General features: G+C 47.6%; 3 protein-coding genes and 1 long non-coding RNA gene across 6 annotated transcripts; 3 read left to right on the plus strand and 1 right to left on the minus strand.

Moving 5' to 3' along the window:
• Nucleotides 1–11,655: 11,655 nt before the first annotated feature.
• On the plus strand, nucleotides 11,656–61,216 carry Atpcl (ATP-citrate synthase). Of its 2 annotated transcripts, none has more exons than XM_077697966.1 (20): nucleotides 11,656–11,815; nucleotides 35,274–35,436; nucleotides 36,553–36,675; nucleotides 40,637–40,699; nucleotides 40,802–40,900; nucleotides 43,236–43,327; nucleotides 44,330–44,409; nucleotides 44,532–44,662; nucleotides 45,584–45,702; nucleotides 46,536–46,675; nucleotides 47,771–48,099; nucleotides 48,476–48,877; nucleotides 50,691–50,795; nucleotides 51,447–51,538; nucleotides 51,624–51,810; nucleotides 54,637–54,875; nucleotides 56,492–56,585; nucleotides 57,255–57,704; nucleotides 58,263–58,536; nucleotides 60,490–61,216. In XM_077697966.1, the coding sequence occupies exons 2-20, from the start codon at nucleotides 35,284–35,286 to the stop codon at nucleotides 60,591–60,593; spliced, it is 3,276 nt and encodes a 1,091-aa protein (XP_077554092.1). In that variant the 5' UTR covers nucleotides 11,656–11,815; nucleotides 35,274–35,283; the 3' UTR covers nucleotides 60,594–61,216. The 2 variants fall into 2 exon arrangements, with proteins under 2 accessions (XP_077554092.1, XP_077554094.1); XM_077697968.1 differs by lacking the exon at nucleotides 11,656–11,815 and adding an exon at nucleotides 29,568–29,774.
• Nucleotides 61,217–64,036: 2,820 nt separating this feature from the next.
• On the minus strand, nucleotides 64,037–131,450 carry Dus3 (Dihydrouridine synthase 3). Its single transcript, XM_077697969.1, has 14 exons — nucleotides 131,073–131,450; nucleotides 127,906–128,140; nucleotides 125,743–125,961; nucleotides 123,551–123,631; nucleotides 122,274–122,315; nucleotides 111,606–111,758; nucleotides 109,318–109,434; nucleotides 102,068–102,253; nucleotides 96,151–96,247; nucleotides 87,949–88,027; nucleotides 87,437–87,572; nucleotides 69,191–69,243; nucleotides 66,359–66,487; nucleotides 64,037–64,223 (listed from the first exon to the last, which is right to left on the minus strand). The coding sequence occupies exons 1-14, from the start codon at nucleotides 131,231–131,233 to the stop codon at nucleotides 64,148–64,150; spliced, it is 1,764 nt and encodes a 587-aa protein (XP_077554095.1). The 5' UTR covers nucleotides 131,234–131,450; the 3' UTR covers nucleotides 64,037–64,147.
• A 243-nt stretch (nucleotides 131,451–131,693) lies between these two features.
• On the plus strand, nucleotides 131,694–220,919 carry LOC144168967 (glycerol kinase 5). Of its 2 annotated transcripts, none has more exons than XM_077697970.1 (17): nucleotides 131,694–131,893; nucleotides 134,267–134,435; nucleotides 146,688–146,781; nucleotides 149,770–149,845; nucleotides 150,573–150,666; nucleotides 153,794–153,883; nucleotides 158,119–158,160; nucleotides 161,198–161,335; nucleotides 163,637–163,710; nucleotides 165,046–165,106; nucleotides 167,272–167,398; nucleotides 168,676–168,780; nucleotides 195,038–195,088; nucleotides 196,282–196,325; nucleotides 200,176–200,342; nucleotides 208,128–208,261; nucleotides 218,792–220,919. In XM_077697970.1, exons 1-17 carry the CDS (start codon nucleotides 131,883–131,885, stop codon nucleotides 218,953–218,955), a joined length of 1,641 nt encoding a protein of 546 aa, XP_077554096.1. In that variant the 5' UTR covers nucleotides 131,694–131,882; the 3' UTR covers nucleotides 218,956–220,919. The 2 variants fall into 2 exon arrangements, with proteins under 2 accessions (XP_077554096.1, XP_077554097.1); XM_077697971.1 differs by having other exon boundaries at nucleotides 134,324–134,435.
• A 31,151-nt stretch (nucleotides 220,920–252,070) lies between these two features.
• LOC144167166 (uncharacterized) lies at nucleotides 252,071–253,694 on the plus strand. The gene is made up of 4 exons (XR_013321869.1): nucleotides 252,071–252,195; nucleotides 253,117–253,246; nucleotides 253,326–253,540; nucleotides 253,610–253,694. It is a non-coding gene; the product is annotated as an uncharacterized LOC144167166 (long non-coding RNA).
• The last annotated feature ends 34,664 nt before the right edge of the window (nucleotides 253,695–288,358 follow it).

Consider the following 288,358-nt stretch of genomic DNA (forward strand, 5'->3'; position numbering starts at 1 on the left):
CTTAGTTTTTGCGGAACTTTCAACTGTTTTAGCCCATGCTGCGATGCCGTTCAAGGCGCAAACGTCGCTTGGTCAGCACTGCGCGGTGGTGGGTTATTGAACAACCAGAGAAAGCGAGAAACAGTCGCTGACAGCACGCATGTGCACGGCACTGCCTGGAGAAAATGCAGTGCGGGTGCGGCGTGTTTTTGCGGCATCGCTTCCCAACGCACACCGAGTTGAGATATCGGTGGATTCCGTTGATAAATCGCAACGACTTTGTACCAACGACCAACTCCAGGGTTTGTTGGGTGCACTTGGACGGCAAGCAGATGGAGCAAAATCCATTTATCACACGCAAAGCTGCGACAGGGAACGGAACCCCCTGAAATATTAGAAGCAACTTTGTCCTTACAATACAGCATTGATTGGTTGGTTGATTGATTAATTGATTCATTCATTATGGTGTTTAACGCCCCGACGCTCCATGGGTGATGAGGCGCGCCGTAGTGGAGGGCTGCGGGTTACCGTAAAAACCCGCGTATAATACGGACCCGCGTATAATACGAGGTGTAATTCGGGGACAGAAAAATCATAAAAAAAGTTTTCATCCGCATATAATGCGAGGTAAAGAGCACAGAAAACATTTATTTGCACTGCAGTTACCGTACAGTCATTGTCAGGTTTCGCGGGCACTGTCTCCTGACGTCCGTCCAGCCATCGTCAGGTTCGCTGCCGCTGTCTCCTGAATTCGCCTTGTCGGAAATGTCTTCCCACAGAAAGTGGTCCTCAGTGCAATCAAGGATGTTCGGGATGCCGCATTTCTTAAAAGAGCGACTGAAGAGCTCCTCTGGGATGCTGGCCAATGCATCCGCGATCCAGCCACAAAGCACCGCTGGAGAAACCCGCGTCAGCCATTCGGTAGCTGTCACTTACGGGTTTCCTGACCTTATCCACTCTTGATAGCAGGACCTCATGCAGTCTTTGAAAGGCTTGTTGATGCAAACGTCTAGCGGTTGCAGCTAGGATGTCATTCCTCCTGGCATGAGAATGAGTTGGGTGCGGAGTTCGCGCAACAACTTCTTCAAGGAATCGGCCAGGTGGCAGCGAAAGGCGTCCAACACGAGCACTGGCGGGAATCCCCAACAGTGCTCCAGGCCACTGAAACCACATAGACTTTATCCAGTCAAGCACCAGTTGCTTTCTCCACCCACGAATGCTGCCTTCGGTGACGCTGAACTGCCGTACTGCGGCGCAATTCCTAATGGTCTCGGCACATAAAATAACTTTTCTTTTAATTGCAGCCGAATACTGTTTTCGTGCACCCTACATCGTGATAGACTTGCGGTGCACGTGCCGAGATTCTTCGCGTAGTCAAAACAATCAAAATGGCGCCGGCTGAGAGAAGCAGCATCCAGCTAACGCCACCGCAAGATGGCGCACCCTCCGCTGAAACCGAAAGTGCAAATTTTCGGCTAAAAACTTTGGGATCCACATATAATACGAGGCACAAATTTGACATAGTAAAATTTGGAAAAAAAACCTCGTATTATACGCGGGTTTTTACGGTAATTTTAACCACTTGGGGATCTTTCACGAGCGCCGATACAATACAACACTACAATAACTTCTGGTTCCTTGTAGTCAATTTAAAATACCATATATTGTTTGGTCATTACAGGCGATTGGCATTAAACAATCCCCGTTTCATCTAATCTAACCTTTAAAATCACGACGTTTTGTTTACTTTTTTTCAGGCCAACGCGTTACACTGCCAAACGATATATGAAAGGATAACTTTCTCCATCGCACACTGCATGCTGGTCGATAGCAGGATAAGCAGGCAGCCATATGTGGAAACGCAGCTCGAAATACGCGTGAACGCTGCATTTGGAAAATAGCTCAACCTGTTCACAACGCGGTCAAAGGAAAAGCTTCTAATCCTTTTGCGTTGCCACGGAATCTAAAGTATTACAATTACAAAACAGCTACTGCTGGTCGCGTAAAGCATTTGTGGTGCATGCAGCGGTTTCACAAAGGTGGGCTCCGAGCGACAGGCCACATGCGCTGCGCAGGTCAATCATGATCACGATCATGATCAACCAATATTAACTCGCCCGAACGTCAACCCTTTTGCTCAACCTTCGAATAGTAATTTGACTGGTTGTGCGGTCGTGATATTTTTCCGCCCGGGTAATTTCGTTTCGTCAGTAACCGTCATAAATCTAGTTAAGAAAGATTATATTACATTGCAATGTCAATAGCCTAGCAATCGCCTCGTTGAAAGTCCATCGCGAGCACGGATCACCGTGACCCACATATGCTGTGCGCGCTCCGCATTCGACGTCCGCGCTTCCGTAAACATGACTAATCGGTGAACATTGGCATTGAAAACACGTATTTACTCCCCGATATCGATTTCTATGTCAGTCGGTGCCATACCGGTTCGTTTGCATCGCGGAACTGCGGAGCACCACCGGCACCACCACCACACTGCTACTGCTGCTCGCAACAGCCGGGGTCGGAATTTCCCGCTCTGGCAGCAAATTAGGACCTAAAATCCGTCCGCAGATCATGAAAACAAAACCGAACACACACACAAGCACTGCAACCGCTAACTTAACGCCAAACCACTACGGTTCACTCGGTAATGCACGGATACCGAGCAGACGCACGCAAAAAACGGCGCACTTAACAGCCCAGCGCGGAGGTTTCGGCGGTCGCTTTATAGACGGCGCTAGCGTCTGGTCAGGAAAAAGCAAATGGCGGCGCCCACCTCTAGCAAGGAAAATGGTGTATACTCGGGAACAAGTTAAGAACGGCAATAGCTCATGTATGGTATCATTCCGCCAAAGCGACGGACCCGCGGATGTCAACGGGCGCGCGCGTTTTGAAAGGAGATTGCTATGAATGCGTGATATCGCCTGCCTTTTCTCGCGTAGTTTATTTGTCGTCACTGCAGTAGTTTATAAGCATATCAGTTCAATTGGATCTCATTTATCGCGCCGACGGAGCAGCGCGTAGAGCGGCACTCAGCAAATGTACATCAGCGTGACATCACTAATCCATAAAATGAGGGGAACGGCTCATGCCATGTTCAAAATACTCACAGTAACGCACTATTTGCGCCGCGCGGAGTAACATCCGGCTGCGGTGATGAGGCACAGCGGCAACTTCCGCTGTGGGAAGTAAGGAATCGTTTATGAGGGCACTAGATAAGGTGATAGAAATCAAACAAATACCAGAGGACTGGTTAGAAAGTAAGATGGATTTACTATATAAAGGCAGAGGAGACAAAGCCAGTATTGATTCATACAGACCACTCACAGTAACGTCAGTGGTGTATAGATTCGTAATGCAGGCGATAAAATCAGAAATTCAAGCATGGATGGAAGAAAATGAAATACTTGGGGAACTGCAGAATGGATTTAGACAAGACAGGCGACTGGATGACAATCTGTTCGTGATAACGCAATGCATTGAAATTGCGAAAGCACAGAATAGACCACTATGGATTACGTTCTTGGACATTAAAGGGGCATATGACAACGTAAACAGAGAACGGCTGTGGAGAATGCTGAAACTCCAGTGATTAGATGACGAGTTAGTACAGTTCCTTATAGCAATCTATAAAGACAATAGAGTGCACCTTACTTGGGAAGGACAGAAATTCGCCCAGCAGGTCAACATCCATCGGGGACTGAAACAGGGATGCCCTTTGAGCCCAATACTGTTCATGCTTTACATGGCAGGGTTAGAAAAGAAACTGGAAGAAAGTCAAGTAGGGTTTAGCCTAACCAGAGTCCTAAGGACTCTGGCCTAACCCATATGTGGCAAGGCGAAGTGGTACAACAGCGTATTCCGGGAATGTTATACGCATACGACATTGTTCTTTTAGCTGATAACCAAACCGATATGCAGCTGCTAATAAATATTTGCGGCCAGGAAGCCACTGACTTCGGCATAAATTTCAGTGCTGAAAAATCAGGAATAATGATTTTCCATGACGCTACCACCGACGTAGTGTCTATCCAGCAAGGCGAATTACCTAGAGTGAAGGAACATAAATATTTGGGAGTGTGGATAAACGAAGGGGATAACTACTTAAGTACTCACGAGGAGCAAGTTAAGGTTAAGGGAAAGCGAAACGCAGCTATAATGAAGCATAGAGCTCTGTAGGGGTATAATAAATATGAAGTAGTAAGAGGAATGTAGAAAGGAGTAATGGTTCCGGGTCTCACGTTTGCGAATGCTGTACTCTGCTTAAAATCAGACGTTCTATCAGGCCTTGAAGTAAACCAGAGAACGGTAGGACGTTTGGCCTTAGGCGCGCATGGAAGAACAACTAACGAAGCAGTTCAGGGAGATATGGGCTGGGCGTCGTTTGAAGTTAGAGAAGCTCAGAGTAAAATATGCTTTGAGATGAGGTTGAGGGCAATGGATCAACGAAGGTGGGCAGCTAAGGTTTTTAGCTACCTATACTTGAAAAGCGTGGACACGCAGTGGTTAAGAAAGACTAGAAGGCTGACGATGAAATACAGAAAGAACAGTGGGGAATCCAAAACAGCCAAGGTAACCAAAAAAGAGGCAAGGCAGATTGAAACGAATAAATGGAGGGAAAAAATGGAAGCTAAAACGTCGTTAGAGATGTACAGGGCTGAGAAGATGAACATCAGAAAGGAAAATTTCTAATATAATTCCCAGGGCAGTGCTTTGCTTTTTGAGGCTAGAGCAGGTTGCCTGCGAACTAAGAGTTTTGTGAGGAAGTATTCACAAAATGATGGGGTATGTGTGGTCTGCGGAAAAGAAACAGAAACTATGCGGCACATAGTGTTAGAATGTGAGGGTATCCATCCAAATCTACATGAAGGGAATATTGGACTTTCAGAAGCCCTAGGATTTAAGGGTATCAGAGAGGAAGTTAACTTCAAGGCTGTCGAGGGGACGAAAAGAAGATTAGAATGCTGGTGGACAAAAAGCAGAGAGGGGAATATTGCCTAGGACAGTTACCACCTGTAACACGGAAAAGAAAGTATTTCGGGCGTAATAAGCTTTACTGCCTGCCCTAAGCAGCGCTAGTATTAAACCAAGAGTGTAAAACATGGTTATATTAGTCCTTTTTGGTAAGATGACATGTCATCACCCCGCTTCAAAGGGGAAACCAATGGGAATCATCATCATCATCATCATCGTTGCCGTTCTTAAGTTGTAACCGAGTTTTTTTTATAGACGCTGTTTCAACATCAGATTAAGAGAGCATTCGTCGAGCCTCCAGGGGCGGCCCTTCACTCACTTAGCTCTCCATTGCGCAGAATGCGGTTGCACACCGTGTTTCGATAACACAGATATTTTATATTCCCACAAGAACCAGGTGCCAAGAGAGTTGATAGAAGCCTTCCACATTAGTTTTCACAAAGATAACTGTGTGAGTAACCCATCGCTGGTATGAAGCTCTGTGCCTAAATCGCTCCGCTTTTTTTCGTTTTGAAGGAAGTCATGGCACGGCAGCACCGTGCTCTTCTGGGTCCGTGTCGGGTGCCCCGAGAGCGCTCTGAACCCCTAGCATCAACTGGGCCAAATCCCGCTGAGCTGCCCTGGGGGTGAAAGCGCACCCAACCGCGGTCGCCACAGTGAATGCGGACCTAAAGTAAGGGCGAAATCGGTGTCAGAGGCACGAGGCAGCGGAGACCCCACCAGTGGATTTCAAAGCGGTCGCTGAGAAAGCACTGCGGCTCGTTACACTCACAAAAAAAAATGGGATATTGAAGTTGCTCATCTCAACAGTACTTGAGCTTCAGTTATCTGTGTTGTGGAGAGTGTGTTCCCCCCGCGGTCTACGTCACGACTGTGGTTAGTGCGCAGGCTCAACTCTTTTTATATGTTTTCCTTCTTTTCAATAAAACATCAGTTGTCAGCAACGCTCGTGTTGTGTACTCCTCTCTCGTCCCGTTTAGTTTGCGCTGGTTAATCGTGGGTGTACATTCCACCCTGCGAAAGTGGATGTCCAGCAAAGTGTTGTAAATTACTACAACTGGTGATGGAGGAGGGTATGAAATGTTTCTTGTCGTATCGGCGGGCTCTGTCGCTTGTGCACTGCAAGTGTCACTAGATAAGGTTACAGAGTATCGGCACTCTTTTCTCCTATTGTTCCGTGCCGCCACCGTGATCATTGGTCAGTTCGCATCACGTGGAACTTGTTTTCAGTGCGACAGTTCCTGGGCGCCTCCATTTTGTTGTTTATGCTTTTTAGTCGGTCAACTCTGGTAGGCTTAGCTTGTCCTCCCTGCTCTGCGTCTGCGGCCGGCTGACGTCGTTCCGTATGCGAATCAAAGGATGTCGTTTTGCTGCCTCTTCGGTAGTGTCGCTAACAAACGACCCGGTCGACGTTAACGGCGAGGCTGTAGATGCAGATATCTCGCAACACTGATGGACGACAAAGTAGCCGCCGTTGCTGACTTGCGTGCCTCAGAGTGCGGTATTCTAATACCTTATCTACTGACACCAGTGTTGCGGAGTTGCCACGCCGGAATTGGAATGATTCCGGATTCATTCCACCTTTTGGAGATGCCGGAATGGAATGGGAATGGAATGACGACAACGCTTGGAGGAATGGAATGGGAATGGAATTAAGGGCCTTTTGCCCGGAATGGAATGGGAATGGAATGGGGATTTTTTAGACGACGGTGTCACCATTGCTGGCGCCTTCCAGCTACTTAATTAGTCTGTGGCGACGACTGCGTCGGTATATCTCAAAGGTCACGAAAACGAGAACGCATACCCGCTATCTCGAGTGACTGAATCCGCGCAACCTGCCGCAGCGTGTGTCAAAGCGAACTTCGACCTGCGCAAGCACGTCTGTGCGCTGGTGCTGTTAGGTCGGCTCTTCAAGCTTCGGCAGGCTGCGGGTACGGAGGGAGGGAGGAAATAATGGAATATGCAATATTGAGGCATAGCTTCTCTGTAAAACTGTCCGTGGCGCCGATGGTAGACCGGCGTCTCTCACACTGGCAAGCGCCGTGTAGCCAGGCCAGCAAGTGGGGAATAGCGTTGAGAAGCAGAGGGGATACGAACGGCGCGCATCCGAAGCCGCGGTGTTTCTCACCGCAAGATGATGCTGCGAAGTCTTGGAGCTAACAATATAAAGCGTTAGCTCGTGAAACATGAAACAACGAGTAGATAATTCAGAGACTTATCTACTAATGCGTAGAATTCTTACGCCGCCTATTGTGAGTGTGGTTTTTTTTTTCAGCCACATTTTTGTTAAATGCTGTCCCACCAATTATATTCATTTATGTTATTGCAACGATTACATTTGGGACTTTTCCGAAATCTGAAATATTTTGGAAATTCAGGGCGTTACATGGTTCATCATTTTCCCTAATTATTTTATATTTGTCTTCATTTTTTTTTTTTTCAAAATTTCGTTCGAACAATTATGTCTATTTACGCTATTACAACGATTGGAGGTGGAACTTTCGCGAATGATGCATTATTGTGGAAACAGCATGCGGTTTACGATTTGACATTGTCCGTATTTTTTCAATATATTTCTTATTGTTTAGTTTTTCAAAGTTTAGTCCTGCCAATCATCTCCATTTAGGTTATTACAACGAATACATTTGAAACTTTTACGAAATCTGCATTTTTGTGGAATTGAGGGCGTTACACGTTTCGCCATTTTCCGTAATTTTTTAAATATTTCTCTTATTTTGTTTTAGTTTTTCGAATTTTTGTGCGACCAGTTATACCCCGGTTTACGCCATTACAGCAATTACAGGTGGGACTTTCGCGATATCTCCACTTTTGTGGAAATGCAGGGCGTTACACGGCTCTGGTGTAGGAGTACTCGGCAAAAAACGCTACGCATTAAAACTGTTAAAGGTGTTCTGTGCCGCTGCCCTCCCGTCTCTCGCATTGGTACAGTAGTATTAGTGTAGTGCTCGATGCTGTATATTCACTTGAAATCATTCAAGTAAGCATTTAGAATACGTGTACATGTGAGCAAGCTCCGCGCGACATGTCTCTTGGTCATCCACAGCATACTAATGGCGTTGATACGACAGTACGCAAAGCAGATAGCAAGATAGCATGCGACGGACTGCGCAATGAAACGGAAAAAGCCTACATCAACGTAAGAGCGTAATACCTGTTTCATCTCGCATCGCTCAATAACAAACCGTTAAAACCTACTAACATGCAAATACTATAATATATACTCGGTCCGTTACTTATTATGCAAAAAGGGGCAGTGCGACACTGAACCTTTTTAAAGCGAATGCTTTCTTAGTAGGACCGAGCACATTCTCTCAAAAAATTATTACATTACCCTTTATACCGGTTGCTCGAACGAAAAGCTCTGATAATGTCTCTATACACGGCGCGTGCGTAAAACCGGGGACCGAAAATGAAGTCTCTCTTTTTCTCTGTCTCTCTGAAACTGGACTTCCATTGCGTCAAAACGCTTACTTCAAAATCGCAAAAAACGAACGGGTGTAAATGAGACAACACACGCTTCGATCATGAAAAAGGAGTACAATAATGAACCTTTACCTTTATCTCATAAACCACGTAACTTTGTACATACATTTAGATCGTTCGTAGTTGCGCTTACTTGCGAAAAATTGTCTCATGGGTTCGTTCTTCGCTTGCGAGTTGGGTGCTTGAAGGTTTGATGATCGGTTAGAAGCACTTTCAGCGAAAGCTGGACGCACTTTTAGCTTTCGCGCTTCTTTATACTTTGGATAGGACGGGAAGGTAATTTTTTGCGTTGGGTAGATGTTCTGCACGATATATGTAAACAACCTGTAACACCTGCCAACTTGGGTGAGAAGTGGAACATTTTGCTTACTTGTGCAGTTTTAAACCCGTACGATAACGTAAGATACACGTTGCGTTTCTCGGCAACTCCATAAAACACCTGAGGCAATTTTTACGAGGCGGAATTAAAGGAATGGAATTGAGCTTCCCATCCATTCCAGGAGTGGGAATGGGCTAACATATGTCATTCCGAGGAATTGAAAGGAATGGAATCACGACAAATTCTAATTCCTCGGAATGGAATTGGAATGGAATGGCGATGCCCATTCCGCAACACTGACTGACACTACGCTCGGCTTCTCTGGCGCCTTCTCGACTTCTCTGGGGTCCTGCCTAGCCTTCAAAGGTAATCTGCAAACATGATCTGTACCAGGAATACATGGTGGGGGCTCCACTGTTCCCAGGCGCCTTATCATCCATAATGCGGTTTGGATGCTTGTTTTGTGGTTTCCTTAAACGAATTCTGAGCTCTATGCTGCATGCATGATTAGCCTGACGCATGCTCTCGGCGTCTTAGGCATTGGAATTTTGGCTTAGGTAGATAAAACCGTTGGGGGGTAAAAGTATGTGAAAAAAAAAAAAAATGCTCTGGGTTGCAATCAAGGAGCACGTCCTCCACCGTCTCCCGTATCTCATACTGAAAGCAGCCGGCGCCGCACGGCGTGAGAAAGCCGCGTTTCCCCCTGCCGCGATTTCACCGGCAACACCCCAGTGTGAAAAAAAAAAAAAAAGCATTTTGCAGGGACTCCCAAACTGCAATTGTGGAAAACATGCTTAAGCCACTCTGCAACAGACACGCATTACTAGGTATAGATTTTTCCAAGAGCCGTATAAGCGGTCTGATACGATAGTAAGAAGACCCCGTGGTGTTTATTAAATACTTCCCCCTATGTGCTACCATGGAAGCGTAATATGTAACGAGCCCCTATAGTAGGAAGACCAAACACTACCTTCCATGTGTTACCAGGAAGCGTAATATGTAATGAGCCCCTTTAAAGTTGGTTCCACTACGATAGTAGGAAGACCCCGTGGTGTTTATTAAATACTCCGCCCCCCCCCCCCCAACCCACGTACTACCCGGAAGCGTAATATGTAACGAGTCCCTTCAAAGTTGGTTTTACTACAATACAGAAATTGTGGACCGATAAAACAAAACATTTTTCGGAGGCAATGTTTTAAGGGATCCCACAAAAATATTAAGAAGCTGCGGTCTTATATTAAATTCCTTGGTAAAACACAATGTATATCTGGTGGGGCTTAAACCGAGCTCCCTTAGTACGGCTTCAATAATTCACACGACCGCATTGCTAAAACTCTGGTATCAAGGTATGATTGGCGATGGGCCTCCTTTTGTTAAATACCTGTAGCAATACTTTAGTGGGAAGACATATTTTAGGGTGCAGTAATAAAAATAAGTAGCTCCTATTTGAACATATGTAGGGTCTAATGCCTTGTATTGAATAACTCCATAAAACCCCTTGTATGCATATGTAGAGCAACGCACCGAGGTCGTTAAAGTCTGCTTTACTACTCTACGCAAATGCGTTGCTAGGAAACCATTTTCTAGGGCTAGAATGATGTTTAAAATAATTTTCCATGGCTAAAAAAAAAAAAAAAAAAACGCGTGATTCAAAAACCGCTTGAAGGAATAGGGAAGGTTGCACATTATAGTTGTTTTAGCCGGTGACAAGTTTTAAACACCTCTTGCCAGCTCACGCGCAGTTAAAAGCATGCCTTTTGGCGGGATAGGTAGGCTTGGTAGATGTACAAATTCCGGTTTCAAAAGTTCTAGGGTGTTATCAGCAAAACTGCTTCGGCTTAAGATGTTTTAAGTGATGCCCTTTCATTTGGAATAAAGAAAAGATACTCCACAAAAATCGGTTGTCTGTCCATTTAATATTTTGTATACGTTTCATCCCGAAACCTGCCGTGTTTCGGGATGAAACGTTCTTTTACCGTCTTCCGTGCTGGTGTTCCAGTGTTCCACATTTCGTAGAAGTGTCTGGTAAATACTTGTGTTAGTTTGCGATGGATCTTATTGATGACCACGTAGACCTGAACTTATTTATCTAGTCCGGGATTCGACGTTTCTCTGCATGGTTCAAGAGGTGTGCCCTTTTTAGTTGTCAGGTATTTCCTTCCCCTCTATTTTATTGATCTATCCTTGATACGGGTTTATGGTTTAAATTAGGTTTCTGTTAGTTTTTCCATTCCTTTTCAAAGTATCGATGAGGTGCTTATAAGCTTATAGTACGTGCCATGTTTTCTTTCTGGATAGTGGGTTTCGCATTACATTGCATAGTCTAAGCCAGTTTACGGGAAGAGTCAACGTGGCGTATGACTAAATATATTATTAAAAAAATGATAAATACGGCTTTTATGGTTTTAAAAGCTTGTGATGATGCCAGCCAACACAAAAGTCTAGGTCACCGCGTCGTCTGAATGGCCGTTTGAATCTCCCGCGAGAACAATAGTTTTTTTTTTAGTTTTTCAGAAAAGAAAACCACAAATGTTGTGCATTTTTAAAATCTAGTAACAATATTTTGTACAGCAAAACTTTTTGTAAGTTTTGTAGCATAAAAATAGCGATTTGTAGAAAATTTGCGAACCTGCTTGTTGAAGTACCACATAGATGGCAACACTCTCATCACAAATCACCGTTAAATAAATGTGACGTTGCAAGCAATCGCAACTTTTGGTTAAGAAAACAAATGCTCGTGTAATTATTACTGTTTTTTTAATAGTGAGCTTTTGGGAATAATGCGATAAAGTAAGGTGAATAACTGTTTCTTGGAACGGCGAGCGGCGATTGGCTCGTGGATGACACGAGCAGCTGTCGTCTGTTCCTCGACGGCCGCTCATTGGTCGAGCTGCAAGTCCGCGGCAGTCGCATCGCGAGTGGTGTGAGTGCTGGGAGACGTCCGCATGATACGCGTGATACGTGCACTTGCTTGAGCTTGACGTGGTGTGTGTGCGCGTCCCTCGACCCTTCAGTACCTTTGGCTAGCGGACCGGACAGGTAAGTCAGTGCCCGTGCTCTTCGGGGAGGCCCGCGGGGCTCGTACGGCCGCGCGCCGGGCGCGAGTGTCTTTTGAGCGCCGAGTTCGTGTCAGTGGCGGCAACTCGCCTCGCCGTTTGTAGTACGGTCGTCGTCACCGAGTCGATGCTGAACCTTAGCGCAGCCGGTGGGGAAAAGATAGAAAAAAAATGCTGCGGCCCATTTTTTTTCCCGCACCAGGAAACTGGGGCGTTTTCTTTCCTGTTAGCTTTGAACCGGTCGGCGCTGCAGCGCAATCACCGTGGCCTGCTGCGGTGTGTGGGTGCCGACTACGTGCCGGCGGTAGCCGTGACCGCGGCTTGGTTGCGCGGTTGCATCACACGCGAGAGCGTGCTCCTCATCACATCACCGCCGGCCGAGCTTTTATCATCGGATGATGCACTCCACTTTTTCCGCCGGCGTGGTGCGCGAGCCGATTCCGCCGGCTAGTGCGGATGATACGAGAATGACGAGTAGTTTTTCTTCCCCAACTTCCGCGATAAACGAGCTCTGTATCTTGCGAAAGCGGTGTCTCTTTGGTGGAATTTTACGTTTTTGAAGCACAGTGCGAGCGTTGGGCGAGGCCGTCGCTTTTTTTCCCCTTTCGCGCGTCTTCGCCGATCTTGGAGGACGGGCGCGGGTGCTTTTCCTGGTAGTTTTTCCACGGTCATTGCGGCGCTGCGTTTCCTTGTGCAGCCGCCACTCTACGTGTCTCCGACCGTGAGAAACTTAGCGCCTTGTCTCTCGAGCGCCGTGTTTCTGTACAGGTGGCGGAAAAATCGTGCTCTTCCCTGGCCGAGAGGAGACGCCCCTCCTCTGTCCACTTATCACTATTAAATCCTGCCAGGAATGGAATTGTGGGAAAGAGGCTTTTTTTCCTTTTTTTTTTTTCACGAAGGCCTGTGTTGTTCACCTTGCTGACATCCAATTATAACACGACGAAACGTCTTGTTTTGCCGACAGAAGTGGTACTTTGTGGCAGCATTTAACGTGTTCCTAATAAATTTCTCATAGTGGTGTTTAGGAAATATGTAGGACTTGTTACTTCTACAAAAAAACGAAATGATTAGGCGCTGAGTAGTCCCTCTTAAAGCTTAACGAAAAAAGATGTATAGAGGTGTTTCTCTCAGCCTTTAAAATGAAAAGGAAATGTCAGGGTATCTGCTTGGCCTGGTAGAATAGTTAGCTGTTACGTGGGAGTACTCGGAAAGCTCATAAGGTTCTCATGTTTCAAGGTTCTCTAGCTCATAAGGTTCTCAGGCACATGTGCTGGACTTGTCAGTGTGCCTTTCACTCTTTCGCACATTCGTGAACATTAAAGGCCTTAAACTAGGTTTTTAACTCTTGCATTGGTATGTTATGGTGGTGTATCTCCATTTGATGCCTTGTGTTACATACAACTTCGATAGAGCATCCATCTTGCTGTGGGAACCCTGATTGAGAAAATACCTCTGGGGAATGCCCTTCCATGTTTAGGCATTTGATGCCTTGTGTTACATACAACTTCGATAGAGCATCCATCTTGCTGTGGGAACCCTGATTGAGAAAATACCTCTGGGGAATGCCCTTCCATGTTTAGGCAGGAGACTGCGTTAACAAAATGGTCTGTGCCGTTCACTTGGCACATGCACCCTATCGCATAATTCATCTTGGACAGCCCTGATATTTGTTTTCTGGTGCTGCGTTTCTTTGACCTTGCTCACCTGAATACTCAACAGGCTAGTGTGCGTGTGTGGACTTTGTCACAGCTGAAAAGGTCCTTTGGGGGAAATGTTTTTGACTAGGTGTGCTAGCTTGTTTCACTCGTTATGCAGTGAAGCATGGCACTTCGCTATCGTCAAGAGTGGAGGAGTCATTTCATGTATCCAAACACAAAAAGCTGAACCGAGATTGCTCCAGGGACTAGCACCTGTCAAAATGTTGAACCTGACCACCAAGCGCAATATTGTTTTTTTAGCACAGGCGATTTCTCAGCGCCATTCAGTGTGTGGCGTACGACGACTTCCTAATCTTGAAAGGGGCGACTATTTGAGTTGGGTGTGTCTAGAAGAGACAACTTTCTTTGGTGTATTGTTAGTCTGCTACGGACGCATTTTTTTGCGGAACGAAAGCATTTCTATGCTTGAAATGGGCAGCTGATAACAGCTCTAGATGTACCCTGCTGCTTGTCGGATGTTGACTGTGCCTGCTGCATTGATAACTGTGACAGTAGCTGCGGTGCTTGTCGATTTCATTTTCAGCGGGAAAATGTCTGTTATCCCCTCTGCTTCGGCATGTCTCATTCCCGAGTGTGCCTGCAGTTCCGTTAAATTTGCGATATGTTCCATTAGAGTCATCGCAAAATCGTTTAAACTTCCAAGAAGTGTCACTATAAACGTCACTATCAAACACGAAGTGTTCAGTTTTCTGTAACCGGCTGCAGATTTCTTTGCTGTGGGTGACTCAGCCCTGGTGTCACTTTTTCTCGAACAGTTTTGACAAAAAAATTATTACTGTACAGGTATTGGAGGTTTGAGTTGCTGGAATATTTTTTTTTAGAATATGATACTCTGTGTTGTAGCTCTTAGAACTGCAGCTCCCACACCTACCAACATTTGCACACAATTTCCCCTTTTAGAGAGTATTGCCCCTGTCAACGGCTTCTTGACTTCAATGAAATTTTGATGGGGAAAAAAATTTAGAATTCACCGCTTACTGGAACACTAAAAGTCCCGGAATTGTAAATTTGCAATGTCCCGAGGTCACGCGCGCAGTCACCGTTGCAATATTATCACCTTTTCTCCCTCGAAATCACTCCTAGGGGCCACTATCATAGGGATGAGAATGTAGCTGACACCAGCTTTTAAAGGAGCTCACTTGCTGTCGTGCCAAGCCGTGCTGAAGTAAAGCAGCCTCTCAGTGCCTAGTGCACCATAGTGATCTTCCTAGAGTGCGAGGGTGGTTATGGTTGCAAGTGCAGTGCTGTTGTGCGAAAAGTAAAAACAAGTTTTTCAAATGGCTGTAAGATTATAAACAGAGGGTGCACCGTAGTGAGTCTTCATAGCAGAAGGCTGTTCAGGACGTGTCAGTCCTGGTTGTTGCCCTGCAGAAGCTATTAGGTGTTTTCAGTGGTTTTTTTTTTCGAATGTGTACAGACTCGTGCGAGGGCATCGGTGTTGTGCAAGTTAGTGCCAGCTGTCAAAAAAGTGGAAGCAGCTTGCGTGGGGTATGGGGCTTGCATGGCCTTCCCAAAGCTTTTTTGCTGTTTTCCAACCCTGGCATTCAAGTATATCGAACTGGATGAAGTTTTTGTAGAGGGGCGCTGTTACATATGCACGAAGAAGGAAATTTGTATCAGGATTGCTATACATAGCTTCAGGGGCATGCCGCAATAACAGCATGCCACCAATAGATGCCCGGCAATGCCTTTGCATCCCTTGATGTACTGTTAGGTTGCCAGACCACAATCTTGGCACTTCAACTACTGTTCTCTAACGTCCAGTGAGGGTGGTGCTTAGTTCAAAGGTCCAAAAGAGTTTATTGGCTTAGCCGCCATACAGCTGCGAGTGTGATGCAGCCACAAGGCAGAAGCCCATACAGCCAAGGGCTGGCTGCTTCCACAGCTGTGTTTTAACAATTACATATAGGGCATGGTATTGAATAAATAAAATCGTTGCCTGGGCACGGAAGCAGTTCATCTAGAACAGCAGCAGCTGCTCTACAGACTACTGGCCCCATTGACAACTGGCAAGGGAAATTGAATGAATTAAATGGCATGCTTCTTGATAGTAGACTACAAGATTGACTCTTGCAGCAGCATTGACCAGTCACCCCTGGGCTACTTTTTTTTTTCTTTTTTCACTTTTTTAGCCAACAAAAATTCAGTTTTATATTTGGAGTCTCTTAACGAATGTGTTCGTATTTGCAAAAAGGCCAGCATGCCACTTGCTTTACATGTAGTATAATAGTTATCTGACAAGCGCAGCAAGATGTTCCTCATTAGCTTTCAAGCTGTGTCGCATTGTCTCCTTGTAGTTTATTTATTTATGTCAACCCTCACTTGAAGGTCATTACAGAGAGGGAAACAAGATGCAGACAACAAATACAGGCATTGACACTTTCAGCAACTTGGGAAAAAAAATGCAGTCACGTGTTCATTGCTGTGAAAAGTAAACATCAAGAGTACTTTCAAATTTCTTATCAGAGCTTTCAACATGTCGGGGCAACTTCTTCCACGCTTCTATAACATCGGGAAAAACAACTTGTACTATAATGACTATGATGATGCAGATGACAGTTCGCAGTAGCTCTGCTTATTGCTTGACTCCGTCACGACAACAGAGGTTGCTCAGCATTGCTTGTGTGGCTGCTTTTATTCCGTAACCAGGGCACTGCACACATCTTGTGTTAGCGCTTTTGCCCTAGTGTGTAGCTAACATGCACATCAGAAAGCAAGCTGCGCCTCTTGCACTAGACTGACAAATTCGTTAGTCAATTCCATATTCCTGGAACTTGCGACCTTGACAGTTGTTTGTGGGCTGTGCGTACTGGGGCTCGTACTAGACTGTTTTTCGAAATTTCAATGCAAGAGCATTAAACGGCCCATTGAGATGAATTCAGCATTGGAAGCCAACTGCAAAGCATTGCTTGCATCATGCATGACATTAATAAAACAAAAACCTGCACTGCTAGGCAATGCCTAGGCATGGGCTGAGTCATGTGGGAAGCACAGGTCCTCACCCAGTGGCTCAGCAGTCACCTGTGTGCCAGATTGCTCTGCTCGGCACTAGAAGTCTGGGTGATACCATCCTTATAAGTACCGACATGCTTTAAAAATTTGATCGCACGACTTGACGACATTCTGCACCAAAATTCAAAAGCATTTTTTGCATCATAAAACTCCAAGAATTTATTAGCGTTCACTTCGACATTCGTTCGTTTGCATTTGTTATTCATAAAATGCGACTAGTTGGCGTTTTTCGTCCCCTGGATGGTACAGCTGTGTGAATGCGAAATGAGGCGGAAGTTTTGGTGACCGACATCCGCTCTGAATATGTCCTTCTGACCTTAGCAATCTGGCTGGTGGACGATAAGTATTTTCGTTGGGGTTCGCTTTGGAAATTGGGCATCATCCTAGGTTCTAATGAGTCGCCAATAGCAGTATCACACTCTTTTTTTTGTAGCTGCTGGTCATTTGTAAGCTGTAGGCAGATGCAAGATTAGGTTTGAGGGTTCCTATGAGTTTCCAAACTCAAAAGAAAAGAATCTAAAATAAACAGGGGGGCGGATGGGACGGGAGCTGTTAGCTTCCATTCCCGCTGTCAGGAATGTTTTGTTTTCTGAAGAGTAGCAAAACGACAATGACCTGTCAGCGTGTATGGAGGCGAGCGAAAGTGTCGTAGCAAATGAATGGAACGAGGAAGTTGACGGCGTGCGGTTGCGAAAAAGCGTCCAAAGCGGTGCATGCCCCTGCCTCGTGGTTTCTCTCTGGGTGGAAGCTGTACGCGCATGCTTGAAAGGTGAAATTTCAAAGCTATAGTTGTCTTTGTCCAGCTGCATGCACATAATTGAATATGAAGCAGCGTGCCTTGAATCAGTTATCACCTGTGGCATGGCAGGCCGGATGCACGACTGTTTTGTGCCGTATAGAAAAGCAGACACTGCAGAAGGTGTTACACTTTACCGGAGTCAAAGTGCTAAACGGAAGTTGACAGCAGTGTACCTAAATGTCGTCAAAGAAGATTCGGTACTGCTCGAGTTTTATTAGATTGAATAAATTATTCAGTTTTAGTAAATTTATTTTGCTGAGTGATTATGTTTCCGTAAGTGATGTTCCCTCGGAAACTACTAATATTGGCGTGCCCCAAGGCTCCATCTCAGGCCGCTACTATTTTTATTATAAATTATTTACCTAATTGGCTTCAATATATATATTATACATTGCTAGGCAAGTTGGTTCGTAGTTTTGAGAATTAGATGAGATATAGGCAGGGTATTATCGATGCGTCTGCTCTCCTGTCCAGCAATGAAGCCTCCCCACTGCCCCCGCTGTAGCGAGTTGAGCTGCTGTGCGTTCTCCGTCGTTGTCTGTGCGCGCTATTTTGTGTAAGCGACAATTTTTCGCCCTGGTGTGGACCGTGTCGCACTGTTCTTATTAAATTCCTGTGTAATACTGGGTGAACAAAAAAATTGTGATCGGAATTTCTCAATTGGAAAATCGCGGAGCGTTCAAGATTGGTGTCAGTTCACGGATTTTGTACGGAAACTCGGAACGCGAGAATTCGTCACTGGACACAAATTCCGCATAATGTTAGCGCCAAGCGTGCGCCGATAACTACTGGCAGATGTCCGAGGTCGCTCAGAGGCGCTTGACCTTGCGGTCGTTTGAATTTGGCGCCAATTTTTTTTTAAAAAGCGTCTTCGCCGAAACAGCTCAGTCGCTAGAGAAGCTGATTGATCTCGGCTAATCAGCTAACTGAACGAAATGTAAAAAAAAAAAGAGGTGTTATGGTCCACATAACTGTGGATGAGGAAGCGTTACTTCTTTTGTGGTAAATTAATGTTTCCTTTTTTTTTTTTTTACTTTTGGTTTTAGTACTATGCTTTCTCCTGTAGTAGGCGTCCTCGCTTTTTATGAAATGAACCGTCCCGACCTTACGGGCGTCCATCGAAGCCTATGTTTCTAGCTTTCGGTTCAAGGGACGCTTCGTGGGAGTGTGTGGGCGTGGTTGGTGGTAGAAATGAGCGCGGACCAATTCATTTGTTTATCCTAGCTGGTTGGAGGTGAGGACAAGCGACGTTTTGTATGCCTTTTGCGCACCGCCAGGAAGAATATGTATACACCGACGGCGCTGAACAGTTTGTCGCCGTCACCTTCCCGGGAGAAAAGGGGTCAAGGAAGGCGCGGGACGACGAGGAAAAAGCGCCCGGCGTTGTGGCGACTCTTTGTCCTGCACCCTGCTCTTTGAGGCGTGATTTTCCTTTCTCCAGTGCATCTTCCGCCTCCTGCGCACTTCAGTGTGCAGCATAGCACCACGATCTATCTCCAGTTACGCAGCGGCGCCCTTCAAGCCCCCGTTTCATGCTCTCAATTACGGGAAACCGCCGGGCTTACCGGATGACATCGCGAAATGGTTTCCATGGCAGCTGCGACGTGGAGACCACTCTTGAGACTATAGAGTTCCTCCCCAGGGGAGCAGAGTTGCGCGTCCATCCGCCATCTTGAGTTCCAGGTCGTGCGGGAAAGCCACCCGTCTGGCATGTACGAGCTGCGGCGGCGCGGACAAAACGCTGGCGCACGATAGTCGGCTGCTTATGAGCTTAGCGGCCGCCGCTGCCGCAACCACCGATGCTCAGGGGAGCAGGACTGACTGAATACGGGATGTTGTGCGCAGCACTCTAAGCGGGCTTTCCTGTCGAACTGGCACTCGCGGCATGTGGCACTCAGACGCGCAACTCTTGCGCTGCGCTATATACAGGAACTCTACTTGAGACCGCATGGCCCTGCTCCCTGGTGGCTCCCGGTCCGCGCTACGAGGCGCGTATATCGCAACACATCTTAGGGGACTTAAACGCATCTTCTGCTACGAGGAGCTGAAATGGTCTTTTGACGGCCTCATTGCCTGCAAATTTGCACTAAGTGGGGCACGGCGCGAGAACGCCGTCCTCGTATAGTATCGCGCTTTTGTCTTAGTAGGGGTCTGTCCAGCGTTGTTGCCGGTGTTTATCTCTCGTCCTTCGAGCGTTTCCTGGAATAAATGCCCGATGCTTTCTTTGGCCGAACGGTTGGGTAGCGATGCGCAGACACCCGGTTCAACCTCCCACAAATAGGTTATCGTTGCTGCAGCGGGGCTAGTGTAACGTTCGTGCGCGCGTTTCTGCTCCGCGTCCTCGAAAGAAGTGTTTCGAGGCCCTAGTTCAGTTTATTCCTTCAGTTCCCGAATTCACTCAGTTCAGTTCCCCCTGTTTTGGTAGCTCCTCGGTGAAAGGTAATTGTATTATAATGACTGCTACAGCAATATTGGCTCTCGTCTGATTCTCCTGTTAAGTCGGAAGCGTAGTGGACGACCAGCGACTTTCAAATGAAGGTTGATCCGGCAGAACGCAGAATCTACTTGGACTGAGGAGTAAAATGCATTTTCGAGCACTGACAGTTTTCATGGTAATGGGGCAAAGCAGTTTTAAGCAACCGAACTTTTTTTTTCTTTTGGCTTCATGGCGCCTCTAGCTTAATTTTCTCCGCTGCATTTGCTGCAACGCCAAGAAAGAGCCTGTCTAGCTGTGGGGGCAATATGCTGTCAGCGTTGTCGGGATGGCGGATGAAAGAGGCCGTTCTCGCGCCGATCTAGCAGCAAGAGCTTCGGCAGGACGCGATCGCACGCTGGGCCCCCTTCAGAACTGTCATCGCATTATTATATTTTCGTTCTTCCCTGGCAGTTTTAATATCGCGCCTTCGTGATGCATGGTGCCCGTACCATCCCTATTTCGAGCGCTTTTTTGCACAAGCCCTGGCCGTCTGAGTGCCCGTCGAGTGGAAATTGGTTGCGGATTTACAAGCGGTTAGGTTGCGCAACCATTGTTCTCTAAGGATCCCTCTCCGGCATTTGTGGAGACGGATGCACACTTCTGCCGCGGAGTTTCTGAACAAAGCTATAATCTATACCAGAAGGTGTGCCTCGAATATTGCCCTACTAAGCCTTGATTACTAGAGAAACAGTAACGCGATGAACGGAAAGAAATGTTGTTGGTCCTTGCTACTTTTTCGCTGGTAATCGATGTCTGAGCATGTTCGCTGCCAAGGCCAACCTTCGGTCTAAAGCCCCTTTCTTAAGAGAGAGATGGTTAAAACGCGATTTATCCCATGCAAACTGAGTCAAAGCCAATCCAAAATCCACTCTCCCAATGTCCGATATCCAATCTGCCAATGTCCAAAGCTGAAGTCCACTTGAACTCGGCCGAAGTCCAAGGCCAGCGTCCAACCCTACACCACCATAGTCCAAAGCCAGTACAGCCCGGCTTAGTGAATGTATTTCATCAGCATCGCTTTCTTACAGTGTGTTTAAAGTTGGATTTCCTTCAGTGCGTTTTACTCGGACGAACGACGCCGTCAGTGAGGCGTAGAAGGCTTCGCTATAATAAAACTTCGTTCCATTTGAAACAACTAGCCCACCATTACTCAGCCAGCTCCATTGCAGCCATGAAAGACGTCTTAAAGCGAAGAGAGAGAGAGAGAGAGAGAGAGAGAGAGAGAGAGAGAGAGAGAGAGAGAGAGAAAAACTTTATTTGCTCAGAGCCATGGTCGGGCCCGCTAACCCGGGGCTGCCGGTGGTCGACGAGTAGCTCTCAGCCCGGTCCGCAAGCCATTTCTGGCAAGCTGGATGCGGGTTGAGCAAAGCAAGACAGTGGAGAAGTTTCAAATTTCGCGCTACAGTGACGCAATACGGGCGGGAAGGATATAATATGGGTTGTCACCAAAATCAGAATTGTAAATTAACTGCACGTTAGCCCGTGATGCTATCAAGCGGAACTGGATGCCCCACTATACCATCACCCCCTCTTATTTCTTGGCGGTGCGGCCAATGGCACAAGCGAACATCTGTGACGTCATACTGACGTCAGCAGAAAGTGGCAGGGGAGTCGCCACTGGTCCGTACGTTTCCTTTCATGTTTCGATGTTCTGTTTGGAGCTTGCGATTCAACTGGTATTATTGTTATCGGGACAAAGCAGTCTGTTCAATGAACCAAACTTGCATTTTGTCTTCATGGTCCCCTTTAGCACACCGATACACACACACAGGACCCCTCGTCCAGATATTTATTTCGGATGAGAGGGACGTACGAGTCCCCTAATTCTGCACGCCATGGAGTAACTATACACTACCTGCAGGTATTTTTGTGTTGCAGGCTAGTCAGAGAGCTTACGTGGCTTCGATGTCTGCTTTCATCGCGACTATACGCCATTTTACCCCAGAAAAAAAATCATGCGGATGCACTATAAAAATATAGTGAGGCCGCGTAAGCTGGGACTACGGAATCGGGCACCTTCCTTTATCAGTTTCTTGTGACTACTATTAAATTTACCTATTTTACTGTTACTGCAGTCGATCCAGGATATATCGAATTATTGCATATATCGAACAGTCCAAACATCCCCTTGGAAGTCCCATGCGAAAGTATAGCGCTGTTGTACGCGTGTGCCGAACTGCCGAACATGGGCACATTCGTTATATCGAACGCCGCGCCGATAATGCCCCTGTAAGGGCGCTGCTCTTGATTGCGTTGGGGGCGATGACGATGACTTCTCGGCCTTCAACACCTGCTCAATCCGCTAGCACGGGGACAGCCTCTTGAAAACGAGAACGCCGGATGTGATTGGATGGGAAAGGGGAAGGCGAAACGCGGGAAGCGTTGTGACCACTCCGTGGTTGTGACCCAGCGGCGGCTCTGCTGGCACGGAGACCGGCGCGGCGTGGTGCGTGTTTGTTTCGTTTGCGGCGGCGTGTCTGTGGAACCATGATCGCTAAAAAAGCGGTCGAATTTGGATTTAAAGACGAAGGCGGACATCATTAGACCTGTGGAGGCCAGTGGAAAAAAACTCGTCGGTTGGGGAGGCATTCGAAATTCCGAATTCTTCGCAGCACGTTTGACCATGACATCGCGCAGCAAGATGTCACAAGGCACCCGCCGCGGTCGCTAAGGCGTTGTGCTGCTGAGCGCGAGGACGCGGGTTCGATTCTCGGCCGCGGCGGCCGCTGTCCTGATGGGGGCGAAAAGCAAAAAACGCCCCTGTGTACGAGATTTCAGCGCACGTTAAGGATCCCCGGGTGGCCAAAATTAATCCGGAGCCCTCCACTCTGGCGCGCCTCATCGCCCGCGTTGCGTCGGCGCGTTAACCCTGATATCAATGAAGATGTCGTAAGGCGAAGGCAGCGCAGCCCGGCCGTTCTGGAGCGTGTCGTGTGCGTGTTCCTCCAGCTGTTTCAGCAAAGTGGCTTCGCTCGGGCTCCAGATGAGAGGTGTTCGGATACACGAGACGACGACGTTGAGCGCTTCGAGAATGCATTAGAGAGCTGTCAGCATTCCCGTGTGCCATTCCGGATGTCGCAATTGCAGTAAGTTGGTAAGTGTGGTGGTGGATCGCAACGATGCGGCGATCGCGGCGTGTTATCGACCCTCACGACGTTCCCTGTCGCCTACAGCAGCCGAGCTTGCGTCAGCATTCAACGTAACTCGTGGCAGTGGCGGTGCAGTGGACGGCGCCGGGTTTTCTAATTTTGAATAGTGTTAGTGAGCTCTAAGGCAGTTTGGTGACACAACTCCGAAGATAAAGCAAGCGAAGCTCACGGACTTTTTTCGCGCCAAATGAAGTGCCGTGGTCGTCGCGTCGTGTTTCGTGTTTTCCGTGCTTTGATTAACAAATCGGGACGCTACTGCTTGTCGCGGTCTTGGAAAACCCTCACTGGTGTGCAGAGTTTCCGGATAAGCTTCATATGGGCATATTTTATATTTATGATTATCGATATATCGAATTATTTCGCGATTCCCTTGGAGTTCATTGACTGTATTACAATTTTACTATGAATACTGTTACAGTTTACTATTTTTAAATTAAAACGCGCTGCTTCTAATTATTTCCTGGAGGCGACAGGAAGGTAATAGCACAGCTGTCTCCGCAGTTTTTTTAAGGGGGGAGGGGAGGTGAACTCCGAGCTTCCGGTTTGACTGTTTTCGTTTCCCCTGTAGTTGCACGAAAGAATTCCCGGAACAGTGGCGCGGTTTTTATTAAATGTATTAACGACCGCAGCATTCAGACGTGTTACATAGAGCGGATGCTTTTATTCCCGTAGGCGGTACTGTAGGCAGGAAGTCTTCTGCTGGCGTGCCGGTTCTCCTCGGCGTGGGAGGGGGTGGGGGTGCAGCTGGTACAGGTCGCTAGCGGCGTTCTGCGGAGCTGGGTCGTCGGTACTCGGCAGTGCGAGATAACGCTGTTTGTGAATACACAATACAAGTTCGGTTCATTACAAAGCCGATTTTGTTCCGATACCAATGGCATTGACTTTATCGCGAATGTAGCGCTCGCGGATCTCGAGAAACGTACAACCGACACGTTTGGCGTTCAGTCAGAGGGCTTTAATTTTTCGCTTCCCCTCCCGCCGGGGTCGCGCCCTCGCAATTCCTTCGTCGGGCGGGCCGAGCCGCCGGCTGCGCGCCGTCGGCTCAGGTTTCCCTTCCGTCTCGGCATAAACCACCTCGAAGACGTGGACAGCGGCCCCCCTCCCCTCCACCATAAATTTCCCCCATTTCTGTCGCAAGGTTTATAACCTGTATAATGCAGAAATAAAGACAAAAAAACACACACAGCACAGCGAACTTCAAACAAATTGTCGCGATATTTGGTAAAACAGATAAAACCCTTTCTGACGATTTCTCTGACCTCGAAGAAACTTGTTGCGACCAGCAGTTAACACACTGATAACGGTTTTTCAATCTGGCCCCTACTACGTCACCCCTGGGCATATTACGTCACCCTAGCACGAAATTTTTTCTGAATGTTTATTGCGCTTTTTCGGCTCAAGAAACTTCTTCTACCGCTGAAGTGGAGCTGAGTGAGTTACCGAGGGCTAGTTTTGTTCAAGCTGAATCAAGCTGTATTAAATTTGGTCCGACGTTTTCTGACTTCGTTATCTGGTGGGAGAAATGGTTGGGTTTAAGAGACGTGTGACATCGACTGGGTAGGTGTGTTTTTCCGTCGGGGTCATTCATGCTCGTCTTGCGCGAGCGTGCGCGGAATCACTTTGGTTCTGAGGCCATTGTACTGAGCACTGAACTCGCGTCGTGGCTCCAACCGACGTCAGGCGGAATTTCGGCGGCAGCCTTGTCGCGTGTCGGAAAGCTGCCGTTGCTCCAGTTTGTGCGCGCATTTTTATATTTTCTCTAGCGTGTGTGCATTTTGTGTAACGTGCCGTGCCGTGCTCTTTTCCTGGATCGTGGTCCGAAAACGAATGGAGGCAAGTGAACTGAAACATTTGTTGGCATTTAATTGGCAAATTATTCATTCGATCGATTCAGTTTGTTTGTCAACATTAGCGTTGAGGACTGTGGACTAAAAGAGAGGTTTTTCGTATATACGGGCTCAGAGGAGACATCAGGAGACACCAACTTTTCAATCCATGTACTACACGATTACTTTTGATCGGAGTGGACACATTGTTTTGTCGCCAGTTGTACTAAGTGATAAGAATACACTGGCGATGGTTCATCAAAAGCGCAGATAGCGAGGGTCATTAACCATCGCCACACTTTTCAATCCATGTACTGCATGATTACTTTTGTTCGAAGTAGACACGTTGTTTTGTCGCCAGTTTTAGGTGATAAGAACGCACTGCTGATGGTTCATCAAAAGCGCAGATAGCCGGCGTCATTGACCATCGCCGGACGCTACTGCACGGCGACATCCTGTCGTGGGAGCTTTCCGGTCCACAGTCGACAATTGTAGTGCGTATCACGCTCGCAACTTTCGCTTCTGCAGTTTTTTTTTGTGTGTTTCTGCAGGAACTTGTGTACACTTCCGGCTGAGGTACCTACCTAATCAGAAACCTATCTAATGGTTCTGGGTGACAACCACGCGAATCTTTTTCCCACGGTGTCGGTACATGAGCTCATCTGGGCGCCCGGCTTGTGCCTTTGATGCCAAGTCCTGCTACGTTTGAATCCCGTCATCCAAAAGTAAACAGCGTACAGCTCCGTACCCTCGCTCACCCGCACTTGCTGCACCTGTCCATAGAGCCGACGCACCGGGGTGCCGCTCACTACCCCATAACACTCCGACAACCTTCCCGTGGACCTCCCTCTTTCTGCACTGAGCACGAGGTCGCGGGTTCGATTCCCGGCCGCGGCGGCCGCTTTTCTGATGGAGGCGAAAAGCAAAAATGCTAGTGTGTACGAGATTACGGCGCTCGTTAAAGATCCCCAGGTGGTCAACATTAATCCGGAGCGCCTTCCACTACGGCGCGCCTCAATGCCTGCGTTGCGTCGGCGCGTTAGACTCTGCAATCAATCAATCAATCAATCAACCCTCTTTCTGCACCGGCTCGCGGTCAGGGGGCAGATTGCCTGTCAACCTCACAGAGCGCAGGCATCGACGTGGGTTGTAAAAATACTCTCTCTCTCTCTCTCTCTCTCTCTCTCTCTCCTAGCGCTGGTTCGCAGCCTGCCGCTTTAAAAACAAAACGGTTCACTGCACGGTACTCGTCGCTTCCATTTCCGTCACGAGTGTGTACATGTTCGCCTTCGACGTATGGCAAACGTTGAGCTATATTGAAAGGTGATGCCTGACTACCACGCCATCACCTCAAAATAACGGCGCGTACCTCACGCAAGTTTATCAGACTTATGACTCAACCGAACTTCTATGTTAACCTAGAACAGATGGGGTCATCTCTACGGGGGGCGTGTTGAATCTTCTGAACGCGGCGTTTGTTTAGAAAACCTGATAAAGCGCTGGGGCAACGACGGGCCAAACACGTGAGCGAAAAAGGACGCGTCTGCGCACTCGGGTCTCCGGCCCTGAAAACCGGTTTGTCTGGTAGAAGACCCCCGGGTCGGCCGCTCCCGTGCCCATCCAACCTGCCGTCACAAAAACGCCACTTAAACTCCCCGGCTAAAACAATAAAGTGCAAGCTTTCGAAATGGAAATGGAAACCGAAATGTGGAGCTATTTGCGTACGAACAGTAGTGTGAACTTTTAGCCTTGCATGACACCACATTTCATATTTTAGAGCAGTGATAATGCCAACTTAAATATTCCCGCTAATGTATTTAGCAATTGGAAAGCGACTCTTTCCAGCCTCCCTTACGAATAGTGGCATTCCCCACCTCCCTTTGTGGTATTGGCAGCGCGTGGTTAGGCAGTAAGTAAAAGCAATCGCCAGTCAATGAAGAACGCTTGTACCGACACGTGGGAGATGCCCGAGGAGACTGTAATTTACATGGTTGGGGCCTCGCCTCCGTATGACTGGTTTTTTGGGATTTCGGAGCCTTGTCCTCTTGTTCGTCGGGGCCCGTTTATACAGAACGCAGAAGAGAGAGAGAGAGAGAGAGAGAGAGAGAGAGAGAGAGAGAGAGAGAGAGAGAGAGAGAGAGAGAGAGAGAGAGAGAGAGAGAGAGAGTTCCGAGTGTTTAAGGCATGCGGAAGAAGCGTCAGCAAGCACGGAGCGGTGATCCGTGAGAGCTGTGTGTGTTGTGCAGATGGCAGCGCGACGCTCTCGGCTACGAAGAAGCGGGGTTTCGGGCGATCGCGGTCACGAAAGAAGCGGCGAAAACAGCATCTGCAATGAGTGTTGCTTCTGGAAACTCCCGAAAACTGGGGCTGTAGCTTTAAACAGTGGTTGCCTCCGGTTCATCCGTGTCGAAGAGCGTGTTGGTGCGGGTGATTAAGAATTTAGCCGGACCCGCCGCGGTGGCTCAGTGTCTAAGGCGTGCTGCTGAGCACGAGGTCGCGGGTTCGATTCCCGGCCGCGGCGGCCGCTTTTCTGATGGAGGCGAAAAGCAAAAACGCCCGTGTGTACGAGATTTCGGCGCACGATAAAGATCCCCAGGTGGTCTAAATTAATCCGGAGCCCTCCACTACGGCGCGCCTCATCGCCTGCGTCGCGTCGGCGCGTTAAACCCGACAATCAATCAAGAATTTAGCCTGCCGATTTGTTAACGAGCCGCAATTCACAGCGGTGCATGCAGTAGAGTCCGAAGTGGCGCCCACCACTCGACTACTGGACCGGCGCTGTTTGGAAAGCGTCACATGGTCGTCGAGCTCAAAGCTGTTCCGGCAGTGTGTCAGCTCGGTCTTTCGAACTCGATTTCGTGTACGTACTTGGATGTGGAGAAGCTATACACCAAACCCCGCACACGTGCCTTCGTGCAGCAACCGCTGCGGTTCTCAGTACTACGCATTGCCAAGAAGCACTTCCTGCACGTGGGTATAAATGCAGTATATTTAGCAGGTCCTGGTGCGGAGCGGCCTTCCACAAACATTCCTTTGCCGCGGCGGCTCAGTGGCGCTGTGGTGACGACTCGGGTGTTTCTTCCGCCGAGGCGAAAAATGCGAACGCCTATTTGCAGAAGATTTGGGCACATGCTTGAGTTGTGACGGTGTTTCAGCGCCTGCCTCTTAGAGCTTCGGTCCGTAAAGCCCGTTTTAGTGCGCAAGCATTTGACGGCCGCAACTGTGATTTGGCGATGGCGACGGAGTCGTAACCGAACGATCGGAGACGGTTCTTGGGGCGAAAGTATGTTGTTGTTGTTCCTTTTCGAGTGGCACATACCCACGGATTGGCCAAGAAACGGGGTGGCTTTTTGGGGCTAAATCGCCCACCTCATGGCCCTATATACTCAGCCTGTAGGAATTGGGGAAACGGTTACCGAATTATATAATAAGTCTAAAGAATGAATCAGTGAAGGATGTCATTTTTGGGAGAAAAGGCTAAAAAATTTTGACCGAGTTAGCAGGACATGCGTCTGGTCTCAGATATGTACGCGTGAATGGCCGCAATAATCCCTCTATGACAAAACCCCAGGGATGTGGCCCCGAACGAAAGAAGCACCGGCATCGACAGAGGAAGGCCAATACGTTGAATTGGTGCGGCTAGATACCGTTTCCGAATGAAAGAAAAACCGCGGCAGTACAGGAAAGTGTTCGATTCTTCCCCCTCCAGCGACCTTCGGTCCTCCCCTTCCTAATAAAAGAATTTATCATCATCATTGTTTGCACGAGACGCTCCTCGGAGCGCTTGGCGAAATTGAGGGTGAGGGCGGCACGCGCGGCTATGCCGTCATCTCTCACTGCCTCCCCCTCGCACTACTACTCACAGACGCTACTACTCCGTGCGTGGCTCTTTTGAACCGCGGTACATTTGCGCGGGAGGTTCAAACACGACTTGCAACATGCTTGCCGGCGGCTGCCACGCGCTGCGAGGTAACAGCAGAGTATCGCGTGCCGCCGTGCGTTCGCTGATCGCGCGATAACTTCCTGAGACGCAGCCGATATGCGCCGTGACCGAGAAGACTGCACTTAGCGCTGTGGACATTTCGCGTTCGGGAGTATCGTAATCGGCGGTGCGTTTGTTGGTCTTGAGGTCCAATCGTGGTAACAAGGCAAGATTTTCCTGCCGGGATGCGTCTTGAATAGTGTTTCCGAAGGAAGGTGCGAAGAATTGCCACTTGGCCAGCGCACGCAAAGGGTGTAAGCGGAAGGGGGGGGGGGGGGGGGATTGCAGCGTTGGGAGTTATGCGTGGTGTCAACTACACCGACAAAGCGAGCGCTGCCTGCATCGTCTTCTCGGGAGCAACTGAATCCCGCCGACACGGCTGGGTGTAAGGGAGGCGAGGCAGCATTGTCGCTTTGATAGTCGCGTCCCGCGCCGGCTGCGCTTAGTCGTCGGGTCGTTCGTTGGTCGGGATTTGCGTCAGGCTACCAGCTGTGTAATTACTGCAGCGATTCGATTTTGTCGGTTTTTCCTGCCGTCGTTGTCGGTAATTTATTGCCGAAAGTGACTCTACGCCAGGCCGATACGTGCCCAATAAGTGCGCTACTTGCGTGCGCGAGTGAAAACCGGTGGGCGTAAACGCGAAAGCCGCGAACGAACGCTAACGTCACCGCCGGGGTGCTTGCCCCGTCGAGCGCTCGCCGGGGCCTTGGTGGACGGAGTGACGTGGTGGAGACGTCACAGGACTTGCCCTCATCGCGCGCTGGCCCGGCCGCCGACGAAGTGGCCGCTTGGGACGAGGAAGACAACGGTGACCTGAGGGGTGGCGCGTTGATAATTGCCCGGACCCCGGAGGGTAACTAGCAGCTTGACGTCAGTGGCAGACCTTGCCCCGCTACCTACCCGGGTACCGCGAGCGAGAATCTGGCGCGCTTCTCTTGCCGGTACGGACCGAAGTGCGCATCTTCTGAGCCAGTGGAAAGGTGAGTTGTTTTATTGCGAGCACAGTCGAGTGGTTCGGCGATCCCGCGTGCGTTTGCTGCCTTCGCAGTGAGCCACAAATGCGCTGTTTTTTCTGGTTTGCCGCTCTCAAGACTAGTCTGCGCGGAAAATTCGACGAGGCAACCTTGAAGTGTCTCATTTGTCGTTATACAGTAGACTCCGGTTGAGACGAACAACACTTTTGCTCCCTTGTGACGTGCACAAAGCAAAAACAACCTCCGCTTAAGACGAATTTCTGATAGTACGAACAAATTTTCACGGTCCCTTCGAGTTCGTCTGAACGCAAGTCTGCTGCATTTCCAAGAGGCTAGAGGACTCGTAGATGTGCGTGCGGTTACAAATTTCGCTGCGCGCCTACCGCTGGTGGTCTTCCCCGGCGCACCCCAGTTGAGCCACTTTTGAAGAGCAGGGCAGGGCGACTCAAGCCGCGCTTGCTGCGACGAGGTCATTTTTTTTCCTCCAGTGTAGTAATTAATGCAATTGGAGAGGGTTTAGATTGCTGCTGCGCATTTCGTCATGCTGTACGCTCTTAGAGGCCGCGCACGTGTGCTTCCGTGATGTTTGTGTGCAGCATTCCGTGTGAGCTCAAGGACTCGTGCTCTGCGTGTAGTTGTGACTGCTGTCCATTGCTCATGGCTGTACACTACTCCTAGCTATCCTTCTTTCTTGCTGGCCGGACGGTCTCAGTCTCACTGAGGGCGGGTTTTCCGCAAGTGGCACAACTGGCGCCTACCCTCTTCTTTCTTGCTTGGCTGGGCGTTGTCTCACCCAGGGCGGGTTTTCGGCGCAACTAGTGCCTAACCGATAGCTTCGCATTTCCTCGGACTTTTTGCTCTCTAAAGGTAGTCGAGAGACATGTGAGAAGGCGCGTGTCCTGTCTGTGCGCCATTTCTTCTCGCCCTGTGTGCCCCTTACCAACCAACGAGGCTACTGTTAGAGCTGCAGTAGACTAGCTGATCGGTAGTGCCCTAGCGGACACGCCTGTTCGGCACGTGCGGGGCTCTAAACCTCTCAAAACTGCGTTCCCGTTGAAGGATGGATTCATATTGTGCCAATTATCCCGCAAGTAAAGGCGGATGCGCGGCCGATTTTGGCTCCTCCGACCTCTCCGGGAAACGCACGGGCACCCGTGCTGCTGCTGCCGGAAAGTTCGATGCTCGCGCTTATTACTGGTCTCTCGGCGTGGACCGTTAGGTCGCCCAGACAAGGAAAGCGTTTGGTGGCCGTGAACGCCTCGGCGCGCATTTAGTCGCCGTGGAAATACGCGTCCCTGTTTACGCCTGGCTAAAAGCTGCTATTTCTGAAGGGTCTGCTTCAGAAGGACGTTCATCGACACGTCATGGCCAGCAGCATATCGCTTCCAGCCTAAACACAGTTCCAAGTACTGCTCCTTGGATCTGGAATTTTCATCGCCCCCCTCATCATTTTTTTTCCGCCGTTTGGTAGAACCTTGATAAATTACGCGATACGATCTTTGTCACTCATGCGCCTTAGGTAGTGGTCATTATACCTCGAAGGCTGGCGTTCCCGTCTTTGAAGGTATGTACAGCGTGCGTTATCTCTGCTATTGCTCAGGGGGCGATCTGTATCGCTCTTCGGCCGCGAGAGAGCGACCGTGGTTAGCGGTAGCAGGCCCTCCTCCGGTTTCCTGTGCGCCTCTGGCCGTTTCTCCTTGCGAGATCTGAAGGCCCGCGGATAGCGGGCGTGGAGGCAGTTGCGAAGCGTCTACATGCCTTGTCGCTTTGGTGCGAAGGCACAAAATGAAGACTTGGGAATGGCGCCAAAACCAACGAGGAAAGTGCAATGCTTCACACGTGACGTTGCCTCAGCAGTTAGGCGACTATCTCGGGTGACGACCGGTGAGGCGTACGGAAAGGTACTCGATTTTGTTTCACAGAGCCGGGTCTCGCTTCCGCGCAAACTGTTAGCAGACGGCAGTTGTCTCCGGTCCTGGCCGGTGCAGAAGCCCAGTGTCGGGGTTTCCGACTTTGAATGGGCCGGCGGCAGGGACTTTCCGGTCGCGCCACCGCCGGCGTCGGCTGACGCGCCGATGACGTCGCCGCAGCGGCAGCGGCGGCCGACTTTCCTCGTGGCCTGGTGACCTTGCCCTTCCTCCCGTCGTGAGCGCCGGCCGTCGGCCTCGCCGCTGCATCTCGGCCGCTGCGCTAAGCGTCGCGTAAACACGGTTTGTTATGTTTTCAGAACGCCGTTCGTTTGAGGGACTATCCCGCAACATCTCTCCTTCAACATCTCTCCTTCAACATCTCGGGAAAGAACACCCATATTTTCGGTTTAAGGACGAGTCGTTGCCGCGATTAAATCTTGAACTTTTTTTTTTTGTCTTGTAGCTGCGTTACTTCGGCAGCTGTAACGACTGCGGGCAAGAATAAAAGATGGGGAGGAGCCGATAGCTGTCCCTGGACTTTCCTGAACTGAACCTGTTATCACCGCAAATGCACTCTTTCTCAGTCTGATGCGGGGACTTAATACTCTCAAGGTGTGTGCAGTTTGATGGCTAGGCCCTGCAAACAACACTTCGCAGAGGGATGCTAGGAAAAGTGGACGCTACTTCGTTTCCCTGTCGCTTCTGCCACAGTCTTTCGTTTGTAATGACCAAAATAGAATTTCTGCATATATGCTGAATACGTATTTCTCCCGTGACCTTTTTCGTGGTCCCAAATAGTGTATGTGGCGGCCGTATGAATGCTCCGTAGCAGATCCATGAGGAGGTTGTGGTCACTGTGAACACAGTTCGTAAGAAGTGAGGGTTCAAAGTAGCAAGTTTACACGGCGGGGTGATAAAAAGTGAACAGTCAAAGCTTCATTGCGAATCCCAGTCCAAGTTGCGCAGCTGTAATTTGCTTGAGGGAAAGAGGGTGCTGAAAATTCGTTTTCCTTTGTTAAAATTTTTGGTATAGAATGAGCTTTGCAATTTTTCTTCATTTTGTGCTGTTCTGAGAGGACATTGAGTTGTGTAGTGTGATGTAGACAACTGCTTGTATATTCCACATAAAACGTATGATGGCTCCAGTAACTAGCACAATTCATTCCTCTTAAAAAAAGGAAAACTGCATATTCAAAGCCATGTTGCAAGTATACCAAAGTAATTTGCTCACAAGACATTTGCGTCGGCTGCAGTTCAATGATAGCAGCTTCTTGGAAACGTTATCTTTCTAAAAACGTGAAACTGAAAGAGCATGCAAGCTCCTTGTCTAATTAAAAAAAATGCTGTCTTGTCCGCTAAATGTTTGGGGTATAATTTCTCATATCAAGACATCGAAACAATGTGTTGATCGGAACCCGTATTCATCCCCCCCCCCCCAAACTTGCTGACAGCTGGCTGTGTCTCCTTTACTCTTGAACCATTGTGAACTTCAACTTCGGCAACATACCTCTTTTTTTTTTCTCTTTTCACTCGTGGCCCTCTTTTGCTGTGTTTCACATTTGTACATAGTGCAATGTGTCCGACGATATCCGTAAGTGTATACAGCGAACATTGCTATGGTGGAAGGAAAACCTGCAGGCTGTAAAAAGCGAGGGAGCAGTGCCAAGGCAAAAGGTGACTCCAGTTTCAAAAACCAAAGAGATGCCTGGATTCCTGGCAGGAATATAGAGAACCCTGGCGCCTTAAAATGCGGGCTCAATCCTGGCCACTGTGGCTGCTTTTCAAATGGAGGCGAAATGTTGAGAGCGCCTGTATGTCGAGGTTTGGGTGCCTGTTAAAATCCCTAGATGGTCAACATTGATCCACAGCCCTCCACTACCGCCAACCTCACATCCCAGGTGTCGCGTTGACACAGTAAACCCTATAATTTCAACAGAACTCTGGTACAAGAAAAGACCTCGCTTGCTTAAATAGGCAAACGTCCGAACTGATTTACAATAAATGTAGCCAGATACTTAGTATGTCTGGCAGAGTATTGCAATATAGTCGGTATGCTGTCAGATTATTTTGCTACCGAAACACCAGGCAGATCTTCTAAGTTATTCTGGGTAAAGAAATACAGCTATACTGAGATGTATCTCGAAAAATGCCATTGCGATACTTTGTGCCACGATACCAACTAGCCCAGCTTTTTATCCCTTCTTCACACCCGTTTCTGCTATGTCTGCGTGTAATGCTGTCTTGCACTGCAGCACACTTGTATTTATTAATTTATTTATTTGAAGTGCTCACCACAGTGCTGGGCCTTTTTTGGGGCTGCACTATGTTCATGAGGAATGTGAGGTATACAAAACAACAATATACAAGGAACGGTAGTAAATCATACATGGGTAAAAACAAATGTGTTCAAACATACAAAAGTGGAGTGTGTACAAAAAAGCTAAAAAACATCTTTCCAAACATGAGCTCGGAGTTTGAGTATGCATGCATGAACACAGGAAAAGGCGTAAGCGAGGTTGTCCTCTTGGTGTAAGACGCGCAAGAACAGAGGGACAAAGGGAGGCGTGATCACTCTCCAACAGGCGTATTCAAAATCATTTTTAAAAGAGCACTTACAGGGGCCATGCAGACAAAATACAAATTTTGTTCATTTGAAAGATTACCTTGTTACAATCATACTGACACCACTTCTAACGCACACTTCGCTCAAATGAGCTATATACTTAGGAAATAAGGGAATGGCGATGCGACTCTTAAGCTAATTTCCCACACTAGAACATATGACGTCGTATGCCCGGCCGTGCAGTTGGCTGAGGCCGAAAAAAGCAAACGCAAGTTAGCCAGGACGGAGAAGTTGGCAGAATGAGCTATTTTCGCTTCAGTGTAATGCTTATTCATATTATAGCAGTAAGAATGGTGGGGTAAAAAATAGAAGTTTTGAAACATAGAAGTACCAGTGTGTACTGTTGTTGGTACTGCGTACACTATGCTGGTTTTAGCTGCACAGCAGCCTGCCGCTTTGGAGTTCTCAAACGACACTGGCCGATTGGTGTAAGAGACGTCTTACGGGACTCTGTTTGTCGAGGATACTCTGTGTTTTACGAAACGATTACTTTCTACAGTAGCGAGAACAAGTCAGGTAGAAATACGGTCAATAATGAAGCAAAACACAGCGGTGAGGTGTAGTATGGTGGCGTCATCTAGCAGGACTGACAGTAAGCAAGGCTCCGCAATTTGCTGCAGGGCGTATTGGCGCACTTTAAGTTCGTTTGAATACCTGTCCTTGTGACTTCATGGCAGACGTCGCGAAAGCACACGACCTGGTGGGAAAATAAAAATTTAAGCTTAAATTAATTTCTCATTGAATACGGCATCGTTTGGTGGTGGACAAGTGCTGGGGTAGGGGAACTATAAAACACGAAATCTTCTGAATAAAACAAACTTGTATTTTGTCTACATGGTGCCTTTGGAGGATGCTTTATCATAACAAAAATGTGGAAATAATGTATAAACAGACTGTTAGACGCATGCTGGCATCGGCTAGCATGGTACCAGGCTCGGTGTCTCAAGTGACCCCCTGTATTTGTGCGCGCAGACTCTGAGCGATGTCGGCCAAGGCGATCAGCGAGGCTACGGGCAAGCGGCTGCTCAATGAGCACCTCGATGCCGGGGTGGCCGCCCCGTGCGAGTTCGCCACAGTGGACCCGGACACCCGCTGGGACAGCCTGCGCAACAGCCACCCCTGGCTGGCCACCCAGGTGGGCCTCAATCTGCTTCACGGGGGATGACAGAGATGGTGTTCTCGCAAGTACTTGGGTTGAGGGGTGTGCTTGAAATTTTAAAAATGCTTAAAGTTGGGTTCAGTCCTGACTTCTTCCCAAAAATTTTTTTTTATAATTCAGAACGGGGTCTCGACTGAACATCTGTGACAATGTAAAACAATGACTGAATTCACGGAGATTAGTGTTGAGTCCTGATTGAGAACAAGAGGGTGATTTCTAATAAATTTCATTGAATTTCAGCGGTGGCTTAAAACAAGTTGCTCGGGTGCGAGTTTCACGTGTGCGTGCTTGGAAGAGGAATTGGCAAAAGAGAATTGCAGACTGCGCCAGCCTATTGCATACCGCAGCAGTTGTTCTGGCGACAGTGATATTTTTAGCACGATGAACTTGGCGGCTAGGTCTGCAGAAGCGGGGCGACACCAAACTGGTTTTGCGGCAAAACATCCGGTTATCTGGTTATTTGATTAACCAATTATTCGAATATGAAAGCTGGATAACCGGAGTGATCTATTAGTGCACCTTGTTAACCAGTTTTGTATCTGGACACTCTGCTATCCGAAGTTGTTTTATATACGAAAGATATCTTTGTGAACCCAACCACGTTTTTTGGTGTCAATTTTATGCCGTCACTGTTTCACCGTTGGTTTTTTTGAAGCCGTTTTTTTTTTCTGCGGCTGTTTCATTGCATAATATTTCACACCCAAACGTTCAAGTATTCGAATATCCGGTTAACTGTCTATTTAAACCGAATATACTGATAATCTGTTGTTGAAAATCCAGATATCTGGAGTTGCTGTGAGTCAGCTTAACCAGATAATCGGTTTGGCAGATATTTGCAAGCACTAGTGTGTAGTCGCTTAGTTGCTGCAGGTGTTTATCCAGAATTTCAATTTTGGGGGGCGTCAAAACCGTACTGGGGGCAGTTGGCGGGGTGTGTAAATCCTTGGGCAGGGTGGTTGTGGCTATGGAAGCTTTTTGGGGGGTTGTCGAAATCCTTCTGGGGGGGTATTGGGGGGTGTGTATATAAATCCCTGAGTTGCTGATGCCTGCTTGGGTAGGAGACATGCGTGACTCACGGAACACAATGTGCAGAAACTGGTGGTGAAGCCGGACCAGCTGATCAAGCGTCGAGGCAAGCTAGGCCTGATCCATGTCAACGGAGACTTTGCCAGCGTCCAGAACTGGGTCCAACAGCGCATGAACAAGGAGGTCGAGGTGGGCACGCTTTTTTTTCCTTGCCCTCTCCTTCAGAGGGGGGGAGGACATGGCAGCAGCACTGTGCTGTCCTCGTGACAGCTGTGGGTCTTGCTTAAACAGCGTGGCTTAAGCCTAGTGCAACTTGTGTCTGGTTGTGATTTGTGATGCCTTGAAAAATATCATTGCTGGTAGCTGAAGGAAATTCTTGCTTCAGTATTTGTGGACAGCTTTTGTCGCCAGACAGGGGGGGGCTGAAAAGGGGGCTGGAGTGTAACTTCCTTTTACCCTGCTTCCAATGTGGTGGCAGCATTCGCAGCCCCCAGGAGTCTGTTGCCTCTCACCATGTTGAGTATGGGGCAGCAGCAGTGACGTGGGACTACTGCTGCACATATTGGCGGGGAAGCTTTCTTTTTTTTTTTTTTTCGTGATTGTTTTCTGGCTTGTCACGTTAGCTAGTGGGGAATCAGTCATTGTGCTAAAAGCACGACCAACTATACTTCGGACCTGCCCAGCGAGCGCAGCCCCAGCACCGCCGTCGCAGGGATAAATTTTGCCGCTCCGAGTGGAGTGGCGCTACTTAAGCCCTGTCGTTCGTCGCTGCCCGTGCTCCTCGGCCGCGGCCGCCGAACGCGCGGGCGCAGCCATGCAAACGCGCAACTGCAGACGCGGCATGGCACGCAAGCTGCGTCTGCTGTATGTAAAGCACGAAGTTCCCCACATGAAAAATACAGCTTATTCAATCCTCTGATGCGAGTATTTCTTTTGAAGGAGCACGATGGTATGCAGTTTCGTACCTTATTGTAGATCTGAAGAAGGTAAGGCGACAAATGTTTCCTTTCACGAGTTCCCCGTCACTGAAGTTCGATACAAATGGATAAAGACAATCCCAAGGAAAGCTGAGAACACTCTTCGTTTTATTTTAATTTTTTCCCTTCACAATTGTGTTTGATTTATGTAATTATGCGCTTTAATCGCTCGACCGAGAGTGACACATTGAAGCTAGCATGATTCGCTGCGCAGTTATCGTATTTTAATATGGTCGATTGGTATGAAATGGCAACGCGCAGCGGTGCGCTGTCTTTACATCTGACCCTGCCTCTCATGTTCACAAGGAATTTATTGGTACTTTTTTTAGGCCATCCAGTTCCGGTTATCAAGGCCAGCACACTGGGCCTCATTGCAGGCTGCCTTGTGAGAACCGTCGAAGAACACATTAAGTGCTCACTCTGCGTGGAGCGGCTTAAGGCGCCTCGCTCATCTGGACCTGCCACTGCGGTGATCTCAATTTGGACCGGGGTGGGCTATTTTATCCCAGATTTGAGTTCCTGGAATTCGTCTGTGCACTGGAAAGAGCGGCCCAAGCATTCGCAGAACTTGCGATATCCTACAAAAAACCGATGGCGGTGTTTGTGAAGACGATTCTACAAGCTGCACGGGAAAACAAGCTTTTCAGCCACGACGGCTCATCGGATAGTCAACGGAGGGCAGTGGTTGAGCTTATACTGCAGAAGTTCAGCCGACCTTTTTTCACAAATTTGGCTGCGGAGAAAACGGCAAGAGTGGCAAAGGAAAAAGGATTGCGAAAAAACCAGACTTCCGAAAAGAGCTGAAAGTCTGACTACTGTGCTTCAGTGTTCATGTGAAGTGTAGGGTTGTGAAAGAAAATGAACTCTTGAAAAGAATGCCAAAGGGAAAAAGATTGTGCAATACCAGCGTTCATTAATGTTCTGAAAACCTGACTACAGTGTGGCATTATGAGCCTAAACCGTGGCATTGTGTATGTAAAAAAATCAGCCTGTAAATAAGCTTAAAATGACATCGTTATTGAATTAGTTGTGTAGGAGGTCATTGTAGCACTCCACATGCACTCCCCCAAAAATTTCAATTTATTCGTAAAGAAGGGGCCAAATCATTGCCGTTCATAAGTGTGTGTAAGACCGCAACTTATGAGACCACGAAACTAAATGCGCCGCGTGCACCGCATCGCATCTCAAAACGAGAAAGCCAGTCAGGAGGGCCCGCCCCGCCCCGCTTTAACACGCTTAATCAGAAAAAAAAAAACATTCATTCAGGGTTGGTCACCGTACAACTGCTACTTTTTCATTCAGATTCACCGAAATCAATTAACTGTAGTGTGACTAAACACGAATTTCCGCGCCAGACGGCTGCTACTAGCACTCGAGCACGCTCCCACAGCGTAGCCGCTGCTCGCCGCAACAGTGCGTAAAAGCGCCCCTAGCGGCCAGGCGCGAAACGAGACTCGGCGCAAGCGCTCCCATAGAGCGCCGCTGGCTGGGCAGGTCCGATGTAAAGTTGGTCGTGGCTAAAAGTTAGTGCGATAAATGTAGACACAGAAGCAGCACAGCGTGTGCTTGAACCATTGGGCTTTTTCTGTGTTGGTTGTGTTTATTGTGGTCTAATTCTTTAGAACAAGTATGCACCGACTTGCCGAACAATGTGTGTTACTGTAGGGGTTCGGTTTGTTGTCATCGGGTAGTTTATGCGGCGGCCATAGGGCATGACAGCTTCTTCTCGTGCTGCTAGTACAACCTAAATGTGCCCGAGGGGCAAGTCTTGAGCATTCCACAATGTCGCACAAAGCAGCTTGATTACATTCTGCTTACAAACGCTCCCCAGGAAATAAAATCTGCATGCAAAGAAAGCCTGATTTCTTTTTTTTTTTTCATTGTAGTAGTCTCTCACTTCCTCATTATGGATGTAGACCTTGGCTCATCCGCTTATGCCAAAAGCTTCTTGTAGTATCGGTGTGGATGTTCAGCAATGAACTGGGCTGGTGCTTTTCACATGTTTTCCAAAGCAGGCAAGGAAAGCCCACAGGGACAGAAACCATGTTGTAAAGGGCATTTTGTCGGAGGTTTCTTGTATGACTGGCAGCCTTGCATTCGTGCAAACTGCACAAAAGCAAACCTCCTGCGCACGCGTTCACTGGCTGTGTGTCAACCACGGATTTTGTTGACTGCAACTATTGTCACAGCAAAAGCCGAGTCATCTTTACTGCTTGTGCATTTGTTTGTGTGATACAGTCGAACCTGGATGTGTCTATCTCGACAGGGAATTGGAAAATAATTTAGTATAGAATGCACCGATGCACACTGCATTGTTGAGGTGATGTTTACACTGTTTAGTATGAGCAGTGAAACAAAATGTCTGATTTTGACATACCGTATTTACTCGCGCAATGATCGCACTTTTTTTCCCAAAAATATGATGCAAATTTAGGGGTACGATCATTACGCGAGGTAAACTTTTCGCGAAAAAAGTTTGAACGCAGAAAACGCAAGTTGCAGGTCAGAATGTTTACGATAAGTCTCATGAACATAATCAACATAACAAATGAAAACATAACTCTATCGCCCACCGAATGACCACCGAGTGACGCAAAATGCAGTGTTTTCATTACGCAATGCGCTGGAATTACGGAAATGCGGAACGCGCCGGAACGAGTTTGCTGCGAGGTGAGAACAGGTCGACCAATAAGTGGCTCCTTCTATCACAGTGTGGGACATCAGGACACGGCAGCCGACGCAACAAGCCGAGCGCGTTTTTTTATGTCTCGTGAGTACATTATGTGCATTTAGTGAGAGTTTCTTCCGCACCAATAATGAACTCATTCTTGCCGATATCGCTAATATCATCAATTCCGCGGCTATAACGTAGCCATGTCTGCTTTGAAATAGAAGGAAACTAAGGTAAGCACGGCCATCGTCATCAAACTTGGCACACATAGGACATATGGCTGCGGCAAGTTCAGGGTGCGATCATTGCGCGGGAAATAAAAAAAAGTGGTATTTTGACGACGAACTTCAGGGGTGCGATCATTACGCGAGTGCGATGATTATGCGAGTAAATACGGTATTTATGTTCAAGATTGCTGTGCTTATGTGGATGAGGGGACGTTGTCAGGTGAGGGGTTGTGCGCAGTCAGAGCCCTAACAGGGCCACTGCCTACCACTTGCAGGTTGGCCGGGCAAAGGGGCGCCTGCGACACTTCATCATCGAACCCTTTGTCAAGCACTCTCAGGTGGGTGAGCTCAGGGTGTCGGCCATTTCTATCGGGCCGTTGGGGGTAGAACTTTGGTGGTGATGATGATGGTCGGCTTTTTGTGCCTGTCCAATCGCCCAGGAGGAAGAGGCGTACGTGTGCATCTACTCTCACCGCAATGGGGACACCATCCTGTTCCACCACCAGGGAGGCGTGGACATTGGTGACGTCGACGCCAAGGTCAGTGGTCGGCTGCTGGCTTGAAGTGCTCGAGGTTAGGGGGACGAAGCACATGGCTTCGCCCCTTTTGTCTTCTATTTCGTGTGGCAGTATTCGTCGTTTGAAAATCTTCCCTTTGCTCTCTTTGGTTTGTGTGGCTAGCTGTATTTCATGAGGTGGGGCTTTGTGTGCTTTGAAAGAGCTATTTTTTGTTTGCAGTTGTACCCAGGGGTGAGTGCTTTCAGTTACACAAAAAAGAAATTGATAAATTCTGCGAAATTCGTTTTGATGAATTTATTTTGACATTTGCTTAACTAATTGTAATGTAAACCTATTCACTGATAGAAACTGAAATTATGCGATTTAAATTTTAAATTTCAAAACTTTGAATACGTTGCAAATAGTGTTTGATATTCAATTCAATTTTCAGTGCAGCTTTACAGTATGAAGTATTTCAACATTCAAAATTTATGAATAGCTAGAGCAATAAAAGTTGGCTCTGCCACATGACATACGAACTTTCAAGCTTTGCTGTCCGGCTTGCCTTTGCGGGTGGGCTTTTTTTGCACGGTGCCAAAGCTGTGCAAAAAGCCACACTTGCGTAAGCCCTGTGCAGTGTGTGCATGCTCACTATAGTGTAGGTTAGCTGAAGCAGAAGGGTACTTGTGTAAAATTTGTAAGCTGAAGTTTCCTGTCAATGTGGTGGCATGAGTGAGGAATCAAAAGTTCTTGCATGTTGGCTCTCCGTTAGATCATACCAGCTGCTTAAATGCCTGGCAAGGGCCTCCCTTCAGTGACTGGAAAGACCAGCCAATATTACTTCCCAGGCTCATAGCCCATTGGAGAGCTCTCATTTCTTCGTGGCAGTGTATGCCAGGTGTTTTGTTCCACAGCTTTGCTGGCTTGTCTCACTTTCCTTTTTTTCTTTTGTACTGCTGTTTCATCAAGTGCTAGTACATAAACACTCGGATGGGTGAAGTCCTGACTGCCCAAGTTATTTTTATTTTTTATGGGAGTGTTTGAGAACATTGGATGTTCCTATTGGAAGATATTCAGTTCAATTCAGTCAAGTTTTACTATTTGTTTTCGATCCACACTCCCAAATTTGATATTCACTGAGATAGTCAGGTGATAGAATTTAATGCCGGTGCCTCCACTGAGGCGCACCTTGTAGCCCAGGTGTAGTTTTGTCACGTTAGACCCCCGAAATTCGAATTTGGCATTTATGCACCTCTAACAAATCTGACAATGGGGAACCATGGTTGTGACAGGTGTGCTTTTAAGAGGCATTGCAAACAGTGATTACATGCGGGGAATTTTCGGCTGTAATTTGCTAAAAAGGGAAAAGGGGATTCTTTAATAGATGCAGGAAATTTTAGGAGTCGTGGAGTAGAAAGAAAAAGGAAGTCTGTAAACTGTACCTCTCATAAATTATTAGTTTGGTTTCCCTTAAAAAGTTCCCTTGACACTTCGTTGGATTTATATTCAAATATCCGCAGTCATGTTTGGAAGCCACATGCATAGACCACTTCCAATTCAGTTCATAGATCTGGAGGGAGCATAGAGGAAAGAATACTCCATGAGAAAGAGCTAGTAAAGCGTGAAGCGGCGACGGATGAAAGTCTGAGGCCTGTTCGCATGTATTCATGCGCAATACAGAAAAGTATTTAAAGTGCTGCTTAATCCACGTGCTGTCAATAAGAGATGGCACCAGTAGTCCTGGTGCAGAGCTAAAATTACTCAATTACCTAACAATGTGTTATTTTTCATGCGGGAAGTTTTAACTTTGAGTTTTAGCATGCAAAGTAAGTATGCTGTGTGGTACAAAACATAAAATGTGTAGTGAAATGATTTCCTGAATGTGTGTTTTAGTTCATGCTGTAACTGATTCTCTGAATGGCGTCTGCGTCCGGAAGGCTACGTAAAGTAGATGTGCTGTGAGTGTAAAGTAAATGTGCTGTAGACGTATAGTAGATGTGCTGTAGACGTAAAGTGGGTGGCGCTGGCTAACTCTCAAAACTGAACAGGAATCCGTGTAATGTTCTGTCAGCTGCAAAAAGAGAATGCAGGGAAATTTGCAGGGGATTCTTGAGAAAACTAAAAGCGTGAGGGTATCGGCTAGTTGGTAGTCCATGAGATTCGCAGCGCTTGTTGTGTAGTCTCTCTTGTTGTCCTTGGTCTGTGTTTGTGCTGTGAGTTCTCATTGAGAAACCTGCTGGGGGAAAATGCTAAAAATGGCCAATTTCTCAACCTCGCGACGGGAATTTTTTCTCCCCAGTACGGAACATCACTGATTGCACACACAGAAAGCGTCCGCAATGACAATGGTGTGCTCTGCTGCTGTGTGTGGATGCAGGCACTTCGGCTGGAGGTGCCCATCGACCACAAGCCATCTGAGGAGGAGGTGACCAAGGCTCTGCTCGGCCAGCTGCCCAAGAACAAGCAGAGGTGAGAGCGGAGGGCTGTCGGGGCTCGCTCTGTGCCTTTTGGTGCGCGCTCTTGGTGCTTCCGCTTATGGCGTGCCGCGGTCCACGGGCCGAAGCAGGAACTCGCGAGCTATGTTTAAAGGGACAAGGCAAAGTACACCTTCGTTAAGTTTCAAAGAGCGAGCTTTTGGGTACTCACTCAGCTCCATTTCAGCTACAAAAGATGCATTTTTAACCAAAGAAATACAGGGAACCTCGGAAAAACTTTCGCATTTCGTGTCGCAGTGATGCTCTGTGGGCCGACACTGAGAACGTGGTAATCAATGTGAACTGCATGTTAGCATCCGAGTGAAACAATCGAACAGAACTAGAGGCCCCACTACAGTCACCCAGTCATGTTTGTTGGTGCTAGCTTTGGTTGGTGGCTGCCAATCACCCAAACAAGATTCTGTGACGCTTTGAAGCACTCAAAAGTGGCTGGGGAGTCTGCACTGCTTCGTCAGTTTTCTTTAATCTTTCGATGAATTGTGTGACGTCTGCACTATAATTTCTATCATTGTGATCGGGGAAAAAGGAGTCTTTTGAATGAACCAAACCTCTATTTTGTTTTCCTGGCGTCGTTGAGGAAGCCGGCCTAGCATAATTTCTTGAGGGCACTGTCTGCATAGCAGCTTTTGCTCCTATCTAGCGAAAAATTTCATTGCCTGGTTTCTTGCAGTTCACAATATACCTGCACGGAAACTTCCACTCCTTTTGCTCGAAGTTTAAAAGAATATATTTGCACTGCCCTGGATAGTTGTACCGTGGCATGTGTAGGTGGCCGATGAGGTGGCCAATGCGGATTGCACGTCTGGCGGTGTGGGCTTTGTTGCGAGACTGAAACTGAACAGCTCTGTGTGTTAGACGAGTTGACAGGCGTGTCCGTAATGCCGGGTGGAACCTTGCTATTAGAAGTGGTTTTGTACCCAAGCTAATTGTATACTAAAGCCGAATATCCTTTCTTTTTTTCCTTCTTTGCATGCAGTGTGGTGGCGAGGTTCATCTGCTCGCTGTACAATGTCTACGTGGACCTCTACTTCACCTACCTCGAGATCAACCCCCTGGGTGAGTGGGTCTTCATATCCTATCCACAATCCTTGCTAATTAAAAGCCATTCTTTCTTTGAGAAGCCCCCCAGTCCCTATGGTGGCTAACGAATCCCCTCCTTCGCCTTCCTGACCTTGCAGTGGTCACGGGTGGCCAGGTGTACATCCTGGACCTGGCTGCCAAGCTGGACGCCACGGCCGAGTTTGTCTGCAAGCAGAAGTGGGGGGACGTCACCTTCCCGCCACCCTTTGGCCGAGATGCCACCGACGAGGTGAGAAGGGGGCACTTCATTTTCGAACTGGGGACGAGGTAAGTGCAAAAGGGCCGAAGAAAACACAGGGGCATGCTGGGGCAGCTTGACTCGGAAGTTGTACTCGGAAGTTGTACTCGGAAGTTGTACTCGGAAGTTGTACTCGGAAGTTGTACTCGGAAGCTGTACTCGGAAGTTGTACTCGGAAGTTGTACTCGGAAGCTGTACTCGGAAGTTGTACTCGGAAGCTGTACTCGAAGTTATATTTATTTATCATTTTAAATGGACACTTTATTGGTTGGCTGTGGCCAAAGTATAGTTGCAGGTACAGAAAGGCCAAACGAAAGTGACAGACTTCACTCGAAGCTTTATTGAACAACGGGGTCACAGATGAGGAGATGGAAAATAGGAGCTTGTCAAACACTTTGTGCAGTGTGCAGTTGTTGGTTGTTTACTACATTTCATATGTTGTCAATAGTGTTAGATTAAGAGTAAATTTTGAGGAATTATAATGTCTGGATAGCAAGTTTTTTTCCCCCGAGAAAAGTGCGTTGACTGGAACACTTTGGAAAGCATGATAATAGACCTCGTTTTGGGGGACATTCTCATCATGACTGCTTTGCTCAAACACACAGCTACGATGTTCTGAAGCAATTGGCAGTGCTCGGCATGGGGCCAACAGGGAGCATGGCTCGGGTATTGAATGTACCGCACAAAATTTAACAGCAGGTAGCTTGCTCAAAGTAAAAAAAAAAAAAAGTTTATTAGCAGAGAACACGAACCCTGCTTCAATGGCTCCCACAATTTGCTACAGACAAAGCTCTTTTCTGCACTGGTGGGATTTTCAAAGATGCATCAGCAGCTTGGAACTGGGCAGTGTGAAGCCCCAGTTTCCTTTGCGTGCCCCACGGACACCCCTCATCTCGCACTTTGCATGTGCAGGAGGCGTACATAGCGGAGCTGGACTCCAAGAGTGGTGCGTCCCTCAAGCTGACTGTGCTGAATGCCAAGGGCCGCATCTGGACCATGGTGGCCGGTGGAGGGGCCTCGGTCATCTACAGGTACTGTCCACTCCCAAGGTGCTTTCTTTCTGGCACGAGTTTTAATCTGCTGTGCCTCCACTGGTGGTACGAGTGGTCTTCGTGCTGTCTCTGTGGAACGCAAGCTAGTAACATAACGTATTGAAAGAAATATTCGTTTACTTAAAGCTCATAATCTCAGCATGGTTATTTGTCTTGCCTCGCACGGGCACATGCGACCTCGTCCAGAACATACGTACACCAAAAAAGGAAAAAAACGGGAAAGGAAAAAAGTAACACACAGCTCCTAACTGGTGCAAGAAACTTGTTCACATATTTTCCTATGTCTTATGTGGTGCAAGCAGGCTGCTTCTGATGGGTGTGTTCAAGGGGGTGATACAATTGCAAGGGTTGTGCAAGTACTCAGAATTCTTGTGTATCAAATGAAATAGTATCTTTTTTTTTTCCTTCCGTAAGCGCTGTTCCATGAAATGTCCTATGTGCAGCCGATTTTGCACTTCTGGGCAGTACCCGCCGCAGTTGCTCAGTGGCTAAGGCGTTATGCTGGTGAGCTTGAGTATGCGGGTTTGATTCCTGGCTGTGGTGGCTGCTCTTCAGATGGAGGCAGAAAGCGAAAACGCCCGTGTGGGGAGACTTTGGCGCACGTTAAGGTCCCCAGGTGGTCAAAATAAATCCGGAGCCCTCCACTACGGCGCACCCCAAAGACCAGGTGTAACTTCGGCATGTTAAGCTCCAAAGTTTGAATTTTGACTTTTTGGACAATGTAGTAGTGCCCAAAGGAGTCTTGGTGCTCTCAGCTATTACCCCGGCTCTTGTGCCTTGCGAGAAAAGAAGTGTTTGGCCCCCTTGTGCAGTGACACGGTGTGCGACCTGGGCGGGGCGAGTGAGCTGGCCAACTACGGCGAGTACTCCGGAGCTCCCACGGAGCAGCAGACCTACGAGTATGCCAAGGTCATCCTCGGACTCATGACCCGCTCCGAGAAGCACCCCGACGGTGAGGACCCTTGCTTCCTTGGCTGCTTTCTAAAGACCCTGGAGCGCTGTGTGGGGCAGATCAGTTCCCTGTTTGCTGTGCTTTATCTGTAGCAAGGAAGAAAGACGTATGGGATTTTATAAAATAAAATTCTGCATCAGTTGCTTGCCTCTGAACATTGAATTTCACCAGAATGCACGCGGAAACCTCTCAGTACAGTCGTAGCAGTCTTTTGGAGAGTTTGCTGGGTCAAAAGTATGACTGTGCTCCTACTAAGGCGGCCTGTGCAGTTGGTTATGCCTGTTGATTTTATTGCCTCGTAGTACGTCGGGTTGTACATTCTGCTTGTGCTCCTTTGAGTGCAGTGCTTAGCCCTCTTGCATACCTGTGGAGAAAGTGTCAAGCCCCGTGTGGGTCATAAGGAGTAGTTAGTGGTGATTGTCATAAGTTTGGTTGTTCGGAATGCATTATCGAATACCTTGCTCTTCGACTGTCAGACTTCCTAGCACTGTTATGGCCATCATTATCGCAGCTATCCAAATGTTGGTGAGAAATGCATTAAGTTAATGCTGAGCCAGCTGTAGGGCAGTTAAATGCTATTGCTGCGACGTTTCAACCATCAAGTCCCCATCTCCATTTCTGCCAGCTGTTCCCCACATATGCAGTAGCTTGCGCCCACAAGTGTAATGCTGCGAGTGTCTTTTCATTTGGCCAGTGTAGGTGCACTTTTGTAAATTGCTGATTAGCTAGACTACTAAGGAAAGGCCTGAATTCTATTTTTCTGTGCGTGCACTTTTTGTTCAGTAACCTAGCCAAATGTAGATTTTGTTATTTTAAGATTTTTTGCCCTTGTGTTTTCATTTGTTTTGTAAGCTGAAGGATGACAGGTGTAATACATAGACAGTGGTTGTCATAGATTAGGGAGAGCAAACTTGTTTAGGTTTTGTGGGCTGGTAGCAGGTACATTGAAGTAAGAGTTGCTTCTAAGTTAATTTTAAGAGAATTTGGTGGAAGAATAAAATAAGCTGGATGTGTCCAGATGATGCGGGATGGGAAAGGGGGGCCACCTTCGTTTTGCATTTGGTGATGACAGTTCTTCCCCCTCTCCTTTGCCAGGCAAGGTTCTGATCATAGGAGGAGGCATTGCCAACTTCACCAACGTGGCGGCCACCTTCAAGGGGATCGTGAAGGCCCTGCAGGAGTTTAGGGAGCGGCTGGTGGAGCACCGGGTGTCGGTGTTTGTGCGCCGGGCGGGCCCCAACTACCAGGAAGGGCTTCGGGTCATGAAGGAGGTGGGCCGCACCCTGGGCGTGCCCGTGCACGTGTTTGGCCCCGAGACCCACATGACGGCCATCGTGGCCATGGCCATGGGCCGCCGCGAGGTGCCCGACATGCCCCCCTCCAACGTCACCACTGCAAACTTCCTCCTGCCTGGTGGCATGAAGGTGAGCTGGGCTCGGCGTGAAGATTGAAAAGTGGAGGGCCCAGGGGCACACCCTGAGGCACTCCCCAAAATCAGTATCGCTGCGATTGTGGCGTTAAAAAAGAAATATTGTCACAGGGGGTGTATGGGCACTTCAAGACTGAGAAACATGCCATGTAAACCAGCTAGTTAGTGGGTTGAGACTTGGGATTAGTTGCCCTGTTACCGACAAAAAGAAAAAAAACCATTGAGCAGGAAAGGGCACTGCAAACATGTTTATGACAGCTCTTCATGCACAAGTTGGACGCAGTCAGCAGCAATCGCACACCAACCTCTGCCAGAAGTCTGCAAACTTGTTTTGTTAACACCTTTATTTTGACTGTGACCTCGATTCGCAGACTCCCCCTCCGCCATCTAGCCCCAAGAAGGAGATGCGGTGGCCTGAGCGACAGCACCCGGAGCCCGCTTCCCCCATTGACGGCAGCAGCGGAGGCAGCGAGCCCTGGTTCACGCCGGGCACCAAGGCCATAATCTGGGGCATGCAGACGCGGGCGGTGCAAAGCATGCTGGACTTTGACTTTGTGTGCTCGCGCCAGGAGGGCTCGGTGGTGGCCATGGTGTACCCGTTCACGGGTGACCACAAGCAGAAGTTCTACTGGGGCCACAAGGAGGTGCTGCTGCCCGTGTACAAGAACATGGCGGATGCCATGCGGCGCCACCCAGACGCCCGCGTGCTCATCAACTTCGCCTCCCTGCGCTCCGCCTACGAGAGCACCTTCGAGACCCTGCAGTACCCGCAGGTTGGTAGAGGGATGAGGGGAGCCTCCTGCTTACTTCGGGCCCTTTTTTCTTTGACTCTCGCCTTTCGAAGGTGCCGAAAATCTTCGACGAAATGCACACGTGCATGGAAGGCATATAGTTCTCCTCGTAAGATGAGGGTGGGTGGGTGGGTGAGACAGCTGGTACAGCTGCACCGAAGAAAAAATCCTACGTAGTTTCTGCACACGTACTTTGCCACCGAAATTCTCGCATTTTTGGTGCGGGTTATATGCACGACAATACAGTACATGCATCCTTTGTTGTGAAATGCGATCTGAAAGCTAATGCAAGGGAACGCCACGCGAACCGCGATGAAAAAGCGCGCCTTGGCACATTTGCATAAAGAACTGGATTAGGCGGGTCATTCAAGCAAATCGAGCCCCTACGCTCATAGGCGTGCGCAGAGTTCTCGATTAGGGGGGGGCAAAGTCTTACCGCTGCGCCCCCCCCCCCCCCCCCCCCCCCCCCCTTCCTTTACAGCAACTCCCGACCTCTTCCCATTGCCGGCCTAGCGGTCCGAACGCAGTGCAAAGAGGGATGGTTATAAAATTTTTATTTCAATGCGATGGAATTGCAACACATACAAAATATTTCTGAGCAGAAATTTTTACTTTAATGTGTTACATTGGCAAAATATGAGCCAATTTGGCGCCCCCCTTCAGATGATTAGGGGGGGCGGCCGCCCCCCCTGCCCCCCCTGTGCGCACGCCTATGCCTACGCTGTAACAAAAGCCGAAGGAAGTAACAAAGTTAAGCCCTCTGCTGCGGTGCATATTCGATCCTGTAAAGCACAGTTCAAGTAATGCCCTCCGGCAGGAGTTTTGTTATTGCAATAATTATTTGGAGAATTGTTGTGTATCAGGAGAGCACGCATTTCTTTACTTCTCGCATTAGCAAGCAGTGGAAAGTCGGTTTCACCACACATTTTGGCACATGTACCATTTGGTAAGGTGTTCAGATGTGTGCATCTGTGACCCACTAGCTGCAGGATCCCAACAGCAGCCAGTGCAGTTCCTTTCCACAAGGTGTGTGTGCATGTCCTGCGACAAGCTAGGCACATTGCACTAGTACTGAGGACGGAACACACGAAGAAGTAAAGCACAGGACAAATGCTAGTCCTGCGTTTAGACCTGTGTTGTGTTTAGACAGACTCTAGTCCATCCTTAATTCTTGTGACAAGGCAGATGATAGGATAGTTTAAAAGGAAGGATAAACGCAGATGCACACGATAGCATGCACGCGTGCTGCATGCAGTGGCAATTCACTGAATAGTCGGCATCAACAAATGATGTGAAGTCTTCGTGTGTGCACTATTGGAAGTGCACGAAAAACGCTGGGCAGTAGCAGGATCTGTGCATCGTGATGGGTGAGCAGGTGTGGTAAAATTCAAATGGAAGTGCAGGAAAGTGGCGGGAAACTTTACAGTGCAGTTTCATCGTGATCATTTTTTGCAGTTTGTGAAAAGGTGGGCCAGCTCAACTCGGATGCCCTTGAGCATGTAATCTCTCATTTGGGTTGTTGGGTTTGTTGAAACAAATTTTGGGACCCCTTTAAGCTGAAAGCTACTAGTAGTTTAGACAATGTTGAGTCTTAGTTGGTGTAGCATGCTGTTGGTCCACTTGGTCAGGCCTTGGGGAAGCTGGAAATTGCAGTGAGTGGTTACTGCTAGTCCTTCTTCATAGGCGTGAGTGGTGGGGGAGTCAGCGTGTCAAAAGATGCAATTGGCCAGTGCAGGTGTTAGTGTAGGTGTGGCCAGTGTTGGGACTTATAGGCGTTGTCGTCTCTGTGATGCAGATCCGCACCATTGCCATCATAGCAGAGGGCATCCCAGAGAACATGACGCGCAAGATGATCAAGGCAGCGCACAGCAAGGGCGTCAACATCATCGGCCCAGCCACGGTGAGTCTCAGCGCGCTTTCCTAGCGGGCTGCTTCTGGGGCTTCTTTTAACCTTCAAGAAACACAAAAGGGAGTCAACACCCAGGAGGGCCTAAATTGTGCGCTTTATGCTATCATTTCACAATATTGGACTGCCTACATGAATGCATGCTTGGAGTGACTGTTAGAAAAGCCCACTTGGTGCCATCTCACTGTAAAGTGTAAATTCCACTGTGCATGCAGCAAACAGGCCAGTGCCGATGCCAGCATGCTCGCACCTGTTTGAGACAGCTGCACATGCTTGAGAGACTCGCGAAGAAGGATTTATTTGTGTGGCCGTGACCTTGGGAAGCCCAGCTAGAGAGATTATGGTTGATGGACGATGATGGTGTGATGATGAGACTACCCAGCTAGAAAAGGGCGGTTTTCCAGATGCTAATAGATATAGCTTGTATCAGCACTCACGCTCCAGTAAAAAGTATCCAATTTATAGCTACTACCCTTAGCACAAGGCCAAGCCTTTCATTTTGGATCATCACACCCTGAGGTTAGGCCTGGGTTTGGCATTATTTGTAGGTACGTGCTTTTCTTAGTACAGTGTGGGAAAGTTTAGTTTTGAATGAGTGTTTAGGGGGGGAAGGTGGTGTAAATCTTGGCGGGAAACTGGCTGCAGGTGGGAGGCATCAAGCCCGGCTGCTTCAAGATTGGCAACACGGGTGGCATGATGGACAACATCCTGGCCTCCAAGCTGTACCGGCCCGGAAAGTGAGTGCTACCACCCTGGTCTCAAACTTTTTCTCCGTGCTGAGTGAGTGCAAGTTGGCCAACGTGGACGCTCTCCGACGTGCAGCGTGGCGTACGTGTCCCGTTCGGGCGGCATGTCCAACGAGCTGAACAACATCATCTCCCGGGCGACGAACGGCGTGTACGAGGGGGTGGCCATTGGAGGTGATCGGTACCCGGGCACCACATTCATGGACCACCTGATCCGGTACCAGGCTGACCCACAGGTCAAGATGCTTGTGCTGCTCGGAGAGGTGGGTGCTGCTTGGTTCCTCCTTGGGATGTGGGAGCAGCTGGGCTGCTGTTGCAAGCGCTCAGTCCTTCATGACACGTGTCGATATTATTACAGTAAAATCTCGATGATACGAATCTCGCGGGACCGCGAAAAATATTCGTATCATCCGAAATTCGTATGAACCAATACAGACCAAAAAATGTAGCGCTGAAAAAAGTTTTCGTGTATTTCTTTTTTTACTTTCGCCTGAAGAAATTCGTGATTTTCTTCTGCATTTTTTTACCCCCACGTCGCAAAGCAGTCCCTTCTGGAGCGCGTAACGCTTCGCGCTCGTCACATCACTCGCGGTGCCCAAGCTCGCTACATGCCGCAAGTCAAGCGTGAACCGCATGGTGCGTTTTTGCACGCGATTCGCACACGATTCGCACACCTCGGCTTTGCGCGCACTGTGTTTTCACGCCTGTATCGACGATTTCGCGCCTGCGGTAGCTCCTACTTAAACCAGAAAATGACGCACGACGCGCGCGGCAGGATGGAGAAGCCTGACGACTTGCGAAGCGCCCGAGACAGCCGGCTTAGCTCTGCCGGAGATGGTTAGGCTTAGCACCCCGGCAGCTATTTCATGGGCGCTTTCACTAGCGCCGTGGATGATGTTTTATAGTACCGTTTTCGCATGCATAATCAGCTCCTTTACCGCACAAGCAACTTAGCGTCTGCCTTGAGCGGCATTTTAAAGAGCGGTTAGGAGCGGTCGCTCGAGCGGCCTCGCCACTTTGCAGCCGCAGCCGGCCACGCCGCGAGAAGCGTGCGGGGTTTCGCAGCGGTGTCAGCAAGCAGAAAACAACGGCCCGGCCGTTTCTAGAGAAAGATCGACAAAGAGGGGAGAGAGAGCCGTCACTTGCTCGTGTGGCAGTCGGGCCCCTCGCCGGCTCGTTCATATCATCCGCCGGGCCCGCGCAGGTCCGTTCGGAACAGCCGAAATTTTTCCCATTGCTAACAATGCAATTTCGCCGGGACTTTTCAGAAATTCGTATCATCCCGAAATTCGTATCACCCAGAATCGTATCATCGAGATTACACTGTTGCTGGAAAACCCGCGAGTCTCATTTATTGCAGTCTGACACAATTGTATGTTGGTTCCCCTGAAAAATATACTTGTGCCATCTGGGTATATATGATAAAAGTTCAGTTTTGCATTAATTCTAGAAATGTTATCAATATAAAACAAACAATAGTGGGCCCAAGATACTACCTTGTGGTACGCCGAGGGGGGGATTGCTTTGAGAGGTGAGACAAGTTTTCCTATACCCACACATTGTAGAGAATGACTTAAATATGATTTCAGTAGAGAGAAGGGTGTTCCTCTAATGCCATATAGTCCCAGTTTATCCAGTAAAGTTTAGTGGTTGAAGGGGCCATGCAGGCGAAATGAAAGTTTGGTTCATTCGAAAGATTGCCTCGTTCGAATCATACTGACACCACTTCTAACGTAAACCTTGCTTAATATATGTTATATAATTAAGAAAAAGGGGGTGGCCACATGACTCACTAGCTCGTTTCCCGCACTAGAACACGTCATATGCACAGCCGTGCAATTGGCTGGGGCCAGCAAAAGCAGACCGAGCTCTTTTCGCTTAAATGTAATAAATTTTCATTTTAGAGCAGTAGTAATGGTGGGATAAACAATAAAAGTTACGAAAGTACACGTAAATGTAGAAGTACCAGTGCGTACTGCTGTTGGTACTAGTACATGCATTATGCTTGTTGTAGCTGCAGAGCAGTCTGGCGCTTTGGGATTGTCTCACACGACACTGGCCGTTTGGCGTAAGCGCCATTGTCTTACGTGACCCTGTTTGTTGAGCTGTTTCACCAAATTATTACTACCTACTGTAACAAGAAAAAGCCAGGTGCAAATACGATCAAAAACAAAGCAAAGGTGGACAGCGGCGCGGTGCAGTATGGTGGTGCCATCTTGGAGGACTGACGGTAAACAAGGCTCCAGTCTGCTGCAGACTAAATAGCGCACTAGCATTCACTTGAATACTCGTCCTCGTTTACATCATCGCAGACGTCGTCAAACACATGGTTTGGTGGAAGAATAAAAATTTTAACTTAAATTGAGCAATTTCTCGGTGAATAAAGCAGTTTGCTGCCGGACAAGCACAAGCATTGGGGGCACTATAAAACGCCAAATCTTTCATATAAAATAAACTTGTATTTTGTCTGCATGGCCCCTTTAAGGCGATCACACACCTTGAAGTCGATAGTCCCACACGTCTGTTCTCAAATGCTAGCAGGTTTATTCCTTTTTGCACTAGTTGCACAGTTTTGATAAATTCCCTTGAAGAAGTCCGTATTGTGATGGTGAGTAGGCTTGCAGAGTACAGTTTGTGTGCGAATTACAAGGCAAACATATAGTGCCATGTGCAGGCTGTTGTGTTCAATTACTAGTAAGTGCGAAGTGTAGTTGGTCGCCCAGCTGGTCAAAGGTGCACCGGCTCTGTTGACTTCGTGGAAAGGCTTGCTGTGAATAGCGCCAGTCTCTCGATATGAGAACGTGATTATGACCAATTCAGCCGTTGGTGAATGAATGCAGGCATTGTGGTTCGAAAAGGTGGACTGATGGGACAAAGGCATTGGGGGAGACATGTATTCTCTTTTGCGCATAACCTGGGACTACAGTACCCCACTTCTCGAACTTTGACGGCATTGGGAAGGCTACAGTTGTCGTTAGTCAGTCGAGAGAACAGATGCGGGGTTTCTGCTGTGTGGCATCTGCATATGCCTTGGTAGCTGCACGGAGTTCAGTGACCGGACCTGCCTCTTCCCCCTTGTCTCCCACTAGGTTGGGGGCGTGGAGGAGTACGAGGTGTGCGAGGCCCTGTCCTCGGGCCGCCTCAACAAGCCCCTGGTGGCGTGGTGCATCGGCACGTGCGCCTCCATGTTCTCGGCCGAGGTGCAGTTTGGGCACGCGGGCGCCTGCGCCAACTCCAGCCGGGAGACGGCCGCCGCCAAGAACGAGGCCCTGGCCAAGGCCGGCGCGCACGTGCCCCCGACATTCGACGCCCTCGGCGACACCATCAAGTGAGCTTTCCGTGTGGAGCATTCCCTTCCGAGTACCCAAAAAATGCCCCGTTGGGGGAAGTATCCCCCTGCATCATTACAGTAGCATAAATGGAGATAAGTGGTCCAACAGAACTACGATCAATGGAAAAATACAAAAAATGGAAATAAAATTTTTACAGTAATGATCTGACAAAAGCAAAAATATACATCTTGTACATCTACAAAAAATGGAGACTAGAATAAAGAACGTTTGAAAAACACGAATAAAAAGTAATGAAAATGGGCCAATTGTGTACTGTGCCTTGCATTTGCACAAAAACTAAGTTACAGTCAAGGTTGAGGTTAAGGCAGTTAATCGCTCTAATACCATGAATATGCACATTGTAGGCACAAGGAAACAAAGGGAAACTTTAAAACAATAGAACAACCCACCGTATTTGGTACTCGCAATGAGATCTGGCTATAAAATATCGCAACGAACACAAGCCGCATATCAATGCTGGGGGATTAGTTGACAATTCTCCAAATTTCCGCACATTTTATAATTGGTGGTGTCTCTATTGCATTCGATTGTTGCGAAAGAAGTAAAAGTGCACTTAAATTCCTTGCGCTAGAGAAAGAATAGAAATTTAGTGTTTAAATTTCTCAATGAATACAGCATCGTTGTCTGCTGAGCAAGCGCTGAAAATGCTATGAAACAATAAATCTTCTGAATAAAACAAACTTGTATTTTGTCTTAATGGTCCATTTAGACAGTGGTGGTGTGAATAAAAGTTGACTTTGCTGCGAGGCACAAGTCATTTGACAAAGCCAGATGCACGAAGCTTGCTTGGAACAGGCCCGTAGCAACATAAGTGTGAGCAGTTCCTCCCCACATGGTTTGACGCATCGAGGCCACAATGAAATGAAGAGATGTGTTCCTTTTTGCATAGTGAAGTAAAGTGGAAATAATTTTACTGAGGGAATTTCCTAAAATTGAGTAAGCAGTTCGAGATGCCTCATGCTACACTTGATTAAGAGAAGCCAGAAAAATTTCACGTGCACCCTTGAAACTAGTTGCTTTCCCAGTAGTATACTGCCAAGCTTAACTTGAAATAATGATTGAATCATGAATTCACCATTCAGGTGTTTAATGTTCAAATTAACGGCTAGCAGGAAACAGGGCTGTCGATTGGACAAGCTAGTATTGGTTCATATTGTGCGAACAGCAGAGGTTGACTTTCCCGTCAGTGCCGCATGAGTATATCCGCACATGTGCAACTTGTGTTTTATCATGTGTTTGCTTGCCAGTATGTGCAAATGAATGTGCTTTGTATGAAAAGTAATTTCTGTGTTTATATTGCATGTTCTTCCTGTGAATTAACATTTCTGTCATTCAGCAGACATTCTGTTTCCCCTTTTTCTAAGTGTCATCCTGACACACATTGTGCACTGTTTGCACAATATGAACAGCTAACAAAGCTCTATTATGTGGCAAATTGTGTAAACATAGCCGCTACTTACACATGATGCCCAGGAGTTTGTTTTAAGAGAGCAACATTCTGCTGTTCTTATGAGAACCTTTTGCAAATTACTTTTTACTTTCCCTTTCGCCTTGTTTCTCAATCTCTCTATGTGCTTATGTGGCTTTGCAGGAGTGTATACGACGGCCTGGTGGGTGCTGGAGTGATTGTGCCCATGCCCGAAGTCCCGCCCCCCACGGTGCCCATGGACTACAACTGGGCCAGGGTGAGTGTTCTCCCCAATGGCTTTTTGAGGGCCTCCTGCCCCCGTCTTGTGCTGTCGTAATCAGTGCCCGTCAACTTGCTGGGGTCACACAAGTGTGTAACGTGAGGCCACGAGTGTGCGTTGTCATTTTCGTCATTAAGAAAAAACACCACCTGCTTATTAAGGACAGCTGCATGTTCTGTTTTGTCCCGGTGCAGTAGAGGGTGCCACCGGTTTCCAGACCAATGCTGCGGAACCTGGCCCTCGTAGATTAACGCTGAATTTTTAGTCATTCCAAAATAGCCAAACAGGTGCTGTAACCACTCTTTCAAAATAGGCCCTAAAACACTATTGTTACGCACTCACCGGTAAACCAGCTGCATTTCGACTGTCTGCCATATTGGCTCAACTGAGCAGAAGAGGACGACAAGGTTGCATTCGCTCTGGCTGACTCTGAATGCACTGCTGTTCCACTGATGCACCGATGCATGGTTATTGCTCCATCCCATCCGTTGCCTGTAAATAAACCGTTTTGTCACGTAAATGAGCCGCTGAATGCGAAAGCAGTTTTTTCCTGCGTTCTCTATAGCATTGCTGCACCCTGTGTCTGGTTTGGCCATGTTTAGCTGCGCGATGCATTCGGGAAGTGTGCCTGACCGGTGGGAGTGGCCCCCGCCCCTCTCTTAACAGGAGCTGGGCCTGATCCGCAAGCCGGCATCGTTCATGACGAGCATCTGCGATGAGCGGGGCCAGGAGCTGCTGTACGCGGGCATCCCGATCACGACGGTGATCGAGAAGGAGCTGGGCATCGGGGGCGTGCTGAGCCTGCTGTGGTTCCAGCGCCGGCTGCCCCAGTACGCCTGCAAGTTCCTCGAGATGGTGCTCATGGTGACGGCCGACCACGGGCCGGCCGTCTCGGGCGCCCACAACACCATCGTGTGCGCCCGCGCGGGCAAGGACCTCATCTCCTCCCTCGTCTCGGGCCTGCTCACCATCGGCGACCGCTTCGGCGGAGCCCTGGACGCCGCCGCCCGCCAGTTCAGCGAGGCCTACGACACCCGCCAGATCCCCATGGAGTTCGTCAACAGCATGCGCAAGAAGGGCGTGCTCATCATGGGCATCGGGCACAGGGTCAAGTCGGTGCGTGTCCGTTCTAACCCCCCTGATGCTTGGGAACACGTCGAGGTGGAGGTCTCTGGGTTGTGTGCGTTCGAGATCCCCAGGTGGTTAAAATTAATCCGGAGCCCTCCACTACGCCGCGCCTCATCGCCTGTGAGGCATTGGCGCATTAAACCCCAATCGACCGAGGTCTCTAGGTTATGCTTCCATTGCAAGGGTACAGTCATGTCTTAGCGAGTGCAGTCACACTAGTCGCACTAGGCCACACTAGCCTTGCACTTATGTAGCCTTGTTGCTGGAGCTTCAGTCTTCATTGGTTGTCAAAGCACTGCAGGCAATGCATTGTTAATGTCTGTTTGTCTGCCCCTGAGAGCATCTTTGAGTTTTGTACTGTGAGCAATGTTTTTGAGTTTTGCTGAAGGATGTGTGCAATGTACTGTCTTCTATGGCCACCATAGAATGACCTATGCATGGTTTGGGAGCCGTTTCAGTGCTGCAGGCATTGGCTGTTTTGCTGCTCAGTGGGCCATTTGGCGGTTTTGCATTTACTAAGGGCCCGGGTGCGCGCATCACGTGCAGATCAACAACCCGGACATGCGGGTGAAGATCCTGAAGGAGTATGTGAAGCGGCATTTTCCGGCGACGCCCGTGCTGGACTATGCGCTGGAGGTGGAGAAGATCACCACGAGCAAGAAGCCGAACCTGATCCTGAACGTGGATGGCCTGATCGGGGTGGCCGTGGTGGACCTCCTGCGCAGCAGCGGCTGCTTCACGCCCGAGGAGGCCCAGGAGTACATCGAGATGGGTGCCCTCAACGGCCTCTTCGTCCTCGGCCGCACCATCGGCTTTATCGGTGCGTCCCGCCCCCCACCCCCGCAAGAATTTGCCCCAACTCCAATTCCAATTTATTTTGCATCGATAAGCATTTCACCTACGGCACTCCCCTACGGGGCAGAAACTTGGAGGCTCACTAAGAGGGTTCAACCTAAATTGAGAACGACTCAGCGGGCAATGGAGCGGATGATGATAGGTGTAACATTAAGGGACAAGGAGAGAACGGAGTGGGTCAGGGAACAAACGCGTGTTAAGGACATATGCATAGCAATTAAGAAGGAATGGACGTGGGCAGGCCATGTAATGCGAAGGAAAGATAACCGCTGATCATTAAGGGTAACAGAGTGGATCCCTAGAGAAGGCAAGTGTGGCAGGGGGCAGCAGAAGGTTAGATGGGCCAATGAGATCAAGAAGTTTGCGGGGATGAATTGGTCGCAGGTTGCACAGGACCGGGGTAATTGGAGAGGGAGAGGCCTTTGCCCTGCAGTGGGCATAGATAGGCTGGTGATGGTAAGCATTTGGTAATCGGAAAAAGAAGCACCAGTTAATCGTGAAAAATGCTGGGAACAGCTCTAAGGGGCCCAATCACCCTTGGGCAGTTTCGGCAGGCCGTGAGGTGGACATTCAGGCGGTAAACACCTGAAATAAGAAATTACAATTTAAAACCAAAAGTGCAGGCAATTTTTCCTTTGTTTGTTTCTTTCTCGCATCAACGAAATTCCTGCAAAAGCAAATTTTTTTGGCTTTGCCCGGCGGTTTCGTTTTCGTTATTGCGGGGTTCGACTGTATATTTTAATTTCCTGCGCAAACCCTGTCCACAGACCCACAGCTGAAGATGTCCCAGAAATCTCCACCCAACGGCGCACGATAAAGATCCCCAGGTGGTCAAAATTAATCCGGAGCCCTCCACTACGGCGCGCCTCATCGCCTGCGTTGCGTCGGCGCGTTAAACCCCACAATCAATCAAATCTCCACCCAAGCGGGAATTTGTAAAAAGCTTCCCCCCTTGCCACCTTTCCTCTCCCCCTTTGCTGGTTTTAACGAGTGAAGCACTCCCAAGAAATTAAATATGGCGCTGCCTTTGATTGCAGATAAATGCCTACGACAGGGTCATGCTGGTTCATGCGGGGCAGTCACTCGAGTATCACGCGTACCCTTGAGGTAAAGAGAAGCCCTGCCCACATGTAGAAGTTTTTATGAAGATGCCTGTAGTGCTAGTCAGGTTTGCCTGGATCTGGCAGTTTAGCCTCGTGAATCTGCGGCGAGGAGTCAAAAAGTCTGAGACTATAAATCTGCCAATTTTTAATTTCTAGTGAATCACAACAGTGATTCACTAGAAACAGTGATTTCTAGTGAGTTCATGTAGACTTATTTGAGGATTCATTATTTGATATAGAATATTTGCACATCCTTAATAAAAAGAGCCATATTTGCAGTAAAACTTGTTTCGGGGCCCCTTTAACCGTTTCGGGGCCCCTTTAATAAAATCTTCTTTCACTCCCAAATAAGGCGTTGAGGAGTGGAGTGAACCGATGAGTGACTAAAACACCAACCAAACACCCGTCTTGCAGAAAGAGTGCCCGAGTTTTTCTTCGCTATACAGAATGCAGTTCTCGCTATACTCGGTGACAAGTTAAGAACGGCACCGGAAGTTGCCGCTGTGCCTTATCACCGTAGCCGGATGTTTCTCCGTGCGGCGCAAGTAGGGCGTTACTGGGAATATTTTGAACATGGCGTGAGCCGTTCTCGCAATTTTTTGGACTTAATTTTAACGACTCCAGTGACGACAAACAAACTGTGTGAGACAAGGCAGACGATATCACGCATTCATAGCAAACCCCTTTCAAAACGCGCGTGCACTGACGTCACGGGTCCGGCGCTTTGGCGGACTTTGGCGGACTTTGGCGAAGCTTCCCGTATAATTACGAACGAGCAGTCGTTAACTTTGAGTGTGGTCGCGTGATGCGTGCAGGCCACTACCTGGACCAGAAGAGGCTCAAGCAGGGCTTGTACCGCCACCCTTGGGACGACATCTCCTACGTGCTGCCAGAGACGGAAGGCTACGACAACAACTGAGAGGCCTATTTATTGCCCCCCACCCCCACCAAACCCCGGCTCTGCCACCCCCACACCTCCCGTTGGCGGTGATCCACCCAGTTCCTTGGAAGACCCTTGCAGCTACCCCTAAACACGTCTCTCGCAACGACATTCTCGAGTGTCTCATCGTTCGGGGATCGTAAGAGGGTGCTTTGCAGTATTTCACGTTTGCGGCGTACGTCAATTGGTGTCATTCTCTCTTCCTCGTAACCCTTTTTTTTTATTTTGGTCGTTTCTCCCGGTTAAATCATCTTGCCATTTATGTAAAAAGAAAAATTATTGCAGCAGTATTTGGCTGCAACTGTCCCAGTGGTTTTTCTTGTGATATATGCAAGCTGGCAGCGGCAGCTGTTGTTGTGTGCTATTCGTGGGTGCCGAAAGGTCGATGCATTTTTAAGTCGTGGATTGTGAACTGGAAGAAAAAAATAAAATAAACAAAAATAAGGGATGCTGTGGTCAGGGCAGCTGGTGAAAGTTGAATTGCCCGAGGTGCTTCTCTCCAAGATGTTGCTGCCGCTCCTGCATTGGTCGTGTACCGTGTCAACATTCCAGGTATCACAAAATTCCACTCGCGATCGTCATTGTTGCATGAACATTGTTATCAGCTCTTTCAAGGCCTGGGTGAGAACTCATTGTTGCATGTTTTTTTGTGCAGAAGCTTTTCTTTTTTTTACCGTTGTTAATATACTTTTGTGGTCCCTTTACAAAGAGGTTATTTTTTGTAAGAAAGTATCGTGTCGCTGTGATGTTTCAACGTGTGCGGCGGAGCGGCGGTGCATTTTTTCTCGCGAGAGGCTGAAGCCTCCGTGGCTTTCGTTCCAACGAGCAAGGTTTCAGGGAAGTTGAAAATAAGCTGTGTGGCACCCTCGACAAGTGAAGTCGTGCGATGGGACGGCCGCCTTAGGCCTAACACATGGGACGGCATACTTAAAGGTCACTCGTTTTGTTCTCTGTGTGGCTTGCTTGCGTCCAGACTGGCGGCCTTGCTAGGTTTCAAAATGCGATGACAATCACTCTCCCCGTCGCAGAACTCTGCAGAATGCCTTCGTCCCCCTAGGTTCCCCTTTCGCTTTTGAGTAACGGGGCCTTTCGGGGTCTGGTGCGTAGGTGTGCGCCGCTTTCGATGTCCCTCTTAGCGGTGCTGTTTTGCGCAGCTAGACGAGTCAATGTGTGCGTGTTGTAGAGTACAGAAACTTGATGTAGGCTGCTCCTCTGCTGGACAGGACGGACCTTGCCGCCGCCGCCGCCGCCGTGTGCAATCCTTGTGGCAGTGAATAAAAATGTGCTGTGCCCGGAAGGTTTTGCACTGTTCTTTCTTTGCCAGGAGGTCGTGCAGGCTCTGATGTTGCCTCCACACTTAGGAATTTTGTGCTTGGTTTGTTGGTTGAATATCAATGACAGACCTGCTGCCTCTTCTTGCTCTTGATGCAAGGTTTGATGATGGTGGAATTGGGTTGCAAACGCCGGATGCGCTATGCCTGCCTCGCTCAACAGAGGCACTGCATAAGTGGCCAAAGATGCTTGAATATTTAAGGGAAGGCCACAAAGGTTTTGTCACTTGTGTTGCTGAAGCACTAGCTAAGGTGCACATGTTCTGGACAGCTGTTGTGAACGGCACCACACGTGGCTGAAATCAAGACATGAGAAAAAAACAGCGTCCCATTTCATTGAGAGCGGTGATGGTTAAAACAATTAAGGCACCATTAACATTAGAGGGGCCATGCAGACAAAACAGTTTGTTTCATTCGAAAAGTTGTCTAATAAAATCGCTGACACTACTTAATGTAAACTTCGCTCAAATAAGCCATATAAGCAGGGAAAAAAAAAAGGGAACAGCCATGCAACTCGCTAGCTTGTTTCCCGCACTCGCACATATGAACATATGACGTGTACAGCTGTGCGATTGGCTGAGGCCAGCAAGAGCAAACGCAAGTTAGGCAGGGCTTGTAAGGTTGCAGAACAAGCTATTTTCGCTTAAATGTAATGCATTTTCATTTTGTGGCAGTAAGAATGGTGGAGTGAAACAATGGAAGTTGCGAAAGTAAACATAAGAGCACCAGCGAGTACTGGTGTTGGTACTGCGTGCACTATACTTGTTATAGCTGCACAGCAGTCCTGTGCTTTTGGGTTGTCTCGGACAACACTGGCCGACTGGCGTAAGCGACATTGTCTTAAATGACCCTGTTTGTCGAGCGAACACCATGTTTTACGAAACGATTACTACCTACCATAAGAAAAACAAACCAGATGAATATTGGGTGAAAAACAAAGCAAAGGTGGACAGCGGTGTGGGGCAGTATGGTGGTGCCATCTAGGAGGACTGACGGTAAGCAAGGCTTCACAGCCCGCTGCAGACTCAACAGCGCACTAGAAATTTGCTTGAAGACCCATTCATGTGACGTCGCGGCAGATGTCATGAAACACGCAATTTGGCGGGAGAGTCAAAATTTTAACTTGCATTGATTACTTTCTCAGCGAATAAAGCGTCACTTGTTGCCGGGAAAGTGTGGGGGGCACTATAAAATGCGAAATCTTTCAAACACAAATTTGTATTTTGTCTGCGTGACCCCTTTGCCAAAACAAAGCAATGCAAGTGAACCCTTTTACGCTGTAATTATCCCCTGCTGACAACTGTACTCTCGCTGGACTGCGTCCACAAAACCCTCGAACAATGCAGCGAAGCAAAGCTCCGTCGTCAAACACTCTCTTGGGACATTTGACAAGGCAAGCCTTTTCCTTTTTAAAGATACTTAAACACAAAAATCTTGGTCTGGCTGTCTGTCCGATTCAGCCGCCCGGCCAAAAGATAAAGTATTCTGAGATGAAGTTTATACAGGCAAACCTTTTCAAACCACTAATTCTGGTTCCACACTTCTTTCTTATCAACATTGTTCAATTCAACGTGTAACTTGTACTAGGCAGTGTTGTTTTATTTGAAAATAGTAATCAACTTGATATTTACGATAGGAAATTTAAAAGAAGTGCGTCGAAAAAGATTTTGAACCAGAAATACAAAAAGAGCTCAAGCCTTAGCCCAGACCTTGTGGGGGCATTGCAAGTCCAACAGTAAAGAAAGTTTAACAGGATGGAAAGTTGGGCGAATTGGTGTTGATTCATCTTGAAAACGCGCGAAAAAGATTGACCAGAAAAAGAGAAAAAAAGAAAAGGAGCAAGCGCGTCGTCCTTTTTCTTTTCTTGGCCAACGTCTTTTCTGCACCTGTGTTTAAGATGTGTAAAGAAAGGTTCCTATATATAGTGCATGAGCAGCAAAATGTGGGAAAATTGAATTGACTTGAGCAAACGTCCACCACCTCCACCATTTTCATCGTGGGAGGAGTGTGACAGGTGGGCGACGGAGGGGAAGAGAGGTATTTACACGGCAGGGGCAGCAGAAGAGTCATCTTTTGACAAAGTGAGCAGTTATGCGCCAATTTTTTTATTTCATAGAACAATGTGGTGTGCAAGATGACGTTTTCTTGAGTCGCGTGATGTGAGGCAGCCCCAAAGATGCGACCAGATGTTTTCTGTCTTCACTAGACGGCATAGGCGTTGGCTTTGTGCTTGGGCAGGAAGCTGAAACCTTCCGGAAGGGGTCCCAGGAGCATTTCACTGCGGAGAACAAGCACGGCGTCAACACGAGAAGTCAACAACGTTCCTTGCTTTGATCAGTCTTGGGCAGCAATGAGCCCCTTGGTGTGTCAAAATGAGCCCCTCTCAAATGAAACACCTAGGATGTAATGCCAAGACTTAAAGGAGCACTGACACCAATTTTTGGCGTTAATATTATTGCACAGTTCGCTTCCTTCACTCAACAGAATACCCTGGCTGAAATATGAGCGGCCTGCGACGCGAAGAACATAGTTCAACTGGATCTCATTTATCGCGCCGATGGAGCAGCGCGCGGAGCGGCACTCAGCAAATGGACATCAGCGTGACATCACCCCGTGAAGCCAAAAGAAGTGACGCGACAGCGCTCGTCAAAAACTCGTGACGTCACTTCACGCGCGCGGCCCCACGAGTGGCGAGCGGGCGCAACACCCTCTCAAGCGGGCGCCGGTGACGTCCGCACAAAGCGGTGAGGTCAGGCCGGGATTCTGTCATGTGTGCCCCTCGGGATGAAAGCGCGGGAATTTGAAACAAACGATTTTCAGGCCGTTCATTGTAATTAACTATCGCACGCTGAAGTATTTGAAGGGCTGTTTCAGGTTCGCCAGACCATTAAGCATCGATAAAAGCAATAAAAGTGTAACATAAAATTTTCGTGTCAGTGCTCCTTTAAGGGGGCTCACTGGTCTTAGACCAAAAAAGTTTATTTTTGCAGTTATGATGATGAAAATTGGGGGGCACATGTAGTTTCTCATTCTGATTGTAGAGGGCAAATTTGTTTCTGAGTAAAATGATTATATTCAAATTTATTTGGATTTTCAGATTAAATTTTTTTACAGCCTTTGTAAAAAAACTGCTGTAGGGATGCAGCTAAACAGGGAACCAGTGAACTGTGCACAAATCAAAGAGTGCAATAAGACTAACATTATTATTCTATCTGGTCTGTAGCAGAAGTTATGACCATTTGAAGTTTGGGCTTGAAAGGTGGCAACCAGAAAAACCGGTTTTGCCTTCCAGGCCCAAACTTCAAATGGTCGTAACTTCTGCTACAGACCAGATAGAACGATAATGTTAGTCTTATTGCACTCTTTGATTTGTGCACAGTTCTCTGGTTCCCTGTTTAGCTGCATCCCTCCAGCAGTTTTTTTACAAAGGCTGACAAACAATTGAATATAAAAATTCAAATAAATTTGAATATAGTCATTTTACTCAAAAACAAATTTCATATCTACAATCAGAATGAGAAACTACATGTGCCCCCCAATTTTTATCATAATAACTGTAAAAATAAAGTTTTTGATCAAAGGCCCATGTGCCCCCTTAAGCCCAAGATTCAAAGGCCCAGTTGCAGTGAAATTTCACTTCAGCCAAATTTGTTTTTACCGTACAGTATGAACCACGAAAGCAACTGGGACATAACTGGTAGCCCTATCATATGCCTTGCCAATCAAGTAGAAGCGTTCCGGTAAAATCCCGGCTAGCCGGGTGTTCAGACCTTTGGTCAGCCAAAAAAACCGGTCGAGCTTAGCCAGGTGTGCTTGATCAATAGCTTTTATGTGTGCAAAGTGGTTTGCGAGAAGATTTGCTCCGGCCAGCCGGCTGCCCGCTCACCAGCTCACTCACGATAAGCTTAGCAATGGCCGTGCTTTTCACAACTTCTGTTTTAAAATCACCGATTTTTAAACAGAAGTTGTTTTAAACAGAAGAAGATTCACCGAAAAAAAAAAGCAGGCTATACGGTAACAGGGTTTTCAAGGGGTCAAAATTTTCAGTGCAGCTGGCCTTTAAGCAATTGAACGGTAAAGCGTCTTTTTAAAATAAACCGACGTTAAAAGGAATTAATTGACCAGTATCTGGGAAATCCTCGAGCTGTAGCGAGTTTCTGAAAAGGGGAAAATTTGACAACCACCTAGAATGCAAGGAAACTGGGTAACAGCTTTCTTAGAAACTTCGCAGTTGAGGAAAAATTTCTCGTCCAGGATTCGAACACAGGACCAGGATAAATGTTTCTGCAACTGCGAAGTTTCAATGAAAGCTGTATATCTTTCCCTTGCAGCCGCACAACAACACCCCATCTAAATGCAGGCACTTTCAATGAAAGCAACATTTCAATGAAAGCGTCCCTTTCGAGATCCCACCTGATCTTGATCCAGTCTGCACACGAGGGGCTGGCAAAGAGGGTCTCCAGGTCGTCGCGTCCCCGGTACGGAGGGGGCCGTTCGTTGATCTTTTGCGGAAGAACCTCCAGCAGGCCGACCGGGATGTACCTGTGACCGTGGCAAGTTGAGGTTATGTGGGTGGCACTGGCCGCACTGGCCGCACTGCTCACCACCCATAAAGGCCACACGTGGCAACAGCTCTCAACGAGTTAAAGGAGCCATGAAGAGAAAATACAACTTCGTTTAATTTGAAAGAACTAGGATTCAGTATCTCACTCAGCTCCATTACAGCCACAAAAGATGTTTTTTAACGAAAAAAAAAGCAAGACGTATTTAAAAACTTTCAAATTTTGCGCCACAGTGACGTGTTATGAGCAAGAATGACGTCATACGGGCCAACAATAAAACATAATTTTCAGTGCGTTAACTGCACGTTAGCATTCAAGTGATGCGGTCAAATGGAACTAGAGGCCCCATCACAGATGTCCAGTCATGTCTCGTCGCGACAGGTGAGTTAGGCGGTTGCCAATCGCACGAACAAGGTTCCGTGACGTCATAGAAAAGCTGCGGGAAATTGGCTAGGGGGTCACGACTGCTTCACACGTTTTCTTTAATATCTCCGTTATTTGTTCAAAGATTGTGATGATATTGGCAACATTGTTATCGAGACTAAGCAGTCTTTCTAATAAACCCAACTTGTATTTTGTCTTCATGGCTCCTTTAAATGGACCATGAATGTACACGTTTGCTTCATTAGGCAGACGGCTTTGTCCCGATAACAATGGTGCCAATTTTATCACAAACTTTGAACAGATAATGAAGATATTAAGAAAAACACGTGAAGCAGTGGTGACCCCCCCCGCCACTTTCCAACGATTGCTCCATGATGTTGCGGAACCTCGTTTGTGTGACTAGCGGCAATCGACTTAAGTCACCACCAAGAAATATGAGTGGGCAGATTGTGGTGGGGCATCTGGTTCCATTTGATCATATCACTTGAAATGCTAACTTGCTGTTCAAAACAAAGGTAACTACGTTTTGAGTGCTGGCCTATATGATGTCACTCCTACCCACAACAGGTGAATAAGGTACGAAATTTGAATGTTTTTCATTAGTTCCTGCGTTTTTGCGGTTGAGGTCATCAGTTGTGGCTGGAATGGAACTGCGTGAGTTACTAAAGTTAATACCCGTGCCACACGTACACGAAAAATGACATTAATTATTTAAGGCCTTAAGATACCAAATGACGTTATTTGGGCGGGCCGTGCTACACGCAAAAACGCAAAGGCATTAAATGTGTTAGGCATGATGGTAATAACGACCAAAAAAAGAAATGAACTCGTATTTCAGAAGTTTTTAACGTAGAGAAAAATGCCTTACAAGGGTTAAAAATGTTTTTTGTGAAAGAAAACGTTATGAGAAGGTGTTTTCTAAAGAACGGTGTGAGCCGTTTCTAAAAGTGGCTTCAGCAGCTGCCGTCGCCTGCCAGCGGTAGCCAAATCCGAAAAATTCAGAACAATGAGTAACACGATGTTTTGCCTTTTGCCGTTGTTTTAGTGAATATCCCCTTCTTCCAAACTGAGCCACCAAGAGTGCACAAAAAATTGTCTTATTTCAAAGTTCAGCTACACTTCCACGTCAACAGTCTGGTGCTGAGAGTTACGTTGGTTTCATTTGGTGCTCATCGCATTCCAGAGTAGGCAGATTTAGGGCATTCGTGAAGGCAAATGAATTATGAGGAACTCATTAGAGCAAATGGCATTAGGTTTTTGCATGTAGCAGCAAATTAATGGCATTAAAACTTAAGGCAATGAGCACTTAATGTCATTTTTCGTGTACGTATGGCATGGGTATAATATTACAAGACCCCCAAAACTTTGAGTGAGGTGTCTGTTTGCAGTTTGGCTTTCAGTGCCATCTGTGCAACACCCGCTTTGGTAAATGAACTTGTTTTACAGACCATAGCAAAATAATAGATATACTAATGAACAACTTCTAAATTCCCAGGGAAGTCCCCATAGAAACCGACACATTCAACATCAAGATTTAATCAAGTAAAATCTGCTTATCATGGGCTATAACGAATGATTACTGTTCTGAAATTAATATTACAAGAGAATTTCCACATGATTTGCAATGCGGCAACTGTATTTGGCCGTTTGAAATTCTCGCCATGTATCTTCTGGCATGAAGGTGACCAAGGTGGCACAGATTGACATCTCAAATTGACATTTTGACGAGTACACTGTCTAAGACCCTAGGTAGCAACGAAGCTAACACTGCTTTGTGCAGTGTGATGGGAGCTCCTGTCCATGAAGAGATAGAAAGAGATGTCTGCTGAAAATCCACTCTGTTGTGCGGAGTCTGTCCGAAAGAAAAGTTAGTTTTTAGTTGCAGTAGCGTAGGCACTTGACTTTTCTTTTCCCTCCAGTGACCTTCAGTCCTCCCCTTCCTAATAAAAAAAATTATCATCATCATCCATTCCTTTTCTTTCTTTATCGCATGCAATGCAAGTGGGGCATGTCAATGCTTGAATGTGGGCTTGTTGGTTGGGGCAATGAAACATGGTGAAAACAGCGCAGCTAGAGACAGGACACAAAAGAAGAAAGACACCTTTCTTTGTTTGCGTTTGGTCTCTAGCTGCACTGTTTCCACCACGTTGCAAAGTGGGGCACGTGGCAATTCCAATGCGGATTGCTGCATGGTGAGATTCTGCTTCGTCCACTTGATGCAAGTCGTTTTGCCAGCTAATTGGGGCTGTGTGACCCAAATGGGCGCAACTGAGAGTGAGCCCAGAGGCGTTCTACTCACCGGTGCAGAAAGGAAAGCCACTCAAGCAGGAAACGGCGCGTTCGCTCGACGCCCTGAAAGGGAAAATACCGTGCTTTCAAAGAGCGGCACAAGTTGTCGTTTAAAACACTAAAGGTAGATCTGGACTTAGTAATGAGGTGTGCCATAACAGAAAGCTGCACATTTTAGTACGTGAAAATTTTTAGCACCAGTCAAGTACTCGCACAGAAAGGAATTTTTGTATTTCACCTGTAAAAAACACAGCCGCATTGGCTAAGCATCACACTCGTTTGTACTTTGTACTTTTCCTTGTGTTTTTTTAGCTTGTTCTCTTGAGTTAGGTAAAGTCATGCATTCTAGAATTTATTAACTTTTAATATCCTAAACAGCAGCCTCACAAAATGCAGAATTAAGCTGATTAAAGACTTCGCAGCAGGCTACTTGCAGATGAGCTGAGGTTGGCAGAGCCACGACAGTCGCTTTGCACCATTTTTTCAAGAGGGCAGCTACAAAAACATGAAGAATACAATTAATAAATTTCACTTGAGTCGTTGAAATTTAGTAACTAAACTCGTCGGTAATTTTAGACCCCATTGAACCCATCTTCTCAGATCCCTTGAAACGATACGGGAACAGTGGAAAGGCAGCAACCATGGCAGCTCAACCGATGTCTCCTTGAGACAGGCACCAATGTATTTGAGCAAACATTGCCCTTGGCAAGCTGCGCCCGTAGTCCAATAGCACAGGAGTAAAGACACCACCTGCCTATTCCTCCAAGCTCTGTTCTTTTAAGTGCGAATGCACTTTATAAGCGACCCCAAACCATCCACCGCCGGCGGCGGCGGCGTCCGCAGTGCTCCTCTATATTTAAAAAAGAAACAGCATCCGGCGCCAGGTTTCGATCCGAGGACTTTGCGGCCGCAGCGCGACGCTCTACCGACCAAGCCACAGACGCGACGGTGATATCAGTGTTAGTGACGCGCCTTATATCTTTAACGCATTCAAACTACGTCGTCAGCGGCGTGCGTTGGCGACTCAGCGGCGTTATAGCGGCTTGATAACTGCGTGGTGTACACGTGATACTACAAACCCGATGGAAGAGATGGAAGAGAAGGCGGTGGGCTGCGGGGGCCGAGCGCAAGCGCCGCAAGCGGGCCGACAACCGTGCATTCGCACTTTCACATTCTCCCCCTCGGGGAAATGCGGGGGAATTTTTTAGGCCACCTGTCCATAGAAAAGGGCAAGCTGCTGCGTAAAGCAGGCTGTTGCAGCGTTGAGTAAGCTTGCTTACTGAGGATCCGCCGACTGGCACGTGCAAAGCAAACAAATCTGACAGCAAAGTATCAGCCAACCTTAAACAGGCTCAAGGTGTCGTTCTTAATTGTGCAAACATCATAACTAGGCTGGGGTGCGTGTTAAAGTCGCACTTTTCCTGCCTCTGTCATCGAATCTGACCTCGCCTGTTCGGCACGAAAATTAATACGGAGAAAACTAAAGTAATGATCAATAACCTCGCGACACCAGAGCAATTTGAGATAGGTGGCGAGGCAGTGGAAGTGGTAAGCGAATATATCTACTTAGGCCAAGTTGTGACCCCGGATCCCAACCATGAGGCAGAGATAATCACAAGGATAAGAATGGGGTGGAGTGCATTTGGCAGGCATTCTCAGATAATGAATGGCAGCCTACCATTGTCCCTGAAGAAGAAAGTGTCTGACAGCTGCATCTTAGCGGTACTCACCTACGCGGCAGAAACTTGGAGGCTCACTAAGAGGGTTCAACTCAAATTGAGAACGACTCAGCGGGCAATGGAGCGGAAAATGATAGGTGTAACATTAAGGGACAAGAAGAGAGCGGAGTGGGTCAGGGAGCAAACTGGGGTTAAAGACATATTAGTAGAAATTAAGAAGAAGAAATGGACGTGGGCAGGGCATGTAATGCGAAGGCAAGATAACCGCTGGTCATTAAGGGTAACAGAGTGGATCCCTAGAGAAGGCAAGCGTTGCAGGGGGCCGTTAGAGAGTTAGATGGGCAGATGAGATCAAGAAGTTTGCGGGGATACATTGATCGCAGTTAGCACAGGAGGCGGATACTTGAGTATCTATGGGAGAGGCCTTTCCCTGTAGTGGGCGTAGATAGGCTGGTGATGGTGATGGATGGTGATGATTCGGCACGATACAACGTGCTGGGGGAAAGGAGAATAGTGGCAAACGTGATGTGAAAATAGGGGGTGATGCTGTGCTTGCTGGCACAGCAGTGGCACTAGAACTGGTGTCGCATTGCACCAAGGATAGGATTACATCCAAATTCGATGTTAAAATCAGGAACAGTTAGTGTAAGCACCAAAGAAAGCTGTGCCTTAACACTGATCCGACTTAGTCCACTTCATTGTTTTTTCCTCACGAGTTGCAACTCCATCTGTCTGTCTTGTCGGCCTGCATGCGTCTACACCTGTCGATGCTTGTGGTGTTTCAAGGATGCCAGGAAATAAAACAAATAAATGTTAAATTTTTCAGCAACAAAGCCACTAATAACTTATTAGGTGTGGTATAAGCCATCTCACCCTATTTCTACATTTCATTCAGTTAGAAATTAAGACGGAGCTATTTATGTTTGAACGGGTGAATACAGCCCGAAATCCCGAGGCATAAATACTTGTAGTGTAGCTTTTTTTTTTTTCCTGGGAAGTCCAATCACTGTTAGCATATTTCCTTTTGGCCGTCCACCTTTTCGCACTGAAGGTGCCAACTTGACATTCTTTATAGTGGTGTAGAAAGAAGCAGGCTGCTCTCTACTGTGTTCATTGGCTATATATCTGGATATATCTGCTTCGTACCGCTCATCCATAACACGTACGAATCGTTCACCTTGGACTTTAGGAGTTATAGAAGGAGTTACCGTATTTACTCGCATAATCCTCGCACTTTTTTTTTCGGAAAAGTCAATGCAAAGTTAGGGGTGCGAGAATTATGCGGGGAAAAAAAATTTCCGGTGCACAGTGTTGCCAATTTGCCTTATGCTAATCCCGCTAAATGTAGCGGTCGTTTTTTGTATATGTAAGCTCAGTGTTGCCAACAGCAGCTATTTCTTTTTATTTATTATTTACAACGTAAACAGTCTCCCGTCCATCAGCGATCATGAAATTGCCACCTGTGCTTTCTGGCGCGCGCCCTATCTCGTCGTCGTATGTGCGTCATGTGCGTGCCCTACTCCAGTAACGCTGGTAACGCACGCTGGAGTCGGTTACGCCGAAGTGCCTGCCTGCGGCACGGTTGCCGTGGTCGATCGCGTACTCTTTCGCTTTCAATAGACCCTATGCGAAACTGCTTGGTGATCTAGCAACACTGATGTAAACGAGACCGTCGGCCATATTGGTACGGGCGCCGATCGGGAAGTCTCGTATTGTTTACTGTGGAAGAGTAGGTGACGGTAACGCCGTATGGCTCAAACTGGACGGTGTTTTCCGGCTCTCGACCGCGGATTGTGGACGAAGGACTTGCCTGCGCTGCCGACTGTGTCTGAAGACTCATACCACTCGGGGTGCCGCGCCAAAGACCCATCCGAGCGGCAGCGGAGCAGGGCATGCCGCCTAGCCACCGAGGCGCATTGCTCGCCTTCATCGGTGCGGTCAAACACGTGCGACTCGCAGTAAGTAAATCCTTCTTTGTTTTTACTTGACGCGAGTTAACCGGTATGAGCATTTGTAGAGCACTTTGTTCATCGTTGTTTACCACGCAAATGCGTAGCGGCGACCCTGTTGCAGTAACCCTGAAAGAGGAGAGCGACAATCGCCAGACCGTACCGCTAGTGGGTGGATTAGGTATTTTCAAATGCTGTACATGGAATTTACGGGATGATTTTTGGCGAAGATGTTTACGGAAAGGTTGCGGGCGTTTTCCGTGACGGTCGTCCGCCCGCGCGTTTGCCGCAAAGCAATCGTGCTTTGCGGCGAAGTCAACTACAAAAGCTCACATACGCCTTGAATTTTCTTTTTTTGTGCGTTCATTATTTATTGCGCATGTTCTGCGCAAAAATCTGTTTGTGTGTCTTTCTTCTCCTTTTTTGGCGGTGGGGTGGTAGTGTTTGTTTCTAAAGCGCATGTTTTTGGTGTGCACGAATAGATATTACAGTAAAACCTCGTTAGCTCGAACTCACTGAACTAGAAGATTTCTTTAATTCGATGGGTCATCGGTATAGCCCGAATGTTTACCTGTTTATCTCGAAAGATTGTGGAAGTGAGTTCCAGATAATCATATTATTGCTTGCTTAAGTTATGACGAACACGATTATGCGGGTACTGGTATACATCATTACCCACGCTGAGGTTTTTAAATGTTAAACTTCCTTCTCTTGAAAAATGCATTAACAAAGCACGCAGATATACTTGCACGCTCGAACTTGAAAAACAATTTTGACATCATTGCTGTTTGAGGTGTAGATTATTGCCCTTGCAACAGTGTTAAGCAAGACACAAAATCTGGTCATTTTGAGTCTGTTCCTTGCGGCCACTTCTTTCTGCTCTGTCCCTTTACCATAACTGTAGCGGACTAGTCCTGTTCTTCCCTGAGTGTTATGTACTGATACTCTCTCTGTTCTTGAAGGTTGGGCCTCATCCATGTGCTCTGCAGCTGCTTTCGCTCCCAGAAGAAAAGTGGCCGGCCCTATGTTGTGTGCCTCACCTTTGAGACGGACAGTGGGGCGATTGGGGAGGCATCGTGCGAGTGCCCGGCGGGTTGCAGTGGCGCATAGAGTCACATCCTGGCTGCTGTGCACCTACTCGCCCTCTTGCAAGCCGAAGGTTTTAAGAGGCGCCACCGGAGCTTGCGTCCACTGAGCTGCCACAACAGTGGGGACGTCCGAGACAGCAGGGCATCAAGCCAGCGAGTGTCCAAAACATTGACTGGAGAAGCCCGCGATAAAATGGCCCCTCCCTTCCCTTGCCAATGCGTCTGTTCGATGCACGTCGAGTACAGGAGCAATGCGAGCAGCAACAAAGTGCCGTGCAGGCGCTTGGGAGAAAACTTGGTAGCCTTGGGAATGAGTTTTTTGCCCCAGTTGTGCTGCCCTCCCGCTCCTCCTCCCCCCCCCCCCCCCCCCTTCCCAGTGACAGAAACAAGGACTGGCATGGCACCTGAAGAGTCACCTATGAGCTACCAGCAAGCATTCAGCCACATTTCGCCGTGGTCATCTCGCAAGCAGGCAGAGGCTGGACAACGTCGTGTTTACTAGACCGCGACATGCAGGGGTGCGCGAATGCTTCTTTTTGTTCCATTTATATCCACAGTTATATCCACAAAAACGCAAAAGCACTCAAGCTGATGCGCGGCGGCCTGATGCAACTGTGGCCGTTTTCTTTTTTCTTTTTGAATAAAACTTGAAAATTGTCTCAGCTACCTACATCAATGGCCGGTATCATTACGTCGGAGGCATGCATGCAGCATGTGACAAACTAGAGGAGTGAGTGTATTTTAGTCGCAAAATATTCGACAGTAAATACATCGTTGCTGGAATGACAATGGGCACCAAGTTAACTTGACGTAACAACAAATCTTTCAGCCCGGCAAATCGGAAACCAAGTGCAAAAGCTCAAATTTTCCACCGTTAGATCATCATAAAACAGTGTTCGCCACTTCTGCAACGACACGCGGCTAAATGCAACGTAAAGAAACCAACAACACACTCCCATACCGTGCGCGCCCGCCACAGAGGAAATTTTCAACCGCGCCGTGACGGCGTAGTGCGGCAAGAAAAGTTTGTTTACAGCCCTAGGTAAGATAAAAGCTCGTGTAGGGGCTAAGCGTTACCATTTAACAATGAAATGAAGCGGGCGCAGAGCGACAGGGACGAGTAAAGAAACAGCCTAATTTTGGCAACGTGTGGTACTGTTTTCCCGGTCGAGCGCCGCTGTCAGTCGCGTGAATAGGCGGCGCACGCTCAGGCTTCATTTAGAATACAAAGGCTGGACAACAGAACTCCAACACAGCTGTATTTTTCATACGGACAGCGACTACGGAACCCCGCGCTTAGCGAACCAACGACAAATATTCGCTCCAAGCGCACCGCGCCCAGGGTGTCACAAAGGTTGCTCGCGCCGGCACAGTTCGCGTCACAAAGTTCGTTCAAAAGCGTGGAACTTCACGTACCTTTTTTCCATTTGAACCGGTATTTCCGCATTGCGTGCTCTGCGGCACGAATCAATGCTCCGGCATTGTAGTCCATCACCAAGAGCGGTCAATGCCCGCCTTCTATGTTTTGCTAATTGGTTTCGGTTTCAAACGACCGTACCAAAATGGCGGACCTAGTTACCGGAGTCGACGTGAGATGGCGGGGCGCATTTTGCATAGGGTCTATTTGAAAGCGGCAGTGTAGCTGGCGTTCCTCCCCATGGCGAAGCGGCACCAAGCACAAAACAAAGAAATCAAAAAGTTCTCAAAATGGCAGCGAGCTATCCACCACTGACGCGAGTGACTCACTGACTGCTCCCGCTCAACGACGGGACCACGACGGCGACACGACGACACGACAGCGGGCTGCGCGAACACCGTCTAGTTGCGCGCACGCAAAACATGCGCGAAACCGGCTCAAGGACAGTGTGAGTAGCGTGTTAAGGCGCCTGTTAGGGAGTAGCCATGCCGGTTGTTAGGGCGCCTGGATGGCCTTGGATACACAGCGCTCTCCGCCGAACGGAGAGGCGGCGGGGGAGGGCGCGCGTTGGAGAGCGCGTGCGCCATGCGGGTTTCGCGAGCAGGCAACTTTCGCCGCTGCAAAGTTGGGGGTGCGAGGAACCAAAAAATCCAAGTTTTGGTGGCTCACATTAGGGGTGCGAGGATTACGCGAGTAAATACGGTACTTGAGAGAGTTATTTGGTATTTTGGTGTTTTTCTTATTCGACTAATTGGTTTTTTTTTAAATTTGCATTTTGGGTGCTAGCCCCTGTTCATTTATATCTGATTGGCTGCAAACCTGCCATAGCTTTGCTGGTGCGGGTGTTGTTCCCCACTTTTTTTTTCTTGTTTTATTTTGAAAAGGGGAACACGGAAATAAATTGGAAATTGGCTGGCCGATTCAAAGCGCCACCACAGCTTGATACTTCAGGGACTTGAACTGTCCCTTACATGAGAGGTGTCTTGTTGGTAACTTCAGTCGGCGCCACAGTGCAGAGACTTGCATCATTTTCTCTTTGCACTTCTGCAGTGACCTCTGGAAACCCAATTTGAGGAAGGTACAGTTGCTGCCAAAGTGCAGGGGAACGCATCAGTGTTGCCTGATGTTTCCGGAAGTTCTGGAGCCATGGGGCATGGCTCGCGAGAGGCGGAGCTGGCATTAACACCCTGGTCGTCTTGAGCGCCAATTTCGTTTGCGTTAGCTTCGAGACTTATGTCGTTGCCAACCATCCAGTGGTGTAGAAGCGTCTTACGAATTCCCACTCATTTTAGAAACTCAGCCATGGAGACTGCAGACACGACACCAGCAATTCTTCCTGCCACCGCAGAAGCCTTTTGCAACTTTTGAAGGCTTGACAGGCTACTGTCCTGCTTGTCAACATGAAGTGGTTCTGGCTCCTTTTGTTCCGCAGAAAGCAGCACCCCTCGGGCCTTGTTGTAGCATTCTGCAGTCCATCGTTGTTCACGGTCGAATTTGCTCAACCCGAGCAGACTGCGTGCAGCGAGCATGTGGCAGCAGGGCAGAAGCATTGCCCTTCTGAAGCCACAGGTACAGTCACTGGTAGATGTTACATTGTCTGCACTCACAGAGAGCCCACTGGGGAGGTGAAGGCACTGATCCACATGCTTGAAGGCGTATGCAGCCAGCAACTGGCTCTACAGCTACAGGTCTTCATTGTTTTTTGCTATGACTCGTTTCTTGTGAAAGGGTGTCACTGCCACGGCTTACTGTTCCTTCCTTGTTGCGTGAGCGAAGAAAAAAAATTTTGCCACAAAGTCTTCCAGTGAGCCGCATCGCTCAATGATGCCATTCAACTTCGCGTTGATGCTCACGGCATGGTTATTTGAGTTGAGGTAGTTCCTGCAGGACCACTTCACTCCCCTTACCCATTTGTGGTGAATGCCATGCCAATTCAACTCAAAGTAGTCTACCACTGCCTTTGCCGATGAGGACTTCAGAGTTTTGCGCTACTGTCAGTACTCATCGTCATCTTCTGCATACACCATTCGCTGGAGCAGATCCAGCTCTGCTTTTGTGCTGGTTTTGTAATTCCGAGCTTCCGGACATTGATTTCTCATCGGAATGACTGCAGTGTATAAAAAGCACAGATGTGCAAGGAAGACTGTGGAAGAAGCTCTGTGGAAATCCGCCTTTCCTTGAGGTCTTTGTCGGCCATTGCTATTGTGATCTTCACTTCACAGAGTTCCAGCTCTTGTTGAGTTCTTTAAACACATTAAAAAACCATCGTGGAGTGTCACCATCTTCACCTGCAAACAAACCCACTGCAATCATGTCGCTTTCACCCTTCTTCTGGTTACCATTCTTCCGCAACGATCTCGTATAAGTGTAAGGACGCACGACATCCTTGTTTCTAGCAACTTTTATGTTGCGTCAATAAAGATTATTTCAGGATGGTCCTCGAAAGACCTTTTCATGGCATCATCTCGGAAGAGGGTCACTTTGCGCTTACTGTTCTCGAGCTCCGTCAAATTGTAGGTGCGTACTTGTTTTGGAGCAATTTGACAGTAGCTTCTAGGTCATTTCTGGAAAACTCCTGCTTTTTTCTGGCTGAAAGGTTGGACAGGTCTCTCAGTGCGACAGCTTTCTTGCTTTTTACCTCAAGATGCTCCCTAAACACCTTCTTATTCGTTCGGAGCTCCAGCATTGAAGCAGCTTTGGTTGGCAGGTCAGGTGGCGATCTCCGCTGTTAAGGCAAGTGCCTGAAAAGGTGTTCAGACACTGTGTGATTGTTACAGTGGAATCTCGATGATACGATTCTGGGTGATACGAATTTCGGGATGATACGATTAGGCCGTAATAATCCCCTACGAAGACACTCGTGCGCAGACACTTGTGTGGTGAACGGTGAACTTCTTGCACTTGTTGATGCAGCAGCACTTGACACTCTGGTACTTTAACGCCTCTAACATGTAGTTTGCAATCTTCCCAGCTCTCTTTTTTTTTTCAGACCCACAATGGTGCGTGTATTTCTCCGCCAAAGCTGCGCAAAGTGGGCCTGGCTGTAGGCTCGTATCTTCGCTGCAAGTTTGGTAAAGCATGAGAACCGATCACACACGTGGAAAGCCACCCCACTGACAAATGGCTCGTACAATGCCAAGAAAGAAGCCGTGAAGTCGTCATCGCGCTAGGGTGCCATTGTTTCCGTAGGTTTGGGATCCGCAGCAAACAGTGGTGGCTTGTTTAACACTGTCGCCGTCACCACTCGTGAAGTCGCCGTGTGACGATGCCATCCTTTCTGCGGGTTATCAAGTGCTGTGGTATCAAGGGGAGTGGTAGTCCGAGGTCACGCGCAAATAGGAGATACGGATCAATTGCACGTGAGATTGAATGAGCACGAGTTCTAGTCTTTGGCATGACAGGACTCAGAAGAACCACACAAGCGGCAAAAAAAGGTCATTGTGTCTTCTGTTTATTGTACCTGTTTGCTTCCCAGAATGTAAATAATTACCAGATATGTGGGCCCACCCATGCATGCACAAGAACTATGAGCATGAAGAGAAAATCATAACCGAAACCGCACGTGCGCGTCGAAATGCTAGTATGCAAGAAAAGCTGGATGCGTTTGAAGCAAGGTCTGGTGCAGAGATGGATAATCAGTACCACATGAGAACACTTGCTGGAGTGCGCGTGCAACACCGAACAGGACCTGGCAATGCGCGAAAACGTAGTGTGTATGAAAGAAAAATAAAAAATAAAAGAAGAACGAGCAGAATAAAAAATATAACAGAACCTGCAGCAAAAAATAAAATAAAAGCATTTGATGTTACACGTGACGTAAGGTTAGAGGTAACCTGATGATTTTCACTCTTTCACTCCTTCGCCAGCATGCAGATACCGAAAAATTCCTCCTGTATCTGTAGTGCTGGCAAAGGGAGCCGGCAGGAAGAAAAATAAAACAAAAATAAACAGGAACCAGAAATATGATGTCATAGATACAGTCACTGAATCGGATGACACGGCCAGCATAACAACCAGCATTGAAAATACCAGCTGCAAGCAATATATCCACTCATTCTGCACCATTTTCCTTTATAAACGTGGGAGCGCCATTTTGCTTTTTCTGACCAGATGCCAGCACCATCTATGAAGCGACCGCCGCAGCCGCCATGCTGGGCTGTGAAGTGCTCCGTTCTTTCTGTGCCTCTGTTCGGTGTCTGTGCGTTATTTAATGAACCGTAATAGTTTGGCGTTAATTTAGCGGTTGCAGTTCTTGTGGGTGTGTTCTGTTTTGTTTTCATCACCTGCGGAAGAACACAGGAGTGGTCCTAATTTGCTGCTTGAGTAGGCGATGGCGACCCCGGCTGCTGCGATCAGCAGGTGGTGGTGGTACCAGTGGACCCTATCACTACTGATATGCAGGAGTGAATACGTATTTTCAATGCCACCTTGCTCGTGATGTTCACCGATTACAGTGGAATCTCGGTGATACGCATTCGGTTGATACGAATTTCGCTGTGATACAAATTTTCAAAATCCCCCAACCAAAATTAATTGTATATAATGTAAAAAATTCGCATGATCCGTACACATTTATCATTCCGGTGCGGGTGATATACGAATGCGCGAGCCGTGAGCAGCCGACCGCGGCGTGGACAAGAGGAGGGAGTCTTGGTGCAGCCATACGGCCTTGGTTGCTCGTGAGCACAAAAGCGTTATGGCACTGGTCCTCCCTCACCAACGATAATCCTCCACGGCAGAGAACTTTTTTTTTTTCTGGTGATATGAATTTTCAGGTGATATAAATATTTTTGCCGCCCTTTGAGATTCGTATCATTGAGATTCCACTGTAGTCAAGCCTGGACGTCGAGTGCGGAGAGAGAACAGCATGTAGGTCTCACTGACCCACGCTCGCGATGGACTCTTGACGAGGCCACTCTGTCGACATCCCAATACAACATGGTTTCTCAAAGTGGGTTCCGCGGAACCTAGGGGTTCCGCAGGCCCCTCCTCAGGGTTCCGCGAGCCACTGATAAATTTTCCCTGGTTCCGCAGTCGCAAAGTCTTATATGGTGAACTTGAGGTGCGATCGATCTAAGGAACCTCCATTACTCACGCCCGAGTGTCAGTAAGCACATCTCGGCGCATAACAGAAACGCGCGAGCTGCGCAATAAATCTCGCCAGCAGCTTGTAGCCAGCCAGACTCCGAAAACGGGCCACGTGGTTAAACTATTGCACTTGAATCTCGGCCATATATTACCCCCATGCGCATTTCTCCTGTTTGGAGATAGGTGCCGCTAGCGTACGCATTCGCGTAAAGTCGACGGGAAAAAAAACGATACCCTTGCTTGCTTTTGAATTTATTTCATGTTAATGTAGCATGAACGGAATGAAAACTGGCGGGAGTGGGGGGGGGTTCCTTGGCACTTAACGGAACTTAGCAGGGTTCCCTGGGAGACCAACATGCTTGAGAACCCCTGCAATACAAAAATGATCCTTCTGAGCTAGACTTATGGTAGTTGCTGATGAGTATGAATTAACTGGCCAGAAAAACAACATGACTGCACATATAGCAGGGGTGAGACAGCTGAACCAGATTTGGGAGCAGCTTTTGGAGCAGCGAAATTTCGATTTTGGAGCAGAAGAACCTTGATTTGGAGCAGAAGAACGACATTTATTATGTCACCTTGGGAGCCTAAAAAGTCAAATTCTGGGCCACTCGGAGGGGGGGGGGAGGGAGTGCGCTTTTTAATCGGTTTTGAACGTACATAACACTGAAACAGCCTTTCAATAATTTTTTTTCTACCTGAGTATCACAAGGAACGAACTACACTACCTTTCAAACCATTTTTTCATTCTTGGGCTCTATGCATAGATAACGCGGAGTTCCGTTGAAACTATCGAATTAAAAAACAGCAATTTTAAGAAATTTTTATTATCCCGTGAATGCCGAAGTTGTTATTTATGTAATCCCAGACTCGGCGTTACGCACAACTAAGAGCCACGGCAAAAGTTGCGCAAAGCGAGGTGACAGTCGTCGCACCCTACCAGTCCTCCCATTTCAAGCCCCAAGGTGGGCGTTCACTACGATCGTAATTAGAGTATTGGTATGTTTTGGCATTAAATTTATTTTGGCATTAAATTTCAATTCAGATAGATGAACCATTATTACTAGCGTGCTATAATAACCCGTCCCGCTATCGGACACTGCTTGAACATTTGGCGGTAATGCAGCCTGCGCCGCCACTTCTGCAGTGTCCATCGTCCCACTCCCGCCGCTCGCAAGCTCACTGTCAACAGCAACAATAACTCGCCGTTTTATAACGCCGTAATGAGTCCCAAATTTCACTTCAAGCACGCACCGTGCCTCACACTCAAGGCCGAAACACGGCGATATTGCGGGTACCCCGTTGTTTTTGATGAACCCCCGTCTTTCGAGTCGCGTAACTTCCCGCAATAGGTCAAACGACTAAATGTAAACCCGGCCACCCCCATAACCAAAACCGCGGTAGAAATCGGCGAAGAGCAGTCTGCCTGCCTGAACCACGAGAAACTGCTTCGCCCAGCGGCCATGTTTTCCAATCTTCACCCCACCAACATGACGGCGCCTAGTAATGTCGTTCTGGAGGTTCGGCGCTCCCAAAATTGCTGTTTTAAAATCAACTTGCACAAGTAGTTTGTGGAACCTTTATATGGGAAAACTTTAAAAATTCACACAATATAACATGTGCAACCCGATATTGTGACTTTTGAAAAATCTATCCTGTGGGCAATTTTATGCGGGTTTTTTATCGAATGATCAATCAATTAAACCTTTACAAACAGCATCACCTTCAAGGTGCTCGAAAATTATGCCGTCAGTAAACATTTTCCCCTACTGAAATTGACGGGAGCGTTAAAATCTTTGGCTCTCATATTCTTTCGGAGCAGTTTGGCGCAATTTTTGCAATTTTCAAGCTTTTGGAGCAGCCTGGCGCAGGAAAACGAATTTGTATCAAAACTGCGCAATATGCGCAGCTGTCTCACCCCTGATATAGTCAAACCACTATTCCAAGGTTGTGATCATGATTGGCTTATCTCCACAGAGCGTATGAAAACTCTCGCTTGGAGCCGATCTTTGTGGACCCTATGCTTCTACCATGAAAGCTTCACGTGATCAGCAATGGCCGTGTTGTAAATATAGTATTTTAAATTTCGTGACAATGCATAAAAATAAGAAATTTTTCTTCTATTCGTGTTGCATCTGGGTTGAGCTATTTTCCAAACAAAACGTTTCCATATCTCGAACTGCATTTCCACATTGTGCTGCCCGCTTATACTGCGATTGACCAGCAGTGTACAACAGAGAAATTTATCTTTCATATCGTTTGGCAGTGCAAAGCATTCACACACAAAAAAAATAAATAAATAAATAAATAAAATAAAAATAAATAAAAAAATGCCACAGTTTTTAAGCGTTTGGTTGGATGGAAAAGATATTGTTAACATCAACCGGGTGTAATGACCAAACAATGTATGTTATTTTAAATCGATTACAGGGAAACAGAACTGATTATAATGTTATATTGTTAAGAATAAAGTTTCTTCTTGCTTTTAAGGGGGTCCAGTTTCGTGGCCCTTGTCACAGCTTTGTGTGCAAGAAATGAATTTTGCGCTGTCCGCTGCCATCCAAGTGCATCACGTGGCACAAGAGTTTGTCGTTGATATGAAGTTTTTTTGTATCAATGCCTCAACTCGGTGTCCCAGGGTAAAACGATGCAGCACCTGCACTACCTCACTGCCACTCCATTTCGTACGCATTTGCTGTCGGTGACATTTCTTCACTTTCTGTGGTTGTTCCCAGAACTGCACAGTGCTGGCCAAACAAAGCCTGCCCCTTGAAAGACATCGCAGCATAGGCTAAAACAGCTGAATTTCCGCAAAAGCTGATCAGACGGTGACAAACACTGCACAACTACGCAGTGGAACATGCCGTGCCAAGCTCAGTGGTGGAACAGACAACTGGCTACTTGGAGCAGTGCTTGGAGCAGCAAAAATGTGGATTTGGAGCACCCTTTCCAGCTTTTGGAGCAGGTTATTTTGGACCACTTAAATTGTCATGCAAGGACTGCTACCCAGAGTCAAGCGCGATTCCTCGACATGCAATTAAACTGCCAAATAAAGAGAACCATACAGACCATAAAAGCACCAAAAGAAGCTTTTAGATGTTTTTGTTTCAAAAATTTATTTGAAGCACAAAAAAAAACTAATTCAAGAGAGCAATTGTACAAGGAGCCTCATTGCTTTCTGCACGACACTGGACAGGTTTACTTACTTTTCTGCAAACAATGAAGCTTGGAAAGAGCTTCCGATAGCTTCATCTGGCCCTCCTTCAAAAGACTTTGACCACTCTGAACACCACCAAAGCACTTAATTCTTACTCATGCCTCTTGAAATGAGGAGGTCAGCGTTACTCATCATCTTCTTGGCTGAGTCGAGCGGCGGGCTGGAGGAGCGGCGGGCGCGCACTTTCATACGGCCTGCGCTTCGGGTATAGTTCCCACCTTTCACCGCCGCTAGTTCGTGGCGCTGCGGACCAACCCTCGCCGGTTGACCTACAGCACGGGCGGGGTAGAGCGGCGGCGCGCGCGCATTGGCCACTGCCCTAGCCCTGCCGTGGCTACACGTGATACCTGTCCGTGTAAATTTAGATGTGCGTCATTAAAATAGGCGACTCCTTCCCCCCTTCTGAATGTTCGGTCTAATAGGGTCAAACAGCCTAACATTATCACTCGAAAGCGCCTAATCAAAAAATTGAAAGAAACATTTTAACTCGGGGCACATGAAGAAAAATATGCGAGGCCTTCATATCTTATCAGCGACTGTATTATATGAAAATGGTGCGGCAGGCAATAAATGCGGCATTTTCCGTGACTGAAATATCAGTTCTTATTTTTCCTTTTGGATGATGTCTTGGTTTGCACGCGCACAGGGCACAACCAGTGACGCGAATGGTTTCCGCCGAGGGAGATACGGTTATCGCTTAGCTAAACGCGTTTCTGCTGCTCACGCTCCGGTCGGGCTGAGCGGACCGCTGGCAGCGAGCGCACTGTCAAAAACATACAGCTAAAACTCTTAATCATGCAACTGAAGTGCACAACGAGTCTTCTTTTTGGTGAGATATAGCAGCGAAGGCATTTATTGGTACCGGTGATATTCCGCGGCAGATCCAAAACACGTGCGGCAAGCGTTGCCGGCTCGCTCGGCCAGAGGCGATGCGTCGACTAAGAAAAAAGAGGGTTGGGAGGGTAGAGGGTTAGAGTTCCTGTATATAACTCCCCTCGGGGAGCAGAGTTGCGCGTTTATCCGCCACCTTGAGTTCCAGGTCGTGCGGGAAAGCCACCCGTCTCGCATGTAGGAGCTGACGCCGGGCCGCCGCGCTAGCGACAGCGGCGAGGGGTAGTGGCGACGATAGGCGCGAACAAAAACCGGCGTACCATAGTCGGCTGCTTATCAGCTGAGTTGCCGCTGCTGCCACCGCTTCCGCAACCGCCGATGCCCAGTTGAGCAGAACTGACTGAATATGGGGTATTGTGCGCAGCGCTGAAATCGGGCTTCACTGTCGAACTGGAACCCGCGGCATGTGGCAATCAGACGCGCAACTCTTCCGCTACGCGATATACAGGAACTCTACAGAGGGTTGGTTCGAAGCGCCCTCACTCTGTCAAGAATCTGCTGTATCGTTTCCTTGTTGGGTGCGCAGGCCGTATGAAAGTGCGCGCTCGCCGCTCCTCCAGTCCGGCCGTGAGTTTCGTTTTCGTTCCCGGTAGAAACCGCCGTTACCCGCTGACTATTTTGGAGCAGACATGGAGCAAATATTCAAAATAACACGCTTTTGGAGCAGCATGGAGCAGGGTGACCTTATTGGCGCAGCTTGGCGCAATTGGCGCAGCAGTTCCACCACTGCAAGCTTTTTTAACAGCCCACCGCATGCAGGCAACACTGGTCTGCAGGAAGTGGAAGGTGTGCGGGCCGCCAAGAAAACTGGTTTGCGAGTATTTCCCCTTTTCACCCGCTGATTAGGGAAAATCGGTGTTCAAAGAATGGCCTGAGATAGTTCCCACTACATTGAATGAAAGTGCGCTACCTTGGTGCTGTAAAATTCGTTGCTGCTCATTATAACCTCAGCCTAAAAAATATGAAACACTCCGTATGGTCACAGTTTGGAGTAAAACACTCCGTAGAGTAGAGAGTGAAATTCGGAGTTAAAGGGGCCCTGAAAGGCATTTTGAGCACACTAAATTGACTAGCGCAATCGTTAGATTGAGTCGTCAACATCATCTGTGCCAAGTATTACTCTTTTACGCGCTGCGGAAAGCTCACACTTCTGTTGCAAAGTTTGTCGCTTTTTTCTCACCCTTTCCTTCGTGTTTTTGGACGCCGCCATCTTCACATGTCTACATCATCGATTCCCAGATGTTCGTCATGAGCTAGACATCCTGCCATTGGGTGGTTTTTTCACGCACTTCCGGCAAAGAGATGAGTCGTCTGCTCAGTGTCGGCTCGCCGGCTGATCTGCCAGCGGAGTGCCGGAGTGCTTGGACATTTTACGACAAACGAAACAAGTGTAAACAAACGCTTAACCGTTTGTATTGAATGCAACAGGGCCATAACACGACATGAATATTCTCTTACTTGAGTACGTTCCACAAAGAAAGCGTTGAAGCCCCGTGGCACTTCTTTCTTGCAATCGCAGACAACGCCCTGAGCCGAATGCCCGGGTTTGACGCATACATTTTATTCAACTTCCAAACAATCCAGAGATGCGTTTCGAACGAACACAACGTCACAACATGCGTTGCAAGTCCGAACCGCGATTGACAGACGATGGGTTGCCTCCTCCTGCCCCTCGTAAATTCGGCACTCACCTCGCGCGCGGTTTGCGGGGACGAACAGCAAGTCACTTAACTCTGGCGCACAAGCCGAGATGGCTTTTAGCCACGCACACTGCACATACCCCATGCGAGGTTGAGTCGTACGCCGCTTGAGAAAGATAATCCAGACCATGGGAAGCACTATCCACCCGCAGAAGCACAACGTCGCATTCCATCGCGAAACAAAGGCGTCCACAACACACACACCATCGCCTCCTGTAATGCCAAACGCATCTCGCACTTCCAAATGGGAGGGAGTAGTATGCCTGCAGTGCCCATATGCCGCGAGGTGGGGCCCCAAGCTGAACCGGGATCACGCAACCGTAACTGACTTCTAGAGCGGTTTGTGCCTTGTTGCCAGGGCAACCGATGTTTGATATTGTCAAAGAAATGGCGCTCGCTCCAGCGCTAGAAAGCTCAGAGCGGCGGCGGAGCATGTTTTGCCAACGTTGCCGCTCTCCACCACGCGTCACCCCAAGCTGAACTGGCGTTTTGTGCACGGGTTCTGTATCGGTTTAAAATGTCTTTTTCACATGCCGCCGGCAGGAATTACCACCGCCACAAAATAAGACCCGGCACCAGCGGGGCCACATCTGATACGGCGATTTTTGGATAAACAGTGCGCTGTGCATCCAAGGGAGCGAGCGCACGATCCCCCCGTGCGGCTGCGAGTTCGCCGCCGATAAAAAGTCACGTGCCGCCGATAGCAACTCCGGCAACGACACCGCGAAAGGGCAAGGCCAGGCCGCCGCACACATGCGGCCAGATTTTTCGTTTGCGTTTCCAGCCTTGAGCGTAGTGCGGGATTCATGGTGTCAACAAATCTTGCCCGTAGCAGACGGCTGTGTGAGCAGCGTAATAGCGGAAGTACGTCACCGCTGCGGAGCGCAGCATCATGGGAGGGAAGGCTCGCGCGCGTCAACAGCGGAGAGTAAGTCGAAAGGAGGAGGAAACGCGGCGCGACGATAATGCGCGGTTTTTGATTTACGATTTCTCAGCTAATACTCATCGCTTCAACGAAATTCTTGCGGGAGGAGATTGCTAATACATTGCTTTATTTGGTTACATATACATCCACGCATCGGCGGAAGGTATTTCAGGACCCCTTTAATGAAATACAGAGTGAAATACGGAGTGAAACACTCTGTATGGTCACAAGGAGGGCAACATGCGGAGACTACCACCGGAGACTACCACCAGAAAAGAGATATGAAGCGTGCGCCCCCTCACCTCGGTGTCGGAGCCCCAGTGGTCGAGGCCGTAAGCGGTGTATTTCTTTAGGATGTCCAGCCGCTCTGAGGACGAGATGTCCCAGTGCCGGCGCTCCTTGATCTCCGTGAAGATCCACGGCTTGATCAGGGCGCCCCTGCAAGGCATAGGCAACAGGCTAAGCCTTTAAAGGGGCCACGTAGACAAAATACAGCTTTGCTCAGTTTGAAAGAACTAGGCTTCAGTAACTTGCTCAGTGCCATTCCAGTCAGGAAAGGTGTTTTCTTAACCGGAAAAATGCAAGAAATACTGGGAAACTTAATTGGTATCACTGCTATCGGCAAAATGAACCAAACTCGCATTTTGTCATCACGGCCCCTTTAATAAGAAGGCACCTCTTTGGAGAGCACCGGTAGCACCATACTTTGAGGTGATGCAGAAATTCTTGGCTTCAGTTTCTGTTCAGCACCCCCCGCCCGTTCACAACATGGCAGCCAATCGTAGGGATGATGCCCGTGTGCAAGGGGCCTCACCTGGCAATCATGAGGCCGCTGACTGAGGTCTCCGAGAGCCGTGCCTCTGCATCTTCCCAGCTCAGGATGTCCCCACTACCTGCATGCATAATTGCCTCCGTGAACACACACACCGCCAGAAAAACAAAAACAAATTAGAGCAACATCAAGTGCAACATCAAGAGCAACAACATTAGAGCAACATCAACATCAATGCCAACATCAAGTTTTATGCCACAAGTTCAGCACTCTGGGATGTGAACACTGATACAGAGCTGGGCAAGATGGTTTATGCTCATGTTTGAAGAGGTCTAAAAAAGACACGGATGCAATAAAAAAACACAGAGATAAATGCATAAGCCAGACATAACTCAAACTATCTAAAAAAAAAAAAAAAAATCAAATCCATCTTCTACAGCAGTGCACGACGGACACAGCTGTGTCTGTCTCACTAAGCTAAACTCGACAAGCGCCATATAAGTCCCTAAAACCATTTACCCTGTGATATATATGGCACTCAACAGCAGAAGACCAAATAAAACGCAAAGTAAAGTATATAAGTGCTTTATTTGAACAGTGCCCTTTTTATTCTTTGTATACTTCATCATCTGCCGTCACAAAGTCTTCGTCGAGCGATCCCTCGCTATCGGAGACCTGCAATACTTCTTCCTCTTTTTGTTCTGGGAGATATGATTATTGCCTGGCAGTGTGGTGCCCTTCCCGATCAGCCGCCTCTTCTTTGGGTGTCCGGATCTTCTTCGGTCACCCCATCTCCCACGTGCACGGCACAGTGTCGGAGGAGATTCTGCGGCCACATCCGCGGCGACTCCGAGTTTTATGAGCGCAGGTGGTTGCCCCCAGCAACGCTGCGTGAGTGACTTCAGGAGCGGACGACAGCCGTCATGTCTGAGACGCTGTTTGCTCAAATGCTGACTGGTACGTGCACTCGGCAATTTTTCTTTACTTTTTGCGAGCCACTCACGTGGCGCAAGCCTAGATGATGCCGGGCGCTCCTCATGGGACACATTCGCATGTGCTCGGCATCTTCTTGGTATTTTTTTGGTTTATAAATGGTACAACCAAGAGCTTAAAGGAGCCATGCAGACAAAACACAAGTTTGGTTAATTCGAAAGGTTGCCTCGTTACAATCCAGGGTTCGTACAGGCTTTAAAAGCAAAAATTCAAGGGTTTTCAAGGACTTTCAAGGACCAGAAAACACATTTTCAAGGTCCCCATCTAACGTATTATGTGGGATTATTTATAACTTCTCCAACACAATGCAAAAAGTTTTTTTATTGCAAAATGCCTAAGCACATTAGTGCACATTTAGATAGGTGCTAACGGGTTCATGAATGCTCACCCAGCTTTATGTTTTTATTTTATGGCTGGTATTTAGGGGTTTTTCTTTTTCCTTTGTGTTTGCTGAGGCTGTTTGATTTCAAAACTTGGTTAACGTTGCCTGCATCTCCCGCTTCGTCAGCAAGAGTATTAGCTGAAATTAAATCCGCAAGTGTTGCTGCAAGGCAGGATGAACAATGTCCACGTCCACCATTTGCACGTAAAAGCAAACGCAGATGGAGCGTATGAGGCACAGCAAACATGCAATGAGCGAGCATCCACAGACTACATGCAACATGCAAGACACAGAACTTTGATTTGATTTGATTGTAGGGTTTAACGCGCCGACGTAACGAAGGCGATGAGGCGCGCCGTAGTGGAGGGCTCCGGATTAATTTTGACCACCTGGGGATCTTTAACGTGCGCCGAAATCTCGTACACACGGGCGTTTTTGCTTTTCGCCTCCATCAGAAAAGTGGAAGACACAGAACAGAAGCTGGCTTTCAATGGATTGTACCGAGACATGGATTGGATTGACAAGTGCCTGCTCCCAATGTTGCCTTGTAATAATGAAAATTCACCAAACTTGTAATTTCACGCAATACACTGAAACTTGATTGTTACAATGTTTCTTTACATTTCTTAACGCCTAAAATCCACGACAAACACTTTAAATGCTTGTGAAAAGACAGGGCCATTGACTCTCCAGAAAAATCAAGGGTTTTCAAGGACCATTTAAAAATTCCAGGACTTTCCAGGCCTTGAAATTGACACTTCTAAATTCAAGGGTTTTCAAGGTTTTCAAGGACCTGTGTGAACCCTGCAATCCTACTGACACCGCTTTTAACGCACTGTTCGCTCAAATAAGCTATATAATTAGGGAAAAAGGGAATGGCCATGCGAACCACTAGCTCATTTCCCGGAACAGAACCTATGATGTCATATGCATACCTGCCAACCTAGAAACATGAAAATTCGGGAGGCCGCAGCAGAAGGGGGCGGGGGGGGGGGGGTTAAGGGGGAGAGAGAAAAAGGGATTTTTTTTGCAAATTACTGAGACTGGAGATTGACATCAGAAAGGGGCAAGGATGTTTATTTTGAGCTGCTTTGTTCTTTTCGCGAAGCCACGAAGCACAGAAACTCAGCTGTGTATGAGTCCAGAAATACTGGTACTTCTTTGCTTTTGACAGTGTCATCGATTTTACAACTGAACTCGGGAAAACATGTAATTGACGCCTAGGCAGGCAGCGTAGGCCTAGCGTACAAAATGCGCTCGCACTTCCTTCAAACCCGGTCGTGCTCTAGACAACGACTCCTATAGCAAGATGCTTGCCTGCCGCGTTCATGAAAGACCTGTTTTCAGTGGTGGTAGCTAGCGATTCTTGCGGAGGTCGCTCGCAACAGATTTCCGCACACACACGGCCACGGCCGCCTCGATCGGCGCCGCCGCCGTGGCGCGAATGCCCCCCTTCCACCGAACCAACCGATCTCCATTGGCAGTTGGTGATCCGAGGTGGCCGATGTTGCTACAGATTTCAAGTTGACAACACGCCGCATTAACACAGACACTCTCGAAATACCCGCATCAACGCTTCGTGCCAAAACTATGCGTGGAACGTCAGCTACGACAGACAGACGCGAAAATTGTGGTACCATTTCCCTCGCCTTCTTTCGGTACGGTGGCGAGTGCGTCTCGTGGCTGGCCTTCGCCCAGGTGCGTGGTACTCTATACCAGTCTATAGTGCCTAGAATATACTTAGCGGTACCCTACGGTAAGGTTACAATAAACTATAAGTATAGTGGCGAGTGCTCTCCCGCAGCACCACAACTGTCGCAGCAAGAAAAAAAAAAAAAAAAAAGGAAGAAAAAAAAAAAAAAACGCCTCTACTGTGGCGGCCACTTTTCGGGAGATTCGAGATAGCTTTTGTACAATCGGGAGATTAGGTCAAAATTCAGGAGTCTTCCGGACAATTCGGGAGAGTTGGCAGGTATGCATATGAGCCCAGCTGTGCAATTGGCTGAAGCCGGCAAAAGCAAATGCAATTTAGGCAGAGCTTATAAGCTTGCCGAAAAAGCTATTTGCGCGTAAATGCAATGCATATCCATTTTACAGCAGTAAGAATGGTGCGGTAAACAACAAAAGTTACAAAAATACATGTAAACGTAGAAGCATCAATGCGCACTGCTGTTGGTACTGGGCGCACTATGCTTGTTTTAGCTGCACAGCAGTCCGACGCTTTGGAGTTGTCTTATACGACGCTGGCCTATTGGCGTAAGTGACGTTGCCTTACGTGACCCTGTTTGTCAAGCATACCCCATATGTTTGTCAAGCATACCCCGCATAGCTATCAAACACCTAGAGCACCGGGAAACCTTGCTCCGCAGCTCCGATCCTCTACCTCTAACACAGCTACGCCTTGTCCAGATGGCCGAAGAAGCCTCCAGGAACCAAGATCTCCTGGCTGATTAACGCGGCAAAGAGAGTCCAAGCTCTCTACTTCTGGGCAAATGAAGTTCTTTCTCTCTCTCTGGCCTGTGTGGTCTGGCATGTGGGACCATAATTAAGAAGTTGATTGACGTTATCGCTTCTCAGCATTTTGGCTTGTCTCATTTTGGCATTAATTCTTCTCTTTGTACCATCAAAACTGCACCACTCGTCGCAACAAGCTACAGAATGAGCCACCTTGTGATGCGTTTCCAAAGCCGGGCTTGTGCCAGTTGTATCGTGCCTCTGACAGGTGGCGGCACAAGTACAGCCCGAGCACAGCGAGGCAAAGCTACAGTGGTGCTGGCGCGCATGATGACGTCACCGTTCAATGAGGTTTGCTTGCGCATGTGTTGCGGCCCAACCACCAGCTTAAACAGCATCGCTACTCAAACAAATAGCATATTTGGATAACAATCTGTGACACGATATTGAGTATCGGTTTGAGACACACGGGAAGTATGTATATATGTTTGTTCGTGTGAAAATAAATTTATTTGTGAGGGGTGCCTTGTTAGTTTGCCCCTTAACGCTTGTCCATGTCCTTTTAGTGTCTTTTCACACATGATGTGAACATACTTCTATTAATAATTACAGCACATGTAACTTCTTTTTTCCAGCCAAGCCCTGTCACATTAAACGTCGTTAAATCCCATACTCACTTCAAACGAGTACAATTCAGACTCACTTCAAACGAGTAGATTTTTAACATTAGGCTAGATATGAAATTGGCACGTGAAACTTAATGCTACCAGGTGGGGTTGACAGTTAGGGATATGCAGCAGGCCTTCTCAGAGTACACTGGCCTGGTGCACTCCAAGTAGGGGCTATGCGAAACTTATACACAATAATCAATTCTGTTTTGAATAGCATAGCATATACATACTCACAGACATTCAGTGGAACCTTGTTATAACAAACTCAGAGACAAAGAATCACCCCCTAGTAAGCGCGAAAAATGATCCATTAAAAAATAGTGCAAAGTTTGTCTTTTCCGGGGAACTACACTACTTTGAACTCTTGTGGCAACAGGCTTTGGCCTCCTACAACTGCACTTTGTCCTCTTACAGCAAAGGCAATAGCCTGGAAATGCTTATTAACAACTTTTTTTTGCTGCCATATCATATTTGTGTTTCTTCGGTTTCTTTATCTTTAGGTGTAACAACTTCAACCGGCTTTATTTTTCTTCTACTCATGTGGCATCACGTTCAGGTGTCAAGCAGTATTATGCGGTATTCTTCAACGTTCACTGTAGAAACTCTATAGGTGTCATCATTGCTGCACCGATGTGATCACCATCATCGGTGCCCATAGTCGCGTGAGCAGCTCTCGCTCGAGCTGCTTCGTCTTCATCAGTCCGCCATCTTGTAAATAGAAGCACCATCGAATCACCGGGACATCTCGGCCCTTGGTCCTCTTAGTTATCATTTTGGTGCCGACAAACCCGGGAAGAAGGCCCAGTGCGATTCGGATTCATCCGAACTTTGGCCTACGAGAAGGAGGACCCCTCGATGCCGATGACAAACCGTTTGATGGACATATCGACGATGGTGCTACCCATGGCCTACCGACGCGATGGGCAGACAAGACGACGAGGCATCCTCCCCTCCGAGGATTTTCTTCGGTGGGTCTAGAAAGCGATTCTGCAAAAGGTGAGGGGAGTGCCGGAGCTCATCGCGCAATGAAAAACAGACTACCTCTGATGCACGAACAGGGTGTTCCTCAACCTAAGATGCACCCGCACGAACTGAAGATGACAAGAGAAAGGACGCGGTCAATTGCTCGTGAACTACGCAGGAACGCCGAAGCCGCATTAGGGCTGACTGTAATGACGAACGATGTTTGCGAGCTGTTGACGAGCTTTCTGCGCCAGCTTCAGAAAATTGAAGTTGAACTTAGACGGTTGAATGAGGAAATTGAACCGCTTATTGACGTCGACCACTTGGATGAGGAATTCGCAACCAACGCAGAGTATGATGACGATGTTACTCACGTTATGATCCGCATATACTATCGATTGAAAACCCAAAACTACGACACCACAGGACATTGCAAGATCCTCGAGAAATTGAATTCATCTACAAGTTTCGGAGAGTTTTTTACGGCTACAGAGGAATGCTACGACCCACGTGATCTCGAAACTTCGGATGAAGAAACTGTCTTGACAGGAACATCGCTGCCATCAGATTTCGTACCGCAAGCAGAACAGGAGAATGCGACTCCCACATTGGCTGCGCTTGATTTTCAAACTGAAGATGCCTTACTCTCGTCTGTTTTTCAAGAATTCGTCGACACTACCTCGAGCGAGACAGTTTGCTCATTAGGTTCCCTACCACCAGCACAGGCTACGTATGACGAACGTATCGAGCGGGAGACAACGAATGTACTACCTGGCGCACATCAAGGGCAAGACAAGACACGAAAAGGAAAAGCGATGCACGACACTGAGGAGCGGGATGCTGCCGTTTTCGAGAAATATCCCAAGAGGACTGCTGCTGAACCTACCAGGCAACCCGACGTAAGAAAGAAAGTTCGCGGAAAGCATGCTTTAAAGAAACAGGAAACATCTGATAACTGCAACAGAATTGTCAGTGTACAGAGCTCCAGAAAGAAGCAGAAGTCCCAGGGAAACTTTTTTCGGATCTCGAAATGTGCATTTGAAGAACTAACACCTGAGTACAAAAGCGTCGAAGACGGCATGCGAATTTCTACCTGGCTCCGTCGACTGCGCCGATATTCCCAGCGAGGATTCAAAAGACGGCACCTGCAGCAGTTTCCCTTTCTGACTGCCTACCGGATCGGATCGGAACGAACTTATGTTAGTTTATGGAAGCGGACTGACCACGGTTTGTTGTGGGCGGGGAAGATGTAGAAACTTTATAGGTGTCATCATTGCTGCACCGATGTGATCACCATCATCGGTGCCCATAGTCGCGTGAGCAGCTCTCGCTCGAGCTGCTTCGTCTTCATCAGTCCGCCATCTTGTAAATAGAAGCACCATCGAATCACCGGGACACCTCGGCCCTTGGTCCTCTTATTTATCATTCACGCTTTCAATTCACAGTTTTGTGCATTTTGTGAAGCAGGCACGTTAGCCCCTCAAAATCTTCTGTCCTACAGCTCACAACATGCCAGGATAGTACAGTTGCTAGAGTATCGGGCCGCTGCTGCGGGGACCCAGGTCCAAAACCCATAGGGTCCTACAATGTTTTCAATGTACAGCATTCTTTGCCGAGTACCCCCCAGCCAGGACAGTGTAACACCCTGCATTGCCACAAAAATGCAGATTCGGTGCAAGTAACACCTTTAATCGTTATAACAGCGTGAATTGAGGTAATTGGCCAAAGAGAATTACGAAAAAAAAAAAAGAACAAATTTAACAAAAATGATCTGACAAAATCAAAAATATGCACCTTGTACATCTCCCCAAAAAACCGAAGACTCAAGAAAAAATACCGCAAAGGAACATTGGAAATGCAAATAAAAAACAGCATAAACGGACCAACTCTGCAGTACACCTTGCATACTCGGAAAAACAACATAATTAGCGAAGTAAAGGCACTTCGTAGCTACAATGGTACAAATTTACATCATTCGCAAAAAGAAACAAAAGAAAACTTAAAAAGAATAAAATAATCCACCTTTTGCTACTCATTGCTATAATTGGCCATAAAGAACTCACACACTAGACAAGTGGCATAAAAATGCTACAACACTTCAGTAGACGATTCCCTGAACTCCTGCAGATTTTTTATTTATTTAATCCTTGCAGTGGAAGCCACTTTGTAGACCAGGCAACAACAACGGTGCATTTCTGAAGCATGGGACACCGAAGGTCGGTTGAGTTCTCGCTGCAGTGTTCGTTGCTTTGGCCGGTTGTTTTTTTGAACTTGTTCAAATCATTCGCACTGTGGTTGCTCCGAAGACACAGAGAGAGAATAAACTTTTTTAAGCTGGGCTTCTCTTCAGGCAAGAAGTTGGTGGGCATTGCTATCTGCAGGTGCCAACCATTATCCATACCCTTTGAACATTTAAAGCAATAATAACCTACAGGCCTCGCGTAGATAGCATCAACATGTTAAAAAAAAAAAAAAACGACAACCCAACAACACGGCATGCAGTGTGTGTACATCCTCAGTCCCTGCCAGTGAGGAACCCCTGAAAAAACTAAAAAAAAAAAAAAAAGCACCGACTAACAAACAAGACAAAAAATAAAACAGTTTTGGAACTCGCACGGGAGCCTCGTTCAGATTTTTCTGAACGAGGCTCCCGTGTGGGAGCTGAAACATCTTTAATTTTTAGTTTTAGTCATTGGTCGGTGCATTTTTCTCGCTTCTTCAAGGAGTTCCTCCTGACCAGATGAGCCTTTGTCAAACCCTCAGTTTCAGTGAGGCACTCACCGAAGACCGGGATGGGTGCAGCTGCCTGCGCGCACTGCTCCAGGTAGGCCCAGTCAGCCGACTTGGTGTACCGCTGCTCTCGAGAACGGGGGTGCACCTGTTGTGGAAGGAGGAGGGCTTCCTTGAGCAGAGAATCCCCACAGGACTCCTCTATATGTGACCGGTAAAAAGCACAAATGCTCATGGGTACATTGTCTGCTCCCACAGAGTCTCGCCACTTCTGGTTCAAGAGCTCTCATGGCCTCCCATGTCTGTGTGCAGTGTATTTGATTCGCACTTTGCAATAAATGCTGCCATTGGTGTTTTGCCCTCGCCGCCTCTTGCCTTTGTCTGTCTCCGCAAACAACGGACCCGTCCGCAGCCGGCGCTCGCAAGGCATGTTTGCTGAGCGCGGATGGCTGCGGGGTGGGAAATCACTAGTGTGTGAAATGTAGAATCCCACACTTTACAGGACAGCTTCTTTCTTCTCAGGTTAGCTTCCTCCTCTGTGGAGGTTCAATTGCCAGTTTCTGTTTACGCTCTTCTTCTTGTTTACACATTTCTTCTTGTTTACACTCGACTCAAGACGGCAGAAAATTTTAAAAAAATCTCCGGTTAACCTCCGACCTCGGTCTACTGCAGGGGAGATAACCCTCTGGGCGACCTCCTCTCCTAAACGTGGGAGGGGCCATGTTGTGGAAAATCAAAAGATTGAGAGGATATGGCAAAGGGGAAAGTCTGGAAAAGTGGAAACTGCGATCTCTACGTTGGCCTATAATGAGTGTTGCTGTTGGATCTTTTCTAAAAAAAGAAAGGAAGTAACTGTAGCAGTATTTTCTGTGACAGTCACCGAGAAAAAAAGCAACAATGTTACAGTTACAAGTTCCTCTACCTTGAAAGTAACTACTTACAGTTAGTACAAGTTACTGAAAACTGTAACTAGTTACCGGTAACGCATTACTAGTAACTAGTTACTGTCCAAGACTGATCAAAAGTTCTGAGAAAGGATGCCCTTTTCCAAAACATCGCCCACCCCTTTAAGGGCAAAATTTTCACCCCAAAAATTGCCCGCCCCCAAAATTGTGCTGGCTTTGATTCAAAGCCTTCAAAAGGGCGGGAAATGTCCTCCATCTCACAGCCGCAAACACCACCGATGCTTTGCTTGATTTCAAAGCAAAGCTTCACATCGCTATGAAAAAAAACAAAACCGGCGGTTTTGTGTATGCGAACAACTCCTCTGGCATAACACCTTGCAAACTGAACAAACATGCCAGATGCTTTTGTTGCGCTAGAAAACATGCCTCAGTTATCCCACTGCCAAGTTGCCCAACTTTCTGCACTAACCAACTCTCTGGCTCTAGCCTGTCTGGCAAGATTAGTAGTGAGGGATGATAGACCGGAAGAATGGAATAGTGGCAAAATAAAAGCACAGTTCGGCACATTAAGATGACAGAAACCTGCCCGGAACATCAGTGGCAGCCACAGAACGAGAGCATATACAAGAGAGGAAATGGCCCATTGCAGTTGACGAGTGTGAGCAACCGCATAATGTCCCAATGAAAACCAAAGCGAACTACAAAGCTTCGCAGCTGTGATGGCAAAGGAGAGGGCAGCGTCACCTGATGGACGAATTGATAGAGGCCACAATTCATTCTGGGGCTGTGCAATGGAATGTAGATCGTGCCAGCCACGCAGTTTCTTCTCCCACGACAGATGCCACTGGCCAAGCACTTGTGATATTAACTGGCCGCCCAGGAAGCACCGTTTCCCCTCCTGTCTTGTTCTTGGTCCGTGGCGGCAGCCAATCGGGTAGCTCAGTTTCCACCTTCTGCTTGCTTTTGCTTAACTTTGTCGCCTGTTTAGCTTTTTATGAATGTCAGAAACATTATTCATCTAACAAAAATTACACCTCGCACTACCACGATATGTAAAAAAAACGGACGCCATCCTGTCCCGCGAAAGTGGACGCCCAGCGCAGCTGTAGTAAATCATTACAAATGCTGATGGGGGAAGGTTCGAAATGTTCCTCGTTGTCTCGGCAGGCTTGTCACTTGCACTCGGCCTCTCTGGCAAAAATGCCCGGTCCTGATGCATGCACTCGTCGTCTTGGGCGAGAACTGCTGGCTCCCACCTAGCCTGATGCATGCGCTAGTCTTTGAATAACATAAACCCCCCTCCCCTTTTGAGAGTAGCTGCAAACCTAATCTTTACCAGAATATGGGGGGGGGGGGGGGGGGGGGGGGGGGGGCAGTTCCCATTGTTCACCGGCACCATATGTACCATCATGCGTTTTTTTAGATGCGACGCTGAGAGCATCTCTTGTCGGCGGCCCCGTCCTTCCTGCGTGCGTCCGTTGTTGCCCGCAGCCTTTCCACTCCCCCCTCTTCTCTCCGATAGTGAACACTCTCTCGCGAGGGACATTGGATTGGATTTGATTGAATTGGCTTGGATTGGATTTGGATTGGATTGGACTAAAGTGCATTGTGTTGGATTGTGTTGCGTCATAGCCGCGGCAGACGCACTGGCACCGGCGCGTGCCCAGGTGAGAGCGAACACTCTCTCTCAACATCTGCGGGTGTGCGGCCCAGCGCGCTCACTCCGCCGGTGGGCGGCGCTGCGCGCGGTGTTGCGCATGTGCAGTACTCTCTCTCTCTCCGCGGTCTCCTCTCCTTCGGGCGCGCTGCGCATATAACCGGTGTGCCGCTCTCCGGCGGACTTTCGGTCGACGGTTGCTCTCCGCTTGCGCTTGAACCCCCCTCAGCATCGCATCACACCAGGGTTCCCGCGAGGAGAGGTGGGCGTAATTTTTTTTCTTTACACGAATACTGAGCTCTCGGCTGCATGCCTGATTAGCCTAACGCATCCGCTCAGCGTCTTGGGCAAGAATTGCTGGGTCCTGCCTGGGATTTTTGTTTACGACACAAAATTTCCCGACCAATGAGAGGCTACCAACTTCACTCTAGATGGCACCAAATTTTTTGCATAACTGTTTTCTAACCAGTGTGGAAACAGGTACCACATCTCAAAATTTCCTTGGGTGTTTTTTTCCCCCTTGAAATATAAGCCCATTGAAAAAACTTTCCTTTAAGGGGGCAGACTGGTCTTAGAGCTATTTTTTTATTTACCAACCAATTTTAATGAAACTGCACTGCATTATAGGGTGTTTTGTACTGATTTCAAATATGCCATTATTTTTTTGTAAGCTGATTCTATTTTGAATTAATTAATGATTAATTGCCATTATTTTGGGTCACAGTTACAAAATAACCACTCCATACAGAATGGCAATAACCACGTGGCTAAGCAGGCAAATGACTAAAGAATACAAAGTAGGAAGAACTTTTTTGATTCAGCTATTTCTGGTTGTTTTACAACACAGCGAACTTCGCTTCTCCCGTGCTCTGCCAGAAATGGCTCACAGGTGGTGCCATTTGAACACAATAATAATTTTCCAAAGCCTCCATTTGAAAAATTTGTTTCCAACATTGTATTCTCCATACATTTCGGTATCAGAAGCAAAAAGATTTACAGTTGTACCTGCTCTGGGTGCCGAGATATCTGAGGGCGAAATGGTAGCTTTGCATTGCAAGAAAAGTGCTGTTTCACCATCGAATTCTGCGCTAACTGAGCTGTAGAGTGCACTTTAAAATGCTATTATAATATAATAACGACAAAATATGGTGCCTTTTGATGAGAAAATTTACCGACTTATAGAAAAATGGCTGTGGAGGCCGAAAATGCCATTTTTCAGAAAACGCTTTTTTTGACCGTTTTTCGGCCCCAAAGCCCCAACTGCCCCCTTAATAAAATTAAAGTCCGACTATCATTTTGTATTCAGCAAACTGATTAAACCCATTATTTTGGGTCAGGATATACATAACTGGCAAAGTACACATCTGTAGCTACCTTCAATTTGATATGTGATATTACATTTCGTGCCCAAAATTTTAAGTGTGGAATTTTTTATTTCACTGAAACCCACTGGCAAAAAAAGAAAAAGAAAAAAAAAAGCATTTTTCTATAGCACAGAAAGAGTTAATCACACGACGACTTGCGCTGTTTTGGAGCGACCAACCTTACTGCAAACCCCATTTTTGAACCGCAGCTAGCTGCAGCAGATAGCAACAGAGATGACAAAGTAAAAACAGCAAACTATAAAAGTGACCTCTGAAATACCAGTCAAGCACTCATGAAATTCTTGGGAACAAAAGAATTTGCAGTTCAGGCGTTTGTTCAGAATACCGTTGAACCCCTTTATAAGAGACATGTACCGGGGAGCAGTTTCTGTCTCTTATATGAAAGGTCTCTTATAAGCAGGGTATCATGTTTTCACTTATTGATCAACCCCTAGTTCACAATGTGGGCACCGTACGACTAAAATGAGCACAAAGCAAGGCTACAGGACGTTGCAAAACGTTCATTATAATTTATGTTTCGCCCCTTGAATTTATGAAATAGTTCTGAACCATTGTTTGCTTCGTGACTGTATTTACACTGTTTTTTACAACAGCTTCATACAAGCTTTCTCTTCTTTCACTGCCTGCGGAAGATGAAGAATTGTAGACGTCGAGCTCACAAGCCTGATGCACAGCTTCTTCCGCTGAGTGCTCTGTCTATTCTTCAGGTTTGCAGGACTCGACATCTGCGATGCTTCTTGATTGGGAGCTATGTGATTCGGAAAGCGCACTGTGCACTCCCAGTATTCTTGGCTTGCGCAGAAGCCCGCATGCGTAGTCGTGCTCGTGGTAAGCTTTAATTACTTCTGAACGTTGCATTTCCATTGGCAGAACTTTTCGTCATCATTTCATAGCTGACTGAACCACTATGTGCTTGTTGAAGTTATAATAAATAGTGACTGCAGGTGTCTGTTGTCCCCTTTGATTCCACAATGGAAGCAACTGCAATTAGTGACTGGTGGCACTGCATCTGAAGTTAAAATGTCTGTTACAAGCGAGACTGTTGATTAAAGTTCAAGGATGACTTGTCCCTTATAACCAACCGTCTTCTACATCCGATGTCTGCTATAAAAGAGGTCAATTTAATGGAAAGGATAGGGCGGCCATCCATGTGGGTCAATAGTGTCACTTATGCCCGATTGTCTCTTATATCCATGCCTCTTATAACGAGGTTCAACTGTAAATGCAGAAAAATCATAAAGAGGTTCTCAATTGTACCTCCAGAGCCAAAACTAATTGTGTAACATTTATCCCATCTAGTTCATAGGCACAAATTTACATCACAGCCACGCTAAAGTCCACAGCATCAAAGGGACCATGAAAATAAAATACAACTTCATTCAGTTTCAAAGAAGCAGCCTTTGGTAACTCACTCACCTCCAATCCAGGCATGAAAGGTGTTTTTTTTTAACAAAGAAACCCTTACAAGAAATATTGAAAACCTTTCAAATTTCGTGCTACAGCGATGCAGTATGGGCAGGAATAACGTGATATTGGCCAGCACTACAAACAGTTATCAGTGTGTTAACTGCCCGTTAGCATTCAAGTGATACAGTCAAACGGAAGTACAGTCGCCCAGTCATGTTTCTTGACAGTGGCTCAGGTCAGTGGCTGCCAACTGCACAAACAAGATTCTGAGATGTCGTAGAGAAATTGCCGCAAAGCGGCTGGGAGTTGTCACTGGTTTACATGTTTTACCTAATACCTCCATCATTTGTTTGGAGTTTGCAATAAAGTTGGTATTACTGTCATCGGAACGAAGCAGTCTTTCTAATGAACCAAACTTGTCTTTTGTCTTGATGGCCCCTTTAAGCTCATAAATTCACGGCACAGTCGGGCTAATGTTCGCAACATTAAAGAAAAAGGTTTCCAATTGTATTTCAGTGCGGAGAAACTGTGTACACTTTGCAAACTTCCAATGGTAGTGAGTACTCACACTCGTTGCAGGAAGAAGAAGGCGAGATGCCCGTGCCTTGCCTTACCGTGATGAGGGAAGGCTGGCGGGGCAGCCCCTTGAGCTGGGCGATGACCTGGTGGGCGATGGGGCGGCCCTCATGCATGCCCGCACGCATCTTGACCGTCACGGGCAGCGACTCCAGCACCCCGACCATGCCGTACACAATCTCCGACAGCTTCTTGGCACGCCCCATCAGCCCCGAACCGGCACCCTGCAACGACCACCATCCACGGGCCACCATCAACAGACTGGAGCACTGTAGGCGAGGTTCCGTTTCCCTCCCTGTGGGTACGAGACCGGCACTTCCCACACACAACCAGCGCTATCCATTGGTTCATTTTGAACACTCCTGCTACATACTGTTTTGAGCAACTGCTAGAGAGAAAAAAAGCTCTGCTGTTTGGCCACAATAGCCTAGAGGTAGAATCGCAGATTTTGGCACGAACGAGCCTCGGAATTGCCATTTCAAGACCCAAGATTTTTCTTTACCATAAAATGTTCTCTTGCCTCAATTTTACGCAGGTCTTTTCATAAATAAGGGTGTTCACTGTATTGGTACCTCTTAGGTCTGTTTAGAGGCGGAGTGTGACATGTCAGCATGCTTATTCAGCATTCTGCATCACGCCAGAAAGTGGCTGGCTTGTACCTGTCTCGGAACAGAATATTGTGCAATGTACATGAGGGCTACTACACCATCCTCATCAGAGTTGCACTTCAAAAACCACCATAGGAGGACATCAGTTTGCTCCCACACTAAGAATGGTGCATCTTGCTCTGCAATGCCTCCTTCAAGTACTCAAACAGGAGTTTGAGTACAGTATTTACAGTACGAACTGTAATTCCAAAAACATTAACATCTTTCTGCACCTACCAGATCCAGGTGCATGCCTCAGCATGCCTCTGCATGCTGACCATGCTGAGGCATGCAACAAATTAAAAGTATAATGCTGAATATACAAAATTTCATGAAAGTACCTTGCCTACAAATGCAGGGTTGCACCAATTCTGACTATGAGCCAGAAAAAAAAGTATCTGAACACTTTGAAAGTGATTGGGATTTTGGCAGGAGGGTGCAAATGATGAGATCACAAAAAGGCAAACAACAAATACATAGGTACATAAAAAAAAAAAAAATGGCAGCACCTCCACTCCGTGGATGATGGCGAGGGTGTGGAGTACGGGGACTCGAAATGACATCCAAGTTGCGCCCCGAGTGACATCCGATTTGCACCCCGACCGTCATTCGATTTGAGCTGTGAGTTGCCCCTTGATTATTCCCTAAATGAAACTGCAACTCGCGGCTCAAATCGAATTTCGCTTCGTTTTCGCTTGATGGTGGTGTGCGCACGGATGGACGAGGACGGACATTGGGAGGTCCTAAGGTACTCCGCACTGTTACAGGCGGGGGAGTAAGCCGTTTGACCTGCGGGTACTAACTCACGGTCGTAGCCCAATGGGTAAGATGACTGACACTAACGCTGTCTGGTCTACCAGACACCGGCTCGAACCCTGCCGGTGCCTGTGTGATTTTTTGCAATTATAAATGCTATGCGCATGGACGCAGATGGACATTGTGCGGTCCTAAGGTACTCCGCACCTAATAAATAGCATAATGTCAGCACTAAGTTAAACATGATATGAACAAGGCAAGTGAGGGCTGTTGTACTTGGGGGGTTAGTAAGCTAGTTCCATTCAGTAATGGTCCGCGGAAAGAAAGAATATTTAAAGGTATTGTTGCATGTATGAAAAAGAGTAATTGCCATTCGATGTCTTTCGCCTGGACGAAAATGTTATTACAGTAGAATCTCGATGATACGATTCTGGGTGATACGAATTTCGGGGTGATACGAATTTCTGAAAAGTCCCGGCAAAATTGCATTGTTTGCAATGGGAAAAATTTCGGCTGTTACGAACGGACCTGTGCGGCCCGGCGGATGATACGAACGAGCCGGCGAGGCGCCCGACTGCCGAACAAGCAAGTGACGGCTCACTCTCCCCATCTGTCACTCTTTTTTCTCCAGAAACGGCCCGGCTGTTGTTTTCTGCTCGCGAAAACGCGCCCCGCACGCCCCATGCGCGCCACGAAACCTCTCGCACGCTGCGCGCGCCGCGGCCGGCGGCGGCAACATGGCGGCGGCTTCGGACGCGAAGTGGCACGGCCGCTTGAGTGACTGCTTCTAGCCGCTCTTTAAAATGCCGCTCAAGGCAGACACGAAGTTTCTTGTGCAGTAAAGGAGCTGATAACGTTGGCGAAAACGGTACTATAAAACACCATCCGCGCCGCTAGTGAAAGCGCGCATAAAATATCTGCCGGAGTGCTAAGCCTAAACATCTCGGGCGGAGCCAGCGGGCTGTCTCGAGCGTTTCTCAAGTCGTCAGTGTCTTTTTCTGACGGAAGTAGGAGATACCGCGGGCGCGAAATCGTCAATGTGGCCGTGAAAATACAGCGCGCTCAAAGCCGAGGTGTGCGAATCGCGTGCAAAAACGCACCATGCGGTTCACGCTTGACTGTTGCGGCGTGTAGCGAGCTTGGACACCGGGAGTCAACGTTATTAGAACAACTCAGTTTCACAGCTTCCCATAGGCGCCCATTATCCGGCGCGGTCGCATAGCGTGTCGCGGGCGCTAGGGGCGCTGTAGGCATGCTTTGCTCCGCACTCCGCGCGTCGTCTGCTACACCGGAGGAAACGCTGCGCGGCGCGACCGTGTTACCGCTCGCATTTCAAAGCATTTCGTTGACCATAGTTTCGCTTTGCTAGCGGAACAGTTCGTGTCAAAGCAGCAGTTTCTTCGTATACATGCATTTCATTGTTGCTGCGCCCGTTTTCATCTGGTGGAATTACGTGTCTGGGCTACATCTATAGCTACCGTTGCCAGTACATTCTTATGTGGGCATAGGCGGCCTCGCGCGAGCATAACTGTAAAAAAAAACCCTTCAAAGAAAACGTAGATACAGTAAAACTTTTTAAAAGCACAGTGCTCGTTTCTGATGCCGCATAGTCATGCGCCGTTTACCGAACAGACTGGTCAATCCGATTTCGGTGTTTTTTCCTTTCCCATTCCCGTGAATCTTATTTGAAGATAACATGGTGAGAATAATAATACTGAGAAAGTAAAAAAGGCAAATACAGAAGGAACATATATTTTCTTGCACATCCAGAATAGTATTGCATCGTTCCCTGAGCAAGAAAGGCAGCTCAAAGCAGCTTAGCTTTTTTTCTTGCATTTTGAACTTTTTCCGTGACAAGCAGTTCACGGTTCTTCTTTCGAGAGAAGAAGTGCATGCGCATCAAACAATAGCATTTGATTATCTTTGCGGTGAGGAATTCATGGTGCTCATTACAACCAATTGCAGGCAGTGCAGTCGCATGAAGCCTGTCTAATACAATCCAGAAAATATCCCCGAACACTGCCGACGTTTCAAGTGTATCGTGCACAACCTCTTCTACTTCCTTAATTAATGCGTACAGCCGAAATGAGGCCCCTCGAAGGCATCCTGGCTTGAATGACCTCAACTCAGTCAGGCGCCTCTGGTTGAGCTGTGTTTCCTCGGAGTTGAACTTATCGGGAGAAGCTGGGAGCAACGCACAGCATTCTTCGCACGCTATTGTTTTTGGGATTTTCTTGTGCACATAACCGGCTAGGTAGTATACTACCATCTCATGTGCTCCAGCTTTTTGGTACCCATGATCCCGTTCGTCACAGCAAACGTCCTCGGTACGGTAGCTTTTGCTTTGAGTGACTTCAGTGCTGTCAGGAATGCCAGGAGGCCTCTCCACACGAGCCACTCGAACAAGACGCACTTTCCGCCGATGCTTCCAAGCCGATTTCGTTCCGCTTTTTCGGTGATTTTCGCGTGCATGTCGTCGTTCTTGGCTTAGATATGTGCTCCAGCAAGCCAGGAAAGAGACGCGGCAACGCTCCTGGCCCTAACTTCCAGTTACCACGGGGAATTAAAACCTCCTGGCCCTTTACAACATGCTTGAAATACTTTACAATGTCTTGCTCTTCGAAATGTCTCTCACATACCTTGGATTTTTGCGTGAGGCGCCTGTCCTTGCGGTGCAGCATTTGTTCCCATTGTTTAAACTCCGTGGCCTTACGTGGTGGGGTAAAAAAATGACGATTTGCGGCGTCATTTCTGTAGCCACTCGTACATCCCGGCGCAAAACACGAAGGCATTTCCACTACAAAAAAGCAAACATTCGGAAACCGGATAATTCAGGCGCACGTGTGTGCACGGAGCTAGAACATATAAGAGAGGAAACGCCCATTGCGGCCGGCGCAATCGAGCGACCAGATAATGTCACAATGATAACTACGGCCACCTACAGAGCTCCGCAGCTGCGGCGGCGAACAATTTGACAGAGGCACCTGGTTGAATGTATTAAAAGCAATACTGTTGTTTGCAGCATTCGCCACAAGGCGTGAATCGATATGTGCTCGAGCTGCGGCGCGACGCGGGGACGGAACGCGCGTTTATCTCAGACGTAGCGAGCGCGCGCGCGCGCGTGCGCGCGTCATAATTTGGCCGGTGCACTCAAACTCGCTTCGAGCGCATCGCACGCGAGATAAGGCCGTGCGTTTACAGGTTTTACATTTTTTTTTGCGTTTACAGGTTTGTATTTTGATTTTGGGCTTGGTGCTCGCGCAAGATTGCTTACGCGTTCAAAGAAAATGCCACTTTAATTCGCTCGTACCGGCCGGTATAAATTTGCCAGAAAATTAATCGCGAAGACGGGCTCTTCAGCCTACGTTAGCGCAGAAGAGCGCGCACACTCTCGCTTCGGCCACGGAATGTTTCGGCGGCCCGGCGAGATGCCGACGCGATGCCGCGGCCGGGTTGGACTGGGCGAACGCGAACAGAACGCGCGCCCGCCGTGGCGATGACCGCGCACTTCCTTCCCTTGCCGCCAGATGCCGAAAGCGTGACGTTCGCCAAGTGCTTGTGACGTTATCAGGCTGCCCCAGGAACCTTTGTTTCCCCTCCTATTTTATTCTCGACTCCGTGCGTGGGGGGAACGAAATCGCTTCGAACGACGCGCGCCCGCCAAAGCGCCCGCCTGCCCGCGCGCCCGAGCAGGAGCAGGTGAAGAAAAGCGTGACTGCAGCGCCACTAGTTCGCGTGACCGCCACCACGGCCGCCTCGGGAGCGGAGCTGTGAAACTGAATTGTTCTAAAAACGTTGCCGGGAGTGAGCTCGAGACAAGCGCGAAGCTAGGCGAAACGTTACGCGCGCCAGAAAGGACTGCTTTGTGACGTGGGGGTTTAAAAAAAGCAGAAAAAACACGGATTTGTTCACGCGAAAGTAAGAAAAGAAATAAACAAAAACTTTTTTCAGCGCTCAATTTTTTGGTCTGTGTTGGTTCGTACGAATTTCGGATGATACGAATATTTTTCGCGGTCCCGCGAGATTCGTATCATCGAGATTCTACTGTATATTGGAAATGTCTAATTTATAGTGATTTTTTACTATTTGATAGAGAAATTTTAGAGATGTCTTTATAGAGATATAGAGATGTCTTTCACCTGGACGAAAATGTTATTATGTTGGAAATGTCCAATTTATAGTGATTTTTTACTATTTGATAGAGAAATTTTAGCCCGGATAAACAGTTTCTTTCACTTATTTGTGGTAAATTGGCTCCGGATAAATTGCAATTAAGCAAAAGTTCAATGAAACATAGTAAGCTGCCAATTTTAAAGAGCATGCTACATTACCTCGAAGCCAACGATGACTCGGGGTTGTCTAAGGAATAAAGCTTATTAGAGCAAACTTATGCCTCGTAATGCACTAGAGAAGGAAAATGCAAATATCAAAAAAGCAGTCAACGAAGTGACATGCACACACAAGCATCAGCGAATCAATGTCCGCAGCATTTGCTCCCCACACATTCATCTCGTGTGCTCCCCTTCCAAGAAGCTATGAATTAGATCAAGAACTCAAACGGGATCCTGTCAGAGGTGGTGCCCGTAAAGCTGCACCCTTTCCCTATCAAACATTGCCAGAGGGGCATGCAAAAGAAATAAATGCGCATTCCACTTGAAATACAGGATAAGATAGGCAGGCACGGCCAAACAATGCCAATAATCAAATCCTAAGGCACAGCTTGCAGCAATGTAAAGGGGCATCATCTTCATCATCATCGCCATAATCGTCATCATCATCATAACATCTTGTCCGCAGCTACCACTGACATCCAAATGCTCTTATCATGTGCTGTACAAATTCCTTCTTTGCCACCACGCTTCTTTACATTATCCCTCCATTGAGCCATGGATGTTTTCCAACTTCCAGTACCGCCTTATGGTACTCACTTAGTTGTCTTGGTAGTCAGTTCTCAACGTTACATGTCCAACCCAACTACATTCCTTTCACTTAATTCGTTCTCGGACATTTTGCACTTAAGTTTGCTCCTGTATCCAAGGGGCTCATTTTCTATTTTAAGGTGTTATTCCGATTATTTTCCGTTCCATGGCTCGCTGAGCGAACCCAAGTTTTCGTCCAAGCTGATGAACAAGTCCCCAAATTTCTGTGCCATAAGTTGTCACCGGGAGTACGCATGGGCTGTACTATACCTCTTTTCTGAGCGACAGAGGTAGCTTATTATTCACTAGTTCAGAGCGTTTGCTGAATGCTCTGCAGCCTACAGCAATTCTACGCCTGATTACCTTGTTGTAGTTTGGGTTGGCAGTCGCAACTTGCCAGCGTCACCATAAAGATGATTCACAATACATGCGCAGTCCCTTTATAAAGCCTTTAAAGCCAGCTCACCATTTTAGCAATTTAATTAACTTTCCATTGATATCCAGAAAGGTTCTTTCAAGTCATTTTCGTTAAAAGTCATTACAAGTGTCAAAAGTGGATTACGAGTATGTATATCAAAGTGAAAGTAAAAAAAATTCTCGCCCCTAGCAATGTTTTGTTATTACCAGGGCAGTTATAAGCAAGCAGTTAGTTTAAGAAAAAAAAAATTGTTTCTACACTGTGCGCTAACCTGGCAGCACTGCTTTGCCCTCTCAAATGAGACTCGCCATTCAGCCCCAAGTCTAACTTTTAAGAAGACACTCATTCTCGCAGGTGTCCCCAAAATCATGTTTGCAGGTAAAAGGAATGCTCCCACTATGTTCATCCCTCCTTCTCAAACAAGAAAAGTTGTTTTCTTTGAAGGGACCTCACTTGAATTCTTCCCCTGTTTCTGCCAACACTTACAAAGCTTCTATACTAGCGTGCACACGCACGCACATTTAGAGAGGGAGGGAGAGAGGGCGCACCTTCTTGTAGACAAAGTCGATGGGGCAGCCCATGTTGATGTCGACAAAGTCCACGCTGCACTTGTCCCTCAGCAGCTGGGCGCAGCGGGTCATCACGTCCGGGTGGGCTCCACACAGCTGCGGCATGATGGGCAGGCACAAGAAATCACACACGGGTCTGAAAAGTTTCCGTCAAGGAGCCACTATGGCTGCCATCAAAGAAAAGCGCTGGTTTTCAGGGGAGAGAAAATGAAGGAAGCTCACACTAACGCGCAATACTTGAAGGTAGCGGAGCTGTACGCAACCTCCACCACTGTCACGACGGTTGAAGCCCACGATTGGAGCCGATTTGGTTCTTCTTTGCTGCCGCAAAGACCTTTACTCCATCACTGTTGCTGTAAGTGTGAGCTTCTCTCATTTTTGTGGAAGTGATAATCATTGGACATCACCTTGGAGGGGCGTACGCTATGACGTGTCTATCTCGTTCCGAGCAAGTGTTGCCACGATTACGGCTGGAGTTTTTTTTGATGGCCAATCTTGGCCAATCTTCCCAGTTGGGTATGCTTCGCTTGACAAACGTCTGCCGGCGGCGCAGTACGGTCGCTGCAATGCACGTACGCATGAGCACTCAGCATTTTCTTGTTTTTTTTAACTGCCGGGTAGGTCGCTGCAATCTTGGCCAATCTCCCTAAATGTACCGGTATGTTTGGCTGGACAGAAGTGCACAGGGGATACTGGGCGGTCATTGCTAGGCACGCACACACGAGCTCTAAGCATTTTCTTGGTTTCGTTAACTGCTCAGCGGTCGCCGTGAGGCTTACACTCATATATGTGCGCTCGGCAATTTTTTGGTATTTTGCAGTTAAAAAAAAATTCCCCCACACACAAACACACTTTGGGTCATACCAGGGCTAGTGAAAGGGTGGTCATGGTGACAGCAATTCACTGCATCGTTATGTACGTATGCCCTTACATAGAGAGATGTTTTCTCAGAGCCAGGCCTACACTGCATTTCAGGATAAACCTGTCCTCCTTAATAATATGTGTACTAGCGGAGTGACATAGGAGAGATTAATAATTTCTTCAGGCACTTAAGTCTGCTTGAGTGCTTTGAATGTGAAAGCAGTATGGCTTCTCCAATACGTATGAAAGACTTTTTTACCGCGACATTGTGTTTGTGTTTCTTTCTTTGCTTTTGTTTTTCATATTTTGGCACAGATTATTTCGACAGGCAGACAAGGCATCACAGCTTCCCAGAACAGGAGTTCCCCGTGGCTGAGCTGCACCTGCCATGCAATTTGACATCAGCACTGCACATACTATGCTAACTTTTATTTTGATTGATTGTAGTGTTTAACGCGCCGACGCAACGCAGGCGATGAGGCGCGCCGTAGTGAATGCTCCGGATTTTTTTTGTCCGTCTGGGGATCTTTAACGTGCCCCGAAACCTCATACACAGGGGCGTTTTTGCTTTTCGCCTCCATCAGAAAAGCAGCCGCCCTGGCTGGAAATCAAATCTGCGACCTCATGCTCAGCAGCGCAACGCCTTAGCCACTAAGCCACCATGGCGGGTTAGCTTTTATTTTGAAGCAAGGTGGTAATGCACTCAGCTCCTACACCAGAGACCCGAGTTTGATTCTTATCTGCATACAAACTAAAATGTACCGAACTTCTCTTCTAAACTAACTGATTTGTAAGATTAATCCACATACGCAATTTGGAACACGTTCTGACCTTTTCATATAAGCAGCAGCCCTTTTCTGTTCCAGACAACAATGCTGCTGTACCGCATGCACTTTCTAAGGCGACTCACCTGATCGCATTCCTCTCGTACATAGTACTAATTCATGACCCATGGGATCAGAAAACCATCGTGCACCAATACAAAAACTTTTACAGATCCACAAGAATGTCCCTTACAGCCTAGTATGCTTATTTTAGAAGTGTATAACTTCTGTACGGAAACAGGAAAATGAAAAAGAAACACATTTCCGTTCAGCTAGTATGCATTAGATGGCGCTTGCTGTCTAACAAGCCAGAGTTTTATTTTTTTCATTTTGGTGCAGAGGCGGTATACTTGTAAAAGAAGAACTTTCCATATTGGTGCATGATGGTTTTTCAGCAAATGTGATCACGTGAGTCCCCCTTAGGGTGTCCCCTTTAAACATGGCAAGTGCTTGTGATGTCTGCGTCCGTAGAAGGTGTTCTGCAGAACTAACCCCCAGCAAGGTTCTCAACCGACAACCTCACTGGTGCCAGAGGCTCCTTCTGTGAGAGTTCCCCATGGCATGGCCGTGTAGGCATCCCACCTGCACCCCGAAGAGGTCCTCGGAGGCGTGCCTCTTGAGCAGGGCCCACTCGGAGGGCTGCCCCTGCAGCAGGTTGGAGGCCATGGCCATCTCCCCGCACGTCACGTCCGCCCCAAACTCCTTGCACAGGCGCCGGAACGGCAGGTTGCCCACCTGCACACGCACGGCACCAATCACTCGGTGCGGTGGTGGAAATACCATCAAAATTACACCGAATTCGCTCGGACAAGTAAAATGGGAAACGGAAAAGCGTAATCAGGTACAACTGAAGAACGGAAATAGCTCATGTGGTGTATCACCCCACCAAAGCGACAGGCCCAGATTTCCACGCTCGCTCATGTTTCGAAAGGAGATTGCACTTGATGCGTGACATCGTCGGCTACTTTCACGCAGTTTGTTAGTCATCGCTTCAGTATACTTGATAAGCAGAGCAAGTCCTAAAATACACGGAAACGACTCGCGTAACTTTCAAACTACTCGCAGTGATGCACTCTTTGTGCCACACAGAGGAACAGCCAGCGGCACTGATGAGGAGAAGGGGATACTTTCGTTGTCATTCTTAAAGGGGCCATTTAGGCAAATTACAAGTTCGGTTTCGTCGAAACATTTGGTGTTTTACAATGCCACCGCGCTTGTCCGGCAGCAAGATATGCTTCATTCACTGAGAAATTAAACAATTTAAGCTAAAATTTCAATTCCCCCACCAAATTGTGTGTTTCGTGACATCTGCGATGACGCAAAAAGGGCGGGTCTTCAAGGAAACGTTAGTAATCCATTTATTGTGCAGCAAACTTCAGAACACCTTGGTTACGGTCAATCCTTGTAGATGGCGCCACCATACCACTCAGGAGCACTGTCCGCACTCGCTTTGTTTCTGACCGTATTTGCACCTGGCTTGTTTTTGTTACAGTAGGTAGAATTGTTTCGTGAAGCATGGGGTATGCTCGACAAACAGAGTCACGCAAGACACCTTACTTACGCCAATCGGCCACTATAGTCTGAGAACAACCAAAAGCGGCGCACTGCTGTGCAGCTATAACAAACATAGCACGTGCAGTACCAACAGCAGTATGCATCGGTATTTCTACGTTTGTGTGTACTTTTGCAACTTTATTGTTTCCTCCACTATTCTTACTGCTACAAAAAGAATATGCATTATATTTAAGCAAGATAGCTCGTTCGGCAAGCTCATAAGCCCTGCACAAGCTTGTAAGCTCTGCCTAACTTGTGTTTGCTTTTGCTGGCTTCAGCCAATTGCACAGCTATGCATATTACGTCATAGGTTGTAGTGCGGAAAATGGGCTAGTAAGACTCACGGCCTTTGAATTTTTTAAATTATATGGCTTATTTGGGCGAAGTTTACTTTAAAAGTGTTGTCAGCATTATTCTAACGAGGCAATCTTTCAAATGAACCAAACTTCTGTTTTGTCTGCATGGCCCCTTTAAGTTCTACCCGAGTAATACACTTGTATTGTCTATACTTGTGCTGAACAAGTCGTTTACACAATGTGAGTCTCCTTTGCCTGCAACTGTCGAACAAGCAATCTGAACAGCAGAGGAGGAGGAGGAGGAGGAAAAACAAGCCTGTGTTTTTTACTATTGCTATTTACCTGCATGATTACACAAGTGTTTCTTTTTCTTTTTTGTGAAGAAAATCTCTACCCACTTTTCCCCCCCTAATATTGGTGCTTTACCCACCTTTCCACACATTGATAACAACATACATAGTGTTAAACAAATGTTGTTGTTTTGGAAACAAACATAAACTACATAAAACACCACAGATTTGTAGCCTCATCAGAATATTTTGACTATAAATGACGTTCCGTAAGAAACCTGAGCTTTGCATTCCAACTGAGTAACACAGATGCTTTGAACTTACATAAAGCTTTACTATATTTAGTGTTCTGCTATCTTTGACGGAAACTCACTCTTGCTGTTCAAAAGCCACATACAGCTCTGTAGAAGGTGATAAGACAATACTTTGTCCTGCATGTGAATAGTGATTTCTTTCTTTCAAATAATTTTTAAGCTGAATTGAAGTGATTATTCTGTTATCACCAATAGCAAAATTAGGTTTACAGTTTCTTGATTAAGCGTCAGCCAAAAAAGAAAAAGTGATGGGGAGGGAACGAAAGAAAGGGGAGGTTGTCCAAACACTTCTGGAAAGTTTGCATAAAGCAAGCTTAAAAATCTGCACACTTGAAAAGCCTTCCTTTATCAATTTTTTAATTAAAGAAATAAAACAGCTTGATTCAAGTCCTGATGATACTGTAATTATTTTTATGCATTGAGGCAACTTTGACTTGGTGACCTCAACTACAAATTGTAGTTGAGGTAACTATTGTAACTATTGTAACTATTGTAACTGAGACTATTGTAACAATAGTCTGAGTATTCGTGTAATCAAGGTGTACCTATTCTGACAAACTGTATTACAGTATCACAATTCTTGTGAGAGAAAAAAAAAAAAAAAAGAAAAGAAAAGAAGAAGTACAAGATCAAGAAAAAAAAGAGAAAACCCTCAATGGACACTTTCATGAACGTTCACAGACGTTCAAAGGACACCTGGAGTGCAGGGCAACGGCAGACACGAAACATGGGCATGGCTTACAAATCCTCAAACCAACAATGCCCTCCTTATGGAGTGGTGAAATGGATGTCCCATTTGTAAGCATTTGTAAGCCCTCTGCTCATGAAGCATACCGGTCCCAGCACTGATGCGCATGAATTTTACGTTGAATGCATCTGCTATGAACAGTAGCTCTGTATGCACAAAAATCTCAGAGATTGGTTCTGCAAAGGGGTCGTTTTTGCCTAATGCAAGAATGCACTAATAAGCATTGAGACATGAATTGGTGTAGACGCACAATGATGATGATAAACCACACACAGTTGGGAAACTAGCATCACCAGTACTGCGGTTTCAACGCCTTCTTGTTGAGAAAACCTTGCTGGCATGAGTCACAGAGGTACGAAACTAGGCAAATTGGTGCCTTCGATAAAAAAAAAAAAAAAAAAAAGAAAAAAAGAAAAGCACCGCAAGTGTTCAGAAGAGATCAACACCGCCCATCATTTGATGAAAAAAGGCAGGAGCTCAGAAGCAGTGCACAGATAAACTTCCTCGTCTGGAAGGTGTTGACCTGTGCGCAGCAAACATAACCAGGGCAGGAAAACAAAAGCACGAGAGTGGCACTAGCCTGAAGGCAAAGGGGTTACCGCATTGCCCCCCAGCAACACCCCAACGCTGCACTGCAGGTGATCCTGCTGAGTAGCCCTACCCAGGGTTGTCAGGTCCCCCAAAAGAAAAGTCGCCAGAAGATTGTCAAAAGTAGCCACAAAGAATACCACTTTTCAACTGATAGTTTGAACAGAAGAGAGAAAAATTGTCATTTTTGGCAAAGAAATGGTACTGTAAAGTCCTGAGAAAACGCCCTCCCCTGAAACATCACCCACCCCCCTTTTAGGAGTGAAATATTCAATTTGCTAAGAGACCCCAAAGATCACCAACCCCCTCAAATTGGTGGCTTTAGCGCCGATGAGTGAACAAAATAAACGCGAATCATCTATTCTTGTGTTGATGCGGTCCCTTATTTGTCCTTTCCGGATTTCACCCGAGAGAGAGAGAGAGAGAGAGAGAGAGAGAGAGAGAGAGAGAGAGAGAGAAACAACTTTCGCTGAGCCCGTTTCAGGTGACGCTCGCAGGCGTCAGACGGGGTGGAACCCTAGTCACGAGTCCCATATGAGTCCAATAGCTTCTGGCCCCTGGACGCGAGCTCTTGCTGCGTGGACAGGTCGGGGCTGGACATCAAGATCTCCCATCGCTCGGGTAGGGGGGGAAGGGGAAGGGGGAGGGAAGGTAGAGGATTCTTGAGCTCAGTACACTCCGCCAGTATGTGCGGCAGGGTGCCTTCCGTCTTTATTTTTGCAGAACGGGCAGATGGGGTCGTGTTCTGCCGGGAACATCTTGTTCAATAAAGCTGGGTGCGCCAGTGACCCCGCTCGTGCGCGGCGCACTATTGTTTGTTGCTTGGGGTCGAGTTGCTGGTGCGGCACAGGAAGCCTGCACCTGGCGCTCCTGTACAGCGTGGTAATCTCGCGGTAGCTCCTGACTGGGTGCGGTGGCTCCGACTCGTCCTCGGCCCGGTCTGCTAGTTCGCGGGCGTAGTGGTCGGCGAGGGCGTTGCCTTCCACTGTCGAGTGTGCCGGAACCCACACGAGCTCTACGTCTCGTCCCGGTGGGCTGCACTTTGCGAGAATTGCCATGGCCGCGTGGGAGACAATCCCCTTGCGGTAGTTGCCGTAAGCCGTCTTGGAATCAGTGACGATCGTATGCACGTCTCCGTGCGTGAGGGCGAGAGCGATGGCCATCTCTTCTGCTTGGCTGGCATCTGTCGTCCGTAGCGACGCGCTGGTCACCAGCTTGTCGATGGTCGTGACGGCGGCCACTGCTTTGCTGCTGTGCTGGGGAAGTGAGGCGTCCACGTAGAGGACCCGGGGGTCTGCTTCCAGCTGTCGGGCGAGTGCCTGTGCCCGCGCGGCACGCCTCGTCGTTCCTGCCGGCCTGCATATTGCGCGGCAGGGGCTTGGTCTTGAGCGCTTCCCTCCACGGCGGAGGTAGAGGGTGCTTGGGTATCTGTGGTTCGATGGGCCAACCAATCTTCCGAAGGACTGCTCGGCCGTGCTCAGTCTGGCTCAGTCGCACTCTCTGGTTGGAACGATGAGCCTCTATGAGCTCGTCTACCGTATTATGTGCCCCCATGTCCAGCAGCTTCTGCGTAGACGAGTACTGGGGCAGGCCCATAGCCGTCTTGGTGGCTTTCCTTATGATCGTGTCTAGCGTGTTCCTGTTCGCCTTCGTTAGCTGGAGGTACTAGGCCGAGTAGGTGATGCGAGACACGATGAACGCTCTGACCAGGCGGAAGGCGTCGTCTTCTTTAAGTCCTCTGTTCCGGTTCGCAACGCGTCGGATCATTCCGGTGACCTGTTCGGAGGCCACCTTGATCTTAGCAATGGCCGCTGTCGCCTTGCCGTCTCGTTGTAGCAAGAGACCGAGGATGCGCAGCTGCTGCGTGGGCTTGACGTCTACGCCGTCGATGGTAACGACCACATTCGGCTCGGCATCGTTCTTGCATCTTCTGGGCTGCACGATGAGGAGCTCCGACTTCTGGGGTGCGCAGCACAACCCGCAGGTCTTGGCGTATTCGTGGACCGTCGTTGCCGCCCTCTGCAGGACCTCCTCCGTCCAGGCTTCGGATCCCGCGCGACTCGTCCACACCGTAATGTCGTCGGCGTAGAACGCGTGGTCCACGCCGTTGATCTGTTTGAGTAGACTTGGCAGCGGGAGGAGGGCCAGGTTGAATAGCAGGGGCGACAGGACGGAACCTTGTGGGGTGCCGCAGTCTCCCAGTTCTATCGGGTCCGACTTCTCTCCTGCAATCTGTATGACCGCCATGCGCTTGCTCAGGAAATCCTTAACGTAGCCGAACGTGCGTTGGCCACATCCCGTCTTCTTGAGGTTACCGAGAACGCTCGCGTGGGACACGTTGTCAAATGCCCCCTTTAAGTCGAGGGCCAGTATCCCGCGCGGCGAGCTCCGAGTGGCTTTCTTCATCACGAGCTCCTGCAGTTGCACCAGGACGTCATGCGAGCCGAGGTGCTGCCGGAAGCCGTACATCGTTTCGGGCATTTGGTGGGTCTCTTCTAGGTAGTTTTGGAGTCTACGGAGCACCATGCGCTCCATTACCTTCCCTACGCACGACGTGAGGGAGATGGGTCGCATGTTCTCGATTGTGAGGGGTTTGCCCGGCTTGGGGATGAAGCGCACTTGCGCCTCTTTCCATTCCATGGGCAGCAGGGAGGTCTCCCAGGTCCTGTTGATGTGGCCCAGGAGCCTCTTGGCCGCCCCGTCGCTCATATTGCTGAGCAACGTGTAGGTGATCGTGTCTCCGCCAGGAGCACTGCGTCTGCTGCTATCATCGATGGCATTCCAGAGTTCCGCCAGCGTGAACGGCTCGTCGAGTTTGTCGTTCGCCGGGCCGTCGTACGTCTCGGGGATCTGGAACTTACCCCTGTCGGTCTTGAGGTAACGCGCCGACAGGTCTGCGACGAGCTTGCGGCCGTCTCCCTCATAGGTATTCAGAACCTTAGTGAGGTTGCGATGCGTTGCCGTCTTGCTGCCCAGCGGGTCGATCAGGTGCCTCAGGAGGCCCCAGGTCTTGTGCGTAGACAGCTTGCCCTGCAGTCCGTCGCACATACTCAACCAGTTCTCTCTGCTAAGCTTGGTGGCGTACTCTGCAATTTCTCTGTTGAGGACTGCAATACGCCGAGCTAGCTTCTTGTTTCTCCGCTGGCGCTTCCACCGCCTCGTGAGCGAATGCCGAGCCTCCCACATGTGGGCCAGCCTCGCGTCGACGAAGGGCGTCTGCACCGTCGTTGTGACCTCTTGTGTAAATTTGGCGAGTGCCATCTTCTGATCGTGCGCCCATTCCGCGTACGTCTGCTTATCTTCTTTGTGCTCCCCTTCGTTTTCCTCGTCGAGGGGTTCCCCGTCTGTGTACTTGCGGAGCTTGTCCCAGTCCGTGATTCGGGCTCTGCCGAGCGTAGCCCTAAACCGTGGTCCTTTGATTTCTATGCCGATTATGGTGTGGTCGGATCCGAGGTCCGTGCCTTCGTCCCGCCACGTCGCGTTCAGGTTACCCTTCAGCCACGTGAGATCGGGCGTCGTGTCACGGTTGACGCTGTTCCCTCTTCTCGTGGACACCCCGCACTCGTTCAGTAACTCGAATTCTGCCATTTCCATGGTTCTGACCAGAGCTTTCCCTCGTTTGGATTCGTATTTGTATCCCCATAGCGTGTGGGGAGCGTTGAAGTCGCCAAGGATCAGGAGCGGCCTGTTCCCCGCCAACCTCTTCGCCTGCCCCACCGTTTTGTCAAAGTCGTACTGGCGCTGCGACGGTCTGCAGTACGCGCTCATGACGAATAGATTCTTCCCGTTGCCAATTGTCCGTGTGAATTTCGACCAGCGTGTGCTCGCAGCCGTGCTGTGGCGTTATGTGCTGTGTGGCCGCGATGTTGTTGCGTACGAAGATCGCCGTGCCCTTCTCCGTCGGGTCCGTGTATGCAACGTATCCCGGCAGTCGGGGTCGTCCGTGCGTCTCCTGCAGCGCCACCACGTCCGGCTTCTGATCGAGCCCTTCGATGTGTGTAAACAGTTCGGCGCCTTTTTGCTTGATACCCCGGCAGTTCCATTGGTAAATGAGTGTGCTCTCCTGTACTCGAGGAGCCCTGTTTTTACTCTTGTTCAGATTCTGAGCCATCGTCGTTTGCCGATTGCACGTGTCCTCGCCCCTTCGCGATGGATTCCTTGACTCGATTGGCCCGCTCCTGTCGGAGTGCGGCTGTCTTGCTCGTGGTCGGTTGGGAGAGAGTGGAGACCTTGGCCGAAAGGCGTTCGCGCCGGACCGACAGCGCCTCCACTCGCTCTTGCATTTGCCTAAAGCCCTCTTGAATTTGCTTAATTGCCTCCAGTATGTTTCCCAATACAGCGTTTGTCTCGCTGTTCTGCGAGGCTTGTTGTTTCTGTGGTTGCTGCGACGCACTGGCCTCCGCTGCGCTCTCCGCGTTGCTCTCCGCGTCCATGGCTTCTTGGCTACTCGCGTGCTCGGTGTTACCTGCCTCCACCCGCTCTAGGCGGACAGATGATGGATCTCGCCACGGCACTTTGCGCTTCTCGCTCGCGCCGTCCGACACGTCGCGGTTGCCGGAGCTACCGCTCGTCAGCGCCTCTATCTTTTTCATGAGAGCGCGTATTTGTGCATTCTGCTCCTTGATTTGGGCGTGTTGCCGTTCGATTATTCTCTTGAGCTCTATGCACTGGCTGTCGCCTGACTTGGCTACAGCGCCCTGACTGGGAGGTTGGGAGGGGGTAAGGGGAGGGAACTCTGTGTTGTTCCCGAGAGCGACGGGAGACCCGTTTGCCCAGCCCACCTGTTTGTCGGTGCTCTTCCCTCGGTGCCGCTGACTGGAACGGACCAGGGACCTCGACTTCGGTGCTCGGGACCGGGACCGGGACCTCTGGCGTCTTCCGCTCGAGCCTCGTTTGCCGCTGCTCCCCTTCTTGACCGTCTCCCAGCGGCGGTTCCCCTTCGGGCCAGCCGATGGCGTCCGGCCGGCCCCCTTGGGGCCGCCCCGGGAGAGGGATCTCGAACGTTGACGGCTCTGGTGGCCGCCCTTGCGGGCCGGCGTTCTCGATCGGCTCCGCGACTATGTGCTACGGCGGGGTCGCCCTGTACGACCTCTTTTCTCTTGACTTGTGTCGCCGTCTTCGGCTCGTCGGCGTTCCCACCGCCGGCGGCGCACCACATACGGCGTCTTGAAGCGCGCCTTGCAGGTTCGGTCAGCGGTGAGGTGCTTTCCGCCGCACAGGCTGCATTGCGGCACGCACAAGTGCTCAGGGTCCGGATCGGCTGCGCCACAGCCCCGGCAGATGCGGTCCTGGGGGTTAGGGCAGACGTCCATCCTGTGGCCGAGCCGCCCGCACGCGTAGCACACATCTATCTGCTTGCGGTGTAGGGTACACTCCACGAGCAGGTTCCCATAGCGTACGTAGTTTGGCACCTTGGTCCCCGCAAAAGCGATGACCACGGACCGCGTCTTGCCGATCCGGTTGACCCGGAGCGCCGTGGGGTTGTGTTTGTGCACTACGTAGTCCTGGATCTCTTGGGCAGTGTCCTCTAACGGGATGCCCCAAATGACACCTTTGACTGTTCCATGGGGGGCGGACTCGTACGCACTGACTTCATGGGCCGTCCCTCTGATGTCGATGCTGGTCACAGCTGCGTACTTGTCCGCGTTTTCCCTGCTTGGCGTGCTTGTGACAATTATGTTTTGTTGGTTATTGAGGCAAATTACATCCTCTTTTAAGTCACTTGCGGCAACTTGGGCCGCCGCTGCGATCGCTCGGCTAATTTCCACTCGCGAGACTTCGCTGACGCGAAGCCCGCCCCGTGGTCGCAGAATGATCTTTATGTCGGCGCGCGGGAAGTCTGGCCTCCGCGCGCCCTTAAGAAGTCTCCCCTTGTTTACTCGCTTCGCCTTCTTGTGGCACAGCATCGTCTCAGAAGCGCCGCCGAGGTCGCCGTCCTGGCCACAGGTGTTGTGTGCAGCTCCGGCGCTGGCGCAATCTTGGCCGCCATGGCTTCCTTGCGTTAGGCGTAGCTGCCTGCCGCCGTTCACATTCAATTTCTCGCCGGCCGTTTTCCAGCCTTGCGCTCTGGACACTTCCTCTGGCAAAATTTCTTCCCCATCCACTTCGAGCCGCATGGCGGTCGACATCTCGGGGTCAATGCCCGGAGTAATTAAGTTCCGAGCTAGGTGGAGTCTTGGCTACGCCTGCCGCTTCCTTGGCCAAGGCCGGCTCCGCGCTAGGCTTAGTTGCGGGCGCGCCGCGTGCTACACAAAATCGGTCCTTATTTCCAAAATATGATCTCCCTACCTCGGTTTCGGGTATCCGCGTGGACCTCGCAGGCTTATACATCCAGGCGATGCAGTACCATGAAGATCCAGGCTTAATAACCGGCACAATTAGCAAGAAAAGACGGAGCGATCGCGGAGCACGTCCTCGTTCTTCGTCGTCGTCTTCCTCCCCCGATTTCACCCGAAAGTTCGCCCATCTCGCATTTTTTCTCAATATCTCCACAGTTTTGGTTGGCGGCACCGCCACTTTTTTTTTTTTTTTTTTTGTAGTTTTTTTTGCACCTGACCCAAAAGATCGCCCACCCAGTATTTTTCACATGATATCTCTGAAATTTGGGTGGGCATTTTTTTGGAACATTATGTAGAGCTTTCAGCAACACTATACTCTTGCCTGATCGCTGTTGTGTTATCCAATAGCCTGTTTCGATTGGCTTGCAGTTTCATCTGACAGGCTGCAAGGCGATCAGAAAAACTTCCAGAAAGGTCTCTTAGTATTGTGGCACTCGGCAAAAGTTGAGAAAAAGGCAACTTTTCGTGATGTCAAATCTCAGAAGGGCTCGCAAATATCCCCATGCCCAAAGGAGCCAGAAAGTAGCCAAGTTGCCACGATAAAATTTCGTTCGCCACGAGCGCCGAAACTCGCTGGTTTGGTTAGAAATCACAAAACCTGGCCCTACCCAATAAAAATGGCTTGTGTTGGCTGCAGCTCTAACCACTTAATATGCGATTCATCTAGTGCCTACCTCGTTTTAAACTTGTTGCAAAGGGTGCGTGTTGCATGCATTTCCAGTGGGGAATTTGGTGTTTGCAACAATACAATTTCATGTATGCAAGTTCATTGCAACAACTATCTATCTGCACTCTGCAATTCTGGAATAGCCTGAAAACACTTGAAAGTAGTGCTATTCAGTTCGAAGTCAAATAAAATAGTTCAACATTTGAAAGGTTTAAATGTTCACACAATTCCGCTAAAAAGCTATCATTCGTGCATCAAAGGTATGCGCCAACACTTGAACTCCAGTCAGCACAGCACTCCATAAGCACAGCCCTCTACCCTGGCCACCAAAAGTGTTACTTCCTGACAAACACAGAATGGACATGCAGGATGAAGTGAGGCCCACAGCATCATCAATGCCAGGTGGCCCGCCGGGCAGCTCCAAAGCAAATGCCAGTGATAACTGCATAACTTACCGTGGTGAGTGGAGCCAAGTACAGCTTTCCCCGGAAATCCACCTGCCAAAGAAGACAGGCCAGTTGCATCACTTGGTGCAGTGGCTTCTGGACGTGTCCATACCAGTCTGCCCAAGTTCTGGTTGTGCTAAACGTGGTTGGTCCTCAATGAAGCCACGGATGTTGCTAGGTTTGCAAAATAGTAGCCAACAACAACTTCCCACATGGATTTGGTTTGGCCAAGAGGCCTGGAGAAGACATGAATTTTCGCCAATTTCATACGAACCTGCCAACCTGGGGACCTCAAAAATTGGGAGATTGTCTGCAAGAGGGGGGGGGGGTGCGGAGGGGTGTGCAGCATACGTGACCTGTCTAGCCCACAAGATCAGCCTTGATTTCAAGGACACAATCTACAAACCAAGCAAATTCAAAAGGACATTGCTGTTGACCAAGAAATTGTCCACAGTCCCCCGCTTCTCAGTGGTGCCAACAAAGTTCCGGTGCTTGGTCGTTGCCAAATTCTATAGCACTTTTCCCAACGAGCGCCATGCTCCCGTCGCATGCACAAATGCAAAATTTGAGGTGCTCGCATTTCCGGGATGGCACAACACATGGAAATCCTTAAGAAAAACTCCAAATACTTGTTCGGCTTCGACAACGCCGTATTGTAAACAGAGTTATAAAAAAAGGCCTACACGCTCATATAACTGAAATGGCTTCTATACCACTCATCGATTTCGGCAGGCTACTCAACTCATGATGGAAATCACGATGCGGCGGTGCTGCTTGATGTGCTTTCTTTTTTTTGTGGCACAGTTGTGGCACTTTTTCGGGAGACTTATGGTGTTCCCGTACAATCGGGAGGATAGGTAAAAAATCAGGAGTCTCCCAGCGAATCGGGAGAGTTGGCAGGTATGCACGGTTTCATCAAACATCAGTAAGATCACACAAAATGAACATGCAAACAAGAAAATGAATTCCGTTCACAGGAGCAGAAGGACAAACTTGGGAAATGAACCATTCAAGCTTTACCGAATTCCTGCTTGCACGTTTAAACTTTCTAAGTGCACTCAGCCTGGCTCACATTCAGGATTTCCAATCGCAACAAACTCAAGGCGCTGCGGTAAGGAAGACATGGGATTCACACAGCAACAAGGCGGCTTCCAATCAATACGTCGCCGCAGTAGTTCGCACTCTCGGAAGCTTGCAAAGACCATTAGAGAGGTGTTTTTGGAGACGCCCCATGCTGCAAGGTCTTGTGCAAACACACTGCCCCTCACGCCCCAAACAAGACTTGCCTTTTTGGGCTCCTCCGGCCCCACGACATCAGCACAGGCTGCCTGGCCGTTGCACACCCCGTCTGTGATTTCCTTGAGAACCTGCATCCACATGAAAGCCACAAGGCAAACGGTGTGGTTGTTAAGCACTCTACCAACCAACCACACCTCTTCAAACACATAAAAAGCAGCCTTGGCTGGTAAAAATTAAACAAAAGGGGCTCCGCTGGCCTTTACAAGGGAGGCCTCCCTTCACGCCTGTTAGGACAAAGTACAGGTCCCTTTTCAGCGGTGCACTTCAAATCAAGCTATTGCGGTTCAGTTGCTGCATAATGTTCTTTTTTTTTTTTTTTTTCAGTTTAAATAGTTGCACACGTAGGGATAAACATTTCATACTTTGCTCTGGGGGTAATTGGTGTATGGTGCTAAGTAGCCTGAAGCCATCAGCAACAAAACAACGTGTGTCCAATATACTGGCAACATGTTGCTACTTGCCACTCACATCTTATTTGTCCGCGCATAAAGCCAAAAACAAAAGGGTGGCTTTTCTACCTTTCCATTTATCTATATGGCTTAAAATAAAAGCTCGGAAAGTTAGCAACGGAAAGAAGCGCAAGTACGAAGGCATACATTTGAGCCTCACGCCACTTTTTATTTTTAGAAAGTTTCACTAAATTTGAAGTAAGAACTCTGTCATATGATACTCGGTTCAATACTAAAACTTTTAGGCACTACTTCAGTCTATGTCAGTGGAGCTGAAATTTTGCTAGTGCACACTTCTATTCATTCCGGCATCTGCACTGTCTCACCATTTCACTTGGCAGTCAAAATCACGTGGGCCACCGATGAAAGAACAGACAAAAACCTACCACAAGGGGTGCGGGAACAAAGAGCCCACCTTTTCTATTCACCGACTTAAAAAAGATATGAAGACAACACACAAGTTTGTTTTATAAAAAAAACTGCCCTGTCTCGATAACAGTGAACCAAGTTGTATCGCAAATTTAGACAAATGATTGAGGTACAGTGAAAGCTCATTAATTTGCGCTACAATTATTAGTATTTATGGATAATTCAAACCGCACGATTGGGTCCAGCCAAGTCTTCATAGAAGCCTATGTATTGAAAAGTCCGTTAATTCGAATGTAAGAGCCTCCGTTATGCATAATTCGAACTACACGCCACCGCGCCGGCAGCTTGAGGCCTGGCACACGGCCAGAAAAGCGGCCCCAATGCCTACACGAGGCCGCGCCACCACCAGAAAGGAGAGAAAAACGGAGAGAGAAGTTAAATCGGGTAACAGCAATCTAAATCCCCTATGGTGCACGTTTCGGAAGAAGTTTTTTTGCAGACGTCGATGTGGAGACGAGTTCAGGGTGTGGGGCATGCTGACAGATTGCAACATTTCAGAGGTCACAAGCATAGAACCTAGCTGTCGTTGCCAGTGACACACGAGGAGGTGGCCGACGAAGCACCACTGTGGTCGTCGCTCGGAAGTAATGACTGGATGGAATGCCGCCCGCTTCTTCAGTTTTGGAATGCTCGAAAAGAAGGCCTTCCACTACATCCGCTCGTTAGAGTAGAAAGTGCTGGCTTTCACCTTCAAAAATTAAAAGGCATTGTATGGCTTTTGTACGTCTCTTTCGTTAGTTCGAACTGAAGTGTCGTCCCCTTGAAGTTCGAATTGACGCACTTTTACTGTACAAAGGAAAATAGATGAAGCAGCGGTTACTCTTCAGCAACTTTTTGGAGATTTCTCAGTGACATCACAGAATCTTGCTTACGCGACTGAAGGTCGCGGACCCAAGCCAGGTCGCGGACCCAAGCCACTGCAACGAAACATGACTGGAAAATTGTAGTGGTGTTTACAGTTCCATTTGGTCATATCACTTGAATGCTAGTGTGCAGTTAACACACTGTTTTTTTAGTACATGTTCATATTATGCCACTCCGTAAGTGTACAGCAAAATCTAAGGTTTTCAATATTTCTTCCGCTTTTCCAGTTAAAAAAACATCTTTTGCGGCTGAAATGGGGCTGAGTTAATTACCAAAGGCTAGTTCTTTTGAACTACCCTTTGACTAGTCTTCATGGCCCCTTTAAGGCTTTCCCCATAAACCACATGACAGGTGGTGTGTGAAAAGAAGTATCGGAGGACAAAGGAAGCATGTAGTACACACAGCCTCTAAATACGAGAGCCCCCCGGGGACCTTACCTTCTCGGCAGGGCCGAAGTCAAAGTGGCGCTTCCTCAGTGCCTGCTGCACTTCTTTCTCCAGGGCGTTGCTCTCCCCCGGGGTGGTGCGCTCGGGGGCGGGTGCACCCTCTGGGTGTGCCTTGGCGAAGCGGCAGGCCACCCCGTAGCGGCAGCCCCCATGTGCTTCCACCAGGGGGCATTGGTCGCCCAGGTCGGGGGGCTTGGCTGCCACAAATGCCTGCACAACCACTGTCAACTCTTAAAGGGACCCTGCAACACTCTTTGAGCACTGCAAGTAAACCTGCACGACGCTTAGCTTACACTACGAGAAATACCTGAGCCAAATATTACACGTCCCACGTGAAGCGGTGAGTGCGCAAATTGCTGTGAAAGATGCAGAAAAAACCAATCACGCTCTCTTCAGTTCCCCTTATTATGCACTCCTGGCATGGCCTAAACGACGTCATTGAGGCCATGGCTGTCCGATTGGCTGTCACTGGTCAACTTCGCGGCTAATTTCTCGCACTTCTGTGATGATCCGCCGTCGTCGGCACTGTGTACAAACGTCGTCTATGCCTCAATTTGTAGGCACAGTTTTGCCGTTTCTTTTGTGTTTTGAGTGCGCGCGGAGTTTGAGTGATGAGCTCAATAGTTCCCTATCAACCAGACCACTCAACAACAAACGTTTATTGCTTCAAAAACGCCCTACAGCCCAAGCACACGCGTGAGAGCAGGCACCCATGCCTGCTTTTTTGTGGCATTAGACCGGAAATAGACCCCTCCACATTCCGGAGAAAAGGACGAAACTCTACGGCCTGTGATATATCGAAGGCTGCCGAAGAGAATGCCGCGAGCCTCCCCCTCTCTGGGAGAGAGCGCGCAGCTTTTGTCGCGTTGTCCGCGGTCGAGTTGAGAGGGAACGATTATGTGCGATTTCTCATCGCGCGCAGTTTCGGTGATAGTGAACGGATTTTCAAAATTCTTGCGGGAGGAGATTGCTGAGACAATAGAATTTGCCCCAAAATACATTCCTAGTAATGGATAGTAAGTGCTGCAGGGCGCCTTTAAGGAGGACAGTTGTTCTTGCGCACTCAAACACCAAAGAATTTGGTCGGTTTGTCCGTCTGTCCCTCAATTGAGCCCAGTCAAAGTTAAAACCATTCTTGAATGAGGCGTTTATATAGGCGAAACATTTTCAATATACGAGATCTAGAAACATTTCCCACATTTGATGATGATGATCGTGGGGTTTAACGCGCCGATGCTTCACAGGTGATGAGGCGCGCCGTAGTGGAAGGCTCCGGATTAATTTTGACCACATAGGGACCTTTAACATGCGCCAAAATATTGAACACACGGGCGTTTCTGCTTTTCGCCACCATCAGAAAAGCGGCCACCCATTCTCAACATTTGTCAACATTGTTCAGCAAAAAGAACATAATGGGCACACTTGAGGTAGAATGTCAATGTACTTGCAGTGTTCTTTTCATTAAAAATAGAGTAGGCTCAATTTTCACAAGAGCAAACAAAAAAAAAGGGTTGAAAACAAACCATGAAATAAAAAAAAAGGCTGGCACCGAAGCCATGCGCTTGTGCTCCAAGTCCCAAGTCTGGCTGACCCCAGCACTGCGACACAGCTCCTGCTGATGTCCAGAGCGGAGGAAGCCATGGCCACAACTTCCCAAGATGGCGACCTGGACTAAGGGTGCTTAGGAAAATAAAGTTTGTTTGCTTCCTTCTTTCCTTCCCCATAGACCAGTTGGTTGGCCGAAAAGGTCTGATAACATCTCTGGACACACGGCACGTGCGTGAAGCCGGGCTTTTATTGTGTCAAAAATGGGGCTTTTTAATCTCAGTATCAGACTTACTGTGGATGGTCCACACGTTGTCCGAGGATTCCCAATGCCACAGGAATACTATATGTAAAAAACAAATGCCGGATTGATTCTCGGGGAGTCCACGGTGCATCCAATACCGTAACTCAGCGAACCCCGTTATTCTTCTCGACCTGCTGGGTTATAGCATTTTCTGCTACCAATGCTACATGAGCAGGCGATGTTTCACCAAATTCTTCGCTGCAGCACCAACAAAATGCGAACACGTGTCCCCACCACTGCCCGATAACGCTGGAAAGAGCGGCCAACATCTCACAGCCTGTACAGCTGGATACGGGCTTTCCCACCTGTAGGTCGTGGGAGTAGCGGCAGCGGTCCCCATGGGGGCAGCTGTTGACCATGTGCTGGAAGCAGATTTTAGACGACTTTGGCTGCGGCTTGTGATGTGGTCGGCTGTGGTTCTGGCCACGGAGCTTCTTGCGGGGTGGTCCCACGTCCCCGTTGCTCGGTGCCTTCTCCGGACGGTCGGAAGGCGCCACAAAGGCCGCTTCGACGTGCCGCGGCTCATTTGACTTCACAAATCTGGGGCAGAAAAGCAACAATAATTTCATCAGGAGCATTCACCAGTGCCTGTGACAATGAAAAAGTCATGCTTCACTTATTATGCTGCCAGTATTTTTGTGGTGGTTGTTTAAAGGGGGGAAAATTCTCACGCAGGCTGTCCTCCTAGACCTTACACGTGAGCTACGTCAGTTTTGTGTCAGGCAGGGTTTGATTTATGCATTTCCTGGCATTTTCGGCAACTCATTTGTAGTGAACCGGACACCCAACTACTGTACTCATCATGTAACACTTTCATTGCTACATAAATCGTGCACAGTTACAGCAAACCGCACATTAATTGCTGCAGCAGGCGACAGGCGACAACTAATTCGGAGTCGTACAGCAGACTGCCAGGGTACTCACTCCGTTTCTCAACACGAGCCACAATTTTTTTTTCAACAAGTTCTGACTGTTCTGGTGGCGCTAATCGTGGACGGAATCTCCACGATTCGCGCCACCAGAACAGTCAGAACTTGTTGAAGAAAAAAATGGCTGCATATTTGCGAATGTGGTCGAAGGATGATAGTCTTTTGCCACTCCTCCCATGAAAACACCTCACTTCACTTCCCCGCCAACCTGGCACAATCTTCCCTTCCACCTCGCTCCTCCCACGATAAGCAAGGTGGGGGCTTGCACAAGCCAATACAATTTTTGCACGTTTGCACAGCTCTCGCGCCATCCACTGGAACGTTTTGTTAATGCTAAACTTGAAATGCCATCTCAAGGTCCAAGCTCGAGCACGAGCCCTTTTTGTATTTTCTGGTGCAAACATCTTGCAGCGTCTATTCTACCGGCAGCCAGTACAAAGGCCACAAGGAATTTCTCCCGGTGCAGTCGCCTGTGATTGGCTAAGCATGCCACCTGGAGCATCATTGAGAAACAAATACCCCACGAAGATCAGTCCCACCGGCTGCGTCTGTGACACTGTGGCACCCCTGTGAGGTAACATACTTTTTTTTCTTTTGTTTTCTAAATTTAGAAGTTTCTTGTTCATTGAGATTAGTGATTTTTTTTTTTTTTGCTGGTCTGGTTGTTCCTACAGTTATCATTAGATCGATGCAAAGGACTTGTACTGGATTGAGTTTTAAGATACGTTGTGTACGGTGCAGTTGGGCTCGGTATGGTTCAGCTATGTTGCGTTTTTACGATAGGTTGATTACGTTAGGTTAGGTTGCCCTGCGTTAGGCAGCGTTACTAGCTTCTGTCACTGCTGAAGATGTGCCATGAGAACAACAAAACGTCTATTATCAAGGGAAATATCGCTATGACAGGCGACTGCCGGGAGAAATGGCTGCATCTAATCTCACGGCAACCGTGAGAATTACCTCCAGGAAATTCTCACGGCAGTTTCTATAAAAAGTGGCTGGTCTAAAATTCACTGCATAATATTACTTCCCAATATAACCTAACATATCCTAAACAACCCAAATCAAGCCCAACTTTAGCAATCCCAACATAACCCAGCCCAACGACACATAATACAATCTATATCTAACTGAATCCAACCTACCACATTTACTCGCGTAATGATCGCTCTTTTTTTTTTCCAAAAATATGATACAAATTCAGGGGTGCGTTCATTACGCGAAGTAAATTTTTATCGGAAAAAAGTTTCAGCGCAGAAAACGCAAGCAAGTTGGAGGTAGGTCAGAATTTTTACGATAGGTCTCACAAACATAATAAACGTAATAAAGGAAAACATAATGAAACTCCACGGACCACCACCAGCCGCGTTGCAAAGTGATGTAAAATGTATTATTTTCATGAATTAAGGAACGCGCTGGAACAAGTTCGCTGCGAAGTGAGAACAGGTCGACCAATAAGTGGCTGCTGCTGTCCCAGTGCGGGACACAGCTGCCGACGCAGCAAGCTGAGGGCATTTTTTTTTTTGTCTTGTGAGTGCATTGTGTGATTTAGTGAGAGTTTCTTGTGCCCTAATAGTAAACTCATGCTTGCCGATATCGCTAATATTGGCAAGTCTGCGGCAATAACGTAGCCATGCCCACTTTGAAAGAGAAAACATAGGTAAGCATAACCATCGTCCACTGGACTTGGCACACATACGGCATATGGCTGAGGCAAGTTCAGGGTGCAATCATTGCGCGGGAAATAAAAAAAATCGTATTTTGATGACGAACTTCAGGGCTGCGATCATTATGCGAGTAAATATGGTATTCTAGAAGTCCTGTGCGTCAATCTTCTGATATATTACTGATATATTAATAACCACGATAAAAAAAAAGCATTAACAATATTGCCATGAGCAAAAACTTCAAAAGTAAAAAAAAAAAAAAAAACTCGGCCTTGCTGGCCTCGAACCCAAGACTTCTGGTTTAAAAGCAAGTGCTACAAACAGCGCCACAGGAGCATCCGTAGGAGCGAGTTTTTACGAACTATTTGTCCCATAAAAACTCCTGGGGGCGTGCTTAGCCAATCAGAGGCGACGGACGCGACTGCCGTGAAATTCCTGACGGTAATTATCACGGTTGCCGGGATAATAGACACTACCGGGAGAAATTTCCTGCGCCATTTCTACCGGCAGCCGGCAGAATAGACACTGCAAACATTGTCGTGACGGGTTTTTCTTACTCTCTATCGCAATACTCAGGCATACACCTCTTTTTAATTAATGGAACACTGCTAATACTAGTTAAGTATGCGTTGCTGTCTTACCCAAAATGCGCGTTTTTTTTCCCTCAACAATGTTGAAAGTGCGGTACTAGATTTAGTGGTTTGGAAATGCTTTGCCTATAAAACTTCTCGTTCAATAATTTTTTCATCTTTTGGTCGGGTGTTTGAATCAACGCACAAGCAGACCAAAATGTTTTTTTGGATTTAAGTAGACCAAGCAAGACGATCGCATTTAATAACTCTAGTTCGCGAAGTACAAATGTCAGTGTACCGAACGTACTCAGCTTTTATCCTTGCCATTCCAGCTTCCACCCGGGTAGGTTCAGGCGCTGCATCTTTCGAAGAACTTGTGCTACTTTCTGGAGGGCTGTCATCTTTCGGAGCAGCCGCGTCTTGGTGATCGCCACGCGCGTCAGACACCGTGTCAACACCCGTTTCCATGACACTTCGGTGTCAAATACTGAAATTTCTCAAAATATTGTTTTCACCAGGAAAAATCACTATGCCCTTTTTACACTTTGCACTTGTAGAAAAGTGCCAAATACCTTTTTCACACACGAATGCGGTGGATGTCGAGCGTTCGCAATAGAAATTTGGTACCGCGTTGAACGCGCAACACCTGGCCAGAAAGCATGTTGCCGCACAGAAAACTTTGACTTGCACGTGTCTTGACGCGCGTTGACTTCTAACATTATCCAACAAAAAAACTTCGTTGAAAATCAGTGAAATACGCAAAAGCGTGCGTGATAATATTAACAAATTTTACTAAATTACTTAATTTTAATATTGGTACAGTGATCTTAGTTTTTCATAAAATGTGAAAGTAATGAGGGAATAAAAAGCGCAACTCTTGTCACTCTGGCTACACTGGTCACACACACGTTTGTTTTTATCTGTGATTTTGTGATTTCGTGGTGACGTTCTTTTTCGTCAGCGAGATCAGCCGATGTCCGGAGGCGCAAAATTCGTAAGAAGGTTATTAGCGTCATCAAGCTCTCTGGTAGCCGGGTAGCCGCTCCCACGGGCATCGCTCAAGCAGACGGCATCACTTCGTCATCGTCCGAACACCCAACGCTGCCCTTCACTCGGCATGGCCCAACTGTAAGTGTCACGGGCGGAGTTCTGCCTACCAGTGCGGCGTGTGAGGATACACTGCGGCCTCCGCACGCGATATCGTCTGACACCGTACGTGCAGCAGCGATCTTCGAGGTCGAGGAGTGCTATGAAAGCGTTCGTACAGGGCGCGCGCTCGCATGTTTTTCGAAGGATCAATGAAAGGGAGATTTTTTTTTTTAGATCAGGAAGTGTCGAAGCAACCTGTAAAAGCCCGTTCACACTTGCGAGCGAAAGCGATGGGAATTCCGTCGCTTTGTAGCGCGACTGTTGTTTTTGTCGAATGGTCGGGACCAATATTTGTCGCCGCGCAACAAATCGACGGAATTCCCCAAGCGGAGTTCCGCCAAGCATGTAATAAAGCAAGTTGTAGAATAAACCAAGTAAGGAGATTGGAAAAGACTAACAAAACAAGAAATGAGTTTTGGCGCGCGCAGACGTGATAGTTCGGGGGGAAAACCAGTTAAGTGGTAATCGTAAAGCGCATCGCGGGAAAAACCGGTCAATGAAATGCCTTGACCCGGGGCTGCGTTCCGGACGCGCGCAAATGTTCGAAACAAACGGCGTCAAAAGGGCCCAATTTTTTCACACGGTGTGCATCATGAGCCGCAAAAATGTGGGTAGCGCACAAACAGTGTTTTTCCAAGGTAGCTGCAACGTTTCACTCATGGGGTATAAAAAAAAAATGAAACTTTAACTCCCCCTGGGAGAATCAGCGACGTATGTTGCAATGACAGGTTAATTTGAGACTAGTGAGGAGCAAGTGACACGTTCTCTCGTAGAAGGAGAAATGGGGTCGCGTCAACGATGGCACTGGCAGGATGACAGACGCCACCTGTGTTGGGGAGGGACAGCATACTTCTATGATAACTGCCCACCTGCCATTCGTACTTAACTCTTGTGTGTTCCCCACCTAGCTGTCCCCGCGTTTTATGAGTGATGTGTTGTTACAGACGGGCCAATCCCCATTCCCCCCGTTACCCACTTAGTTCTAAGGAAGTCATCATGATGCTATGAGAGTGCTCTGTGGCGTACTGAGAAATAAAACAAATCCCAACCAAGAGTACCGGTGACAAACCCGGCATTTTGGAACCAGCTTGGTTGAGTCCATGTTGCAATGGCATCTTGTAGTCTTTATCATGGGTGGTCACTTGCAAAGTGCCTTACCATGAATGGCAGTCCATGTGTGTACAGTCAGGAGGGTGCCGAGGGACGGATTTATGCTTTGACCTGTTTTCCGAATAATGTGCCACGACCCAAGCAGGAGCCTTTTTCTCGAATTGGTCTCACATGACTTTCAAAGATGGCTTTTGACCTGGATATTAAAAAAGTGGTGTGCGTCATGCACAAGCCTTCATATATGCTACGCCATCTCTGCTCTTTCACTGAAAATATTTAGTGCAAGGACACGTCACCCGGTGTGATTACAAGATGCTGCGTGCCGAGTGCTCCTCGTTGTTCATTGGCGAGATGAATAATCTGCCGGAACAAATCATCGCATAAGAAGGGCAAACAGACGAAACAAAGAGTGCAGCGCTGTTGCAGAGCACTGTGAGACATCCGGCAACAAAATTGACTTCGGCAGAATGGTTATCCTCAAAAATCGAGAATAACTGGAGAAAAAGGCTCCTATTTGAGTCGTGGCATGTCCGGAGAACATCACGAAACCTAAATTGTTCACTCCGAGCTCTCCCAATTGTGTGCAGGCACTGTTGTACCTTTTTCTTCCTTTTTTTTTCTTTTTACCCGCTGTTTGGTGGAAAGTCTAGCCAGCGGTTTGTTTTCTCGTTACTTGGGAAGTGTTTGCCTTGATTCTATTTGACTGCCAAGGCTTTTTCTTGTTTATGTGTTAACTGTGCACTGAGTTGTAATCTAGTCAACATAGCCCATACGAACTTGATGTTCTTCACTAATGTTCTTTTCGAAGTATTTTTGTTCTTGTATAGTTTCTTTCTTGATTTTTATTGCCCCCACCCTCTACAATGCATTTTTACCCTGAGGTTACAATAACTAATTAAATAAATAGACTGCGCTTCAGGGTGTAAGCGCCTTGTGAGTGACTGTCCGCGCTGAATACCATAAGATGCCGCTGCAGCGGGGCACCAGTCACCCCTGAAAAAGGAACCCAGCTGGCCCCAAAATGTCAAGTTCTTTGGTTGTCTTACTTTTGGTTGAATTTTCTGATTTCATATCCGTGGGAAAGAAATAAAAAAGTGCACAAAGGTGGTTAGTCTAATTCAAAGTTTGGAGGGTGGCTTTAATGTTGGCATAGGAGCACTCGTGCTAGAAGACAGCAGTCAAGTGAAGGGAATCGTGGTGCATATGCATTATTTTTCTTTTATATTCCAACTCTATGTGCAGCCGTTCGACTCAAAGTGCGCACAAACCACTTCTCGGGGTGTCTCCCCCTCGCCACAGGCCCGGCGATGGCTGCGACTCTTACGTGGCCGCCCTGGACGTGGGCTCGACGTCTGTGCGGTGCCACCTGTATGACCGCCATGGCAGAGCCTGCGCCACAGCCTCAACCAAGGTTGGGTGCACGTTTGTCTACTTGGGTGCCCGCAAGGTTGCGTGCTGAGGCCCATACTTTTTAATGGACCTTTTTCCAGTAGCATAGCCCTCTTGCAGCGGCCACCTGAAACACACTTGGGGGATTATAGAAGAACACTCACCCCTTTTTTTTCCGCCTGCCCTGCGCAGTTGAAGCCGCCGTCCCAGGCGTGGCATTTGTGGCGGAAAATTTTTTCAATGGCAGCCGTAGTGCCTACCTGTCGGCCGCTTTCAGGGCTCAGATAACGGAGCAGCACTTAGCTGGCTGATCCAATATGGCATCATTTTGTTTACATTTTGCCCACCAGTAATGGCGGATCGGTCGCTGGGAGCGAGACTAGCGCATGCGCAAAGAGCTACTAGAAAAAGGTCCATTGCACAACTACTGCCCCTCTGTTATTCTTCGAGGCTACTTGGTAGTGCTGCACTTCACTTCGCATGTTCAGGATGCTGTGCAAAGGCAAGTGTTTGCAGCGCTCGCTCACAACCAAGGATATTGTGGAGATGCTCAGAAAACTTCGACGTGGTTACAAGAAGAGAGTGTAGTTTAGGCAAGTATACTGTTTGTTTTTTTTTTGTAGAATTTCTTGTGATTGGGAAAATTGCTTTGTGCTCGTCAGGCCAGTAGTTGCAAAGCATGAATAACACCGAAAACTGGAGTTTAAGGCTGGGAATAAAATACGAATCCGGAAAACTGACTGCGGATCGAACTGATTGTTGTCGAATACGATTGGCAAGAACTGATGGCAAATCAAATGTTTTCGAAAAGAAATATCTTTGCACTAGTGTATACAGGGCTTCTAAAACAGAGCTACATAGAATTGTATAATAAAATTGTATACGGAGTCATGGCATAACACATCCAACTGTCAAGTTATTTGGTAAGAAAATGAGCACAAAATTAAATGGTAAAAGATTAACGTGAGGCTGCGGAGCAGTGAATCAAAAATTCAGCCTACATTACCTTGAGGAAATGCAGGTTCCTCAACATGCTGTGAATACCGGAAGTACATCTGACTGGCTGCAGTCCCTCTAGTCATTGAACAGAGGCTGGCATGCTAGTGACTGGTATGACCAGTACCTTGCTGCAAGCCTTGACAGCAAGTACTGACTCTTTATTCTCCATTCATGCCTCTATATAAACAAGTAGGTTGGCTTAAACACACCAGAGTAAATACATCAGCTCAGCTAACACACCAGAGTTAATTCACGCAAGGCTTATATGTGTTTGGCTTTTTTGCAGTGCTTTGGTGTCGTGTGAAAAAGCAAACCTACGAAAGCCAGCCATGCAGTGAAACTTCTTGAATGTTCGCGTGTATGTGGCAGAACCAGCTTTTATCGCTCCATTATTCATAAATTTTGAATACTCAAATACTAAAACAGTGCTGCGAATCAGATTGACTAGTGCACACTATGCGCAAAGTTTTGAATATTTGCACATTTATATTGCGAGCACTTGAGACACAGTGCTGACTATTCTTCTGTCACCAAAGCATACATGCATGGGTAGAATTGTGGGGTGAATTCATGAATAAATCATATATCGACGACTTTTCTTTGTTTATTGATTGTTTTCGTTGTTTTGTGATGGTGCTTTTTACTAAAGAAGTCTTTTTGGGCTTTTTCTTTCACTCTGCATTCATCCCCGCATACCGGGTGCGTGAGGTATTTGAGAACAGAACGTTGGTGTCAGGCGCCACAGAATATCTCCCGCAAAACCAGACATATTTTCACCAAATTTTGCGAAGTACTTCTCTTATGGTTTATTTCCTTAACTACTCAATGAATCCGCCATCGGCAGCAATGAGCGATTAGATTAGACTTTGCAAACAGCTGCACGCACGGGTCAGGCGCTTTTTAGAGATGTTGGCCATTGAGTGAGAAATGGCGGCCTTCAACAAGTCTTTTGTATTATGTGGCCTATTGTTCCTATTGTTGGCCTCTCTCTCAATGACTCCCCAGGCATAGTAGTCGAGCGGATTTAAATCTGGAGAACTTTAAGGCCACAAGTTGGTAGTGACAGGGTCACAGAAGTTGTCAGCCATGCCACTGTTGGGTGATGCGGGCGGTGTGGACAGGAACCGAATCTTTCTGAAAGACATATGGTCTTCTTCCTTTAGAAACACTCTCTATCCATGGCTCCACAACGGTGGTAAGCACATCCACATAACCGGTCACATTAAAGCGGGGTACTGCAAAAATGTGTGGCCGCATGATGTCAACCTCATTGCAAACAACGGATAACACCACCGCCGGAGAAATTGAGGGGTTCTGACGATGTCTGACCGCAGACTGTGTTCCGTTTCGCCACAGATGCTACGTTACCGCCATAACATGTAAAAACGCCCGTTTGTATGAGATTTCGGCGCACGTTAAAGATCCTCAGGTGGTCAAAATTAATCCGGAGCCCTCCACTACGGCGCGCCTCCTCGCTTCCATTGCGTCGGCGCGTTAAACCCTACAAAAAAAAAAAAAACCATAACACATCAGCTTTGTCCACGCCTCTTAAACGAAAGACTTTGCTACATTCAGATAGGTGGCAATTTCCGACTCGCTGTGGTGCGCGGGCAGGGTGATAAGGACGGCATGGCGTATAATTTCCTGCTTCAACGTGTACTGTTATGAGCAATATGATAGGGAACACAGGAACGCGTTGCAAACAGCTTCAAAACAGACTCGGAGCGATACGCGGACGGCGCTGTGAAAAACGAAGGGGGAAAAGGAGGACACTCTTCCACTAACTGTTGCACCCCCACGTCGGTGGAATTTCTACAAAGCCGCAGCTTACGTCATTTCACCGATAATATGGTATCGTCACACAGCCGATAAGACGAACCGCGGGAATGGGAACAGTTATTAGAACAGCGTCCTTCTTTCCACTTTGTTTCCGACGGCGGCCGCTGCGTATCACTCATATCTGGGTCTGAGGGTGTTTTCTACGCGTTCCTGTGTTCCCTTTCATATTGCTCATAATAGTACATGTCAGTCTTTGAACAAACTGCGCAGTATTAATGATAAGGGGTTGACGAACAAGCAGCGGTATGCCTAGATATATATGATGAGGCTGCTGGTGTCGATTGCAATAAGGAACAGCATTCTCGAATGCCTTGCACACCCGGCAAATGCAGGGCATTGCAGCAGTAAATGAGGGTGTTTAAAAAATTTTACTGCGTAAACCACTTCTCCTTTCGCTCTTATACTTTAAACGAAAGTCGGATTTTGACGTCTATTTTGTATGGCACCAAGAACAGTTTGGGCGCTTGCCTGCTTATTAAGAAATCAAATAAAAATTATTTCCACCTGTGGGAGAACCGGCAGCTATCTTGGAAAGATGTCGACCTTAGAACGGTGATGTCTCATGGGCTGACCCAAATGAATTTGATACTGGCTTTGTCCTTTTTATCTTTGCACGATAAATTCCTCTTACTCTGGAACCCATTCTGAGGCATTCTCTTGGCTTGTATCACATTATCCAGTGCTGCGGTCAGTGTTACCTTACTTGTTTGCCTAAGCAGGTTTATCAGCTGCATTGATTTCCTTCCCAGGCCAACTGCAGTTTCGAAGGAAACCTTTTCCTTTGCTCTTTTCTGGTGTCAAGATTTTCCAGATTTATTTCTCTCTCTGTTGCTCTACAGCCATCACTGGAGATGTAACTTGCTCTAACGTTTTTACTAATCGCTCGATCAATGCGCAGCAAAGCTTGCTGTCCTTGTAAATGTTTGCCTTCATTAAGTAAGCTTTTTTTTTATTGGCGCGGTTATTTGGTCCTACAAGTTTTGTTCGATTACAAAATTTTCTCGGTGCTCCTTTCCGTCTCTTTCATAATCTCTCTCATTCATTCATAGCTTTTTTCCCCTCAGTTATTGCATGCATCATATTTTTTTTATTCCCCCCCCCCCCTGCTGGCTGTCCCTTTTTTTTTTTTTTTTTCATTTCACCCATTCCTGTACCAGTTCTCATTGCTCCTCTGTGTTGGGGTCAGTAGCCACCTTTATTTCCTTCCTCCCTGAGCCCCCACTTTCCTCTTCCAGTTCGATCAGTTTATTTGCTTGGCTCCATCTATCTTTGTTTATTCTATAAAGACCGTCATTTTATCGTAATCCCATTTTCAGCCTTGATACTTCTTTCTCTTCTGTCATGTCAGCGGTGGCATTTAGATTTTGAGTGCTCAAATTTACTTCTGATAAAGTTGTTTTGGCTTCGCGCTCACTTCCTAGTGCTGTCGATTACGTTTTCATCCGCCTTCGTTTCTCTCAGCCTCTCATGTACGGGCTCCGGGACTAGGCTGTGGTCTACGCCGTACTGTCCGTCACCTTCCTGCCATGTTATTTGTTGACGCTCGCCTTTTGTGTTTGCTCTTACGGGTTGGTGTTCTTCGCACGGATCTATCACCATAGTTGCATTGTGATCCGAGTGCCCGTTCATATCTCCTGTCGAGATAATTTCCCCCAAGTCCTTGAACCCGCTTGCGGCTCTTCTTGAAGAGCTTACCCTCTCCCTCTTTCACTTCCTCTGTTTGCTGCCGATTCCCAGACTCCTAACCGCGTGATTTTTTCCCGCTACTGCGCCTTTCACTCATAGTTGTTCCTTGCAGCTTTTATGCACACTCTGCAGTTTGTCCTTGTTTAAAGGGACAGACATAATGCAAGTTTAGTTCATCAGAAAGACTGCTCTGTCCCCATTACAGTGATGCCGATTTTATTGCAAGCTTCAAACAGGAAAATCTTTACATGCTTTCCTGTTCAATTTTGGACCTTAGCCAGCGGCACTTATGTCTACTTTAGGTAGCTTTCCAGATGCAGATGCCCTTCAAAGAATCAGAGTTCCAGCGGGAACTAAAGTCCACTACATCTGCCTCTCAGCAGCATTTGACTCTGCGTTTCACATTGTGTACCACACAGCATGCTTACTTTACATGTTAAAGTTCCAAGTTAGAACTGCCCGTATAAAAAAGAAAAAGACATTGTTGGGTAATTGAGGTAATTTTAGCTAGCGCCGAGACTGCTGCTGCCATCTCTTGTTGCCAGCACGCTGACTAAGGTAAGGTGGCTAGAATGGGGAGGTGTGAGTACCGGCGGCGGAAACGTGACTCCACAGCGCGCGGATGCCACGGGCGGCGCTGTTGACCAAGGCGCGGTAGGGCGCGGTAAGGCGCGCGGCTGGAATGGGCGCACCGCCAGTATCGCGTCGGCTGCATTTCTATCATCAAGGTGAAAACGAACCCGTTGCGGTATCGTGCGCTTCCTGGAAGAGTAAAAGAACGAATATTTATCACTAAAAAATTTTTGTCAGCCCATTTCATTTCACCCGTGAAATGCAGTTTTACGGGCCCAGTTCGCATTGTAGTTTCAAAAGCGTTTGCGCATTACGTGAAGTGGTTCTATTAAAAAAAAAATAATATGCACTGACACCACCCGCTACACGGGCGCCATGCATTTCGCCTTCCTCGGAATACAGCCGCCGTCTTCCAGATCGGCACTACCGTAGAGCCTGCGAACTGTCATTAACTGAAGACGCCTCGACGGACACTGCAGCGCTTTCTGCTACCCAGCCGTAACAAACCGGCAGCCCGCACGCAGTTTTCCCGCTCACATAAAAAATTATAGTTGACATTAAAGCAACACATCTGGTCTCGTCATGAAATCGTTTATTTACAATGAAAAAAAAAACGGTTTATTTGTGGGTGAAGAAGTGAAGAAGATGCACACTGGAGGTGGTGAAGAAACTAAAAAAAAAACATTTCCCGGTGAAAAGAAAACAAAAAGTATTCAGAGGGGAATAACTATCTGCAGGTGAAGAAAAAAAATCTTTACAGTGAACAAACAAAAAGAAGTTAGAAGTAGGAAAAAAATTAGGAAAACAATTGAACTACTAACAGGTGATGAAGAAATAAAAAGTACTTACAGGGGAAGAGGAAACAAAGTATATTTACAGGGGAAGCATAAAAAGTATTAAAAGCGGAGTTGTTGTACAAGCCGTGAGTTCGCCGTTGCAGGAAAAAGATACAAAGAAAATGCCGAGCCCTCGTTAGCGCGTGCCTCGCGGTGACCACTGAGCGCCTTCGGTACGCGCGGTGGCTTTAATAATAATAATAATAAAAAACAGCGCTGTCGTGAAGCGCTACCGCCCATGTAAAAATAGATAAAAACTTTATCGCAATGTCAAACTTAAAAGACCCTGTTGGGAGAGGTCACGGGACCGCCGCATAATAATGGATAATTGGACAGATGGATTGGAGTGTGCCCCTCCTTCCCAAGACGACTTGCAGATCCCGCCACCGCTGCATCAGAAGAGCATAGTGGAAGTCTGCAATGCTGAGGATGACTTTGCATCTATTACTCGCGGCGAAGAAGACGACTTCTTCAATGCATATTACGACGAATTACTAGCACCGCAACTATGCCAATAAACAATGATAATGAAACTTAACTATGGGTCCTGCAATGCCCACCTACAAGAGCTTCGCCATTCAAGTACTGCGCGTAAATGCAAGCTTCCCTTGATTTTTTTTACAGGTGAAGAATTAAAAAAAAACAAGAATTTGTGAAATTCAGCCTACATCACGCAAGGCTTCACTGCATTCAGTTTCTTCTAATTACCTTGATGGTTCACACCTTAAGTATAACGTGTATCCTCGTAATGCAATAAAACCGTACAACAGTTGCCGTCAGGGCAGCAGAATGCCCTGGGCAGGCAATCTGCGGCACATCACCCGTTGACTAGCGAATTTCGGCCGTCGCTTTAGCATGCAAACGTGTTACGCTGAATGCGCGAGTTAGCTTGTTTTCTCCGTTTGCTCCGTCTTCTTTTCTGTCGACTGCATCGCGCCAAGAATGGGGGAACGACGCGAGACGGTCCACAACGCACGACGAAGCTGGCCGCGGCAAGGGCAGAGCGAGCGCGGGCTGGACGGCGCGGCCGGCTGCGGCTACCGCGCCTCGACAGGCAGCGCCATATTCCCCCTGGTGTCATCTGCGCGCAAAGGAGTCACGCGCGGCCGAAGGAAGGCGCCGCGGTGCTCACACCTTCCCATTCTAGCCACCTTAACTAAGGTGTACTTGAAATGCTTCTTTGTATTGCGCACGAATACATGCGAATAGGCTTCAGCCCTTCAACTGCTGCCGCTTCACACTTTACTAGCTCTTTGTCATGGAGTATTCTTTCCTCTATGCTCACTCCTGGTTTATAAACTGGATTGGAAATGGTCTGGATGTTTGTGGCTTGCCCGAACGTGACTGCGAATATTTGAACCTAAATCCGACGAAGTGTTAAGGAAACTGTTTAAAAGAAAATAAAGTAATAAATGATGAGAGGTCCGGTTTACTGGCATTAATTTTCCTTTTTGCTCATTGACTCCTAAAATTCTCTGCATCCATGAAAGATGCTCCTTTTCTTTTTTGGCCAAAATTACAGCCAGAAAAGGGAAAATTTTCTGCACGGAACATCACTTACCTGAACTTGAAAACATCAAGTTTTAGTTTCCAATAACTAATGCTTCTTGAAGAACATATCAACGATAGTATTTTAAATAACTATTGAAGCCATTTTGCATTAGTTCTTTTTGCTGTTGCTTTATTTTTTTCTGCAGCAGTCGCGTAGTAGGTCTATCTTTGCAGTTATTAAATAAAATTATGTGATCAGTGGTGTAATTTCCCCATCAAACTTCACCAAAAAGCAGGTCGGGCTAATCCTTCTGCATTCGAAGTAACCTGCACCAAACCAGTGCCAAACTCTGTTTTTCGTTTTTAAAGAGATTCGCGGAAATAAGACTAATCGTTCAAGCTCTTGGTCGTTGGTAATTTGGAGCGGCACCGTTCATGAAGCGAGGTCTTCCTTCGTCTGTGTACAGGAAGGAAAGAAACCTTGTTGGAAAAGCGAGCATGGAAAATGGTAAAGGAGAAAGGATATACCGTATTCTCGAGCGTATAACCCACCCCTGCATATAATCCGCACCCCTACTTTCAGCCCGCCAGAAAAGACAAAAAAAAATCCTCGCGTATTGCCCTCACATTTGAAACAGGAAAGGCTGCACCAAAGCTACGGCTCAAGCAACACATCACATACTATGTAGACAGAAAAAGCGTATATTTAGCAAGTAGAATACACTGACTGCAAGGCGAAAGTCCCATTTCACTAATAAAATACAGTTAGTTGTTAGAGTGCACTCGTCCTTGTCTTTTCTTCCTTGTTCTTGTATGTTTTGCGCAGTCGCTGCCCTGGAAGGATTAGTCAGTGTTACTGCATAGGAGCTTCACGGCACGACGCGCATTGCCGTGAAGTTGCACTAAAGGAAAAACTCCCGCGTATTATCCGCATCACTGCTTTGCCACTGAAATTTTCGCACATTTAGTGCGGGCTATACCCGCGAAAATACAGTATACATACGACACGAGTGGTCGTGTAGTCCTCAATATTTTTTTTTCTCCCATTTCTTACGCCAGCTCGTAAAAATGCAGCCAAGTGCCGCATGCCGTGAAGACAGCTGCTATTTTCTGCACACTCTTGACACGATTCTCGGGTGCGAGACGCCTCTTATCTGTCCCCTTCAACGCTGCTTTGTTTCTCCCATAAACGTTGACATAGAAACTCACCAAGATGGGCAGTGGGAGGGGGGTAGATAACTTGAGCTGAGAGTGGATAAGTCTGGTCAAAGGTAGATAACTCTGGTGGAAGCCCAATGTCTAATAAAGGAACATCTTTGTTTGTAGTAGGTTTCAATGCAGTGGCAGACCCAAGATGGGGGAGGGGAATTATTTCCTGAATGCCTACCCAGCTTTCACTTCCAAGCCTAACAGTACATGCCGCCCATCTCCTCTGCCTTCTTTGGACCATCTCTCTCTCTCTCTCTCTCTCTCTCTCTCTCTCTCTCTCTCTCTCTCTCTCTCTCTCTCTCTCTCTCTCTCTCTCTCTCTCTCTCTCTCTCTCTCTCTCTCTCTCTCTCTCTCTCTCTCTCCCGCCGCAACCCCTCTTTCCCATCCTGAACGTAACTCTGGATCCGGCACTGTTTTGAGACACACAGTAGAACTCTTAATAAAGCACAGTTGGGTTCTTAGCATGTTTACGGGTGTTTGGGGAAACTACATGCTGGAGTCGCGGCATACATGTGAGGGAGGAGGGGGCAATGTTGAAAAGGAAAGGAAAGCAGAGGAGGGGGATTAACATGTATAGAAAATTTAGGATATATGGCTTTTTCAATCGCTGTGTTACCTGGCAGGAAAAATGTTCACGTTAAAGCACCTTGCATTCAACGAGAATGTATTTATTCATTCCCCGTACTCGTACAACAGAAGTGTTTCTTCCTCAAAAGCACAATCTGGGTTATCACCACTCTCTGTTTTCCGCCGTATCGTCACCCTTCCCTTCTTCCACAAAATTTTTCATTCTTCACTCAGTGTGGCCCCTTACATCCTCGCCCCCGACATACATTTCATACTGCACCCGCCATCCGCTTCAAGTGTCCCGTTATCGTAGCAGAACTGCTACCCTTTCTGCTTCTTTTTTTCCCCATGCAGCCAAAGATTGGAGCGACGTTCTCTGCTCCATTGTTTCAACCACCTGCCCATCAAACTTCATAGCAAATGTCAGTAGTCACCTTCGTTCATAAAACTAATGCGTTCAAGTGTTTTTTCTGCATATCCACCTCCTGTGTAATAACTCTCCGGTGGGGTCATTAAGGAAATGAAAAATGAAATGAAATTCCCACAGCAAAAGAAACGCTATAGATATGAGCGTGACACTATAAAGTGCACATGCAAAAATTGATTCATTGAGTGAATCTACCCGCCGCGGTGGCTCAGTGGCTAAGGCGTTGCGCAGCTGAGCACGAGGTCGCGGGTTCGATTCCCGGCCGCGGCGGCCGCTTTTCTGATGGAGGTGAAAAGCAAAAACGCCCGTTTGTGCGAGATTTCGGTGCACGTTAAAGATCCCCAGGTGGTCAAAATTAATCCGGAGCCCTCCACTACGGCGTGCCTCATCGCCTGCGTTGCGTTGGCGCGCTAAACCCTACAATCAATCAATCAATCAATTGAGTGAATTTGTGTGTGTTATGACTAGATTTCTCTTAAGGGAACTCTTCGCTGAATGTCACCTAACTTGGTTCAACTGCAAAAATGTGTCATTCCCGTGTTGGGATATGCTAGATACCAACTCTCTTTTACCCGCAATCCTGTGAAAATTTCGCTCCATCAGACCACAATGGCTGTTCTTTCTACAGTAGGTATGATCGTAACATGAAACTTTGAAAGGATAATGTCAGATTTACTCACGAAACATAATTGTTCGTATTTTCAGGTGCAAGGCTGGTCTTGTAAAATACATGGGCTGCTCTTTAAATTAAAATCCAAAGAGATCTATAAGGCAATTTCTACATTTATGAGGATCATCGATAATTTTTGGACATTACGGAAATTGTGCTTTATTTTTGTTGGTGATCATTGCTTTTCTGTCATGTTGTGTTGTACGTAGTCATCCTTGTGAAATTTGTCATTTCGTTATGAAACAAGGTGTGGAACAACTTTAGATTGCTTTGCAGAGGCTTGTAAGCTCGAGTGAACCACCACATTGGTGACATATTGTGAATCGTCAAAAGATGTGCGCAATTTGCTACTAAGCGATGACAAGATTGGTCGACCAAGCATGCCAGCAGGTGGCTTTCCAGTTTACTGTCGAGCAGTGGAGAGTTGAAAGGCGGCTGATTTTACTTGTTAATCAGTAAAAAAAAAAAGCAGGTAGAAATCAGACAGAAAGAAACTGTGGCGCAAAATCTAACGTGACATTTTATTAACCCTTTGATGCCCAATGTTGCTCAAGTGCAACAAACTCAAACAATATTTTTTTTATCTCGCACTGTGTTTTTTTTTTTTTTTTGACATTTAACACCATCTGTTGACAGACGAAGGTTCCCGGACTTTCAAAAATTAAAAAAGAGGGTAGCACGTACATCCGTGTGCAAAAAAGTATTGTTTATGGATGTCAACTCGTATTGAGCTGGGTGCTCAATGAGCTAGCGACAGGTAAGCGAAATTGAGCAATTTCGTTGTTAATGCAAATGGTAGCGATACAAACTTTGTTATTGTGTTCACTTGAACCATAAATCATGCTGATCACGGTATCTTTCTTGTTCAACTGATATGTGGACCAGAAAATGCCCAGTGTTATCTAGTGCCCAGTGGGTCATTGTGTCCATCCTAATGAACCAAATTTTTTTCTTACTTCATATTTGTGATGTTGGAAGTCATTTTAGATCATAAAAATGTTTTCGCAATCTCAAGCAATAAATTGGGGCATTAAAGTTTTGGGCGTCAAAGGGTTCATCCTACTTCTTTAAAGGCAATGAGCAGAAGTTGAGTCACAGCAACCAGACTGGAGGTAATGCGTGGTGGATTTCGCAGGGAGTACAGATGGAAGTGATGTCCGCTGACGCAAACAGCAGCAACTGGGTCCTACTATTTCGGGGTAACAGGCCAAGATTGGTGGACTCGGTCATGAGCTGTCTTTATAATCGATGTAGTCAATGTTTGCCCTCGATTTTCATACTGACGATGTTTGGAAGCATAAAAGCAGATGGTAATGATTGGCGCTTTGGAGTATCGCGCCGACAAGCCTACAACGCTGCGGAATTGTGAATTGATGATTGCCTGACAGGCTGTGTGCCCATGATTATTTCCGTTGCGGGTACCTTTCGTTGGCTACACCAAAACGCTGAATGCCGTCATGGAGGATGCTTGCGCATCATTAAGTGCATGTGTCATAAGAAAACAACAGGGTGCTTGCTTTGGCCTATTGATGTGCTGGCACTAAAAAGGAGCAGCAAATATAAAAAAGATAGGCCATTTCTGGTCGACTTTTTATTGCGTACTTCCACTCTTCAATGCAGTTCTATGAGCATTTTTATGTTTGACTCCTCGCGAAGATGCATGTTTTGCCCGATCTGAGAGATGAAGTTATAGTAGATCATAATATCATGGCAAGCGCATATCATACAGGATGAGGAAAATCATGTCAAATGCTTTTTATTCAAGACCCACAATGTCCGAAGTGTACTGAGTAGCTTTGGGATTTTGCTGGATGGCACCGGGGTTACATTTGGTGGCATCGAGGTTATGTTCTCTAGCACGGACGTTTGGTTTGGCATTTGTGTTATGACAAGTGAGAAATCCTGTGATCATTTTGTTACTTCTAGAGCATGGGAAGTGAATAATGATTAACGTCTTCTGGTGTTCTCCTTGTTCAGCTCCAAACGGAGTGCTCGTCTGCGGGCGAGTTCGAAGTGGACCCCGAGCACCTCTGGAACGTTGTCAAGAGCACCCTGCAGGATGCCCTCAAAGGTGCACCCCTGTTGCCACTGCTGTTCGCACAGTTTCGTTTCTAATTTTTGCCTCTTGCTGTTGCCCTAATGTTATGGGAAAAGTACCTACTCCCTAGATCCATGCTCAGTCAGTGATCTGTCTTGCACTCATGATGGACATAGTTTGTCTTCTCTTGATTCAGTCGTCTGCTTTCTTGCTGTCTCCTGTTTCTAGGTTGTGTGCACCCCCCCTCCCCCTTCCTTCCTGAAAAATGGGGTGTGTATGCCTGTGAAAAGAAAAAAAAAAGACAAGAAATTGGTGGGTCTTTGAATCTTGGGTCTTTTAATCTGTCTGAGCAGTACGGCTAGACAACTTTTGAAGCAATATTTGGGTATTTGCGGGCAAGAATGGTATCCTTGTAGTGTGTCATTCCCTGGCGCTCATTGCCTTTGTCGGCCTTGCGCAATTAAACCAGAAATCATCATCATGGCATCATTTCCTCCCACTGCACTTTCATCGGGACAGTGTAGGCAGTAGCGGGATGATGACCCTGCTCATTAGGGGTGTGAACATGCACATGTGAAGGAATGTGGGCATTAGCCTTTGATTAGTGCCGGCCGGTAAGGCTTTAAGTTCTAATGGAAAACAAAAAGCAATCCCACAGTTTTAACCCCTAACAGGTGTAGACTTGTGCGTAAAAGGATTGGCACGTCCTTTCAGCGTGAAAACGATAAGATGGCTTATAAATATGTCCGTAATAATCCCCTGGATACACCCCGGCATCTTGCTGGAGGAATGTCTTACCTGAACTTTTCGCTAAAGGGAGAGGTCATTCAGTGTTGTCGTTAATGCCGGTGAAGCATTTAGAAATGGGAAGAGAGGAATGAACTGAAGGGGCCATAAAAAGCAGCAAGAAGCAATGCAAGGGAAGAAAAGGCAGGACGGCAGTTTGTTTCTAAGCTACACTCTGAGAAGCCTCAGCCTGAGCCTACTGCACTGGGAGGCAACGCTTGGAGACATCTACGCTTTCTGAGCAGCATCGATGCTGTTCTGTACAGAGTGAAATTACCATCGGCAAGACACACGACAGCACCCGCCATGGTATTTCAGCGGCCAAGGAGTTTTGCTGCTGAGCCCAAGGACTCAGGCCTGATCCCCGCCACAATGGCTGCTTTTCAGGTAGAGGGTAAAAGTGAAAAACGTCCATGTGTTGAGATTTTGCTGCACGTTAAAGATCCCCAGAAGTTCTTAAAGGGACCCTGCAACACTTACCGTCGACTACTCGGGATGTATTTTGGGGTGAAGTCTATTGTCCCAGCAATCTCCTCCCACAAGAATTATGAAAATCCGTTCACTATCACCGAAACTACGTGCGATGAAAAATCGCGCATAAATGTTCCCTCTCAACTCAACCACGGACAACGTGACAAAGGCTGCGTGCTCTCTCCCGGAGAGGGGGGCGGCGCGCGGCGTTCTGTTCGGCGGCCTTCGATATGTCACAGGCCGGGGAGTTTCGTCCTTTTCCCCGCAATGTGGACGGGTCTATTTCCGGTCTGGTGCCACAAAAAAGCAGGCATGGTGGCCTGCTCGCAAGCAAGCGCCCAGGCTGGTAGGGCGTTTTTGGAGCAATAAACGTTTGTTATCGAGTGGGCTCGTTGAAAGTGGAATATTTAGTTCGTCACTCAAACTCCGCGCGCACTCAAAACAAAAGAAACACCAAAAGCATGTGGACAGGTTCAGACATAGAAGAGGTTCATACACAGCGCCGACGACGGCTGATCGTCACAGGAAATGCCAGAATTTAGCCGTGAAGTTGACCAGCGACAGCCAATAGGACAGCCAGGACAGCCATGGCCCGATTGACGTCGCAGAGGCCATGCCAGGGGTGCATAATGAGGAGAATTGAAGAGAGAGCGGTTGGTTTTTCCGCGTCTTTCACGGCGATTTGCGCGCTTACCGCTTCACGTGCACGTGTAATATTTGGCTCAGGTGTTCCTGGAAGTCTAATCTAAACGTCGCGCAGGTTTACTTGCACTGCACGAAGAGTGATGCAGGGTCTCTTTAAAGTTATTCCGGAGCTCTCTACTATGGCGCGCCTCATAGCCCAGGTGGGGCTCTGGCGCTTTAAACACCAAAACTTTTGAGACGCAACAGCGAGGTCACGGTGCAAGCACAGCCAACAAGATGTTTTCCTATATGTACTGCATGCAACTTGCTACAGTAAACATGAAAAGACAAGTTGCGCCTGCCAGAGTGAGACCCGGATTGACATCCTAGAGGATCCCTTTTGGGGCAGCCAGTTCAGATTCTTACAGGGCAGGTTTAAGGTGCTGGGGGAGGGAAAGTTGAGGACCTCCAGTGACGAGTTAGCTACAAAGCTTGCCAACTCCCACCAAGCTGTGCTCTCGTTCTAAAAGAAAGGCACTTTGTGTGGAGGCCCTACAGGTTCTGGGTATTCAAGGCAGTCTTGTGTCCAGTACACTGCACACAGCCGTATCATAAATGGTACATGTTTGGTTGGTACAATGTCTGCAAAACATGGTTGGTACATCCTTAGCAGACATTTCGCGAGACATTAATACGAAGAGTCTCACTGTGAGGCGCCTGAATCTACAGCTCCTGCCTCTCGAAAGCCACATTCACTTAGAAGGAATTGTGGGTGCCTAATCACTACCCTGAAGGAAGAAGGCTGGCTGCAGCGGCTGTGATCTCACCTGGGCATCCCACAATTCCTGATCCTTAAGGGGCACTTAGGACAGCTGTCATGTTTGTTACAATTGGGAAGCCCATCATCACTGCATTGTCTGTGTCAGATTCCTCAGCTCGGCATAGTTTTTGTTACAGAGTGTGTGTACAACTTGTAATGTGGCTGTAGTCTTGAAACACTATGGTGGTTGGTTTGCGGCGGTGTGCTATGAATTAGAGACGTGCTAATGCGTACAGAACGTGGCATGGGAAAATGTAGTCAGGCTTGTCTATGTCTTCGAAGGTCACTAACAGTGGCACTGTCTGCTTGTGTATCCACAGACTCTTCGACGTCGGCTCGGCCTGTCAAGGCCCTCGGTATCTCCACACAGCGCGGAACCTTCACCTGCTGGGACAGGTGAGGCACTGGCATGCGGAAGAAATTCCCTGTCTTAAGGCCACACAAGGCTCCTTCAGGTGGCAAACCTAAACACTGACTGCTAGTGGAACTTAAGAAGTGGCGGCTGCACAAGCAACTGGGGTACGTTTGGGAAACGACCATTTGAAAAGCAGAGAAAGCTGCATCCACAATACGTAATGTCCGTAATTGTTCGATGAAAAAGGGTCTAGTGCAGTCTCCCATCTTTTGTCATTTGTGTGGCTGACAAAGCCCTTGCTGCTGGGCAGAAAAAGGCCTACCGTATTTACCTGAATCTAGGCTGCCCTCAATTGCGGGCCGACCCCTCAGATTCGCAAGGTCCCCCCCCCCCAAAAAAAGTAATACTTGCCTCGAATGCAGGCCAAATGAAAAAAACAACACTGCTTCAGCAGCAGAAACCCAGCATTTGCTTTGCGTAAGCGCGCATGATCGCAACGCGATTGCGCAAGTTTAAAAATGGCGCCACAGGAGCGCTTCGCCCCATTGGCGCAAGCAGTAGGCCCCTCCCAGTGCCACAGAGGGTGGTGCAGGCCACATCACGGTGCCATGGTCACCTGCTGCTCCGAAATCGAGTAAAGTGTTCAGTTAAAGAGCCACATCTCTCACTCGGATTGGGAGTGGCCTCCGACTCTGAGTGCTCTGAGCCAGAGCATCAGAATGAGCACACGAATACAGCATCAGTAAGATGTTCCCCGTCTTTCTGCAGGCAGACGGGTCAAACCCTTCACAAGTTCATCTCCTGGAAAGACACCCGTGCTGAGCACCTCTGCCGGCGCTGGAATGAGAGCACACGCCTCAAGGCAATGACGGCTTCTTCCTCTTCTCCCTTGTTCCTGCTTGCTTTTGTTGCTCGTCTTTCTTGAGAGGGTGCTCAAAAGGTGTGCTTGAAGCCACAGCAGCATTCAGTCCTCATTGCTGATGTTGGAAGGGGAGTCTCAGGTGGCTAGACCTGGCTATCTCCGGATTTGGTAGTAAAATGAGGACAAGTGAAAGGAACTCATAGCACGAGGGCTGTCTGTCACGCAAAAGTATTCACCACCACAATGATGATATATAACTGACAACAGGGATAAAAAAATTGCCGCAGCTTGCACTAGTGCAAGGCTGTAGGAACAGCAGAGCTGGGGGTCGACCTGGCTAGGCTTTGTTAGGTTTTGCGTTGTTCTTGCTAGGCCAGGCTAAGTGTGGAGGGGGGAGGCCAAGTTCAGGTGGGTTTTCCAAGGCTGTTCTGGTCAGTCTTCAGCTGCTTCGCTGTTTCTCCAGCCTTGCAACACTAGTGCCAGCTGTGCCAATTTTTTTTGCCTTTTAGTAGCCCAAGAAAGACTATCACCTTTAAAATGGTATAGTAAGGGGTGCATATATGCATATGCTCCTTGTGCTCACACTCAAGCAGGCGCAAAAGCTGGCGTCACTGTCATAATACCCTATCAGCGGTGGTGCACCCTTTAAGGTGGTGCACTTTTTTTTTTTTTTTTGCTAACGCCACTGTACCAAGATCACACTTAAACAGCTTCGCTGTTTCACAGATGGGAAGGAAGGGGAAGAAGAAACCGTAACAAAGGAAAACAAGGGGGGAGGAGTAATCTGCCGGACTAGGCGTAATCAGTTCAAAGGAAGAAATCATGCCTGTCGAAGCATGCCCACGCCGAAAGGAACAGTCTTCGTTGCGCAAGAGGCCAATCTGGCAGAGAGGAGTCGAGGTGATTTGGTGACAGACACAGAACAAATGCATTGACAGGAGGAATTACATTCAAAATGTGCAAGTGAAAGCCAAAACTAAACTAATCAGTACAGTTCCTAAATGAACAAGTCCAATCTATCAATGTTCTGGCTCCCGTGTGAAGTCGACATGCGTGGGCTGGAGCAGTGCGCTGGTCAGTAGAGATGTTGTCAGGCGATGACGGGATGAGCTTGGTGCTTGAGGACCACCAGCGGCTTGGCGATGTTGCTACTCCTGAACACACTGCTCCCGCCTGCCTCCAGGACTAGCCACATCTGTCCACAGCTTTTTCGCCTCTTCTTCTTCGCTTCTTTTTCCAAGCGATCGTCTCTGACCGTGGCATGCGGGCTTCATCTTTTTTTTGCTTGTATGTGCCCCCATGACAATATCCCCATGACAAGCGCCAGCAGACAGGCAGCAAAATTCCCTGTCGTTGTCGACTTTCCTGGTGCACGGCGGCAAGAACGAGCAGCATAAAGTGGATCATGACGCAACTCGTCTCAAGTGACGAGGGCAAAGCCCTTTCAGAACACTTCCATCTTTTTGTGCGCCCTGTCTTTGCGATATTTCCTTTTTATTAAATGTGTTCGACCAACTCACCCACATCAAGCTCCTGCCGGCTTAAAAAACCTTTTGCGCAAAGGGCGACATGCACCATTACGCCATTTCCCCAGTTTACACAATGCTGGTCGCGGGAAAGTTTGCTACACCGAACAAAATAAGGGGCCGTTGTGTCGTCTGCCTAATGCAAAGGTCAGCCGTTTTGCATGTAAGGGAAAAGCGTTGATGGCTCTTTGTCCCTTTTAGTTTCCATTATAATTTCTTTCATAGACAGCGGAATTTCATCGAGCACCACGAAAAAGTCTGTACCATCCCATTCTGGCGGTTGGTTCAGAAGTGGCAAGGGTAACAGCAACAATGTATCACAATACACTCCTCCTCTTTTTCCCTCTCCACTTTCTTGCAATTTTCTCGTCCGCTTTGTGTCCCACATCCCTTCCACTATTACCATCATCTTTTCTCCGCTGCACTCTGTGTTCGCTCCTTTCTGTACTTTCCTGTGCTCCTCACATTTGCTGTGTTACGCCAACGGTGCGTTAGCCAGGAAGGGGCTTTTATTAAGGGGGCACATGAGTCTTTGGGACTGAAAAATTGCCCACAAAAGCATTTTTTGGGGTGGTATCACTTTTCTCGTCATTTGTACAGTTTTTCTTCTGAAAATTTCGTACGTGGAACAGTACTAAGTACTTATAAAAGCCTAGAGGCCCGATTTCAACAATGAAAAAACAATTTCCCCGTAATTCCCCACTTTTTCACCATGAGTGGTATCGCAGTTATACGAAACTCTCAAGAGGTACATCCCAGCATGTAGTGCAGCAAGAAGGTCATTTCTTTTTCACTGTGAAGCTCAATGGGAAGCAGATATTGCATTTTATGTTTCAGTAGTTTTAAATCTTTAATTGGTTAGCAGTAGTAGTTCAAACCTAGAAGTTAGAATTGATATAAATGTGTATGTGATTGTAAAAAAAATAAACTGTTTCCCACATTTCATTGTCCACAACTTCTGGGATTTAATCATGGCTTGCTGGTAATCTTTTGTTGAATAGTTTTTTCCTATTTTCTGAAGAACAATCAAGGAATACTTAATGAACTCGGAAACTAGTTATCCCAGGTCGAAAGTAATAAGATATATGAAATCAGCTTAAAAAAACTGAACAAGCTCATGAAGTTTCGTCAAAATTGGTTGGAAAGCAAAAAAAAAAGTTTCAAAGACCAGTGTAGTTTGAGAAGGTGACGGGTGTGGTAACCCTAATTTGGGAGCTCTCCTCAGCGTTACTACTAATGTCTGCACAAGAGGTTCGTGTTGTGACTGAAGAAGCCTTTCCGACTGCAGCGGTTTCGTGTTGTGTCTCCATTTTCTTTTTCAGTTGACATTCAGTTGCACATTCTGGGTATCAGAATGCCTTGTTTTGCTGCGTGCATTGCGCACTTTCATGCCCCACGTATAGGTTGTAAAATACACAATTTGCTAGACTTCGCCATGTCCGTCACCTTCCTTCTTTCGTTCGTTGTCGTTAAGTGCAGTTTCTCCATTTGACATCTTTGTGAACATGCCTGTTGTGGGGGCTCTGTTTCACTCACTGCCTGAGCCCCTGCTGAGAGCGATGTTGTGCCCGACTGACAGCCCTGTCTTGGCGCCTGTGCAGTTGCTGCGTGTGGGTGGCCACTTCATGCACTGCCTGACGGGGAAGCAGCGCTACCGGGCCGCCAGCATGCTCCACTTCGAGTCTGGGCTGGTGAGTGGCCTCTCTCCTCTCGCGTGCCACTTCGCTGGCTGTTTCACATCTCGCAAGTGCTTGCTCTTGCAACTTGGGAGATCCTTTGAATGCCGAAAAATGACATGAAAAATGGATTTTTGGGAAATGGCACGTTTGGGCTGCACATGTCATGAACTACCTTTTCTGGAAGTACCAGCGCCTTACAAACGATGAAACTATCAAAATTCAAATGTGCAACGAGCTGCGGCAACTCCGGAATGGCGAACAAGCGCGAAAACCCGCCGCGGTGGCTCAGTGGCTAAGGCGTTGCGCTGCTGAGCACGAGGTCGCGGGTTTGATTCCCGGCCGCGGCGGCCGCTTTTCTGAAGGAGGCAAAAAGCAAAAACGCCCGTGTGTGCGAGATTTCGGCGCACGTTAAAGATTCCCAGGTGGTCAAAATTAATTCGGAGCCCTTCACTACGGCGCGCCTCATCGCCTGCGTTGCGTTGGCGCGTTAAACCCTATCATCAATCGAACAAGTGCGAAAACAGTCCCAACTTCGCATGAGTGCTGTTCCCACGGCATCTAGGGTTGTGGCGCCACTTTGGTCTTGTTTCAGTCGTGGATTCTAGCACTTTCTTTTGCCGGCGGGGCTGAAGTATAATTTGTTAGTGATTGGGGGGTTCAAAATGCTCTGGACTCTCCCACATTTCTTGCACGCACTTCTCTTTTGTACGTAAGGTCCGGATTGCGCCATTCTCTTTTGGTGCACTCCTCACACCAGCGTCCGCTTGGTGCCAGCCTTTGTATGCCCTGCTTCCCTTTTCACCATGCTTTTGTTTGTCACCTTGGGTTCATGTTTTTGTGACCTTTTTTTTTTTTTTTCGTGACTGCCACCGTGGCCTCTCTATGACGAGCCTGTTGGATCGGTCGCACTGATATGGTTGCCATACCACCCGAGAATGCCTATGTGGGAAAGTTAAGGGGGCATACTGGTCTTCAACCAAAAATGTTTATTTTTACAGTTACGATGATAAAAATTGGAGGACCTATGTAGTTTTTCATTCTGATTGTAGATATAAAATTTGTTTTTGTGTATAACAACTGCATCCAAATTTATTTGGATTTTTATATTTGATTTCCTGACAGCTTTTGCGAAAAAACCTGCTGGAGTGAGGCAGCTGAACAAGGTACCAGTGAACTGTGCACAAATCGAGGAGGGCAATAAGAGGAAGAGTGTCATTCTACCTGGTCTGTAGCAGAAGTTACAGCCATTTAAAGTTTTTGCCTGGACGGCAACACCAGTTTTTCTAGTTCTCACCTTCCAGGCCCAAGCTTCAAATGGTCGTAACTTCTGCTACAGACCAGATAGAATGACAGTCTTCCTCTTATTGCCCTCCTCGATTTGTGCACAGTTCACTGGTACCTTGTTCAGCTGCCTCACTCCAGCAGGTTTTTTTTTCGCAAAAGCTGTCAAGAAATCAAATATAAAAATCCGAATAAATTTGGATGTAGTTGTTTTGCACAGAAACAAATTTTATATCTACAATCAGAATCGAAAACTACATAGGTCCTCCAATTTTTATCATCATGACTAGAAAAATAAGTTTTTGATTAATGACCCATGTGCCCCTCTTAACCGTGATGGCGTCCGCAGTGGGGTTGTGATCCCCACACAGTTTTGAGCTGGACGAGTGTCCTTTTAGTGCAGGTCATCACAAAAGCGATGGCTCCAATGCTAAATGGGAAAAATGAGATTTAAACTCGGGCGCAATGGTTTATAAAATGGACACGAGACATTGCTTAGGGAGAGCATTAGTGCGCGATTGTTTGAGTGACCTTCGTGCAAGTGGCGGCGGTAATGCTATGCAGCCTGCGTGCTGGCTTCAGCAAAAATTACCCCACCTTCCCGCGAGGGGAACCCTGTGGAGATGCGACGCATCTTGGGGGTTCACTTGGTGTTTCCGTTGGGTTGATTCTCTAATTTCATGAAACGTGTGAGGAACACGTATGATGTATTCTTTATTTAACATGCGGCGTAACGTTAACGATGACTGCCTTGTGGTCGCTGAAGTGTACGGGTAGTGGATGGTGAAGTAACAGGACCACCGTGCAATTTGCAGCGAAGATCAAGTCTATGCACGTGCCCGAAATCGGAACGCCGGTGCTGGAACGACCGCGGCTATGACGCAACGTGGCGCGGCTATGATGCAACACAATCCAATCCAAGCCAAGCCAACCCAATCCAATCCAATCCAATCCAATGCCCCTCGCGAGAGAGTGTTCGCTATCGGAGAGGAGAGGGGGTGAGCGGCGGCGAGGAGAATGGGGGAAGGGTGTGGACGGACAACAACGCCGTGTGGAGGGACAAAGCGAGTGAATGAGATGCAGTCGCATCTAAAAGTGATAACAACATGCTACCTGTCACCACAGCAAAACAAATCAGACATGCTACTGCGGCTGCACACTGCCATTGGTACTAAAAAAAATTCCTCCAGGCACTTCAGCCTGCCAACGTGTTTTAAGGCTTCCCCTGGTGAAACTTATCAAAGCCAGTTTTACTGCAACATCACGGTTGTGCCTCACTCATTGCGTTCGTCTTTTTTTTTCTTTCTATTTCCTTTTTCCTTTTTTTTTTTTTACCTTTTAGCACAAATTGCTTCGACAAGCAGACTGGTGACACTTCACGTCACAGTTTCCTCTGAATCAGAGCTCTCTGTAGCTGGGCTGCACCTTTTCACTTGCGTGTCATCATGCCCACCTGTCACGCGACATGACATCAGCACCCGCCGCGGTGGCTCAGTGGCTGAGTTGTGTTGCTGAGCACGAGGTTGCGGGTACGATTCCCGGCCGCAAGTGCCGCTTTTCTTATGGAGGTGAAGAGCAAAAACACCCATGTGTACGAGACTTCGGCGCATGTTAAAGATCCCCAGGTGGTCAAAATTGATCCGGAGCCCTCCACTAGGCGTGCCTCATCGCCTGTGTAGCATCGCCGCGTTAAACCCTACAATCAATCAATCAGCTCAGTGGCTGAGGCGTCGTGCTGCTGAGCCCAAGGACACAAGTTCGCTTTTCAGATGGAGGTGAAGAACAAAAACGCCTGTGTGTACGAGATTTTGGTGCACGTTAAAGAGCTTCTGGTAATCAAAATTAGTCCGGAGCCCTCTGCTACGGTGCGTTATAGCCAAGTGCAGCTTCGGCACATGAAACTGCCCCAATTTGAGTTTTTTGAAAATTTGTGAAATGACGTCAGCACTGCAGGAACTAGTGCTGAGGTGTAGTGCATGGACACACACTTTGGTCCTCCTTGCAGAGTGAAGTGCGTGTTTTATTTACTTTTTACTGCGATGGGGTCATTTTCTGTATCAAACAGCAGTGGTAGTGCAATGTTTTTGCTCAGTAGGGCAGTTGAGGGGGCACACTGGTCATGGGGACAGTTTTGTTATTTTTTAACCTATGTGCTTTAGATTTGCGCATTGAGTGTATTTTGACATCCGGAGCACAAATATGCAGTCAGTTTTCGTCTATATGAAAGCTGGTTTAAGTTTAGAGCTGTGCAACATGTCATGCCACTCTGTTTTGGGCAATTTTTTCACTATCTATCTATGAAATACTCAAATGCATTTTATCCCTTTGTGCTCTAAAAGGACCACGGAGTTCAACTATACCGCAGCAGTAATTTTGGTATTGTTTCTGCAACCACTGTGAACTTCATAAATGTCAGGTTATGAATTAGTAATGTTTTTGTAAAACTAACTGCATAAAATCTTGTGCTAGCAAAAAGAAATCCCATATTTTTGTGGTTTTATTGCACTGTTCAGTTCATAGGCTTTTCAATGCAGATAAAATGATACAAATCGAACCAGTACATCCTAAGATACTGTACCCGGCGGCTGACCTCAAGGAAAAAAAAATTGGTTCTAAGAAAACAGGGCATGAAGTTTGGAAACATAGGCAAAAATGGTCATTTAGGCAACTTCAAAGGGCGGCAGTTTTGTGTAACACTCAAGATACAGCTATGATATTTTGCAAGTACATTTTTTGGGACCTGTAGATTGCAAATAAAATTAATGCAGAAAATTGACTTCTTGGCAAATTTTCGGTCCTCAAGGCCAGTGTCCCTCCTGAAGGATTTTGCCTTGACATGCAGTTGTTATTGATGCACCCTGACCTTGCTGCGCAATGTGCACTCTAGGAAGAGGCATGTGAGCCTGACACAGTGTTTGGTTTGTAGCAACCCTGGATGATGTTCTTGCTTTTTTTCTTCCCTGCAGGTGGCAATGAGGCTTTTGTGGGCCCTCCAGAACATTCCCGGGGTAAGTACACTCTCCTGGGAGCCTTTTAATTTGTGGCATAAGGTGAAACGGGTTAAGTTTTGGCATCCGGGTGGTTTGAAAAACTGTAAGCATTTAGAGACCAGGGACATGTGGCTCTTGTGCAAGGGGTGTACAGGCCTGATGACGCTTTGTGAGAGGTTCCTAATCAGGAACGACGTCAGGCAAGGGGACACCATTCCACCTAAATTATTTACATCGTACCTGGAAGAGGCAAAGGCTGCACCTATCAGCCACCGCTCACTTCATGTTTCTTGGCTGAAGTACCTAGGCATAGGGAGGGAACGTTTGTTGCTTTTAGGGCGCAGCCCTTCGGCACTTGGTACCTGAGTTTCGTGGCAATGGCAGCAGCAGTGGCGGCGTTCATCGAAATCACGTACCGAGTAAGCGAACTAGGCAAGTGAGGCAGAAAGAAAATGGAGAGGGGCGTCTGGCAGAAGTGTGAGGGGGGAGAGCGGCACATGTGGCTGTGGCATCATCTCTATCATTGCCTCCCCCTCACACTTTTGCCACGTGTCGCATCCAAGGAGTGCCCTCCCCCTCACACTTTGGCCAGATGCTCCTCCTTCACTCGAGGCCCATCCGAACCACGTGACATTTGCGTGGGAGATTCAAACACGATTTGCAACAACATACTCGGCGGCACCGATGGGCTGCGAGATAACGGCAGAGTAGCGCACGCCACCGTGCATTCGCTGATCACGCGATCACTTCCTCAGATGCAGCAGATATGCGCTGTGACCGACAGGACTGTAGTTCGCGCTGCACACAAATTTCGCATTAGGGAGTATAGTAACAGTCGGTGCATTTTTTTGTGCTATAATCATGGGTCTAGGCCTTACACTGTTTGCACCAGACTGTTTTTTTTTTTTAGTTTATTTAGAGCAGATGTGGCAGTGCCTTGAATGTAGGAAAAGCAAGGGCAAGCTGAAATTGTCGGTAAGCCTAAATGGTGGGCCTTGGTCAGTACTAGCAATCTATGTAATCTGCTGCGGGTTCGATTCCCGGCCGCGGCGGCCGCTTTTCTGATGGAGGCGAAAAGCAAAAACGCCCGTGTGTACGAGATTTCGGCGCACGATAAAGATCCCCAGGTGGTCAAAATTAATCCGGAGCCCTCCACTACGGCGCGCCTCATCGCCTGCGTTGCGTCGGCGCGTTAAACCCTACAATCAATCAATCAATATGTATTCTGCTGAGCATTTCTGTGCTTGCATGTTACATAATAGTTAGTTGCCCCTAACCATTTGAGAGTCATTTATGGCTGTATGTGCACAAAGGGTGCATGTTAAGTAGTTTTTATAGACAAGATATTTTTACAGGTCTGTTGGGGGTTTTTAAGGATCATTTATAGACTTTGGGAGTGAACAACGGTCTGCTATTTAATTTCTGTGCTTGTACTTCTTTGTTTTTGTTCTGTGTCTATGCCAAACAAGTACTAATACAATGTGGTGCAGCGCATAAGTAACGTTTCTCTCTAGACCACTTACCCGTTCGTGCTAAAATTTCACACACCGCTACCAGAGCCATAAGACAGAGTCATAAATGCTCTCTAACAACCAGTTTTGCTCGTACTACTGCCTTCAAAACAGCTAATTCGCGTGCATAGTGGAACTCGCTACCACCAAGTGCTTTTGAGCCTGAAAACGTTTTGCAGAAATTAGAGTACTTTTTTTTTATTTTCTTATCGAGTGCTTGCTTCCTGTTGTTGAATTTATTATATTTGCTGCTGTACTTTGTAAACTTCCTTTTTCCCTTTGCGACAGCCTCAAATTGTTTTCTTGCTTGGGTCAGAATTGTCTTGTTGTCCTGCTTGGTCAGAATTCTGACCTACAGCACCAATAAATACAAAAATAAGTAGTATACGTAATGGCCTGCCTAGTTAAACACTAAGATTGGTGGCCCCACTTATCTGAGGCCAGGGTCAAAAGGGCCGTTTCTGCCACCCCCAGACCATTATTAATGCCAGACTATGGGAGGGTGTAGTGTTTTGGTTTCGGTGCGATAGGTGGAGCTGGTGTTTTCAAGAGGTGACAGGAATGGCACTGTTGAGCAGTGGCTTCAGAGGTGAAAATTACCTCTAATTCAATTTCGAAATAACCAGGTAGGTAAGGTCACCAGTCCTGAGACCATAAAATGTGGGCTTTGGGCAAAGTTTTGTCACAAATAACTGGGGAAGGAAATCAGTACTGGCCATTTCTCTAATATCCTTTGGAAAAGAGGCTAAAATTAATTTAAGAAATCGCCATGGTGGCATTTTAGCTTAGGCGTTGAGCTACTGGGTACAAAGTCACGGGTTCAATTTGTGGCTGCTGCAGCCTTGTAGCAAGATACACCCGTGCTCGAGATTTTAATGCACGTTAGAGACCTTCCTTGCTGGTCTACATTGATTCATAGCCTTTGCACTACTGCAGGCCTCATTTCTGCACTGTTAGCTTCAGTGCACAAGATTCTCAATGTAAACTTGAGAACCAATCCCAGATGGTGCATGGGACATACTACTTTTGCACTAATAAATACACTAGAAGGAAATCTGGCGCCAATGTCTGGGTGAGCGGCACTTCAGCAAGCGTGCCCTCATGTACCGGGTAGGAATGTCCCACTTGTCCTTGGCTTGGCTCACCAACAGGCTCAAAAGTGGCCTCTGGCTGCAAAAACAGTGCCATTGCAAAAGACTACTTAAAGTTGCTCTACTGATAGGAAAGTGGAGCTCCAGAGGATTCATTTGTCAAGTATTACATATAAGCTTCATGCAAGGCGAGAAAGAAAAGGAATGTCCCCCTTATTTATTGATTTTGGCTTCAAGAATGAAAAGAAGCTGTGTGGCTAGCTAAGCCAAGTATGAGTGGAACATCTGCTAGGTGCTGTGTTTGCGCCCGCGATGGCACGCCACTGCAGCGACGCATGTCCCTCTACTATGTGCTAGTATGAAAGTCTATGGCTTGTGAGTCATTTTGTAGCATCACTTTTGCCCACCGGATGCCACCACCTCTCACGGATTCCACCGTGGTGCGTCATGCAGCTGCGGGAGGGTGCCCTGCAGGGCCGCTACTTGATGGGCACGGTGGACAGTTTCCTGCTGTGGCGGCTCACGGGGGGACGGGTGCACGCCACCGACCCCTCCAACGCCTGCATCACGGGGCTGTTCGACCCCTTCACCGTGAGTGGCACCGCGGACGGGACCCCTGACGTGACTCGCTCACTGGCGAGGGTGGCGTGCGTTTAAAGGGGCCATGAAGCAGTTCATTTTGAAAGAACTAGTCTTCAGTAGCTAAATTAATGCCGACCGAGCCAGGCAAGACACTTTTTTAACTGAAAATGCAGACTCAAGGAGCATTGGAAAACTTTTAAATTTAGTGCCGCAGTGACGTACCATTGGCAGGAGTGGTGTGTTAACGTCCAACGATATGACCAAATGAAAGTGGAAACACCACTACAATTTCCCAGTCCTGTTTCTTGGCGGTGGCTTAACTCTTTCACGACGGCGCCATAGGCAATTGGAAGCCGGCGTCCGATGATTTTAAATCTCCCGCAAAATCTGAAACCCATCCTCCACAGACAACTATCGCCATCTGGTGTGTTCATTGACAACTTCTCTTTCAATTTCAGTTTCGTTTGTTTATGTGTCTCGTGTGGTGGCGGCGTAGCAAGAGAAATTTGAACCGAAGGGGGAGGGGAGGAGGAGGAAAAATGGCGTCGGGTTCACGCCGCGCTCCGCACAGTCGGACTGCTGTAGCAAGCACTTCGGCAGCTCCTGCTGTCAATTTTTCTGATTCCAGCAGCAGTGAGGGGTCAAGCAATGATGTGGGATCTTCAGATTTCAGTTAGGACGACTAAGTTCCGGTTCAGGTGCCTCGCACTTCAACAAGCGCTGGCAGGTAATTTCGTGGTGACTCCGCGCTGTATTTATAAACAAAACAGGCTTCTTATCTGATGACTGCGGTTTTGATTTTGTGTTTAGGGTCTCGAGAACGTACGGCCGGGATATTTTGCCAAATGCACCGCGCCGTATCGCGCTATCACCTTCAAGATAACCTGGCGCTCGTGTCAGATTAGCGCTGCAGGGTTCAGGTGCGACGCTTGTCGAGAGCGCTCGATTTTTTTTTCTTGTTTTTTACCACCGAACTGATAAAAATTTTGTGCGAGGACACAAAAGAGTTTACTGTAATTACCCGATTCTAATGCGCACCCGATTTTCCTGACAAAAAAACTAAAAAACTTGCACCTCCGATTGTAACACGCACGGAACTGTGTGAGCAAGAAAAACGAATGCGAGAGAAACGGGTGATTTATTTCCCGAAGTAATCTCACTCATCTCACTCCTCGTCGCTCTCCGCTGACCACAACATCTCGTCCTCGGTGCCGTCAAGCATGTTCGCGATGCCACACTTCTGAACTAACGTTCAATCATGGTCGATGGGATCGTGGCCCACGCCTCACACGCCCATCCCGCGAGCTTCTCCAGAGGCGCACGCTTGAGCCGACCGCTCGTTTTGAATGCGTGAGAGCTGCTGCTGCCATTGCTGTTATCAAGCGCGCAAGTGGAACGATTTGACGATTTGTGTGAACGCCGATAGAAAAGCCTAGGCGCCTATGCTTCCTGCGTCCGAAAAATCGTTGCTAAAAGCTTTAGCGCCATCTTGACATGGCGATGGTGATGGGTGGGACGAAATTTCCGCTGGTTCGGTTTTGATTTCGTATCCGATTCTAACGTGCATGCAATTTTTCGACCTATTTTTCCGCAAAAAAAGTGTGCGTCAAAATCGGGTAAATACGGTACTTGGATGCACATTTTACAGAGACTCACTCACCCTTGAGTGCCCTCGCGGCGTGGAACAGCCGTCAGTTGCGCTAGGTTGACGGGCCCTCAAAAATCCAAAACTTGGTGTACACTGTTGATTTATATATTGAATCATAGCCAAGAAAGGTAGGAACATTTTGTATATCTTAAAATACCTGAAATAATTTTTAGTCTCTGTAAAAGTGCCGATTTGTGTTTTTTTCGTATACTTTTCTTGGGGGCTTTTTTTCTGATTACTTGACGAATAAACTAAGTAATTGTTCCTTTAACAAAACTGCTGCTTTGTGTTTGGAAGAGCAATCTATAAGCTACAATTTCATGCATAGCAAGGCTACGTGTGTCCAGTAGCTCAAGAGAAAAAAAACGTTTTGTGGAAGCACTTAAAATCGGCCGTTTTTCCGCCGTAACGAAAGAGTTAAGAGGGCAGCCACCAGTAACGAAGACAAGATTCTGTGACATTGTAGAGAAATCGCTGGCAATGGGGCTGGGGAGTTGCCACTTTCTCATCTGTTTTCCTTAATATCACAGTTATTTGTTTCAAGTGTGAAGCGAAATTGGTATCATCGTTGTCGGCACATAGCAGTCTTTTTAACGAACCAAACTTGTGTGTTTTCTTCATGGCCCCTTTTACACACTCTCCCGTTTGGTGTTTCCTTTCAGATGGAGTGGTCCGAGACGATAACCAGCATGCTGGGCATCCCTGTCGCCATACTGCCACAGGTCCTCGGCACAAGGTGACTTCGCTTGCCCAGTGTCCGAGCAAAGGCCGCACTTGACAAGAGTCGGATTCAAACTATTGTCAGACAGGGAGCTGTCGATAAAAGAGGTGGTACCAGAAAAGAAATGGCACTTGGCGGTCTTTGTCTGGCTGAACAGACTATGGGAACAAGGTTGCGGGAGGGAGCTGTCAATTTGAATATTGCCCAGCATGGCACAGGTATCTTGGCTCATCCACACAGCACCTTTACCAAAGGACCTCTGTGGGACAGAGTGGGCTGATTGCGTTATGCTGCTTCAGACAAGGTCAAATATCCAGTGTAGTTTTGCATGTCTGGCCCATTAGGACGGATGATGGAATTGATGCCTTGTAGAGGTCAGCCGTTGACGAGTTTTGTAGGAACAGCTATGAATGAAGGCTCGTGTGTTGAGGCACATGCCTCAATACACCTGGGAATGTTTCCAAAATGCCTGGGAATCACATTTTGGAAAGGTCACCTGCTGGGCCACCGTTTTGTCAACATTCCTCTAAGCAGCTGGCACTTAACGGGCGCAGCCTAACAGTACAGTGCAGTCCAGTTGTGACAAGATCGAAAGATACAAAAAAACAAATACTATTATAACCAATCATCACTATATGTAGATTTCCATAGAAAACGCTGCCAAACGTTTGTGTAGCTCCTGACTCGAATTTCCCACTTGCGCTGAAACATGGCAAAGTGTAGTGTTGGCCTAGTTGGTAGGCCATAGTTAACAGTGCAAGCAGAAATGTGGGCAAGAAAGACAACACTCTTGTCTGGTGTCAAGATGACAGAACCGGTGCAGTTCATCTGGTGTGAGGCAGAAAGGGGGCTGAATTTTTTCTCTAAAATTGCTTTGGCAACGCTATTGGTACCCATCGACCACCTTTGCATTTCTCTGAAAGTTACGTTTCCTTTTTGCTTTTTTTCTTGGTGAAAACCCTTTCCCAATTTATTGGACCCTCAGTAAAATTCCTAGTCACAGAACCAACTGTTTGCTTTATCATTACTAAACTGTTTGAACTGTAGGAGTTACCTGCCTGAATAATCATAACGCAGAGTGCACAAGCTGTCCTAGATGGTCGTGCACGACTGTGAGCCCATCCACTACCGGAAAATTTTTGTGTATGTGCTGATGAGAGGTACGTAGCTCATAGTTTTTACTCCCGACACTTTTACAGTGTCACTACAGTGTTCTGCAGTGTCACTACAGTGTCTACACTTTCTGTCTACACTTCTCATCATCAGTGTCACTACAGTGTCGCTACACTTCTACAGTGTCACTACGGTGTCACTTCTACAGTGTGTGGTCTTATTTTTTCATCATTGCAGTGGCGTGTTTGGCCATATGGACGCCAGTATCCTCGGTGCAAAGATACCCATTGCTAGCCTGGTAAGTTTTTGTCTCGCAGATGAGTATAGCCATTTCACGTAACTAATGGGACGTCACGCTAGTTTGACAGGGTGCAGTCACTGGCATTACTGGCAGGGGAGTTTATGAAGGAACGAGGCAGTGCTTTGCTGAAGGCACATTCTGTTAACTATACATTTGGTGCCGGTCTGGGAAGTCCTACTGGAATAGGGGGTTCATTCTGGGTGCCCACAGATTTGAGTTCCCATAAAATGAGCGCCCAAGAGAAGCGAGAGAAAAAAAATTTTCTATAAGCGTTGTAGTACCTTTGAAGGGCTGTATGATTATCGACACTAGTGGTTGGAAGTTGTGGGGAGGTGGATGTGAATGCCGTAAGAACACGACTACAAAGAAACTAGAATTCCGGTGGAGTCAAGGCAGCAAGGGGGGCACTAAAAGACAGCTGTTACCTAACAATGACTCTTGCGACATTCATGCCTTTGCAAACTGCGATATTGCACTTGTCACGTGATGAAAGGGACAAATTCGTGTTGTTTCACCTCGGAAGCCACTGTGAGAGCACATATTACTAAAAATGCTGGGGCAGAAGGCTAGGTTTCTTCAGTGTGGTTTGTACATAGTTTGGTGAATTGGTACATGTCGGAACGTAATGGCACCGAAAGCAGGACACAGAGAAGAAGCGACGCACACGGGAGTACACGTATAATGTGGTAGGCCACCAAGTTTGACGTGCTTCCAGAAACAATTAGGGTTGTGCAGTGGTACTTACAGCTGTGTTATTTCAATGTCTGCTAGGTTAGTTTGGTTAGGGCAAAATTTAGGGCAAAATATCTGAGTAATCGGACACCTTCCAGGTAATTTATCTGCCTCCATTTTTAATCGCTGCCAAGTCGCACACAGTTAATTGTGCCGTTAATTCATTCTGGCGCATAAATTGAACCTGTAAAGTAGCTGGACCTGTCAAGATTGCAGTGGGGCCTCAAGCTTCGTTAGATCGCACCACTTGATTTAGAACATGCAGTTAACACACTGATATTTTTTTAGTGCTGGCCCATTACATCACTCCAGCCTATATATTACGTAACTGTAGTTTGAAGTGTGAAAGTTTTTTTTATATTTCTTCCGGTTTTCTCTGTTAAAAAGTGTCTTTCGTGGCTGCAATGGAACTGAGTGGGTCACTAAAGTCTAGTTCTTTTAAATTGAAAAAGGTAGTTGAGCTCACTTATGACGATACGGTTTATAACAGCACATCGGATATAAAGATGAAAAACTATGGCACCGTGCAATTTTGTATGCTTTCTATGGTAAAATAAACTGCTTATCAGAATGCTCCAGTGCCGCAATATCGGATATAACTATTGAATCCAGTCGTAGCGTGCACCGACAATGTGAGCTGCTGACGGCATGTGCCGCGAGCCGTGATGTGCCTCATCCCTTCCACCCCTCGGAAAACGAGTCGACTGCGCCGCTTATGAGAAAGTGGAAAGGAGAGCAGTTTTCCTTCTGAACCCCCCACCTGACGCCACCTCTTTGGAATTGTCCCCGCGCCTGCTCGTGAGCTAGCAGCGCTCGCTCGCGCGTTTGGTTGTTGTGTCACATGTGCGCTGCTTTGAATTTGGCTGGGTGCCTCTTCTACCGCCTCCATCTTTCCGTGGGTAGGACATCAAGGCCGATGTTTTGGAAACGTCTGAGTACCTCACTGAAGAGGTGATTGTTGCGCAGATACGTGCTGCGGACAGTAGTGACAGTGGCGACTCTGACGACACGGTTGCGCAGCCTACTCAGGTAGTGACTTCGCAGGAGGCCCAACGCATGACACAGTCCCTCGGGGACTTCGTTTCCACCAAGGACCTTTCACTCAGTTTTAGATGTGCGTCAGCTTCACGTGCAGAGAACAAAGCTGAGTGGCTATGGCTTCTTTTCCGCAAATACGTAGTACTAGTACGACCTTGCTTGCGCGCAAATAAAATAGTGTAAGATCTGTTCCGTCTGGGTGTGTTTTTTTTTTTTTTTGCAACTCACTTACATCAATTATCAGCTATAACGATGAGATTGCCTTGGCACTTGGATAGTTATAAGCGGACTCGACTATATATTGTCTTCCTGAATCGGAGTCGGGAAAACTCAAACGGCAGATTGGCTAGATGCTGTCGTTGTAGCGCTGTTCGTCGTGTTTATGCGTGCAGGCAGGCGACCAGCAGGCATCGGCGTTTGGCGAGTGCTGCTTTGAGCCGGGCGACTGCAAGTGCACCATGGGCACGGGTACCTTCTTCAATATCAACACGGGCAGCCAGCCGCATCCGTCCTCTGTCGGTGCGTCAGCTGTTTAATTGTCAACCATCGTGTTGTCAGTGCGTGCCACAACTCACTCAGCGTCACTCCAGCTACGAAAGGCACTTTTTTAACGGGGAAAACAACAATGCAAGAAATATTGAAGAACTTTCAAATTTCACACCATAGTGAGGTAATACGAGTGGGTGATAAAAACGTAGTTATCAGTGTTGTTACCTGCACATTTTCATCCAAGTGATACAGTCAAACGGAACTAGAGGTCCCACTGAAATCGCCAAGTCTTGTTTCTTGGCGATGGCCTAGGTTGTCTGCCACCGATTGCACAAGCAAGATTCTGTGGCGACGTAGAGACATTGCCGGAAAGTGGCTGGGGGGTTGCCACTGCTTCATATGCTTTCTCCAATATTTTGATTAGTTATTTGAGGTTTGTAATAACATTGGTACTGCTGTAATTGCGACAAAGCACTCTTTTTAATGGAACAAACATATTTTGTCTCCACGGTGCCTGTAAGACTGTACTTGCTGCATTTTCTTCCAGGTATAAAAGTGGACTGCGTGTTTTTTCGTACCTTAGTCTTACTTAGTTATTGGTACATAGAGCAGTCATAGGAGCAGGTATATGTAGTTCACAACTTTTAGGTGCTAAGCAAATGTTGGCAAATGGGAACAAGGTTTTTGGCATTTTGCAGCTCATGGCGATGCTATGGTTGTGGGAGGCGAAGGTTATGAGAGCCCTGTCGAGTTATTGACACAAGACTTAGTGAAATACTTCATACATGTCAACTTTTTCTTCCACAAAAAAAAAAAAAACAGTGTTTTAGGCAACAAGGTAAGTGTGTAGTCAAGATGGGCAAAGGTCTGTTAATTACAAATATTGCGCATCGCATTGATTCTTTTTTCTTTACTAAAACATAAAACCGACTCGTGTTTCCACAAAGAATGAATGGCAGCCACCTGATTGTGATCAGAACAGTGTAGTGTTAGTGTTGTCAACTGCTTAGGTGGTGCAATCAGTGGTGGCCTTGCAACTTTACAAGGTCAATGCAATGGTGGGCATAGTTGGGGAAAGCAACCATCAGTTTGATTGAGCTGCTGTAATCGAAGCGGCAGCACGACTTATTTAAGCATGCAGGAGGGCCGTGTTACAGGTGTGCTCTGGTCGCGCCGATTGCATGTGTGGCCCTGTAATTGCACATTGTGGGAGTCCCCTGTGTTTCTTGCCAGGTGCTCTAGTTTTCGGCCGTTGTCTGCTTGGACGCTCGTTCTCCAGCTGCCTTTTGTCCCCCTCTCGAGTGCAGGCCTCTACCCGGTGGTGGGCTGGAAGATTGGTGACCAGGTCACTTACTTGGCCGAGGGCAGCAACTTCGATGCGGGCACTGTCGTGGACTGGGCGCAGGCGATCGGTGAGCAACACCCACTAAGAACCTCTCTTTCCCTGGCTAACCAGGGAAAAGAAGAAAAAAAGCCCCTTTCTTTTGAAAGAGATGGTTAGAACGCAAAGGTGTCTCCCATGCCACCTGAGTCAGAGGCAAAGTCCAAAATCAAGAAAGGCTTCAACAGTGTCAGAAGGGCGCAGTTGGATAAACGTCAGCTTCATAACGCAAGGTACCTAGGTTCGATTTTAACTACAGAAGTTTTTTTTGGTGAGGCTCTTTGCATTTCATCATCATCATCATCATGTGCCTTTTGGGGAAACCCACTGTGTAAAGTTAGCTTTCCTGCAATGCATTTTGGTGTTACTATCTACAGCGCAAGTCAGGCATAAAAAGCTTTGCTTTTAAAAAGAATGAATGCCATGCATAGGTGGGAATCTACGTGAAGTGAAGCCTCAGTTGTGGGCAATTCAAAATTTGCCTGTCACATAGGCTTCCCTAAATATTTCTCTGCTTCGACAAATGAGACACGCCTCTCTCGCAAGGCAATGAGATGCTCAAATTTGGTTTGGCTGGCAACCGAAGTGTGGTCGATGGCACTTCTATCGGCGCCGCAAACCGCACAAGGCGCTTGCTTGACCCTGGCTGAGCTTGAAGGCCAGAGGAACACTACCAGGCATTCCCGTGCTCTGTACCTGGAGTAATATAAGCTTCACCTAAAAGAGCTGGACTGGCGACAGCGTTCAATTCCTGCATGTCTCACTTCATTGTAGGGTCTGCTGAGAAACCAGGAAAATGGGTGCCTGAAAACTTTACAGATGTTGGAGATGGGGAGAAGTGATGATTTGTAAGAAGTAGACATCATTGACCACCTTAGTACATTAAAGGGCTGTGAGAAAGGGTCCTTGTACAGTCTATGCCCGTTACAACGGACCCTCTTAATCCGGAAAAAAATGTCCGCTGTATCCGAAGTATGCAGGATCCGAACAGGGGGTGGGGTACATATATGAGCATAAAGTGGGAACTTTGACCAGTATTGCACATAAATGCTACAGACAGTTTGTTCTTTTTACACGCCTGCAGCATCTCTGCTCAGCATTCATGCAGGGAAAAGAATCGTCTAGAGCTGTTTTCAAAGCTTAGCACCGGCACTTGGAAAAGGCCTATCCTGTGTGGCCAAGTGGCGCAGAAACGCACGCTAAGCTGAGCAAATAAAGCAAGAATATAGCTAGGAGCAATTGCTAACCAGTTATAACAGTCAGTCAAGGCCAGCAGCGTTAGCCATGCTCTTTTAAAACCCTTCGTGACGAGGCAGGTTTACCAAAACCGTTCGTGAAACAATTCGGATCGCTGCTTGACATTCCCTCAAGGCAGCTTCCGAAGTTTTAATGATCTTAGTCTGGTCAGGAAAACGGCTGATACGGAATAATCTGATGAAGGACAGCTGTGGAATCGAAAGTTAGACCAGTTGGACTGCACACAGCCAGCGGCAGATTGTGCACAATGAGTGAGATCCGACTCCCCACTTGAGGCACTTCTTACCGTCTTCATCGAACGGAACGGGAATGGTGCATGTGTGGAGTAATGAATGCTGAAATTCACTGGACCCGAGTTCTTTATTACATAAAGAACTGTGATGAGGGCTGTGGGATTCTACATTTCACACACTAGTTATTTCCCACACCGCAGCCATCCGCGCTCAGCAAACATGCCTTGCGAGCGCCAGCTGCGGACGGGTCCGTTGTTTCGGAGACGGACAAAGGCAGGAGGCGGCGAGGGCAAAACATCAATGGCAGCATTTATTGCAAAGTGCAAATCAAATACACTGCATACAGACTACTCGTAGGCCATAACGGTAACACTGGGAGTGAGACATTAAACAACGCTAGAGATCGAGATGGTTCGACTCACCGATGGCATACCGGAGCAGCGGAGCGCTGCGGAGTGCGAGCGCGGTTGCAGTCTCCCAGCTCGTCCGAACGCGTCCTTTGTGGCGCGTTCCCCAGGTCAGGACCAGCGCGCCGAAACGTCCGCGCGCTACCGGATCCCCGAGACAAGAGACCGTCCCCTCGTCATGCTACGTCCCACCAGACTTCGCCTTACGGTGGCGCTAGTATCGAGGAAGAACTGGTTCTCGGGTAAGGCAGAGAGGAAAAGGGTCAACGCCTTCACCAGGGGTGACAACAAACCATCCGGTCGCTGGCGCCCTCCCGTATGGTTCCCGTCGCGTAAGCGAGGCGCGTTGTGCGCTGGCCGCGATGGGAATCTAGCCAGAAAGGGGTTCGCGTGAAAGTCGCGATCCCCACAGGGCAGACTTGACACCCGGGTGCGCCACTTAATATACTCGAAAGCGCTGTTCTTCAATCTCACCGCAGTCACGTTTTTCGGCAGCAGCCTTGTTCTTGACAGTCGAGCGGACTGTCTGTTCAGACAGGCCCATACTTGTGGCGATGTAGGCTGGTTTTCTCCATGTTCGACAGCGTTATGCTTAGTTTATCCGAGAGTGAAATCAGCTACTCCGCCGCTCATGCCACTGGGGGGAGAGAGAGAGAGAAAAAAAAAACCTTTATTGAAACAACAGGGACGTAGTAGGGGAGAAAAAGAGTTAGGAGCGGTGGGTGGCCATCCTAGTCCGGTAGGCCGTGTGCCGCGGCTGCCATCCTCGCCCGAGAGAGCAGGGCCTCTTAGTCTTCGAGCTGGCAGCTCTGCAACGCGCACTGCCACTGCTCAAGGGTAGGGGAGCTGGGTGGTGGAGAATTAATGGGGCAGGTCTATACGAGAGGAGCTGTGGTGTTAGGCTCATCGCATTGGGGACAGTTAAGTGGGTAGTTACTAGGAGAGATGTGGTGTCTGGAGGGGATTGTAATACGTGTTGGTTTGAATTCGGTTCGGTTTGAATTCGGTTGGTTTGAATAGGTGCGTCGGGTTGCTCTGTAGTGGTAGAGGATGTCAGTGTAGGTTTGGGAGAGGGGCGTAAGGGAGTTTGCAATACCAGTTGCGTTGTTGGCCTCTTCTGGGAATGCCCGGTGAAGGAGAGCTCGGGTGGTGGCGTGTACCGCACAAAAAAAGGGGGGGACAGCGGCACTGGCTTGGCTTGGCTGCACTAACGACCTGTTCTATGCCAACAATGTGGCCAGACATAATAGTTTCCTCGTCAAAATAAACAAAGAAAAAGCATATCAGGTTCCAGCACTGAGGAACTCCGCTATAAACATTTAGTCAAAACAATTTTCACTTAAAATCTAGTTTGTTGTAGCCGATAGTCTGCTATAGCCGGGTCCATTATGTGTGGAGTTGTCACGCGTCTCATGCGGCCGAGAAATGAGGCTCAAGTTGATTCATTTGATGGCAACACAATATATTTACATAACAAAACCACTCAAACGAACGAAATCATAGTGACTGAACACACATATATCACACCAAACAGCAAAAACAAGCACGACCTCACACTACCAACACTCTACTCCTAAAGTTACTATAATACATTAACTGTCTCTGTCAGATTCAAGCAAATCCTATTGCCGGTACCACGGTGCGATGTCGATGACGTGGCCCAGTGGGTCGGTTGGGTTACGCGTCACCCAACGTCGCCGAACGTCGCGATGGCCCGTGCTGGTGCGTCGTGGTCCGGAGCTGCCCGCTGTGCGATGACTCGGCTTCGCTGAGCAGTGCGGCTCAGCAGGGGGCCAGTAGGGCGAAGCTGTTGGTCATAGGTGGTCCGGAGCTGCCCGCTGCCAGACGGTGCGATGCCGCTGGTGCGTCGTGGGGCACAGCTCGACGGGTCGCCGGCGGTGCGATGCCGCCGGTCAGCAGGAGGCCAGCAGAGCGCAGCTGCTGGTAATCGGTGGTTCCGGGCAGCCCGCTGCCAAACGGTGCGATGCCGCTGGTGCGGTGTGCAGGCACGGCCCGAACTTCCCACCGTTCCTCCAAAGAACCCGTTCCACTCTGTCTACTCCAACTTCGTCCTCCGCCTCTTCACCTCGCATTCTACTGTGTGAGGCTCCCATTTTCTGTACAAGCTACCCCCTCCTCCTCTTCGATTACCCTGTGTTTCTTCTCCATTGGTCACTTCAAAATCCTTCTCACCATCCCGTATGCTGATTTTTCTTTCTCTTCATCTTTTCTGACAACATCTTCTTCTGGGGCCAATCCCCCTTAGGGTATGGGCTCTTCTTACCACATGACATTACCCCCCGAAATTGAAGAGTTTTTTTTTTTCTTAAAAAAAAAACTGCTACACACCACGCCTGTTAGTGGAAACAAAGTCCGCAGTCCGCACGTCCCAACACCATCAGTCCTATTAAGGGGGGAGGCTGGTCTTAGACAAACTTTTTTATTTTTCAAGCTATTGAGATGAAAACTTCCAAACAGATGTATTTCAGCATTCTGATTTCAAATATCAATTTAGATTTTGGATATCGCAAGTAGTTCTAATTTCATACAGATTTCATTGTTAAAAGCCTATCCCCAATTTAAAAAAAAATCTGCTTTAATGATGCTTCTAAACTGCACTTCATTGCATTGCTTAGCAACCAGGGAGTGCAATAAAAGTATTCCCATGCTTCTAGCCTTCCTACAACCAATTGTATGAGGGTTCAAACAACAAAGTTTGAACAAACTTCGTCCTCATACAACGAAGTTTGTTCGAACAACGAAGTTTGAACCCTCATACAATTGGTTGTAGGAAGGCTAGAAGCATGGGAATACTTTTATTGCACTCCCTGGTTGCTAAGCAATGCAATGAAGCGCAGTTTAGAAGCATCATTACAGCAGATTTTTTTTTAAATTGGGGATAGGCTTTTAACAATGAAATCTGTATGAAATTAGAACTACTTGCGATATCCAAAATCTAAATTGATATTTGAAATCAGAATGCTGAAATACAACTGTTTGGAAGTTTTCATCTCAATAGCTTGAAAAATAAAAAAGTTTTGTCTAAGACCAGCCTCCCCCCTTAAGCTACTACATCAGTCCTACTAAACTACTAAGATTCATCACACACCAAGTTCACCCTTCACGAACTCTACCTTCAACTCTTACATTCAATCACAGCACGTAACACTAACAGACAAGACTTCCTCATCCTATTACACTATCTACTCAGGAAATCCGCTCTAACATCGCCAAAATCAAACACATCAATAAGTCTCAAGCTCACAAACACTCTTAATCAATCTAAATTACTCAACTACCTCCTTTCCGAGTACACTTCATGCTCCTACAACCCCTTGTCTGCATCATACCCCCACATTTATGCTCTACTTTATTACACAACCTATTTGTCATATTCCCATATGAGTCCTATTTCTTTCCAGTCAACTCCAAGATTTTAACCGGCTTTTTTTAGCTTTGACTTCATCTTCACCTTCTTGCGCCTCTTCCATTCAGCACCTTTCGCTACACTGCCATCTCTCTTTGCACCACCATCAAAGTTCACTTGTCTCACTACCCAATGACCCGTGCCCGGTCTCCAGTTCCTCTCTAGTGCAAGCTTTCTCTCTATTAAGCGCGACTCGCACAATTTCTTCGTTTGTGTCTTCTTTGCACGTCTGCGCTTTCGCTCTCCTCTGGCGCTGGTATTTTGGTTACTCCCGGAGGAAAGCTGACTGCCTATTTTTCGGCCGATGCCATGTTGGCCTGGGTGCTGATCACAGAGCCATCCGTTCTCCTTACAGGCCTTAGCTCGTCGTCTGTGCGTCGTCTTCATAGCGTGCGCTAACTCTGCGAACTTCCGCTCATGCACTCGAACGTTTCTAAGACAAAAACTCCTTCTCTGCTTCACACGCTTACGGAAACGTGGACATTTTTTCTGGCGTTCTTCAGTCTCAGCAACCTCACAGGGTGCTGGCAATTGCCTTTCGGTTGGAACAAACCCCGGTCCTATGCCTAGCCTAAATTTCTCGAGCCGGGACTTTTTGTCAACTACAAGCTGCTCGATCTGAGGGAGCTGCCCTAGTTGCTCCGTAATCCCTTCACCTGACTGTGCACTGGTGACCCCGTTTACTATCTTAGACGCTGAGCTGTCTGCTGAGCCGTCCAAAGAATTTGCACTGGCCTTTTTCGGGAGTAGTGTACCCTCAATATTTGTAGGCATTTCTACCCGACCAGCAATAGGGCTTTCTGTCCGGTTGTTATTACTGCCAGTGCACGGAGCGGCAGGTACCTCCGTCTCAATTATTGATATTTCAGAGACCGTAAAACCAACTGGCTCAACAGAGAGACTAGGCGGCAGCGCGCGGTCCTCGCATGGCGTGTTCTCAGTGCACTCATCTTCAAGCTTTTCACCTTCGGTTCTGCCAAAGCCGGCCCGCTCACCTCCTTGCGCTTTTAACGCGCCTTTCTCCTCAGCGTTCGTTTGCGAGAACACTCTTCCTTGTATTTTTTCATTGTCATCACAGCGCAATTCAAACAGCGTTCTCTCAACAGCACGTTCTTCTTCGCTGTCACCTATCTGCGTTCTCTCTTTCTCTCGTGCATCATGGAGGTCGGCGACCCGCGTTCCATCAGAAAGCTCACGTGCGGCGCGTTTCCGGTTCTTTATGCGTTCCCTTTCCTCGAGGCGCCGCGTTAACTCTGCCTTTTCTCGGTCCAACTCTTCTAGCTGGGCAGACCTCCTCTCGCGCTCTTTGCGCCACTCTTCATTTAACAATGCAAAAAACTGCTCTTTGTTTAAACCTGATGAACTAGCCAAGGTTAGAATCTTCTCGAGGTCCATCTCTCCGCCGGGTAAGACGCGTGCTTGGGCCAAGGATAAATCCTGGCAGGCTCGCCAAAAGTTTGTCACGCGTCTCACGCGGCCGAGAAATGAGGCTCAAGTTGATTCATTTGGTGGCAACACAATATACAGTTAAACCTCGATATAACGAAGTCGTACTTGGGGCCGCAAATTTCGTTAAATCGAGAATTTCGTAAAATCGAGGTTTCGATTTTACAGTTCATTTAACCAGTTATTGGGGTTTTAACACTTTGGCCCTCGCCAGGCAACAACTGCTATGTAGTTACCTCTCCAATTAAAGCGAAATTTGTACTAAAACTGGCCGCGAAAATTGTGTGAATTAAGAGTTTCAACACTTGGGCAATGGAATTCGGATAGCCGACGGTAGTTCATGTGTCATCGTAAAACCGGTGCTTTTTCCGCAACGCCTCATTAAATATGATAGCAGACTAGGTTTCCACTTTTTCTTTTTTCATTTCGGTCACTACTAAATGCCGCTGTTAGTCAATTGAACCCGCGTCCATGTCCCGTGAACTTCACCCCGCCGAGGTGCTCGTTCGAAGTTACGCCTCTTTTCGTCCATTCAGTGGTAGGCTTAGGCGCGGCGGGCCAATAGCGAAAGGCTGCTATGAAACTTTCGAAAGACTTTTTTCATGTACAAGGGCTCCGCAGTATGGGCGCGTGATTCAACCACAACACTCGAGATAAAACCATGATTGCGAGTTGAGCGGAGTACACGCGGACCGCTTCACTGTGTGGAGCAGCGCTTACGTGATCCGGAAAGCGGAAAGCTTACATTAAAAATCTTCCGGCCAAATTCGATTAAGCAATTACTTTTATGCCCACTGAGCCCTTACGAAACTGATTTCTCCGCACCGCAGCTGTCTAATGAACGCTGGTGAAACGAAGATGACCACGTTCAAAGAGAGCAATTTATTGCCACCAGCACTCGATGTTCAAGCCGTAGTGAAGAAGTCCGTAAGCAGTGCCTGGCAGTGCTTGGCGTTTCTTGACCAGGGCGGGCTTTACGTGACGCTCGTATGCTGACAGCGCTAACAAGGTCTGTGCACCTGCGTGCCTCCGCAGAACATCGATGGCATCCATCACACTTCGGTGGCTGTCAGTTTCACCGAGCTTCCTCAGGCTCTTGTTCGGAACACTTTTCTTTCTCTTGGAGTGCTCATGCTGCTTACAAGACTCACCTAACGATGCACGAACAAAACATTAATTTGGTTATCAGCGAGCACAACCTAGCGCAGCAGCACCGTGAGCAATGACGCGTAGAAAAAAAAAAAGCTTGAAGTAGGCTTCGGTAGCCTAAGCATAGAGGGCGCTGGCGTAGGCAACGATGGAGACGTCAAAATAGTGGCTGCATTATTAAACCGTCTATGACCGCTAGCGGTTTGTGCAGCTTCGTTCTTCGCTTTTAATTGTTGTTAACCGTAGATTTCACCGCTTTTCTTTCATTTTAGCCTTCAAGAGTCAATTTGAGTACTGAATTTTTTCAATGTAGGGCCTGAGAGGCAAAATAAAACGTGCCTCGACCGGAATTTCGTTCTTCCTTTCTTGCCGTGACTTCGTTAAATCGAAAGCGCCGCACAAAATTACTTCGTAAAATCGAGACAAAAATACATGCATTTAGCAAAATTTTGTTAGAAAACTTGAAAAAATTCGTTATATCGCGAATTTCGTTAAATCGAGGTTCGTTATATCGAGGTTCAACTGTATTTACATAACAAAACCACTCAAACGAACGAAATCATAGTGACTGAACACACATATATCACACTAAACAGCAAAAACAAGCACGACCTCACACTACCAATACTCTACTCCTAAAGTTACTATAATACATTAACTGTCTCTGTCAGATTCAAGCAAATCCTATTGCCGGTACCACGGTGCGATGCCGATGACGTGGCCCAGTGGGTCGGTTGGGTTACGCGTCACCCAACGTCGCCGAACGTCGCGATGGCCCGTGCTGGTGCGTCGTGGTCCGGAGCTGCCCGCTGTGCGATGACTCGGCTTCGCTGAGCAGTGCGGCTCAGCAGGGGGCCAGTAGGGCGAAGCTGTTGGTCATAGGTGGTCCGGAGCTGCCCGCTGCCAGACGGTGCGATGCCGCTGGTGCGTCGTGGGGCACAGCTCGACGGGTCGCCGGCGGTGCGATGCCGCCGGTCAGCAGGAGGCCAGCAGAGCGCAGCTGCTGGTAATCGGTGGTTCCGGGCAGCCCGCTGCCCAACGGTGCGAAGCCGCTGGTGCGGTGTGCAGGCACGGCCCGAACTTCCCACCGTTCCTCCAAAGAACCCGTTCCACTCTGTCTACTCCAACTTTGTTCTCTTCCTCTTCACCTCGCATTCTATCGTGTGCGGCTCCCATTCGCTGAACAAGCTACCTCCTCCTCCTCTTCAATTACCCTGTGTTTCTTCTCCATTGGTCACTTCAAAATCCTTCTCACCATCCCGTATGCTGATTTTTCTTTCTCTTCATCTTTTCTGACAACATCTTCTGGGGCCAATCCCCCTTGGGGTATGGGCTCTTCTTACCACATAACAGGAGTGGACTCCACCTAAAATGAATGGGGACCAAACAAACCAACAGAAGTGTCTGTTGTAACTGGAAGTTCATTTTTGCCAGATAAGTTGTAACGAGCGTAGACAGTATTGCAGCCTTTGTTTTGGTCATTATTTTGTCCTGGCACACACATCAAAGTCGGAACCACCGCTGTACTGTTTAATAACGTTGTAATTTGAAATGAAGTCAGGTATGCCCAAGGCATGGCAGTAGCAACATGCAAGCAAATTAATCTCTTACGCGGCATGTCGGGGTGAATACACCTAGTGGAAGCCCCAAGTGTCGTGAAATTTGGCTATCTGGATGACCTCTTGATTTGCACCGTTTTCCCTACCTTTGCTGCTCTCTTCAGGCCCCTCGGTAGCGGCACTGATACCCGCATCCTGCCATCCTTGGCCCTGCATGTGCTGCCAAACACTTTTTAATTCGACCCAGAATGTCCTGCACCGTAGTTGGGCTTCTAATCAGGGATGCGTGTTTTCTGTCCTTGAGCATTTCCTCCGTCATCCTTGTTTGCAGTGGCTCTTTTGGGTTAAGGAAGCCGACTGGTCGTAGAGCTATTCTTTTTATTTACTAACCAATTTTAATAAAACTGCACAGCATTATCGAGTTTTTTTGCTGCTTTCAAATCTGGAAATTCAGGGTGTCTAGCGACCGGGAAAACAGGGAAAAGTCAGGGAATTTCGCGCCACCGGGAAAAGTCGGGAAATCGTCAGGGAATTTTTCAATCAAGTAGTACCAGTCAGGGAAAACCATTTCGGGGCCTGCCCACAGTTTCAGAATAGGGGAAACCAATGTTGCGGGCCCCCAAGAAGTTACCGAACGCAACACGTACGCGCGCGACGAAAGCGCGAACCACATGAAACGTTTTCTAGTTTTTCTGCAAGCGAAAACGCGCCGCGCACGCCTGAGGCGCGCTGACGCCGCCGCAAAAACCACCCGCACGGTGCGTGCCGAGCGGCAGGCGCCGGCAACATGGCGGCTGCACCGGCCGCGGAGTAGTGCGGTAGCTCCAACGACCGCTTCTAACCGCTCTTCAAAATGCTACTCAAGGCACAAACGCACTAGCTTGTGCAGGAAAGGAGCCACCGCAGGCGCGAAATCGTCGACGCGGCCGTGAAAATACCGCGCACGAATCGCGTGCAGAAACTCGCCGTGCGGTTGACGCAGCTCGCAGCTGGCTTAGGTTGCTGGTTGCGCTTGCGCAGAGGGGCGATGTAGGTGGTGCCCAAATCGCACGCACAACGCGCTTTTTTACCAGCGAATTTTAAAAGTCAGCGCTTTTTGGGAGCTAATCTTGAAAGAACTGCTTTCTTATGACATCAGGAGCCACAATTACCTAATCAAAAAGGAACATGACATGGTTTAGCATGAACCGCGTGGGGCGTTTTCTGCTCGCGAAAATGCGCCGCGCACGTCACAGACGCTCTGACGCTGCCGCGGAACCGCCTGCACGCTGCGCGTGGTGCTTCCGGCAGCGGAAACATGACGGCGGCTTCGACCGCGAAGTGGTGATGGGAGCTCGAGCGACCGCTTCTAAGCGCTCTCTAAAATGCCACACAAGGCACACACGAAGTTGCTTGTGAGGTAAAGGAGCTTATAATGTGGGCGAAAACGGTACTATAGGCTCCGTGCGCTGGTATGGTGGCGACACCGGCGCCTGAACAACCAGCGCCACCTACGGCCAGTGGATGCATTTATCGGATGTTGTTGACATCGCTTGCGCGCTGCGCCGCACTGGCCGTGCTACGCTGCGATGAGTGATTGCTCAAACCAGTGCGATCGTTTTAATGGTTTCAGAGAGATAGGAAATACTGGCACGTTCTTTTATAAGAAAACCGCAAAACCTGATCGCCAGCAGCACGCCGCAAGCAATGCTTACTGCGTCCGGGAGGAGCTAGCGAGCGCAACGGAGCCGTTCGATTGGCGTGGCCCTGGGCTACAACTTCTAGTTAAATGTGGGTACAGTGAAAGGTTGTGAGTTCTGTTGAGAACACGCGGCTCACGCATCACTGCACTTTATCAAGAGTTCAGTGAATCTAAGCGAGGTAGGCAGGGCACGCTGCAGGCGCAAGGTTGGGTGCCGCGGCTCGTGTGAACATGCTGATGCAGTTGCTATGTTCGTCAACTCATAAACTATTTTTTCGGCAGCCTGCTTGCGACCTTTTTAAAAGTGTTGCGGGAGCCGTAGGCCCAGTGGTACACAAAAATACGCAGTGCTAATTTCATCTTCTTCGCAACGACTGCGGCATCTCTGCCGCGTACAGCCGCTCCTTCGGGCTGACCAACATCCGATTTCTGACAGCGCCGCTGTGCGGCGGCGCTGCGGTTACTCTCGAAACACCAGCGCACGGAGCCTATAAAACATCATCCGTGCCGCTAGTGAAAGCGCCCATGCAATACCTGCCGGGGTGGTAAGCCTAAACATTTGTGGCGGGGCCATCCGGCTGTCTCGAGAGCTTCAAAACTGCCGCCATGAGCCGTGCGGCTCTCCATTGGCACAAGTCGGCAGGCTCCTCCCACTGCCTCGCGCGATGCGCGTCATTTTCTGAGCAAGGCAGGAGCTGCCGCGCCCGAATCGCATGCAAAAACGCACCATGCGGTTCACGTTGCATGTCGAGCCAGGACAATAAAAAAAAAAAGCAAAAGGTGTTCGCCGAAGCACAACTTGAAGCTTCTATCTCGCAAGAAGAAATGAACTCTCTGAAGCCGTAACAGAAGGCAAGCAAACCTCAAACTGAAGTTAATCAAAGTGCATTTTGAGAATTAGGGCACTTGCAACAAATGTGGTTTTCCTTATGATAGAATGTGTTTTGTATATGCTTTTTATATGCTTCACGGACCATTTCCACAGAATGGCGCCTGTTGTATAGGTCAGGGAATTTCGTTTAAAATGGTCATGGAAAACATGGAAAAGTCAGGGAAATTGAATTAGGCAATTTGCTAGACACCCTGGGAATTAGATTTTTTGCAAGTTGATTATTTTTTTAGGTAATTAATAATTAATTCCCATTATTTTGGGTAACAATTAGAAAATAACTACACCATACAGAATGATGATTACCACGTGGCTAGGGAGACAAATGACTAAAGAATACAACGCTGGAAGAATTTTTTTGATTGAGCTATGTTTGGTCGTTTTACAACACCGTGAATTTCACTCAGCCCGCAATTTGCCAGAAATGGCTCACAGGTGGTTTCAAATGAACACCATAATAATTTTCCATAGCCTCCACTTGAAATATTTGTTTCCAACGTTGTGTTCACCACACATTTAGGTATCAGAAGCAAAGAAAATTAGTCATACCTGCTCTGAGTGCTGAGATATCCATCAGCAAAACGCTAGCTTTGCATTGCAAGACAAGTTCCATTTTACTATCGAATTCTGTGCCAACTGAGCTGTAAAGTGCACTTTAAAATGCTAGGTATTTACAATAAATGCCTTATGATGAGGAAATTTGCACACTGACTGAAAAATGGCCGTGGATGCCGCAATCTCCATTTTTCAGAAATTTTTTTTTTTTACATTTTTTGGCCCCAAAGACCCACCTGCCCCCTTGATCTTTTCACACGACATAATTTTGACTACCCGGACATCTTTAATGTGTGCCAGGGAGCTTCGCAAGACGTCAAATTTCTGCTGCATAAGTGAGCACTGGAGGGATTGATGCGTTGCTTGTGCACTATTGAAAGGGGTGAGCTCATGATGTTCATCATTTGTGGAACCCCGGGATTACACCACAACTCATGTCAATCCTTTTTTTTTTTTTTCTGTGTTGCGCTTTCATATGCTGGTTCGGACCAAAATTGTGTGCATATGTCGGGTTGTGTCGACAAAGAATTAATTGATCATGCTGACTCCAGATCTAGTGCAAAATGCTCCGTAGCTATCAATATAATATACCGTATTTACACGATTGTAAGTCGACTCGAATGTAGGTCGACCCCCCAAAATTGCATCTTAAAAAAAAAAAAGGAAGAAAATGCGAGCGTAGGAAGCAGCCCATTTGAACGCTGCTGTGAAAGAGCACCGAGGAAGTTCCTTGGCCCCAGGCACCGGGAAAATTTTTTCAAAAGATTTTCTGGGGGTGACGGCCCAGGGCACTCATGACAGACGGGACGATTTGAGCACAGCACAGAGGTGACACAAAACATCGCCTCCTGTATTTTTACAATGCCAAATGCATCAGCCCGGACCGGCCAACAAATCCGTCTCCTTCTACTCCGGCCACTCTCCCCCAATAAGTAGCCTTCCCAGCGCTTCAATCATGTGACCAGTTTAGCTTGGGGCGACGCGTGTTGGAGAGCGGCAACATTGGCAAAACATGCTCCACTGCGGCTCTGAGCTCTCTAGCGCTGGCGCGAGCGCCATTTCTTTGACAATCCCAAACATCGGTTGCCTTGGCAACCAGGCACAAGCCGCTCTTGAAGTCAGTTACGGTTGCCTGATCCCGGCTCAGCTCGGGGCCCCACCTTGTGACATGTGGGCACTGCAGGCGTACCACTCACTCCCATTGGGAAGTGCGAGATGCGTTTAGCATTGTAAAAATACAGGAGGCGATGCACAAAAACACGCGGCAATGTGGCCGCCTAGAAAATCATATCACAAGGAGCTCTTCCATCAACTACCAATACCCCCCATACGGCGGCTCTTCCATCAATGATCGATGCTCCCTCAAGAGCCGTACGCTCGTGGTGCTCGCAGTAGATGTTAAAAAAGAACACCTTTTGTATAAGCACGCGGAATAACCATGCGCTGTTGGGTGAGTGGGAAACTTTATTCCCAATCATGAGAACACATTCACTGCGGGATGACACCCATCGAAGGTACCGACAGTAGCACTGCCGCGCGACATCAAAACAAACAACATGGCGGCTGACACTAGTGGCCTCTCACGATTTCATTTGATTCGTGAGTACGTTACTCACATTCAAGAAGCGTTTTTGTTCGACTCTAATAAACAAAATGAGTATTACCGAATCCCTTGAATCAATGCACGGCGCTGACATAGGCACAATCATATCACGTTCAGTACATTTCCGAACACGCTGGTGGAAGGTTTGCTGCTCTAGGTACAGTGGACAAAGCGCACAGATCGGGAACGCCAACTTTCAAAGTTGGCATCAGATTTATTGACGCTAGAATGTATGCAAGATAAGCGCTACGCTTCGACCGTAACCATAGAAACGACGGTGTTACGCTTTCCCCAGCTCGTAGCACCCCTGATGTCTTTTTTCTCTTGCCGTTAAAAGCGACACAAAGTTCGACTTCGATTCTAAGTCGACTTCTCAATATTGGATTGTCAAACCTGAAAAAAGGGGCCACCCTACAATCTTGTCGATACGGTAGGTAATCTTGAAAAAAAATGGTTCTGAAATTGGCGCCCAGACGATTCTACCATTACGCCGAGTTTAATTTTTTTGCCGAACTTAGTTCACAATGAACTAGTAAACGTTACCAAATTCCAGCCTGCTGTCAATGTGTGGTCATCTACAGATGGAGCACTATTACAGAAAATAGCTGTAACTGCTATTTTATCAAAACTATCCTGGAATAAGTCATATGACAATTAATTTAGAATTGATTCCAAGGAAGTGAGTCACCACACATGACTCAAACTCACTATAGTTATCCACCTGTGCAGCTTTGCTACTCGTCCATGTTCGCAGCAGCGGGAGGGTCTAGATTTTCTTTTGACCCTGTTTGTTATGCGTGGTTTGGATTTGCACTGACTACTGGGGCTCCAGAATAACTTCTCCCTGTAAGACTCCGGGTGTTCCATTGTCAGACGCCCCAGTGCCGTTCTGCATGTTGGCTGTTTCTTAACTTTTTTTTTTCTGGACGTTTACCCATAAGCGTAGCTTTTTATTTGTTATTCATTCCGTAAACCTCAAGAGGCTGGTATTCCTCCTTGCTTCTTTTTAATTTACGTACAGTTCAAACACTTTTCGAGCCCATAACAGGAGTGGAGACGGGGGAAAAAATAAAGTACCATTGAGTGGTGACACACATAACTGGAAAGACAATGCACTTGACATACGTACTGGAGGTGTGAACACATGCATTTCAAGTTAGTCAAGCACATTCTAATGCAAGACACCTCTGAGAAAACTTTATATTTCCAACTGGTTCAACAAATTGTTCTAATGTGGTAGAGCGGCCACTACCTCTTCCGAAAACTGATTGATTCCAGCAGTAAATGGCATGAGTGAACAAGGAAGGAGTGGAATAGGCAGGGTCTAAGCTGGTTTGGCCGTGATTCACTTTCAACGTACACAAACTTATTATGAGGTTTTTAACACACCGACACTGTGCAGGCAATAAGGCGCTCCGTAGCGGAGGGCTCTGGATTAATTTTGACCACCCGGACATCTTTAATGTGTGCCGAAATGTCAAACACACGGGTGTTTTCGCTTTTTGCCTCCATCAGAAAAGCGGCTGCTGCGGCCGGGAATCGAACCCATGTCCTTGGGCTCAGCAGCACAACGCTCTAGCCACTGAGCCACCGCGGCGGGTCTACACAAACTTATGCTACACGGACTACAAAAAAGCAGTGGCACACAATACTGTGTGTAGTCACATTTAGGCTGCCCGTGCAGCCTTGATCTGTACAGGCTGACCCATAAAACAAGTGAAGAAGGTAGGCCCAACCACATGGGCGCGTAACATCGACGTACCGTATTTATTCGAATCTAGGCCGGCCCCGATTCTAAGCCGACCCCCGAAAGTCCGAAGCCACGAAAAAAGAAAAAACTTACCTCGAATGTAGGCCGAACAAAAAGGCGAGGTAAGCGTTCACAAAAAGAAAACACGTTTATTGAACATGAAGATGCGGTGCTGAAACTCAATCAGCTTCTCTTCAAAATCACCGGGCAACTTCTGGGCGATTGAGGTTCGACGACGGAGGCTAAAGCCGAAGCGCTTCATTGAATTTCTGTAGCCAGCCCCGACTGGCTTTGAAGTGTGCCCGCGATAAGCCTCGTTCTCTTGAAAGCTCCCTTGCTTTTACCTGGAGCACTTCCGTCGTTACTGGAAGGGCACCTGCTCGCTGCGTCCGAACGAAGTCAGCCAACGCCATCTCCATTTCGTGGTGACGGCTTTCTCGTGGGCCGGTGAATGCCATCCTCGTTGCGGTGCACGCAAATATCCTCCTGTTGCGTCCTCCATCGGTGGACATTTTTTTTCATCCACGCCGAAGTCCCGCTCGGCTTAGCGTTCGACGACAACTCCGCGGCTAAAACAACTTTTCTTTTAAAAGCGGCACTATAATGGCACCGCTTGTTTGGTGCCATTGCGCTGTCAAAAACAGCGTTACTAGAATAACGTTGGTCAAAACCAAATGCCACACCGCAAGCAGGCCACTATCCGCACAGTTCAAAATGGCGGCATCGCTATGGCCCATTTCCTCCATGCTATGGCCCCTTAAGTGGCCACTGGCTCATCTAGTAAGGGCTACAATACTTTCTTTTCTGGGGGGTGCTAGCTGCGCGCCACTTCCTTCAATTTCACTTGGAAATTGGCGCGTGTTTCAAAATCCTCGAATCCAAGCCGACCCTGGAGTTTGATATATCAGTATTTAAAAAAAAAACTATCGGCTTATATTCGAATAAATACGGTACTCGCGCTTTGACGTAGCTCGGCCTACATGCGCGTAAAATGGGCGTACTCCGGTGTATGGCAATTGCACTGCTACACGCTTGTTGCGCCAAAGTCTGTGCGAACCAGGTATTGACGCACTGCACCTGCGCGCACCGCATGTGGAAACCAGTTTGGACTACAAGTCCGTGTGGACGGTTGGTTGGCTGACAGAGTTAGTAGCAAGAAGGGGGCTCGGTGTATTCCCTGCATGTTTTATCCGTGGTTTGAAATGGCTTGCAGTGTAAAAAAAGGATCCTGGTTTTATCGTTATTTGTTCAGATGCAATTTATTGGTCGTGAAAGGTCAAGGCAAGCGTCGGTTGATGCCGGCCCAGTGAGGTTAGGCCTAGACCGTACGGCGGTCATCATCGTTACGGCAGCTGCCTAGGGGTTGCTCGCTTTCACCGGCGTAGTGCGCGGAAGCACCAACTCCTACGCACGCTTATGTTGACACATGAGTACGCTGTTATTGCGTGCCCATGCGGTTGGGCCTTAAACAAAACAAATAAGGGGTGAAATTTGTACTGTCAAAATTATGGACTTAGTCTTGTTGGTAGGGGTTTCAGATAACAGCTGCATTGACCTAACCGTGCGGTAAATATAACACACTTTTCTGTGCGGGTTTCCCAAATGAAGTTACTGGTGACTACGATGCTTATATAACTTGATCAACCCATGGAATATTTTGTCTCAAAGTACATTCACAGTCAACAGTCAAGGGTCCTCTTATTGCCAAAAGGGATGCGTGTGATATTGTAGCTTTTATTCTTGATTTGCATGTCGTGCACAATGCCCCAATTAAGTGCAATGCCTTGTTCTGTTTCATCTGGTCGGTTTGGCTTATTTACGATTCTGTGGGTGACAGTCTTCTGCACGTCAACTTATCCCAATCTGGCCTGCTTGCTAAACCTTCTTTGTGACACTGTGCATTTATTCTCTCGTGCATGAGTCTATCTTCCTTTCGCAATAGGTCATTAAGGTTGTGTCAGTTTTTATAAATCTTATTGAATTTTCTGCAGTAGCACTGTGACCTGAATCCTTTTTTATATCAAATGTTTGTTCAGTAGCATATTCTGCACTAGCTGTCTGTACTCATCTGTATTAGACAGTGCATTTGCTAGCCACAAATTTTGTATTTGTGCAATTTTTTGCATGGAAAATGGTGTACCAGATTCATCTTTATCAGCAGTGCAAATATGCCCGCATAGAACTTGTGCATGTAGATTGTCAGGGCGGCCACAATACAGTTTTTACTTTTTAACACGGAAGTGTTTTTTTCTTTTTTTTTTTTTTCGGGGTACACGAAGGTTTCACTGACGTCATATCCGTCACGGAAATGACGGCAGTACAACAAAGCAGGCGGCCTGTAAAGGGTGCACCCCTGCACACAGGGTCTTCTTGCGGGGAAGCAACCTTTAGAACTAAAGAGTACCTTATACCAGAGTCCTTCAATGCTTTTCTGGTCACGAAACTCCGGCTCCCGTTTCATACAGGGACAAAAGTCGCCGCTAGGGTCGCCGCTGTCAGCGCGGGGGCATTTCATGCCCGCGCCACCCGCGCGCAAGCATTCCGCCGAAGCTGGTACCCGTTCGAGGCAGTTGTTGAAAGCTCATAAAATATTCTGCTACCATTCATATTTAGCTTGACGTACAATGTGGTTGCTGCACTCGCGTGTGAAAAGGTTTTCTTCGCTTACCTTTGCATGATATCAACGCTTTGATGGAGCCAGTCGTGCCGCAGCAGTTATGAATGTACCTGTTGTTGCGACAGTTCTTTCATCTCGTGCAGGGCAGCGTAAAATTGTGCATTGTTTAAGCAAAGGTTATCTCGTTGGTTTTTCGACTCTGGCGAAGCCTCAGATTTAGAAATTCGCAAATATTATACGCGCAGTGAGCACCCGCGGCGACGCTGATCGCACGAGTTATATGCAATCCGACCGTCTACGCCGCCGGTGTTCGCCGCGGCTGCGGTACCGAAACTAAAGCTCAAGCAGAATCATTCAGTTGATGATAGCGCACAGAATATTCTGCTATTACTCATATTTAGCCTGACGTACAATGTGACTGCTGCACTCGCGTGTGAAAGTTTTCTTCGCTTACCTTTGCACGATATCAACGCTTCGATGGAGCCAGTCGTGCCGCAGCAGTTATGAATTTACGTGTTGTTGCAGCAGTTCTTTCATCTCGTGCAAGGCAGCGTAAAATTGTGCTTTGTTTAAGCGACGGTTATCTAGTTGGGCTTGCGACTCTGGCGAAGCCTCAGATTTAAAAATTCGCAAATATGATACGCGCAGTGAGCCCCCGCGGCGACGCCGATCGCGCTATGCAATCCGACCGTCTACGCCGCCGATGATCGCCGCGGCTGCGGTACCGAAGCTAAAGCTATAAATTTCGTGTTTAGTTTGTTAGAGTTGACCTCATTCCTGTGCGCTCATTACATAGAGCTTCAGCAAAGCTTCAAAGTGCGAGCGATGAAGCTTTCGTCGCATTAATACATGCCCATCTCTAGGATTCTAAGTTTAAGTTCGAGTTCGCAGCTACCTTGTGTTCGTTTTCATGGAACTTCAACAGGGTAATAAAACTTGCTGTTGGGCTAGTTGGTTCATTCAACAGAGTAACGTTACATAGGCACAGAACGAGAAAAACTGAGTCTCGCGAAATATTGTGCAGCCACTCAAGGTCATTCGGGAAGCTCCAATTTCCGAATGAGTTGCTTTCCCAGAAATGTCCCACCCTCCGAGCCAAATCCAACTACCACTTCGATGTTGCATGCTTCAGTTTAACAGGGCGTTTTGCTATGATAGACTATACTCGCAAGGCATAGCTATGAAGATACTTGACTGGGGATGCTTGACCTACTGAAATGAAGCCGTGTTTCAAAGTCTCTAAAAAAGCACACCTGTTTATGAGCATGATGCTGCTGCTCCACCGCTGATTTATTCAGCTGACTACTTCACATTGGTCAAAATACACTACATGTTGTCAAGCTAGAGAGTCAATAATGCCACGAAGGGAATATTTCAATACATATCGTCATGTCCTCAATGATGATGGAGTGTTCTTAAAACAATACGGTTTATAGCAGAAAACATTTTCACACAATAAGCTATAAAAGCATAAACAACAGACAGCGCAGCGATGTCACGTACTCAAGGGCAACTTAAAGTTCTGAAAGGAAGGAGCGAACTTGTGTTCCGCGATAAGCTAGAAAGCATAAGCGTCGAAGAAACAGTCAGCAAAGTGACTTGCACAGACGAGTGTTAGCGAATTGAATGCCTCAAAGTTTGCTATGCATTCTTTTGTGTGGAAATGCTTTTCTTTCGAGAAACATCTGTACAGACCGAGAACATTGCTAATGAGATAGGAAGTCTGGGTTAGTGACGACAAGGTTACATCTTTTACTTATTAAACAAAACTACCGAGCGTTGCTTACGACAGAAAAAGTAAATTAGCGCTCAGCTCGTAACACCAGATCAGACAGCAAGGTGCATTCATGCACTAGTAACAAAACAAACAAATCCAAGGCACGCATCGCAGCAAATGTTCGCGAACATGGCACTATTGCAAAACAAACCTAATGTAAACGAAGTAAGAATGCAAAGTATATAAAGGCATTGAAAAACTATGTACAAGGCCGACACATGAAGGTAACAAAACTACTATAAAAACAACGCAAACTTTTGAAGCAAAATGAAAAAGTACGAAGGGAAATTGGCGTCTTTGACACATCAGTGAATAAACACAGGGAATGATTTTTTTGCGAAAGCAAACAAGGTGACAAAATAAGGTGCATGAATACGCTGGAACACTAAAAACAGTAAACTACAAAGACAATTTACAAAGAGTGAAAAATAAACTGTACAAGGCCCGCACAAGGAAGCAGACACCTACAGGAAAATAATGTGAGTTGTTATGAAGTGGAACTAAAAATAATATGGTTGAGATACTAGAGAACAAAAATTTTAAAAATGCATTTATACAAATATGTATCACAGAAAAAACACAGTAAAATGCTGCATATTTGCATGCCTGAATCCATTCAGGAAGCAATTCAGCTAATCACTTTCTTGCCCCCACCAGCTGGGCATGTTGCACGCTTACTTGCCCGTGCAAGCTTATTCTTTTCCCTCGTAAAGAAGTGCAGACGACACCTGAGAAAAAAGTGCACAACTTCTGCCGTGGTGCCTACATAGTGGGACCCACAATTCACAGCAGCTGCTGAAGTACGCTCATCCAGCAACACTCTCTCCACAATGTTCATGTAAACGTCCACACAAGCCACTCTACTAACAGTGAGTTCTTCGACGTAGCTTTCCACAATCTGCAGGAGACTGAGCAGTCGTCTTGACGTCACCTGCAGGAAACCTCTTGACTTTGCAAGTATTAAGTCACTTGCTTGCCGAGATGAGCCCTTCAGAGTGTCCACACAGCTAAGGCAGCTCATGGTGAGGAACTTCTTTGTCACATAGCCCGCGAGGTAGTCGAGTATGCACTCTTTGGGCGACAGCACTTGGTTCGAAGCAGATGCAGCTTGTATGCTCCCTGGTGGCTCCAACAAGACATCGTCGAAGAGGACTGCCAGGGCATCAACCTGAAATGCATATTTCATGTTGCCATGTTTCAGCATTGTTTTCTAAAGCATGTATATACTATAAATCTGGGCTGATTGGTCATTCATAACAAAGATTTCGCAAACTAACTACTGAAAAAAGAATGCATAAACCAACAACTGATTTCCACCTTTGTTCTCTTTTGTCCCTAAATAGAAAAATAATTGGTGTTCTACCTGACTGTTGGCAGGCGGTTCCTTTTCAAAGAGGCCCTGCAGCTTGAGCAGGAGTTGTGGCCCATCACCATCAACAGAAGCACGCTTAGGTGGTCGCACCAGGTTGTTCACCGAAAGCATACGGTAAATGAACAAGAAGTGTTGAACAGTAGGCTGCCCTCCATCGCCAGCTACGTGCCTCACTATGCCAAAGAAGCGCTGAAAGAAGAAAGCAATTTGTAGTAAACGCAGAAGCTTGAGATGTAAATATGGTTACCTCCAAGGGATCTTGTCCGAAGTTACCCACGAGCACGTAGCGGAAACCAGAGCCAAGGAGCATCTCAACTAGTGCAACTGTGCTGTGGAGCGTTATTCTAAGCGCTGCACAGGTTGGCTTGCTCAAGAAACACGCTCGCCTCGCCACAGGCAACGACTCGATGTACTTCTGCCACTCGTCCAGCCAAGTTATATTCTCCTTCAACGTCTGAAATTCAGTAACAATATCAGCATAGGTAAAAATAGTGCCATTATTAGAATAATAATATCAGTCACTTACAGCAATCTGTTCAGCTTCATTGTACATCACATGCTCTGGTCTGCGAGAATTGAGGCTGTCGAATAGCTTGTTCATGCGTCTTGTAAAGCTTGAAGTTGCTGCCGAGTGACGAAGCTTCTCGCACGCCTCTTGTGTACTGTAAAACTCCATGGCTGAAGCAGTGCTTTCGCTAAACAACTGTAAAACACATAGAATAATTTTAAGCCACCATGCTTCCCTTTTTTCAGTGACAAAAATAATTGTACAGACATGTTCCAAGGTGTAAATTAGTTGAGTTTCTTGCCTGGACAGCAAGTCGGACACTCATTTTCTGGAATGCATTTGGAGCAACGTGCGCTTTCGTCAGCTTGGGCACCGCACGCAGCCCAGCTTGCTCCATTTCATACTCCAGTAGGGCAGCGTAGTGGCAGTGAAAAACTTCTTGGCTTTCGGGCAGCTGTAACAATAACAAATGTCACGAAAAGAGACAATGTAGAGCACAATTAGTGCAGATGCAAACACTTCTTACCAGAAACTTGCCAACCTTCTGCAGATTGTTCCGTACGCATTTGAATACGTGAGGAGGATCTATCACCACATGGACAGATCTCGCTGGATCACATGGGTGTTGGAAAGTGGTCTTTACAGCGTTCATGTCACCGCTGATACCTGGAGAGAAATTACGCTTGTCAGCCCCATTACAGGGAAATAAATAAATAAAAAATACAACTCAGAACTGCAAGCACATTACTTAGATATTTACCCAGGGACCTCAGAGCAGACTGATTTGTTGTGGAATTGTCACATGTGATGGCATCCACCACAACGCAAGCATTGGCAAGGTGCACAATGCACTGAAGCAGCAGTTTTGCCACTATTGAGCCTGGTGTTGCACCAGACGCACAAAAGCTTCCCACCGTCTGCGACCAGCCACCAAGAAAAGGCCAGAACAAGAACACGAGCACATGGTCCCCATCTTTCTCACGGTCTGCTGGTCTCGTGTGCTCAGCAAAGTCCACTTTCCCCAAAAGGGACATGTCGGACTCTCTGATGTGCAGACTTTTCCGCACACTCATTTCATCAAACATTAGTACACCTGCGAAAATATTTTGGTTAGTTATGCGGCTTGTTTGAAAACAGAACCAGGGTAAGTTAATTCCCAAAGGAGTCTAACCTCGGCGTTCTCTTTCTGGGACTCCTTGAAGTTTTTCACGCAAGACTGCAAATAAACCTGCATCAAAGCCGAAATCGGCCTTGAGGCTTCTCAGGTAGCCATGCAGCGTGCGAGGGTTGGGAAGGGGAAGGTAGCCGTTTTCTTGTAGGAAAGTGTAGACAGCAGTCGACTTCACCTTAAGAAGCAAACAGTCATATATCCACTCCTTCTTGTACCTAGGGGAGAAGTAGAGCATGTGTTGTGCATTCACATGCTGGTAAACGAGCAAGTGCAGTTCTAACGGCTAGCTCGACCACTAAATATATATGTGGGTGCGGAAAAGCATGCGGCATCACTCATGCACAATTTAAGCTTTAAAACGCAAGCAACCAAAAATAAACAAAAAATGAACTTTTGCCAGCCTAAAAAATGCTGCCACGCAACTATTAATTATTTTTCCACTCTCCATCACAGTACATGTCATGCACGCATAGTGCAGGTATACGATGACATCACTGACGACATGCAAATGGTTAGCTGCATGCGCTTGCCACAGGATATGGAAGAGGCCACCAACCGAAAAATTACATACAAAGCAGTGCAAACAACAGAAGCATTAATTAAAGGGTTTGTTTCTTATGTAACCACATAGTACCGGGCTTCTCACATGATAGAACACATTTTTCCTTTACGTCTTTTCAGAATGCTGAAATGAGTGCAAACACAATATGACGCCTAATTAAATGCACTTTTCTTGTTAATGAAGCATGCACATTCCCCAGAAAAAGCTGAGACAGCAAAGTACACCAAGAGGACGTAGAATATTGCATATGCCCCTTTAGTATCCTGAGCTGACTGGGCCAATGCACTGGACCAGTTTTTTTATCTTTTGCCATATCCGTGTTCTCCAAAATCATTAATGGACACATACACGAGAGGAGGCCATTATGAGCAATACAACACTTGAGCACATGTCAGTACCTTACCTTACAGCAGTCGGAGACTTCGCGTTGGCTTTCATCAGGCACTGATCAAGGATCAACTTTTCGCGAGCAGACCGCTTCTGGGTGTCAGAAAGCTGCCTTTTATGCCTGCTCGCTAACGCGGTCATTTTCGCGAGCTTCATTTGGCTCCGGCGGAGTCGCTGCGTCGTGTGCTCCGAAGCTGGCCCTTCACTGCCAGCAACTCAGAAATGGGGCAGACGACCTCTTCTGTTTGGCAGGCTGTCTCTGCGTATGCACCAATACCCACTGCCGCATCTACAGGAGGATGAAACGTAATTATATAGCGCTTGAGGCTCCTGGGAGCTTCAAACTCGGTTCAAACAGCAGAATCGCCACGAAAAACTGTTTAGCTTACCTGCAGCGCTCATCACTGCTGTTTGGGATGCTTCCGTGCTTGAACACGGCAGAATTTCTTCTGCGATGGCATCAGGCGATGGCATCAGGCGACGACAAACGACGTCTCTTTGTTGCTGGCTGGACCCTCGTTGAACGGGATCGCGGCTTCGGCTTGCTCAGATACGCCGGCAGCCCGTCGAAGCGCCTTGGAACGGCGTCGGGCCGCAGCTTAGGTTTCTCACGTCGCAAAGAGACGACGTCTCCTTTCACCAAAAAAGTGTCGTTCCAAACAACGTCCGCAGTGGCAAAATGCTTTTCGCAGACACGGACATGCTGCGAGTCAAAAGAAAAGCCGCCGGCTTCCTGTCGCGGTATCGCACGTTTCCACTGTTCGCGCTTATCGGCGTCACTCGGCAAGCAAAACAACGAGACCTTTTCGCTCGTACCTCTGTAGCCGGAGCGGCATCCCGGTACGCAACAAGTCTTGGGCATTTCCGCCCAGTGTCCTCGCACAATATCACCAAAGGCGTCACATCAACTGGTAGCTTAAAACTCGGAAAACAACGCGCCGATGCTACCGGATTCCGTGGTTGTGCAGCCTCGCCGACGCAGCGCGCAGGTTTCGTCTGTCCCCCACTATGCGATCAGCGCCGCCCTGCGGCGGCTTCGGCGACATAGCAAACTGCTCCCATAGCGTTACGGCGGAGTTTCGTGACCAGAAAAGCATTGAAGGACTCTGCTTATACTTAGGGTTGTTTGTTTTCAGGTTTTATATGTTAACGCAAAAGTGTTTTATGCCAGGATACACCAAGATTTCACCGACGTCATTTCCGTCGCACAAATGACACCAGTACACCCTTGCCGAAGCGACCTGCCAGCAGGACGTCACTCGCCAAGCACACCCACGAGACAGCCGCCGACCCGCAGATCATACTCCTTTCGCTGCAGATTTCGCTAGAAATTTCACTTCCGTGTTTTATTGATTCCTGTGACAGAGGAGTCAACCATAGCTTTTTTACTTTGTCCCCTCACTCCTTCTCCCTTGGCAATGTTCTGTGTACTGTTGTGTGGAGTAACGTCGTCGTTATTGTCAACAAACTCAAATATAATGCGGCCGACATTGAATTATCAGGGAAGCCTTCCCTTAGACATGTCGAATGCAGCATTACTATTTATGATGGCCAAACCCTTCTTTCTTTTTGTTCTCTGCAAGAAAGCTGCGCAGTAAATAAGTATTTACACCTTGGGAAGCTTATTGTAGTGTGAGCTACACTGGCCGAGGTTGAGCAGTTTCGCGCGGCTCCTGGAGAGCCGTGCTACGCAATGCGCGAGGAGCAGTGACGTCTCACGGCGCACAGCTGGCGCGTGTGAGCCGCTGCTGCTGCGACTGGATTGGGTTGAATTGGATTGGAAGTCGTTTTAGCAGCAGTAAGCATGATAATCAGCCAATCCTAGACAACCAGGAAACCTAAGAGTAACCAGCTGAACCTTAGCTCACGCTACGTATATCCTGGCATAGCCGAGCTAGCTAAGCCACTGCTAATTTTGAGTTTGTGTTTCTGCCACAGGCTTCATCAACGATGCCCAAGAAAGTGCTGCGGTCGCCGAGTCTGTAGAAAGTGAGTACAAAGTCCATAGAAGGAGCCTGTAGACAAGTGGAGTAACCGTGTTTAGTGCTGGCGTCGGGCACCTTTGACAGGGCGGATCGGTGGAGTTTTCAACGCACCACGGAGTGGGGTGTGGGTGCATTGCATCCTGAGATTGAACAACTCCACTGGTGTGTTTCATTTGAAGAGGCTCTAGAGCACATGGCCATTGGTCTGTGCATTGTTCTGTCGGCTTGTATTCGTGGTGAAAAACAAACAATTGCTTGTAACGTGCTTGTCGTATAAGCGCCACACAACTAACATAAAAGGAGACGAGTAACTGTAGCAGAACTTGGATGATTCAGTACTTCGCCATTTTATAGAGCTTGTGTGTGTGCACACTATGGGTTGGGAAGATCAGGGAGAAAACACTAATAAACTAGTAAATTAAGAAATGTAGGAACAAGCAAACAGGGAGTATGTCTCAAATTTACCAATTAAAAGGGCCATGAAGACAAAATACAAGTTCTGTATACTAAAAAGACTGCTTTGTCCCGATAACAATGATACGAGTTTTGTCACAAACTTCAAATAAATTATGAAGATGCTAAAGAAAATATATGAAGCAGTGGGGAATCTGTGGCCACTTCACAGCGATTGCTCCGTGACGCTGGGAAATCTTGTTTGTGCAATTGGCCGCTGCCGGCCACTAAGAAACATCACTGGGTGATTGTATGAGGCCTCTAGTTACATTTGATCGTGTCACTTGAATGCTAATGTGCAGTTAATGCACTGATACCTGGTATGTTTTCAGTGCTGTCCCATATGACATCTCTCCTGCCCACATCACATCATTGTATTGCGAAATTTGAAACTTCTTATTGTTTTTTGCATTTTTTTTAGTTAAAAAATGTCTTTGGTGGCTCGAATGGAGCTGCGCGAGTTGCCTAAACCTACATCTTTCAAATTGAACTAAGTTGTATAATGTCTTCGTGGCCCCTGTTCAGCTGGAGAATTTGGGAACATGTCGCTAGGCTTGGTGGGACGAGGTTCCCTTCTTTCTTTCTTTTTTCCGACACTGGGTGTGCGAATGCAGCTTAACGAATGCGCCTTAAGATTGTCTTGTACGAGTTCTCTTGTCGCTTCCAATCTCACGGCCTCAACTCGTAGTCCTGTGGCATAGACGGTATGGGTGAACGGCTGCTAATTTCTTCTTCTCTCTTCAGGCTCAGCTGGTGTCTTCTTTGTGCCTGCATTCAGTGGACTTCAGGTGAGGGCTGCGGGTAAATCCTGGCTGGTTTGTTTTCCTTCACTTGGTTTGGCTGTTAATGGTGGATAGATCGGTCGCACATTACAGCACTGTGGCAACGTTACTCATGTGGAGCTTGTCTGGCACAGAGCAGGTAGCAAACAGAATTGTGTATACTATCATAAATGGTCCCTCATTGTCACTGGTGGTCCTTGTTAGAGCTGCTTGCAGGCCTGGGTTTTCTAACATAACTGCCAGTTGATGGCTCAACCCCTCAACCGCAGGCTTTTTTTGGTTTTGTTTTAAAGATGATAATCTTTCTTGGGCTGCTTAATCGCAAAAATTTTGGTCTGTCTGCCCCTCGATTCAGCCGCCCGGCCAAAAGTTAAAAGGATTCTTGAACGAGACGTTTATACAGGCAAAACATTTGCAAACTACTAAACCTGGTGGCAGTGTTCATACTTGTCAACATTGTTGGGCACAAAATAAACCATTGGGCATATTAGAGGTAATACTACATCGATACATAACTGGTATATGCAATGTTCTTTTAAAATTTAAAATACATAGATGCTCGGTTTTTCTATAGAAAATGAAAAATATGTCTTAGAAAAATGTTTTGACGTAAAAATACAAAGAGCACTTGCAGTGGCTCTCATGGCGGCATTCCAAGAAAACCAACAGTAATGCTATGGTCTAGTACATGGTGCGTGAGCCGTGGGACATGGCAAAATTGACTTGAGCAAACTTGCACCATGTGTATCGTGAGAGAAGCGAGACTGAAGGGGAAGGGCATGAGAGGTTGGCGGCAAAGAGAAGAGGGCCGTTTACGTGGCGGGGGTGACAGAAGGTTATTGTCTTTCGACAACATTTGTAGCAAAGTGAGCAGATACGCAGCTTTTTTTTTTTCTTTTTCTTTGCCAGTCCATGACAAAACACTGCGCACCGGAGCTGTCCCAACGTAGTTACATGTAACACATATTTGATTGTGCTGATTTTACCGTGTGTGTGCCATTTTGAATGTCCATCTGCTGCGTAGATGTTGTATTGTGTTTTGTGGCCTCTCCACTGCGGGTTGTTTTAGACTACTATCCTGCATTGTCCTAGACAACAAAAAAATAGTCCTTAAGGAGGAGTCTATAGTACATCTTGTGTGTAAATCACCCCCTCCAATCCAATCCCCTCTTCCCCCATTTATAACCACATTTCAATGCTTTCTATTCCCCCCCCCCTTCTTCCTCCTGCATCTGTTTTCTTTCTGGTGAAAAGTTCCAGCCCCAGTGTACGTACCAAATACAGAAGTTGTTGCTACTAAAGGCTCTACATTTGGCCAATTAACCAGTACAGTTAGACATGGATGTAACGAATCTCTGTGTAACAAATTGCTGGATTTAAGGGGGGAGGTGGGTCGACTCTTTGGACAATTTTTTTTTTATTTTTAGTGCCAGCTTGATGAAAATTGGCAGTCTTGAGCAGTTTTTTATGCTGCTTTCAAATATGTAGTTGGTTTTAACATAGCTTCATTTGTTCAAGAAATACAACACTTCGAAATTTATTTATTGAGGCATTTCTTACGGGGGTTTAGAGCTATTTCGCTTTATCAAGCTCAAAGATGAATTATATGGGCATAACGCCAAAGGTCCCCTCTGCCAGGTGATGCTATTTTTATTCATTTCAAAAGCTTTTGCAAAGTATGAAAGAAGTGAACATTTCATACCAACAATTTCTCTAAAATTATTTCATCATTACTCAATTTTGCTTATAGGTGAACAGCATCAGAGTGATAAAAATAGCATAGCCTGCTGGATCAATTCAATACGAATACAATGATACCAGTCTTGTCATCCTAGCTCAAGAGCAACATAACAAAACCCTCCGTAAGGCGGGTTTTTCAATTCCCTATTGCCAGCCCCATTGAAGCCCATGTGTTTGCGACCTCGATGTAATGAAGGCGTTGCAACGCTTAACCATGATGCAACGAATTCGCTACGCTGATGAGGCGCTGTTTTTTGCACTTTTTCTGAAAAATAGGCTGAATAAATGCAATAATTTAGCGAACACCGCCTCAACCGCACAGTGCGGTGTGCTTTCAGTGTCAGTGCGGTGTCGGTTAGGTACTAGGCCTGTCCGTCGGCGTGTAGTCGCGAGTCTCCACTGCTATCTGTGGTGTCGGTTCGTGGGTGGTGAGTTCTACTGCCAGCCACGCACTCCTATCTGCTGACGCGATCCTCTAGACCCCAGTGCAGCAGGTGAGGAGAGGCCCTATCCATAGTTCACATACTCATTCAATGCAAGGCACTCGACACAACACGACACAAACACTTCAGAGAACTCTACAGACAACATATTCTCCTACATCTATCGTTGTTTCTGGGTGACGATGCCATGGTTTCCGTGAAACGCGTGTTAAAGTATTTGTCAGACGTCAAGTTTTTAAACCTAATTTCCTATCAGGCATAATCAAATCTGACCCTATACGCCAGCCATCACCATTTTGTTTAATTGATTTTACTATGTCCGGTTTGCACTTTTTTAAGCTACATTTTTGTGGTAATCACTTCTCTTCATTAAATAACTTCTTCTCTGGCGCTCTTTGTCCGCGTTGGCCTTGCACCATGAAACTCCAACCATCATCATCAGTTCTACTGCCAGAAAACAAAAAGTTTTGCCTTTTCAAGACAAGCTCGCATTTTTAAATACCGTCTCCGCCTGTGAGAAAGAAGCACGTCGCCGCCCGGTACAGTATCCCAGCGAGCACCCTCTCAGCAATTATGGGTGTGGAAAAAAGCATCAAGTTCGCGAAAAGGTGCCCTTTCAGCGTATGTTTGGTCCTTGAAACGGGTTCAGGCACCGAAAAGTGTCAAAAGATATAAGTGATACTTAAAGTTACGTTTGGGAATACGGGAGTAAGTGACCGGGCTTCTTTGCAGTGCCGAGCAGTGACTAAGTTTATGGGAAAGCAGCGGGCACAAATCACGTAGTTTTTCACTTTGAAATAAGAGTTAGTTCACCATCACTGATGCCTGGCATTTTGGTTTAGTTCCTGCTCCATTCACACGAACCGTAACTCGAAACCTGCATGTAACGAATACCTGGATATAGCGAAAAATTGCGAATTTTTTTTTTTAACTTTGTTATATCTTGGTTTAACTGTAGTGGCATTTTCGATGAATTCTGTGTGAATAAACTTGGCACTGGTTTGGTAGTGCCCGCTTTTCGGTGATATTCAAAATAATGCTTTTTGGGATTACCGTATTTGCACGATTATAACGCGCCACTGACTGTACTGTGCGGGTAGGTTCTCGCAGGAAAATCAGAAAAAATAATTGGACGTCGGCTTTACCGCGCAGGTGTAAAATGCTTTATACTACTTACGTAGAAGAAGGAGATTTCATTTTGCACGTGCAACTGTGGCAGCCAAAAATAAATTGTGCTTCGTAAACTCGCTTAATCCAGCTCCTGCAGGGAATAAAACTATAGTGGGAAACATTGAAGCTGTTTGCGATTTCAAGTGTCTTGACCTTCATAATTCTACGTGTGACGGGCTAATTACAATAGTAGAAAAATGTGTAACCGCTGACCAAGGTATGTCATTCAGGAATAAGTGCGCCAAAATTCACTCACGGGATATTGACGGATTTTTTAATTGGAATGAGTTAGAGCTTGGGAGGACCTCGTGCCTGTGGCAATGTTGCTGGCCGATTTAAAACCCGTTTCGGTTTTGAGCCCGATTGTAACGTGCACAAAAATTTTAAGGCTAGTTAGCACAAGAAGGTTCGCGCTAGAATCGTAAAAATATGGTAAAGTGCTAGGGTCAAAACATCACTGAACTTTGCGCCCGTATCACCCATATGTATGGCTCGCATTGCAGGCCCCCGTGAACGATGCGTATGCTGCCACGGGATTCCTGGGCATGTCGCCGTCGACACGTCCAGCGCACATGCTGCGTGCCATGTTGGAGTCGCTGGCCTTCCGTGCCTATCAGCAGCACATGCTGGTGCGGGAACACGTCGGCCTTTCGGGATCCCGACACATCAGGTGAGGCACTAAGACAACAGGGCAGGGTGTCTACCCAGTTGGCATTTTTAAATTCCCTGAGTTTTCCAGGAGTCTTTTTGATAAAATTCTCCGAGTGACACGGCACTCTGTTTTAGGTCAACAAAGACTGACACCACTTAAACAGTTGCTGTCACCCTCTAGAAAACCTGTTATAAAATAAAATATGGCATAGTAAAGTTTTAATGCTAACGAGTAACTTTTGTCTCATTAAAAGAGAAAACTAGGGGTGTGCGAATATTCGAAACTTCGAATATTCGATTCGAATTTTTTGGTATTCGATTCGATTCGAACGACACTTTCATTGTTCGAAATATTCGAACCACCCAAAACTAAAAAAAGAAAAAAAAATTTAGAGCGTGTCTCAGCAGCAAAGTCGCGAAGCATATACACGGCGAACGGTACGTGCTTTCGCAGACTGTATCGGTATTTATTCTAAGTTACACTGGACTCTCGATAATACGATTTTGGGGGTGCGAATTTCGGGATTATACGAATTTCTGAAAAGTCCCGGCGAAATTGCATTGTTTGCAATGGGAAAAATTTCGGTTGTTACGAATGGACCTGCGCGGCCCGGCGGAAGATACGAACGAGCCGGCGAGGCACCCGACTGCCGAACGAACAACTGACGGCTCTCGCTCCCGTGTTTGTCACTCTTTCTCCAGAAACGGCCGGGCTGTTGTTTTCTGCTCGCGAAAACGCTCTGCGCGCGCCCAACGCGCGCTGACACCGCCGCGAAACCACCCCCACGCTGCGCGCGGCGCGGCCGGCGGCGTCAACATGGCGTCGGCTCCATCCGCGAAGTGGCGCGGGCGCTCGAGCGACCGCTTCTAACCGCTCTTTAAAATGCGGCTCAAGGGAGACACAACGTTGATTCTGCGGTAATAGGAGCTGATAATGCATGCGAAAACGGTACTATAAAACATCATCCACGCCGCTAGTGAAAGCGCCCATAAAATATTTGCCAGGGTGCTAAGCCTAACCATCTCCGGCGGAGCCAAGCCGGCTGTCTCGATCTCATCGCAAGTAGTCAGGCTCCTCCATTCTGCCGCGCGCGTCATGCGTCATTTTCTGACCGAGGTAGGCGCTACCGCGGGCGCGAAATCGTCGATGCGGGCGTGAAAATACCGCGCTCGCAGAGCCGAGGCGAGCGAATCGCGTGCAAAAACGCACCATACGGTTCACACTTGACTGTTGCGGCATGTAGCGAGCTTGGGCACAGCGAGTGAGGAGACGAGCGCGAAGCTTTACGTGCTCCAGAAAGGGCTGCTTTGCGACATGGGGGTTAAAAAAAGCAGAAAAAATCCCGAATTTCTTCACGCGAAAGTAAGAAATGAAATAAACGAAAACTTTTTTCAGCGTCCAATTTTTTGGTCTGTGTTGGTTCATACGAATTTCGAATGATACGAATATTTTTCGCGGTCCCGCGAGATTAGTATCATCGAGATTTTAGTGTATCAGCGCGCGGCAATGTGCACGGGCTCGGGCATGCGAGCCACTATAGTGTCTCAAGTGAGTGGCTGTTTTCGGTATCTGGTGGAGTTGTGACGAGCAGAATGTTGTCACTGCTCCCCGAACATGTCGAGCAGTTAACCTTTCTCCATGTTAACATTTAAGTGAGTGCAGACCTTAACCTGTTGAGTGCAATGGTATTGTGTAATTCCTAATTTTACTTTGTGTGATTTGTTGTGCAATAAAGTTGCAGTTTTTGTGTCTCTAGATGGTGAAAACTTTAATTTTACAAAAAACAATAAGTATTCGTATTCGAAAAATATTCGAAAAATATTCGATTCGATTCGAACTTTGTTTTTATTATTCGACTTCGCTTCGAAATTAAAAAATGATATTCGCACACCCCTAGAGAAAACATAACAGAGTGGTAGTAAAATTTACAGAAATACATAAAAAAATGGTAAAACTGTACTGCTATGTTCTCAGCTCGCACTCAATGCCTCAGTGCTGTATTTCTCTGCTTCAAAGAGTTTATTTTGGTTTGGATGAGGGACACCTGCATCTTCAATGGCCGTCACATTAGGTGCCCTTAAACGCTGCCATGCTTTAGCATCATAGCGCTGCACAGGATGAGCGGAAAGAGTATTCACGTAGGGAATCTGAAACACCTCATCTGTACCCCGCTATGGTGGCCTCACGTAATAGGCGTGCAGCGAAAGCTACGGAGCTGAAACAGCAGTCTTCGTAAGCAGCAGAATATAGTGCCGGCTTGCTGTTAAAAGTAACTCCTAAAACGGGGTACAATGTCTACATTCGATACTTAAGATGTATTTTGAACGCAGCTGCGAACTTTTAAAGTTGAAAATTAAGAGAAATGGGTTTTTAATATTACGCCAGATTCACAAGTCAAAGATTTGCAACGTGCGTCAACTAACTATAAACCACAGTAGATGGTGCCAGGTGCTCCAGCATGGAATTGAAAGCTACTACTGCCGCTAACCCTGCAGACTCCCTTAATTTTTAAGCTTCCACAACGAGCTATTGCAGTGTGCAACATTTTCTTCCGCCTTTCAGGAGTCTGGGAAACCCGCCAGAACACAAGAGAGCGTACAGGAGTTTGGGGGGGGGGGTGACGTGCAAGCTGTATGAAACGAGTTCTCACTGGAACCAGTGACTTCAGACAGCGCCATCAGCTCCGGAGGGCTGTCCGCCGCTTTTGACTTGCTGTTACTTGAGCCAGCATTACCGTGAATTTCGATTCCTCTATAAAGTACAGCTAATTTTCCCTGTTAGAGGCACAACTTCCCTGAGTTTTTCCAGACTATTCAAAATCCCCGAGAATTCCCGGTTTCCCCAGTTTTCCAGGTTGGCAGACACCATGCAGGGCATAGTTTCATGCAATAATAACTAGGAGGTAAACTGGCGCTAGTGTCAATGTGAACACGGCGGTGGCTCTTACACTTGAAAGGGAATGATGGGTAGTTCTGGAACCGGATTGCGTAGGATTGAAATGGGCCTATGGCTGCGCAAATTGTGTTTTTTGACAAAAAAAAAAAACTCTTATTGCCTGGTTATCCGTTTACAAATTACATGGCGAACAAGAAAGTTAGTGATCAAAAACTGGTTTTGTACGAAATAAAACGGCGTGTTTAAATAAAAATCAGACACTGAGTCGAGGAGGTTTGTGGAGCAGGTTTGCCATTTGCCGCCAACTACAGCAGGACGCGGACTTTAAAAACTGTTCGTAAAAGTTTCGGCGCTTGTAGTTTGTAATACTAAGAAAAGTTTTGTGCTCATAAAAAAAAAGAAGCCTATCATCTTTGGAGAACTTATTCTTGCCTGAACGCTTGTTGCCCTCACATCGGGGGCTCGTGGGCAAAGAAATGCCGAGCCGGAGGTTTTTTCCTTCACTTCTCTGTTTGTTCTTTTAGTGAAAATGTGTTGTGCAACATTTTTCAAAAGGCATATTTTTGAAACCCACACACAAGGTAGCGTATTCACGACAGACTTGGCATGTGTGGCATATCTCGGGCGCATGTTTCATATTGTGACGTAGCCAAAGACGGTGCAGCTGTCTTGAAGAAAAAAACAAGTTTATTGGAGCGAACTTGTGCTCCCCTAACAACTCAAAGAATACACAGGCGGCAAAACAGCAGTCAACAAAGTGACGTGCGTAGACTGATGTCGGCGATTAGAATGCCACGGCATCTGCTGAGCGGGAATTTATCACTCGGCGCGACGGTGTCTGGAATAGTCTAATTGTATCCAGAACACTGTAGATCAATGAAGATTATTCTAGGCTGTTCACATTCGTTCGGAACTCTCTCCCTATCAGAAGAGATAACACATGCGGCACAGAAAGAAAGAACGGAACACGCGCCTCCCTTGGCACAGAGACAACAGCGATAATACAGGCCGGCACAGCCGGGCGGCAAAAGCAAAACACAAATAAACAAACCCAATGCATGGTTCGCGGCAATATCGTTCATTGAATCACCGTTTTGCGACTACTGGTATGGTTCAACGGAGTGCCTTTTTTTGTGTGTGTGATTGCGGCCAGGGTGTCATGCTCATTAGGTCTCTGCTTCTGTCATGGTCATTCGTGACACCTTATTTATATTGCTCAGTATCGCCCCCTTCCACCGTCCCATAGTCGTTCACTCATTATCATGCATGGCCCTGGTTGGAGTTTAGCACTGGGGCTTGAGTGACCAACCTGCAGTCCATTGTCGCATTCAAGTTTGTGCAGTGTGCCCTTGCTGCGACCCCTGGAACCAAGCATGTGGTCAGCAGCCATAATTGGCCATTATCCTTAGAACACGAGGGACACCATGGTTGCCTGCCATCCTAATGACATGTGAACAGTACTGCTTGGACAGACCACAGAGTTTTGTACTATAGGGAAATCTGTTGCTGCAATCGCATGCCGTCATGGCTGCCGCCATAGCAGCTAGCAGCATTCCTCTCCTACTTGGCTTGGCTAGCCACATGGCTTCTTTGCGCTCCTGAATCCAAAATCAAAACAGGGTAACATTTTTTTTTCTTGTCTGTTTTGCATGAAGCTTCTAAGTAGTACTTGACAAATCTTTTGGAGCTCCACTTTTACACCAATAGAGCAACTTTGAACAATCTTGTACAATAATATTGCTGTTTTTTTTTTTTTGCGGCCATAGGCAACCTTTGAGCCTGTTCATGAGCCGTGCCAAGGACAAGTGGATTGTCTATTACCCAGTGCACGACGGCAGGCTCCCTGAAGCGTAGCGAGGCCACGCTTATGCACTAGCGCTAGATGTCCCTCTAGTGTATATTAGTATAAAACAGTATGACTGAGGCTTCGTTCCAATTCGCAGACAGCTTGGTAAACAGCCTACGAAGCATTCTAACTAGACGTCTAAAGGAACAAGATTGGGACGGCGCAACGGTCGCAAGCGCAACACCAGCGCAGACGACAGCGTCGTAGCAGACATGTTGAGTTGCACCAGCCGCAAGTTTCGTAACTAATATTAGCGGTGTTATAACAAACGTTACGTAATTAAAAAATTAAACAAAGTCATCTTCATCACTAGTAAATTATACTAAATATTTAAATAAAGGAAGAAGTGCTTTTATTTCAACATTAATATGCAAAAAGGTGGCGCTGGCGTCACTTATTAGTAGGGGTGTGCGAATATTCGGAAATTTCGAATATTACTCGAATAATAAATATGATATATTCGAACTCGCTTCGAAAACTATGTATTCGAATTGTTTCGAATATTCGAACGGGTTCGAATAATCGGCTATTATCGAATATTTTGGTTGAATAGTTTAAAGGGGGACGCGTCTTTCAACTTACGAAAACCGTCGCAAATTTGTGGCGCAATGTCAGCGCAAATGGGCGGTGGCAGAATATCTGGGCAAATGTGCAAAAAAACGGCAATTCTCGGAGCGCTGTATCTCCGCAACGGTGCCACCGAGCGCGGCCATTTTGGTACCATTGGATCGGCCGAGCGATCCTCTTTCCGGTCCTTACCGTCTCTTTTATCTTCGTTCATTCACAAACGCACGAATGGCAGAAAAATAAAGGCGCACAAACGAAGTGAGATCTAGATGCTGAAGCGCGGTTGGCCTTTCTGACTGCGCGCGTGGAAACGGCCCTCCTGATTGGGCGTCGCTGCGGCATTTCAAGATGGCGGCCACCTGAATTGCGTAATGCGCGTTTCTGAGTTCATTTGAACCGCTTCGCTCGGCCAAGTTTCTGTTCAATCATGTTATCTGCGGTGGTATTCAACAGAGACATTATCGCGATGGGAATGCCTGAGATCACAAGCCATATTACGGGAAGTTGCGTGGCTGTAAAGGCGGATCGGTCAGCCAACGCTTTTCGTGGGGCACGAGGCTTTACCCTGGAGGGGGAAACGCGGTGAGCGCGCTTGTGATAGCGGTTCGCGCAGTGAACTTTTCGCCTTATTTGCGATGCTTACACGCTTAGTTATTGCTAAGCTTGGCAGTAGTCTCGCTAGCCTTGGGAAAGAAACGGGCGACGCGCCAAAAGCTTCGGCGCGCACGGCGTAGCCGCTGCGCGTTGGAGCATCGCCTGACTACGCAACCTGGTACGATTGAACTCCAGTAGTTGTAATAATTGCCTGTGATTTTAGATTTAATCGTAAGAGCGACCTGACGGGCCATGTCAGGGGTAAACAAAGGATGACATGTTCCGGTGTACGAGCGCCGCGATGAGGGTGAGCCATATCGCTTTCTTGCGCAACGTTTCCCGCGCAACGTTTCCCGCGCACTTCGAGTAATCATGAAAACAGGTCTGAGTTAGAAATAAGAACATGTTGACAGCGTTAAAAATGTAGCTTACAGTATTTGAATTTAAAAAATTGATTTTATTTATTTTTTAGGGAAGATAATAATACCAATGCACACATCTATAGTTTTGTGCATAGTGGCTGTGCTGCGAGGAATATTGGATGCCCTCAATTTTAAGAGTACCAAAAAATGTCCGAATATTGAAGTTGGAGTTATGAAAAATATACCAAGCTTCAATGTAGCTCATTTGTACCGTTGTGGTATGTAAACTTTTGGCACTGAACGCCTGCACGTAAGCTGCTGCTCCAGGCAATGATATGAAGCATAAAAGAAGTCAAAGCTCAGTTTTCAAATTGAAGGAAAAGAAAAGAGTGCTTAATTTGTTGCGATGGTCACTGCAGAGGGAAGTTTTGCAGTGCAGTACAAGCAACCAGCTAACCTACTCTGCATTTAAAGCCGTCTCCCCCCCTTGGTCCGCAAACTGGGCTGTGTACGCTTCACAGAGAAGCTGCAATTGATGTTTTAGGAAAAAAAAAGGGTGCAAAAGGCACTCCAATTTTAAGGCAAGGCATTCCAAAAGCCCCGTGTTAAAAAATTATAGAAGGCTACAACCCTGGCGACTTTTGATGAATGAAATCTATTTTTCAACTTCGGAATCCATTTTCTCAAAAGTTTTTTTTTTTTTGCTACCTATGTCTCTTGTTTTAGTGATTTCTTTGTGACCTGTAGGTGTATTTTTGATTCCGTTTTTTGAGTTTCATTTCTTGATCAACAGTTCAGGTTGTGACACTCTTGGTTTTTCAGGTTTACTTTTGGTGAATTTTTTATTCAAATGGTCATTCATTGTCTATATGCCTGTTGTACATTAACCTCTAAAAAACGAAAAACTAAAAAATGTTGTGTTCTAATAAAAAATCTAAGACTCAAGACCTCGTCCATTCATTTGGAAGTGCAAAGTGTTTTGAACAAGCTTTCTATCATGTTTTATAGGCCACTCAAGCTTGGTACAAAGTGGACAGAAAGAAAATTTTATAAATAAAGAAGTTTTCAAAATATTACTTTGAAATTTTTATGTTGTTACCAAAAAAGCATTTCCGGTTGCTGTGCAAATTTTCATCGAAATTCACAAAAAAATCAAGAGGTTGATTTCAAAAGCCACATTCGCCCTTAATTATTCGATATTCGATTCGATATTCGAAGCTAGATATTCGTATTTGATTCGAATTCGAAAAATTTGATATTCGCACACCCCTACTTATTACTTTAGACAGGAAGGTAGCCTGCATCGTTGCTGACTTCGATGCTGTCTCCTCGAAGCAGTCTTCGTTGACTACTTCGTTCGAATTGGAACGCGGCTTAACATGGCGTACTGTCCACGAAAACGGCAACGAAGCTGTCTAAACGGTAAATTGGAACGCACCCTGAATCCTCTTTGGCTTGTCATCCATCTTGGTGGTTGTCGTGTTGGGACCAAGCTGGTTGCAAGGGAAGTCAAGCAAGCGGCACTCTCCCCCCGCGCAGGTTCACAGGTGGCGTGACCCAGAACCCGTTCCTCATGCAGTTCTTGGCCGACATGCTGCAGGAGCCCATCATCCGCTCGGCACAGCGGGACAGCAGCGCGCTGGGCGCCGCTTACCTCGCCGGCCTCGCAGTCGGTGGGTGTACCCTGGAAGACACTCACGTAGTCCTTCTGTTAAAAAAAAAGGAAGTACAAAGCTAAAATGCTTCAGGCCAAGCCGATAACGAAGCTAATGCAAATGCGTAGGGATGGACGAATAGCGAATTTGCGGTTCAAAGCGAATAGTGATGTGGTCGAATAATTTCTACTCGAATATGTAGTTCGGATAGTACACATCACAAATTGCAAAGAAAAATGAGCAAAGAGTGACCGACTGAGAATTCGAACTCACGTAGTCACAGCATTTAGTGGAACTATTACCACTTGAGTATTTATTCAGAAATTACATGTGCAGATTTCCTTTACTGCATTCATAAGTTTTTGTGAAGAAATACCACCGTATTTACTCGCGTAATGAATGCACCTCCAACTTTAGTCGTCAAAATTAGGTTTCTTTTTTTCCCCGCGTAATAAACGCACCCCAACTTTTCAACGCTGCAGTCCCACGAATGGCCGTACTGTAGCTTTCCCACTTTACTCGCTCCCGCTGATGATGATCGCGCATGCAACCTGGAGCTATCTCTAGAAGTAGAAACAAACAAACACTCTGGCGGGGTGTCGTGGGACAGCCAATCACGACGCTCAGTTGGCTCAGTCCACTGAGCATCTGGGCCTACTTTTTTCGTGATAGCGTTGTTACTTGCTTGCTTTTCTGCTCGTCTTTCACTCTTCAGTCGGTGATGGGCCACAATGTCAGTTACACGGCCAGTTTTAAGTTAAAGGTTGTGGAGTACGCAGTTGAGCATGGGAACCGTGCTGGCGGTAGACATTTCAGAATTGACGAAGTGAAGCCTTGACAAACGAAGATGAGTGTAGTTCAATAAAAAGGCTGCGTGTTTGCCAATTGTGTGCGCGTATATTTACTGCGAAAGGTAGGTTATGTAATGCGATATTTTGTTTCGTGGTGGCCTTCTTTCGTCGCTCCTGAAAAGTTTACGGAAAATTACCCCGCATAATAAATGCAGCCGCAACTGTGCTTCAGTTTTATGGGAAAAAAGGTGCGTTCATTACGCGAGTAAATACGGTAGTTGCTCCACTTGCTCCGGAAGGAGCAGCTCCCGCCGGCTGCTGACAACATCTCCTGCTGTCAAGAACGACCTCTCACTCCCCACCAGCATGGCAGGAATTGAAAGGCATTTTCCTGCCACCATGGCCAGCACCGGGTGAACCCGGCTACCATGGTTCCCCACTCCAGAGGGTTTTCATGAAAAGACTGTGGGTCACAGTGGTGCCCAAGTAGTATGTAACTTGTCTATCAGAACTCACGCAGTGAGCTGCCGTATTTACTAGATTGTAATTTACTAAATTCAAAGCAGATACTACTGGAAAAAATGTTAATACAAAAGTTATGGGTTTACTTAGATTAGGAGTTTATATTCAAGTGCAATTAGTAGTTGCCAAAATAGAAAGGTGGTGCGCAGTTGGTTCCAAAGCTTTTTAGGCTAGCTAGGAGCTCCGCTAAAAATGGAGTATTGTAGCCACCGGCATTCGCGGCCATAGCCAACCAAAGTGCAAATTACAGGCTGCCGTTTTGTACACTATTCCGCTAATTCCGTATCAAATCGCCACCACAAATTGTGGGCTAACGTACGGGATAGCAGAGGACCCCGGCTAGCTTTGCTAGAGAACGCTACGCACCGTACACTAGCCCTGCGGAATCCAAAGACTCACGCATGGGTTCGGGTACTCACATGCGGTAGACAGGCTCCGGCAATCCAAAATGAGGCTTTATTGCCTGGCAGATACAGGACATACACCAGACAACACGACTATCGCTCGCGGGGAGACAGTGGCTCCTGTCGCTCGCTCAAGCCGCTGGGCTCAGACCTCGATATCCGTCATCATGGCCGCGGGAGCAGGGGAGGCATCCCGTGGCGACCGATCAGGGCAGAATCTCTCGGCAGAGTCCGTGGAGCCAACTGGGTTCACCGTCATCGGGGCATTCGGCGTAGGCACAGCCGAGCCAACCGACTCCGACCAAATCGCCCAGTCGACTCCCGGCGGAGCGCTCGTTTGTCCCGCAGGTCAGCTCGGAGGGGAGAGGAGGTCTTCCCCCAGGTCGGGGAGAGGGTGGCGCGAAGGAAGGTGGCAAACCGGTCCTCCTTCCCTGGCGCCCTCGCGCACACGTTCGCGGCGAGCCGGTTCGGCGCGTCGCGCGGGGTCATGAAGAGGACACGACCTACGTGACGCGCCGGCTACCCAAAATGGCGGCTCCCAGCTTGCGGAAACATGTGCAGGCGAGGCGTAGGGGAACACAGGCCCCCACAAAGTGCACTGGCTTGGTGCCGCCATGTCGGCAGCCGTGTCGTTTCAATGCCGCCTTTGAACGAAAAGTGTGACGGTGGCGCCGAGAGCTTGTTGAACCTCTAGGCAAGGCAACAACTTTGCACTGATGATATAAATGGTGGGCGGGATTTTGCGACAAGCCTTGCATGACAGCTCCGAAGACTACTTGACTGGAAAGCTTGGCTTTTGGCTGCCTATTCGGGAGTGCCGAATAATTCGAAAACATCGAATACCTGCATTTGGATCGAAGCGAGTAACGAAGAGAGCAATTCGGTGGAATATTCTACAACAGCGAATATTTGCTCATTTGAGCAAATGTGTACTCTTCCCATAATTCCCATGGCAGCGCGGATGACCTCGAGCATGTCGCGTTTAGAGGAGACATGAAGACAAAATACAACTTTGTCCAATTTGAAAAAAACTAGATTTTGGTAACTCGCCCAGCACCATGCCATCCACGAAAGATGTTTTCTAACGGGAAGGATGGAAGAAATATTGAAAAACTTTCAAATTTCGTGCCACAGTGATATAATATTGGCACGAGTGACGGAGATGTGCCAGCCCTAAAACGTTGTCATCGACCCGCCGCGGTGGCTCAGTGGCTAAGGCGTTGCGCTGCTGAGCACAAGGTCGCGGGTTCGATTCCCGGCCGCGGCGGCCGCTTTTCTGATGGAGGCGAAAAGCAAAAACGTCCGTGTGTACGAGATTTCGGCGCACGATAAAGATCCCCAGGTGGTCGAAATTAATCCGCAGCCCTCCACTACGGCGCGCCTTATCGCCTGCGTTGCGTCGGCGCGTTAAACCCTACAATCAATCAATAAAACGTTGTCATCTGTGTGTTCACTGCATGTTAGCATTCAAGTGATGCGGTCAAATGAAGCTGGAGGCCGCAGTGCAATCTCCCGGTGAAGATTCTTGGAGGTGCTGTAGGCCAGCGGCCACCAATCGCAGAAACAAGGTTCTGCAGTGTCATAGAAAAAGTGCTGAAAAGTGGCTGAGGGGCTGGCACTGCGTCATATCTTTTCTTTAGTACCGTATTTTCGCACGTATAAGCTGCACCAAAAATGCGAAAGTTTCAGTTGCAAAGGGTGGGTGCGGATAATACGCGGGGTTTTTTCTTTAGTGCAGCTTCACGGCAATGCACGTTGTGCCGTGAAGCTTCACAAACAACATGGATGGAACCGAAGGACATTGTGTACAACAGTATGGGCTGCGGCTCGAGTGATAGCTCTGGCGAGAGCAGTGACACTGAGTGAATTGTGACTTTCGCCTTGCGGTCAGTGTGTTCCACTTGCTAAATATGCACTTTTTCTGTCTACATAGTGTGTGGTGTGTGCTTGAGCAGTAGCTTTGGTGCAGCCCTTCCTGTATCAAATGTGTGGGCAATGCACAAGGATTTTTGTTTCTTCTCCAGCGGGCTGAAAGTGGGGGCGCAGAATATATGCAGGGGCGTGTTATACGTGCAAAAATACGGTATTTCGATTATTTGTTGAGTTTGCGATAAAATTGGTGAAATTGTTATCGGGACAAAGTAATCTTTTTAACGAAGCAGGCTTGTTTGTTGTCTTTATGGCCCCTTTCCACTGGCTCCGGATTCCTCTCTTGCATGAGCGATAAACTTGTACGGTTCGCGCACACCGTATGTACTCGTGTATCGGTCACACTGCCAACTTTTGTAATCGAAAAGTGGATTCGCCCCCGTATAATGATGCACCCTAATCTTGCTGCTCTGAATACTGTACTGCGTGAGTCATCTGCTTGTTCCAACTGATGGTGGTGATGGTGTGTGAGGTCAGTGTACCGTCTATGAAATGCTTAGTGAACTGCACTGCACACTGAGTTGGAGAGGGAGAGAGGGAGAAAGAATACATTTATTGAGCGTCTAAAGCGGGTCTTGTGACCCATTGGTAGTGGTTCCATGTTCACTGGAGCCCGTATGACGTCATGGCTGCCCGTGCCCGGTCGACCAGCGCAAGCTGGGTCGTCAGTGAGGTGCTGGACATCAAAATCTCCCATTGCTCTCTATAAGAGGAGGTGGGAGGATGGATGAGGGGGGGTGGATTTTCTGAGCTAAAGTCGCACTCCCCAATTATGTGGCGGAGTGATCCTGGCTTCTTACAAAATTTGCATTCGGCAGAGTATTGCTTCGGGAACATGAGGTGTAGCCTTGTTGGGTGGGTGGGGGAAGCATCCGGATTGAATGAGGCGAAAGACAGTCTGCTGCTCCTTAGAGAGGCTAGGATGAGGTGGAGGGAGTTTCTAGCCGACAGTGCTGCGTGATTTCCCTGAAAGTGATGAACGGGCAGTACTCCATGTCTTCCTCTGCTGCCTGGGGTGCGAGTGCGCAGGCTTGCTGGTGTGCTGAAGAATGTAGCCAAAGCAAGCAGCAACCAGCAGCGACAACAGCAACTACAACGAAAACTTACCATGTTTTCGCGTGTATACGTAACTCGCCCTGCAGTAACCCGCACCCCCACTTTCAGTCCACAAATAAAAAAATTTTAAAAATCCCCTTGTATTGCGTGCACATTTGATACAAAAAAGGCTGGACCAAAGCTACTTACGCAACTTGACACATTTGTTGACGCAAGAAAACTTCCCTATATTTTGCATATTAAATTCATTTTCTGCGCGCCTAAGCATTTTTTACGGTTATCGCTAGAGCTATCACTTGGGCCACAGTCGTCACGGTCATACACAATACCGGTACTCACCTACGGGGGAGAAACTTGGAGGCTCACCAAGAGGGTTCAACTTAAATTGAGAACGACTCAGAGGGCAATGGAGCGGAAGATGATAGGTGTAACATTAAAGGACAGGAAGAGAGCGGAGTGGGTCAGGGGTGAACAAACGCGTGTTAAGGGCATATTAGCAGAAATTAAGAAGAAGAAATGGATGTGGGCTGGGCATTGAATGCGAAGACAAGATAGCCGGTGGTCATTAAGGGTAACAGAGTGGATCCCTAGAGAAGGCAAGCGTTGCAGGGGGTGGCAGAAAGTTAGATGGGCAGATGAGATCAGGAAGTTTGCAGGGATAAATTGGTCGTAGTTACCATAAGACCGGGGTAATTGGAGAATAATGGGAGAGGCCTTTGCCCTGCAGTGGGCGGAGATACGCTGGTGGTGGTGGTGGTGGTGGTGGTGGTGATGATGATGATGATGATTTCTTAAAGCTCGTGCGAACCATCTCAACTGCAATCCTTCCATGCCTTGACGATCCACTCAAAAAAAGTGCAACATCAGGCCTACGAACGCAGCCTGTCGGCATTGTCACGGAGACCTTCAGCCATCCATTCAGCATTAATGTTTGACGTGTGTTTTGAATGGTCTATTCATTGAAACATCAAGAGGCGTCACCACCTACCATTTTTGTATCCATGTATTATTATACAGCAAAAATGTAACAGTTAGATAGAGCTTACATTAAATGAAGCCTCTAAAAATAAAAAAGTGTTGCTGCCTACGCCACCGCCTCATTTCAAACAAAATTCAACTCGTACGTGTCATCATCATAGTATGGAGCGGTGTTTTCATGGCGTTTTTGATTACTTGCACTCACACCCTTGAACACCACTTTTTTCTTTGTGGAAAACTCTAGCTGACTTGCCCAATATTTCTTCTCAGATTGTTGTATTGTTGAGCTGTGTGTGAAAAATGAGCACTATCAGTGGGTTAAAGGGACACTGAAGTGATATGTAAACATTGCGGGATTACTAGCGCAAATTGTAGTCCGGAGTCCCCAGGCCACGTTTCGACCACTCTGGGCGCGTTTACGCGATTTTATTTAGTCGTAAAATAAATGCGAAAATTCTGTCCTCCTCTCTTTACGCTCGCCCATTTTCTGTGGCGTTTTCGTGTGACGTCGGGAGGAGCCGAGCTCGCAATTTGCTGCGCTACTGCACGGCTCCCCGGCCTTCAGGCAGAGTCAGTCGGCCCAGCGTTTCGTCCGCCGGCCGCCGACGGGTCGTCGCAATTTGTTCGCTAAGTTGAAACGAAGCCAGGACACGTTTGTGAATGGAAGAATGTGCCTTTCTTTACTTGGTTAGTTTGTACACTGTATCTAGCTCCAAGTCAAGGTCGCTTCACACAAGCGCTGCACAAATGCACATGCGACGCTTCGCTGACTGGTACGCCAGTAGGAAAATATAAGGCCTCTTGAAGGCGGGAGAAGAGTCAGCAAAGTCAATATAGGAACTAAGGAAATAAAATCAACTGATAATTTTACCGTACAGCGTAAAACTAGGGTGCGGGAAGCACTTTTTTGCGCAGGGCGAACAAGCACAGCAGCCAGCAGCACGACTATGCATCTGCAAACGCTTTTCTGTCTAAGAAATGCAATTGCTAGACGTGAGATATTGTGAAAACTTGGGGGATGCTTACTGCATGAGTGCAAAACAACAAATGGTCACCTAAGCTGCTTGGAGTGCTAAACCTGAATAAAAGTGTAAACTGGTTATACATTATATACCTTATATTTTCAAGGTCGGCAGCGCTCACCCGTGGTCGAGTGGTTTGGAGCGCTAGGTATGTCAGCGCAAGTGTTTTGCAAGTCACGAGTTCGAATCCCCGTGGGTACGTGCTTTTTTTTTATAAGTTAACTTTTTCGTTTTCCACCAATGTTTTCTATACAGAGTGCACCTTTTTTTGGGCCGCAACGTTCATTGCTGCACAAACTAGTTCACAGAACGCGCACAGGCTGGCACTGGCGCGCTAGCGAGTTCTCGTTGGCGTACTGTTGCCATAAGCACCGACTGCTTGCGGGCAGTGGGCACAGGCCAGAATCAACAGACCCTTGGCCTGGTGTGAACACGCTTTTTACGATACAGGCATGAGTGGGGCAAGCTCCAAATATAAGGGAAAAGCGCATGGCATTTGAGTGTCTGGGGGGATGCGGAGGGCGTTTGTGCACTGCGTAGGCCTCGGTTAGTGAATGCTACGATTCCAAGCCGTCCTGGCAGGCTTATCTTATGCATTTTACAGCCGACAGCATGGCAGAAGCGCGGTACGATGATTACTGAGATACTGAGAATGCCCATCCAACAACGCCATTGGTTGTGTTTTACAGAACCGAAACCGAAACTTGTTTGATTGCTAACCTTGGGCATCGTCCAATCATGGTGCGCCCTCCTCCCAACGTCACAGCCTTAGTTGGTGCGGCCACTGGAAACCGCGCATGGTAGTTTTTCTTCTTTCGCGCTTTGTAAAATATTTACTGATTTGTCAACCGGATAAACGATGAAAAGTGTGCTAATTTGAGCCAGTCTACGCAGTGCAAGCAAAAACGAGAGCTTGACTAATTCACTTCAGTGTCCCTTTAAGAGTGGCTTAGTCGCTATTGCTGCTGTAGGGACCTCACGGCACAACGCGCATTGCTGTGAAGCTGCACCGAAAGAAATACCTCGCACAGCTGCAGCTCTACTTTACCCCTGAAATTTTCGCATTTTTGGTGTGGGTTATATGTGTGAATACACAGTACTCACCATCTTGCGACAGCTGCGTTATACGGCTGTGTTCAAGTTGAAGGCCATTGATGATGCTCTGAAGCATGGCAACCGCCCGGCCGGATGGCACTTTGTAACCGACAAGATTCACCTCTGTTACTGGAGATGTCAATGGAAGGCATGCTGGGTTTTCTGTCGGTCCAAGACCGGCAAGTTTCCGCTCATTGGTGAGGCGGTGCTGAATTGCGGGAAAGATTGTCAGGAGTATCAATAAGACGGGGATACCAAACTCATTCGACACAATTGCGGATGGCTTAGCTTAGCTTGAGTGAGCTTAGCTTGCATGCTCTACGAAATGAACAGGCACGGTGCAATTGTTATAGATACAGTAAATCCTCGTTATAATGAAGTCAGCGGGACGGCGAAAAATTTTGTTATAAGCGGTATTTCGCTATATGTGAGCACTGAGGGACGGAGAACCGCAAGGCGATGACGGCTGCCAGGACATCGAACAACAGGAGCCCCTCGTCGAGTATGCCGAGGTCCTGCGCTGGTATCGGCTCAAACGTCGGACTATGCCGCAACCCCACCCGGGACTGACGAGGGCGCAGGCAGTGCTCTTCCGGCAGCTGCAGACCAGATCGGTAATCACGCCGGCGCTCGCGCGCCACGTGTGCCCAGACGTTTATGAAAGTGACGTGTGCAGTGTGTGCGCGAGTGCCAGAGCAACTCTGACCCACATCCTATGGGACTGTTCTCGCTACCCAACGGAAGCGGCCGCGCCACAGGGGCGGCTGCCGGATCCCATCGCACGAGCGGTTGCATCGTCGGACCTGACGGAGCAGCTGCAAGCCGTCCAGCAGCTCGAGGCGGCTCTCGCCAGGCAGAAGCCCGGGGAGGCGCCGACGGAGGCCTCGAGGGGACATCCCCGAAGGCCCCTCGCGCGCCGAACTGGCGGACGCCTGCGGGGCAATGCTTCGAGGACGCCCTAGGCAGCGTCGAGAGACGGGCTGGCTCTGCGGAGCCTTTGCTCGTCCCTCCTGCAGGCGAACATTCAATAAAGTCTTTTCTCTCTCTCTCTATGTGAGCACTCGAAAAAAGCTAAAGCAGTTGAGCTTTAAAGGAACCATGAAGACAAAATACAAGTTGGGTTTGTTAGAAAGACTGCTTAGTCCCGATAGCAGTGATACCAATATAGTCGCAATCTTCAAACAAATAACGGAGATATTAAAGAAAACAAGTGAAGCAGTCGCGACCCCTAGCCAATTTCCCGCAACTTTTCTATGACGTCACGGAACCTTGTTTGTGCGATTGGCGGCCGCCTAACTGACCTGTCGCGACGACACATATCTGGACGTCTGTAATGGGGCCTCTAGTTTCATTTGACCGCATCACTTGAATGCTAACGTGCAGTTAACGCACTGAAAATTATGTTTTATTGTTGGCCCGTATGACGTCATTATTGCCCATAACACGTCACTGTGGCGCAAAATTTGAAAGTTTTTAAATACTTCTTGCTTTTTTTTTTCGTTAAAAAACATCTTTTGCGGCTGTAATGGAGCTGAGTGAGATACTGAATCCTAGTGCTTTCAAATTAAACGAAGTTGTATTTTCTCTTCATGGCTCCTTTAATTGCACCGCAGCTGAAAATAATCAAAACATGATGTATTCAGTGAAGCCAAGCTTTATTCTGGTGCAAAAAAGGCAGTGAGCTTTGGCTGTTTCAAGTTCTTGCCGGGCACCAGCAACCCTTGCTCAAATTTGATCAAGCATTGCATGAGGATGTGGTCGCCGCCCGTAAAAGTGTCAGTGGCTGTGGCCAATTTACAGGGGGGCATGCGGGCGTCACGGAACGCTACGTGAGTTTCGCGCTGGAAAGTGCCGCAAATGCCGTGGCTCGAGTCTGAGGTTGTGTTTGTTGCACTCAAAAAGTATTAATTGCTCATTTTAGGTGCACAGCGCAATCATGAAAAACTGACCGGTTTTGCACTAGGGGCTTTGCATAATCTCTGGGTAATTTTTTCCGGAAATGTACAGCAGCAAAGTTTGCAAAACAATAGCTTTTCGGCGCCCCATTGTCGATGGCACTGCGCAGCGCCGCGTCCACGCCATTGACCAATGTCTAGGAACAAAATCCAATGACCCTATCATGCATTCGGACCGTTTGTCTAAAGTCGGATGGCGCGAATCGAGCATGATTGGCTCAAGAAAATCGCCGGGGAAAGACCAGCTTTCGTTGACCCGCCATGTTGACAGCCTGACTCGCCGCTGGGTCGCCGCTGCTCGGCCATGCCTCCGCTCGCCACTTCGCTTCTAGACGGGTCAAGCTCTTCATGCACTTCGAGTAATGCAGCCTAAAAATGCATGCGTTTGGGTTGGGACCAGAATGAATTTCGGATAAAGCGATATTTCGAGTAAAGCGATGTCGTTATAATGAGGGATTACTGTAATTCATATGCATGTTTATTACAAAGGTAAGTCGTTCATAATTCACTTTCCACTCACAATACCCGTCTCGCAAACTCCGACAGGCAACATGTTAGAGTTCCACTCCAAAATATTCCCTCGTTATTTACCCCGCACAACTTCGTGCCCCAATTTCGCGTCAGTTTTTCCGGACAAAAAGCGTTATCATTATGCAAGTAAATACGGTAAATGGTTTTGTAAATCAGGAAATGGTAAGAAAGTCGGGGATTGCATTTTGCGCACATTTTTCAGTCACTTGGTGATCATCGCTCCCTCGCTACGTTATCGCGAAATTCCGTGCCGATTAATGCGCAGGTTTCTGGAAGGACCTGGCTGAATTGCAGAGCCTGCAGCCGGAAGGCACGGTCTTCAAGCCTCGTGTCGACCGGGCATGGTATTGCCGGTCCCTGTTCAACGACTGGTGTCGTGTAGTCAAGCGGTTTGGTCAATGGTACACGCCGCCGAAGGGCAACTCTTGATGGTGTTGCGGATCGGGACCGGTACGCACCCAAGAGTCCCTCCAAAGCGGACAATAAACTGATCACGGTTCTTCGACACAACGGCGTGCCTCTCAGGGGCAAACTGAACATTTCGAATCGCAGAGCTTTACAGCAGTGAGTGCATGTTGGGGTATTTTATACTAATGTGGCTGTCGTTTTTTTTTTTTTTTTTTTAACCTTCACGACAGAATGCATGCACTTGCTTCCACTACTCACCAAATATGGAGAGCACTGTGTTAGTGGTCTTGGTTGTGAGGGGATCATATATCGATGAATTATATAAACAATTCTGAACTCTCCAAGCTTTCGGCACTGCGTGTCGCCAGCGTATGCTGAGGGTGCGGAACATAGTCGGGTGATTAATCTGCATGATGCAGTCACTCGTAATCTGATTGCCAGTGTGGTTGCTGCGTTGTAGCCATCTCAATTGTAAATAAGGAGTCGTCACAACACGAAGATTCCAGACCATGCAACAACTTGCTCCTCATGCAAGTTTTTTTACGTTTTTAGAGAAGTATCTCAGATTGCTTCCCAGTATTGAGTGCCTGGGTGCTTTTAAATGCAAAGGACGTCTATTCACTGTCGTCCGGTCTCAACGCTTTAAAAATTTTCGTCTTTTTGTGGCAAATCAGCAGTGCAACTCGGCAGCACTGAAAAAATAGGAACGTAAAAGCAGACAGATAGGTTCTAACTGCTTCGTTTGTGTGCCTTATATTTCTTACCCTCTAATTTCAACAGTACGTTTTCAAAAAAAAAAATGACTTGCCCTGTGTTATTCCATAACCTTGTTGGTTAAACCAATAACCATTGAAGACAAAAACTTTTATTTTCTACAATCTGATAAGGGAGGGCCAAACACAAAGCTGGCATCCAGATCTGAGCGCATGGCATCTTTTTCAAAACCGCCCAAAGGCAGTGCGAGCAGCTTGGCTTAGCACTTTAGGTTTGTACATTTTTAGGGGACACACACACGAGTGTGCACCGTAAGGCGATTTCGTCTTTGCATCAAGGTGAAGGACTTTGTGAACACTGCCACGTTTACTGAGACCACTGTATGTAGTGGCCGGTAAGGAAAAGTACCACCAGTTTTTCTCATTCCATTGCAAATTGTTCCCGTACGAAGCATTTAAGCTACACACTGTTCAGTGGGGTCAGTTTGAAAGGTCTGCATGACAGTGGCTAGCTCGTAATGTGCGTTTGCTCAAACGGGTAATCGTTGCTGTTCTTCACAGAATTTTCGTGTTTGTCATTTTGTTGCGAGTTGAAATGCGGGACGAAAGCTCTGTGACAAGTGCAGCCTGTTTAAGGTTGGCCAAAGAGGACGCGGTGATGTACGGGACTGCAAGAACGTACCTGATAATCCCGCATATTTATTGATACTCTCTCATTGCGCCGTTGAGCAGCGCCGCCGAATGTTCTCATGACGCTGTTTCTAATCGACAGCTGTGAAAGCAATTTTTATTGAGGCAATGTTTCTGTGCACTGGTTATCGAATCACTCTTCCCCCGCTTCCAAGCTTTTGGATTGGGGAAGTAGCCCAACACTATGTGTTTTGGTATAATTTTGTATTAACATGGCTGTAGAAAAGTGTATTACTGAAATATGTGCCGAAGTTGCAACCAAGTATACAGTGATGAGAATGAGTACATTTTTTTATCTTTATTACACTACGAGGGTCGTAGTTTGTGCTTTCATAATGATGTCGATGTTCCGTGTATAATTGTTGGTGCAATATGTTTTGTAAATGAAATGGCTTGCACTTGAAAGTGTTCAGTTTTTCACAAGCATCAGCTGTGCAAAGCCGAGGCTCTTTCATTATCAGTCCGAGACTCACTGTGGATAGTCTGTCTTTGCTTGCTGTAGGAACGTGCCATATTTATTCGAATCTAGGCCGGCCCCGATTCTAAGCCGACCTCCGAAAGTCCAAAGCCACGAAAAAAAAACTTACCGTATTTACTCGCATAATAGGCGCAATTTTTTTTTTCAAAAATCTGGCTCGAAAGTTTGGGGTGCGCCTATTACGCAGGGTAAAATTTCCAAAAAATTTTCGACTCGCATTGTCGCCTCACATCATTTACCAATACATCCAGTATAAAGTAAAACAGAAGCTACCTACTTACCTTTTAATGAACAGGCGAGAGACGTCGACTGCACCCACACATAACATTTATTCGCACGCAACAACTAGCCCTGGCAAAACGAGCACTGAAATCGGCGCGGGCTCGCAGCCTCCCGGACATGGGGGGGCTGACCACTTCCCCTCAAGCAAACATGTTTTTTGCCAGTACATGTGCTCCTTTCCTCCCCCTATTCGGAGTCCGAGTCGGAGTCGGTCAGAACGCACTCATCACCGCCGAGTGGCGACTCGTCGTCTTTGTCGGAACTCCACAACAGGTCGTCCTCACTCGCATCTAATGCGTTTGAGATGCCCGTCTTCTTGAAACTTTTCCTGACGACGTCATCGAAGATCTCCCGCCAGGCTTCGACTATCCACCCGCACAACACTTCCACAGGCGGCCTCTTAATTTTGCCACCTGGAGTTAGCTGGTGCTGTCCTGCAACCATCCAATTGGTGTTTAGCCTTCGAACGTTGTCCTTAAAAGGCTTATTTAAGGACACGTCCAAAGGCTGCAGTACCGACGTGAGGCCTCCCGGAATCACGGCAATATCCGTGCGGAACTCTTTCAGCTTCTCTCGCACTGCTTCTACAAGGTGCCCGCGAAAACTGTCCAAATTGAGCATGGCCGGATACAACAGGCCGCCCGGCCGCCAGGCCCCAGACAGTCTTTATCCAGTCCACCATCAACTCCGCGGACATCCAGCCTTTCTCCTGGACCCTGACGTGCATTTCTCGAGGGAAATTTCCCTTTGGAAGCGTCTTTTGAATATTACATAAGGCGTCAGTTTGTGCCCATCCGCAGTTACTGCCAACATGACAGTACATCTGAGCTTTTCTGCGCCAGATGTTCTTACAAGCTGTTGTTCTTACAAGCAAGATGTTCTTTCTCCTCCACCGTTGTGTTCCTCGGCATGTCGAAACAGATGGAGGTCTGATCGGCATTCCCAATCTGGGAAAAAATGAAGTTTTTTTCCTGCCGGAGTCGTATCACAAAGCGGTGAAAATCTAGCACCTTGTCCTCGTATGCCAAAGGCAAGCGCTGACACAACGTTGTGCGCCTTCTCAGGGTAAGTCCATGGCGTCGCATGAAGCGCGTTGTCCATCCGGAGCTTGCCTTGAAGTCCTTCGCTGCGATACCCTGCGCTCGGGCAATTCTGCATGCCTCCGTCTGCACTATGTCGAGGGACACGGCGCAACAGTCCTGTCTGAGGCCCCGTATGTGTTGCACAAGTTGCTCCTCCACTTGCGGATACTTTCTGCACTTTGCACCGTGGAAGGCCCGTCGTGACTTGGTGGTGGCCTGAAGCTTTTCCTGCTGACCCCGTCAGTAGCGAATGGTTGTCTCTCCAACACTGAAATGCCTGCTTACAGCGCGGTTTCCATGCTCCAGTGCATACTGCACAGCTTTCAATTTAAATTCAGCCGTGTAGCTCACGTATTTCCCCATTGAGGAACACGCTATGGTGGCTAGATAACCAAACGCACGCCGCTTGCGAAATGGCGAGAACTCCTTCTCTGCGTTGACGGCGATGGCACTTTTGCTTGTGTCGAGTCGCCGGGCCTCGGAGAGTCTCGCAGCGAAGGTAGCGATAAGCGTACATGCGCACGGTGGTTTGGGAGGGGGTATCGATAGTTTATGGAAGAACTATTTTTCCCGCGTTGATGCCTTATTATTATTATTATTTTTTTTTTAACGGCCGCGTTAGGTTGTCGTGCTTCGCGGGAACTGTTTTTCACTCATTGATTTGCCTTTTTTTCTGCGCCAGTTGCACTGGTCGTCGTGCTTCGGCAGTTAAGGGGGTGTCGGTAGTTGACGAAAGAGCTGTTTTTTGCCCGTTGGTGTGTTCCTTTTTTCTTTCCCCCTGACGGCCTTACTCATCGTGCTTTTTCACCTGAGATGGGGGGGCGTCGGCTTGCAGTCGGCACTGATCACAGTGCCAAGTTGGGGGTGCGCCTATTATGCGCGGAAATAAAAAAAATTAGATTTTTCGCGACCAAACTGGGGGTGCGCCTATTATGCGAGTGCGCCGATTATGCGAGTAAATACGGTACCTCTAATGTAGGCCAAACAAAAAGGCGAGGTCAGCGTTCACAAAAAGAAAACACGTTTATTGAACATGAAGATGCGGTGCTCATTCTGAGTCATCATCGCTGCTAGCCTCGTCACTTTCTTTATCACTGTCATCTTCAAACAGTGCGCTATCCTCAGTACCATTAAGCGCATTTGATATGCTGCACTTTTTGAAGGGGCGCACGATGAAGGTTCCAGGGATGGCGTCCCACACTGCAGCTACCCAGCCTGCCACCTGCGACAGTGATGCGCGCTTGATGCGGCCCGTTGCCATAAGCTGATCGTTTTCCTCATTCAACCAGTCCGTGTAGAAACCGTGTAGTAGCTGGCGATCCTTGAATGGCTTATTTATGCATACATCGAGTGGCTGCAACTGGCCCATCAGGCCACCCGGTACCGCAGCGAGGTCGGTATTCGCCTCGGCGAGCGCAGCCTTCATGCTGTTGGTCAAGTGCCCGCGGTACTAGTCGAGCACAAGTAGCGAGTTCTTGCACAAAAGGGCGCCTCAACGCCGCCGCCACACAAGCCTTACCCATTCTTCGACCATGGCACTCGTCATCCAGCCATTTTCGTTGGCCCGCACAATGACATTTCGCGGGAAGACTTCTTTGGCGGGCAGTGTCTTCCCCTTAAATATAACATAAGGAGGAAGCTTATGTCCATCTACTGTGCAGCACAGCATCACAGTCGCGCACTGCTTTTCATGTCCTGCAGAGCGCACCTTCACTTCTTTGGTGCCCTTGCCACTGACTGTGTGCACCACCGGCATATCAAAATATACCGGCGTCTGGTCCACGTTGCCTATTTGGCCTAGTGGATAGGCTCTTGCTTCCCGCTTTCACAGCACAGCGCTGAAACTCAATCACTTTTTCCTCAAAATCGCCGGGCAACTTCTGGGCGATTGAGGTGCGACGATGGAGGCTAAAGCCGAAATGCTTTATGTATTTCTGTAGCCAGCCCCGACTGGCCTTGAAATGTGCCCACGATAAGCCTCGTTCCTTTGAAAGCTCCCTTGCTTTTGCCTGGAGCACTTCCGTCGTTACTGGAAGGGCAGCTGCTCGCTGCATCCGAACGAAGTCAGCCAATGCCATCTCCATTTCGTGGTGACGGCCTTCTCGTGGCCCGGTGAATGCCATCCTTGTTGCGGCGCACGCAAATATCCTCTCCCGTTGCGTCCTCCAACGACGCGCATTTTTTTCATCCATGCCGAAGTCCCGCCCGGTATGAACGTTTGACGACAACTCTGCAGCTAAAACAACTTTTTTTTTTAAAGTGGCACTATAATGGCACCACTTGTTTGGTGCCATTGCGCTGTCAAAACCAAACGCCACACCACACGCAGGCCACTATCCGCACAGTTCAAAACGTCGGCATCGCCCTTACGTGGCTACTGGCTCGTCTTGTAATGGCTACAATACTTTCATTTCTGGGTGGCGCTAGCTGCGTGCCACTTTCCTCAATTTCACTTGGAAATTGGCGCGTTTCAAAATCCTCAAATCCAAGCCGACCATGGAGTTTGATAAATCAGTATGTATTTCAAAAAAAACTATCGGCTTAGATTCGAATAGATACGGTATGTGAAAAACAAATTCAAGTCATGTTTCGGACAGTCCCCTCAAAGTCGGGGTTAGATAATTGGTGTTCTGACATTTTGGTTTTATTTCACATCTTTTTTGAAGTGCCGACCCGGTTGTCACATCCACGTATGACTGTGCATTCACTGATTTCACATGATCTGACGTGTAGTAGTGCAGTTCATAACTGCGGGGGTTTATTTGGCAGCACTTTTGCTGGCATCGTCTGTTTCGCTCAAGTCCCAAAACTTGCGCAGTGCTGCTGGTGTAGACATTGGGTGCTTTCACTGCAAGAGAACATGCACAGAAGTGCCAGCAGTCCAACTGCCTTCGCTGTGTGGACTGGCCCCAAAATTTTCTTCTTTAAGTGATTGCCTTTTTTGATGCACCTGGTTCAGTGATGTTGGCCACAAATACCGGTTATGCTTTTCATTGTTACTTTTCATTCTGTGAGAGAGAGTAGCACTTCTATGTGACTCAAGTGTCGCAGGTTAAGCGAACCGCCTCAGTGATCTCTTATAGCTCTAGTGTAATGCGAATCCAGTAATCGGTCATCCTTCGGTACACAGTCATGCCTCGTGCATCGAAATGAGCAGTGGCTTATTGAGCTTAAAAGGACAGACAACCAATTTATGTGGAGTATGCACTTTCTGTCCCAAATGAAAGGGCATCACTTAAAGCACCTTGAGCTGAAATGGTTTTCCTGACCGCTGGAAAGTGAAATTTTTAGATCTTCCTGCCCTACATATGCTCCCGAAACGAATGCTGGCATCATGGCAGTGAGCCATGCGGCAAAACACTTCGAACTGCATGTGAAATGAAAGGAGGTGTTTAAAAACCTGTCTCCATCTAAAACAGTAATAAAATGTAGGCTTTCCTATTCATTTATACCGTCTTTGAATCGCCCATTGAAACTAACGTCTGTTTTTGTACGGTAGTGTTGCGTGTAGACGATACATGACGACATCTCTCAGATTTCTGAACGTTTAGGGCCAAATTACAATTATTTCCACCTGTGTATTTAAAAATTCTTCTTGATTACCCCACTTAAAAATTATTTCTACCCATTTATTTAGAAATTCTTTGTGATTACTCCACTATATAAAATGCGGGTTTTCATATGAACTAGAGGACACACACTCCACAAAACGCTGTTGGCCCTGTCCTTGAGGTTGCTAGCTAAGCTAATGTCATCGAACTGTCGTAATGCACTCCGGTGTAGCTCTCTTAATACTCTGCGCATGTTCTCTTAGATCTTTAGTCGTGTTGCCTGCAGCAAAGGCATTAACAGTGGATTTGGTTGCTTCCTGCCTTGGGGAAAGAAGATGCTTATGCCGCAGTTATTCAATGTATTGTATTGCAGAACTCCCCATAGGTCTCAACTATCGAAAAGCAGCCCCTGTTTTGGGGACAAACAGGAAACCAGAGTAACTTGCCATCTGTCGACAGAAAGTCGAAGCAGTGGTCAAATGTTTGTGGCTGCTTCCCCTAGATACAGAAAACAGGCCATCGAAACATTAAAAACATTTCATAGGTTTACACACTTTTTTAAAAGTTCAGTTTTTACGCTTTCTCTTCACTTGCTAAGCGGAAATGCCCAAAGGCCCGGCATTCTGCAGTGGAGTTTTGCCACTTGTATATAGTGAAGAACTCCAGCTTATGCTGAAGGCTGTTGAGCTTTACTGCATGAATGGATCTGACTTCCACATACTCATTCTCGACCCTATTGGGTTTGCAAAAGGTCACTTCAACAGAAACGTTTCAGCTGATGCTAGTGGCAGAAAACAGTGTCATGTGCGGGCGTAGGCAGGTGAAAAGTTTTGTACCTTTTTCTTCTTATCGTCCCTTCCATTTACACTTGCCAGGGTTTGTACTGTTGTGCTGTTGTGGCACATGCCATTGTTGGGGATTTGGGAACAGTATTTTTGTAAAAGATGCCTCTCGAGAGTGAAAAAGTCTGGTTGTGTGAAATAAAGCAGAACAGCTTTTTCAGCATGCAGTTTGTCCATTATTTCATACCCTATGGCAGGTACCTCGCCCTCTGGATGCCAAGAGAAAGTCGGTTGCTTCGACCTTTGGTTCACCTGGAGACGGGAGAAGCCGTTTAGGAAAACGTAACGGCATTTTTCATTTGTGTGTGTGTAATGTCCACACTCGAGGCCAGAAATGTGTGCTCATAACAATTAACCGTGGTTCGTAGGTATGCATTTAGAACAAACCGAGCAACCTAGTTGTTTCTGCAGCGGAGGTAATGGAGGGTTTAAGTACTATATTTGCACGATTGTAGCGTGCCCCCCTGCTGTAACGCACAGGTAAGTAAGTCTGAGTAAAAAAAATTCTGAAAAACGTGGTGTGGACTGGCCCCAATTTTTTGATGCACCTGGTTCAGTGATGTTGGCTACGAATACCGTTTATGCTTTTCATTGTTACTTTTCATTATGTGACTCAAGTGTCGCAGGTTAAGCGGACCGCCTTAGTGATCTCTTATAGCTCTAGTGTAATGCGAGTCCAGTAATTTGACGTTGATAGTACAATTCAAAATGTAGAAGATGTGACGCCACATGCCTGGCAGAAGGTTCTTCATTTAATGCACGCAAATGTGGGAGCAACAATTCCTTGCACTTCATAAACTTGCTTATCCAGCTCCTGCTGGCATTAAAACTGGAGTGGCTGTTTGCGATTTCAAGCGTCTTGACCTTTAAAGGGACACTGAAAGCAACCAACAGGTTGGCTCCAAATGAAAGTCTGACCTTCCATAGCCATTTTAGCATTCGTTTGGCGCTTAAGATGCCTTAATTGCTCATAAGTTGCTAATCAACCACTGCATTTCCCTGAATGTTGGCCACCTTCCCCAGAAAAAAAACCCGGCACTTCGGGGGTGGGGGTGTGGTGCATAGAATGTTGAATTTGCTTTGAAAAAAAAAGCGCCATGTTTTTTTTTTACATGCAATGCCATTTACGATAGCGTTTTCTTCGAGAGGAATCAACATTATGTTTGGCAGGTTTTGGTTATTGCTCTAAATGTGCTGCACTGAAAAGTAGCCGCACATACTTCGTCGATTAAAAGTTCTTTTCATCTGAGCCGCAGCGGTGGCATTTCGTTGTGTTGTTCCCCGCCTTAATTGGTCCCCCTCCATCTCGAGGAGAGCGCTGAGCCACGTATTTTCTCTGCTCACGTGTCTTCGTGCAGCTTGTCGACACATCTTTATCGTCGTAGTTTCTGGATTGATGCTTATAATGCGCGCAAAAAAAATAGCCGCGGCACGATGACCAAAAACTGGCCAATGACTGCCCGCAGCTTTATGTACGAACCGGCAACTGGCCGGTGTATAAAAAACCGGTCGGGATGGTCAAAAAAACGGCACGTGACAACCTTATAGTTTCCCTCCCTTTATCCACTGTTTACGTCATGATAAACAGGAGGCGTAATTACAAGAGCGTAAATGTTTCTGGCGCGACCTTGGTTTGCTACAGTTGGTCTGAGGTGTGTCGCATACCAGCATCGCAAATCCGACATATGCATGAACCTGGCCAGTTCCACAAATATTAACTCTATGTTTACACAGCCCTGAAATGTACAAACTGTGCCGCCATAAGTAGGGTATCCTCAGATGGTGATGGTACGGCTATTCGCCGCGACATCGACGTATAGGTGGCGACAGCGTCGCGCTCAACAGCAATAAGTTTTCATTACTACGTCGACCCATCAGGTATCTCGGAACGGCCGCAATAATGACAACCAACTTGTACGGCGTGACTCGTAGCAAGCTCAATCTTTCCAGACTATGGCTTTGAGCCTTCAATAAAAGTATAAATAGAAACAAGCCGCGATCTCTGGACTTCAGTTTACAACATTGATTGATTGATTGTAGGGGTAAACGCGCCTACACAACGGAGGCAATGAAGCGCACTGTAGTGGAGGGCTCCGGATTAATTTTGGCCACCTAGGGATCTTTTTTAACATGCGCCGAAATCTCGTACGCACGGCCGTTTTGGCTTTTCGCCTCCATCAGAAAAGCGGCCGCCGTGGCCGGGAATCGAACCCGCGACCTCGTGCTCAGCAGCGCAACGCCTTAGCCACTGAGCCACTCGGCGGATCACCATTTACAACAGCATTTTCAATCGCCTTCACTGGTACCATGACGCATTCTTGCATTTGTGGGATGCCCTGAAATGGTAATGTCACCACTTAACTGCCCCGACATTCTTCCCGAGAGCTTAGGATATTTTTTGTGTGTTCGAGAGGCAGCATAAAATTACTGAATTTTAACCAGCGCAGAAATATAAATGCAACCGTTCTAACAAGTCTTTTGCGCGCAGTTTTAGCTAAATGAAATTTTAGCGACTCTGAAGGCAGTCTTGATAAATAACGGTGTCGGATCGCTTATTTAGTGCTTTCGGCTCAAGTGAACTTGCGAATTAAATTGCCAACGTGCAGTACAATCAACATTTCATGTTTAGCTAGACTTGCAAAGTGACAAGCAGGCTTACAGTACTGTAAGCCTGCTTGTCACTTTGCAAGTCTGTGCAAACAAAGCTTCTGGGACCTTGCAGTGAGCACAGATTTTCTGTTAATTACGGCGGCACTGTTGACCATTTGCGTTCCTTTTAAAATCTAACGAGTGCCTAGAACAGATGAGTTTACATTCTTACGAACCATAAAGATGCCAAATGAAGTTGCCCTGTTGCAGATGTAGTAAAACGTTCCTTTTTATTTCTCGCTACGGAACAGCGCTGTTCCGTAGCGAGAAATAAAAAGGAACGTTTCCCGGGTTCCCGGTAACTACGTTGTTTTCTAAACTGAACCTCAATTGCTTTTGACTTTGCATTTAATTCTTGAGGATTGGTTAAAAAAGGCAAGGATAAAAGTTTTCTGTGCATTTCGTTTTTTCTTCTGGGTGGGGGGGGGGGGGGGGGGGGGGGGGGAGGGTTGGTTCGGCCAACGTTCCAAGAGTAGCGAGGAGAGAACGCATGTAACGCGAAGAGCCAAACGTTGGTTGTCAGTATTACTTGCAATTGAAAGCACGCTAGTCGTCGTGTTCCGTAGCGGCGAAAAAGCAGTACTTCAACGAGTAGACGCCAGTATTTTGAAAACTGATTAACCCCCCTTTTCGGTCCGAGATCGGCCAGGAATTCTGCCTCGCCTTTTTCAAAATTGTATTAAGCAAGCATTGTGAGAAAAATAATAAATTCCAGTGAGTCATGGCACAGTACACCCTCCCCACATGTGGGCAACATGTATTATATTACGCGATTTTTCCTCTTTCTTTTCAACTTAGGTCCACCTTAAGAGGTTAAGACGTGACCATATTAGCCATTTCGTTATGCGTAGTGAAACACATTTCCGGACAAGGTAATTTATGTCGGGATTTGAAAATGGAATATATGAAAGTGACACGAAATGCGACAGGACAGACGCAAACTCATGGCTGCCTAATTTTACCGAAAAATCGCCCCGAAATACTCTTCGCATCCACAGAAAGGTATTTTAAATTATACGGAAAATTAGCAACACAGTTTAAGCAACGACTGTCCAAAAATGGTATTTATTTTCTAAAAGGTACGGCAAGAATTCGATCACACAGGCGCTCTTGCGGGTGTAAAATACGTATCCGGTAATGTATGGGTGAAAGCGCACGGGTCGTGTGCAGAGTAATTGTTTTTGTTTGTTTCTTCTATAAGGGCAGAGCGCAATTTTAAAAGGGTGTGGCAAATGCACGGGTATGCACAGGTCTTGTCAGTTCTTACCCATTTCGTGTACTAAACTTTTATCCTTTAAATAATCGCAACGCAATCTTTCAGGTTCCCGAAACGGCTGACGACTGCACTCATCAGTAAGAAAAGTGCAATGTGTTGAAGCAATGTTTATAACAAGTTTCACACTCAAGCGGTGACCACAGCGAAGATGTTTCGTGGATTAAACCAGCGCATTAACCCGCAACAGCCGCTGATTATTGCGTTTCTAGAGGAAATGCGCAAGCAGATGTAACTATGTCATTGCTTACTGCCAAACAAGTACACATATTGGTTGTTTTATTGTGCGCAGAACGCGTCTTGCGCCGCGCACAACGTTAAAGAGCAGACGACACGAGAGCGCCATCCACACTAGGAGCGGTTCGGCCCGCTGCCGCCAGGGGCCGACTGTGTTCGATCTCGGTTAGGGTGCCTGGATGTTCCTCCTCGCCGCCCCTCCGTGACGGGTGGAGACAACTGCGTCGTCTGCTACGGAAGCCGCCATGTTGATCCCCTCCGCTGGGGCAGCGCGCTGCAAGTACGGGGATGTCCTATCGGATTCTTATATGCACACGCATTCCGTGGCCACAAACCGCTTCCAGAGGGAAGGAGAACTTATTTGTGGGCTTGTTTGTACGTCTTAACAGTGAAAACACTGCGCTAGCTAAGTCGACAAGATGAAATAGCGGGAGAAACACGGCACACAGAGGCGCATCCGCGCCTACCGCCTATACGTGCGTCTCCTACTTTTTTGTTTTGTAAACTTAAGTCAGCGCAATGTCTCTACACTTTTAAATGTAACACGCATAATAATGCATCACTGAGGCTCGCTTCTTGATCGTTAGTTTTGGTGTTAAATCTCATCTGCGAAAAAGTTGCGTCTTATATAAGTGCGTTCGACCGGCAATGTATTGTGAAAAGACTTCGCGGGAGAGGTATATGTTACATGATTTGCCCTGTTCTTCCACTAAGTCTGTCTGATTTCGCAGTTAACTGATATTAATCATGAGCCTTCTTTGCCGAAAATCATAGCCGCAAAAAGCATACCTTGTATATACAAGATAATGCGCAAATGGCGAAGCTAGGGCACTCAGTTGTTGTAGTAGTGTATGTAGTTGTTTCTCCAAGGGGAAAACAAAAGCTAAAAGTGAATGAACGAAATAGCAGAGGCTTATCTAAAGCACCGCAGTTAACACATAAAGAAAAAATCTGCCAAGAAGCCCCAAATGTATAGCGCTTTGTAACTGAAGAAAAATGCCTAATCGGCGAAGCCATTTAATAGGTACAGGAAATAGTGGCGCAGCATGCAGATGTTAATTTTGGGTGAGGCGGTGGACCTTAGAGCTGTGAACAGGCCGAAATTTCTAGGCCCGGCCCGACGCGCCCCGATAGAGACACGGCCCGGGCCCGGCCCGGGCCCGAGAAATTCATAAAAATTGAGCCCGGCCTGAGCCCGACGAATATTTAAAATCTGAGCGCGAGCCCGGCCCGAGCCCGCCAGAGTGTTGTTAAATATCATCCCTAGTCCGACAGGATATTAACATGAACTTGAAGATGTTTGTTGTTAACCTAAAAAGCGTAAGCACAAAGCGAATACGACTGTCTAAGATTTAAATTTCCTTTAAACTTGGACCGAACTTTGTACAACTTATCCTCACTTAGAAGCTTTTTTTTTCGGTAGCCGTGTAACTTCATTTGCCAGCCTTCTAAATCAAGGCACACCCGAGGATACCTTAAATGGTTCCGAGTAAGGTGATTTTTTTTATTATTGTAATTCTTCAACAGATATTGCACCTTGCGTTCTTCCATTCCTTGCTGAAATTTTTGTCTTTCCCTCTAGTTACGTTGGCAGCATGATTTTATCTGCGCTTCAGTTCTTTCTTGCCTTTAGTCATGGCTCTAAAGAAATTCTTGCGCGAAATAATTATGGGCTCTGCTTAGAAAATTGGTTCTTCAAACTCTGCACACACTGCAAAATCCAGGCCACGTTTGTTCTGTTTGTTTTAGTTTGAAAAGGGTTTGTTTTAGTTTGAAAAGGAGAGCAAATACAATCATGTTGTAGTCGGTGGCTGGAGTGTCCTCGTTTCCTGGCCCGCTCTCTCCCACTAATCTGATGGTTTGATTGATTGTAGGGTTTAACGCGCCGACGCAACGCAGGCGATGAGGTGCGCCGTAGTGGAGGGCTCCGGATTAATTTTGACCACCTGGGGATCTAACGCGCGCCGAAATCTCGTACACACGGACGTTTCTGCTTTTCGCTTCCATCAGAAAAGCGGCCGCCGCGGCCGGGAATGGAACCCGCGACCTCGTGCTCAGCAGCAGGAACTAAGCTGGTGGGACCCAGACGTTTCTTTTATTGATGTGAAGGCTTTCTAAGTGCAATCGTTTTTTTATCATATCTTTTAACGGCGCGGTAGTGAATCAGCACTTCCTTTTTTTTTTTTTTTCACTTTACCGGAAATATCAAAAAACTTTCTCTTGCCAACAATTTAGAATTTGCTGCACAGGATAGCCGTGCCTCAGGAACTGCCCGGGCCGGATCGGACCGGCCCGGCGCGACAAAATTTTTGGTTCAAGCCCGAGTCCGGCCCGGGCCCGAAATATTGCATGCTACCCGGCCCGAGCCCGGCCCGCGGGTCGGGCCGAGCTCGGGCTTTCGGGCCGGCCCGGGCCCGTGCACAGCTCTAGTGGACCTGGGAACTTGCAAGAAAACTATCAGAAAAAAGAAAAAATCGATTCACAATTAAAAGTAAAAGGATTCGGGATCATTTGGTAAAAAGTTAAAACAAACAAACACAACCAAACAAAGCGAGAAGTCATGAAATATAATTCAAGGGGAACTGATTACAACAGAAAGTCTCCCAGTTTGCTACACACAGCCACATTTCGTTATAATACTCAAAATGATGCAATGAAATCCCCAAAGTACGTGTCTGGTTCAGCACCTTCACTTGATCAATTAAAAATATTGCACAAGATACCACCACAGAAACATTCGCCAACCATTCCTGCAGTGGTTTGTGCACAGAGGCACGCAGCAACCAGGCATTTTGAGCCGCTAATCGCGGCCAGACAGTTACAGCACGTCGGCCGCTGCACAATTCGGCGGTTCCGCCGCAGTAGCGGGACTCGTCATGGCGGTCGGCGGCTCCGAAAACCGGTCGAGGCGGCGAGGGACCCTGCAAAGAATGTCTCCACCCTTCACGGAGGGGCGGGCGAGGAGGAACATCCAGGCACCCTAATCTCGGTGCGAATACCCGCGCTGTACACGTGAAAGTGGTGGGGCCCGTGGAAACAAATGTTATGCTGCCTCTCTACATTTTTTGTTTGTTTGCCCGGCTGTGCAGTAACCACACAGCGGGTGTCACGCGGCGGACTTGGGTTAAGTCCAGTAACCAACAACGAGACGGTTAACACACGGTGTCCATAAAAACAAGCGACCTCAATCAAATTTGCGAGTCGCTCTCGTAGAGTGTGTCGTGTCGCCCATCCTTGCTGCCTGCATGCGCCACACTGACTACGGTAAACACAGAATTGACTCGCGCACCTTCCGATAAAAAAAAAAAACAAAGAAAAACGCCCTCCTCTGTAAGGAAAGCTGCAGAATTTTTGGTCGCAAACAACGCCAGGTGCAGCCGGCATTTATATATATATATATATGTATATAACACAGAAATAAGGGTTGGCAGTCGAGAAAACCTCGGAAAGCAAAGGGGAGGATGTGGTAGATCATTGAAACAGATTAAGAATTTGGAAAGAAAGAAAGAAAGTGAAGAAAAAATGCCCGCCAGGTGGGATCCGAACCCACGACCTCCAGAATACCGGTCTGGTGCGATAACCACTACGCTACCGGCGGGGCGATTTTCCCATTCACTTTCTGGGGTATTTATGTTAGGTAGATTTGTTTCCTGTGCTTGGGGGTGGTAGCCAGCGCCATTCGGACTAATCGGGGTGAAGGGGACCTTCTTTTTAACCCCCGGGTCGTGACTCCAGTGTCTACGACATGTCCAGAGTGGTCGACCAGCTTTGAACCCTCTTAAGCTCCCTTTGGCAACAAGACTGCCAGAACAGAGGCCCTCGCTATGCATGTAGCGAATCAGAATAGGAAATGAGGGGCTCGTTGAAAATAACACAGAAATAAGGGTTGGCAGTCGAGAAAACCTCGGAAAGCAAAGGGGAGGATGTGGTAGATCATTGAAACAGATTAAGAATTTGGAAAGAAAGAAAGAAAGTGAAGAAAAAATGCCCGCCAGGTGGGATCCGAACCCACGACCTCCAGAATACCGGTCTGGTGCGATCGCACCAGACCGGTATTCTGGAGGTCTGGTGCGATCGCACCAGACCGGTATTCTGGAGGTCGTGGGTTCGGATCCCACCTGGCGGGCATTTTTTCTTCACTTTCTTTCTTTCTTTCCAAATTCTTAATCTGTTTCAATGATCTACCACATCCTCCCCTTTGCTTTCCGAGGTTTTCTCGACTGCCAACCCTTATTTCTGTGTTATTTTCAACGAGCCCCTCATTTCCTATTCTGATTCGCTACATATATATGTATATATATATATATATATATAAGTGCAAGAACAAATGTTTCTTGGACACCGGCAAATATCAAGAAAAAGAAAGACACACGTCGAAAGAGGAATGGTATAACGTTTCGGCCGAGGGACCGGCCTTCGTCAGAATAACAGTGGCGGTCGTTGTCACGAATCATAAAAGGCGTCTGTTGCAAGATCACGTGAGGGCAGAAACGATCAAAATCAAGTGACATAATAAAAAAATAATAATAATAATATCTGTGCGGCACTCCGTTTGATAAAATACAACATAATAATGGGTCTGACCCGTGCAGTATAAAAACCAGCAATGACAAGCACAAATACGCGGAAAAAAAATGAGGGCATGATGAACAGTCAGTAGTACAGAACGCAGTCACTGATGCAAGCAACTTAGCTTTCCTGCACTTTCATTTAGGCCACGTGCAATAGTATTGAATTTAAATATCAGAAACGACTCGCGAACTTCCCTATCATGATGGGTTCGAAAACCAGACTCGAGTATCGTGGCTTTTATATGGTCAAATGAGTGGCCCGTGATGTTGGCATGCTTTGACATTGGAAGGTGAGGGAGTGTTGATATGTGGGCCTTGTGGTTGTTGAACCTTTTCCTGAAGGGTGTTTGGGTTTCGCCAACGTACTGCATATTGCAAATATCGCACTGAAGGAGATAAACCGCGTTGCTCGTGTCGCAAGAATAATTCCCAGTTATCTTCATGCTGAAATTTGACGCAGTGCTGCTAGCTCTTATTGTGGTAGTCATTTGGCTGCAGACCTTGCAGCGCGGTTTGTTGCATGGGCGGCATCCAGTAGGCGCTTTAGATTTGCTTTTAGATGAGGTAAGTAGGTCACGTAAATTTTGGGATCTACGGTAGGTTACACGTGGTGGTTCTCGGAATATCGGTTTCAATCGCTCGCTTTGTAGTAGTATGTTATGGTGCTTTTTTAGAATGGCGTTTACATTCTGTGCATGCGCGGAAAAGGTAAGGACTAGGTTAGTATGGGAGTAAACGGGTTGCCTCGTTTTGCTCAATAAAAGTGCTTTGCGGTCATGGCTGTCAGCACGCCTAATGGCGTCGTCAATTATCTGAGGTGGGTATTTCTGTTTAACTAAAGCGCTTCGAAGCTGGGAACAATTGGCACTAAAATCTGATCGTTCGGAACAAATTCTTTTAAATCGAAGAGCCTGACTATATGGTATGCTTGTTTTGCAGTGCTTCACATGGTAACTATTGAAATGAAGGTATTGTTGCTTATCAGTTGGCTTTTTGTAGACCTTCGTAGTTAGTTGACCATCATGAATGGTCAATGTTACGTCGAGGAAGTTGATAGTATGTTCCGAGTAGGTATGCGAAAAAGAAATAGACGGATGGGCGGTATTAAAATCATGAATAAACGATAAAAGCTGGGCTTCCCCGTGCTGCCAAATCATAAAAATATCATCAATGTACCGCTTGTAGTAGGTCGGTCGTAGGGAACGGCTTGCCAGAAATTCATTTTCAAGTACGCCCATAAAAATGTTTGCGTACGTGGGGCCGATGGGTGTACCCATCGAGGTGCCATTAATTTGGAGGTAATGAACTCCATTAAATTCAAAGTTGTTCAACTCTAGGACTAATCTTAAAAGGGTTCTCAAAGTGGAGCTGTCAATTGATTTATCGCACACCGACTCATTATAGGAGTGGAGTACTGCGCTTATTCCACCTGCATGCGGGATGTTCGTGTATAAAGATGCCACATCTAATGTAACCAGAAGCGAACCAGGGGGTACAGGAAAGTCGACAATATCGGACAGGAAGTGGTTGGTATCCTTAATATAAGATGGAAGACAAGGCGGGATTTGGTTAATTAGTGAATCTACAAATTGGGAGATAAGTTCAGTAACCGTACCTATGCCGGAAACAATAGGCCTACCGGGGTTTCCTGCCTTATGAATTTTTGGAAGCAGGTAAAAACGACCCGCGATAGGGCTCAATGGAACGAGGGCATGCAAAGCAGAAGCTGGTATTTTTTGTTGGTCGATAAGGTCAGTTATTGCAGTTGTAATGACCAATTTAAAATTTTCAGTTGGGTCTCCGTCAAGTCGTCTGTAAAACGTGCTGTCATCAAGCTGCCTCAAAGCTTCACCAACGTAATCCACTTTGTTTAGTAACACAACTGCACCGCCTTTATCTGCTGGCTTAATTACGATGTCATTGCATGATTTAAGGCGCTCCAAAGCTACTTTTTCATTTGGTGAAAGGTTTCCCTTGTTAAACGAAGCCTGTTTGTGATACATTTCTAGAACATCTCGTTGAACAGCGGTTATATAAGTCTAGACATTTATCTCTTTGGGTAGGTGGAGTCCAATGCGTATGAGATGGAAAAATGCTAGTAGTAGAATTGTCAGAATTTTTGTCAAGAAAAAATTCACGCAACCGCAGGTTTCTGGCAAAAGTATCTAAATCCTTCATGACTTCATATTCGCTGTAACCACCCTTCGATGGGCAAAAATTGAGCCCTCGCGACAACAATGAAACCTCGTCATGAGAAAGATTGTAAGAAGATAGGTTTACTACATTACCGGATGCTTGCAAGGCATCGGTCGATGTAGCATTACTTGAGTGCGGGGGAATTTCGGCGGCAGACGTTTTGGGACAAGCATAGGGCACAATTACTTTGTCTCTCAAGAGTTTCTTGCGTTTTACCTCCTGTATATCTGTCGATTTTTTTCGCTCGAATTCGGCCAGCTGTACAGATTCATAATCAGTGATTTTATGACAGGAAATAAGTTGGTTTTCTTGGTTACGAATAGATGTGAGCAAGGATTCGTAGTGCCGAATGATGATGCGAACCAGGTTGAAAGAAGCATTTGAGAGCACCTCATTCCACATAGCAATGCTAGAAACTGACATGTTTTCTATGGCAGGCTTTAACACAATTCGGAGGCCCCTAGGTACCACACTGGCCTCTAAATAGGTTTTCAACGTGGAAATGTGAAGTTCGAACCGGATGCGCTTTTCTACCACTTTGCGAATTCTCAAAAATGTCCTAGAGACAGGATAGTTCGAACAGTCTTTACCTTGGTGTGCAGTTCGTAGTCACTTTCTCTTCGATTTTTTAGGCCCGTCGGTGTGCTGAGCACGGAGGCTGTAGCGGGTGGCTTCACTGGTGGGTGCACAAGTAGTCGAAGCACTGACAGTTTGGCACGGGGTAGTCAGCGGCTGTTGTCGATCAAGTGAAGAAGAGTCGTCGTTCGTAGACTGTAGTATCACATGAGCTGTTTCATGGGGTGGGTGAATGGGCGGCTGGCTGGTTGATGCTTGAGAGGTGAGGTTGTTACATGTCGAGAATGCGTTCACTGCCATTGGAGCAGGGTGGAGTTCATCTTTCGAAGTTAAACTTGTAGTAGTCTCTATGGGTGCACGTCGGTCGCTTGACTGTTGGCAAGGCAACGAGTCGCTTCCAGTAGAACACTTCGGCGGAGAACAAGCATTGCTTGTACGGTTAAGAGTACGAACACCAGCTATGGCTTCGCCTTGGCCCACATGCGTTGAGAGTCCGCGTGTCGGGTGACAGCTTGTTCGTTGTGAGCTTGTAGAAGATTCCAAACCGCAAGGACCAGAATTTCTTTGCGAAGAGGGACAGTCCAATGGGGGCTAGGTGGCCAGGTCCAGCCGTGACGAGAGCAGCCCAGCGGACGGATTGTCTTCGGTGACAGAATTTTCTTTCACAGAGGTTGAGGGGTCACTGGGTATGGAAGTGCACCAAGATGAAGCGGTGTCGCTGAGTCTCGGGATCAAAAGTTGCCTGAGGTGACATGCTAAAACTGCCGTTCCCTCAAAACTGAGGTGAAGGCCGTCAGCAGCCAAAACGCGGTTTGCAGGGAAGTCGTAGAAACCGTGGTCTAGGAAGTACACAAGCCAGGAGTGACGGCAATAATCCCGAACAAGGGTGTTGAACTGGTGGTTATACCATTCCTCTTTCGACGTGTGTCTTTCTTTTTCTTGATATTTGCCGGTGTCCAAGAAACATTTGTTCTTGCACTTATGCCCACAATGGACGCCCGGGCGACCCCCCCGCTGCTGAAGGCGGCCACCTGGCCATACGGGGTTAGAGTTGGCCACGGGTGAACGGTTTTAACCGTGAAACGTGCCCTAGTAGCACAAATTGTTGCCGCAACGTTTCTGCCGTGCTGCCAATGTTATGTAACGTTAGGCAACGTTACACAACGTGGTGACAATGTTGCCAAATGTGGGCCAACGTTGGTGTGATGGAATACAGGCTCTTCTAACGATCCCCAGCGTTACGGACGGGAGAATAACAAGACCGGGCACCGGAACATAGAGAAGAACTGAAGATGGCACGCTTTATAGGGTTGGGTATTCGCCGAAACACGCGGAGTAAGAAGCCACGGGAAAAAACTAAACAGGGCTGCTAACTAAAAAGAAACACGAGTCCGTTTGAACGGAAGTCAAGTTGGCCAACTGCAACAGTCTCACGTGTTGGATGAGCTGTTCGGGAGTGTGCAGATTGGCTGGAGCGTCTTCGGCGCGCCGGCGGAACTTCCTCGAACGTGGGCAGGTCGTGGGGCGCTGGTCCGTGCTGTCGTTCCCTGGCCGTCGCCTTCTAGGCCGTCGCAGGGGAACCACGGTCGCGCACCCGGTACTGGAACAGCGGCGTCCGGTCCGAAGGCTGCCCTCTTGCTCACGATCACCGCCGAGCAATCCGCAACACACCGTCCCCTTCGCCGGGAAACCTTTAGCACCTATTCTTCCTCTTCGTGGCACATAGCCCCACCATAGGGATTGGCCGTCTTGTTGGACAATGTTCTTCAAAAACGCAAACTTACGGCTACTTCCTCACATGTCTCCCCACTTTAGAAAGTTGTCGGCGAAGACACACACTTTCACATCCTCACTACTCCACCAAGAAGAAAAACGCACTGGTGGGGAAATAAAACGCGCGGATGTTCAAACTCTATTGAGGAAATCGGCATTAACGTTGTCACTATGCCTAATGGACTGCACAGTGGATCAGTGTCCTTACAATAGTAATAAGCACTCTTGCCGAAGGGTGGCTCCTACATCCTTGTCGAATGCGTCAGTCCGTAAGGCAACGCTGTCGCACAAATAGGTGTCTTCCACAAAGGCACTGCACCAACTTCATGATTTAGAGCATTGCTCCAGCAAACATTGAAAGATCTGATGAACGTCTTAATGTCGGCGTAGATATTCGGCCAGTAGAATTCGTGAAGAATTGTTTCCGTTGTCTTCCGAATCTCTTTGTTGCAGGGTCTAATGTTGTTGTGAGCTATCTGGAGCACGGAGTCTCGGAATGGTTTTGGAATTACCAGTTGTTTGTACTGTTGACCCGATGTGAGCTGGCATCGTCGGTACAGCAAGCCGTCCTCTTTGACAAATAGGTAGGTGTTGCCCCTTCGAGATGTGAATTTCTTACCTTGCCTCTTAAAGCACCTACGCAGAGTTCTATCTTCACATTGCTTTGCCTTCATCTCCTCTCTTGTCACCTCATCGAATGTGAAGTTCTTTGTTGTTAAGTTACCGGCCTTGACAACGGAGACTACTTCGGGTGGCTTGTTGTCTCTGGTGTCGCTGTGCTTATGGCGGTGCGCACGTAGCTTCTTAATCTCATCTGCTGGCTGTGCTTGTTGGGTGAAGTTCGGGTCAGGATCACATGGATCTTTCGCACCGGGGATGTTACCCAGGACCAAGTCATAAAGTGGGTTGGTCATGCACTTGGCCAGGACGTGGCCTGAAAAGTAGGGCGTATGGATCTTGATATACGCCTCTGGGAGGCGCTGTGTAGTCTTGTCCAGGAACAATACGGTGGTGGCTTGACCTGTCAGGCACGTATCTGGCACCAGCTCTTTGCGTACAATTACGGCGTTGCTTCCTGAATCCCGCAGCACAGTTATAGATTTCCCGTACATCTGACCAGTAACAACAGGTAAGTTGTCGGCGGAGCGTCCTGGTTGAGTTGCGTCTCCTCCAAACATCTTCCGCGGATTGGGATCAGAAGTATGCATGTAAGGACGAGTACCTCGTCTCCTTTTCCGGGATATCGCTACTACACAAGCAGAAACTTGCTTGGGATGGGGCTCTCTCGATTTGCAGTTCTCGCTCCTGTGGCCTGGTTTGCCGCACTCGGAGCAGATTGGAGCTTGTCCCGTCATACGGCAAACAGGAGCACGATGTCCAACTCTATCACAAATAAAGCAGGTCGGCCCTTTCTTTGCAGAACCATCAGTATGACTCGAGCCTGCATGTGTCGGAGTGTCTTCCTTGAACTTCCCCAAGTTCTTTAGAGACTGGGCTTCCAGAAACCGATCGGAAACCTCGGCCATTTGGTTAATGGTCTGGCAGTCTCTTTCTTTAATGAAGACCACAAGTTCCTGGCTGCAGCACTTCAGGAACTGCTCGGCGATCATTTTGTCTCGTAGGCTGTCAAATGTCTTTGGTACACCCGACGTCTCGATCCACCGATCAAAATATCCTGACAGGCGGGACGCGAACTGTACTCCAGTTTCTCCATCTTCGGCCTTTGCATGGCGGAACTTGTCATTGTAGCCCTGAGCAGTGAATCGAAATCGCTGGAGAAGAGCCAACTTGACCTTCTGGTAGTTCAGAGAGTCCTCAGGCGTCATTCTCCCGATGACTGTGAGAGCGTCTCCAGTCAGACACATGCTCAGGCCAACCGCCCATTTATCTTCCGGCCACTGTTGCGCGAGCGCTATCCTCTCAAACCTCATGAGGTAGGCGTCTAGATCGTCCCGACGATCGTCAAAGGGGGGAATGAAATTGTGTGGGCTTATGGAGATAGGCGCCGGTGCTGCCGCTGATGCGCTCGCTTCATTGCCCTGCGGATTGTTCCTGGCACCTTCCTGCAGTCTTAACTTTAGCTGAAGGTTCGCATGCTCCAGCTCTGCAGCTGCCTTGTTGGCCTCGCGTTCTGCTGCCCTCTCAGCTCTCATGCGATCTTGCTCTGCCCTTACCCATTCCCGGAGCTCAGAGTCCCTCAGACCCAGTTGGGTACCAAGCGTGACTAGTTTGTCCAGCTCCATGTCACGTCTCGCACTCTCCAATCCTCCTGCTGGTGACGTTAGCTCTTCGGGTTAAGTTAATGAAGAGTCCTGTCGCGGACGCCAGATGTGATGGAATACAGGCTCTTCTAACGATCCCCAGCGTTACGGACGGGAGAATAACAAGACAGGGCACCGGAACATAGAGAAGAACTGAAGATGGCACGCTTTATAGGGTTGGGTATTCGCCGAAACACGCGGAGTAAGAAGCCACGGGAAAAAACTAAACAGGGCTGCTAACTAAAAAGAAACACGAGTCCGTTTGAACGGAAGTCAAGTTGGCCAACTGCAACAGTCTCACGTGTTGGATGAGCTGTTCGGGAGTGTGCAGATTGGCTGGAGCGTCTTCGGCGCGCCGGCGGAACTTCCTCGAACGTGGGCAGGTCGTGGGGCGCTGGTCCGTGCTGTCGTTCCCTGGCCGTCGCCTTCTAGGCCGTCGCAGGGGAACCACGGTCGCGCACCCGGTACTGGAACAGCGGCGTCCGGTCCGAAGGCTGCCCTCTTGCTCACGATCACCGCCGAGCAATCCGCAACACACCGTCCCCTTCGCCGGGAAACCTTTAGCACCTATTCTTCCTCTTCGTGGCACATAGCCCCACCATAGGGATTGGCCGTCTTGTTGGACAATGTTCTTCAAAAACGCAAACTTACGGCTACTTCCTCACAGTTGGACACATTCAGCAACATTGACGCAACGTTTACAAACAACGTATAGGCAACGTTGCCTGTATGCACGTTTTTTCATGTTGCAGCAATGTTGCCAAATGTGGGCTAACGTTGGACACATTCAGCAACATTGACGCAACGTTTACAAACAACGTATAGGCAACGTTGCCAGTATGCACGTTTTTTCACGTTGCAGCAATGTTGCCAAATGTGGGCCAACGTTGGACACATTCAACAACATTCACGCAACGTTTACAAACAACGGATGGGCAACGTTGCCCATATGCCCATTTTTGCACGTCGCAGGGATGTTGGCAAATGTGGGCCAACGTTGGACGCATTCAACAACATTCATGCAATGTTTACAAACAACGGATGGGCAGTGTTGCCCGTATCCATGTTTTTTCACGTTGCAGCAATGTTGACAAATGTGGGCCAACGTCGGACACATTCAACAACATTCACGCAAAGTTTACAAACAACGCATAGGCATGATGATGATGATTGATGATTTCTATTGGTTTCCCCTTTGTATCGGGGTGATGACATGTCATCTTACCAAAAAAGACTAATACCTATGTTTTACACTTTTGGTTCAATACTAGCGCTGCTTAGGGCAGGCACAAAAAGCTTATTAGGCACAAAATACTTTTTTTTTCTGTTACAAGTGGTAACTGTCCTAGGCAATATTCCCCTCTCTGCTTTTCGTCCACCAGCATTCTAATCTTCTTTTCGTCCCCTCGACAGCCTTGAAGTTAACTTCCTCTGTGATACCCTTAAATCCTAGGGCTTCTGACAGCCCAATATTCCCTTCATGTAGATTTGGATGGATACCCTCACATTCTAGCACGATGTGCCGCATAGTTTCTGTTTCTTTTCCGCAGACCACGCATACCCCATCATTTTGTGAATACTTCCCACAAAACTCTTAGTTCGCAGGCAACCTGCTCTAGCCTCAAAAAGCAAAGCACTGCCCTGGGAATTATCGTAGAAATTTTCCTTTCTGATGTTCATCTTCTCAGCCCTGTACATCTCTAACAACGTTTTGGCTTCCATTTTTTTCCTCCATTTATTCGTTTCAATCTGCCTTGCCTCTTTTTTGGTTACCTTGGCTGTTTTGGATTCCCCACTGTTCTTTCCGTATTTCATCGTTAGCCTTCTAGTCTTTCTTAACCACTGCGTGTCCACGTTTTTCAAGTATAGGTACCTAAAAACCTTAGCTGCCCACCTTCGTTGATCCATTGCCCTCAACCTCATCTCAAAGCATATTTTACTCTGAGCTTCTCTAACTTCAAACGACGCCCAGCCCATATCTCCCTGAACTGCTTCGTTAGTTGTTTTTCCATGCGCGCCTAAGGCCAGACGTCCTACTGTTCTCTGGTTTACTTCAAGGCGTGATAGAACGTCTGATTTTAAGCAGAGTACAGCATTCGCAAACGTGAGACCCGGAACCATTACTCCTTTCCACATTCCTCTTACTACTTCATATTTGTTATACCCCCACAGAGCTCTATGCTTCATTATAGCTGCGTTTCGCTTTCCTTTAACCTTAAGTTGCTCCTCGTGAGTACTTAAGTAGCTATCCCCTTCGTTTATCCACACTCCCAAATATTTATATTCCTTGACTCTAGGTAATTTGCCTTGCTGGATAGACACTACGTCGGTGGTAGCGTCATTGAAAACCATTATTCCTGATTTTTCTGCACCGAAATTTAACCCGAGGTCAGTGGCTTCCTGGCCGCAAATATTTATTAGCCGCTGCATATCGGTTTGGTTATCAGCTAAAAGAACAATGTCGTCTGCGTATAACATTCCCGGAATATGCTGTTGTACCACTTCGCCTTGCAGCATATGGGTTAGGCTAAACCCTACTTGACTTTCTTCCAGTTTCTTTTCTAAACCTGCCATGTAAAGCATGAACAGTATTGGGCTCAAAGGGCATCCCTGTTTCAGTCCCCGATGGATGTTGACCTGCCGGGCGTATTTCTGTCCTTCCCAAGTAAGGTACACTCTATTGTCTTTATAGATTGCTATAAGGAACTGTACTAACTCGTCATCTAATCCCTGGAGTTTCAACATTCTCCACAGCCGTTCTCTGTTTACGTTGTCATATGCCCCTTTAATGTCCAAGAACGTAATCCATAGTGGTCTATTCTGTGCTTTCGCAATTTCAATGCATTGCGTTATCACGAACAGATTGTCATCCAGTCGCCTGTCTTGTCTAAATCCATTCTGCAGTTCCCCAAGTATTTCATTTTCTTCCATCCATGCTTGAATTTCTGATTTTATCGCCTGCATTACGAATCTATACACCACTGACGTTACTGTGAGTGGTCTGTATGACTCAATACTGGCTTTGTCTCCTCTGCCTTTATATATTAAATTCATCCTACTTTCTAACCAGTCCTCTGGTACTTGTTTGGTTTCTATTACCTTATCTATTGCCCTCATAAACGATTCCTTACTTTTAGGTCCAAGTAGGTTTATCAGTTGCATTGGTATTCCGTCCGGGCCCACTGCTGTCTGGGGGGAAACCTTTTGCTCTGCTTTTTTCCAATCAAGGTTGCTCAAACTTATTTCCCTTTCCGCAGTCTTTTGTGGCGCTGATGTTATCGGTGCAGGTTTCCCTACCACTATTATCCTTAACTTCTCACTAATCACTCGATGAATATGCGCCAACGCGTGCTCTCCTTCTAAATGTTCCCCCTCCTCATCAATCAGGAATTTTTGATGGTTATCGTTTTTTGAGCTTAGTGATTTTACATGGTTCCAAAACTTCTTGGATGCGCTTTTGTCCTTCTTCCGTATTTCTGCCATCCATTGTTCGCTTTTCTGCTTGATCTTCGCTTGCACCATTTTCTGCACTTCTAGTTTTTTCCCACGGTAGACATCCCACTTTTCCTTCACTACCTCCGGTTCCATACTAGTTCTTTTTGCTTCTCTATGTTCTCTCGACGCCTTCCTTCGCTGGTCGATAGCCTCTTTTATTTCCTTATTCCACCAGCTTCTCGGCTTTCTCTTCCCTTTCCATCGGTTTCGTTCCTTTTCTTCATTAATCTTACCCTTTATGAACGCAATTATTTCATCGTAATCCCAATTTTTGCCTGGGTATTTATTGATTTCATCTTCCAATCTATCAGCGATGATCTTTAACTGCTCATTATTCAAATTATTTCCTCCTATTGTACCTATTTCTGCATTTGTCCGGGTTGCGCCTCCAAAGTGCAAGCTAAACCGCTTGTGGTCGCTTCCTAAGCTGTCTGTTCCATTTTCATCTATCCTCATTTCCCGCAGCCTTCCGTATACTGTCTCAGATACTAAACCGTAGTCTATGCTGGACTGCCTGTTACCGCTTTCCCACGTTATTTGTCCGTCACACTTGCTTTCCGTGTTTACTATTACAAGCCGGTTTTCCTGGCATTGATCTATCACTAGAGAACCGTTGTGGTCTGTGTATCCATCCAAACCTTCTATATGGGCATTCATATCTCCAACTATGATTATTTCGCCCGAATCTTTGAACTCGTTTACATCTCTTCTCAAACAGTTTACCATTTCCTCATTTCCTTCCTTAGCACTACTTCCGGTCCACAGATACACCACTCCTAACCATGTATTTTTCCCCTCTATGGTGCCTCTAACCCATAGATGCTCTTTACAACTTTCATGCACTCTCTGCCAGTCGGTCCCTTGTTTAATGAGCATGCCAACACCTCCCCCTTTCTTCATTCCTGTGGTCCTGTTGCAACCTTCCCAGACATAATTGTCTATGATAGGTGGGGCTTCTAGGTCCCGGAGGTGAGTCTCGGCTAAAGCGTACACGTCTATTCCTTCCCGTTCAAGTTCCTTTTGAATTTCCACCCACTTATCTGGCTTTCTGCCTCCCTGCATATTTATGTAGCTGATTAAATATTTATTGCATTTGTTTTTCCCTCTCCGCTTACGGGGTCTGTAAGCAACGTTTCCCACAGGCACGCTTTCTTGCATTGCAGCAATGTTTCCAAATGTTGGCCAACATTGGATACATTCATGCAACGTTTCAACGTTGCCCTTTACACGCTTTTTTCGTGTTGCAGCAATGTTGCCAAATGTTGGCAAATGTCATATTTGTGATGTTAAACGATTGTATGGGGAGTTACATAAGCTGCCTAAAAATTCAAATGATCCCGTACAGCAGACTTTAATGTTTGCGATGTAGTACATGTAACATCGGAAGTGTGGTTAAATGTGATGCACAGTTTCTACAATGCCCACGAAAAATCCAGAAACAACATTGCCTGTGTGCATGTTTATCTAGGTTTCCGCAATATTGAGGAATGTTGAATGTATAGCAGCTGTCCATTTATTTATTTGTGAACACCACACTAACCCATGTTTTGGAGGGATTACGTCGCCTATAAAATTTCAAATGGTTATGCACAACGGACGCCTTAGCCGCAGTTCACTAGCTGTACCATCGCCTCCTGTACTTTACTGTACTTTAGCTGCGTAGAATACGGCATTTACACACACACGCAAGCACGACGCACGTACATAAATGAAATCCCCATCGTCAGCCTGTCCACCGCAGGACGAGGGCCTCTCCCAGTACGGGAAGTTTTCGCCGAATGCTACACCAAAGGGGCCAATCTTGTTCTCGTGAATGGATGCCGTTTTCTTAGGCATCGCCTATTTGGTGTCCTCTCTGATATCCGCTGATGATATACCACAGGACCTGGTAGCACCCCAGACCGGGAAATATAACGGAACAAAGGGCGGCACCTGTACTGGATTTGAAGTTATTCAGAGGCAGACAGCAGGGCACCCTACATCGATGTGTGATCATTTAGAGACACAGCTCTCGAAAAACTGCAGAAATGCATGTGGAGGAGTGTCACGCTGAGCGTGTAGATCCCCCATGAAATCTAAAAGGAACCGTGAGCCTTTGAACGTTTCTCAAAAGGAAAGAAACGCGTGGTGCCGGTTCGATGGATGGCGCAACCAAACTCGGCGACAGATCTGTTTATTTTAGTCCCTCATTTGTTGGATTATCACACAATATTTCTACATGTAGAGTGGATACAGCCTAGAATAAAATAATACCGCCATTCCACGCATCGTGAGTTCCATTAAAGCCAGGTGCTGCACCGTTCTAAGACGGTCATTTTTTTTTTCAAAATGGCCGCCAGCTGCCACATAAATGAAATTCGTTTTTACTTCATTTTTTTTAGTAAGCGGGTAAATCTCATCGCCGTTCTTGGTGTTAATCAAAATATACCACAAATATGGGACCTTCGATTGAAGATTGACCGCGAACAAAAGATTGTTTTGTTCAGGAAAAACTTGCAAAAGCGCTCATTTATTGCTCTATCATTCTGTATAATTAAAATACACAAACAGGCTTCGTTTACGTTGGAGAACAGAATTTTAACAGGTCAGGCAGGCAGATTCCTGATCATAGCCAATACTCTTTCTAGCCTCACTAAGTTATTGGTGTCGTGCATGAGCCCGCGTCATCCGCAATGATCGTGTTGGCGGCGGCATTCCTTTGTGTCGGGCGCATGGGCCCGCGGCGATTTCGTCCACGTGGAAGAAATCGAACCTCTGTTGTTCATGCAGGCGTAATTATTATAATCATAATTACGTCCTACAAATATAAATGTCCGTATTCTACCTGTTTCCTCCTAGTTTTACGAAATAGAAAGCTCAGTTTAAGCCAATCTTTGCAGCGCGTTACTTGTTTTCACCAATAAACAATAATGAAAAGTTTGCATTCCCCCTCGTCTCCGACTTGTCGCTTACCCCTACTTCATTTATATGTCCCATTTGCACTTCAGCCTTCGTAATATCGCTCAAAAACAGTCACTTTCAAAGGCAATCATGAATTCTGTACTCGTCGTGCTGTAGTCGCACTTTTCTTGTAGAGTTCCTAAACAAGTGTGTGCTTTTTCTACGGTGAGGTGCCCACAATAATTTGAAGATGTGACTCAACAACTAGGCACCTTATTTCTATACCCGGTTTTTTTTTTGTCATTCACTTTTTCTAAAGGTATATACGCGTACGACATATACGCGCAAAAATTTCTTGGCGGCGGGCATCTGGCACATGAATTTCTTGAGGACAGATTGGACTTACAATAACTGTAAGTGGTCGCTTTTGTTAGCTATGGACGCATTTCCGTGAAGTCCAGTCCTCGTGAAATTTATGAACGTGTGCGATGAAGCATCGCTATGCCACACCGGCCTAGATGAAAGCCAATCAAGTTAAATAGGTGCGACAGTCACGCTCTGCAAAATCACTACCTCCAGTGTAAATCAACTTATATCCGTGTAAATGTCACCCAAATAATAGAATTTCACTGATGTACGACACCAAATTTGCCATTCTGCGAATGCGCTCTTGGAACATCCGTGCGGTGTACCAGTCAGGGCTCAACGGTTCGCACCAGCCGCAGGCCGTGTCGCTCATGCAATTGGTATACCGATTGTCTCATCTTAGTGCGATTTAGTTACTTTAGGAACCCACCACGGTGGCTGTTGTGCTGCTGAGCCCAAGGATAGAGCCCAATGACGCGGGTTCGATTCCAGGCCGCGGCAGCCGCTTTTTTTGCGGGTGTGGAGGCGAGAAGCGAAAATGCCTGTGTTCGAGCGTCGGCGCGTGAAACCTCATAATAAGCCAAACCAGATATTTTAGGGCGATTTTAACACATCATTAAACTTAAAGAGGAAAACACAGCTGCTGCGCATCGATAAAGCCGCGCGCAGCTTTCACCCTCGACTGTGCGCGCTGTCACGCATGGCCAGCTATCGGGCTGTTTTCGTGAGTATTTTACAAATGCCAGTCGGGTGCGTTTTTGTCCACGTGCATGCCGCATATATCCAGGGAACTGACCGAATACAGCGCCTGCTAATTAACCCAACGCGCGCATCATACCCAGCTTTCTCGCTTAAAATTCCAACCTCTCAGGAACCCTATAGCAAAACCACTTTAGGAAAGTGATATTTGGCATAAAGCCAGAAGTCCACGTGAAGATGAAAACACTTAAAGTACTTTCCAGGTTTCTGAATATTTTTTTGTGTAATTCGCTGTCAAATCTTACTTCCCATGCATTTCTATAGTTTCCATGGCTCAGGAACCTAGTCGCGCAACGTGCGCGACTTGAAACTGTGCACCAAGCAAGCATTCACCCCAAATATTAGCTGTGCAAAAGAACTTTTCATTTCGCTAAAAAATTGCAGAGTAATCACTGTTGAAAGTACTGCCATGAGCGGGAAAGCTCACATGAAACGGACGGCGCAGCATTCCGACGTCAGTGCATACGAATGAGAACTTGGGTTTCATTGCCGTGTGTTATTTCGCACTCATTATTTGCTGAATAAATAAATAAACTGGAATTACAACAAGAAAATAACTTTTTATGCCGTCATCAAATAGTATCGAGTTTACTCTGCTACGACTTAGCTTCCTCTACGTTCCTATAGCCGCTCACTTCACCATGTACATCCCAAATTTAACGCGGCCTCTTTACCACGCATGTTCTTTTGGGGAACGTGTATTATATGGAAAGACAAACTGACCGGGTATACTCCGTGTTTTTCATTCGACGTGTTGGCCGTATCTTTAAGAAGCTCGCACAGATACACCTTAATACAGCTTTTTTTCATACCTGCCTGAAAACAGCACCCACAAATGGCTTCCCAACTTTCCTTTCCTATTGTTGAAACATTGCACGCCTTTCTTAGGTAGTAGATTACGGCTGTATTATAAAAAGGTAATCGTGAATCGACAAGGGAAACTTTCAGTTCCATTTTGCTAAGTTTTCGCAAGCATCTCGCACTGTTAACTTTCTGCCTTAAAGGAGTAATGACACCAAATTTTTACTTCATGTTTTTATTGAAATGGCGACCTTCGGAAGCTTATTTAGGGCCCCTTTAAATCATGCGTGGCCGGGTTTTTATGTTCCACCTGTATATCCTGAGACAAAAATAATCTAGATAGAAGGCTCAAACATTTCCTTGTTGCTGGATCCTCATAATTGCTCGAAAAAATTAATTTACTGGAGAAAATTTACATGAAAGCTTCTGTGCATCTGTGACGTGGGAGTGCGAGCCATACATGTCGCCAGCTAATTACAATCGTATGTGTTTTCCCTTCATGTTGCCGCAGTAATTACAGTTGATTCATGAAATGGATTCAAACCCAAAGTTCATGTTCTTTAAATTGCCCCCCTTCATGTGAAATTTAGTCATTTTATAGCCCCTCTGATCAGCGAACGTTCCAACTAGTCCACACCTTGCACCCTTGTTTGAAATAAACAACATGAAGTGGGATGTTTTATATTTCAACTTCCCCAAAGACATTTCACCTACCTCGAGCGCCAAAGTCTGAGCACCATCATATTGTAACATATATGAAACAATAAAACAAAACAAAACCTAACCCTGGTGTGATACCCATTTTCCAGCCGATACTGCCTGTACGAAAGCTCATTGTCCTATTTCAAGGATCTTTTGTCATTATACAAACGGACCTTCCAAGTAACCTGAAAACTAACTTCCCCATTTTCGCTTTTGTTCCCTTCCATTAGCATTGCACATATAACTTCAGATTTTTCCTGGTGTAATTTTTATTCGTAAGAGGCTCCAATGCATCGAACACTTGTTGTCGCGTTCTGCTTGGCGCGAAACGAAATACAGAGCGCCAGGCGTTCTCAGAATGCGGGGTGCAGGGAGGCACGCCGTCTCGCGCGTTCCTTTCTTCCTACATGCCTTATTTTTTGTTTTCGTCGTCGCCCCGTCCCTTCTAGAGTGTGTCGTAGTTTTAGCAGCGGAGCGCGAAGTTGGGGATGGCCGAAAAAAAAAAAAAAAACGAAAAGAAACGGCTTTTGTCCATGGCCAACGTTCTACCCTCCTCTCACACGCGCACACGTGTGCGCCGCTCGCAGAGCGATCCCCTCCTGCTCCTCTGCGCTTGGCAGCTTTTTTTTTTTTTTTTCTTTATTGCCTGCTTGGCGACAACACAACACGCACTGTTCAGTACACAAATTACTAGCTCCAGCCACCAATCGGCTGAAGGGATTGGCTTAAAACATCTTAAATTGCGCTAGAACATCCAGAATGGGTAACCACTCAGGCTCTTCCGGCATCACTCGATAAACTTCTCTTATATAAGCAACGCTTTCAATGAAGTACTCTCGCACTGTGCGAGCATCCTCTTCGGCATTTTGAACCGCCATGCGAGTTTTCCACATAGAATGCAGCCGTGGCTGCCGTGCGTTGGGTTGGAGAGAGTGAACGAAAAGCGCGCGCTTTTGCAGAAACGAGCAGCCATATTGACAATCAAGCGGAATGGAGAAGGGGCCAATACGAAATTTTGTTGTGTGGCCGCACGTTACGGCGAATATTTGTGAGCTGGAAAGTTCATAGCAACCGACCAGTGAAGGTAAGCGCTCGTTTTTCTTAGCTCGCCTCGTTCTTTCGAACGCAGTTTACTTCGTAAAAGAGCGGGAACAAGATTGCCCTCCCGTTTCTAGCTTCTAAGCATATGCTTCTTGCTTTTGTGAATGCGTACTGTTGTAAAAGGTGGAACATGTATTCAGCGCTTAAATTTTATGGAAAGAATATAATGCGAAATGAGGTGGGCGCTCAGAAGTAGATTTTTTGTTATGATGCTGAAATCGAGTGTAGGTTCTGCAAGAACCTTGATACGTACGATTGGCTTTTAATTTACTTCTCGCCACAGCTGCTCACGCGCGCGTGAAATAAAACTAATAAGTTTAACTTCGTTGTCATGATTAATTTCACGCGAGTTTCAGCGGCATGCTGTTCCAGAACACTATTTAGCGTTGCAGTTAGGCCATGTTATCAGCTGCTTATGCTAACCATCTTACGATGTAAAACAATGCCTTACGTCTTTGTAGTATTCACAAACTTTCCATGTGAAAAGCTGGTGTTCGTCGGATGCTTATAATTATAAAGAAAATGGCATACGCAAAAAAAATAAAACAGCTCAATGCCAGTTTTAAGCACATTTTTCGAGAGCAAACGGTAAATTTAAATTAGGCAACCAAGGAAATACATTGTTATAATTTGTGTAATGTTTCCATTTTTGACAATTGCCTGTTTTCTCATTTTTGTTCGTTGTGTTTTTATGTTTATGGGCACTGAGGCCATTATCTTCTTCTTTCAATTAATATTGCCGACGTGCCACGTCGTCATCAGTTGGTCGGCTTCTCTTGTTAATTGAAAATTCTCTGGTACGCTGTCTGAAGGCTTTTCGCTTAATTACTCAATGGCCTGTAAAGAAAGCTGTGAGGTATTTTATTTTATATAATTAAGTACCTTTGTCCTTTTTGTTTTCCAGGAATGCTTGAGAAACCCACTCATGCGATGTGTGTGTCATAAATTTAGTTGACACAGGCATTAGAAAAAGTTAAACAAGCAAGACAAAGTGTAAAGTGGAGAAGCCTGTTTTGCTATATTCCTTCCTAAAGGTAAGATTTTCCCCATTAGCTAAACTTCGCTTCACTTCAGTTTTCTGCACCACTTCTATATACTCTGTTTTGTTTTCAGAATGGCTTCAGATTTACCAGCACCACAAAACTGACACACGAATAAGCTCATCTGGAAGAAAACGTCATCCAAAGTGAGCTTTTGAGCACGCCATGTGTTACAGCAATGCCCTTTTGTTTGTTTTTCAGGAATGGCTGTAAACTCTCATCTGAACTACCAGTACAAGAAAATCGATGCGGCCATATTGTATACCAGAAGTCCTGGTGTTCTGAGAGGTGAGATATTGTCTATGCTGTAACAACTTTGTAACTCCTCCTAAACTACAGCTTTCGTTCATTTCGCAGAAGCGCTGCAGTAACAACCCTATGTTACTGGGTTCATGGCCGTCAAGTATGTCATCAAACAGACTTGTCAAGACAAAAGAACAAGAAAGCCAGGAAGGAGAAAAACGAAGGCATCGTCTGAAACAGCGGACTTGCGAAATTCAAGGCTTTAACAGTATACGTATTCGGCTCGATTGTTAATGGTAAAATAAAAAGCACATGCCCTTTCATCTTAAACAGTGTCAGTGTTGTTATTTACGCTAGCTGCCTGCATGTTCCTTGCTTTAAAATTCCGCCATTTCTTAGTTCGTTATTTTGCCGGACTGCCTTAATTGTGTGTGTTGATCAGTGTAGAGATCAAATGTATGAATATACAGGTCTAAAATGCCGGTTTATACCTTTCAGATGAGGTTTGAACTGCTCGCTTATCATGCCGTCAACAATCGTCTCTCTAGGAAAAAGTTAACTTAATATTTTTTTCATTGTTGCATGTATATCTGTAACAGTAAGTTACCTGTACATTGCTGCAATATTATTGCTTCGTAACAGAAACATTGCTTGAACGTCATATCAACAGTGCGCGTATGTGGCCCTCTTGAAAAAACATATCTATGAAGTCATGGTAACGTTGTAGGAAGCATCGCTCGGACATTAAAGCGGCGTTTTCTAAATGTTACCCGCACGTTGGAAAAATGTAGTTGGAAAGTTACCGCAAAATTGTAGCAATGTTATTGCAACTTCATAAAAACATTGCTTGAACGTTGAAGCAACATTGTATGCTAACTGCATGTTAAAAGCGTAGATGTAAAGTTGCTGCAAGATTGTAGCGATGTTATCACAACGTATGAATGGTACAGGGATATGCTTAATGTGGTATGCACGTTGCAAAAATGTAGGTGAAAAGTTGCTGCAACGTCATCAAAAAACGTCTCATAAACGTTGTTCAAATGTGTCCCGCAAGTGGCTGGAAGGTTGCTCCAATAGTTGATTGATTGATGATTCTGGGGTTTAACGCGCCGACGCAACGCAGGCGATGAGGCGCGCCGTAGTGGAGGGCTCCGGATTAATTTTGACCACCTGGGGATCTTTATCGTGCGCCGAAATCTCGTACACACGGGCGTTTTTGCTTTTCGCCTCCATCAGAAAAGCGGCCGCCGCGGCCGGGAATCGAACCCGCGACCTCGTGCTCAGCAGCGCAACGCCTGCTCCAATAGTGGAGCAACGTTGGCGAACGTCAGAAACAACGTTATCCAAACATTAGAACAACACCCTTCAAACGTTGCCCCCATGTTGGAGCAATGCTAATATCATGTTTCTGAGTAACATTGCACTAACGTTAAAAAAAGCGGACATTAGCCACGTTTTGGCAACGTTAAGGGGAAACGTTGCAAAAATGTTCGGGCAACATTCTGTGCTACCAGGGGTGCACTATTTCAGTTCCGCGTCGCCGACGGTCCGGTGAAGAGTCCACTGGAGACACGCGATAATTAACTGGTGAGGTTTGTTCGATTATAACGTAGGGGCCCAGGTAGCGGTGAAGGAACTTTTCGCAGAGTCGTGGAGTACGAACAGGGGTCCAAAGAAGAACTTCGTCTCCTTTGGAGAATTGAACGGAGCGGTGTGATGAGTCGTACCGGGCCTTCCGTTCTTGCTGGCTGGATTCGGTGCGGTCTCTGGCCACACGTCGACCACTGCCGCTGGATGAAAGGCGCACTGACGTGCGGCCTGCCGCGTGCCTCCAAAGCGGCGCGAGTGCGCCTAGAGCCAAATACTGCCACCGCGGCGCCACCGTTCCGGGACTGGTTGCGGCGAGCGCGGCCCGCGGGACGCCGGCTTTCGGGCCGCTTATTTCGAAGGGTGGGCTTATCATCGGTGTTCCATGCTCCACGTAAGGCATTTACCAGCACTGATGTTACGCCTGTTAAAAGACAAACACGATTAGCGGCGGCCGAGCTTCATTTGGTCAAGATGCAAGTTAAATTCCGTTCGCAGCAGCAGCATTACGCGTTGATAGTGTGCCTTCTGTCTCGCATTGCGGTGTCGTTGTGTCTTACATCGCCCGGCATGCTCTTGGTGACCTCACGCCCGGCAGAGATTTACGTTTTGTCTGCAAGCTGCGACTGCAGAGAATATATTAAAATTCCGGACAAACAGAAGCAATGTTTTTGTGACGGCGCTTGTTATTTATGAGTGCCACCACTTCTCAATGTTTAAGACATAACCAACGTTTTTGTAGGTTTTTCCTCGTGCACTAAATTCGTTTAATCTTATGGATCATATTAATTGATTACACGTTGTTTAGTTATGAAGTAATACTACTATCACAGCTATGTCGGCCTTTTTTTTATTTTGACAATATATATTATATATACAGTTGAATAAAAAGCGATTCCAGTTTCTACCTGATATTTTTACTTGTTCCCTGTAGCCTCGAAAAAAAATTAAGGAGAGCATATGGAATGTGTGGGTCGACAAAAAATAAAAAAAAAATTTGGCGAGCTCGGCAAGCTAAATTTTTGCCCGGACACAAAAGAAAAAACGAAATTGTACAGAAATTCCGAAAATTGCCTAGTAATGTGTAAGCATTCAAACACCGCTTTTCCATTTCACATTTTCTTCCTTTCTTTGCTATTTTAAACCAACAATCTACATCTTGAATATCATAATTATTAATAGTTCTAACTGCGTGAATTACGCATTTTTTTGCGCAGATACAAGGCATTACACATCTTGCATTACGTAGAGATTATGCTGGGGACTCAAAAAAAAGCTGACGTGATAACGTATGTAAAAAGTTTCCTACGCTACGAAAATTATTTCGAATTGAAGCGCAGTATGTTCACAGAGCAAAACTACCGCAACGTCGTTAGAGCGCGCTAATTTGAGAACATACTGGTGCTGCTCCAGGAACCCGGTCGTTAGCTTCAGGGATAAATGCATATGGGTTTGAATCGGTGATGAAATAACGGAGGAACTGTACCTAGCGCTATAGTTCTCATCGCAAAGTTTGAAAAATGCTTAGCAGCTGGGAGAGTGGACCGTACGCACTCTCTCTTGAACACAGCACGGTGCATTTATTTTTCTTTCTATACAACCTCTGTAATCAAGTTTTCAGTAGCGCGTTTAAAGTCATTGTCGTGCCTGCGAAAATGAAACAACCCATATCTCTATGCGCGGCAAGATATGATCGAGACAGTATAAAAGTATCAAAAGACACGCATAGCAGAATGTCTAGTCTTTTAAAATCCTTCTTGAACCATCCTATCGCGTGTCCTCGTTTTATGAGGTGCGCATTCCGCCCGGCAAACATGCTTTTGCAAAGTGTCTTTAAAGGGGCCCTAAATAGGCTGCCAAATGTTACGATTTTGCGTGCGCAGTCACTGGAGTACTATCCAAGGAACGTCATCCCGCAAAAATTGTTTAAATTCGTTAAGTATTAGCCGAGTTATCGCTCATTAAAAGGGACCGCCCATAAGGCCTGGGGCTGTCCTCCTCTAGTAGCTCCTCCGAAGCACTGTGGAAGCCGCGACGTCATCGACCCGGCGCAAGACCACCGAGAGAAACAGGGCAATCCATCACCCTCCTTGATGTACGTGCAGTCATTGGCTGCGCCAAGCCCTGCGCGCGCTTTTTTTTTTAGCACTCGACGCGCATGCTCCGCCCACCAGATTCCGGTTGCACGGTGAGCGCTGTCGCTGTGGTTCGCGTTCGCGGCGCCGCACTGGGCAGTGTCTCGTGCGTCATAGAGGCGCGTCAGAGCCGGAAAGAACTGCGTCAGAGCGCGCAAGTGTGGCGGCAAGGTATGGTTGGTGAGCCAGGAGAGAAAGTGAAATCTTTTTTCCGTGTTTGTGCGGCCCCTGCTTTACGCAGAGGTGTAATATTTGGTACACGTTGTCGTGAAGGGGTACTCTAGCGATTGCGCGATTGAAATGGCGACCTTCGGAAGCCTATTTAGGGCCCCTTTAAGGCAAGCTTTAATCCGTCACCGGCAAATATTCATCGCTCTCCCGTATGTCGACACCGCGTTTCCCGAGAAAAGGTGCCATTTTTGAAATTTCGGACGAACAAAGTCCCACCAAATACCTGCCGCCTGAACTGTAACTTACCAACTTGCGGCTTTAAACTGTGCAACGCGGTTTACGTGCTGTGTGTGAGACTTTTTCAGACAAAGCTAACCGGTGGTTATCATATTTTTGTTGAATATTATCTTTTTAAACAATGTTGTCGGATAAAAAGGCGGACAACACTGAGAATTCAGCGGTGGTAACACTGGTGGTGAACGCGACGACGCCATTAGAAAGGAAGCAGGTCGTAGCAACGCCGTTGTGGTTGCGCGTTTTCGCCCACGGCTTCGCGAGTCTGTTGCCCCACGACGCGTATGCAATGGACCCTATGCGAAATTGCTTGGTGATCTAGCAACACTGATGTAAACAAGACCGTCCGCCATATTGGTACGGGCGACGATCGCGAAGTCTCGCATTGTTTACTGTGGAAAAGTAGGTGACGGTAACGCGGTATGGCTCAAACTGGACTGCGTTTTTCGGGTCCCGACCACGGATTGTGGACGAAGGACTCGTCTGCGCTGCCGACTGTGTCTGAGGACTCACACCACTCGTGGTGCCGCGCCGAAGACCCATCCGAGCCCAGCGCAGCAGGCATGCCGCCTAGCCACCGAGCCGCATTGCTCGCCTTCATCGGTGCGGACAAACACGTGCGACTCGCAGTAAGTAAATCTTTGTTTTTTGCTTGACGCGAGTTAACCGGTATGAGCATTTGTACAGCACTTTGTTCACCGTTGTTTACCATGTAAATGCGTAGCGGGGACCCTGTTGCAGTAACCCTGAAAGAGGAAAGCGACAATCGCCAGACCGTACCGCTAGTGGGTGGATTAGGTATTTTCAAATGCTGTACATCGAATTTACGGGACGATTTTTGGCGAAGATGTTTACGGAAAGGTTGCGGCCGTTTTCCGTGACGGTCGTCCGCCCGTGCGTTTGCCGCAAAGCATTCGTGCTTTGCGGCGAAGTCAACTACAAAAGTGCACATGCGCCTTGAATTTTCGTTTTTGTGTGTGTTTTCATTATTTATTGCGCATGTCCTGCCGCAAAAATCTGTTTGTGCGTCTGGCTTGTCCTTTTTTGGCAGTGGGGTGGTTGTGGTAGCTTCTAAAGCGCATGTTTTGAGTGTGCCCGAACAGATAATACCGTAAAACCTCGTTAGCTCGAACTCACTGAACTAAAAATTTTTTTTTTAAATTCGATGGGTCATCGGTATAGCCAGAATGTTTACCTGTTTATCTGGAAAGGTTTTGGAAGTGAGTTCCAGATAATCATAATATTGCTTGCTTAAGTTATGACGAACACGAATATGCGGGTACTGGTATCATTACCCACGGTGAGGTTCTCTTGAAAGTACATTAACAAATCATGCAGCGATACTTGCACGCTCGAACTTGAAAAACAATTTTGACATCATTGCTGTTTGAGGTGTAGATTATTGCCCTTGCAACAGTGTTAAGCAAGACACCAAATCTGGTCATTTTGAGTCGAGATGTTCCTTGCGGCCACTGCTTTCTGCTCTGTCCCTGTAGCATAAACTGTAGCGGATTAGTCCTGTTCTTCCCTGAGTGCTATTTACTGTTACTCTCTCTGTTCTTGCAGGTTGGGCCTCATCCATGTGGTCAGCAGCTGCTTTCGCTCCCAGAGAAAAATTGACCGGCCCTATGTTGTGTGCCTCACCTCTGAGACGGACAGTGGGGCGATTGTGGAGGCAGCGTGCGAGTGCCCGGCGGGTTGCAGTGGAGCATGCAGTCACATCCTGGCAGCTGTACTCGTCCTCTTGCAAGCCCAAGGTTTTAAAGAGGCGCCACCGGAGCTTGCGTGCACAGCTGCCACAACAGTGGGGACGTCTGAGACAGCAGGGCATCAAGCCAGCGAGTGTCCAAGACATTGACTGGAGAAGCCCGCAAGAAAATGGCCCCTCCCTTCCCTTGCCAATGCGTCTGTTCGGCGCACGTCGAGTGCAGGAGCAATGCGAGCAGCAATAAAGTGTCTTGCAAGCGCTCGGGAGAAAACTTGGTAGCCTTTGGAATGGGTTTTTTGCCTCAGTTTTGCTGGCCTCACCCCCCCCCCCCCCACACACACACACAGTAACAGAAACGAGGACTGGCATGTCACCTGGAGGGTCACCTATGAGCTACCAGCTAGCATTCAAGCAACATCACGCCGTGGTCATCTCGCGAGCACGCAGAGGCTGGGCAATGTCGTGTTTACTAGACCGCTGCATGCAGGGGTGCGCGAATGCTGTTCCATTTATATCCACAGTTTGCTATATTGCACGCGCTATAAATCAGCGAAGTATTTTAATTTACTAGGATTTTCACTGTGGATACAAAAAAAGCAAAACCACTCAAGCTGATGCGCGGTGGACTGATGCAACTCGGGCCGTTTTTTTTTTTTTTTTTTTATGAAAACTTGAACATTTCCTCACCTACCTACATCAATGGCCACTATCATTACGCCGGAGGCATGCATGCAGTATGTGACAAACTAGAGGAGTGAGTGTGTATTTTAGTCGCAAAATATTCGACAGTAAATACATCGCGGCTGAAATGACAATGGGCAACAAGTTAACTTGACGTAAACAAACCTGTCAGCCCGGCAAATCGGGAACCAAGTGCAGAAACTCGAATTTTCCAACGTCAGATCATCATAAAACAGTGTACGCCACTTCCGCAACGACAGACGGTTAAATGCACCGAAAAGAAACTAACAACTTACTCCGATACCGTGCGCGCCCGCCACAGAGGAAATTTTCAACCGCGCCGTGACGGCGTAGTGCGGCAAGAAAAGTTTACAGCCCTAGGTAAGATAAAGGCTCGTGTAAGGGCTAAGCGGTACCATTTAACAATGAAATGAAGCGGGCGTAGAGCCACAGGGACGAGTGAAGAAATAAAGCCTAATTTTGACAACGTGTGGTACTGTTTCCCCGCTCGAGCGCCGCTGTCAGTCATAAATAGGTGACGCACGCTCAGGCTTCATTTATAATACAAAGGCTGAACCACGGAACTCCAACGCAGCTGTATTTTTCATCCGGACAGCGACTACGAAATCCCGCGCTTAGCGAACCAATGACAAATACTCGCTCCCAGCGCAACGCGCTCAGCGTGTCACAAAGGTTGCTCGCGCCGGCGTAGTTCGCGTCAGAAAGTTCGTTCAAGAGCGTGGAACTTCACGTGCCTTTTCTCCATCTGGACCGGTATTTCCTCGTTGCGTGCACTGCGGCACGCAGCAATGCTACGGCATTGTAGTCCATCAACAAGTGCGGTCAATGCCCGCCTTCTATGTTTTGCTACTTGGTTTCGGTTTCAAACGACCGTACCAAAATGGCGGACCTAGTTACCGGAGTCGACGTGAGATGGCGGGGCGCATTTTGCATAGGGTCTATTACGTGGACGGTAGCTACCCCATAGAAACTCTGTGCTCGCAGCCTTTTCGCTTCCTTTCTAATGGCGGCGCAGCGGGTGCACAGTGTTGCCAGAGTGGCTTGCTGCTTTTCCGCCAACGATTTGGCCATTTTGCAAAACGTCTATTGCCTATATCTCATTGAAGAATTATTTTAACTTCTGGCTGCTTCAGTCACGGCCGGGCGGTTGGATCGAGCGACAGAGTGGCAGACATACATACATACGGACAGACAGTTTTTGCAGTTGAGTAGCCCAGGACTGACAACATCTTTAAAACCCGTGCGCTGGCTGTCACTCAGCCGGCGCAAGCGCTCGCCTACGGGGACCGCCCCGCTCCGTCCCGAAACCAGTCCCTGAACGCTAGCGCCACGAGGGAGTCAAGCGGCGGCAAACGTAAACACCGCCACTCACGCCCTCGCCCGTTGAAATGCGGGCGACGCGGCAGGCCGCACCTTGCGTGCGCTCTCATCCAGCGGCCGTGCGTCGACAGTGAGCGATCCGTTGGGTCGGAGTGATTTCCCCACACCCCCCCTAGGGGGTGTGTAGACCCCCCTAGTTTTTCTGGACACCCCCCCTTGAATCCCCAAATTTCACTCTTGCCAGTCCTTGTATGGACCTTTTTCAGTATCGATCTGCGCATGCGCGGGCTGCCCGTCTTCTCTTCTTGGCCGTAGCCTCGGGCAAAATAAACAAAAGTGCGCCCCCCGAGCTTGCTGTTAGCGTTGCACGTATATATTTCCTTTTTTTCGACAGCTCGCGGCAAGTTCGTATGTGCACACAAAAAAAGGCTTTCAAAGGAAAGGGGCAAAGTGGTTTGAGGCTGCCCCACGCTGCGAGCGCATTGCTACCAGCCAGGGAGTAGCGAAAAGCGCTACGGAAGCTAATCCTGGCGTTTTAATAAATCGGGAGCGTACAACGTAACTGATTTATAAGTGATGCATAATTCGTGTACTACCTAAACATTGTTTCGAGAACTCAAATTTCGTCACTGGCCCTGGTAACAAGTTCGAAAATGTCCTTATACGTTGAAAAATGGCGAGAAATAAAAAAAAAACTGAATACGGACCTTTCATGTTAAAAAATGAATGTCTGCAAATTTGTTTTTTTCTTAGATTGAATAGAAAGCACCGCCTCTCAGGTATATATATATATATATATATATATATATATATATATATATATATATATATATATATATATATATATATATATATAAATATATATATATATATATATATATATATATATATATATATATATATATAGAAAATGAAAAACGTACGTCACGGGGATGAGCGTTTGGTTAACAGACGTCGATTATTTAACTAGTGGGACCCCCCCCCCCCCAGAGCCATTGAGACACCCCCCCCCCTTGATTCGATGCCTGGGGAAACCCCTGGTTGGGTGATCTGATCGTGAAAAGGCGAAATGGCAGGGATCGGAGCCGAGAAAAAGGCGGTGTCCAGAGCAAAAGAGAGGGGACGGCCGTAAACAAGAAAGAAGGGCGAGTAATCGGTGGTGCGCTGGACAGCTGAATTATATGCGAACGTCACGAAAGGTAGGATGATGTCCCAGTTGCGGTGGTCCGGGCTGACGTACATCGATATCATGTCGGACAGAGTGCGGTGGAAACGCTCAGTGAGCCCGTTCGTCTGGGGATGGTAACTACAGTCAAACCCGTCTATAGCGAACTGCAATATGCACCGCGATTAGTTCGATATATCCAATAGTTCGATATAGCCGAACCTGCTTATAACGAACTTATCGTGATGAGTTCGCAATCCACGGGAGCTCCCCCCCCCCCCCCCCTCACCAACTCCGCCTTCCACGTATGCAGAAACGAACACAGTACAGTAGCCATTACCATACCAAAATAATCCATTTATTAAGTGCGAATGCACTTCTTAAGCGACCCTGAATCACGCGTCCACCGCCGTCCGTCCATCCGCACCACATACCCACTTAGGGCGATTGGCCAAGAAGAGTTCCTAATTTCTTTAACACATACCCACTTAGGGCGATTGCCCAAGAAGAATTCTTTCGCATCACCCGTGCATTCCCACTTACTTGGCACATACCCACGTGGGGGATTGGCCAGGAATCGGGCGTGAGAAGGGCTAATGCACCCGCTTAAAGGAGTACTGACACGAAATTTCAAAGCTGAGATCCGCTCTAGCAATCAAGTACAACGACAACACAAATAGGTGTCTGTGCATGGCACATACCCACGTGGGGGATTGGCCAGGAATCGGGCGTGAGAAGGGCTAATGCACCCGCTTAAAGGAGTACTGACACGAAATTTCAAAGCTGAGATCCGCTCTAGCAATCAAGTACAAGGACAACACAAATAGGTGTCTGTGAATAAATGCATCTTTCTTTCTTTGTAGTTGTGTGTGTGTGTGTGATCTCTCTTTCGCGAACATTACCGACCCGCGCAAATTCAACTCGTGCATTCGCACTTACACACTCTCCCCCTCGGGGAAGTGCGAGGGAATTTTTGAAAGTAATAAAGCTACCTTCCGCCTTAACTGCCCACGTTGCAAAAAAAAAAAAAAAAAAAGCGGTGATTTTTGTTTTCACTTTCGTTTTGGCGGCTTCAACTAGCATAGTATTCTCTACACGAAACATTGTTTGCACCAGTTCGAGTCCGCGTCCTCAAAAATCTAAGAAGCATTGGCGGAGCACATGGACTGTCGAAAGCGCTTCATTATAAGCGTCGGACGGATTTCACTCGCGACATCATCGGGAACATTGGCGAGCTCCTCCCACAGTTCACCGATGCTGCTGTCTTGGTCCGGACTCGCTGACTGGGCGGGTTCCGTCGCGAGTCCCGCGCGTCGCAAACAGTTACGGAAAGTATTGGGCGTCACGTCGCTCCGTGCGAGGCGCAATGTCTCAGTCGCGGCTATTCCTCCGTGGTCGCGGCCAATCCACATCTCAATCGCCGCTCCGGGATCATGCATTTCAGTGGCCATTCTAGGCTCCCAGAGTTCGATATATCGGATGTGAACTTCGTTATAAGGAATATGTTTCCCATGTATTTCCGTAAGTGAATTATTTTTGTTCGATATATAGCATAATTCGCTCTATCCGGGTTCGTTATAGCCGGGTTTGACTGTAGAAGTCGTTTTATGGACGGTGTCGGCAGCCCGAAGCACTTCCGCAAGGATGTGGGAAAGAAATGTCTTGCCACGGTCACTCAGCAGGACCCGAGGTGCACCATGTCGCAAGATGATACTGCGTAATACAAAACAAATTCAGCGACTTCTTGAGCACTACCACATTTAAGGGGAGCGGTCTCAGCGTAGCGGGTCAAATGATCCACTGCCGTCACAATCCAGCGGAAACCATCGGTTATATATATATATATATATATATATATATATATATATATATATATATATATATATATAAGTTGTAATGAGGTAACGCGCGCTGCAATAATTAGGAACTGCGGACAATCCCTTGTAATGGCTATGTGCCATCGGTCATCGCCATGTTGCTAGCAGACAACCAGCCGCTCGTGTGAACGAAGAAGAAGCTCGGTCTGCGCGGCTTTGGGTGTGACCGTTCGTCGGCTCTCTCGCTCTCTGTGGTTCTGGACCTCTGCGACCGTCTGCATCTACCAGCCAATAAACCCCCTTTCATTTTGGTGGAGGTTGCGGTTCTTCAGCTACGCCCGTCTGGGTTCTTGAAGCAATCCCCTCAAGGCTCAAGTATCGCGTCGGTCCGCGTCGGTCCGCGTCCCTGACCAAGCCCTGGAACTACGAAGCCGCACCATACCAACGGCCATGCCTGGCGGTAACGACACGCCCCATGTGCCTCCGAGCCCTGCTATCATCTGCGCTGGCGCTCTCCGTAAACGTGAACCTGCCAAGTTCAACGGCAATGAGGAGCAAGACGTTGAGGACTGGTTGGCGTCCTTCGAACGTGTGAGTACGCATAACAGATGGGATGACGCCATGAAACTCAATAACGTCAGCTTTTCTTTCACCGGTCTCGCCGAAGTGTGGTTCAACAACCACGGATCCGGCATAACCGCATGGCCGGCCTTCAAGACGGAATTAATTGCTGCTTTTGGCCGTCCCGCTGTGCGGAAACTGCTCACCGAACAACGCTTGCACGGCCGCGTCCAGAAGACCGGCGAGACGTTCACGAGCTACATCGAGTATGTTTTGGACCTCTGCAAGCGTCTGAATCCATCTATGAAAGACCCTGAGAAAATCAAGCACGTCATGAAAGGCATCGACGAGGGTGCCTTCCAGATGCTCTTGGCGAGAGGCCCGGGCTCCATTGCTGAACTGGTGAACCTTTGCCAGAGTTACGACGAGCTTCGTCGACAGCGAGTGAGCACACGACGCACCTCTGCCCAAGACGAGGCCATAGCGAGCTTGGTCCGTGACCCCGACAACTCTTCTCTGCTGTTGCAGATCAAGCAGATAGTGCGGGAAGAAGTCGCCCGTCAGCTCTCCCTGCTGCCATACACCCCGGAGCCTTCGTCTAATTTGGCGCCAACACTCCGCAGTGTAATTCAAGAGCAAGTTGCTGACGCCATTTCGCCGACTCCCACTGCGCCTCCTCGCCATAACTTGAGCGTTACCACCCCGCTGCCGTATGCCGAAAGCGTCGCAAGGACTCCGGTACCGATCGTCACGTACGCTGACGCCGTGGGTGTCCCCCCTCAGCGGGTCCCCATGTGTTACCAACACCCTGTACCGATGAGGCCACCGCCCTTGTCTCGGCCTCCGCCGCAATCCAGCAGTGCCTGGCGAACGTGGGACAACCGTCCCATCTGTTTCAATTGCCGCTGTGCCGGACATGTCGCCCGATACTGCCGCCGACGCCTGACGCCCACCAACGACGATATCGGAGCCCCTACTTATGGCCCTCGCAGCCAATCGCCACGCGAAGTCTCCTACAGGTCCGACTTCACCGCTGCACCTTCTGACTCCCGCACTTTCGCTACCCGTCGCTCGTCCTCCCCTCGTCGTCGGTCTCTTTCTCCCATGCGCCGCCGACCAACCGTTACCGAGGAGGAAAACTAGACGCAGTTCAGGAGGCAAGAACTGCGTTACCAGCGAACTGTCCAAGGCCTCATTTTCGCCCTCAAATGTTATAGACGTATTTGTGGAAGATCGACGTGCATTGGCGTTAGTCGACACGGGCGCTGCCGTTTCAGTTATTCATGCCGACCTTTGCCGTGTCCTTAGAAAAGTGACGACGCCGTTGGATGGCTTTGCGCTACGTACTGCAAACGCACAACACGTTCATGCGTCTGCAGCGTGCACGGCGCGAGTGACGATCCAGGATGTTTTGTACATTGTAGAGTTCATCGTGCTTCCTACTTGTTCCCATGACCTCATATTGGGTTGGGATTTTCTCGCTCGTCACCACGCCGTCATCGATTGTGCGCGTGCGGAAGTTGAATTTGCACCAGATTGCGACCCGCACCATGATGAGGCTACTGCTGCTAAATTGGCCGTGAGCGAAGATGCAAAAATTTCGCCGCAATGCTCGGTTTCCGTGCCCCTGTGCTGTGCGTGCACTGCTGACACAACCGTGCTTTTTACGCCGTCCGACCTCTTCATCCGACGGAGACGTCTTCCGCTGCCATCCGACCTCTTCATCCGACGGAGACGTCTTCCGCTGCCGTCCGCTCTGTTAACGACCCGTGCTGGTACGAGCCGCATGATTGTTAGTAACTGGTCCTCGGATGAAATTTCGCTGCTACAGGGCGAGACTATCGGGTGGATTGAGCCTGTCGAGCCAAGTGCTGTCATCGATGTTCCTGACGATACTCCCATTATCACTCATGTCGCAGAATTGAGTGCTACATCCGAAGCAGAGGGTTTACCATCCGACGTTTTCAATCAGTCTATCGATGGAGATCTCACGCCCACACAATGAGATCAACTGCTGGCCCTCCTCCAGCGGTTTCGCTTGTCTTTTGACTGCTTGAAAGCTCCGCTAAGTCAAACATCAACAGTCGAACACACGATTGACACTGGCTCGCACCCGCCGCTACGACAACGACCTTATCGCGTTTCCCACAAAGAACGACGTACTATCGATGAAAACGTGGACGACATGCTTGAGCGAGGTGTCATTAGGCCCTCCAACAGTCCCTGGGCGTCTCCCGTAGTCCTTGTGACCAAGAAGGACGGTTCGATACGCTTTTGCGTCGACTATCGGCGCCTCAATAAGATAACTAGAAAGGATGTCTACCCTCTCCCGCGTATAGATGACGCCCTCGACTGTCTGCAGGGTGCCGAATATTTCTCGTCGCTCGACTTGCGCTCCGGGTACTGGCAGGTACCTATGGCCGAGGCTGATCGCGCAAAGACGGCTTTCATAACACCTGACGGCCTGTATGAGTTTAATGTGATGCCGTTCGGCCTTTGTAATGCGCCTGCCACTTTCGAGCGCATGATGGACAGCATTTTGCGCGAACTAAAATGGAAAGCATGCCTGTGCTACCTTGACGACATCGTCGTTTTTTCTCCGGATTTCGAGACACATTTACGCCGATTAGAACAAGTTTTAACTTGTCTTGCCGACGCAAAGCTGCAGCTCAACCTCAAGAAATGTCGCTTCGCCGCTCGCAAGCTCACTATTTTGGGCCACGTCGTTTCGAAGGATGGAGTTCTACCCGCCACATCTAAGCTTAAGGCAGTTGCGGAGTCCCCGAAGCCGACATCTAGGAAGGCCCTCTGGAGCTTCCTCAGGCTCTGTTCTTACTTCAGGCGCTTCGTCCGCAACTTTGCGACCATCGTTGCACCATTGACGCAGCTTCTCTCTGGTACCTCAAAAGGCCTCACTTCGTGGTCCCCTGCTTGTGAAAACGCGTTCGCGACATTGCGGAAGCTTCTTACGTCGCCACCCATCCTGCAACATTTCGACCCGAACGCCCCCACTGAGGTTCACACTGATGCCAGCGGCGTTGGTCTTGGGGCTGTGCTTACTCAGCGAAAATCGGGCTTTGACGAGTACGTTGTCGCCTACGCTAGCCGTACCCTTACAAAGGCTGAGGCAAACTACTCCGTCACGGAAAAAGAGTGTTTGGCCATAGTTTGGGCACTAGATAAGTTCCGACCTTACTTGTACGGCCGCCCTTTCGACGTCGTCACAGACCATCATGCGCTATGCTGGTTGTCCACACTAAAAGATCCGTCTGGACGGCTAGCTCGCTGGGCTTTACGGCTACAAGAGTACGACATACGTGTCATATATCGGTCTGGCCGCAAACATTCCGACGCTGATGCCTTATCCCGTTCTCCAGTGTCACCAGAGAATGCCTGCATCCTGCCTGACGACGCTGTTGTGTCCTCTCTCTCACTGACATGCCCTCTGAACAACGCAAGCACCCATGGATTGCTTCGCTCATCTCCTTGCTCTCGGACGTCTCCCGTACTGAACAACCTCGGGCCCTGCGCAGACAAGCTATGCATTTCATGCTTCGTGACGGGTTGCTCTACCGGCGGAATTACCTCAACGAAGGGCGGAAGTGGCTGCTCGTAATTCCTCGGCACCTTCGCACCGACATTTGCGCATCGCTTCATGCCGACCCAACGTGTGCCCACGCTGGCTTGTTAAAAACATACCACCGTGTCCGTCTCCGCTATTACTGGCGCGGCATGTACACCTTTGTGCGCAAGTACGTTAGGTCATGCACTACCTGCCAGCGTCGCAAGTCTTCGCCTTCCAGCTCGGTGGGTCCACTGCAGCCGCTTCCTTGCCCGGAGAAACCATTTGACCGTGTTGGTATAGACCTGTATGGACCTTTGCCCAACACAGTCTCCGGCAACCGATGGGTTATCGTCGCCGTCGATCACCTGACGCGCTATGCCGAAACTGCGGCTCTGCCTGCCGCCACAGCACGAGACGTCGCCTCTTTTATCATACGGCGCTTCATTCTGCGGCATGGGGCGCCTCGTGAGCTCCTCAGCGACAGGGGACGTGTGTTTCTGTCAGACGTCATTCGTGCCCTCCTCGCTGAGTGCCGTGTTGTCCATCGAACAAGTACAGCGTACCATCCGCAGACAAACGGCCTCACTGAGCGCTTCAACCGCACCCTCGGCGACATGCTGTCGATGTACATTTCAGCGGATCACGACGACTGGGACCTTGTGCTGCCCTACGTGACCTATGCGTACAATACAGCCATTCAGGCCACAACAGGTTTCTCGCCCTTCTTCCTCCTGTATGGTCGCGAGCCTTCATGTACCCTCGATACGGTTCTCCCCTACCGACCGGATCGCTCCGAGTGCTCCCCAGCTTCTGAAGCTGCCAAGTACGCGGAAGAATGCCACCAGCTTGCAAGGTCCTTTACGACTGAAGATCAGTTGCATAAAAAATCTCGGCACGACGACACAGCTACCCACCCAACGTATTCTCCAGGATCTCTGGTGTGGCTGTGGATTCCCTCCACCACACCAGGATTGTGTAGCAAGCTTCTTTCTCAGTTTCATGGACCCTACCGTGTCCTCGAACGGACGTCGCCGGTGAACTACGTCATAGAGCCCATGACACCTTCCACAGACCTCCGTCGCCGCGGGAAGGAGACTGTTCATGTCCAGCGTTTGAAGCCGTATTATGACCCCCTAGTGTCGTGTGCCCCGTGACACGCCAGGATGGCGCTTTATTCCCCGGGGGGTAGTTGTAATGAGGTAACGCGCGCTGCAATAATTAGGAACTGCGGACAATCCCTTGTAATGGCTATGTGCCATCGGTCATCGCCATGTTGCTAGCAGACAACCAGCCGCTCGTGTGAACGAAGAAGCAGCTCGGTCTGCGCGGCTTTGGGTGTGACCGTTCGTCGGCTCTCTCGCTCTCTGTGGTTCTGGACCTCTGCGACCGTCTGCATCTACCAGCCAATAAACCCCCTTTCAATACACACACACACACACACACACACACACACACACACACACACACACACACATATATATATATATATATATATATATATATATATATATATATATATATATATATATATATATATATATATATTAGGGGTGTGCGAATATTCGAAACTTCGAATATTCGATTCGAATTTTTTGGTATTCGATTCGATTCGAACAACACTTTTATTGTTCGAAATATTCGAACCACCCAAAACTAAAAAAAAAAAAAAGTTCAGAGCGTGTCTGTATCGGTGTTTATTCACAGTGGACTCTCGCTGATACGATTCTGGTGGTACGAATTTCGGGATGATACGAATTTCCGAAAAGTCCCGGCTAAATTGCATCGTTTGCAATGGGAAAAATTTCGGCTGTTACGAACGGACCTGCGTGGCCCGGCGGAAGATACGAACGAGCCGGCGAGGCACCCGACTGCCGAACGAGCAAGTGACGGCTCTCGCTCCCCTGTTTGTCACTCTTTCTACAGAAACGGCCGGGCTTTTGTTTTCTGCTCGCGAAAACGCTCTGCGCACGCCCAACGCGCTGACACCGCCGCGTAACCACCCCCCCGCTGCGCGCGGCGCGGCCGGCGGCGTCAACATGGCGTCGGCTCCAGCCGCGAAGTGGCGCGGGCGCTCGTGCGACCGCTTCTAACCGCTCTTTAAAATGCTGCTCAAGGGAGACACGAAGTTGCTTGTGCGGTAAAGGAGCTGATAATGCATGCGAAAACGGTACTATAAAACATCCGCGCCGCTAGTGAAAGCGCCCATAAAATATTTGCCGGGGTGCTAAGCCTAACCATCTCCGGCGGAGCCAAGCCGGCTGTCTCGATCTCATCGCAAGTAGTCAGGTTCCTCCATTCTGCCTCGCGCGTCGTGCGTCATTTTCTGACCGAAGTAGGCGCCACCGCGGTCGCGAAATCGTCGATGTGGGCGTGAAAATACAGCGCTCGCAGAGCCGAGGCGAGCGAATCGCGTGCAAAAACGCGCCATGCGGTTCACGCTTGGCTGTTGCGGCGTGTAGCGACACAGCGAGTGAGGAGACGAGCGCGAAGCTTTACGTGCTCCAGAAAGGACTGCTTTGCGACACGGGGGTTAAAAAAAGCAGAAAAAATCGCGAATTTTTCACGCGAAAGTAGGAAAAGAAATAAACGAAAACTTTTTTCAGCGCTAAATTTTTTGGTCTGTGTTGGTTCATACGAATTTCGGATGATACGAATATTTTTCACAGTCCCGCGAGATTAGTATCATCAAGATTTTACTGTATCAGCGCGCGGCAATGTGCACGGGCTCGGGCATGCCAGCTACTGGTGTCTCAAGTGAGCGGCTGTTTTTGGTATCTGGTAAAGTGGTGACGAGCAGGAGGTTGTCACTGCTCCCCGAACATGTCGAGCAGTTAACCTTTCTCCATGTTAACATTTAAGTGAGTGCAGACCTTAACCTGTTAAGTGCAATGGTATGGTGTAATTCCTAATTTTACTTTGTGTGATTTGTTGTGCAATAAAGTTACAGTTTTTGTGTCTCTAGATGGTGAAAACATTAATTTTACAAAAAACAATAAGTATTCGTATTCGAAAAATATTCGATTCGATTCGAACTTCGTTTTTATTATTCGAATTCGCTTCGAAATTAAAAAATTGATATTCGCACACCCCTAATATATATATATATATATATATATATATATATATATATATATATATATATATATATATATATATATATATATATATATATATATAAGGTTAGTAGAGACAGAGACAAACGAGAAAGACGTAGAAAATGAAAATAAGTTTACTGACGTTTCAGGGAAGAAAGGGAGTCCTCTCCCTGAAACGTCAGTAAACTTATTTTCATTTTCTACGTCTTTCTCGTTTGTCTCTGTCTCTACTAACCTTATTTTTTTCGCGCTCTGTGTGAGTTTTTATCTTTTCAGTCTATATATATATATATATATATATATATATATATATATATATATATATATATATATATATATATATATATATATATATATATATATATATATATATATATATATATATATATATATATATATATATATATATATATATATATATATATATATATATATATATATATATAGGGAGTAGTAGAACTTTGAAGATGGTAGAGAACACAAGAGAAGAAAAACTTCGAACAAGGTAAAAGCACGATTGTGGCCTACGTTTCAGCAAAGAGAAACGTAGGCCAAAGAGAAACAAAACGTCGTTCCGCGCGCAGACGCGGAACGACGCTAGCTCGAGGGATAGCCGACCGTTGCGAAGAAACCACGGTATTTCGAGCCCAAGGGGGTGGGGGAGGAGATGGCATGGGTCCTATTGGGTGCGTTTGAGAGTCCCATGCAGTAATAGCAGCACCCTGGATAGTGAGCGTGCGCCGGAATTGATGGTGTTTCCAGGTCTCTTCAAGAATTTCTGGCAGGGGAGGCAGAGGAGCAGCTTTCTCTAAGGCGCAGATCCTAGTGTGCCGTGGGAGGCCTGTGATCGTCCGCAGGGACGCACGATGAAGAATTTGTAGTTGCTTCATGTGAGCTGGACGGAGGTCATATGCAGGGGCGCCGTACAGAATTCGACCAAGGGCAACTGCTCGAGTGAGCGCGAGGCAAGCAGCCTGACTAGATCCACCATACTTATTAGACATCCTGGAGATCAAATGCAGCATTGGTTTCCAGTTGCGTCTAAGTTGAGTGATCCAACGTCTGGCACTGTTGTGGCTGCTCAATGGGATTCCCAAGATGCGAACCTGGTCGCACTTGGTTTGGATTGGCGTTCCCGCCAGATAAATAACATGATGGAAGTGAGATGGTGGGTTATGTAGCCCATGAACGAGTAGAAACTCTGTCTTATCAGGAGCCAACTCTAACCCAAGTGAAGGGAGGCTTTGGGCTAGACTAGAAGCCGTTGCTTGTAGTTCAACAATCATACTTTCGACGTCCGGATAGTCAGCTGCCTCAGTCCACACCGTGAGGTCATCAGCGTAGATTGCAAAACGTGATGTGGTATTGGTCTCTAGCTGACGAGCGACTCGTGTCATTGCCAAATTAAAAAGCACGGGCCCGAGGATGGAACCCTGGGGTACCCCCCTAGCCAAGAAATAGGTTCTGGGGCGCCATCCCGGGTGCGTGCCACTAAGCTGAATATGCCGATTTTCCAGAAAGGATTTTATTCAATTTTGAGCCCGTTGGCTTGGATATGCAGCAGCCAGTTCGCTAAGGATGGTGGCTTGAGTGACATTATCGAATGCCTTTCGCATGTCGATGGCTAGAACATAGTCCGAGTTACCGGCACGCGATTTACGGTTAATGACTCTGCGAAGGAGCCAGAGGCAGTCGTGGGTGCTGAGTTGCGGACGAAAGCCAGTTTGGGATGGATGAAACCAGGGTTGTACGTACTCGAGATAGTGTTGCATTCTGTTGTTGATTAGTCTTTCGGTGAGTTTACACAGAGTTGGGGTGAGGGAGATGGGGCGCAGGTTAGAGAGCTGAGCCGGATCCTTGTTGGGTTTGGGAATTGGGCTAACCAAGGTCAACTTGAGCGTGTCGGGAACCGTCCCTGTCGCCCAGTGGTCATTAATGATCTCAAGGAGTACCAGGTTACGGGGGTGCTGCCACGTTAGACCATCATGGCCAGGCGCAGAATGGAGTTTGCCTTGGTGAAGAGCGTCCTGAAGTTCAGGAAGAGTGAAAGGGCTGTCTAGGTCTTCATCAGGGGATGGAATTATATTAGCAGGAAGGGGGGAGTGCGGATTCAAGGAGGCGTGTGGGAAGAATGTGGAGATGAGGTTATGTTCCACGATGTCAGGCGGATTTTGTAGGGTGAGTGTGGCGAAGAGCGTAGAGCGACGTTTGCCTTTACCGGCGAGACCTCGGTAAACCCTCCATAGTTTGCTGAGGCCACGGTCCCGGCCGAGGTCGGAACAGAGATTTTGCCAGCTTTCATTAGCGAGAGAGCGTTGATACTCGCGTATGAGCTTGTATTGGTGCCGGATTTTGAGGAGATCTTTGTGCCTTTTACCATTTTTGAGGTACCGAGTAGTGAGGGTATGGGTACCCTTCCACAAGTTGGCAAGGTGTACGTCAAGAGAAGCCGTTGTTGCGTCACATTCTATAACTTCACCAGACTGAGCCTTGGCGTCTTGCAAGGTGGCAATGAACTCTTCCAACGTCGTTGGGGTGGATAGGGAGCTTATTGCTCGGAAGGTTTGCCAGTTTATATGAGGAATATTTTTCTTTGCTCGGAGTCGTTTTCCGCGGAGGGTGATAAGTATTGGAAAGTGGTCGCTGCCCCACGTAGTGTTATATGGGTTCCAGTCGCGGGAAATGCCAGGGGTAGCAAAGGTGAGGTCTGGTGTGGTGTTATTTTGACGAGGATGTAGGCCTATGCGGGTGAATGAGCCAGGATCGTTTAACAGAGTAAGACCGCATTCCTCAATAGTGGACTCGAGATGTGTGCCACGCAAATCTGAATAAGCATAGCCCCACGTTGTGCTCTTAGCATTAAAGTCCCCACCCACGATGATTTGGGTTCGGGGAAACTGCGAAACGAGGTGGCGCAGCCAGTCATACGTGATGCCTCTCTGGGAGGCTGAGACGGGGCGGTAATAGACTGAAGCGACTACGAGGGGCTTGCCATCTGGTAACCTAATGTGCACAATGACTGCTTCATGGTTTTCTGTACATTGCCCTGAAACTTTGAGTTGACGGCCGGCGACATCCGAGCGGATAAGAACCGCTGCCTGTCCTACAGGAGTCGACGAAGCACCACGGCTGGAATGGGTAATACTGGGGTCGCTATAGGTGGTGTACCCCGATAGGCGAGGGTTGCATCGGGTTTCCTGGAGGAGTATAACGAGGGGTGAAATTTGAGCGACGCGACTGGTGAGAATAGGGGCGGACTGATTGAAACTCCGACAGTTCCATTGTGAGATTTGCAACGAGTGCTTCATTGCGGGCCAGTTTTGGGATGCGCAACCTTTCGTGGCGGTTCCTCACAAGATTCCGACTCAGATATCCGGCCAGTAAGGTACTGAATCATAGCTGTGGCTTGTTTGATGTGTTGTTCCGACCGAATGCGTATTTTCTCAATTGCTTCCTGGCGAGAGAGGCGCTCCCGTTGAAGGTCACCTCGAATGAGTGCCAAGGCTTGCATCACCTCAGACGTGTCTACGTTTTGTTTTCGCGCCACCTAGGAAGAAGGTGTGCGCTTAACGCTCTTGCTGCGGCTCGGACGCGAGGAACTTTTTGGGCGGGACTTCTGGGCAGTAGACTGTTTGAGTGTGTCTGCTGAGGACGCCAATTGCGAAGTCTGTGAAGATGGCGGACCCTGCCGAAGTGCCGACAACTCCTCTTTGAGGCTGCGGTTTTCCGCCCGTAGCTGTTGCATTTCATGACGTAAGCTTTCCAACTGAGCTAGAATCGCTTGATTGACAGCACCGTTTGTTAAGGACGACACAGGTGGAGGCTCCTTGGTGGGTTGACTGGATGTGTTCGAAGTGTAGCCATGCCCACGTATTATGCCGGACCAAGATACACCCAGTTCTTTGTTGTCTTGCCGTGAGTTTGCTTTGCGTTCCTGGTTAGATTTCTCAGAAACCACTCTGCTAGGACATGTGGGGTTGACCGCAAGGTGCCCATTTTCCTGGCACGCAACACAGAAGAGTGTGCGCTCACATCCGTCATCATCGGCATGCATGTGGCCACATTTACGGCAGACTGGCTGCTTGGGGCAATATTTAGCCATATGCCCAATGCTGTGGCAGTTGAAGCAAACCATGCGTTTGGGTGCATACGGCGACACTGGTACGATAGCCATGTAGTACTTGACCACACGAGGAAGGGTTGGCGAATCGAAAGTGATTACGGCCCGATTGGTTTTGCCAATGCGCTGGGCTGCGAGGACCTCAGCTTGCTCACAGCGGAGCCATTGGAGTGTCGTGGCATTGTCGTCATCCGGTTCAACCGTGATGACGCCTATGGACGTGTTGGGGCGATGGGGGGACATTTTGACCTCTATAGGAACACTAACGTTTCCAGCGTTGTACGTGTAGCTGAGTCTGGTGGCATTGCTCAGTCTCGTTGCATGCTCAACGTCATAAACGGTAATCTGAATGCAGTTACCGGCTACGTCATACCTATACTCTGCATGCTCCTCAGAAGGAGCTGTAGTCCCTATAAGTGTAGCAAGGGCAGTTTTGGGAATGTCTCGTACGCTGATTTTCGTGAGTGGCCTGAGCAAAAGTAGGGAGCGGGGTCTACTCACCCTGTCCAGTCTTGTGATGGCCGTCTTGCGGGTTGGGCGACGCCGTTGCCACGGGGTCCAGGGGCCAGCGGCTTGGTCAACTTCATCTCCTTCCATATGTCTTGCGCCTCCAGTTGAGCATCTTGATTGGGTTGGCCAGCTTGCGTATCGTGCGGAGTGTGAGCGACTGCTGTGTGGGCACTCTCGGCGAGCAATTCAAAGGCGTTCCTGAGCTGTAGGGAGCCCGGTTGAACTCCGGAGGCCATGCTGAGGCAGCCGACACGCTCCAGTTGCTCGTGCCGCGTTCCCCGGCGGCGACCACGCCGCTGGAACCCGGCTCGGTGAACGTTAGGCTTAACGCGGCGTGCCACGAAAAACGTTTGTGAATGTCCTCCTAGGGGGGTAAATCAGGTATCAGAAGGTACGCACAAGTTCCGACGATGTTCACGAAGAACGTGGTCACCTCAAAAGTCCAATACACCCGGTGGGAATGCCGATAAACACTTTAAAAGACGGAGTGCATGTCGCAGCCATCCAGACAAGCGCCTAGTAGCGCCCTCCCATTACAAAATCAAAATAAAAGCTTACTGGCGTTTCGCCGTGCGCAACTTTGCCAAGGGGCGAGTGTGCACGCCGGTGGCCGCCATCCTCGGCAAGCTCAAGCTCCAAGACCGCGGCAGCACCATCCGTATCAAGTGGTTCCCGGCTCACGCGGGCGAGTGTACATCCTCGCCGAACCACAACGAGACGGCCCATTCGGCGGCGCGAGCGCTTACCCTCCGCTCCCCCGAGAGTGACCGTTCCGTGTGGTGGTTTGAAACCAAGGACCGAATGACCAGTTATACGCCTCGAGCTTCGCGATCGCTGCGCCGCCTGCCGCCGCTTCTCCGCGGCGTTGACGGGATGTGCGCTGCGTGGCTGATAGGGGCTCGTGCAGTGTTTTGGTTCTGTTTCGCTCTTTTTCGCCTTTTCGCGCCCTAAAAAAACCTTGTTATGATGACGTCTATAAGCAAAGAGTACGTTTCGGTTACTTAAAAAGCAGCTGCGTCTTCGTAGAGCACGCGATCGCCTGCAAGAGCCACCCGCGGGGACGCGGTTCTCCGCGCATCGTCGCCGCTCTTCCGGGCGTCGGCGACGGTAGCAGCATATCACCCCTGTCACCTCCAAATACGTCAAGCACAAATGAATTCTACTGTCACCACGTTTAGACCTGATACTGGCACAGGGAGGGGTTGGCTTCATTGTGCAGCGTGGACAACGAATGCGGCTTCGTTTCTAATATATACGTCGCAGAAAAATATGTTTCGGGGATGTGATTAACCAATCCCGGACACCACGCGAAAATGTCAAGTATATTCCAAGTCTGTACGTCGTTAAATATGTGCCCACACACGCCTTATAGCAAGAACCAAGGCAATCTAATATGAAACAACGGAAAAATACATGCTGTGCAAGTGGGGAAGAAACATAATAGCTCTAACGGAAATGAAAAAAAAAACACACACACACACTGCAGCTTCTGACATGCTAAAGACGTTCGCCAGGTAGGGCTCATCAGACCAACTATACGCGAAACGCACTAGCTGCTTTTTCGCGAGACATAGGTGGGGGGTCGGGGAGGGGGACTCTGTGTACAAATGCAGAGCAGAATCAAGCAATGAACGTTTTAGTAATTACACACACAAATGTCGCGTTCACTGTCGTTTTGTTTTTCGACTTCAATGAACAGCTGAACGTTCGGCGGACGCATTTTTGGAAGTATACGGAGTAGGCAGTTCACAAGCGATGAAAGGTGTCGTTGGAAGAGTGTGTATGTGATAAGGCCCTCTAATTTCAGTTTCTTCTTTATTCTCCTTTATTCTGCAGGCTCCCTGTGCCATGTGACGATATTTCGAAGAAGCGTTTAGTCGCGGACGCCGATTATATTCTAAACCCGTCTGCGCGGTGCTCGCAGAGGGTGTACGTAGCAGATGGATGTTTGCGGGCCATCACCTGACGACAAGACGACTCTTTGTCGTGTGCTGATCCCCGAGTATAATTCTGCATTATCCGTCGTACTTACGTTCAAATTAACACACACTTTCTTGTAAATGGTGGTGATCAATATATGAAGTATGATATTGGCAAACGTAACTGGCGTGCCGTCAGGTATCAGTCTTCCGCTGAATACACTCTAAACTTTTTTTCCTCCCATATATGTACTCCCTAGAGGTTCTTTTTCGCCTGTCCTCTAGTGGTCCTCCTTGGAGGAGTTTTTTTACTACATGGAACAGGGAGGTTTTGTTTACCTCCTCAAAACAGGGCGTTTTTAGGTTATAGAATGGAGGTATTTAGGGAGTGTTAAGAAATGTTCGGGAGAGTTTAAGGAGGTCAAAATGGAGTTTTCTTTACTTCCTGAAGGGCGTTTTTAAGTGATGTTTATGGAATTTTTAGGCGGTTGAATAGGAGCCTATTATGGCTCCCTTTGGAAGTACTTATGTTAGTTTAGGGGCGTTTTTAGGAGGTTCAAGGGAAGCATTTACTTCTTTTGAATGGAGTTTGACGAAAGCTCGGGGAGTTTTGTAGGCCTTCCGAAAGGAGGTTTTCAAGGCCACAAGGGGGAATTTCTAGTTCCCTGCGGGAGTACTGATTTCACACGGTTTTTCTCGATTTCAGGTTTATTTCAAACGAACTTTCGCAGGCAAGTTTACATGGTACATGGTGTACACAAGGAGGCTCCGAAATAAATACTTATGGCGACCTCATATTAGAAATCACAAATGGTACATTGCTAAATAACACGCCAGTTAGGAATTGAAGACAGCAATACGATGCTAGTTGAACAAACCGTAGAAACTATATTACTATAAGAACTGGAAATACGCGAAAAACAAAGATAGGCACAAACACAACCGCATAGTAAGTGAATTCATTATAGAATACTAGCGGATCGAGAACGCGTCAGTACTTATCAGAACTTATCAGTACGCATCAGCGCTCAGTACACAGTGAAAAAAATGGCTGCAGTGGTTTACAACAACAACAAAAAAAATTCAGTAGGTGGTGAAATGAGCGAGAGCTGTATGCTAGTTGAACAAATTGTAGAAACAATAATAATACAAGAACTGGAAATACTTGAAAAACAGATAGGCACAAACACAACCGCATGGCAAGTGAAATCATTATATAATACTAGAGGATTGAGAACGCGTCAGTATTTATCAGAACTTATCAGTACGCATCAGTACTAAGTACACAAAGTGAAGAAAAAATGGTTGCAGTGGTTTACAACAACCAAACAATTTTTTCAATTTGTGGTGAAATGAGCGAGAGCTGTGCAACGATTTGATATTGAAAGGTAACAAGCTTTTTTTTTTTTGAAGAAGTTTATTGTAAAAGAGGAAGGTTACATGTGAAGATATATCCAGACGAGGGTCCCATAGTTGATACTGCACCGGGACCCTCGATACATAATTACATAGAAAAATACAATGAAAGCAGCTAAAGACAGGTAGGTGGTAGAGGCACAAGAGATAAATGATGTAGGAGACAGGCTGCAGTGAGATGGCTATGGATAAATGGGCAATATAAAGAACGAAAAATATGCTGCGGAAAATACCAGTGCATTTTGATAAAGACACAAATGCGCCAAGAAAAGTGACCGAGTCTGACGGGTTAATTGCAATGATATAGAACAGAATGGGTGGTATCGCGACAGCTTCTTTAGAGTGAGAACAAAAAGCCATGAAATTCGTGTTTTTCGGATAATTTTTAGTTGATTCATTTCGCACCAGTTGCCAATATTATTTAGATAATTGTTTCAAGTTAAATCAGTTTGTTAAAATTATTGTTTCACTGAAAGATAGCTGTATTATCAGCATACAGAACGGCCCATCAAATATCCCATTTTCAGTAAAAAAAGAAAAAAGAAAAAGTCAGAAATATAATACGGAATTTTTTTTGACTACTATCCAATGATTACAGGATTGAAAACAAATATTAGTGAGCGATATTGATGCGATAAAAGTTAAATAGTTCTAAATCCTTCACACGTGGTTTGGTGCAGGCAAGGTCCAAAAAGGCATGTTCCACAAACGTTAGAGCTCTGTGCGCCTTCTTGGGATATTGAATGTTGAAAACCCAGAACGATGCAAACAGACTAAACAGTCCTCCCAGTAAAGATGATGCAGTCAAGACACGCTGGCCATCGATGTGGAGGCTAACTTCCCTGTTCACGGAATGCAGGCAGGGAGTCAGACGAACATCTTCCTGAAAAAGCAAAAAAGAAAAAAATGCCCCACACGTAAAATTCAAAACAGACACTATGGTAAAATGAACTTAATAATTCGGTACAGTAATAAAATTGTAAGGCCAGGTTCGCTGCGAATTCCAGTACCTAAATTAGGAATGCAAAGGCTTCATAAAACCAAGTGCCAGTACATTAACCGTCGTGGCTTTTGCAGCAATAAAAAAGATATTACTTCCGCACAATATACTCGAGCACAACTTTAAATGGCAGTGAAGATAAAATGCAAGTCTCTGTAGGTTGATAGACTAGTTTTTGTTTTTGACTGAAAAACACTTTGGTATTGCATGATTTTGTTAACTGCTGTTTCTTGCTTTAAGATGCCAGCTTGCATCTATTCAAGTGAGTGGGCACACAGTTAAAGATGCAAACCCTTACACTGCCTCTCCCCTACCATGGTGGCTCACTTTCATAGAAAAAGTGCAGCTTTTGCGAGCTGGACGGCTGTTGCAAGCCGTGGCAATACTCACTTCTGCTGGAGGGGCCAACTTGGTTTCCGAATGCAGCCTTGCCTTGTACAGCACAGCCTATCCTGCCTTAAGATGTATGAAGTCATTCAACTCGATCATGTATCAGGATCTGCAGAAGAAAATCGTGTCAGCAAATAATGAATTCATGCCGGACAGGCACCCACTGTTTCAGTTATACTTGCAGATACCTCCACCTATTTCCCTCCTGGTGTTACATCCAAAGCTAATTTGTTACGGCTTGTCTCATCAAGTATGGTCATCTGTCATAACACAGCTAGTCATACAGGAAAGTCCTTCACTGGGTCAGAAAACACTTTCTTTTTTACAGTAGTAATAAACTAGGCGACTCAGTCATCCGTATTCTGACACCTTAATGTTCTGTGTCACCGAGCTGACAAGCATGATTGGTGCATAAGGTCATTTGTAGCCGCAACCGTTACTACAGCCTTGTTAGCTAACGTAAACCTCGTTCATGGCACCAAATTACTTGTGATTGCATGGCAACAAAAAAAAACCCAGCTGAAATGGAAACGCTATTCTCGCAAACTTACCAACGCTGCATGCCACACACACCTGCCTTAGTTAATTTACCGTGATTGTAGAAGTTTCCGTCACGCAAAACCACAGTGCACTTATTGGAGCTGCAAGCTCCGCATGTCAAAATCGAGTGTCAGATGAATCGAGTAATTTTTGTGTATGGTCTTACTATTGATTATGACAAAGTTATTACCAACAAAGGAAGAGTGTGTGCATTGTTCTTTAAAAAAATGATATCCTTTTTTATGCCCGGCAGACTTGTGTCATGCTACGGCAAACTCGGTTCTCTTCCATAAGGGCATGAATTTGTGTTTTGAATTACGTGGCCTTAGCTGGCGACTGGCGGGCCCCGATTGTATAGAGACCCCTCATTATCATCCGAAAGGGAATAAAAAACATTTCGGTTTCGAACCACGTCGCCGTCGTGGTCCACACTATATGCATTTAATCGTTCGATAGGCTCATAGCATCTTTTACGCATGTCACCGTTTCCTAATAGGGTACGCTGTTAGATGTGAAGAGTCGACTCAAGCGAGCAAACAACCCCACCGAATCTACAGGGCACAGTTTTCGAAGGGGGTGGCCGTCTGATCTGCGGCTTTCGCCGACCAGAGCGCTAAGAATGAGTCAGAGCCTTGAACGAAAACAACACAAAGACTTATATTTGGACAGGCAAGCCATCAGGAGCGTTAACAAATAGATATTGCAAAGTAGAGCAGTTAACTAAAAAGAACACGAGCAGTTCGATGCATATGAGAGACAGAGTCCCACAATATTCACCGACCGGGCCCGACGATGCACCGCTGTCGGAGGCGATTCGGCTACCTGAGTAACCGTCACGTTGCTTTGAAACGACGCCGCGCGCGACAAACGATTTCATCTCTAATGCCCTGTTACAAACCGGCCTACAAAAGAATGCGAATGCATACACCAAAAGCCCCAAACAAGTACAATAACACGAGTGTGCGCTTTTTTCTTTGCCCGTGCGTGTACGTGCTGTGTGCGGCACGGGTAATTCGCAGTTAACCCTATCCAAACGTTTGACAAACGCTTCGACTGATGACAGACCACTTACCAGCGAGCTGTCCACAGCTGTTGCCGTATCCAAATGTTCTTAGCCGCCGTTCGTCGTGTGACAGGGGCACATAAAAATCTTTCCACCAAATGGCACTACTAGTCCTTCTCAAATAAGAAAAAATGATGGCCCAAGGCGAGGCGCTTGAAGCTCCGGCCGCACCAAGTCACCGGCCGCGCTGCATTGATAGCACGGAGGTTGTTTACATCCGGGCAGCAAGTCGTGCCGCCAGGGCAAGTTGAGTCGCTGCCGTCGGGTGCGTTGGCGCGCTGGCACGAGAATTTAAATTGTCTATACGTATATGCGCAAGCAAGCGAAGCAGATGAACATTGCAATTGTTTGCAACGGCGAGAACTGTCTCTGTTAGCAGCAGAGTTTGACAACACCTACCGCCAAAATATACAGATGGAAACAACACGGCCGCGCTGTCTGCTTGTGATCGCGCTGGCTGAAGCATCTATACGGGTATACGTATGGTATCGGTTTTGTGGCTGCATGCAACCGTCGCGTCCTGCTTTCTCGTTCTAATTAGCATTAGTCCAAGGTTGAAGTGCTGACACACGGAAACAACACAAGACTAACATGGCGACCGCCCGCTTGAGATGATTACCCCAGATGGGGAGTTTATTGTGGACGTGGTTGTATACAAGGAACCGAACGCCATCTCACAAATGGTGTTAAGTCGTTCTAAATCCTCCCTTTTGCTACACGGATGGGCAACGGTACTACCATGGAGGTTCGTCCACTTTTTTAGACCATGCCTAGGGAGTACATTTTTTGCTATAAGTACTTTTCAGGGAACATTACTTGATTAAAACTCCATTTCCGGCTAGTTTGCGTTTACAGTGTATGTAAGCGCACAAAACTGATTTACATCGTAGTGTATACCCGTAGCATGAACATATGAGGAACCGGTGGTTACGGAGACGCTGCTAGTAAATTCAGGGTAGTGTAACTACAATCAGGTCCATGCATACGCCGGTTCCGCGACGCCATGGCCTGTGACACACGCCTGGCGCTTATACAGATCGAATATACCACACTAAGATCGCGTCAGAAACATTTACACTCTCGTAAACATGCTCCATTTGGGAATAGAGTGACTGCTCCACATAAACATGGATTTCCAGTGCCCGCAAACAATAAGTCTCAGTCGTGAACATGCCGCGAAAGCAGCGGCGACAGTGGGGAGCGGGACGGAGACTCCCGCGCCTGCTTTCGAAACGGGCCTCTAGGGGGATTTCAGTGGCGCCCCTACAGGCCGCGCTCGAAGCGTATAGCGAAGTTACCAAGTGTTATCGCCTAGCTCGACGGACAATGCCGCCTCCCCACCCGGCACTCAGTCGGGAGGAGGCCGTCATCTTAAGGGAGATACAGACCAGGTCACTCCCCGCCCCGGCAGTGCTACACGTGCTTCACCAAGAACTCTATCCGGGTGGTATGTGCAGTGTTTGTGCAGTGGGTTTGGCGGATCAGTGGCACATCATGTGGGACTGCGCCAGCTAGGTTCCCGACTGAAGCTACATCCAGGACATACCCGCCCGAACTTCAAAGTGCAGTGGAGTCTAAAGACAAGGACACTCAACTATGGGCCGTCCAGCAGGCCCGGGGTGCGCTTGAAAAGCACAAGCCTGACGACCTGCCACAAACGGGCCGAACTGGGGTATTGCAGAGTAGGGCATAACCCCGGGTCGACGCTTGGCCAACGTCACGACGAGTTAAACCATCGGTTGCCGGCATCAATAAAGTTATTCCTATACCTACCTACCTACCTACTGGCGTTTCAGGAAGAGAACTACTCTCTTTCTTCAGAGTACAGAGTAAGTTGGTTTCAGGGTCATATATACAGAGAAAATGTAGCAAGGGCGAGGGCAGGGCAAGGGAGAGTTTGTACAATGGGATCATGGTTGGTGGGCAGAGAGAAAGAAGGAGAGAAGTGCAAGAGGGAAAAAAGAGGATAACAAGAACCTACAGTCACGCGGTACGAACATGAGAAAAAAAGAACCAAACAAGAAAAGAAACTGAACAAAAAAAAAAGAAAAATTTAACAAGGTAATTTCCCTTTTCCGCCGTGGCAACAGTGGTGAAACAGGGGTCAAAACAAGATATGCCCATGCACGCATTTGACATCGGCTAAAACATCACAGTCACGCGGAACGAACATGAGAAAACAACCACTAACAAAAAAAAGAAACAGAAGAGGAAAAAAATTTAAAAGGGTAATTACCCTTTTCCCCCTTGGAAATAGGGGTGAAAGAGAGGGGTGATAACAAGATATGCCCTTGCACGCATTTGGCATGGGCGTAAAAAAAATATAACAATGAAATCACAGTCCCCTGGTACGAGCGTAAGAAGTGCGAAAAAAAAAAAAGAAATTAACAAGGTATTTTCAGTGTGCCGTGGCACTGGGGCTATTCCCATGAAGATATTCCCATGCACGCAAAAGGCGAACATCTGGCCATACACACCCGTTCTAAGAATCAGGGTCAGGTGATTGAAACATGAGAGTACTATACTTTGCTTCTGTTGGTGGGAGGCAAGGGTCGCGCCGAAAAGCAGTAAGACAGGCAGTTTCGACAGGAAAAGAGTGTACATTCGTATACGAAGAGCAGAAAAAAGCAGGAAATAAGAAAAGGAAAAGAAAAAAATAGTCCAGGTTCAAACAAGTCACGAAAAGAAAGATAACAAGGCAGGTGCACGCGTATGACGCGCACCGGGCGGTACACATCTGGTCGGCACATGGTACCAGTTCAGGGAACGCCGAGGCGGTCAGCAACGAATATTAGAAAACAGCAATACAAAAAAGAAAGGGGAGAGGAAAACAATCACACACGCTCGCGTGCACAAATTGATTTCAAGGTGAGAGTATCAAAGCTAACAATGGTACCGCAGCCTTCTACCCACAACATAATGTCCAGGCTTGCTGGTCAAATTTGGTTTAGTGAAGCCACTGTGCTAAAAAACGCGGGGCTAGCACGAAAATATAACCGTCTACGCTGGGTCACCAACTCCTGAGAAATGCAGCCGAATTTTTAATAGGAGCGCCCCCCAAATTGACGTGTCTAATAGGAGGAAAGACACGTCAATTTGGGGGGCGCTGCGGTCGCCGTGGTGAGCAGACGTGTTGATATCGGCTCCGTTCTTAATTCCCGCTTTCGCAGTGCTAATTTGTTTGGATCCAGAAGATTTGATTACCAATGTGTTCGTGAAGGCATCCGCTATCACCCGATACCCGATTTTCCATCGAAAGTGCGTTTTTCATCGATTTATCGGACTTTTCCTGGTTCATCGCCACGAGGAGCCGCTAAGCCTAAGCGAACACAGGGCTCGCTAGGCCTAGCCAGCCGTTCTTCTGCCACGACAACATGGAGTGCTCCGCCGCCGCTTCGACGTACGATTCCCAGGTTTCCCAAATGTGCGTGCAAGTAGCCGGAGAAGAAATTACACCCGAGGAATTTCAGCGCTCGCCCGGATGGCTGCACATCGGCGGGCACAAGAGCCGACTACGCCGGCAAGCAACGCAGGGTGAGTCGACTTCTCGTACCGATACTCAGAGCTCTCAGCAGAAGCCTAAGTTCAACAAAAACTTCCGGACCGCAGTGATTCGGGCAGCTCGCATGCCAGCCATGCCTACAGACGAAATTAAGATCGTCGTGCGGCCCCGCGGAGGACTCGATATTTTCAAGGCAGGAGCTGCATGCGTGGCAACCGCCATCATGGCCGCAGCAGGAATTGAGAAGGCAGATCGCGCTGAGGGTATGGCGTGTCCCAAAACCCACAAGAACATTATGGTGCTCAGCACCCCGAGCGTCGAGCGAGTGGAGAAGTATGCTCAAATCCAAGCTATCAACGTCCAAGACAAAATGTACGACGTGAGCGCTTACGGAACGACTGCCCACGACATAGTCAAGGGAGTGATTAGGGGCATAGGGCTTGAGGACAGCGAAGCCGAAATAATGCAGCAGATCGTTACTAAGTACAACCCCCTTGCCGCAGCGGCGAAGCGTATCGGGAACGCGACGACAGTATCGTTGTGTTCAACGGTACCAAGGTTCCCAGGTATGTGCGTTACGGATCCATGCTTTACCCGTGTAGTCTTTACAGGAAGCAAATAGAAAAGTATGCGGCAAGGTCGGTCACAGGCAAAACGTGTGCCCCACACCAAACGTACGTGTTTGCCTTACATGTGGCGTTTGTAATCCAAAAGAGGGCCACAAGTGTGTCCCCAAATGCAAGCTCTGCGGCGGAGAACACCCCACCGGGGATCGCTTCTGCAGAGCCAAATACAAGGTTCCATACGTCGTGCGGCGAAGGCGATGGGAACGACGTAACGCCGAAGAACGACAAAAACAAGCACTCGAATAAAGCTCGTTTCCACGCCTTGGACGTTCCCGATCGCGCAGTGCTTCCCGTAGCGGATCACGTCGCGCGTCGCGCAGCGCATCGCGCCATGCGTCACGCCACGCTTCCCGTAGTGCATCGCGCAGCGCATCCCGCGGCCGTGACTCATCTGACAGAGTCAGCTGGGCGGACGCAGCAAGGGGCAAAGTAGCAGCGTTAGTTCCAACAGCGCCACTACTGGCCGAAGCACTCCGAGCAGCTGGCACGCGTGGACTACCAGCCCCTACTACAAGGAACTCGAACAACTCCGCCGCAACCAACGCTACGCTGGTAAAAACCACGCGTCGGCTTGCCCAAGAGCTAGCCGAGGTCAAGGAAGAACTCCAAGCCCAACAAGCCCAGCCAATCACTGCCCTACGTCAGTCTAACGAGACAATTACACCCGCCATTACCACCGAGCAGAGCACTTCCACGCCATCACACCAAGGCACACAATCAATGGACACAGCCCAAGACGCGCCCCAGGAAGAGAAGACCACTGATCCGACTCCCAAGAAACGAGCACGCACGTCATCACAAAACCACACGGAACTCACCGAATTGGAAACTAAGCTCGAAGCAAAAATTGAAGCGATCGGTAACACGTACGCCAGCACGGCTGCCGTCACCGACCAACGACTGGCGCGACTGGAGGTGTTGATCACCACGTCTTTCCGCAACATACAAGAGCAGTTCGGCTTCATTGAACAGGCTCTCAAGCCCATAGTCTGCAGCCCCATCTTTGCGGCGCAATTTGGCAACCACCCATACCTCCAAGAACCGACGCAAGCCCCAACGCCGCTACAACCATGTCCCAGCCCCAAGCCAGAATAGGATCGCCGCCGGGCCTTACGGTCTGGCAGTGGAACTGCCACAGTTACAACAACAAGAGAGCAGTGCTGCAACAACACATCACCACAGTAACCAAGAAACCCGGCATCATCCTGCTGCAAGAAATGGCGACGGTGACCCCAACCCTCCCTGGGTATCGCGCTCACGTTAGCCCGGCGGAGGGACGAGGCGTCTGCACGTTCATCCGCATAGGAATCACGTTCATCGAGCACCAACTCAAACACGGCCGCAGCAGGCTGGAGTACACCTTCACCGAAATCCTTCCAAGCAAACAACGGAAATGCAGCCTGTTCATCGCCAACATCTACAGTAACCCCAAGCACCACACACAGAAATTCAAGACCCTACTACACACAGCCAGCACCCAGGCCAAAGACAACACGTTGCTGATCGGAGGGGACTTCAACGCCGCCCATCGAGCGTGGGGTTACATAAAGGACATGGCCAAGGGACGGGACCTGTTACAGGATGCCCTGGACCACAACTGTGCCTTGCTAACGGACCCCGCTCATCCCACCCGCATAGGAAACTCCGTAGCCCGAGA

Source organism: Haemaphysalis longicornis, unplaced genomic scaffold (assembly GCF_048455015.1).
Source record: "Haemaphysalis longicornis isolate Haplotype H1 unplaced genomic scaffold, Haemaphysalis longicornis Haplotype H1 scaffold_2, whole genome shotgun sequence".
In the NCBI taxonomy this organism is placed as follows: Eukaryota; Metazoa; Arthropoda; class Arachnida; order Ixodida; family Ixodidae; genus Haemaphysalis; species Haemaphysalis longicornis.

Coding starts and splice junctions, on each gene's coding strand:
- Dus3 (XM_077697969.1), bottom strand. CDS start 131,233: ATGGAAACGGGTGTTGACACGGTGTCTGACGCGCGTGGCGATCACCAA. Junction 87,573..87,948: donor AGCGGCCTCATGATTGCCAG/GTGAGGCCCCTT, acceptor TATGCCTTGCAG/GGGCGCCCTGATCAAGCCGT. Junction 69,244..87,436: donor ACTGGGGCTCCGACACCGAG/GTGAGGGGGCGC, acceptor TTTCCCTTTCAG/GGCGTCGAGCGAACGCGCCG.
- Atpcl (XM_077697966.1), top strand. CDS start 35,284: ATGTCGGCCAAGGCGATCAGCGAGGCTACGGGCAAGCGGCTGCTCAAT. Junction 45,703..46,535: donor GGGGCCTCGGTCATCTACAG/GTACTGTCCACT, acceptor CCCCTTGTGCAG/TGACACGGTGTGCGACCTGG. Junction 46,676..47,770: donor CTCCGAGAAGCACCCCGACG/GTGAGGACCCTT, acceptor CTCCTTTGCCAG/GCAAGGTTCTGATCATAGGA.
- LOC144168967 (XM_077697970.1), top strand. Junction 134,436..146,687: donor GCGCCACAGCCTCAACCAAG/GTTGGGTGCACG, acceptor CTCCTTGTTCAG/CTCCAAACGGAGTGCTCGTC. Junction 163,711..165,045: donor CCACAGGTCCTCGGCACAAG/GTGACTTCGCTT, acceptor TCATCATTGCAG/TGGCGTGTTTGGCCATATGG.